The following is a 204,774-nucleotide window of genomic DNA, read 5'->3' as shown; positions in this document are numbered from 1 at the left end:
GCCTGGACTCTCCCCACTGAGCCACCTGGCCTCACGCAGTGAAAAAGAGTGGGTTCCCCATCCCTAGAGAGATGGCAGCTGAGGGCAAGTGGCTACTAGATGGGGTGTTGTAAGGGGTTCATATGCTGCCTGGGAGTGGACAAGATGAATCAGTGTCCTGCAGGTGCTTAGGGAAGGGAGGCGGGGGCAGGGGAGCTGCTCCAGTTTCACTGGTTTGTCCCAGAGGGGTCATGTGTAGAAGGCCTGGGTCTCAGGGGAGTTGGCACCTGTGAGAGGTGGAGCCACATGTGGGGCGTCCTTAAGTCACTGGGGGAAGTGGTCCTTGGGACTGAGGGACTAAGTGAGCTAACTTGTGGAACTCCGAGCTCCTGCAAGGGGGAGTTTTATAATAGCAAGCCGGACCTAGAACGGCTCTCCCGACTTGCAGGGTTGTGCTCCTCCCATGCTCACTTTGGAGGGTGATCTTATCAGGGTGCCTTCTTCCACCCGGATGCCTCCTCACCAGAGCTCAAGTCAGTGGGAGTCTCCCATCTTTGAGCTTCCAAAACTAAGAGCTGAATGAACTGCTTTTCTTTATAAAGCTCACCTGCCTCAAGTATTTTATTATGGCAACAACAACAGACAGAATAATATGGAGCCCCTCAAAAAGCTTGAAGAAGCTGGATATGATGGCGCCCACCTGTGACCCCTCCCAGAATTGGGCACCTAGAGGCAGAAGGATCATAATCCCTGGCTACACTGCAATGTCTGTCTCAAAATGAAGAACAGGAGAGTAGAGGAAGAGAGAGAGAGAAAGTGAATAAAAACAAAGAGGGTTTGTGCCTTGAGACTGTGGGGTCAGCAAAGACCAAGGAAACAATCTCCAAGGCCCCCTTCACTTCACACACAGGCCACAAGTTCGAGGATCCCTAGAACACTCTCACTTCAGCTGGTTACTAATCGGAGGTCTCTGGGACCAGACCCCTCCCCCTGCCAGGCTTCATAATTCACTGGGAAGCACCACAGAGAAAGCTATTGCATGCAACTTGCACTCAGAACTGAAGAAACAGGTGAGAACCAGGTGAGGGGTCCGAAGCCTGGGGTGGAATATGGGAGGCTGGAGTGGGACCAAGGGTCTTGGTCACACCTTGAGGCACTCGCCTCTGGTGCTGATCACCGTCAACACTTGTGCCACACTCCCACGGGTGTGGGGGCCACTTCCAGCCTGCTGAATTTGGGGCACTGTGGTGTTTGTTATGAGAGGCGTCCTCTGTATATTGTGAGTTTCAGTTCCAGCAGGACGATCGTGTTTTCTGTCTAGATAGCAAGGAGTCACGTAAGCAAAGTCAAGGATGGGCAGAGCTATGCTGAGCAGTGTAGCTGAGCTTCTGACTTAATGAAGAAAGTGCTGATACAGCTCATAATCTTGTTTTTATTTCTATTTACAAGCAGAGAGAGGGTGGGAAGGAAGGGGAGGGGGAGAATATAGGAGTGCCAGGATCTCTTGCCATGCAAGGGAACTCCAGATGCACGCGCCACTTTGTGCATCTGTCTTTATGTAGGTACTGGGCAATGGAACCCAGGCCCGTAAGCTTTGCGAGCAAGCATGCACCATTCATGCTGTGCCATCTCCTCAGTCCTGGCTCATTATTTTGAAGGCTGTAAGTCTAAATCAAGAATCCTTTGGTGAGAGTCTTGGGTGGCTACTGAAGAGATCCCACAATGAGACAGGAAGCCAGAGGGATTCAGAGTTAGGCTTGCTCTTTTATTATCAACTAAGAGTTAACTGGGATCTCAGAGGGATTATACTAATACTCCAAAGGCAACGCCTTCAATGTCCTTGTTACTTCCCCACGAGCTGCCACCTCTTCAAGGTTCCATCACCTCCATTCTGCCACTGAGGACTGAACCTTGGGGACACATTCAAATCCCTGCCACAGCCGCCAAGCACACTGTCCCCATCATAGCTTCCATTTGAGAGGATGCTTTCATTCCTCTTTTCTGGTCAGCAGCTCTATGCCTGACTTTTGATCCCTCTGATAAGAATGGAGATAATAATAATAATAAACTGGGTGTGGTGGTGCACACCTTTAATTCCAGCACTCGGGAGGCAGAGGTAGGAGGATTGCTATGAGGTCAGCCTGAGACTACACAGTGAATTCCAGGTCAGCCTGACCCAGAGGGAGACCCTACCTTGAAAAACAAAAAGGCTCCTGGTGGAATGGCACATTCCGGTAATCCCAGAACTTGGAAGTTAGGGGAAGGAAGGTCAGGAGCTCAAGGTCATTCTTGGCTAAATAATAAGTCTGAGGCCAGCTTGGACTATGTGAGACCTGTTTCAAAAACATAAAAATAATCAGAAGCGGGTATGGCTTGCAGACTTGTAACCCCAGTGCTCAGGAGCCCAAGGCAGGATAACTTGTAGTGTATAGAAAGACTGTGTCTCAAGAAGATCAAAATAGGGCTGGAGAGATGGCTTAGTGGTTAAGGTGCTTGCCTGGTAAGCCTACAGACCCAAATTTGGTCCCTCAGTACCCACCTAAGCCAGATGCACAAGGTGGTTATATGTCTGGATTTCAGTTGCAGTGGCTAGAGGTCCTGGCGTGCCCATTCTCTCTCTCTCAAATAAATAGTATGCATGTATGTATATATATATATATATATATACATATATATTCATACATACTCTCTCTATATATTGTTTTTTCGAGGTAGGGTCTCATTCTGGTCTAGGCTGATCTGAAATTAACTATGTAGTCTCAGGGTGGCCTCGAACTCATTGCGATCCTCCTACCTCTGCCTCCCGAGTTCTGGGATTAAAGGCGTGAGCCACCATGCCTGGCTTAAATAAAATATTTGAAAACATCAAAATGAATAACTAAGTGGGCATAATAATAACGGTAACCAGTAACACTGATGATCGTGGCAGCTGAGGTCAACTGCTTATCACATTCCAGACACCTCTAATTATAGACAAGGATTGTTCCAGTAAGTTCTTACAACTGTGATAGCTTACCTGCAGATAGCATTGTACGTATCCCAGATTCATGAGTAGAGGACATTTGCAATGTGAGAAAGCAATATGAATGTTTAAACATGCAAAGGAATATTATATTAGTTTGAGGACAGTTTACATATGTGATAGATTATTTTTAATTATGAATGGAAATGATAATCATTGATCACTGCTGCCTAGGGAGGAGAAGACAGGGACCTGGGCTAGAGAGAGACACAGAGGGGGTGCCAGTGGGAACGGTGTGTGTATTAAGCTGATTTATGTTGGACTGAGTTGACTGGAGCAATATAGTTATAGTCTTTCCTGCACTAATCGTTTGCCCACATTATTTTGGAGAAAACATAGAATTTTCATTGCCTATAACATGTGAAAATATACATGTTGGCTCAGTGATTCAAAGTGCTTGTTGCATAAACCTGGTGACTAGCATTGAGACCCCTGGAACCCATGTAAAGCCGGGATCCCAGTGCGTCTACGGCAATAACAGGCGAGTCGAGTTGGGAGAATCCCGAAGCTGGCGGTGGAAGGCATGGCCCCGCAGCCTCAGGGTGCTCTCTGACTTCCACACACTCCCGGTGACGCCGAGATCCTCCCCCCTCCTCTAACACAAACACAAAGATCTAAAATATAAACTGTCCTAAAATCTGGTGCTTTTTGAGCACCGACATGATGTCACTGTTGGAAAATTCTACACTGTGAGACTTTCATGTATAAAACTAGTAAGAATATTGCAGACCTCGAGGCCGTGTGTATAAAGTGTCTAGGAAACAGGAGCAAATTTTTGTATTTGTTTAGTGGACTTGAACCTCATTCTTATCTCTCTCTCTCTCTCTCTCTCTCTCTCTCTCTCTATATATATATATATATATATATGTATGTATATGGAGTGATCCTCCTACCTCTGCCTCCCGAGTGCTGGGATTAAAGGCGTGTGCCACCATGCCTGGCTTTCTTCATCTTTTTTTTTAAAATTTATTTTTATTGACAACTTCCATGATTATAAACAATATCCCATAAAATGGCCTGGATATCCATCCCTTCTTCTTATAACGCCACAAATGTCACCATGGGGTCCCACTAACCATCTCAGCCAACCCTGGTTACATCCCAAAGGCCCCTCCTCCAAGCCCATTAACATGCGCATTTAGGAACTAAAATTTCCAACACAGGCATTTTTTGGAGGACACATTCAAACTGTAGTGCCACCAAACACATGCAAAAATCATTAAAATGCGACTTGCTTTTAGTTGGTATGTACAAGACACATACAAAACACAGTGAAGTTTCCTCTAGACTCAAAGAGCTCAATCTTATGCCCACGGCATGAGTGAACATTTAGCAGCTGGCAGCGGTCTCGGAACTGGCGTCCCTGTTGCTGTGACAGTAGTGCCTGTTGCCCCGGTGGCTCTGGGGAAGTAAGAGGGACTGACGCGGGACACGGTCTCGCAGGGGTGCTGGGGCCTTGGGGAGGGGCAGGACGAGGAACTCGGGTGCGGCTGCGTGGTCGCCAGCAGCCGAGCAGCCATGCACCGGGGAGGGGCCTGCCCCTCGGAGCGTCCTGCGTGAGCCAGGTGTGGCTCTTGGCGGTGGAGGCGGAGAACCTCCCGCGCTCTACCCCCGGCCTGGGTCATCATGGCGATGGTGGCCAGTGCCAGCAGGAGCAGGAGAGCTGGCACAACTGTGTTTCCAGCACTGAGGAGTCTGAGGCGGGAGGACTGGAAATGTAAAGCCAGCCGAGGCTAAGTATCAAGTGCAAGTTCAGCCAGGCTTAAAGGTGGTGGTGGTGAATGTAGTTCAGTGGTAGAGCTCTTGCCTAGCATGCAAGCTCTGGGTTCCATCCCCATCAACACACACACACACACACACACACACACACACACACACACACACACACACACACACACACAGAGGGAGGGAGAGAGACGAGAAAAAAATCAAAGGGGGCCTGGAGAGATGGCTTAGCAGTGAAGGCACATACCTGCAAAGCCTAAGGACCCTGGTTTTTAATTCTCCAGGTCCCACGTTAGCCAGATGCACAAGGGGGTGCATGCGCCTGGAGTTCATTTGCAATGGCTGGAGGCCCTGGCGCGCCCATTCTCTCTCTCTCCCTCCCTCTCTCTGTCTCTAATTAATAAATAAAAGTAAAATCTTTAAAAAAAAAAAAAAAACCCCAGAGGGGCTGAGGAGATAGCTCTGTGGTTAAAGGCACTTGCTTACAAAGCCTAAGGACCCAGGTTTGATTTCCCAGCGCCCATATAAGGCCAGATGCTGGCCTTAAATTTACTCTGTAGCCCAGGCTGGTTTTGAACTCCTAGATCACAGGCCATGACAGAATTAGCCAATGTCAGAATGTTGTTATGCAGTTTGACTAGCCCAGACAGTCCTTAGGGGCTGCTGGAAAAAGGCAGGTGTACTGGGTGCTGGAGGTCCTGGCCAGAGCTGAGGGAGGGAGGAAAGGAAGGGAGGGGACCATGACTTTGGCACTGGATGTCAACAGCAGTACGCCACTTGCTGACAACAATTTGGTAAATCAAACTGTTCCTCACCATAGCAATAAAAACACCACTAGTCTCATAAAAAATGATGATCGATTCTATGCAACTACAGGAAGCAATCAAAAAATGAGGCTGATAAGAGTCAAGTACAAAAGAGAGTATGTGAGTCATTTGTATAAAATTATAGGACAGGGATAGCCTAGGCTGGCCTTACATCATCACTCTGTGGTGATGAAAGTCAGAATGGTGGTCACGGCGTGGAGTCTGGGAGGGAATGGGGTTATTAGTGGAGTACCTGGGACCCTTCATTGTGATGGCAAGGCTCTGTGTGGGTCTGGGCAGTGGCCATAGAGGAGCAGATGTGAAACACATCAATTGAAAACCAAGAAAGTGGCTGGAGAGATGGCTCAGCGGCTAAGGCATTTGCCTGTAAAGCCTAAGGACCCGAGTTCTGTTCCCCAGTATCCATGTAAAGCCAGATGTACAGTGGCACATGCATCTAGAGTTCGTTTGCATTGGCTGGAGTCCCTGGTGTACCTATTCTCTCTATCTCTGCTTGAGAAAAAAAAATAATTTTTTTTTAAATAAGTGGGCTGGAGAGATGACTTAGTGGTTAAACTGCTTGCCTGTGAAGCCTAACGGTTTGGGGTTTGATTCCCCAGTTCCCACAAAAGCCAGATGCACAAGGTGGCACATGCATCTGGAGTCCGTTTGCAGTGGCTAGAGGCCCTGGTGCCCATTCTCTATCTACTTCTTTCTCAAATAAATAAACAAAAATATCTACTTTAAAAAAAAAAAAGGACTGGAGAGATGATTTAGCAGTTAAGGCGCTTGCCTGTGAGGCCTAAGGACCCATGTTCTACTCTCCAGATCCCACCTAAGCCAGACGCACGAAGGTGAGGCAAGTGTGCAAGGCCGCACATGCCCGGTAGGTGGCGAAAGAGTCTGGAGTTCTATTGCAGTGGCCGAGGCCCTGGCGGCCAGCTCACTATGTGTCTCAAAATTAAAAATAAATAAATAAATAAACAAAACCAAGCAAGAAAAAAAAAAAAAGCCTGTCCTTTGAATCAGCGTCCCTTGTGTAAGGGACGAACAGGAAACGAGGCCCATCTGAAGCCCCTTCCCCTAGGCTAGCCTGGCTGCACGCACTGCCCAGACTGCGTGCCCGTATGCAGACAGCAGTAAGCTGCCCTGAGGTCACTGGAGCAGGGTCAGAACTGGGGGTGGGGTTGGGGCGCAGGATGAGGCTCTTCCAAGCTGTGACGCGGCTGGGGCTACCAGCAAAGATGTGGGCAGGCAAGGGTTCCCCTAAACTGCTCTGCCATGCCAGGGGAGTCTGAGAATCTTGACCCCCTTGCCATATTGCTCACAGACACTGCATCCTTCTTGCCTTGTGCAACCTGAACCCTTGTGTGCGCACCCGCGTCTTCTACGTTTGAATTTAACAAGCGTCCGGGACAAACTGCCTCCCACTTCTCCCCTGGAGTGGGAGCTGGGTGGTGGCCGGGACGTCCCTGGCTCACATCCACAACACCCAGAGTCACAGGTGACGCCCAGCATTTGGCTCAGGTTACAGCTTCTGACCCCACCTGGGGGCTCGCTCCCTAAGGCGCAGTCGTGGGATCAGATGCCCAGGTCTCAGGAGAATGAGGGTTCTGCAAGTCCCAAGCCAAGCGAAGGAAGGAAATGCGGAAGTGATGGATGGTCCTCGGTGGTCCCCACTGAGCCCCCTCAGTGTCCATGTGCTACTGTGACCTTTCCCCCTAGAGGATGGCGTCCTGTGGCTTCTTTAGCCCAGTAGTTCTCAAACCTGGAGGATTTTGCACTCTAAGGAATAATGCACAATCTCTGGGGACTTTTTTTTTGTTTGTTTGTCATCTCTTGGGGGTGCTACTGACATCTGGTGGGTCCAAGCCAGAGATTCTGCTAAACATCTTAAAACGTGCCTCACTGCCAACTCGCCTACTGACTGACGTCAAATACAGAATTAGCCCCTCCAAGGTCAAGACTGCCTGCTGGAGTTGCCGGTCCTGGCCCGGAGAGTGCGGTGGGTGTCATGGTGTCCATTCTGGGCTTGGCCTCCGAGATGATTGGCAGCTTCTGTTTGGTCCCTGGAGCCCAGTCACCACATACGTATCAGCTTTTAGGGTCATCATAACAAGTGGCCACAGAATGGACGATTTAAAAAGACGGTAATGTGTTCTTTCAGCCCTGAAAGTTAGGAGTCGAAAATTCAGTGTCCGTCGCTGGAGCTCAGAGGGTGACTCTGTCCCAGGACTCTCCCTGGCTTCGGAGCCCCATTGTCAGAAGTCGGCGGCATTCTTTGGCTTGAATTACCATAACCCCATCATGGCCTCACATGGCCTCCCTCTCTGTGCATCATCTACTGCAAGTCACTGGATTTAAGGCCACCTTATGTCCCCTGTGACCCCATCTCAGCCGGTTATGTCTGCAGAGAACCCTTTTCAATAAGGTCGCACCTGAGGAGGTGGACGTGAATTTTGTGAGGACACAATTCAACCCCACTCTTCCATGAAAGAAGTCCAGTAACTCAGGACAACTGCATTGTAAGGAAATCCAGCCAGCTTCATGAACAGGCCACGTGGATGGAAACAGAGAGCTGCCCTGTCAACGCCCAGAATCCATCCCTGTAGAGCCCTAGATCTGTGGGAGGAGCCATCTTGGATGTGCCAGCTCTGGCTGTCCTAGAGGCCATGCCCACTATGTGTAGCGGGGGGATCGGCCAGTCCACTGCAGCATCATGAGCTGAAATGAATGACTTGGTGTGTGCACGTTTATGTGTGTGTGCGTGCGTGCGTGCGTGTGTATATGCATGAGCATGCACGAGAGAGCACTTTCTGGTGGAGGCTGGGGGACAACTTCAGGTATAATTTTTCACTGACATTCACCTTTTTATTTTTATTTATTTATTTATTTGCAGAGAGAGAGAAAAGAGGCAGACAGGGAGAATGGGCACGCCAGGGCCTCTAGCCACTGCATTCCACATGCATTTGCCTCTTGTGCATCTGGCTTAGGTGGGTCCTGAGGAATCAAACCTGGGTCCTTTGGCTTTGCAGGCAAATGCCTTAACTGATAAGCCATCTCTCCAGCCCTTTATTTTTATTTTTTGGTAGGTCACTTATTGGCCTGGAGCTCCCCAAGTCTGCAAGACTGACTGGCCAGTGATCCCTAGGGATCTGTCTGTCTTTGCACCCCCAGCACTGGGGTTACAAGAGTGTGATACCATGCCCAGCTGTTTTTCTCTTTTACAAAGGTTCTGGGAATCACACTTGGGTTCTCATGCTTACTGACTGAGCTATTCTCCCAGTCATGAGTGACTTTTAAACCATAAGTCAGGTTGGAGAGATTGCTCTGTGGTTACACAACTTGCTTGCAAAACCTAATGACCCAGGTTCGATTCCCCAGTACCCATGTAAGCCAGATGCACAAAGTGGTGCGTGCATCTGGAGTTAGTTTGCAGTGTCTAGATAGAGGCCCTAGCATGCCCATACCTCCTCTCTCTCCCTCTCTGTATCTCTCTGCTTGCAAACAAATACATAAAAATATAAAAATATTAAGAAAAATAAAACCATAAGTCGGGGGGAGGAGGCTTAATGTTTCAACCATAGACAACTGTCAGGCCAGGGCTATGACCAGTATTGTCCGCATCTGGCAGGCTGGCTAATTTCCTCTCTCAGGCCTGTAGCTCACCCTTGGGCTTTCCAGCCCCCTCACCTGAACCCAGTATTCCAGCTGGGCCTGGATAGGACCCACCTTTCCCTCTCCTACTTTTTGTAACCCCCCGAGTGCCCCCAGCTCATGTTTTCTCCATATGTTCTTTTCTCTGCTGAGCATTTTCCTTAGAGAGGCACTAAGCCAAAGCTCTAGGGACCAAGGGATCTCTGAGACACAAGGTCCTTGGAAATGCTAGCCAGGTACTAAAGCGCAAAGGAGCAGGTCCTGTGACAAGATCCCACAACTCCCGCTCGGAGCGCTGGCAGCAGTGGAACTAAGTTCACCAGGGCAGGAAGTAATGTCATCAGAGTCCCGGGCCAGAGTCCCAACCAATCAGGTCTAGCCACTTACCCAAAAGCCAAATGGAAAGGTTACGGTGAGAAAATAGGAAAGGAATTTTAATTATTTAATCAGGACAATAATACCAGGAAGACAGAGGACCAGCATCCTTCACCCTGGCTTTGGAGATATTGCCACGAGGTCCCAGATTATAAACAGAAGGAACAGAGGAGGAGGGTGAGGAGATGCACACATACTCACGTAGTTCTTGGCAAGCTGTGGGCATTATGATCATTGTCTCAGGATAGCCAGATGGGTCCGGAGGGGTCTTGTCTACATAAGAAAACCATGGCTGGGCTGGAGAGGTGGCTTAGTAGGAAAAGAGCTTGTCTGTGAAGCCTAAGGACCCATGTTTGATTCCCCAGTACTCATGTAAACTGGATGCACAAGGTGCTGAATGTGGCTGGAATTTGTTTGCAGTGGCTGGAGGCCCTGGAGTGCCCATTCTCTGTCTATGTGCTTGTGTCTCTCTTTCGCTGTCTCAAATAAATACATAAATAAACATTTAAAAAAGAAAACCATTGCTGTCTAGTGGGTAGAGTCCACCCTTGTCACAAGATGTTTACCCATAAGACCTGTTGTTCCCAGAGTCCAAGGGGACCACAGCAGGGAATGACTCAGAGCAGAGGAGACAGATACAAATGGAGGCAGAGACGCCGAGGTTTTATCCTGCATTTAGTTACCCATCAGGCATTTGCAGGCCCCAGTGAAGAATCAGTCCATTGCGCCAGAGTGGCCTTGAAGTCCCTGTGCCCTACGGGCAGTTTTATAAAAGCTGGAGGGGAAGCGAGGGTTGGTTGACCTTGAACCCACACTGGCTGTAGATAAAGGAGGGGGAGAGGCAGACAGGGAGAGCTTGGAGGGCTGTTGGCCACAGGAGAGCTGTCACCTCTGCATTGGTGGGTTCAGCCGTCAAGGGTACAAGCAGCCAGAGCTTCACCTGCGAGGACTTTATTTTATTTTAATTTTTATTTTTTTAAATTATGTATTTATTTATTTATTTATTTGGGAGTGACAGACACAGAGAGAAAGACAGGTAGAGGGAGAGAGAGAGGATGGGCACACCAGGGCTTCCAGCCTCTGCAAACGAACTCCAGACGCATGCGCCCCCTTGTGCATCTGGCTAACGTGGGACCTGGGAAACCGAGCCTCGAACGGGGGTCCTTAGGCTTCACAGGCAAGCGCTTAACCGCTAAGCCATCTCTCCAGCCCTGCGAGGACTTTAAATCAAGGTTTCAGTAGAGGTATCAGGGAATGGGAGGGAACAGCCTTTCTGTTGGTGTCTCCTGCAGCTGTTAGCAACCTTCCCTTCCCTCTCCCCGCCTGCCCTCCAGCCCTCACAAGGACGTTTAGGCAATCTAAGGGTTTCCCTGCATCAGGGGCTGAGGTGGCTGGGGGTCTGGAGGCCTGCAGGAGGCACTGAGCAGCAGGCTGACCCCCCGAGTCCATCGCATGGGCCCCTTCCCACACTCTATCCTCTGCTCCTGGCCAGCACCGGCCTGGCTTCTGAAACCCGGCCACTAGTCATGTGGTCTTTGGAAAGGAGGTCAGCTAGCAGCTCATTCTGGCTTATGAGATGAGCAGTTAAAAATCAGTTGTCCAGATTGTACGCCCACCCGGGAAGACACTTTGGCAGTTTTTCCTGCGGCTAACCATATAGCTACCCTATGATCCAGTATTTTCACTCCCACATATTTACCCAAAATAAATGAAAACATATGTCCAAGAAGACGTGTACAAGAATGTTCACAGCAGCTCTAGGCAACCCTGCCAAAAACAAGAATCACACATGACTGTCAACAGAGGAGCGAAAAGCAAACTGCTCTGGCCCTCACTACGGGATGCGCTCAGGGAACAGCTAGGAGCAAAACTGAGAACACAGGCAAATTTCAAAAAGCCACGGTATAAGTGAGAAAGCAGACACCTGAATAGCATGGGACAGTGCTCCTATCGGTGTGAAAGTCTCCAAAACACAAGACCAGGCTAGAGTGACAGGAAATCAGCACAGAGCTTGCTGGGGGGTGGGGGTAGGTAGTAGGGGATTGGCTGGGAAGGGGGTGTGAGTTTCTGTAGTGGTGGGAATCTTTTGAATCTTGACTGTGGTGGTGAACCACACAGTCGTCACTGCTCATTGATCTGCACCACTAAAATATGAGCGTGTTAGAGTACGTCATTTAGACCCTAATTAAAAAAAAACTTAAAAGCCTATATATTTTTTTAAATTATTTATTTATTTATTTATTTGAGAGCGACAGACACAGAGAGAAAGACAGATAGAGGGAGAGAGAGAGAATGGGCGTGCCAGGGCCTCCAGCCTCTGCAAACGAACTCCAGACGCGTGCGCCCCCTTGTGCATCTGGCTAACGTGGGACCTGGGGAACCGAGCCTTGAACCGGGGTCCTTAGGCTTCACAGGCAAGCGCTTAACCGCTAAGCCATCTCTCCAGCCCAAAAGCCTATATTTTAAAAAAAATTATTTACAAGGAGAGAGAGAGAGAATGGGCACCCAGGGCCTTAAACCACTGCAAATGAATTCCCGATGCAAACACCACTGTGCATCTGGCTTTACATGGGTGCTGGTGAATTGAGCCCAGGTCGTTAGGCTTCGCAGGCAGGTGCCTTAGCTGATAAGTCATATATATCTCCAGCACAAAAGCCTATTTTTGTTTTTTTTTTTCCCAGGTAGGGTCTCACTCTAGCCCCAGCTGACCTGGAATTCACTATGTCGTCTCAGGCTGGCCTCGAAGTCACAGTGATCCTCCTACCTCTGCCTCCTGAGTGCTGGGATTAAAGGCGTGCGCCACCACTCCTGGCTTTCAAATTTTTATTTTGATTTAGGGTTGTTCTTTTTTTAGCTGGGTGGGTGTGGTGGCATGTATATATATATCAACAAGTGAGCGTCCACATACATGTGTCGCCGGCTCACAAGAAAAAAGGATGTTGGCAGCAGGTGGCAGGGAGGTCAGGGTGCCCTGAGCCTGTGTTGGTGCTGGGGCTCAGGTGGTACTACAGTGTCTCATTAGATGGTCACAGTCTGTTGCAGTCAGGTCTGCATTGCTGGTAGAAATCACCCAACCAAGAGCAGCTTGTGGGAAAAACGAGGTTTATTTTGGCTTACAGGCTTGAGGGGGAAGCTCCACGATGGCAGGGGAAAACGATGGCATGAGCAGAGGGTAGACATCACCCCCTGGCCAACATAAGGTGGACAATAGCAACAGGAGAGTGTGCCAAACACTGGCATGGGGACACTGGCTGTAACACCCATAAGCCCACCCCCAACAATACACTGCCTCTAGGAAGCGTTAATTTCCAACTGCCATCAGCTGGGGAACCTAGCGTCCAGAACAGCTAAGTTTACGGGGACACCTGCCTCAAACCACCCCACAGTCATTCCATTGGGCCATCATTGTTGGAAGAGGACTTCACTGTGGAGGCTAAGCATGGAGGGGAGTGAACTGTTGCTTGCTAATATCAGAACTGGATTCAAACTCAGTGTTTGACCCTGAAGCTCATCTGGGTTACTCATCTTTCTATTAGGGTGCATTCTTAACTCTGACCACCAGGGTGTGCAACAGCTCCACACACTGAGCATACGTTTGGTCCAAACACACAACACGTATGCACGTGCACCTGACATAAACACACACACACATGCACACACACACTTCACTATTATTACTTTCGGGTTTGGCATAATAATAATAATAATAATAATAATAATAATAATAATAATAGCTACTGTTATTTTTTAATAGAGGGAGAGAGAGAATGGGCACACCAGGACCTCCAGCCACTGCAAAGGAACTCCAGACGTGTGCGTCCCTGTTCCCTTGTGCAGCTGGCTAACGTGGGTCCTGGGGAATCGAACTCGGATCCTTTGGCTTTGCAGGCAAACGCCTAAACCACAAAGCCATCCCTGCAGTCCTACTGTTATTTTTAATTCCACGTGATGTGCCTGGCCCTGTACTAAACGCTTTGCTTGCTTTATTTCACACGCTTCTCATAACAGTGCAGGGATCTGAGGCAGGACTATGTCATGTTGATAAGTTTTACAAACCAGGTCTGTTTGTCTGTGTTTAAAACCCACCCTTGGCCATGTCCTCAGAGGAGATCACAGAGGGAATGCACGTGACAAGCAAGCTGGGTGTTTGGTTTGCTGGTGGCTGGCAGGTGTTTCAAAGCCCACCGAATGTCAGTGTCTTTTTGGCAGGGCAGTGCTGCCACTTGGCCACACTCCCGAGGCCCTCTTGTATGGTATCTTCCTTCCTTCCTGTTACCTGCCTGATCCGGACACGCTTTGCTTGGCACTACGTTTGTGCTTGTATTTATTGACTCGATTTATAGTGGAGACATTTTGTGGACTGGAGTCAAAAGAAGCAGGGGGGAAATGAACAAGAGGAGGCTTGGGAGGTAAGTAAGAGTGGAGATGATGCACGGTGTGGCTCAACATCATATTAGAGGTGTGGGGACATGGCCCTCTCCTGCGCTGTCCACATTTGACGCATTAGGAAATGTCACTTCTCATTCCTTGGACCTGGGGAGATGCATGGATTCTCTGGGAACAATGGTGAGCTGGAAGTGGGACATAGGACGTTCTGCGTCACAACCTCCTCTCAGGAGAGGGACTGTGCGACTTATACCCTCACACGCAGCCCATCCTGACCTCTGACTGCTTCCTTTTGTCTGGCCCATGGACACTGGCTGGACTCACCCACATCATGGCATTTCTTTTTCCTCTTTTTTTGGAGGGGGGTGGATTTTGAGGTAGGGTCTCACTCCAGGCCAGGTTGAATTCAGTATGTGGTTCCAGGGTGGCCTCAAACTCACAGTGGTGATCCTCCTACCTCTGCCTCCTGAGTACTGGGATCAAAGGTGTGCGCCACCATGCCTGGCTTTCAAAAAAATATTTCTATTTATTTATTTGTAAGCGAGAAAGAGAAGAGACACACAGAGAGACAATGGGCACACCACAGCTGTCGCTGCAAAAGAACTCCAGATGCATATGCCACTGTGGGCATTGGGGAATCAAAACCCATGTTGTTAGGCTTTGCAGGCAAACGCCTTAACTGCTAAGCCATCTCTCCACCTCCATCGTGACATTTCTAATCATTGTTCAGCCTCACACTGTTATGGACTGAGCCACGTTTCCTCAAATACACATGCTGGCCTTGGAGCCCAAGGCCTGTGACTATGTTAGCACTTAGAGATGGGGCTCTGAAGAGGTGGCTAAGTTAAAATGAGGTCATCTGGGTGGCTCTGGATCCAGCCTGCTTAGATTCCTCATGAGGAAATTTGAAAATACAGAGAGATGCTGAGGGCAGGGGCTCCACAGATGGCTCACCATGTAAGGAAGCCATCAGAAGGAGGCAGAGTAGAAAAACAGGCAAAATTAATAAGTCATGGGAAGGGAAAAGATCTCCTTACTCTGGAGTGTAGTTGAAACCTCTGGCCAGCTGCTGCTCTTAACAACATGTTCTGCTGAAGTTTGCTACACAGAGACAATTCTAACCACAATTCTAAACCTAATCCCACTACCCCCAACCACAACCCCTAACCCAATAGTAACCCTAACCCTACACAAACACCAAACAGAACTCTAACCTTAACCTCAATTTTAGCCATAAAATGTAGCCCTAACACAACTACAACTCTAAACTATCTTTAAACAAGTCCATCTGCAAATCCAATACCCAACATAATCCAAACACTAGCCCTAACACTAACACTAAGCACACTCCTATCTCTAACCTTAACCCTAATCCTAAACGCAAACCCAACTCTAAACTTAACACTAACTACAACCCCAACAGCAATAGAAATCTAACCCTAACCATATCTCTAGCCTAAGTCCTACACCAAGGCTAAACAAAATTTCCACACCATGCCCAACTCCAAAACGAACCCTGACACTAAACCTAAGCCCAACCCCAATCCAGACTCTAAAACTAATCCCCAAACCAACCCATCCCCAACCTTATCTCTAATTTCAACGCTACAACTAACCCTAACCTCAAGCCAAAACCCGAACACTAACCAACTTTAAATCTATTCCCAATTCAAACCCTAAAACTCTAATGCTAACCTTAAACTAAAACCCAGCCCTAACCCTGATACAAACCCTCATCCTAACTCTAACACAAACTCTAACTGTAACCCTAACCTTCAGCCCATGCCTAACCTTACCCATAACCCTAACACAAACCATAATCCTAAACTAAATCCCAACCCCGACTAATCTAATCTCAATCCTACTCTGACACAAATTTTAACCTTAACCCAAAACATAACTGCAAACTCTAATACCAATGCCAACTATAATCCTCACCACAACCCCAGCTCCAACCAACTGTGATCCTAAACCCAACCCCAATCATCACACACAACACCCATCCTAACCCTAACCCCACTCCAACCTCACTAACCCTAACCAGAACCCCAACCCTATCCCCCAACCCAACTACAACACTCATTCTAACCCTAATACTTAACCCCAACCCTAACATGACACTCAATAGATACACTAACTCTAACTCCAACCTTACCCCCACATCTACCCATAACCCTAACCTAAACCTCACCCAATCCTAATTTTAACCCCAGTCCCAACTCAACCCTAACCCTAACCTTATGCTTAACCCTAACCCCACTCATAACCGTCTCCAATCCTAATCTCCGATGTGGACACAGCTCAGAATCCCTCCTTCAGGAAGCACTAGAGATCCCTCTGCTGGACTAGGTGCCAGTCTTCTGTATTCTCCTGGGTCCTCTTTAGGCACCAATCACAGTATTTCTATGTTGTGAGCATATAAAATTATAACTTTATAATTAATTAAATCAATATCTTTAAAAACTGCTTGAGGCAGAATCAGTGTCCTGTTAGATCTGAAGTACTAGGGGTCCCTGCAGGGCCTGGTAGCCAGAGGTGGCATTACCTTCACATTCTTGCTGAATGTACATTCTGAGCACTGAACTCTGAAAATTCCTTGGGAGGCCCATTGGTATAGGCTGCCCACACTCTAATGTTGACATTTGCCTCGATCCATCCATCTGGAAGGAAGGAGTCATGCTGCATCGTGTCTGGACCAGCTGTACCTTTTGCGGAAGAACAGTGTGGTCTGGGCCCAGCTGTGTCTCCTAGGGACTACAGGGGAAGTGGGGATGGAGGGGCTCTGAACAGGAGCTTGGCCCTGTTAAGGGAGGGAAGGTTCTGAAGGCAAAGGAGACTGGCTGCCTAGAGCCATTCAAAGTCTTCCCAGTGTCGGAATACCGTTTTCAAGTCCAGGTCATAGCCTGGCCCTGGAGGATGGAGGATGCTACAGCTTTGGGAGTCTCTGCCCCAAGCCATAGTGACGGGATGTGGAGCAGGCGGGTTATGGAGCACAGAGATGTGAGGGTCCACAGGTTGTGGCTGTCATTACTGCAGGATGAAGGAGCCTGCAGCAGACTTCCTCCCAGGGTGGAGATGGTCAGTGGGTAAGGCTTGGATGGTGTTACTGGCTGAAAGCTGTGTATCAGCAGACAGGATGTGGTGGATGGAATGTAAAAATGCCACTCCACCCCTGCCCATAGCCTCAGGTGTTGGTGATTAAAGCTTCCTACTTAGCCTGATACTGAAAACGTAAAACAGGGGCAGTTATGAGCCCTAGGGGTGTAACATCTGCTGCTGTCTGGCTAAATGTATATACTATGCTTATCAAACTGCCCAGTAAGCACTTCTCTTAATGTTCATACCCTTATATTAATGCTACTCTCACTTTTGGTAGAGAATTTTCTCTTTTCAGATGGCAGTGACCTTGGGATGACTCAGAAGGTATCATGGTGCTGGAGAGAAGTGACTGCAGTGCTCAGTACTGCAATATCTCTATCATACCTTCTAAGGCTCAGGGTCTATTGCGGAAGAGGTGGCGGAAAGAATGTAAGAGCCAAAGGAAGGGCAGGACTCCTTACAACGTGCTCCCTCCAGACACAAAATGGCATGGATATCTATAGTTCCTGACACTACCTACACAAGACCATCATCATAGGAGGAAAAGATGATGACATCAAGATTAAAAGAGAGACTGATTGAGAAGGGGAGGGGATATGATGGAGAGTGGAGTTTCAAAGGGGAAAGTGGGGAGGGGAGGGAGGGTATTACCATGGGGCATTTTTTATAATCATGGAAGTTGTTAATAAAAATTTGGGGGATAAAAAGCTTCCTACTTAGTCGCTAGTGGAGCCTTTGTGTTCAGAGCTAGCTCAGCTCAGCCTTGCTGCTCCCGCCCTGCTGCCGATGTGTGAAGATGTGAGCCAGTCGCCTGCTCTACCATGCTTTCTCCATCATGGTGGCTTCCCTTTGAAAGCATAAGCTGAAATAAATCCTTTCCTCCCATATGGTGCTTCTGAGTGGGTGTGTTGTTCCAGTGATGAAAAGGTAAAAAAAACTGCTGTCTAGGACCACGGGCGTGAACATCAAGGATGCGTCTCCACTGTGCCCGTGAGCGCAGCTGGCCTCCTCGATCTGTTTCTGACTCCAGGCGAGGATGACGGTTCCTGCAGCGGGCTGAGTGGGCGCTCTCGGCGGGGAGGAGGTGTCAGCGCACAGGTCGGGAGCTAAGCGAGGAGGACATCATCGCCAAAGCCCTGCTCCTGGATGGCCTCAGGGAGGAGCTTCTCTGTTGTGGAGTCAGTAGCTGTGGGCACTTCTGGGTGGGTGGGCACAGCCTTCTAGCCAGAAACACTGTGGGGCAAGAGTGACAGCGGGGGCTGGAGAGATGGCTTAGCGGTTAAGCGCTTGCCTGTGAAGCCTAAGGACCCTGGTTCGAGGCTCGGTTCCCCAGGTCCCACGTTAGCCAGATGCGCAAGGGGGTGCACGCGTCTGGAGTTCGTTTGCAGAGGCTGGAAGCCCTGGCGCGCCCAATCTCTCTCTCTCTCCCTCTATCTGTCTTTCTCTCTGTGTCTGTCACTCTCAAATAAATAAATAAATAATTAAAAAAAAAAAAAAGAGTGACAGCGGGAGGAAGCAGCTCACGCTCCCGGTCTGGGGAGGGATCTGGGGTCACCAACGGACAGCTGAGGGGACATCAATAGCGCTCACTATATTTGGTGCTGTGGACCGCACATTTGTGACCCTCCCCCAGATTTATATGTTGAAATCATTGCCCCCAAAGTCATGGAAGACATTTAGATCTGAGGGCGGAGCCCTCGTTGTTGGGATTCATGTGCTAACAATACCCTGCACAGCTTGCTTGGCTCTCGGCCATGTGAAGACGCAACAGGAAGGTGACATCCATGACTTCCCATCTCATCAGACTTCCCAGCCTCCAGAGCTGTGAGCAAAAAGATGTTTGTTTGCCATGAGCCTACCCAAGCCAATGCTTTCTTGTTGCGGTCCAAATGGTAGAAGGTGGTTGGCCTCCACTCTGTGGCTGTTAAAACAGTCTCTTCTAGGGGCTAGAGAGATGGCTTAGTAGTTAAGGCATTTGCCTGCAAAGCCAAAGGACTTAGGTTCAATTCCCTAGGACCCACGTAAGTCAGATGCATGAAGTGGCACATGTGTCTGGAGTTCATCTGCAGCAGGTAAAGGCCTTGACATGCTCATTCTCTCTCTCTCTCTTTCTATATATATATATGTATATAAAATATGTATATAAAAAATATATATATGTATATAAAATCACCATCTTCATGAAAAATCTGTGGCCTGTCCTGTTACTGTCTCACCACACACACACACATATATTCTCTCTATATATTTTCACACACACACACACATATATATTTATATACACACACACTACACATATATATCCTCCTTCACTTTCTCTTAAATAAGTAAAAATAAAAAGTCTCTTCTACTTTCCACTGACCCACTGGCTCTGTGGCCATTCTCTGGGGCCACAGGCCACCCTTACATGACAGTGAACACCCCAAGCAGCCAAGGGGCCCCAGCCTCTGTATGTGAATGCTGCAGATGAGCTTGAGGGCCTGGCAGAGCAATGTGAGGGGTTGGCTGAGTCGGGTTTGAGGAATGGAGCGGCCGCTGGCGCTGTTAGCTATTTGAATGGACCCTAAGAAACTGTTCTCTCCCTCGTGTAAGCGAGAGCCAAATATGAAACCGTCAAAGCCATCACGGTGGTGCTGCCGAGCTCCACACAGGAAAGGAAATGGTACCCACATGAAATATGAATGCTCCACACAGCTGTGCCGCTCTCGAGTGTCAGCATGGTGGCTTTGTTTGGGGTTTTCTTTACTCTTTCCAAAGCAGATTACAAAATGTCCTCCAGAGAGAGGACGGCTCCCAGAGAGCCTGTGGCCACTCCCGGGGCTCACCCTGGGAAGAACGCTGCTGCTGGGGAGATGAGAGGCCCTGAGTGGACATGGATGTGGGACTCCTATGTCTAGGTCACTGCCTGACCACCTGTCCCCGCCTCAAAGAGCTGACATGCAGTGTGAAAGCACGGCCTCCCGAGGCCCCCTTGCCAGGAGAGTGCTGTGCTTTTTCTTCCTTCCTTTCTTTCCTTCTTTCTTTCTTTCTTTTTTTTTTTTAACCCAGAGAGAGAGAGAATTAGCATGCCAGGGCCCCAGTCACTGTCATCAAACTCCAGACATGTACACCCGCTTGTGCACGTGTGACTCTGTGCGTCGGATATGGAGAGTTGAACCTGGGTCCTTAGGCTTTGCAGGCAAGTGCCTTAACCACTAAGCCATCTCTTCAGCCCTGCTTTTTTTTTTTTTTTTTTTCCTAGGTAGGATCTCGCTCTGGCTCAGGCTGAACTGGAATTCACTATGTAGTCTCAGGGTGGCCTCGAACTTACAGCGATCCTCCTACCTCTGCTTCCTGAGTGCTGGGATTAAAGGCGTGTGCCACCACCATGCCTGGGTTCCAGCCCTGCTTTTTTGAGACAGGTAAAGCAGTTACATAATGGTCACTTCTGTCAAATGTTGCCACCTAACGTCTATTGAAAAGCCTGCTTTAGAAGCCCCTGGTCTAGGCTGCTCCCTATGGGAGGTCTGAAGAAGCTTCCTGTCCCTGGGCTCGGGATGTTCATCTCTCCAGACTGGGTGTGCCCTTCTGTGAGGGGAAGTTTGAGACAGTGTTCCTCAGACAGTGTTCCTCATTGTCACTTGATGGGTGCTCCCAGGTGGTGGCACTCTATACATGTAACCCTGTCCTCCATCATTTCTTCTTCTTCATCATCATCATCATCACTATCTTCATGAGAACTCTGTGGTCTCTCCTAATTAATGTCTTCCCTCACCATGATGTTAGCTTTCACACTCACTGTGTGTTAGCTCTATTCTGCCCTCTCTCCCTAAGTGCGATATGCTGGGAATGGAACCCTGGCTCTCACTGAAGATGCCAGGCAAGCTCTCTGCCATTGAGCAGCATTCCCAACCCCATACTCAAGCCTTATAAAAACAATTGATTGTGCCTATTAAAATGGGTTAGAGCCTTGCTTCCACTTGGCTGCCAGAGCTTCCTGCTGCCTTCCAGTGTGGACTGAAGACCTGCATGGATCAAAACCCAGCGGCTCCTCAGGAAGCCTCCAGGCCTTCAGTGCCGGATCAGGACTTCTGAGGCATCTGACCATGTGGACTGAGCAGCTACCAGGTTCCTTGACTCTCTGGCTTGCAACTACTATTGGACTACCTTAAGCTAATCCAATAAATTCCTTTTTTAATAGGAAAAAAATAAATAAAATGGGTTGGAGCGATGGATTAGTGGTTAAGGTGCTTCCCTGTGCAGTCTAAGGACCCAGGATCTATTCCACAGTTCCCATGTAAGCTACCTGCAGAAGGTGGCCCATGTGTCTAGAGTTCGTTTGCAGTGGCTAGAGGCCCTGGTGTGTCCATTCTCTCTATCTGCCCCCTCTCAAATAAATAAAATGTTTTAAAAACCAGTGTTTCCCAGAACATGCTACACTTGGGGTACTCTTTCAGACTAGGGAGTTTATTGACACTTTTCAGTGTCTGAAGGGGCAAGTCCCACCAGAAAGGCCTGATACTGAATGCACCAACGCATAGATAGTACTCTGGTCAGTGGCAGGCAGAACTCTGGCTCAAGTCTGTACCCATAAGGGGCTCCAACCTGGCAAACCTACCACCCGACGCCGCTTCAGGAGGTCAGGTCTGGCTTACGTGTTGACCCAATCTTGCATCCCTGGAATGAAATGAACTTCGTCATGGTGTGTGTGTTCTTGAATTCAGTTTGCAAGAGTTTTATGGAGAGCCAGGCTTGAATCCCAGCCCTTGGGAGACAGAGGTGGGAGGATAGCAGTGAATGAATTCAAGGCCAGCCTGGGCCTACAGAGCGAGCTCCAGGTCTGCCTGGGCTCGAGTGAGACTCTGCCTTGAGAAGAAAAAGAGCTTTACGGGGGAATTTTGTCATGCGTGTCTTATCAGCTCTGGTCTGTAGCTTTTCTTTGTTGGGTTCTCATCTGGCTTTGGTATCAGGGTAATCATATCTGGCTTACAAAGTGCAGGAAGACACAAACGTGCTTGCCACTTTTCAGACGTTTTATTATAAAGAGGTCTCAGAGAAGTACTTGGGCACCACGACAGACATCGCAAGGGCCAGGAAACAGCTGGGGACAACGTCAAAACCAAAACCCAAACCCCAACCACACACACGTTAGGATAAACTGCAACTTTGTTTCTCCATAAACAGATGACAAAAATCATCACTGGCAATTTTAAATAGGTGGGCATATTGTTTTTGTTTTTTCTTTAAAGGAAAGAACAATGTCTCTGAGTGTGTCTACAAATTCTCCCGTTCTCTCTTGTGTGTAGACGAAGAATCGGTTTGACAGCTGTTTGTGTGCAAGTCTCTCTTAAGATAAAACTTTAAAAAAAAAATGTGCTAAGGAAGGGTCATATAAAATGCTTTTTACCTTAAAGGAAATTACTTCCCTCCCCGCCCCCCTGACACAAAATAATCTTACATATATCTCCAGCACAGTTCTAAAACAGTGAACTACTTACACAGAACCCACAGTCTGTGGGTTTCAGCCTCTTTTTGTGTGCCAATGGAAAACTGTATTTGCACATCTGTGGCTAACCAGCCCCTGGCCCTGCATCTGGTGGGGAGGGTGTCTGTAGGTAAGTGACCCTGCCAGGAGCAGTCCAGTGAGCCTGGACTGGGGCCAGATGTCCAGAAGTAGGAGACTTGTGCAGGGTGAGGAGGAGCAGGACCCACAGCTACCCCGTAGCAAGCAGGTCAGTGAGCGGAAGGTTCCTGCAGGTTCTTTGGGCTGGCGGCGGCGGGTGGCGAACTGCCTCTGCAGGGTCTGGTGGGAAGTCGAGGAGGAGACTCAGCCCTGGGGACACTGGTTGCGTCACTGCTCTTGCTGGCTGGTCACCCTGCCCGCTGCCATGGCCTCTCTCCTGTAGTCAGCCCTTCAGGCTCTGAGCAGTGCCTTCCAGCGAGCCTCAGGGAGGGAGGGGAGGCGGGATTAGGTGAGGTAGAGCGATTTATCCCTGGGGAGCAGGCTGTAGGAAAGAGCAGTGGCTGTCAACCGCTGGGAGCCCACCCCAGCACCCTAGGGGCCTGTATCTCTCCTTCACCCTGATCAGCTGCCCTTCTGAGGTTGGAGGTGGCACGGACTCATCCACCAAGCCAAACCAGCCATTTCCCCCTGGCATCCTTGCAAAGCTCACGTGGACACTGCCTTTGTTCCTATGTCTGTCCATTTGCTTAGTGTGTGTGTGTGTGTGTGTGTGTGTGTGTGTTTAATGTCCTTGTGGTGGCCAGAACAGAACATTGACTGTCCTGCTCCATTACATTTCCACAGGTTCTTATTTGAGCCATCCCGTACTGATACTGAAGCTTGCTGGTTTTCACAAGCCCTGGTGAGTCCCTGGTCTCTGCTCTCCTTTGTGGGACTGGGGCTACAAGGGATCTGGAGATTCAAACTCAGGCAGTTTCAGGGCCATTCATGCTTGCAGAAGTACATTTAACTGCTGAACCATCTCTCCAGCCCCCGTGTCTGATTTTCTTTCTTCCTTTGTCTGATTTTTTCCCTTCCTTCCTTTCTTTCTTTTTAGTGTTTATCTTTTTAATTTTTATTTATTTGACAGAGAGAAGGAGAGATAGAATGGGCATGCTAGGGCCTCCAGCCACTGCAAACGACTCCAGACGCATGTGCCACCCTGTGCATCTGGCTTACATGGGTCCTGGGGAGTCAAATCAGGGTCCTTTGGCTTTGCAAGCCAATGCCTTAACCGCTAAGCCATCTCTCCAGTTCACTTCTTTCTCTTTCTTTCTTTCTTTCTTCCTTCCTTCCTTCCTTCCTTCCTTCCTTCCTTCCTTCCTTCCTTCCTTCCTTCCTTTCTTTTTTTGAGATAGGGTCTCACTCTAGCTCAGGCTAACCAGCAATTCACTATGTAGTCTCAGGGTGACCTTGAACTCACAGGGATGCTCCCAAGTGCTGAGATTAAAGGCGTGTACCACCATGCCCAGCTCTTTTTTTTTTTTTTTAATCACAACATTTTCATTTGTGTACTTCAAACAGAATTACAGGAAAGCAGTTGCCTTTCTGTCTTTAGAATAGGACACCAGGCTAGTCAGGCATGGTAGTCTGTGCCTGTAATCCCAGCACTTGGCAGGCTGAGGTGGAAGGATCACCTATTTGAGGCCAGTCTGGGTTATACAGCAAGACCCTATTTTATTTATTTTGAATTGCTGAGCCATCTGTCCAGCCCAAGACCCTGTTTACAAAACAAAACAAAACAAAACAAAACAAAACAAAACAAAACAAAACAAAACACTAACAAAAAGCCTAGAAGAAACCATATCTGGGGTCTGACATCCCTCCACACTGGGAGTGGAGGGACAGTCTCATGAAGCCTGACCTCCATCATGTCCACGAAAAAGCTGTCCCTCCTTGACGACTGACTCGGGAAGGGAAAATGTAGGATGAGAAACGGACGGATGAGAGGGTCTGTGCCCACTTGGGCATGGAGAAAGGACTCACATTCCACACGATTCTATATGTCTACATAGACTTTCTCCAGGGAGATGAGAAAAGGGGGGCTACTAGAGTGGGGTTCATGCAGTGCCTGGGAGACAGCAGACTGGCTGGGCAGAGTGAGGAGTCTCTGCTAGAAGACCCAAGGTCAGGGCGGAAGGGGTGGGGTGACCACCGCCATCCACCAAAGACTAATTTAGCTCCGCTCTCCACACTGTGAGTGGCTTCCCGGTCAGCTGCTCTCACCACTGTCCCCTGGTAGGGCAGCAGTTCATTCTTGCTGCGTAGGTGGGCACCTGGGGAGTAGGCAAAGGCACTACACTTCCTTGTCTGCCAGCTGAGATCCAGGCTGACCGCCTTGGAGTCCATGTGCCTGGGGTCCTTTCTAGAGGAGCGACAGCTCGCAGGGGTGGACCAGGGACGGTGAGGCATGTGACTTGGGATCTGAGCGGCAGGAGGCTGCTTGGTCTCTGAGGTGTGTGACCCTGGAGCTGACAGCCAGCCCGTTTCCTCGGGTATTTCTCCCAGGGACCCTCCTCCTGCACACCCTGTGGTCTGCCTCACCACGGCTGCTGGATGGGAACCACCTTGCCTAATAAGGCTGCTTCAAGATGGCCCACAGCTAATGGCCCGGGCACAACACGCCTCCTGTTATCGAGTTCACATGGGATCCTCGGTGGCGCTATGCGCGCTCCAGCACCCGTGGGCCAGCCGAGGCGACATCCCTGTCTTGCTCTGTTTCCCTCCCTCACTTCTGCAAGCTCCGCCTCACACGTCACTGAAAGTAGCCCAGGCCCTGTTGCCTCACTCTTTCTGGACACCAGGCTCTAAGTAGACCCTATCTGTGAATGGTGCAGGGAACCTTCGTGGGAGGGAAAAAAAAAAAAAATGGGATGGGAGAAAAGGCGTGAGTCAAGGCCAGCATCAGTTTTTTTCCAAATGGCCTAGTCATCGGTCAGCTGAGTCACTGGGGCCTTGCTTTGCTCTGTGCTCTCCCCTGTACGCTAAGCATCCACAGGTCCTGCTGGCAGTGAATACCCCATATTCTCCCGGGTGCCCCCTTTACCCCTGGCCACCTCTGTGCCATGCCCCTGAGTAAGCGAGGCCACGATGGAAGACACTGGGGACTGACCTGCAGGGGCCAAGGCCGCGCTCCCCACCAGGGTGACTCCCGTCCCAGTCCCCACTGCTCGAAGGGTTGGGTGGGCCAGGTGAACGGGCGCTGGAGCCACTGGGGAACTCCGAGATGTGCGGGAAGTCCTACGGAGCAGAAGGAGGAAGCGATGAGCAGGCGAAGGAAGGAAAGAAGGAAGGAAGGGAGGAAGGGAGGGAGGGAGGGAGGGAGGGAGGGAGGGAGGGAGGGAGGGAGGGAGGGAGGGAGGAAGGGGGCCTGTCTCGGGCAGCCAGGGTGGCATGGTGTTCTGGTCTATGAAGATGCCCATGCTTGCGAGATACTTCCTCAGGCCACACATGGAAAGTCCACTCTCCACTCAGCCTTGTCTTCTTTTTTGTTTTCCCCAGTGGAGAATCTTTAGGAACATTTAATCTGAGCCGAGTGTAACTTAGTGGCACCATACTTCCAGCATGACAGAGAAAAAGGAGGGAAAACAAAAAAAAAAAAAAAAAAAGGAAAATTCAATCTTGCCTTAGCTGAACTAAGGGGTGATTTTGCTTTCAAGGTCTTTCCTTTCTGGGCCTCAGTTTCCCAATCTGTAAAAAGGAGTTTGGGGGTTGCATGGGTGCCTTGGAACAGTCTGTGGAACAATAGGTAGGGAGCAGGTCTCCAAGGTTTTGGAGACAGCCAGTGGCTAGGGGTGACCTGGCAAAAGCCAGTGGCCTCAGGACCTGGGGAAGCTGAGCAGCCAGGCTGAGAGAAAGAGGTCCTGGAACACGTGTCCCCATCAGCAACTGCCTTCTAAGTCAGGTGTTCTAGATCCGTGTCAGAGATGTGGAAGCTGAGGCTCAGAGAGCCACGGCTGGTGGCTTGTGAAGGGCAGAGCCACTGTGGGCCAGCTTACCTGTGGCCCTGGAGGCGAAGGGCTCATGGCCAGCTGCACCTGGAGTGCCATGGGAGCGGGCAGAACAGGAGGCTGGGGGGCTGGGGACATGCTGAGTGGGGGGCTGAGGAGGGCACCCTGGGCGTGGGGAGGCAGTGGCAGCTGCTGGTGCAGCGGGGGGCTGAGTGGGAAAGGGGACGGCGGCGGGGACGCGCTGAGGCCCGGCAGCAGCGCTTTGGAGCCCAGCGTCCGGGCGAGGCCGGCGGGCGAGGCTCCGCTGCGGAAGGCCTGCAGGTCCGAGGGCGTCAGGAAGGAGGCCAGGCCAGGCATGGCGTACACGGGCTGCTTGGGAGGCAGCATTTTGGCTGGCGGGTTCACCTGAGGGCTCTTGGCATCACCTTGTTCCGGGGGACTCTGGGAGGAGATGAGAAACCAGTTACTTCGGAGACATGAGGCCAGGCAGTGTCCACTAACCAGCTCTACCTTGCAGGAGCCTTGGCTTTGACCAGCCACTCAACCCTGCCTTATTCCTACCCGGAGCTCCTCTCCCTGGCGGCAAGGCCATGCTTATGCCCCTCCCCAGCCTCTCACCCGTGTGTGCAGTTCCCTCTCTACCATCAGCAACCCTTTGCTGGGCCCTTTATGACTCAACCCAGGTGTCACCTGATCTGTGACAGCCTCCAGGTCAATACCTTGCCTCGTCTGGGGCCACACAGTCAGTCACATATTGCTTCTGGTGTGGGCAGAGAGGCAGAGGGCATGGCCAGGAGTTAAGACTGGGATGGAGTTTAGGACAGCCGCTCAAGTGGACAATTCCAGGCAATCTGATGAGCCCACTGGATCTGGCTGGAAAGATCCAATGGAACAAGGTACTCAGAAAGTCCGCTAATGGGCCTGGCGCACTGGAGGGTCTACGCGGAAGTGACCTACAGGCGAAGCCCTTCTTCCTTAGGCTGGTTGGTGCCGGCTATTCCGGTGGGCCCAGCTCTTGCTCCATCCCCCAAGCGGTCCATTTTCATCAGGGTGTTACCTTGGAGACGAGGCTAGCTCTGTAGGCCGCCAAGGCTTTCAGGTACTCCTTTTTTGCCGCTTCGGTCTTCCTCTTATAGGCCTGAAAGATCCGAGACATGGGCAACTCTGGGGAAAATGCCACAGAGGAGTCACAGTGCCGAGGCTGGGGTGAAAAGGCAGGGCCGTGCGTGGATGAGGCTGACGGGGTGGGAAGATGGGACAGTCGCCCAGTGGCCCCCTCCTCTTCTGAGAGCACCCCGAGGGAAATGTGGAGACCGGGGTACCTCCCGGTTCCTCGGCCATGTTGCTAGGTACTTGTGATGGTTAAGCTCGGCTGTCAACTTGGTTGGATCTAGAATCACCCAGGAGACGAATCTCTTGGCATGTTGGTGAGGGAGTTTCTGGAGCGGGTGAATGGATGTGGGCCTACCTATCCTAACCGAGGCCCCGTTCCCTGGGCTGGGCTCCCAGACTGGATGAGAAGGAGACAGTGAGCTGAATCCCAACACTCATCCCTATCTACTTCCCGACGATGTGTGCCGTGTGAAGCTGCCTCACGTTTCTGCTGCCACGACTGATGAACTGCACCCTCACTTCAGCTCTTCCCTTAAGTTCCTTCTTCTCAGGTCATAGCAATGAGAAAGTAGCTACTCCAGGGCTTAACTTTTCTGGGCCTCCAAGTCACATCACCACAACTGACAACTCAATGTCAACCCCTCTGGAATCCTCCACTTCTGAACAGTGTTGAGTTCTTTTCTTTTTTCCAAAAATTTTAATTGTATTTATTTGTTATTTATTTATTCATCTGAGATAGAGGGACAGAGGGAGAGAGAATGGGCATACCAGGGCCTCTGGCCACTGCAAACAAACTCCAGATGCATGTGCCACGATGTGCATCTGGCTAATGTGGGACCTGGAGAATTGAACCTGGGTCCTTAGGCTTTGCAGGTAAGCACCTTAACCACTAAGCCATCTCTCCAGCCCTGGTTTTTTATTTTATTTATCTCTTGTTTATTTGAGAGAGAGGGGGAAGAAGAGAGAAAGAGAGAGGAAAAAGCAGATGTAGGAAGAGAATAGGCAAGCCAGAGCCTCCAGCCACTGCAAACGAACTCCAGACACATGCACCACCTTGCGCATCTGGCTTATGTGGTTACTGGAGAATCAAACCTAGGTTCTTAGGCTTTACAGACAAGCACTTTAATCACTAAGCCATCTCTCTAGTCTGACTCATATTGTTCAACAGTGTTGAGTTTTAGTTGTATGTGTGTGTGTGTGTGTGTGTGTGTGTGTGTGTGTATGTATGTGTCTGTCTGTCTGTCTGTCTATCTATCTATCTGTCTGTCTGTCTATCTATCTATCTATCTATCTATCTATTTTTTTTTTTCTGAGATAGGGTCTCACTCTAGCTCAGGTTGACCTGGAATTCCCTATGTAGTTTCAGGGTGGCCTCAAACTCATGGCGACCCTCCTACCTTTGCCTCCCGGGTGCTGGGATTAAAGGCGTGTGCCACCATGCCCGGCCATATATTAATTTTTATTTATTTATTTGAGAGAGAGAAAGAGATAGAGAAATAGGCAGGGAGGGAGGAAGGTAGAGAGAGAGAAAGAGAGAGAGAGAGAAAGAGAGAGAGAGAGAGAGAGGGAGGGAGGGAGGGAGAAAGAATGAGCATCCAGCCATTGCAAATGAACTCCAGATGCATGAACCCCCTTGTGCATCTGGCTTACATGAGTCCTGGGGAATCGAACCTGGGTTCTTTGGCTTTGCAGGCAAGCACCTTAACCACTAAGCCATCTCTCCAGCCCACAAATAAAGTTTGTTAAGGTGATCTTAGAGAATGAATGCAAGCTAGTAGCCTTATAGTGAACAGGGAAACTTAAGTAGTTTTTAAAGAAAGTCTACTCTGCTTGTCTTTATTTAGTCATTACTGGTCAGGGTCTGCCAGCGCAGCGTAGGCTGTCTTGAGCTCTCTCTGTAGCGCAGGCTAGTCTCACACCTGAGAGACTCCTGCATCTCTCTCCTGAGTGCTGGAATCACAGGTGTGCACCACGATGCCTGGCTGTCCCTGCCATTAGTTAACATCTTTCTTCAGCAGTACTAGTTACTGTGACTGGGAAAAGAAAAACATTTAGGACCACAAGGACTATAAGGTAAAAATTTAGAGGCATTGGAACCAAGAAGAACATCTTGTCCCCATCCTCACTGTTCATAACATAAATATAAATATGCACATAATTACATGTTCATAATGATACAGATATTTTATATATATATATATATATATATATATTTCCCACTGTGGGCAACAGAGAAACACATACACACACACTTTCTCTCGCTCTCTCTGTCTCTCACTGTTATTAACCTGAACATCCAGGAACTGACTGATCAGATATTACTACCCAGCACAACTAGATGGGTAAATTCTTAACTTTTTGATATATCCCAGATAATAATACACTAGAAAAGTGGGGGGGGGGGGAGATGCCATTTACAGTGCATTAAGTCAATCACAAAATCAAACTTTGGAGGAAAATATACATGGGCTAGAATTTTAGATGTAAAAAAATTACTAGACAGGTCAACAAGAATGAGTTCTGAAAACTCAGAAGTAAGAGCACTTGTCTAGCAGGGTCAAGGCCTTGGGTTCAATTCCCAGGATCAAAACTAGGCCCAGTGTAGAAGGTCAGGTTCCCAGTGACCTTGGCTTGCCCCTGGGCTGTGCTGGGTGGGGGTGGGGATTCAGCCTCCCTGGAAGGAGCCTCTGGGAACAGAGCTCAGGATCACTAATCCCTGTGCCCGGAGGGACAGCATGCTTCTGCTGAACTTCACTGAAGGGAAGGAGGCCTTCTTCAGAGGGAGAGTGCATGCAAACAAAATAACAAGGAAACGACGAAGGCCCAAATTGCAGAAGCTGGCGGCCCCCTGCCAGCCCACCCCTCGCCTGCCTCCCTGGCTACCGCCTCCTACAGCAACAGACGGGCACCAGCAGCTTCCAGGGCCTGCAGTGTTGTCTCGCACCGACAGCATGAGTTTGACCTGCCTCACAGTGAGACCTGGACCATCGGAGGATTAACCCGAAGTGGCTCTCAATCAATGACCATCAATGACCGAGGAGCCTAGAATACAGCCAACACCCTTGCAGCTCGAATGAGATAACAGAGGTGGGGGTGGTCCTCAAGCTCCCATTGCCCTTAGGGAGACCTCTCTGATGGGCCCTTCCCGGCCTGTCTTTCCTGTCTCATCTCCACACTGTCCTCTAGCAGATCCCGGGACTTCCCAGATAAACTGTCTCCACTAGACAGTTCTGCAAATGCCCAACATTGTGGAGCAGAAGAAAGGACTCACTTCTGCTAGATCCATGATCTCTCTCTCTCTCTCTCTGGCCTCAGCCTGATGACCATTCTCTGTCTCCCGTCTGGAAAGCAGCATCTCTACTCCCCAGAGTGTGAGCCAGAATCCTGACAGTGAGTCTCCACCATTCATTCTGCGTCCCCATCTCCCCGGTCACCAGTCCCAAGCTCCTGTCATCTCCTACTTGGCACGTCCACTCTACCTGCCTAGAAGGCCAGCCTGATGGGCCCCTCCTGGCCCCCCCAGCTCCGTGGCCACCGTGTGAGTCCTCCTTGCCTCCATTTGGCAGCTCTGGACTCCTTCTAGACCCGTGCACTTGTCAATCCTTTCCTTTCTGGCCTTAGCCAGCATGGCACCTCCATCCCCGAATGCGTCCTTCCCCATGAAGCTCTCCCTCCGGTCTCAGCTGGGGACCTGACCGCCACCCCAGAGTTGTCTGTTCCACTTCTCTTTATAGTATTTTATTTATTACTTATGAGAGAGAGAGAGAGAGAGAGAGAGAGAGAGAATGGGCATCGCAGGGCCTGTAGCCACTGCAAACGAACTCCAGATTCATGTGCTACCATGTGTGTCTGGCTTACGTGGGACCTGGGGAATCGTACCTGGGTCCTTTGGCTTCACAGGCAAGTGCCTTAAATGCTGAGCCAACGCCCTAGTCCTGTTCCCCTTCTTTTTACTGTCATGTACTAAGTATCCTTCCAGCCTGTGGCAGGACCCCCCACTGTGATTTTCTACTACTTGTCTACTTTTTCTTCTTTTCTTTCCTTCTGGTTTTTTTTTTTTTTTTTTTTTTTGAGGTAGAATCTCATTCTTCTAGCCCAGGCTGACCTGGAATTCACTATGGAGTCTCAGGGTGGCCTCGAACTCACGGTGATCCTCCTGCCTCTTCCTCCCAAGTGCTGGGATCAAAGGCGTGCGCCACCACGCCCGACTTGCTTGTCTCCTTCTGAGGTGACTGTCCCATGATCCCCCCCAGTTCTCCAGTGCTGAGCAAGTCCTGACACCAGCCTCACAATGGTGACCCTGAGCAAGTCACTTAGCCTGGCATCTCCCTCTATCAAAACAGGCTAGCAGTGGATCGTGGCTCCATTGGGTGCTATCAGCATGCAGCAAGGAGGTAATGGAGGGGGGACCCTCACATTGGTGCTCAGCCTAGACACACTCCGAGACTGGGAGCCGGGAGAGAGGGCAAGTGAGGCGCAGTCAGCTTAGGGGTCAGCCTGAGCTACAAAGCGGGTTAACCGTGTTTGCAACTGCATGAATGCTTCTCTTCCCTCGTCCCCCAAGGGCCTTCGGTAATGGGGGTGAGGGTGGGGGGTCTGGGGGGACAGGGGTCATGTGGCTTGTGAGACAGGAAGCTCAGACTAGGAGGGACAAGATGGAAATGGTTATCAACCGCTTAGGGACAAAGAAACAGAGCTCCAGGGTGGTTGAGTTGCTAGTAAACAGTGTGGGGAAATGGGCAGGAATGGAAGGACCCAGCTTCCCAGTTTACAGATAGGCAAAGAGAGCAGGAAACCTCCCTGTAGAAAGCTCTGTTCCCAGAGGATGGGTCTGGCATCACAGCCTGGGCTCCAGGGTCCAAAGTCAGAAGGGGATCAAGGCTCACCTGCTTCTGTTCCTCTCCCAGGCTGTCCCACATGGAGGCCACGATTTTGGACACGTCCCCGAAGGTGGCGCTGGGGTTCTGCCCCTTGATGGCAGCCTGGGTGTCTCTGAAGAACAGCGCATAGGCGGACACCGGCTTCTGGGGCTCATTGGGGTCCTTCTTCTTTTTCTTCTTTGGGTTCTTGGCCTTTTTTCCTGGGTCTGCAGAAGGTCTCTTCTCTCCTGAGATCTGCCATGGTGAGAAGAGTCAAAAGCCCCCAGAGATGCAGGTGGTCCCAGCCAAAGGTGGTTCCAGACAGCCTTGGGCCAGGCTGAGCTTTCCTTAGCAGCCCACCTCGGGCCTGTCCAGCCCTGAGCTCTCCCAGGCAGAGACGGGGCGGCCCCACCTGGGGCTCCTGTGCAGGCAGCTTGGCCTGCACTGCCACGGCAACCATGCATTTGGTGGCAAAGCAATGGACAGACATACACACGGATACAGACAGAAAGGCACAGACAGAAACACAGATATGTACACACACATAAATACAAAGACACATGCACACACAGATACAGAGACTGATAGACACACAGACAGAAGGACATTAAAGGGAAAATAATACACAGCTGTACACAGAGGCAGATCTCATAGGAAGAACGATCTGGAGGCACACACGCATGTGTGGACACCTGGGTAGTAGCCTCAGGTGAAGGTTTAACTCCTTAACCAGAACCAACAGTACTGGAGAGTTGGTTCGGAGGATCTGGAGTCCTTAGAGACTGCTGGTCATGAGCACTAAACTGTACAAGAGGCTAGCCTGTGCCCTGAGAAGCCATAAAACCAGCACTTCGGGACTTTAACCTTTGCTATTGGACAAAAATAATTTATCTTTCCCCTTCCTTTCCCTTCTCTTCCTCCCTCCCTTCTCTTTCTTGTTTTATTTTATTTATTTTTTAAGTTTTAAAAAATTTTTTTTCCCCTTATTTAATTTTTTGAGGTAGGGTTTCACTCTAGTCTAGGTTGACCTGGAATTCACTATGGAGTCTCAGGGTGGCCTCGAACTCATGGCGATCCTCCTACCTCTGCCTCCTGAGTGCTGGGATTAAAGATGTGCACCACCGCACCCAGCCCTTCTCTCTTTCTCTCCAATCTCTCTCCCTCCTTCCCTTCCTCCCTTCCTTCCTTCCTCCCTCCCTCCCTCCCTTCCTTCCTTTCTTCTTTTGAGACCAGAGCTCATACATTCCTTGCTGGCCTCAAGCTCTGTAGTCAAGGATGACCTTGAACTTATCCTTTTCCTCCACCTCCCAGAAGCTCATTACAGGTGTGCATCACCACACCTAGTCTAAGTGTGTTGGGGATCAAAGCCAGGGCTTTATGCATGCTAGGCAAGCACTCTACCAAATTACATCCCAGCCCATCACTTTGCAGTGCTATCACTTTAAAATGTAAACGCAAATATTTTTCTTTTGTTTTTCTATCACTTTTTTTTTTCCAAGTTAGTGCCTAACTGCAAAGCTGTAAAGTCCTCTAATCAACAGTAAATAATGAGTTAAAACAAAGAGCCTGGGGAGACAGCTCATCAACTAAAGGTGCTTACTTACAAAGTGTAATGGTCCAGGTACGAATGCCTGGGATCCACATAAAGCCAGATGCACAAGGTGGTGCATGCATCTGGAGTTCCTTTGCAGAGGCTGGAGACCCTGGAGCACTGATTCTCACTCTCTCTCTCTCATAAATAAATAAATAAATAAATAAATAAATAACTAGATAGATAAAATATTTATGTATACAAACAGCAAACAAAGGTCTAAAGCCAGGCATGGTGGTTCACCTACATAACCCAACACTTAGGAAGCTGAGACCGGAAGACTGAGAGACTCAGAATTCAAGGTCAGTCTAAGGTACCAGAGAGATTCTGTCTCAAAAAATGAAAAAAAAATCTGGGGCTGGAGAGATGGCTTAGTGGTTAAGACACTTGCCTGCAAAGCCAAGGGACAGAGGTTCAGTTCCTCACTACCCACATAAAGTCAGATGCACAAGGTGGCGCATGTGCCTGGAGTTCATCTGCAGTGGCTGGAGGCCCTGGCATGCCCATTCTCTCCCTACCTGCCCCTCCCTCTCTTTCTCTTTCTTTCTCTCTCTCAAAGAAAAACAAATAAAGTATTTTTTAAAATGAGAAATACAAAACAAAAGCACAGAGGTCCATTTGCCTAGAGAGCAGTCATCTCAAGGGTGCCTTTAGATCCCCGCCGGGGCTGTCAAATGGCAAGGCACAGTTGATGGGCCTGACTCCAGGTTATGGATACGTTTTGCTCAACTCTGTCACCTCATGTGATCATAAACAGTCCACACCTGGTACCCCTGGTGACAAAAGGTTAGTCTCCTTCGCCTCACACAGCCTGTCCTCTGTGATGTCGGGAAGGGGTGACATGTGGCTGTCATCAAGTCAGGTCCCACCCAGACACACCCAATGCCACTGTGGTGGTTTGATTCAAGGGTCCCCCATAAACTCAGGTGTTCTAAATGCTAGGTTACTAGCTGATGGAGATTTGGAAATCAATGCCTCCTGGAGGCAGTGTATTGTTGGGGACAGGCTTATGGGCATTATAGCCAGTGTCCCCTTGCCAGTGTTTGGCACACTCCTCTGTTGTCCACCTGATGTTGGCGAGGGGCCGTGATGTCCACCATCTGCTCATGCCATCGTTTTCCCTGCCATCATGGAGCTTCCCCCTCGAGCCTGTAAGCCCAAATAAAACTTTTTTCCTCCAAGCTGCTCTTGGCCAGGTGATTTCTGCCAGCAATGTGGACCTGACTGCAATAGCCACCACACTCTACACACGTGACTCAGGGTTTCTAGGATGTGGAGGGAATTACCATGCTCCCTAGAGACTTCAGTAGGTCTCTGTTGGAAGCCTCAGGTCACATGGGCACTGGGGACTTCAGTCCCTGTTGTGCGGTCTGTGGCTCAGTGAGCCAAGAGCAAGAAGGTGCAGGTGGCATAACAAACTGATAAGGAGGTCCCCAGCCCGCAGACAAGACTCAGGTCTCCAAGTGCAAGGGACAGGGAGCCAGGCGGGGCAACACCAACTCTGTCCCTGAGTCTCTGTCCTGTCAGCCCATGGTGAGGCCTGAAGACGGGTCTCTCAATCAATGAGAGCTAACAGACATGGTGCTGATGTCATGTGATCACTCCAAACCTCAGTTTCTTTATCTTCCAAATGGAGATAACGTATACTCCTGCTGTGTAGGGCTGCTGGGGGATTGTGAGGATGAGCAGTGGTGATATCCTTAGAACAGCGACAGGCCCACGGTGTTTTAGAACCAGTTTTTTTTTTTTTTTTTCTTGAGAGAGGGTCACACATAGCCCAGGCTGGCCTCAAAGTCTCCCAGTAGTCGAGGATGGCCTTAAACTCCTGATCCTCTTGCCTCTACCTCCTGAGTGCTCAGATTACAGACTTACACCACCCTGCTAAGCTTTATGTGGGGGGGTGGAGCTGGGGTGGAATTCAGGGTTTCAGGCACTCTACCAAGTGAGCTACAGCCCCCAGTCCCTAGAAGTGTTTGTTAAATAAAAAACAGAAACCAACCCTGAGGCTGGGGACATAGCTCTGTGGCACAGTGTACGTCAAACACGTGTAAGGCCTTGGGTTCAAATCCTAGTACTGAATGTTGGGAAGGAAGGGAAGAAGTAACACAAGGAGGTATGGAGGGAGGGAAGGAGAGAGGGGGAGAGGGAAAGGAAAGGACAGGAATGGAGGGGAGGTGAGAAGGGGAGGAAGGGAAGAAAGGAAGGAGAAGAGGGAGAGGAAGGGTGGAAGCAAGCCCATCCTTAGATATAGATGGGGTTACCCTAGATGGACCTGGCTGAAGGGACACACAGCCTTCAGGCAGGAGGTCTGGGCCTCCCACAAGGCACACTGTGGCTGGGTCCCAGTCCTCTTCTGGGCTGTCACATGCACAGAGGACAGGGTCTCCAGCAGATTCTGCAGCGGTAGCCTGACCTCTCAGGGCCCTCTGACCACTGTTCACCCACTGACTCTTGGCTTCCAGCAGAGGGCATAGTGGCTCTTCTAGACTTTTTTCCAGAGGGCTATGATGTCCCTGAGCCCGCACTGCCCTCCCTCTCTCCACTCAGGAGGCCACCTTGGAGGGACGCCTCTCCACCTTACGCACCTTGGAATGTCCTTCCGACTCCTCCTCCTGTGTGGAGCTCGAGGGGGAGGGCGTGGCTGACTTGCTCCCTGGGGGCGACGGGGAGCTGTGGACGATGCCGCTCCTGAGGCCCATCTGGGAGATGAGTTGGGACTGACTGAGCGCACTCATGTGGCTGGCCAGCATCGCTGGGCGGCCGAGCAGGGGCCCCGGCCGGCCGGAGTCATAGGCAGCGACCTCTGAGTGGACCATCTCCTGGATCTGCGAGAGGACAGGGCGCTTGTGTCAGAAAGCTGTGCCTCGCCGCACCTGCACGGTGCCAGCGTCGCGGGGCTCAGAGCAGCTCAGAGCCCCGATGCCGGTGGTGCCGAAGTGGAAAGTGACCAACAGGTGAATCTCAAGGTGGAGTCCCATTCTGCCTCTACCTCCACACGATTCACATACTGCTCCTTGGCAGTTCCTCGTTCTGTTGGCATCCTCCCCCCCCCCCCCCGGGCAGATGGTTAGCATCTCACCCCTTACCAGAATCAGCCTGGCTGTGGGTGGACCATCTTAGGACACTGGGCTTCCCTCCTGAACCCAGCTCTGCCTTGATTCACTATGTCGTATAGCAGCAGAGCACTTTTAAAAATATTTTTATTGAGCTGGACGTGGTGGCACACGCCTTTAATCCCAGCACTCGGGAGGCAGAGGTAGGAGGATCGCCTTGAGTTTGAGGCCACCCTGAGACTCCATAGTGAATTCCAGGTCAGCCTGGGCTAGAGTGAGACCCTACTCCGAAAACAAAACAAAACAAAACAAAACAAAACAAAACAAAACAAAACAAAAAATATATATATTGAGCCGGACGTGGTGGCACACACCTTTAATTCCAGCACTCGGGAGGCAGAGGTAGGAGGATCGCCTTGAGTTTGAGGCCACCTGAGACTCCATAGTGAATTCCAGGTCAGCCTGAGCTACCTTGAAAATCCAAATATATATATATATATATATTGAGCTGGACATGGTGGCACATGACTTTAATCCCAGCACTTGGGAGGCAGAGGTAGGAGGATCATCATCAAGGCTACCCTAAGACTACATAGTGAATTCCATGTCAGCCTGGGCTAGAATGAGACCCTACCTCGAAAACAAACAATATATACATATATATATATATACAGAGAGAGAGAGAGAACTTCAATATAGGAGCATATTGCAAATTGGCCATCTTCCCATCAGGTTATGTTTTTATGGCCCCTCTCCCTCTCCCCATTCTACTGAAGCCTCCCCTGTGGGGTTATCAGTATTCACTGTGGGGTCCTGAATACACCAGTCAGTGTGTGTGTGTGTGTGTGTGTGTGTGCAAAGCACACTGTCCCACCTGTGGCTCTTACATTCTTTCAGTCCCCTCTTCTGCCATATTGAATCATGACTCTGGCCCTTACTACCTGGGTGATTTTGGCCAAGTTATTTATTTGACCTTTCTCTACCTCAGTGTCTTTGCCTTGAAACTGGATGTAATCAAACCTATCTTTTAAGGTTGTTAAATATCAAATGCAACCAACATGAAGCAGGCCCTATATCGTACAAGTGTTTGTTAAATGCATTGGCTAAATAAATCTCTTGATAACGTTTATCACCTTTCTTCTTATAGGTCAGAAATTTCTTATTAACTCTATTCCCCCATGTATTTCTAAACAGTCATTTCTAAAGAAGCTGCTGCTGATTCCATATGAGCATTTGTCACACCAAACACATAGTCAAAATACTGTGTACTCTTGACCCAAACACACACGCGCCCATGCATGCGCACGCATACACTCACACGACTTAGTGAGGTTTACAGACTTGGATATTATTTTATTTCCTCCGAATTATTTACCCTATCTGATTTATGATGTTAAATATCTACATTCCTCTCACTTTTTCCGTACTAGAAGATAAGCCTTCAATTTTCTGCAGTCTCTTTGTGAACATGGAGCTACGGTTTTCACGAGCGCCGGTGACTCTCTGGACCCTGCTCCCTACAGGACTGGGGTTAAGGTGTGCTTGGTCACACCCGGTTGTTGTCGTGGGTCCTGGGGCATCGAACGTGAAGGTCTCGGGCCCTCCCAGGCTCCGGTACTTGCAGCAAGCCCTGCTACCCGCTGAGCCATCTCCCCAGCCCAGGGAGCAGCGATTTTACTAGACAAGGACATCTGAAGATACTCTCAGTTCTCACAGCTGGGGGTGCTCTATGCATTTAAGTAGGCACTAGCCAAGAACACTGCTACACACTCTGCAACGCACAGGACGGCTGCCCCCCCCCCCGCCCCCCCAGACAAACACTTCTGGGTCAGGAGTAGCGAGGCTGAAGGCGCTGAAAAGTTTTGCCCTCAGAGAATCTCAGCTGCATCATGAAGACACCGCACAGGTGAAGATTTGATTTCCTTCACTCTAAAGTTATTTGAAAGAGTCTTATCTATCTATTTATTTATTTATTTTTGGTTTTTCGAGGTAGGGTCTCACTCTAGCCCAGGCTGACCTGGAATTCACTATGGAGTCTCAGGCTGGCCTCGAACTCACAGCGATCCACCTATCTCTGCCTCTCCAGTGCTGGGATTCAAGGCGTGTGCCACCATGCCTGGCTCTATTTATTTATTGGATATTGTGGTCAGGGAACATGGCTCCCAGGATTTTGTCTGTTTGGAATATGCCAAGGCTTCCACTGTGCCTTTGATAGGATTTGTTTTGTTCTGTAAAACATTTGTGTACATCTAAAATAATGTGGGCTGGGGTTGTGGCTCTGGGGTAGAGCACTTGCCAAGCACGACCAAGGGCCTTGGTTTGATTCCCAGCACCGTGGGCAGAAAAGTAACTGCAACCATGTTTACCCTGTCACATTAAAACTATCTCCCTAGATGTCTCCTCAGCATACTGTTTTGACTACTTTGGCTGTGAAACCTTGAGAAAGCAAATCTCAAGCCTGTCATCACTGCTGACGTGAAGCTGTTTGGCCCTTGACTGTCCCTGAGTGCAGTATCTTCATGATTGTCTCCCCCCTCTAAAAAAACACGTTTGCCTCCACTAATGCCTCTGTCTTAGGTCCTGTTTTGTCTGCTCTTGTTGTAACTGCTGCTGTTTTATTTTTGTCCTGCCCTATTTTAAGTATACATCTTGTGAATGGCATATAGGCAGCATAGAGGGAACTGTTGAGTTTTAACCTAATTCTCAATATGTTGTCACATATAATGATTCTGTTAGTCATACAGAGATTTGAACAATAGACTTGAAGCGATCCTTTATGAAAGGGTAAGAGGTTTTAAGATTTATACTTCAAGCATCCCTGTCTCTATTTATTTATTTATTTATTTATTTGAGAGAGAGAAAGGAAAAAGCAGATAGAGAGGAAGAGAGAATGGGTACACCTGGGCCTCTAGCCACTGCAAACGAACTCCAGATGATGTGCCCCCTTATGCATCTGGCTTACATGGGTCCTGGGGAATCTAACCGAGGCCCTTAAGCTTCACAAGCAAATGCCTTTAACCACTAAGCCATTTCCCCAGCCTCCCTGTCCCTCTTTTTATTCCAATACTCTTCCTTGAACCCTTTTTGCTGTTGGTGGTGGTGGTTAGGGTCTATCTGTGCCGTGCCAGCCATGAACTTTCCATCCTATCACCTTAGCCTCTCGAGTGCTGGAATTACAGGTTTGCACTACCATACCTGGCACTTTCCAAAAGGTTAACAAAAGAAACTGACACGATTTCCCTAAGAGGACATTGGCTGTGGGGTTCTGTGACAGGACTGCTTTTATTTATTGATTTATTTGCAAGCAGAGAAAGAGAGAGAGAGAGAGAGAGAGAGAGAGAGAGAGAGAGAGAGAGATAGAAGAGAGAGAATGGGTACACCAGGCCCTCTGGCCTTTGCAAACAAAATCCAGATGCATGGATGCATGTGCCACTTTGTGCATCTGGATCTACATGGGTACTGGGGAGTTGAGCCCAGGTTGCTAGGCCTTGCAGGCAAGCACCTTAAGTGCTGAACCAGCTCTCCAGTCCCAGGACTTGCTTTGTTTCTTTCTTCCCATCTGTCTGCTCCAGTCACATGTCCATGAGTCTGTGATCTATTGCCAGCAATTGCTAAGGGTGTATTTCTGAGGTTTTGCAAATCTACTTCGTGTGACATGGTCTCAGGGCCATTCTCGTTGGTACTGTCCTGGTCATTAGTGAGGTTAGAAATCTTTCATAAGTCAACTGGGCCACTACGTATCTGACTCTGCTGATGCTGGGAGTGTAAACTGGCAGAGTTCAGTACTTAGTAAACGAGGCTGGGGATGTAGGTCTGTTGGTGGAGTGCTTGCCTAGAATGCATGAGTCCCTGGGCTCAAGCCCCAGCACGGAATAAACCAGGCATGGTGGGATATGCTTGCAATTCCAGCGCTCAGAAGTGAAGGCAAGATCAGATGTTCAAGGGCCATTCTTGGCTCTTATATAGTAAGTTTGAGGCTGGCCTGGGCTACAAATAAAACAAATAAAAACCAACATGTCACAAGCAAGGTCCCAATACCCAGCATATCACAGATGCACACGTCCTGTAACCTAACAATTCTGCTCCCAGATATGGTCTATGAAGAACTTCCCCACAGGTACAAGAAGACATAAATATTGTAAGGCACACTGTGAAAGACTCTGTGATGGGCAGTGCATGGGGAGACACTGTTTTGTGGACCTCCGGGGTTAGCTGAGTCTATCAGAATGTCACCTTTGTCTCTGACTTGGCTGTTTCACAATTTTCCAAGCTATGGCAAAAACACTGGAACTGATTTTTTATCATTTTAAATTATATTATAATCTGGGCATGATGATTCATGCCTTTTAAAAAATATTTATTTATTTATTTATTTATTTATTTATTTATTTATTTATTTGAGTGAGAGAAAAAGAGTGAGATGGGGTGGGGGGAGAGAGGGAGAATAAATGGGCACACCAGGGCCTCCAGCCACTGCAAACGAACTTCAGACACATGTGCCACCCTATGTGCCTGGCTTACATGGTTACTGGGGAATTGAACCTGGGTCCTTTGGCTTTGCAGGCAAGTACCTTAGCCACTAAGCCATCTCTCCAGCCCATCTCACACCTTTAATCCCAGCACTCAGGAGGATGAGCTAGGACGATCACTATGAGTCTGAAGCCAACCTGGGTTACACAGTGAGTTCCAGGTCAGCCTGTGCTAGAGTGGGAGTCTACCTCTGTGTGCAAAAAAAAAAAAAAAAAAAAAAGTGCAAAAACGTTATAGTAAAATACACACAACACAAACTTTTCCATTGTGGTTATTCAATGTCACTAAATACGTTCACACTTGTCCAATGTGGTGGTTTGAATATATGGCCTCATAGACTCACCTTTTTTTTTTTTTTGAGATTGAGCTCCCAATTTAAGTCCCCAGCACTGTGCAGGAGGGTGTGGTGTGTCACCAGATGTGAATCATGAGTCCGGCCCTGGTGTGTGCTCAGAGCGGCTTGAGCCCTGGCTGTTTGCAGTTGCTGTTGTTGGCAGCAGTTTCCCTCTGCTGAGGATGCTGGGGTGAATGACCCATGCCTTCCACCACTGAGGGTGTGCCCCTGGATTCTATAAGCCTGAAACAACCCCTTTCCTCCTAGAAGCAGATTCTGGTGGGGTGCTCGTCCAGTGATGCAAAGGTAGCTACAGCGCCCGACATCACCACTGTCCCTCTACAGGATTATTTCCGTCTCCACGTTAAATAATAACTTCCCATTCCTCCCTTGCCCCTGGAAACCATTATTCTATTCATGCTATTCCCTCTCTGTCTCTCTCTGTGTGTAAGTGGATAGAGGTCAGAGGACAGCCGCGGATGTCAGTCCTTGCCTTCCATCTTGTTTAAGGCAGGGTCTCTTGTGCTGGGATCATAGATACCCACTATAGCATCAGGTTTTTTAAAAAAAATTTTGTTTATATTTATTTATTTGAGAGCAACAGACACAGAGAAAAAGAAGCAGATATATATATAGAGAGAGTGAGAATGGGTGTACCAGGGCCTCCAGCCACTGCAAACGAACTCCAGACACGTGTGCCCCCTTGTGCATCTGGCTAACATGGGTCCTGGGGAATCAAGCCTCGAACCAGGGTCCTTAGGCTTCACAGGCAAGCGCTTAACCACTAAGCCATCTCTCCAGCCCAGGTGTGTTTTGTTTTCACATGGGCTCTGGCAAATCAAAGCTCTGGTATTGACGCTTGTACACCAAGTGCTGTATCCACTGAGCAATTTCCTCCTCCTGTAATCTGCTTTCTATCTCTATGACTCTGAATATTCCATGTGCCTCTTATCAGTGGATTCACATCACAGCCTTTTCTGTTACCTAGATTATTTCATTTCACACAATGACCTCAAGATTCATACATGTTGTAGCATGAGTTAGAATTTCTTTCCCTTTTTGAGGCCAAACAATATTCCACATCATGACTGTACCACATTTTACATATCCATTTATCTGCTAATGGGCCTTTGAAAGGCACTGAAAACCCAAATCATCAGGTGGAATGCAAATGATCTTGTCCATAAAAATGCAAATAAACTTCCTCTGGTCGAGGCATAATCGTCCTCACTCTAAAGAGAAGATGATTCCGGGCGTCACATTCTATCACTCTATAGACATTAACCAATTTTGCATTTATTAGCAAGCTTATTTCAATATTACTGATTGCTTAATCTTTAGATTCTCTTTTGAACTAACTATAATATCTTATTTGCTTTCTCATTAATAATGGCTTCAGTAAAATTTTGCTATGTTCTCACCCAATATTTGTATGAGAGTCATGGCGTTACTTTTTTGAAAATTATACATTACAGCGAAGATGAATCAAGACCAGTAATGAATACAAAGACCTTCAGAAGGACACATACATTCCAATACCTTGTTATGCATGTTAAAATGTGCGTGACAGTAGTGGGCGCAAATGTTTTCAGAAGGACCCATACGTTCTAATACCTTGATATACATGTTGCACTATGTCGCATTACTACAGAGCGTTTAAGGATATAGAAAATGTAGTGAAAGCATAAAACATCTATAACAGAACCAAGGGTCTTTCCTTCTAAGAAGGAGAGAGCTGGAAAGGGAGCGCAGCCTATAGCTACAATATTTCTCCTGTCAAAAGAAGGACCAGGGCTGGAGAGATGGCTTAGCGGTTAAGCGCTTGCCTGTGAAGCCTAAGGACCCCGGCTCGAGGCTCGGTTCCCCAGGTCCCACGTTTGCCAGATGCACAAGGGGGCGCACGCGTCTGGAGTTCGTTTGCAGAGGCTGGAAGCCCTGGGGTGCCCATTCTCTCTCTCCCCCTCTATCTGTCTTTCTCTCTGTGTCTGTCACTCTCAAATAAACAAATAAAAAATTTAAAAAAATAGCTTTAAAAAAATTAAAAAAAAATAGAAGGACCAGAGACCAGGGAGACACCGCTCAGTGCATAAGGTGCTTGCCGAGTAAGAAGGAGGCTCTGAGTTTGTATCCCCATTACCCACATAAAAGTGGGGCATGGCATACATGGAGAGATGGAGGCAGGAGGACCCCCTGGGGCTTGTTGGCTAGCCTAGCAGAATTGGGAAGCTCCGGGTTCAGTGTGCGTGACGCCATGTCAACAGAAAAGTGCAGGTGCAGAGTGGCTGAGGAAGACACTTGATGTTGACCTCTGGCCTCTGCCTGTGTATGTTCATATGTGTACACACACAGATACACACACACACACACACACACACACACACACACACACACACGAGAGAGAGAGCAGATTCAATGCCGAAAAAAAAGGAGTAATCACATAGGCATGTCCAAGTGGAGGGTAGAACTCAAGTGTGGTAGGCTCTGGGAAGTCAGTGACGGGCGAAATGACAGGCAGCGCCTGAGTTACCTGACCACATCACAGATCACGAAGTAGCTCTTGCCAGGGCAAGACCGATGCCCTAATCTCCAGACTTACTCTAGACCCTATGTTCGGCTCCCTAACTGGCATCCTCTCTTGGATGCTCAACCAGCATAGCAGAGTGAACATATTGAAAAGGGAGAGTTTAATTCTTTTCAAATCCTTAACCTCTCCCCCCGCCCACCCCTGCCACCTCGCTCCATTCTACAAAACAGCAGACCGTACCATCGTTCCTCTGGTTGCCCAAACTGCAGCCATGGGCACCAGACTTTATCTCCTGCTTTCTCATATAGCCCTGTCCCGGCCATGGCCACATCCCACACTATTGTCCCCTCCTGCAGTCTAAATCCTAAGTCTCTCCCATCCCTTCTAAAGTGTGCAAACCAGGAGGCACTACTCCAAGCCCTGAAAATGCTCATCTGCTTCCTGATATTAGGAGGCCCCAGATGATCTATAATCTGATAATAATAATGGCTTTCAACTCACCATTTCTGAGATAAAAATTGCCCGATGATCGATGCACATGGGAACAATGCTGTTAATAATTTTGCTGTTACTTCATTGGTTCCTTTGAGTGGAACCCTTTCTAATTTCCCCAGATAAGTGACATTTTCTGTCATGATTTATTTCTTTCAGTCAAACCTTGCAGTAAACACATACTGCATAGTGAAGGTCTGGTGTGTTGTAATTTTGAACTTAGAGTTTGGGAGAGAAGCTTAAGCCAATTGTCTTCACTTGTCTGGTTATCAACAGTGTTACTAAGTACTCTGGCTAGAGTGTGACAAAATATTTGGAGAGAGAGAAAGAAAAGAGATCGGGCATTCCTGGGCCTCTAGCCACTGCAAACAAACGCCAGATGCACGTGCCACTTTTTGCATCTGACTTTACGTGGATACTGGAATCAAGCCTGGATCCTTGGGCTTTTCAGGTAAGTGACTCAACTGATGAGCTATCTCTCCAGTCCCCTCACTGGATTTTTTAAACCCAAGTGTCACTTATTATATCTAAAGTAGTCTCACCTGATTCTGAATTCTCTACTTTTTAAAAAGGATTTATTTGTGCGTGTGCGTGTGTGGTTGAAAATTAACACCTATCTGGCTTTACACAGGTATGTGAGAAATTGAACCAGGGCCTGCAGGCTTTTCAAGCAAGAGCCTGTAATCACTGAGCCATGTTCATAGTCCCTAAACTTTCCTATTGCAGGGAAACACTCTGTGAGGGAAGTTTGTTAGAGTGATGATGCCCCATTGTTTGGAGCAGGATCCTCACAAGGCACTCACTTTAGATTTGGGCAGTTACCGAGTGACTTTTCTTCCCATTCCAAATTCCTCCTCTCCGGCCAAAGCCAATACTTGATGGAGCTCCTGAATGCAATGAAAGCCCAACCAGCAAGCCCGCATGTCATCTGGGGAGGGTGTGCAGTTGGCCAAGGAGAAGCCTCACTGCAGCCGAGGCTACACGTGTTTTCTTCACAAGCTCTTGGTAGACCTTTTAGGGTCTTCGTGTTGCCGTGGGCCAGTACTAAGTTCTGGGGATGAGAGAATCCTTCCTCCACTGACCCTCAGGGTCTCACTGTCACAAGGGGTGACAGACTCTTCATCAAGATGACATATGATTAGCTGTTAGCAGACAAAAGCTAGTGAGACATAAACCCAGCCACCAGGTGGCCCTGACTTTCCAAGGCATTTCACAAACTTTGTCCTCATCTGCCTAAAGTGTAAAAGATGTCCCTAATGACCCTAACTGGAGAGCCTGCTATGTGAGGATGTCTGCCGGGGGAGGGAGGTATTGAAGATGACAGACCTGATCTTCTGTCCCATCTTGCTGTCCCTAATCGCTCATTTGCTTGGAATGTTAGTGGCTGTCAGTGGCCAAATGGGAACTGCTCATAGTCCCTGAGCGATGACACCCCACGAACTTTCACACCCTCCCTGTGGCAGACCTCACCGTGGCTGGACCACTGCCAAGGGACAGAGGCCAGCACCTTGCTCTGAAGGGCTCCCAAGTTCCCTGTGCAATCAGGCTACTGCGAGACTCCAGCTCAGGCCACCTCCATGCATAGACCTTCAGCCACGAAGCTCCTTCTCCAAGGACACCCGTCAATGACCAGCCTTCACAGCCTTCCCCCCTTGGGCTCTGCTCCTGGAAGCCTCATCTGAGATACCCTTGGCCTCAACACCCTGAGCTCCAGGGGCCCTGGCAGTGCCCTCAGCTGGAAAAGCACAGGAGGATATGGACAATCCTTGGCTTCCTCTCCTCTCTGTGGGGAAGTTCTAAGTTGGACCTCAGAGGGTCCCAGCAGGTTTTCTTTCCTACTGCTCAGTGATAACAGCCCACTAGCCCACGTCTACTGGCCATTTCCTTCCCTTCTCTCCCCTCCCCTTCCCTTCTTCCCTCCCTCCCTCTTCTTTCTTCCTTCCTTTCTTTTTGAGACAGTCTCACTCCTTAACACAGGCTATCATCACACTCACTGCAATCCTCCTGCCTCAACCTCCTGAATACTGGAGTCATAGACATGAGCCATCATACCCAGCTCCAAACTTGCTTTAAAGGGTTCCCAAAGGAAGGCAGCAGACCCATCGAGCCCCAGGATGGCTTCCTTGAATCCAAGAGACATGCTGACCACCAGAGTGACCCTTCTGGGATACAAAATGTCTCTGCCAGGTGTGGTGCTACATGCCTGGAGTCCCAGAGCTCAGGAGTCTGAGGCAGGAGATCACAAGTTCAAGGCTGGCCTGAGCCTGGAAGGAGACCCTATCTCAACACCAACAAGAAGTCTCCTGGCTTAGGAACTTCAGCACTCCCCAGGCCTGCTTGGCCATGGTCTTATAAAATGTCCCATGCAGGATCTCTGTGATGATCCCTTTCCAGAGCTTCCTGTGACACTTGGGCTTTTTGCCAAGACAGGGGCTTTCCCCTGTCATCAGTCTCCCTGAAAAGTTATCCCCATAGGAAACCCCCCCCTCATTCTCATGCTTCCTCTTAATGCCCACTGCTGCCCCTCTCCCGAGCCTTCCCCGGGGACCTCAGCACCTGATCCTCGCGAAGACACCTGCCTCCCACAGCAAGCAAAGGCCTGGCAGGCAGCTGGTACTCAGGAGCTATCTGGAAACAAAGTGGCCCCCTGCTTCCTGCATGGAAACATATGGCCATGGCCAGAAGCCACATCTGCAGGTTCTCTAGGAAGGCCCGAGCAGAGTAGCTGGGAAGGAGGTGGCAGCCTTGTGAACATAATTAAGCTTAATAGATTCTCAGAGCTGCGGAATGCGAGGCGCTTTTCACACGTGCACCGGCTGAAGTCTCTGGAGAGCAGTGGGTGCCGAATGGGGGCAGCGTGTGGGGACACGGTGAGAAATCACACCAGCCTCCTTCCCTTCTGCCAACCCCCAAAACTGACACCCTGTGCTGCTTCCTCGGGGGTGGAGGGGACTGAGGTAGCTTTAAATAGACTCAAGCTCTGCCTGGGACATTGGCACGTTTTTTTTTGGGGGGGGTAAAAGAGTGGGTCCTTTGCTTTATGCCATCATGTAAGCCCGTGCCAACGCTTCAGAGTTCAAAGGCTCCTGAACTCTGGGCATCATCAGACTCAAGGGGGGCAGTTAGAAGCTACTGCCAGCATCTCATACTCCCTCAACGGTCTCGGGGCAGTCTTCAGCAAAGACCCCAGCATCCATGTCCATAGAGTGAAGGTGACCATAATTACTTAGCCACGTTCAATGTTATATTTTAGCGAACACTCACCACGTACAGGCTCCATCACATATGTGAGGGCACATGTGCCGGGAAAGTGCATAGAACCCTGTGCCGGGGGCCCCGGGAATATTTCTGATGGAAACACGTTGGGCCTTTCTGCTTACGATACAGACACTGAAACCGGCGGCTCAAACCACGGTCTCAGGATCCTAACGCTAGGAAGAAGGAAAGCCAGAATTCTGGGATCCCGTGCTCACACTGAGCCCAACGGTTCTGATGGTCCACGGGGTGACAATGAGCCTGCCCTTGGGAGCAGGGAGTTGTGAGGGCCAAATGAGAAGGTGACATTCTACAGAGCCAGGTACACGTGGATATCCAATACAGAAGTTTCGGCCTTCCTCCCCCAAGAGCCTGCTCAAGATGTGAGCTTGAACTGTGTCACCAGGCCAAAGGAAAGGCTCTGGAATCGGAAGGGAGTGGGACACTGTGATAGTTAAGGTGTTGTCAACTTGATCTGTTTAGTAATCCACAGGCTGCTTCTACGAAGGATCAACTAGAGGAGGAGGTCTTTCTCCCAGGGTGAGCCCTTCTCCCAGAGTGGGCGGCCCCGCTCAGATGGGGACTTGATATAAGGAAGCTCTGGGTAGAAGAGTTCCCTTTTTTCCTTCCTTCCTTCCACTTGGCTGCCGGAGCTGCTCCCTACCTTCTAGCGTGGATTGAAGACCAGTACGGACTAAAGACCAACATCAACTGAAGACCCACGTGGATCGAAACCCAGTGGCTCCTCAGGAAGCCTCGAGGCTTTCCGGCACCATCTGCAGTGCCGGGTCGGGACTGCTGAGGCATCCGGCCACGTGGACTGAGCAGCTACCAGGTTCGGTGATTCTCGGGCCTGCAACTGCTATTGGACTACTGTAAGCTAAGCCAATAAATTCCCTTTTTAAAATAATTCATTCTAGTCATTCTGTTCCTCTAGAGAACCCTGACTAATACAGACACCACGTGGGGTGGGGGAGGTGCCTTCCTTGATGACATAAATAACAGCCGAGGCTGCCTGGCCCAGGGCTGGTGCTACACAAATATTTGTCATTATGTGTTCCATCGGGAGCTGGCAAGCTACCATATAGGGTCGGGTATTAAATATTTTAGGCTTCAAGGGCCAGATGGTGTCTGTTTTAACTACCCAACTCATCTGCCGTAGCAGGAAAGCAGCTACAGGCGACATGCAAGTGAGTGGCTGGGGCAGTGTGCCAATAGAGCTTAATTCACAAAAAGAGCTGGAGGGGCCTTTAGCCCAGGGCCATATACTGCCAACCCCTGAATTAGTTGAATGTTGATGATAAAAATAACAGTAGAAGCATTGCTTAGCCTTCACTTGACGGTCACCACTTGCTAGACACTAGCCTACTGACCACGCTGAACTCTCATCCGGGTATGGGAGGAGAGTCTGTTCACTTGCACTTCACAGAAGGGCTCAGCGCAGGCACGGGATGAAAGGTTGCCAGGGTGTGGGCTGCAGTCTCTCTCTTAAATGACATCACAGTGACCCCTGTAGAGAATGCTGTGGCAGGCCACCTGAGGCCACTGCAAGAACTATTCCCTTGACAAGTCCACCACCCCCTCTGCCAGCCAAACCCTCTTTGGGCGAATCACTGGTCACATTCTCATAGGACTTGGGATGTTGACATCTTGGGGTATTTTCAGGCTGTGGGAAGTCACAGCTAACGCTTGCCCACACCACCTATCCCAGCTGCGTTCTGCTCTCTGCAGCATCTCCAGGCTTTCAGAACCAAATATTTGAAAATTATCCCCTTTTAGGACCAAAAAACAAAAAAAAATCCAGCACAAAAAGAAAGCCAATAGAAAGCTTTCCCTAGTGCCTGGCCCTCTCCAGCAAGCCTCGTTGGTAAATATTTCTAATAAACTTTCATGCTTGGCGGGAGATCCTTTGCACGCTGACAAATTCCTCCTGAAATTTAGATGTCTTGTTCAGAGTAATAAGCTATAACGCACAGGTGCCCAGCTGCTATTGTAAAATCAGCAAGCGTTTAATTGAAACAAACGACTATAATAATAGTACATTATCCCTGCAGGCCAAGCGCCATCACAGTTTTAATTATTGAGTTAAGAGTCTCACTAATTTATCCTTTAAAGCAATAGCCCCTTCCTGGTTAGACTGATCATCCTGTTAGGAATATGAAGACCCAGCAGGGAGGACATGAATGGAGAACAATTTGTCCCCTTCAGGCCTGGTTTTGTCTTTGAAGAAAGGTTTGCAAACAGGCAGCTCAGCTGAGCTGTGACTAAGCCCCACTGGGGATGGGAGGTTGCTGTTCGGGTTTGGGATGGGGGTCTGGTCTCACGTTTCCTCTGCGCGCCCGGGATACAAGCTGCTTTCATTTCCTCTGCTCCGAGCTGGCTCCCTACGTGACTGCAAGCCAAAGTTCTTACGGTGAACGGGCCTCCATCACAACCTGGCATCCTGACAGGACCCCCCGCAGCCTCTCTGGAATCCTCCTGCTGCCCTCTGCCCTGGCACAGGCACACTCAGCCCCCTGCTACTCCCTGAGTATCTAAATGGACTCTTGCCTCAGAATCCTCAGCCTGGGTGCATTTCTGCCCACTGGGGACCTCTGGCAACACGTGGAGATCGTTTCTGATTGCTGTGACTGCACACACTGCTAACCATCCTACAGTGACAGGAAGACCCTAGAATATAGAACGGTTCACCTCCAGCGTCAGTCATGCTGGGTCCAGAAAGCCCTGATAATGAGTTAGCCTCTGTGTTTTCTCCACTGGGTGGGGTCAGGGGCAAGCTCACCCTGCGCCCTCCCTCACTCTCACCTTCCCAGGAGGCCTTCCCTGATCCTGCTACCTAGTGGGCCAACCTGATGTGATGCTTAATTTTCCTTGTCAGCTTGACAGGGTTTAGAATTGCCCAGGAGACACACCTCTGGGCCGGACTGTGAGGGAGTTTGCAGAGAGGTTGTGCCAAGGAGGGAAGACCCTCCTTGACCTGGGGCAGCACGGTCACTTGGGCAGAGGCCCTGGGCTGAACAGAACAGGAGGAGCTGAGCATCCACCTCCCTCTGCATCCTGACTGCAGACACTGCCGCAGGTTCCTGTTGCCAGCTGTGACAGCTGAGCTCAAGACAGAGGTTCCAGGTGTGGTCTTCAGGTGGAGCCAGGCTAATTATATGGTGCTTGGGAGAGAAGACTGAGCAGTAATATACAGCCAAAAGATAGAGACTCAGGAAGGATGGAGAAAAGCGAGAGAAGAAGAGAGAGAGAGAGAGAGAGAGAGAGACCAAGGAGTCCCAAGAAGGGATGGCCAGAGCCATGGAGGACACCAGCAGTGTGTCACACAGAGGAACAGAGGAGGGAGAGAGTTTCTGGAGGAAGGATCTGGCCAGCCAAATACAGTCAAAGCAAAGCATGATACAAAATAGCATGTGCGGAGCCTAGTGTGGTGGTGCACACCTTTAATCACAGCACTGGGGAGGCTGAGGTAAGAGCCATGAGTTCATGGCCAGCCTGGGCTACAGAGTGAGTTCCAGGTTAGCCTGGGCAAGAGTGACACCCTGCTTCAACAAACAAACAAACCCATCCATACGTGTGGTAGATTTGGCAAAGTGGAGGCCACCCGTGTCTCCTTCCAGAGCGGCTTCCTAGGACCAGGGAGGCTGAGGGAGATGAATGGGAGGAGGAAGGGCACAACCTCAGCCAGTGAGGATCAATGGCTCCACAAGGGGCCACTGGCAGTTGTTAAAGGCCAATTGGCTTTCCATTTAGATGTTAACAGAAAAGGCAAGCGAGGTCACACCAGGGCCACACCCCTCAGGAACCTTAACTGCAGAACCGATAAACCTTAGCATGGGCTGCGCTTGCATCGCTGGTCTCGGACGGCCCTTCTGCCCTTTCTGAGACAGATGAGCAACAGCGCCCCATTCAGACAGATGAGTGGGGTCCACTGTTCTTGAGCAGCCCAGGCAGAGCGGGGCCGGGATCTGAACTTTTCTCATTCCCGAAGGTAAGGAGGCCAGCATCTTCTCACTTGTAGCTGCAGTGTCCTCAAGGGTCCAGATCTTGTCATTGCTCTGTAGGGAGGCAACAGTTACCTGTCCTGCCTTTATTAATGGTTGTGACTTTTGTTTCCATCTTTAAAGGGAATTGCTGGCCATAGCATTGCGCTCTCTCTCTCTCTCTCTCTCTCTCTCTCTCTCTCTCTCTCTCTCTGTGTGTGTGTGTGTGTGCGCGCGTGCGCGTGCGCGTGTGCGTGTGTGTGTGTGTGGTGGGGATGGGGTGAGCAGGGCATACTGGCACCACAGGGATGGGGGCTCTGTGGCTCTGTGAGGGCCGTGACAGGCATGAAGATGGAGGAGTCAAGAGGGAGATTACCAGGAGATGAGAATTCTGTCCTTTGGCCTTGGGAAACCAGGGGGGTTGTGTGAGTTGAGCATGACCCAGGGGACTCCTGTGTTTCAAGTAAAGGGTACTAAGGTAGAATCAGGAGATCCCAGGGGCAGACTCACCCACGGACAGGAGGAAATGGAACCAGTTGCCCGTGGTCACAGGTGATGTGAGGGCTGGTGATAATCAAAGATGACCTGCCCAAGCTGTGAGGTCCTCCACATTTCTGAACTTGACTTTCAGTTTCTATTTGGAAGGGCACTTGATGCCCCTGCCCTCAGCCTTGAGGACGGAAGGACTGGGGCTTCTGGAAGGATGACTGGCATATATGGCAGGGAGCCTTTTCCCCATCGGAGCAATGGGTGCGTCTTTCTTCTTTATCCTGTCGGCCAGTCTCTCCCACCGGAATGTGAGGTCTGTGAGCCACAGGAGGCCACTTGCTTTGTCCACTGCTCAGGGTGTGGGACAGTGCCCGGACCACAGAGGTAGAAGCTGGAAAGCGAGTGAACGAGAGCCCAGGAGAATTCTGATGCAGCAAAGCGGAGAAACTCCGCAGGACTCTTGCAGATCTTGCAGCAGTGCAAGCCAGATCAGCTCTTCGAGAATGCATTCCCCATTGGACGGAGCCTCTTCTCACAACCAGCAACCACCCCCTGCAATCTTCATTTCCAGCCTGGCTCTCCCTGGACCACTTCTGGAGGGTCTGTTAGCCCCCATCTCAGCACTTCCTGTGAGGACTGGCAGTTCTGGCGAGACCTAGGACTCAGTTTACCTCTGTAACTCCTCACTTTTCAGGGCTCCATGCAAATGTTCCTGTCTCCAGGAGGCCCTCCTGGGCTCTGCCACCCAAATCAGGGCCCGGGGGATCCCTCTTACATGCCCTGTCTCACTTCCCAGGGAAATTGTGACAACTGTCATCATACACCCCCCCCCTTTTTTTCCAAGGTAGGGTCTTACTCTAGCCCAGGCTGACCTGGAATTCACTATATAGTCTCAGGGTGGCCTCGAACTCACCGTGATCCTCCTACCTCTGCCTCCCTAGTGCTGGGATTAAAGGCATGGCCACTATGCCCGGCTCTCATACACCCTTTTGAGTGTCTACGTATGTACTCTGCCATGACAGGGTGGTGGCTGCTTTACTCTGGGTCATTGACCTGGCACCTAACTCGGGCATACGGCAAGCACTTAGGAAAGGCAGAGAGGGAGCTGGGAGCTCTGGGCCTCAAAGTTGCTGTCCCCCCCATTCCTTAAGCAGGGCCTGGCTTGAAGGGACATCACAGCCAAGTCCCACCATGTGCTTTCTGGCCTCTAACCTTCTACTCCTGGGCAGTTTGGAAGTCTCCCCAAGAGGCCCCTCATTTATCCTCACATCCTTCCCAGGGATGGGCAGTGACGTAGAAAGGGTGGGTGGCCTTCCTCTGTAACCCCTTCTCATCCTGCTTCCCACTGACAGCCCCAAGTGAACATTCTTGACTCCTTACCTCTGCCTGTTCTCTCCCTTCTGCCAGAGTCCTCCTTCCTCAGGCCCCAGGCCACTGGCTCCAGTCAGCCAGCTCCTGGGTGTCCCTTGACTAGAAACTCTGTGTCCTCAACTAAGGGACAGAGGTGGAACCAGATGTGTACTCAAGAGGGTCTCACTGACTGCCCAAGGGATGAGGAGCAGAAGAGCCCGGTTTAACGGTGGCTGTACCAGCAGAACTCTGGCAGCGATGTCAGCTGGCACCGGGATGGGCTGTGGAGCAGGGAAGAAGTTGGGAGGCAGATTTGCAGAGCCCGGTGGCAGGCTCGGGTGAGCTCTGCCCAGCTCAGTGATCCCTGGCAGGTGGTGGGAACCCCCACATGAGACAGAAACAGAAGGAAAGGCCAGGGTGATCCCTCCCCTCCGCCTTCACGCTCAACATCCTACATTCAAATTAGCACGTGTGCTAATTAAAACCATCTTTCCAAAGAATTTATTACAGGGTATTTTGAGCTAATTATAAATTCTCTGTAGCTGATCCCGAGCAGTTTGCTAATGCAGTGTTGAAATCTCTTTGGCCACCCTCGTTTAAATTATTCGGTGGGCCCTGCAACAGTTGTGAACTGTAATTTAAACAGTCAGCTCATGAATATTCAATTAACACAACACACACTGGCGTGTTTTACTGCCTTGCCGTTCAATATTTTGCATCCTCGCCCATGTTTATGTGCTTTTATGAACTCTCGAGGAAAGAGGGAGCGCGCTGCCGCCTCGTTACGCTGAGGGCGAAGAACGGGGAGGGGAGGAGGCGGGCTGAGCTCCCAAAGTCCCTCCTCAGGGGAGCTGTGGGTGGCCTAGGGCTGGGCGGGGTGATCTAACCCCATGAAAGATGGAGGGAGGCCCAGAGAGGTTAAGTATGATTTGGAGGTCACACGATGGATCCAAGGCACAGGCAGGTCTTGACATTCTGGGGGAAGTTTCTCCTGCCTAATTGGACACAAACTAATTGACGAAGAAGGGACCCCAGGGGGGAACTGGGACAACGTCCAGAAGGTAGAGGAAGCCGGGCATCCCCTGCTGGCAGCCTTCCTGGACGGTGGCCACACGTTGCAGGTTACAAGGTGCCCTGTAAGGACCTATCTGCTCATAGGCTGGCGGGCTCCACTCTTCAAGTTCCGAGTCCCCATGCCTCGTCAGTCACATGCCCTCTCCCGCCACGTGCTTTCAGACCTCCTAACCCCCAATCCCTGAGCAGCCTGAAAGTCTCCCCAAGTGGCCCCTCGTCTATCTTCGCATCCTCCCCAGGGCCAGGCAGGTTACTGAGTACCACCATGATGAAGCCCGGGGCCTGCGAAGCTAGCTCTGGGAAGGAGCTGGGCTCAGGCTGCGGGACCTGCTAGCCCACCATGCTCTCTCTTCTCATTGCACCCGTCCGCCCCTCCGCCGGAGACAGATGCTCCCTCTTGGGGTCAGGTGGGGCCCCCTCTTTCCTCTTAGGATCCAGAAATATGGAAATATGGCCAGAGATGACATTTTGTCTTCTTTTAAAACATGTATGTTACATACATTATCTATATTATGTATATTGTGTGTGAGTGTTTGTGTAGGCATGTTTGAATGTGTGTGGGCCCACCTGTGTGTGTGTCTGTGGAGGCCAGAAGTCAACAATGGTTATCTTCCTCAATTGCTCTCCAGCTTATGTTTTGAGATAGGGTCTCTCACTGAAGGTGAGACTAGGTTCTGCTAGACTCCCTAACCAGGGAGCCCTTGGGATTCCCTGGCTTCCAGCACTGGAATTATAGGAGTATGCCATTGCCCAGCTTTTTTTTTTTTCCTACTCTAACCCAGACTGGCCTGGAATTCACTATGTAGGCTCAGGGTGGTCTGGAAGTCTCGGCGACCCTCCTACCTGTGCCTCCTGAGTGCTGACATCACACGTGTGTGCCACCGTGCCCAGCTCTGCCCAGGTTTTATGTGTGCATTGGGGATCTGAACTCAGGTCCTCATGCTTGTGGGGCAAGCACTTTACTGACTCCCCAGACCCCAAGGAACATTTTAAATCATCAGATCAATTAAAAACAATTTTCATCTGCAAAATACAGTGGTGACATGGTTGGAAAATCTGACCAGCTGACGCCATTAACTGGACGTAACTGATGTATCCACTTAATACCATGTGGAGGGAGTGGAGCGGGAACAGTGGTCAAAACGGTCTGGTGGGGGCCGGGGAGATGGCTTAGCGGTTAAGCGCTTGCCTGTGAAGCCTAAGGACTCCAGTTTGAGGCTCGACTCCCCAGGACCCACGTTAGCCAGATGCACAAGGAGGCGCACGTGTCTGGAGTTCGTTTGCAGTGGCTGGAGGCCCTGGCGCTCCCATTCTCTCTCTCTCTGCCTCTTTCTCTCTGTCACTCTCAAATAAATATAAAAATTTTTAGAAAAGGTCTGGTGGGAATATATCCCCTAGGCTTACGCTTACTGCATGGCTCTGAGCCTCAGTCACTTCCCTCATACAATGCGGTGTGATGGTTTGAGTCAGATGTGCTATGAACGTCCGTGTTCTGCATGCTTCATCTCTAGCTGGTGGCAGTTTGGGAGGCAAAGCCTCGCTGTATGAGGTGTGTCACTGGAGACTATTAGCCTCCGGTTTGCTCAGATCACTCTCTTTTTTTTTTTAAATTATTTATTTATTTATTTGAGAGCGACAGACACAGAGAGAAAGACAGGTAGAGGGAGAGAGAGAGAATGGGCGCGTCAGGGCTTCCAGCCTCTGCAAATGAACTCCAGACGCGTGCGCCCCCTTGTGCATCTGTCTAACGTGGGACCTGGGGAACCGAGCCTCGAACCGGGGTCCTTAGGCTTCACAGGCAAGTGCTTAACCGCTAAGCCATCTCTCCAGCCCCAGATCACTCTCTTAACTGCCATCTGCCACCTGCTGTCACAAGAAATCATGTCCAGCCTCTGCCAACACTCTGCTGTCCCCTGGCACCACGAAGCCTCCCCTTGAGGCTGTACACCAAAATGAACCCTTTCTTTCCGTCAGCTACTTCTGGTCAGGTAAAAGACCAGAGATGCCCGTCCCTCCACCCCTACCACCCGGCTGGGGCCCAAAGTGTCAGCACCACGGAGGTAACTGTAGCCTGTGACGGTCATAAGGCCTGGCTCAGAGGACCACGTGAGAATCAACACTTAAGGAAGCAGCGCACACAGTGTTTGGCAAATGATAAGCAAGTCGTGGTTATGCTTTTCAGCTTTTGTGGCCATCCTCACCAGTCCTTCTCATCTACTTACCCGCCGAGGTGCTCCGAAATGCACTGACCTTCTGACCCCACGATCCACTTAGATTTACTACAAATGGCTACTGAGCACCCCTCCTGGACCAGACAGTGATGCAGGTGCTGGATATAGTAATGAACAAGGTAGACCTGCTTCCTGCTCTCGGGGACTCACCTTCCCGGGGAGACAGAGGCCGCCACAAGAGCCACCTGGAAGTGTGTCGTGTATTAGATCACAGTAAAAGCCCTGGAGGAAGATGAGGCAGGGAAGATGAGTGGGAAGTGCTGGATGAGGGTGGGAGGTAGTTTTAGAAAAAGGAGGTAAGAGGGCTGGAGATAGATGGCTTAGTGGTTAAGGTGCATGCCTGCAAAGCCTAAGGACCCAGGTTCGCTTCTCCAGGTCCCACGTAAGCCAGATGCATATGGTGGGGCATGCGTCTGGAGTTTGTTTGCAGTGGCTAGAGACCCTGGTGTGCACGCGCTCTCCCTCTCTCCCTCCCCCCCCCTCTGTCTCTAATAAATAAATAAAAAAGAAAAAGGTGGTAAGGAAAGGCCTTGTGAAGAAGTGACATCTGAGTGACAACTGAAAGAAGGGTAAGAATGTGTTATGGAATTAAGTATGAGAAGCAAAGCTCTCCAGGCAGAGGACACTTAAGTGCAACGGGTCTGAGGTCAGCCATGCTTAGTGCAGGGAGGAGGCCCGGGGCTGAGGTCGTGTAAGCTGTGGGCAAGTAAGGGGTAGGGCTGAGGGCAGACCCTGCAAGGTCTTGAGGATGCGATGGGGATGGGGGAAACCTGAAGCCACTGGGAAGGTTCTGAGCCAGGGCTTCACTGAGAATACCCTCACCGTGACAAAGAAGGTCAAGAAGGACTCCAAGTGTGTGACCTGGGCAGCTGAGAGAAAGGGGCTGCCATGTCCAGACACAGCTGCATTCCAGAGCTCCCTATGGGTCAGGCTGAGGCTCGACTCCAGATGAATGGGGCTTCTCCTACCCAAACACCCCGCTCCTGAGAACCCCCCGCCAGCCTCAAAAGCACATCTTCACATCTCCTAAGAGACCTGCCACAGATAGATTATAACAGAGAAAAAGCAGAAGTAGACCAAATAGCTGTCAATAGAGGTCAAGTTTATGAGGAAACATCCAACAATGGAATTCTAGGAAGACATTCAAAAGTAGCTGTGGGGGGGGACTGTGGGGGGAGCACTGGAGAGATGGCTTAGCGGTTAAGGTGCTTGCCTGCAAAGCCTAAGGACCCAGGTTCACCTTATCAGAACCCACATAAACCAGATGCACAAGGTGACCCACATGTCTGGAGTTTTGTTTACAGTGGCTAGAGGCCCTGGCACACCCATTCTCTCTTTCTAATAAGCCAACAAATAAACAAATATAAAAAAGTAAAAGTAGCTGGGCTTGGTGGCTTACAGCTTTTTTTTTTTGAGGCAAGCTCAACAAATTGGCATTTTTTTAATGAGAGCAAGAAAGAGTAAGACAGAGAGAGAGAGAGAGAGAGAAAGAATTGGCACGCTAGAGCCTCCAGCCACTGTAATCCAACTCCCGACAAGTGTGCCACCTTGTGCACTTGCCTCACCTTTGTGCGTCTGGCTTATGTGGAATCTGGTGAGTCGAACATGGGTCCTTAGGCTTTGCAAGCAAGGACCTTAACCGCTAAGCCATCTCTCCAGCCCAGTGGCTCACATCTTTAATCTCAGCACCCAGGAGGTTGAGGTAGGAGGACTGCCATGAGTTTAAGGCCAGACTGGGCTACAGAGATGAGACTCTGCTCTAAAAAAATAAAAAAGAAAGAAAGAAAGAACGAAAGAAAAGAACAACAAACCACTACCAACAAAAGAGCGAAGCGTGATTTGTCATCATAGAACATGAAAACATATCATTATGCTGTGGCTGTGCTAGAGAAAATCGACAGGCCACAGCACAGCTGTGAAAGAACAGACTAGAAAGTAACGGAATTGGTACCTTTATGTGTCTGATGCAAGAAGACATGACTGAAGAGATATTTAGTGACTGGATAGGTTGACATGGTTATTTGTGGATGGTGGCCTGGTTTTAATGAATTTTACTTCTTTGAATTTGCTTATGTTTATTTTTTTTAACATATGCCATTTTAATAAAACCCACAAAGCTATGTTTTGGGAGGAAAGAAGAAAAAGATGCAAGAACACTTCATTTTCGAATTTATAGGCTACAGCGAAAGCCCTACTCAGAAAATATATGTACTTCCATAAACTTTATTATTAAACAATAAACGTAAATGAACAGAAGAACATAAGAGCTGAAAATGAAAAATTTAAACAGCTACAGAAAGAGAATGGGGTTAATAAACATAAAAAGGGGGAAATGAATAAATTAACAGAGGGGAAAGTAATAGAATTGAAACATAACTCCAATGGTTAACTCTCTGAATCAAACAAATCAAATGGATACAAGTAGATAAAGCAATGATGTGGCAGATCTCATGGAGACAGGAACGTGGAAACAGAAACCACAAACATGCAACTTTAGGAACAAGGATGGGGGCCAGCTCCAGGTACAAAAGCTTAAAATTATGAGATAACCACCTACAATCAAGACTACTGAAGATCTCTGTGTAATAAGCTATTCATTTTATGAAGATGGTATAACTTTCTGACAGAAGTATGAGAAAACTTATTTATAAGCAGGAAGCCGGGCTGGGGAGACGGCCCAGTGGGTATGAGCACTTGCTGGAAGTATGAGGACCCAAGTTCAAGCCCCAGCATCCACATATAAAGCTGGGCATGCTTGTACATGCCTGTCCTGCCCCTGACATCCACACAGGTGTGTGCGGTGTGCACACTTCTGCATAAACATGTGCATGCACCACACACCACAAACACACTTAAAATCCTAAAAGAAAGCTATATATTTGTTTTACTATAAAATGCAAAAGTAAAATCCTAAGTTAAATTCAGCCCCCTGTTAAAAAGCACACATAAGCTTGTATGTAAGCATGTGCACACATGTTCATATGCACACATGCTCTTGCTGAGTAGAGCATGTTAATATTGGGAGTCTACTACCAAGTTCATGGCCTCAGCCTACCAAGGAACCCCTGCCTGAGCATCTGAAGGCACAGGGAGTAACGAGTGGGTGAATCACCACAAAAACATGAGAAAGCTGAAACATTAAAACTTTTAAAAAGCCAGGTGTGGTGGCGCACACCTTTAATCCCAGCACTCGGGAGGCAGAGGTAGATGGATCGCCATGAGTTCGAGGTCACCCTGAGACTACATAGTGAATTCCAGGTCAGCCTTGACTAGAGCGAGACCCTACCCCAAAATTTTTTTTTAAAAAAGCTTTAAAAAATATTTTAAAGAAAATCAATTTCCTGCCACATGTGAATCACATTGTCCTCAAACCAGAGAAAACAAAAGACACTTCTTTTTTTAAATTATTTTTATTTATTTATTTGAGAGTGACAGACAGAGAGAGAAGAGGGAGATAGAGAGAATGGGCATGCCAGGGCCTCCAGCCACTGCAAACGAACTCCAGACACGTGCGCCCCCTTTGTGCATCTGGCTAACGTGGGTCCTGGGGAATAGAGCCTCGAACTGGGGTCCTTAGGCCTCACAGGCAAGTGCTTAACCGCTAAGCCATCTCTCCAGCCCGACACTTCTTTTTGTTGTTGTTGTTGTTTTGTTATTTTTTGACACTTTTTTATTGACATCTTCTATACTTACAGACAATAAACCATGATAATTCCCTCAAAGGCACTTACTTCTGACACCGCTGTTATTAAGGGAAAAATTTAACCCAATGCCATGAAACAAAAAGAGGTGAGGCTTCAACCTTTGGAACAAATATGTTCTCTGTAGATGTGACAGCATGTCTAGAACCTTCCAAACTTCAAGTTCTAGGGAGCTAGACATTCTAGGAAGCTAGAGACCACCAGATAAAAATTAATGTAATGCAGACCACATGAGGATTCAAACACCTGCTACCTCGGGAAGTTTTTAGGGGTACAGAAAAAGTTAAAGACAGATGTCTATATCTTGCTTTCCCTACCACGAGAATTTCCCCTTGACAGGCATTAGAAAATAGGAGTCAGAAAATGGAATGGAAAAGTTCTCATTCGTCACAGAAATGTAAACACGTAAAACTGTGCAGATTGAAATTTATAGGAAATATGGCTGAGAAGATGGCTCAGAGATTAAAGGTACTTGTTTTTACACAGCCCGCCAGCCCGGGGTTCAATTCCCAAGCCACCCAGCTAAGAGGGACACAAATTGCAGCCCAAAGGTCTGGTGTTCATTTGTAGCAGCAATAGACCCTGGCATACCGCCCCCATGCAAAGAAGTAAGTAATTTTAAAAAGTAATCTACAGTAAGTATGTTGTACTCACTCATATGTGTACATACATTCAGGTGCATAGATACACATATGTGAAAAGTGTGGGAAGGACATTAAAGAAAAAGTCGAATGCTAGATCAGAGAAAATTGGTCTGTTTATTGCCCTCCCTTCCCCTCTGGTGCCAGACCTGCACTGTGTTCAATATTTCCACCACCTCCCTCTTCTCTTTCTGCCCCCTCAACAGATAGACCCTCTTATGTGCCTGATGCCACTCATCCTTGCTTCTTGGGCGAGTTGAGCTAGCACAACCAGAATCCCTTTGGGGGAGAAAAAAACTGTATTTGTTTGGTAAAACTACACTGATGATCTGCTTGGTATCAGCATCGTGGGGGATTGGGGGCATCTCAAGGATGCTTGAGCCCAACCCAAGGGTCCTTAAAACCAACTTCCAAGGTCGGTGGGCCTGTTAATGGAGAGGTCTCTGCTCTGTGGACAGAAAGAAAAGTATGGATCCTAGCTCTATGGAGAGGCCAAGGCTGTGGGTTGCCATGGGCAGCAGCTCCAAAAGGAACCTGACATGGACATGCCAATGATAGCAGCAAGAGATTGTCACAGCAGGGCCAGGCATGGTGATACACACCTGTTCACACCAGCACTCAGGAGGCAGGCATGGTGATACACACCTGTTCACACCAGCACTCAGGAGGCAGGGGTAAGAGAATTTCCCCAAATTCAAGGCCAGCCTGGTCTGCACAGTCAGCTCCAAGCCAACCTGGGATAGATAGTGAAATCCTGTCACAAAAAGTCAAAGGGGTCAGGCATGGTGGTGTACGCCTTTAATCTCAGCACTTGGGAGGCTGACATAGGAGGACTGCTGTGAGTTCGAGTCCACCCTGAGACCACATAGTGAATTCCAGGTCAGCTTGGACTAGAGTGAGACCCTTGAAAACAACAAAGCAAAACAAAAAAGTCAAAGGGGCTGGAAAGCACAGGAATGAATGTCTGTGCTTATTTAGGCAAGAAAGAAGCCCACCCTTGGGGGTGGGGGAGTAACCCTACAACTTTGTTAAGCAATACCTGGACAGGTGACTTCTTGGAGGAACCAGAAGAGATAGAGAGCTATCCATGGGGGCTGGCGGTGGAGAGAGGCAGGGGTGGGGGGAGACAGAATAATAGCATTTCTTTTTTTTTTTTTTTTTTTTTTTGGTTTTTTGAAGTAGGGTCTCACTCTAGCCCAGGCTGACCTGGAATTCTCTCTGTTTTCTCAGGGTGGCCTTGAACTCATGGCAATCCTTCTATCTCTGTCTCCTGAGTGCTGGGATTAAAGGCATGTGCCACCACGCCTGGCCAGAATAATAGCATTTCTATGGCTCCTGTGGGACATACTTCAGCATCACAGCATCTAATTCTCAAATCAAGCCCGCCCGTACCATGATTGTGAACATGACCATTTTACACAATGAAGCTCAGGGGTGGGCCACTTGCCCAACAGGGTGTAGCCGGAGGAACTTGAGTTGAAATTCAGGTCTCTCCATGTCTATAGCCAGTGGTATATGAATCCCCTCTCAACAAGGTGGCAGGCTCTCTCTCAACAGGGCAGGGGACATGGTGATGCACGGAGGGTGTCAAGGTCACTGAGCTGCTGCAGAGGCCAGGCCCGCTCTCAGAGGACGGTTCTGTGTCTAGCGTCATCAGCTGCTCAGAGTTCACTTGTCCCGAAGGCACCTGCTGAGCGGCTGGGCTTCCCCATGAACTGGGGCCAAGTGAGCCAGTTCTTCCTGTGTCTGGGAACCTTTTAGCAGGATATGACAGGGAGACCAGGCTTGGGCGTACTGTGACTGAGGTTGTCCTAGAAGGAGCATGATTAATCTGGAGTTAGTCTGCTTCTGAGTGAGAACACAGGAGTAGGAAAGTCTCAAGTTCACGGTCAGGTGAGAGGAAGGCAGAGGTGAGAGGGGGTGCTTGTGTGCACGGGCACGGGGGGTCTGAGATTCTCAAGGGCAAGCAGGAGACTTTTAGGATGGGGTAGCAGCTATGTGGCCACAGGTTTTCTGCTGGGAACCCCCACGATGTACTGGATTTACCTGTGGCGGGCATTCTGCACCTATCACAAATGTGACAGAACCCTCCAGGTAAACAAATACAAGCAGGAGTTCCGTAGGTCCTGAGACTGGGGACTCAACCTGGGTCGGTGTGGCCCAGCTACTTAGCAGGTTTCCGTAGACCCCAGGGGAGCTGGTTCAGCAGACCTTTGGGTCCGGTTGTCATCTGTACCGCACTAGGAGGGCGAAGAGCCCACAAATGCACATTTCTAAGCAGGATCCCTGGTCATACTGTGTGTGTGTGGGGGGGGGGGACATTTCCTTGCCCCGAGGACCACTTTAGCAATCCTGCACAGTTGTCCATGCTCCTGGAGCCCCGCCCAGATTCACTGTTCCCTGGACCTGCCCTCACCCAGACCCACATGAGCTCACCCCCTCTCAATCTGTGACTAGTGTCACACCTCCTGTGGGGGTGCGGATGGCGGCAATGGTGGTGGTCTAATTCACGCTCCAGAGATCCCTGTGGGACCAGGCAGGCACCCGGTAACCCCGAACTGGATACCATGTGAACACCTTAAAACTCCATGAGGATACTGGCACGGGGAAGTTCGCAGTGTGGCTGAGATCACATGAGTACTTACACATCTTCTGTTTTTAACATGTTTTTAAATTTTTTTTTTTTTTAGGTAGGGTCTCACTCTAGCCCAGGCTGACCTGGAATTCACTATGGAGTCTCAGGGTGGCCTCGAACTCATGGCGATCCTCCTACCTCTGCCTCCCAAGTACTGGGATTAAAGGCGTGCGCCACCACGCCTGGCTCTGTTTTTAAATTTTATTTGTTTATTTACATTTGTGTGTGTGTGCATGCGTGTGCGTGCATGTGCCTGCGCATAGATCTCTTGGTGCTGCAAATGAATGTCCTAGGATGGCAGGCTTTGCAAGCAAGAGCTTTTAACCACTGAGCCATCTCCTCAGCCCCCGATCCAGAGCCCTCCTCTCTCCTAGCCCCCTGCGCTCTCCTGGCCCATGTCTCTACTCCACAGTTCCCGGGGAAGGGGTGACATCCTCTCACCAGGTCCACTCAGGAAAAGCTCTAGAGTCACTTTGCCAAGTTTCTCCACAACGCCCTGAAGCCATGAGGGCTTCGCCCATTCAGCATATGATTGGTTGGGAGGAAAGTGACTTGCCTTCCACCATCCCCCAGCTCCCCGACTCCCGGCCTTGACATCAGCTTCTGGCTTAGAAGAACTAAGAAAGCCTCCTGAGGGAAGGATTCCTTGGGGATGAGGGGGGTCTGGCATCCTTCCACTGCACAGCCCCCTCCAGTGCAGAAGCGACAGGCTCTCGTTGGTCATCAGAACATCCCTCCTCTTTTCCTGGCTGCCAGGGTGCAGAGAAAGCGCTCCCAGGGCCAGAGGTATGACCCCTCCTCCTGCCTGGGTCAGCTGTGAGTGTCAGCCACTCTCATAGAGTGGAGAGGCAGGGGCAAGAATTTCACCCTGAGTTCCAGGCCTGGATTGAGGGATAGTGTAGAGAGCATAAAACACTTGGCGCCATGGGCATGAAGTTTCTATCGCGCACCTATCACTTCCAGGTTGTCTGTCTCTGAAGCTTTCTGCCAGAGTCTCAGGCTCACGTATAAAAAACGGGGATCATTGTCTTTCCTTCCGATGCGGATGCAAGGGTTACATATGTGCGGGGAACTGCACTGTTACAGACAGAGTAGGTGACGGGGCCACCATCTGGCTTACTTTGCAGCCGTGATATAGGCATCACTCTACAGTTTGGAAGGTGTGCACACATTTTATTAGTCTGTTCATTCATTCACTCACTCTACAAACCCTCTGCAGATACCTGCTGCACCCCATCCCCACCACTAAAGCTACGTAGGCAATCAGGAACATTCATTAGCACACCGGGTTCTCAATGTCACCCTCTGGAGTTTGCAAGCCCAGCTCCATCTTTTTTGTTTTGTTTTTGTTTTCTGGGACAAGGACTCATGGAGCCAAGGCTGGTCTTGAAGTCAGGGTACTTCTCCTTCCACTCTACACGCCCCCCAAAGTGCTGGGGTTACAGGTCCAGCCTCATCTGCCCATCTCACTTGATAACTTGGATGGAGAGAGAGAGAGAGAGCGAGGGAGGGAGACTTGCCTACCAGGCAGAACGAGAACTGCAGTGCTCTGGGCTCCCAGTGAAGTCCACGGCTAGGACCTGGGCTGCCGCCACCACAGCTGGGGTCACAGTCCTCCCCGCCGGTGTGCGCGAACCTCCAACGGGAAGACGCTCCTGGAAACATCTCCCACGGCGCAGCGCGCTCACTCCAGGAGCTCTACCATTTAGGTGAGTTCCGTTTGTCTGGCTGTCTTTTATAAAGATTCTGCCGAGTTCTAAACGGACAAGACCACAGCTGAGAGAAAGAGTGCACCAAGCGGACTTTTTATTACCAAGCCGGAGCAGGGGGAAAACGACTCCTATAAATCTCCGATTTTATGTGCTCCTGACATTCCGTGGAGCCGGTGATGGCTTCTCAGCTATGCCGACGGTACATTAAAAGCTCATTTTCCCAAACATGGCAGTGAATATGCACTCGGAGCGAAGAGCCATTATGCGGAGTAATCCCGAAGCTAACAGCTGACGGGCGGGCGGCGCGGCTGCAATTCGCCCGGAATTCTCCCAGCTCACTGCCGAGCTTGGCATCGTGCCTGGAAGGGCTGTTAAACACCTGGCCCCTGCCCACCCTGAGGGTCAGAGGTCACGTCTCCCATTAGCAGCCTGGCAGGGGGTGGAGAGGCCAGTTCCAGAGGGCGGCTAAGTGGCCATAAAACACCCGTCAACTGTTTTCTGAATGCTGGCGGGAGTGGGGGGGGGGGTGGGGGGGGTGGAGATTGGGTCTGAACAGGAAGGTGGCAGCAGGGTTAAACTTCCTCCTCACTGGCTTTTGCCACTGTCCTCCGATCTGCAAGGCTCAGCCTCCAAGGACACCACCTCCAGGAAGACCTCTGACGCGGTGTGCCTCTGAGCCCCACGGGACTTCTGTTCCAAGCTCTGAGGACCTTACACTCCCACGAATGGCATGATTCAGAGCTGCACATTCAAAGTGAGACTTTCTCCTGGCTCACCCACTTTACTCCTTCCTGCACCTACTCTCACTGGGAGGCTGTATAGAGCCCAGGGTGAGGAGTCAGTCTGCCTGGGTTCAAATTGTCCTTATATATTTTATAAATGGTTTATTTACTTACATAGGAGAGAGAGGGGGGGGGAGAAAGAATAGGCATACCAGGGTCTGTGGCCACTGCAAATGAAGCCCAGACACACGTGCTACCTTGTGCATCTGGCCTGATGTGGGTACTAGGGAATGGAGCCTGGGTCCTTAGGCTTCACAGGCAAGCCTCTTAACTGCTAAGCCATCTCTCCAGCCCCTGTTGTTATTATTATTATTATTATTATTTTACAGTTACAGGGATAGAACCCAGGGCCTCACACATGCTAGGCAAGTGCTCCATCACTGAGCTGTATGCCCAGCTCACTGGATTCAAATCTTCACACCACATTTTGTTCATTGTACATTTATCACTCATCTCTCTGTGCCTCTCTCTTTGTCATCTGCAAAACGGAAGCAACGCTAGTACTTCCTCCCCGAGTCGGTGATTAAAGGAGATATTTACAAAGGCCTTGAGTCCCGGGGGCCAGGTACACTAGCAGACTATAGTTGCAGAAATCCACCACTTCCTAACACTGGGGGGGAGGAGAGTGTAGGGGAGGAACCTGGGCTTACTAGCCAGCCTTTCTAGTCTACTTGGCAAGCTCCAGGAAAGCCAATGAGAGGCTGTCTTAAAAAAAAAAAAAGTGGGACTGGAGAGATGGCTTAGCGGTTAAGCGCTTGCCTGTGAAGCCTAAGGACCCCGGTTTGAGGCTCGGTTCCCCAGGACCCACGTTAGCCAGATGCACAAGGGGGTGCATGCATCTGGAATTCATCTGCAGTGGCTGGAAGCCCTGACGCGCCCATTCTCTCTCTCTCCTTCTTTCTCTGTCTGTCGCTCTCAAGGGGATCCAGGGCGTCAAACAATGTGCATCACCAAAGCCAATGCATGTCACTTTGTGTGTGTGAGCAATTTCCAGGGCTCTGACAATGGTGGCTCTGCTCTTCTGAACACTTCCTACACTAGTTAGTGTCCCCACGTGGCTCTTGCCTGGCAGGGTTAAGAGCCTGGACCAAGGGCCCAACTGATATCAGGGATGTTGCTCCTGCCCCACCCCAAGGCTGTGAATACCTCCGGGCATCTTGGCATCTTCTGTGGTCTGGACACCCCTCTGCAGCAATGGACAACCGCTCTGTCCATAGTCTACAGGATGCTGAGAGCACACTGGGCTTAGAAGCCTAAGCCCAAGTTCTAGTTCTGCTTTTAGTCCAGCTGGGTGACCTTAGATGATTAATTCTCTTCTGTTCACTCAGTACTAACCAGATAGCCGTGTCCGAGAATGTGCAAAACACAGGCTCAGTGCGGAATGTCTCACGCTGGCAGTACAGACGAGCCCGGAGCAGCCTGCTCCACCCCTCCCACGAATTTAACTCCTCCTGCCTCTGTGTAAAGGTCTGGCACATTTGATCCGTTGTCTATAAGTTGGTGTTGGTTTTGATCTTTAAAACCACTGCATCAAAATATTATTGATCACGATTTGGGAGTCTTTGGACATTCTCTTCAATTGTGTGGTTGGGACAATTGCCTTTTCCATAGTCTCAGTCCAGAGGGTCCTGCGCATCTCAGAGAGATGACGGCGTCTGCAAGGGCCCTAACACAGGAATAGAAGCCCGCCACAAAGACCACAGGGGGATGTCTCCCAAGCAGAGGGAAAAACATGCAGCGGGCCCCTGCCAGGGGCAAATTTGTCCCCAAAATGACATTTGGCAATGTCTAGAGACTTTTATTTTTTTCTTTTTGATGAGGGGAAAGCAACCCAGAGGCCAGGAGGGAAGTAGAGCTCCAGGTTCCTGCCAGCTGTCTGGAATGTGCAGGACAGCCCTCCACGATGGAGAAGCGGCCCCTGTCCTGCCCAACATGCCAATGGGCTGAAACTGAGAAGTCACACGCTCAAGAACACAGGTATGTGTGTGTGTGTGTGGGGGGGGGAAGCATGGCACACACTGACCTCTTAGTTTTTTTTCTTTTTTTCTTTTTTGTTTTTGAGGTAGGGTCTCACTCTAGCTCAGGCTGACCTGGAATTCACTATGGAGTCTCAGGGTGGCCTCAAACTCACAGTGATCCTCCTACCTCTGCCTCCTGAGTGCTGGGATTAAAGGTGTGCGCCACAACACCCGGCTCTCTTAACCTTTTTAAAATATATATATTTTATTTATATATAGAAAACATAATAAGAGAGAATGAGAGAGACTGTGTGTGTGTGTGAGAGAGAGAGAGAGAGAGAGAGAGGGAAAGAGAAAGAGAGAGAGAATGGGAACACTGCAAACAACATCCAGATGCATGTGCCACTTTGTGGGTACAGGGGAGTCAAACGTTGGCCATCAGGCTTTGCAAGCAAGTACCTTTAACTGCTGAGCCCTCAGCCTTTTTCTTAGTGCATATTTGTGTGTACGAGTGCACATGTGTGTGCAGGTGTGAATGTATACATGTCCATGGGGGACAGAGAACAACTTCAACTGTCATTCCTCAGGAACACTATCCACTTGTTAAAAATTTTTTTTGGTTTATTTTTATTTATTTATTTGAGAGTGACAGAGAGAGAAAGAGGAAGAAAGAGAGAGAGAGAGAGAATGGGTGCGTCAGGGCCTCCAGCCACTGCAAACGAACTCCAGATGCGTGCACCCCCTTGTGCATCTGGCTAACATGGGTCCTGGGGAATCGAGCCTCGAACCAGGGTCCTTAGGCTTCACAGGCAAGTGCTTAACCACTAAACCATCTCTCCAGCCCCACTTTTTTTTTTTTTTTTAAGACAGCCTGTCATTGGCTCTCCTGGAGCTTGCCAAGTAGACTAGAAAGGCTGGCTAGTAAGCCCAGGTTCCTCCCCTACACTCTCCTCCTCCCCAGCATCGGGATTACAAGCATATGACACCACACCCAGATTCCTTTAACACAGGTCTGGGGCTTGAGCCCAGGTCCTGATGCTTGCAAGAACTGAGCTATCTCCCCACCCCCCTCTTAGACTTTCTAAGCTTCCCTTTCTACCATTGACACACGGGGACATCTATCTCAGCAGGCTGTTGAGAAGAGGCAGCGACACAAGGCTGTATACAGCAGGTGCTCAACCAATGTCTACATCCCATCCCTGCCTTCTTGGAACACACCACAAACTTTTGAGCAAGTAGTTTTCAACAGACAGTGTCCCCACGGTTCCACAGCGAACTCCGAAACAGCAAAAACATGTTTTGTTTCCTACTGACCTTCCTCCCAGGGAAAAATTCATGAATCTTATCTCTCAACAAATGTGATCCTATGCATGGAGAACCGGTCTGTGTGCTGTGCTGGCTTATCACTGGCCTGAGTTCTAAAAGGGAGTGAATTTTTATGACTAAGTTGTAAACCTTTGCAGAAATCATTTTTAAACTAAAAAAAAAAAAAAGCCCCACAAAACACACTGACAGATTCTTAACTACTCTAGCTGCTAAATTAAGCATGAGGGATGGGGTGGTGCAGAGTGTGAGAGAATACAAACATCCCCTGAAAGAGTTAGCGGAGGTAAAATAATGTTCATTAAAAATAGAAAACAAACACACACACACACTCACACACACACACACATCTTTTGTGTTCAACTTCACACTCGTACATCATAATGTTCCAGTAAAAGGCCATTTCCCCTGAGATAATAAAAGAATTGAATTTTTCCTTATCGGTCATCTATTTTTCTAGCCCAAGCTATTACTCCCGCTCTGGGGTTGCTAGGCAACAAGAAATATTAATAGCAGCTTTTATTAGCTTAGCTTTTGCAGCGGAGAACCAGAATGAGAAAATGGGAAACATAAATGTGTTACATAAATCTTTCAACCTTTCAGAGCTGGTGTTAGTCTCTGTTTTCATAATGATTTATTGAAGTGATGGTTCATTTATGAGCAAAAGGAGTGCAGGATAAGAAAACGGAGCAGTCCCCTGAAGGAGTGTTTGAAAATAAATAATTATAGCACGGGAGCAAAAGCTGTTTAAAGCCATTTTTTCCTGAGTTTTATAAAATGCAAAAAGACATATTTCTTTTGCTTTCTACCTCTGGAAAACAGGGAGAGGGAGTTTCATCTGGACTCTGATGTTTACTAAGAAACCACCTTGCCTTGAGGTACCCCATTTCGGACCCTCCAAGGCTCACTTTGGAAATCAGTTCCCCCTACACTCCCACCCCACAGGGAAATGAGATGAAAACATGGCTCCTACTTTGACAGATCATTCCCCTGGTCACAGAGCTAAGAAGTGTTGTGTCTTGGGCCCCTGCTTTTTGGGCAAGAAGTAAAACTGTCATTTTGCTATGGTTTTAAGTGCCAAGCCCCACATGATATCATAATATAATGAAAGCGCTTGTCCCAGCCAGCCGCTGGTTGGTCTCACTCCATCTCTTGCCACCCAGGCCTCTAACATGCTTTCCCAGAGCCCACTGCCTCTGAACCACCCGGTCGCCACTCCAGCAAAGCCCATTCCAAGCAAACCAGGCTGAACAAACTCAGAGACGAGGGTGGATCTACTCAAACTGGTCCCTGAATGGAGTGAATTAACAAACACAGTAGCTACACAAACTGAAGTCCACTCAGCTCTGGCCAAACACAGGCTCTCTAGGTTCCTACAGAAGAAGAAACTGAGACTTAGGGAGTGTGAACCCCTCATTGTGAGTGGTGGGGATGGGGTTAACAAGTGGGGGGGACTGGGTTCTAAACTAGGTCAAACCTGAGCACAGAGCTCATGCTTGTGGTGACTGGAAGGTAGTAAAAGTCAAGAAAACATGATCACGGTAGGTTACAGACCTGGCCACAGTCCAGCCTCCTTGATCCCCTCTTGCAAGGTGAGTTTGCCACTTCTTCCTCCAGAAGGCACAGTCTGTTTCTTTCTCCCCTTGGCACTGGGTTGGCCACGTGACTGGCTCTTGTCAAAGGGACAGCAGCACATGTGAGCTTTGAGAAGTGTTTGCATGCCAGGGATCATCGTTTCTCGAGACCCCTGGGAATCCTGCAACCTTACTGTGTGAACAGGCCCAGCCACCAGGTGATGAGAAACCCAGGACTCAGTCAACCCTACCGGTCTCAGCTGACATGGGGCAAGTACTGAGATGTGTGATCATCCTAGATTGTGGGGACTTCAGCAAGTTGTAAGCTCCCATCAGAAACCACCAGAGCCAGTCCAGATCCAAAGAACTACCTTGCTGACTAACACAATCATGAGAAATCATAAGAATGCATAGTTTGCTTTATTTTTTTGTTTTTGTTTTTTCCAAGGTAGGGTCTCGCTCTAGCTCAGGCTGACCTGGAATTCACTATGTAGTCTCAGAGTGGCCTCAAACTCACGGTGATCCTCCTACCTCTGCCTCCCGAGTGCTGGGATTAAAGGTGCGCGCCACCATACTCAGCCATAGTTTTAAGCTACTAGGCATCGGGGAAGTTTGTTATACAACAAAATCTTACTGATACATGCATATACCCATGATCATGCAAGCAACCTCAACGTAACTCACTGGGTTAAAAAAAAGGCAACAAATAGGATGAGGAAGAAGGGTGTCAATGGAAAGAGGAACAGGATAAAAGAGAGCAATGGGGGGAGAATATGATCAAAATACATTACATACGTGAATGAAATATCAAAAGTGGGGGGGGGGATAAAAAGCAAAACCAATACAAGCATTTTAAAAAAATGAAAACATTTGGAGGCTCAGGAGATGGCCCAGTGGGTAGCGACCTCGTTGCACAGGTAGGAGGATCTGAGTTCAGATCCCCACAGCCCATGTAACGTCTAGGCCTGGTGGCTTAGCAGATAGTTGACCAAGCTGCATGGCAAAAGTCCAGGGTCAGCGAGAGACTCAGAATAAGTAGAGGGCAATTGAGGAGGACACCCAATATGGACCTCTTACCTACACACGCACACGTGCATGTGCACCCTCACACACATGTACGCCCACATGCATGTGAACATGCACACACACCACACCTACACATACACAACAGAACAGTTCTGGGTTAAGAAGAATAAATATACCTGATAGGCTCATGTCTCAGAAGTCCAATGGACCAAAAGTTTTGGGGACCAAAAAGTCTCAACTGGAAGGAATATCTGGGGTCTCAACTCGTGGGTATCAAACAGGGATAAGAGGGGCTGGAGAGATGGCTTAGCAGTGGAGCGCTTGCCTGTGAAGCCTAAGGACCCTGATTCAAGGCTCGATTCCCCAGGACCCACGTTAGCCAGATGCACAAGGGGGCGCATGCGTCTGGAGTTCGTTTGCAGTGCAAGCCCTGGCGCACCCACTCTCCTCTCTCTCTCTCTCTCTCTGCCCCTTTCTCTCTCTGTCCCTCTCAAATAAATAAATAAAAATAAACAAAAAATTAAAAAAACAGGAGTAAGAGGAGCCTGGTGGAAGTAGACAGAGGAGGGATGACTGGAAGGGAACAACCTTGAGTGGGAAGGGCAGGGGCGGGGGCGGGATGTGTTAAGTTCTCCTAAGGGAAGTGCTGCAGGCTCTCTCTCAGGGACCATCTGTAAAGCAAGCTGGTAAAGCAGCAACTGAAGTTTGATCCCAGCTTCTAAAAGCTATTCCAGGATACTAGCCTGCCAAGGCCCTTCACTTGGAATTGGGGTCCTTGAGGATATACCCCTGCTCCTGGGTATCCTGGGAGCAGATTCAGTTCTGGCAAGATACTTCGGGGCAGGGGCCTAGAACACAAAGAACCCCAAACCCAGCACCAGGGGCTTTGCTGTGAGTTTAGGATAAGATCTGAGCCAGCTGACATGTGAGGTGGTGACAGTGAGAAGTCTTTCGACCACCAATCTATACATTCGTCTAGTATGGCAAAACTGGTAAAGCAGTTATGCCCAGTGATACCATTTCACCAGAGCTGGGAATCCCACTGCCATTTCACTGATAGAAAAACTGAGGCTGAAGGAGAAGTGACTTGTCTAAGGTCCCAGAAAAATCCATCAAGAGTCAATGCTGGGGGCTAGAGAGATGGCTCAGCAGTTAAGGCACTTGCCTGAAAAACCTAACAACCTGGGTTTGATTGCCCAGTACCCACGTAAAGCCAGATGCACAAAGTGGTGCACGCATCTGGAATTTGTCTGCAATGGCTAGAGGCCCTGGTGCACCCATTGCCCCCACCCTCCATCTCCTTGCAAGTAAATAAATAAATAAATATATTTTTTCAGGCAAGCCCAACAGACTAGCCTTTTTTTTATGCAAGAGAGTGAGAGCAAGAGATGACAGATAGATAGATAGATAGATAGATAGATAGATAGATAGATAGATGATAGATAGATAGATAGATAGATAGGGCAAGAGATAGAGAATTGGCATGCTAGGGCTTCCAGCCACTGTAATCAGACTCCAGATGCATGTACTACCTGTGTGCATGTACGACCTTGTGTACTGGCATCACCTTGTGTGCCTGGTTTACATGGGACCTGGAGAGTCGAACATGAGTCCTTGGGCTTCACAGGCAAGTGCCTTAACTGCTAAGCTATCTCTCCAGCTCAGATAAAAGTATTTTTTTTAAAGACTCAAAGCTGGGAGAAGAATGTTTGGAATGACTTCTGAGTCTCATCTCTTTGCTAAGTGAAGTCTGAGATGGAGCCACACAGCTCCAGTGACCCAAGCAAGGACTCAGCTAGGAAAGCCAGAAATGACAATCACCAGACTCCACAGGGAATGCAGGAGCCTGGCCAGGATTCACTTTCCCTGGGGCCTAGCCTCCACCTGCTCAAGGTACCCTGCCATTTCCCAGGCTCCCCAAAGGTGAGGTTGCCCTTAACTGAGAACATCAAGCTCTTCCTCTTCCTCAGACACTCCCTTCCCTGGGCACAGGGGCACCCCTGAGCTCCAATGTTTCCCAAGGACGCCTCCAAACTAAATGATTTCAGACTCTGCAGAAGCTGCTTAATACATTCCACTCTTCGAGTTTCTCTGAGTAGTTTAGAAACTGATTTATACATACAATATCTCTCTCAAAATGAGACAATCAACACAGGATAAAATTATTGAGTTATGAAAATAGGGGTCAGATGGAGGCGCAGCGCTTTAAATTAAAGTGGCAAAATATATCTTTCATCCTAAATTGACTCTTTTTTGTCTTGGAAATGAATGTTTAATCAGTTAAGACGCCGAAGTCGAGGGAGAAGCCTTGAGCATATTTAATTTTGTGAGAGCGATCTGATTCCCACACTGTACATGATTCCTGCTGGCAGCCATCACGAGAGGAACTGACTCCACTCGTTAGGAACTAGGTGGGGAACCGGAAGGGATCGGTGGCCTCTGGGGGCAGAGCCATGAGGGCTTTGGCATTGATGAGATGGCTGTGAAGGACCGTGGTCTCGCTCACCTCTGCAAGGACAGCATCACTGGGACATCCTGGTCTCTGTGTGGACAACTTCCGAGATGTCTGGCTTCTGGCCATCCTCCGTGGTCCTTGCAACCTGGCTGTGCCATCACGTGCTTGGCGGAACCAGGAGGTGGCTGGAGGGACTCAACTGGGTCCTGGTTATTCCTGCTTAAGATCTAGATGGCACTTTCACTCAAAAGCCAGTACAGCGCTTGCCTGGTGCCCAGCCATCTCTCTCCACATGAGGGATACATGGTTTCTCGAGTGTTACCTGCTGCCCCTGAGCCCTAGCTGAGCCCTCCAGCAATGCTTGCAGAGCTCTGGCCAGTACCTCTCTGGCAGCAGCTACCTTCTTGTTGCTGGGACAAAATGCCTGCAGGAAAGGTTTTATTTCTGCTTACAGCTTCAAGGGGAAGTTCCGTCATGGTGGGGAAAACAGCGTGGGAAGAAATAGCCGGGGTGAGCTGGTCAGTGACCACCCAGTAGGGCTGGACTCATAAGCCTCAAGGTCCACCCGCAGTGACACGCCTCCTCCAGCAAGGCTCAAGTGGGAGGCTAATCACGTAAGTCAGTGGGGGACAGTTTATGTTAAAACCGCCACAACCAGTGCTCCCATTGTACGGAGGAGGCCGCCAAGACGTGGCTAGACTTGTCATCTTTGGACTCAGTTCAAAAATGAATTATTGAAGATTTGCATACATGTACATAATGTATTTTCATCATAATTGCTTCCCATTACTTATTTTGTCCCTCTTCCCTTAAGCCCCTTCCACTGAATCCCTTCTTCTTTCTAACTAGTTTCCCTTCTACTTTCTTTTTTCTTTTCCTTCTTTCTTCTTTTTATTTTTATTTTATTTATTTATTTTTTGTGGTCTTTGGTTTCTTGAGGTAGGATCTCACTCTAGTCCAGGCTGACCTAGAATTCACTATGTAGTCTCAGGGTGGCCTTGAAATCACAGTGATCTTCCTACCTCTGCCTCTCAAGTGCTGAGACTAAATGTGTGCGCCACCACGCCCGAATTCTTCCTCGTCCCTCCCCTCCAACCAAGGCAGGCAGCTCTACCCCAGGCTGAGTTGAAATTCACTATGTAGTCTCAGGCTGGCTTCAAACTCACAGGGGTCCCACCACCTCTGCCTTCCAGGTGCTGGGATTAAAGCCACGCACTACCACACCTGGCTCAATGCCCGTTTTCTTTTGCCTATCTCCATCATCCACAGCAGCACACTGATGCATCCAATATTGTGCAGACCTTGTGTAGGTAATGACAGTTGCTGTGAGGTCAAGAATGTCACAGCCAGTTAGAGAGACGGTTTCCCACATCACTCCTCCCCATCCTCTGGCTCTGACATTCTTTCTGCTCCCTCTTCTGCAGTGTTCACCAAGCCTTGGAGGGCATGACAGAGAGATCTGGTTTAGTGCTGGGCACTAAACAATCACTTATCTTCAGCATTTTGACGAGTTCTGATGGATTGAGTAGAAATGTTGTAGTCTTTTCTATTATATTCCTTCCCCACAAAGGCCAATGCCAACAACCAGGGAAGCAGTCCGTCCCCTCCACCCGAGTCACGCATTTCTTCAGGGCACACACAGCCTCATGTGCCTGACTAGGGAATTCTCTACATTAACAGAAGCAGGCTGTGGTCATCAGCTTGGGTCAATCTAACATAGTCCCTGACCCAGGCTGCTTGTGAGTGAACAGAGGTTTAGTTTGCCTCGCTTTTCTGGAGGTTCAAACCCAAGATCAAGTGGCCTCAGGGTGGTGGGCCTCTGTTCAGGGTGGCTCATCAGGACAGAAAGGTGAGGGTGAGAGCCCACCTACATAAAACTGAAGAGAGAAGAACCAGGATCCCACAATCCCTTTGGAGACCTAAAGACCTCCCCCTGAGCTCCACCTCTTAAAAGTCCATGGTGCATACCACCACCACTACTCTGGAGTCTGAGCCTTTGCATGTGGGCTTTTGGGGACACTACCCATATGCACATCATAGCACAGGCCTTTGCTTTCTCTCCACACTACCCAGAGCTCCTCAAGGTGCCTTAATCTGGAGCAATGCCTGGTGCCTGGTACGTGCTCAACACACGCTGTTCATAGCTGAAGTTCACCATGGTGGGTAGGAAGATGCTCCTCCCATGAACACTGTCGCACCCTAATCCTCACAACCTATAATGTGACCAAAGCAAAGGATCACAATGTGAGGAGATTATTCTAGAGCCCTAAATGACATCACAAGTGTCCTTACAAGAGGGAGGGAGAGAGGAGCTACCACTGACAGAATCGAAGCCAGAGATCAGAGAGTGACACGGCCACAGAAGGCCAGTGGCTCCCAGGCGCCAGAAGAGACAAGCACAGACTCCCCTAGAGCTTCCAGAGCAAGCATGACCCCCTGACTGCAGCCCAGGGTAGTGCTTGATTCTGGATTTTCAGAGCTGTGAGTGAATACACTTCTGCTGCTTGAAGCCACCAGTTTGTGGTCATCTGTTAGAGAAGCCACAGGAAACTTACATACTCACCAGCACCTTCCCCTGCTCCTCATCCCAGCCTCCACCCTCTCCTGCATTATTACTGCCTTGGATTTCAGGGTGCATGATAACCCACCAGGTGTTAACACAATCCCAGCATCACCCACACAGCAGCCGCCCACACACCCACAGACACAGACCCTGCAGCTCCCACGAATTTAACAGCTCTGTCATCAAGGGATCCATGTCTCCTCACCAGTTAATCCCCAAGGCAAATTATTGTTCCCACCTGGTTTTCCCAGTTGGTGGGGGCCTCTGCTCTGGGAAACAACATTTGGCTTAACTTTCATTAAATAAGGAGGGGATGTAAAATACAGTGAACCTTCGCAAAGCCAGACTGCTGGAGAGTTAAGGCTGTCTGCATTTAAGAAGCATCCTAGACTCGGGCTAGTTGTAGAGAAATCTGGAAAGCAGTGATCTGCTCCCGGAGGAGGAGCAAGGTGGGGGGTCACCTGTGATCAACAGATAATGGGCTTTGTAATGATCAGAGCTGCTGTCACCAGGTGCCCTTGGTAAAGGAGACTACAGGGAACATGCTGCCATTTGGTTCCATCTGGAATTCATCTCTGTGACCAGTGATGGCAATAACAAACATTTCCTGAGTATTTGCTTTGCCAGACGTTTGCTAAGACTTTACATATGTTATCTCCAATACGCCGCGGCCAGCTTGCGAGAGGGCGCTGTTAAGATTCCATGAGGAGGGAACTGAGTCCTCAGAGGCGGAGCCTCACACACCAAAGCCCGCATTCCAACCACTACTCTGCACTGTCTCCACTGACTACCACCAGGCCAGGCCAGTGACCTGATTGTGTGGCCACAACCTTCCTCATCCTTGGACAATGGCACTCATAGCTCATGGCCAAGATGGCCCCCTGCCTTGTGTTTTGGGATTCCCCCCCCCCCACCAGCAGGGACGTCTGAAATGGTGAGGGGTTTCCTAAGAATTGAATTGGGCCAGGTGGGGCGTGAACTTGGCATGTGAATTGCTTAGAAGCAGCAGCCAGGTAGGCACCTGCATTACTGATAGGTCAAGAAGGTAAAAAGAAAAAGATTCATGGAGAAGACTGCCCCCATTTCCACTGAGCTAGCTGTCTGTCTGTCTATCTATCTATTATCTACCTATCTTCTGTCTGTCTACAGTCTATGTATCTATCATCAGTCTTTGTATGTAGCCCAAACTGGCTTCAAATTGACGATCTTCCTGCCTGTATCCCCAGAATGCTGGGGTTACAGCCATGTGCCACCGCACCCGGCTACGCTTAGCTCACACTCAGAGCTAAACACTAGAACACGTGAGTCTAACACTGGCTTCCTCTTTCCTTCCCTTCACTCCTTTTATATCTCATATATAATTGGCTTCCAAAAATATAGAGTATACCAGCATTTTCAGGCAAGGAAATTTTCTGGTAATAAAAGCAGCAGCAGCAATGAAGGGGTAAATACAGTTAAGATCATTATTAAAAGGCAAGTGTAGCAGGCATGCTCGAAGGTCCCAGGCACCTGCGAGCATCAAGCCACCCAGTTGTGGCTTCTAAAACCAGCCACAACTCTGATGGGAAAGACAAACGAGCTGCCCTTCCTCCTGCCTCAGGAGTACTTGGGATCCAAGTAGACGTGATAAGGGACTGCTCTGTCCAGGACACAGTGGTCCGCTCAGCAGCACTCAACAGCAGTCCTCCCGGGAAGACCGAAACAGCCACCTGCCAGGGACCTCGAGGACTGAGTTGGCCACCATCAGTAATGAAGGCTGCTGGTGGAGATGGAGATTCTTCAGACACACCTGAAGTCCTGGACCAAATCAGGCCTGGAATCCTTGCCAAATCTTGCACAGTTTAGCCTTTGTATTTGCTTAAGTTAGTGTCACTTTAAAGAAATGTATGTGTGTGGCGGCACACGCCTTTAATCCCAGCACTGGGAAGACAGAAGTAGGAGGATCGCCATGAGTTCAAGGCCACCCTGAGACTACATAGTGAATTCCAGGTCAGCCTGGGCTACAGTGAGACCCTACCTTGGAAATAAAAGAAATGCATGTAAGAGAGTCTTGATATATGATACATATACTTTAAGGAGCCTATTACTGATTTTCTGTAGGTCTTGATGGTCCAAATTAGTCATTCATGCAAAGAGGCATGATGCTCTTGGCCTGGGATTCAGAAGATTCAGTATCCTGATGATCTAGGCTTTGTTGAGCTCTTTTTCCTCCTCTGTCCCTCCCCCATTTGAGGTCCTCACTCTCCAGCCCCATGAAAAGAAGGGGTCACATGCTATTCCCTAGCATGCTGAACCCAAGGGATCACCGTCCCCTTGCCTCCTCCTTTTGCACATGATATCCCCCAGCCTGGAAGATCCTCCTCTGCTTCTCTCTGCCTGTCAAACTCCTACCTAAGGCAAGGCGTGGTGATACACGCCTTTAATCCCAGAAGCCAGCACTCTTGGGAGGCAGAGGTAGCGGGGGATCACTATGAGTTTGAGGCCAGGCTAAGATTATATGGTGAATTCCAGGTCAGCCTGGGCTAGAGCAAGACCCTACCTCAAAAAAAAAAAAAAAAAAAAAAAAAAACTGAACCCTCCCCTCCCCACCAAAAAAAAAAAACCAAAAAACCAAAAAACAAAAAACAAAACCTCCTACCTAGCCCATGAACTTTAATTTGGTAACCACCCTCTTGCCTGGCCACTTAGGCAAAAGATACAGTTTTTAAAAGATATGATTGTTATTTGGATGAAATGCCTCCAATGGGCAAATAGATAGATAGAGGCAGAAAGTAATCAGGAGTGGCTGGGTGTGGGTGGTATACACCTGTATTCCCAGCCCTTAGGGGGCCAAGCAGGGAGAACTACCAGACGTTTGAGACCAGTATGGTCTACATAGTGAGTTCCAGGCTAGGCTGGACCAAGAGTGAGGCTTTGTCTCAAAACAACAACAATAACGTACTCAGTGTTTATCCAGGGCTGGGGACTGTGCCTGATGAGGTGGGAGTGATGCCTAGAGGTACAGTTTACTTCTGGAGGGCAATCAATCAATTGTACAAACGTTTACCTGACTCCACAGACATATGCACAACTACCCAATTATAAGACATTGGAATTAAATCTCAACAAAGCTGTCAAGAACAAAATTGAGTTCATAGAACACTATTAACAACTAATAGAAATCAATCCCAAGATATTATGAACAGAGCCCAGAAACAAGGGTTTCCCTGTGTGCCACCCCGCCTCTATCCTGCAGACCGCTTCCCAGTCAGCCAGCGGAACTCGGACCCCATGTGGGTCTCTATGACCGGCCCCGCCACCTGCTCTGCTCAGGCCCCGCCGGGGCCATTCAGGACACAGAGACTTACCGTGGGCAGCTGGCCCGACAGCAGGTGACTGTCCTGCGCCAACATGTTGGATACCATGATGGCTGGAAGGTCCATGGCCTGGTAAGAGTAGGCAGGGAGCAGACCGTTGGGTGCCAGGCCGTGGCACAGCGAGTGGTAGCTGGCTTCGTGGTCCCCCAGGTGCAGGAGGGACGGCTCGGGGAGGTTGGGAGGTGTTATTGGGGGGATCTCATAGTCTTCATTGTTCTCGCTCTGGCTGTTATAGGTCTGAAACATGAAAAGGGTAGGGTGTTGGGGGTCGGTGACTGAAAACCACAGAACATATTCAACACTTCCAATGACAGCAACAATGACAACCCCTTGACAAGAAAAGAGATGACTCCGATGCAAAGAAGGCAGCCTAGGTGGTCCCTTGACTCAGCCAGGCTCCTTGTTCCATCCCTGAGGCTCTGCAGACAAAAAACAAAACAAAACAAAAAAAAAACAAAACAAAACTTGACCTCCTGGAGAGCAGGCAGCCAGGATGCCTGGCACCTGTTCCCCCACCAGATCCAGCTCACTGCGCCCCCTGGGATCCATCTTTTCCCAGCCACCCACTTTACAGAGGGGCCTTGGTCCAAGGAGAATGGACTACCTACGGTGAGCAGAAGAGCTGGGGATGAGCTGCCCATAGTCTTTCTGGGGTGTGTGTGTTTGGGGGGAAACTTTTCTCTGTAAGGGTTCCCAGCAGTAAGTTCAAACAGAACCTCTCTTGGGCTTTCCCACCTTGGTAAATGATAGAAACATGCCCACAGAACCAGAGGCTAGCAATCAGCAGCCCTACCTTCCTTCCAGGCCTTTGGGTTCTTTCTGCTTTACTGAGTTAACCAGAGACAACCCCCACCACCACCACCAGCTGCTGGTCCAGCAATGCTGGGTAGGTGCAGTGAGGGGTGACGTTGGCCTTTGACTCTGTGGAGACATCTCGGCATTTTACTGTAGATCATGGATCATGATGAGCTTGTGCTCGGTGCCTTGGGTTTGTACCACAGGCTCTCCCAGTACTCTTCAGCTGGTGGAGGGGACTCCTCATTTGTCAAGGGGAGTGGGCGTTTAAAAAATTGTTCATTGGTTATTTAACTAAATACTTATTCATGTGTGTGTGCACGCGAGGGGGAGAGAGAGAACAAGAGCTCTCCAAGGCCTCTTTCCACTGCAAACCAACTCCAGATGCATGCACCACTTTGGGCATTTGGCTTTACATGGCTGCTAGGGAACCAAACTCAGGCCTGCAGGCTTTAAAGGAAAGCACCTTTAACCACTGAGCAATCTCCCCAGCTCTGTGCATGGATTTTTAATTTTACCTCCACTGAATTCTTTTTCCTTGCGTCTGCTAAAAGGCTCAAAGGACCCTTCCCACTTCCATCTAGTTCATACAGTAACAAACTGCTTTTCTCTTCTTTTGAGACAGGGTCACACTGTAGCCCAGGCTGGCTTCGAACTCTCAGTAATCCCCTTGTCTCAGATACCTGAGTTGGGACCACAGGCGGGTACCGACATGCCTAGCGGAATTCTGGCTTTTCTCATGTTCATGTAACCTCAGGGGTGGGGAGATAGCTCAATCAGAAAATCCCTCGCTGAACAAGGACCTGGTCTAGCTTACCTAGCAAGCTCTGGATGAATGTGCGACTCGTCTCATAAAAGGTGATCAACATTCCCGAGGAGAGGGTCAACACATAAGGTTGTCCTCTGGGCTCCACGAGCATGAGTGTGCATACGCATACACACACACACACACACACCCTGCATTCCTGGAACAAACCCTACTTAGTCATTTTATGTCGTGTTGGACTTTGTTTAGCCATGTTTAAGTTTTTGCTTTTTTGCATCAGGCTCACATGTGAGATTAGCTTCCATCTTCCTGTTTCTTCTTACTGCTGGTGTCCGGGTTTTGGTATCAGCCTTCCTTTCCTATACTCTGGAAGAGATTAAACCCAGCAGAAGAGAGATGGATGCGTTGGAAGGTGGCTCTAAATAAATGGGCGTTTAAAAATCCGTGGTGCAGCAGAGGGGGACGAAGGCAGCGCACACGAGAGAGAGATCGTAGTCATGAAGGCCGAGTGAGACCTGCCACGGGCGTCTGCTCCACTCACTTTCTGCACGCAGGGAGATGAGGGGGAGGACAGGACAGAGGAAGACTGGCTGGGAGGATTTCGGAAGTGATGAAAGACAGAGGTACTGGCGCATGTGAGAGTGAACCTCAGCGACCTGACAAGCATGAGCAGAGAGGGAGGCGACCTAAGCCACCGTAGCAGACAAGAGGGTGCGTCTTGAGACTGGGGGTGTGGCTCAGTGGCACAGCACTTGCCTAGTATTGTGTGGGGTCCTGGGGTCTATGCCTAAAAGGAAGGAAGGAAGGAAGGCGGAGGAAGGACATCCTTTTAACATTTCGTATTGTTCTGTAAACCCAGCACGAGTGTTAAGTGGCCAGTCTAATCGCTGAAGTCTGGCATGGTGCCTGCTTCTCACTGACTGTTTGCTGGGTGAAGGCCTGAGCGTGGGGGTGGCTGGCTTTGGGGGTGGCTGACTTTGAGGGTGGCTGACTTTGGGTACAGCTATGATAGAGCAGGGAGCATATGGAACCTACATTTCTGCTTGCTATCCGGGCCTTTCTCCTCCGGCACCATGTGTGAACCCCACAGTTTCCCAGGGGAGAGCCCCGGACTGCCCTCTGTGGCCACAGAACCTGGCTGCGAGGAAGCCAGGAGTTGGCCACAGGTGCGCCCTGCCCTCCTTGGACTTCCGGGCCCCTCTGGCTCCCTGGCGCCCTCTGTAGGGCTGTCGTGGGATCAGCTCACAGATGAAAAACTGGTTATGTGGAAAGAGGGGGCCGCGCCCATCCTCTTACTTCCTTCCATCTTTCTCCAGTTTCTCAGGCTGTCCTGAGCCCTTCTTCATCCCGACTTCAACCAGTCACGTTCCAGAGCTCCACGTGCCACTTCTCCCTCCATCTCAACACTCACTCAGCATGCACACGGGAGACGCGAGGGTACCTTCCCCTCCCCTGCACCTATCTCCTCTGACTGCCTTCGATGGTACCACCGCCATCCAGGCCATGCAACCCCCAACCTGAGACCACCTTCAGTCACCTCTTTCTCCAGTGATACTCCCCCAAAATATCTTTCAAATCTGCCCACCTCTCTTTAACCCCACTACCACAGTCTCAGCCCAGGTCGCTACCATCTCCCACCTGAACAATGATGACAGCCTCCTCCTCGTCCCCTATGGCCCTCTCTTGTCACTGTATGCCCTCTGTGAGGCCAGAGCCATCTCTCAAAAGGACTGTCCACTGTGTTACCTTCACATAAAATGCTCTGCTGGCTCCCATTGCCTTAATTAATCATTATTAACATTCCCAGTTGGTATACAAAATAATGGGATTCATTATGATATTTTAAATATTTTTTTGTATTCATTTATTTATTTTCAAGCAGAGAGATGAGAGAGAGAGAAAGATGAGAGAGAAAGAGAAAGAAAGAGAGAAAAAATAGGTTTGCCAGGGCCTCTAGCCACTGCAAACAAACTCCAACTCTAGATGCATGTACCACCTTATGCATTTGGTTTATGTAGACACTGGGGAATTGAACCCAGGTCATTAGGCATTGCAGGCAAGCACCTTAACTGCTGAGACATCTCTCTAGCCCCCATTATGACATTTTAATACATATTTTTAACCATATCAACCTTTTTATTACATTTTTTCACACTGATATGCATTTTCCCCTTTTAATAAATCTCCTTTGACATACTGTTCCAACAAATAAAGAAGGTTTTTGGTGATTTCTAATGTCTACATTCAGAGTCATAAAAGACTCTTCACATTCATACCTATGTGGACAGCCTTAATATGTTTTTTAAAATATTCTATTTATTTATTTGAGAGAGAAAATGCTAGAGAGAGAAAGAGAGGGCATGCTAGGGCCTCTAGCCACTGCAAAAGAACTCCAGATGGATGCACCACCACGTGCATTTGGCTCATGTGAGTACTGGGGAATTGAACCTGAGTCCTTAAGCCTCGCAGACAAGCATCTTAACTGCTAAGCCATCTCTCCAGCCAACATATATTTATTATACTCTGCTGGACCCCTTCCCACCACAGTCCTCCTTCTCTAGTTCTGTACCATATATATATATCCATGTATATTTGAATGTAGATTTCAAGTATGAGAAAAAAAACGTATTTGTCGATTTAAGTCTGGCTTATTTTGTTTCACGCAATCATCTCCAGTTCCATCCATTTTCTTCACAGCTGAATTAAACCACGTTCTACATGTGTAGCATGTTTCCTTTGTCCATTCCTCCACTGAGGGACAGGATGCCCAGGCTGCCTCTACATCTCGGCCATTGTGAATCGTGCTGCAATGAACTTGGATGTGCGGGTATTTCTACGGCATGCTGACTCACATTTCTTTGGAGTCCCACTGCCTTTTGGATCAAACCCTAGCCTTAAATATAGCCTTAAAAGTCTTCAAGTGGCCTGGCATCGCCTCTCCAGCCAGTGACTGTGCCCACCTCCAGCTGTCACATTCCCAGTGATAAGACACTTGTCTTATCACTTCTCATCCCTTACCAACTGGTGGGTTTAAACGTCTTCCCTCCTATTTGAGACATCAGACTCCACTGTGCACCCCAAGATTGCCTAGCATTTCTCCTTGGAAATGATCACTGACTGTGTACTTAATGGTATACTAGTTTCCCAGGATTTGATGTGACTTCTGTCAGACCCTGACAGCAAGCAAGGGCACAGAGAATGCGCTTAAGGCCGATTCAGCAAGCAGAAGCCGAGACCGAGGGTACCTGCTGTAGACACACGTCCACCTCGGGCTTCAGGGTGGTTCTGTTTACTCTGACCCTGTTACACAGGAGGTATAGTGGTTAAGCTGGATGGCATGAGTTTGAATACCCACTCTGCCACTTACCATCTCTCTACAGCTTTGCGTGGACCATGAACCCTCTCTATGCCTCAGCTTCCTTGTCTGTGCAAAGGACAGTGTGCATCCACAGCGTGTTGCATTATCAGTGGAGGGTGTGGGAAAGTTGCAGGGCTGTAATGGCGCTTTGTCAACCCTCTCAGTGTTGGTTCTTTTGAAAAAAATTTTTGAGGCAAAGCCAACAGACTGGCCTTTTTTTATGCAAATGAGAGAGGGGGGATTTTTATGGGCACTCCATGGCCACCTACTGCTACAGATGAATTCCAGATGCATGTGCCACTTTATGCATAAAACCCAGGCCATCAGGCTTTGCAAACAAGCACCGTTAGCCACCGAGCCATCTCTCCAGTGCTTGGTGTTGGTTCTTATTGACATCCTTGTTTTCCTTGTGGGAGTTCCACAGACATGAAAGGACTTCATCAGAACACAAAATGACTGCATCAGGAGAGCTCACTGGCTTAGCGTCCTCACTCACTTGTGAATGTCACATGCCACTGCGGGGCGGTGTCTGTCTTTAGCCTTATCACAGAGGTGGGCCACCAGCCAAGCACCCTTAAGTGGATAAGCCGCAGGTTTCACAGTGCCCTGGAATGCAGAGTCCCCTGCCAGCCTTCCTGTTGAGAGTCACCTCCTCCAAGATGCCTTCCCAACCCTCCTGTCAATCCTCCAGGAGACTCCCCTGCATGGCACTTCTGCAAGTCACCCCACAGCATTCACTACCTCCCTACAATTCTGTGTGGCTCTTTCTCTACCTTCTGCTCATGTTTCCCCCTCTCCAGCCCCAGGCTCCACGAGGGCAAAGGTCAATTCTGTCTAGTCCCCAGAACAATGGCTGACGCTTAGCAAGAGCCCAGTTACAGTGCAATCAGTGAGCTCTTGAGATGGAACCACCTGAGGCTTTAGGTTCACACCTCCTCCGGGTACGTTAATCCTTCCAAGGACACTATTGTCCTTGTGCTGCCTGTGGCTCACGTTTGTGAAGTTCCTCCTCCCTGCCTATTTATTACCTGCCATCTAGAACAGGTGCTGGCCCATGGCAGGTGACCAGCGAACGTCGAATGATGTTCTTTTCAGTCAAAACCCAAAACCTCACGACATTGGAACAGGCCCAGTTGGCCAGAAGCCTTTTGAAAAAAAAAAATAAGCATATGTTGTATCAAAATATTGAAATAACACAATTATGACAATTCATCTAAAGAAGCAATTAGCACACTTACAAATAAGCAAGCACGATCAAGCATGCCTGTTCGGAGCGCAGATCTGCACCACCTGCGCGTAAGCCAATCTACCTTGCTGCCTGCCGAACACTTAGGGGGTGCCGGCTGCTGAGTCCCTACTGTGTGGCAGCCCAGGCGCATGGCATTCCATCCACACCCTCCATTGACGTGTATCCCCTCTGCAAAGGCATTCCTACCGTCTCCACTTCACAGCTGAGGCAAATGGAGCTCAGAGAGTAGAGTTTGTCACATAGCTCCGAGCCAGGACTTGTGAGTATGGACTCCGTCACCCTCTCCCATACGAGGTCACACACTTCGTGCAGATTCTCATTTCAGACGGCCCCTAAGCAAGAGATTCATCACGCAGTGTGCCTTCTTTGCTTCCACCACTGGGGGTGGGTCTCAAAAATGCAGACAGAGGTGCCAAGGTGCTGGCGATCTGGGACAGGCCTTACAGGCAAACTCCTTAATGGCTGAGCCATCTCTCTAGCCCCTGGATAAAGATTCTTAACACAGAAGAGATGTGGAACTGGAAGATTGAGGTTGACCACAAATGAAGACCACAGATTTCATCTGGAACATGTGTCTTCCCCAATGGAAGAGGTTATAGAGATCTATTTATTATTTATACTGTAAGGAAAAGATAAGCTTAAATATGTTTGCATTGGGGCTGGAGAGATGGCTTTGCAGTTTGCCGGCAAAGTTGAAGGATCCTGGTTCAATTCTCCAGGACCCATGTAAGCCAGATGCACAAGGGGGCACATGCATCTGGAGTTTGTTTATAGTGGCTGGAGGCCCTGCTGTGCCCATTCTCTCTCTCTCTCTCTCTCTACCTCTTTCTCTCTCTCAAATAAATGAATAAATTTTTTTTTAAAAAAACATATTAAAGTGTCATATAACATTCAGGGGCAACTGGTACATGCATAGCATGGTACAATGCCACCTCTATCCAGTTCCTAAATATTTTCATCATCTCATCAGAAAACTCCATACCTATTAGGTATTTTTCTCCCTATTCCCCTGGGCCTCAATCTTTGGTACCTACCCATCTTTACCTTGATGTTGTGAATTTATCTATTCTGAATATTTTCAGGTAAGTGGAATCAGATAATATGGGATCTTTTGAGTCTGGCTTTTTTCACTAAGAAGAGTGTTTTTGAAGTTCACCTATATCTGACTTAGTATAAAATGGACACAATGTTCTTGTTGTAGCATTGGTAGGTATAGTGATAAGCATAGCTGCCTTCCAGAATATATCATTGCATGTACATGCTATAATTTGCTTATTCACCTACTGATGGACAAAATTAAATGTATACTGATGCTATTTCCATCTCTAGCTATTGTATAGGGCTGCCAGGATTATGTGTTTATCTACTTATTTGAGTTCCTACTTTTAGAGGCTTTTGGTATATACCTAGGAGTGGAATTGCTAGATCACATACTAAGTCCATGGTGGATGTTTTGAGAAGTATTGTGCTGTCTTCTGAGGTGCCTGCACATTTAACAACCCCACTAGCAGCACAAGAGACCTCCCATTTTCTCGTAGTCATGGCCAAGACTTGTTTCAGGATTTTCATGGCAGACATCCTGGTGGGTGTGAAGTAGTGTCTTCTCGTAGTTTTTGATCTGCATTTTCCTAAAGATTAACAATGTTGGAGTTCTTTTCCAGTATTTCTTGGCCATTTTTATGTCTTCTTTGGGGCAATGCCTATTCAAACCCTTTGCTTATGTTTCAGATTGGGTTGTCTGTCTTTATCATCCCACTGAGGAGCTTTTTATATACTTCTAAGTACTAGGGTCCCTTCTGACACATGACTTACAAATATTTTCTCCTGTTATCCCTTTCTTTTTAAAACATATTTTAATTTTATTTGTTTATTTGAAAGAGATACAGAGACAGAGAGAGAGAAAGGCAGATAGAGACAGAGAGAATGGGTGTGCCAGGGTCTTTAGCCATTGCAAATGAACTCCATGCACCACCTTGTACATCTGGCTTTATGGGGTACTGGGGAACAGAACCTGGATCCCTTGGCTTTGCAGGTAAGTGCCTTAACCATTAAGCCAACTCTCCAGCCCTCCTGTTATCCCTTTCTTAACAATGTTCTTTAAACACAAATATGTTTTCTTTTGTTGTTGTGTTGTTTTTGTGTGGATTTTTTTTGTTTGTTTTTTCGAGGTACGGTTTCACTGTAGCTCAGGCTGACCTGGAATTCACTATGTACTCTCAGGGTGGCCTCGAACTCATGGCGATCCTCCTACCTTTGCCTCCCGAGTGCTGGGATTAAAGGCATGGGCACGCTCGGCTTCTTTTGATGATGTCAAACTTCTCCCTCTTTTTCTCCCTCCCTCTCCCCCACCTCAGTTGTCCATGGCTTTGATGCCATATACAAGAATCCACTGTCAAATCCAAGGCAATGGAAAGTTTTCTTCTGAGGATGTTATGGTCTTGGCCGTGACCCATTCTGAATGAACTTGTGCACGCACGTAGCACGAGACAGAGTCCAGCTCCACCACTTTGCACGTGGCTTTTCACTTGTCCTAACATCATCGGGTGCGAAGAACACGCATTCTCTATGACTGGTTTTGACACTCCTGCCAAACATTAGCTGGCTGTGGCTGTGTTATTCCTAGACTCAATTCAGTTCCACTGGTGTGCATGTCCTTATGCTAATATCACATCATTTGCGCTTGTAGAAATTAGGAAATGTGGGACCTGAGCAGATAGCTCAGCAGTTAAAGGCACTTGCTTACAAAGCCTGATGGCCTGGGTTCCATTCCCAGGACCCATGTAAAGCCAGATGCACAAAGTGTTGCATAGGTCTGAAGTTCATTTGCAGCAGCAGGAGACCCTGGCATTTCCATTCTTTCTCTCTCCCTCTCTCCTCCCCGACCCCACAACTTGTTCAAATCAAATGTTAAAACAAAAGTTTCCCGGTTATATGCTAACGGGCACAGCCCCCTGGCATCCTACCTTTTTGCTAACGCCCTGTGGTGTGGGTACAGCTCTGCAGAAGGGCTGTAACGCAGTTCATTGTTACCCAGTTCTGTTTCCGAGACAAGGAAAATGCTATCTTTACCCAAACCCCATTCACTGGATCAGGGATCCCAGCCCTAAAACTTCCAACCATGCATGCAGGGATTTTATGAATTCTGCAGGGAATGAAATGCAATTTTTCCAGGCTTGTCTGTGCCCATAATGACCGAGTCAAATTAATCATCTTGGATAATACCCTGGCGTCACCCGTCCCAGAGATGTTTAATAGAATCTTTCTGACTCATGTCTCTCAGCACATCAGCTACGGAGTGTTGCAGTACTTCTGAGAATCGGCACAATTATGCCTAGTTGGCCTGCCACTTCCTGAGCTAAAAATGCTTCTGAAAGAAAAAAAAAAAATACGAGCCTATGCCATACATTAACCAAATGGGAACAAAAGAAGTTGTATTGTTAAAATTAAATATGGATTCTGGCGGAAGGGCATAAAACCTTTTTTTAAAAAAAAATTACTTATTTGCAAAGAGGAGAGAGAGGAGGAGAAATGTGGCATGGGGGGGTGGAGGTGAGGGTGGGGATGTGCCAGGACCTCTTGCCACTGCAAATGAACTCCAGTTGCATGCACCACTTTGTACATCTGGCTTTATATGGGTACTGGGGAACTGAATCCTGGCCCAGCAGGTTTGCAAGCGAGAACCTTTAACTGCTGAGCCATCTCCTCAGCCAGCCTAAAATCTTTTCAGACTTTTCTTTACAGGCAGAATCTCAGAGCTGGGCAGGGCAAATCCAGCTAGAGGAATATGCCCAACACCCTCCCTGGTGGTCCAACACACCATGTGTCACCGTGACTTCATGGCTGTTCCTGACTCTGACATGCTTGAATCAGAGGACTCAGCGCCATCCTAGGGGGTCAATGACAGGCAGTCACGTCAGACAGCAGCTCTGCTTACTAACACCGTATCCAGGACACCTGTGTGCGCTCACCCAGGAAGTTAATTGTCAGACTCAAAGGTTCAGGTAGCTTCCTGGGTGATTCCACTTGGGAGAAGGGAAGGTTCTGGAAAGATGGAGGGCTGGTGGGTGTGGTACTGGCTTTCCTTGTTCTTTAGGAAGAAATAGACCCGGAAGAACTCAAATGGCAAGTCTGGGGGTAACGTGGAGGCCCCGGCATTAGAATGAGGCGAGGCAGATGCAACCTGGCAGCTGCTGTTCTACAGAGGATGACACTCACTATCATGGTAAGTGGCAGAGTTGCCTTGTTAATGTGTGAGTGAGTGAGTGAGTGTGTGTGAGTTGTTTTGAGACAAGTTTTCATGTAGCCTATGTTGGACTTGAGCTCTCTATCAGAAAAAGACCTTGAACTTCTGAACTTCCTGCTTCCACCTTCCCAGTGCTGGGACTGCAAGTAGGTACGACCTACCCAGTTTCTAAAAAAAATAAAAAATGATTAATTTAATTTATTTATTTGAGAGTGACAGAGAAAGAGAGAGACAGAGAAAATGGGCACACTAGGGCTTCCAGCCACTGCAAACGAACTCCAGATGCGTGTGCCACTTTGTGCATCTGGCTTACGTGGGTTCTGGGGAATTGAGCCTTGAACTGGGGTCCTTAGGCTTCACAGACAAGCGCTTAACCACTAAGCCATTGCTCCAGTCACATACCCAGTTTTTATACAGCACTGGAGCTCAAACCCAGGGCTTCATGCATGCTAGTCAGGAACCCTATCATCTGAATTCCGTTCCCAGCCCCCCATTTGTTTGAATAGCATTTTTCATAACCACCTGCCTCTTTGACATTTTCCTATTGGCATCTTGGAGGAAGGTTCATCAAACATTTGTCTGCAAAAGGTGCAATGATGAACATTTGCCACAGTACTCAACTTGGCCACACAGCATGAAAGCAGCCATAGATGACACTGAAACTCATGAGCATGGCTGTGTCCCAGTAAAACGTTTGTGACAGACGGAGGATCAGATGTGTCCCACAGGTTAGGGTTGGTTGACTTGTGTTCCTGAGTTACAAGTTCCAATCCTGTTCCCACCAAGCCTGCTTCTCCCTCACCATTCCTCTACCTGATACATCAAGCCAGAGTCCTGGGAGTGAAGTTCAACCTCTCCCTCTCCTCCCGCCTCACCTCCAATCAGCTACGAAGCCCAGGCTGCCCTCCCAGTCAGGGTATCCAGAATCTACCCACTATGACCCATTGGCAGCGTGACCACCCTGGGTCAGATGGCTATGACCTCATCTCCCCAGTGGAGCTGCAATCACTCCCTAGATGGTCTCCCTCCTTCAACCTTTTCTCCTTCTAGCCCATTCTCTCCCTACCAGCCCAGGCAGTCATTGTACGTACAGATCTGAACGTGGTGTTTCTATCCGGTGACATCCTGTTTACATGTAAGATTCAGGGCAAGTTCCTCTGTGAAGTCTGCAAGAACGCATGTGATCTGGCCACGCCGCCCTCCAACCTCACTTCCTATGGCACCCTTTCCCCTCCATGGACCAGCCTCAGTGGTGTCTGACACACGGGCATCTTCTCTTCCCATGACCGTGTGCAAGAAACACGGCTGTGAGGCCCGGTCCCTGTCATCTTGCCGATCACAGCTCCAGAGTCAATTTCTATAGGGGTTTTCCTGGACCACCAGAAGTTGTGACTCTTCCCTTTCTCATAACACCCCACTTCTTTTTTCTTGACACTTACTTTCATACTCTGCAATTTCTTTTTGCTTGCATTATTACTGAAGGCTCTAGGAGGCCTGAGACTATGTCTGTCTGTTCCATGCTGTGAGAAATCAGGGTGCAGAGCAGAGCCCAACACACGGGAGAAACCCAGGACATTGGTTGAGTATACAGTAAGCCAAGCATCAAGACTGCCTGACTCCATACCTCTCTTCCCCTCACCCTTGCCTTCCATAACAACCACGTAGTGTTTCCTTTCATTAGCACGAGTTTGGCCATCAGCAAGAGAGACTTAAGACACCCATCCCCTCTAGCCTGCCCATTTATTGTGTACTGTGCCAGGAACTGCACCTGAACCAACTGACTAGTGACAAGAACAGTCTGAAGAAATAGCTTGTTCTTTCTTTTCCTCCTTCTCTCCCCCCTTCCTTCCCTTCCTCTCTTTCTTCCTTTTCCCCTTCCCTCCCTCCTCCCCTCTTCCCCTCCCTCACCTTCTTTCCTTCCCTCCTTCCTTCCCCATTCCCTCCCTCCTTCCCTCTCTTCCTCCCTCCCTCCCTCCCTCCCTCCCTCCCTCCCTCCTTCTTTCCTTCCTTCCTTCCTTCCTTACTTCCTTCCTTTCTCCCTCCCTCCCTCCCTCCCTCCCTCCCTCCCTCCCTCCCTCCCTCCCTCCCTCCCTCCCTTCCCTTTCCTTCCCTCCCCTTCCCTTCCCTTTCCTTTCCTTCCTCCCTCCTGGACTTGGGTCTGGTGACAGACCAACAGACCATCAAAGATATCACCTGCAGGCATTCTGCCCCTTGCTCACTGTACCCACAGATGAGGGCTCCCTCCTTGTCCACACTGCCCGGCTTCTCATTGTCCTCCTGCTTGGATTGCCATCTTTGGGCCACTGTAAGGACCCTGTTGTTTTAGCAAGAACCCCCCCCGACCTTTGATACCTAACCAAGTACTTCTCAGTAGATTTCCAACCACCGACTTCCTCGCTCTGCCCACTAGCAGCAATTCCAGCAGCCCTCGTTGTACTGGATGGAGTTCAGCATTTCTCCCCTACCGAAATGGTCTTGAATAAAGTCTTTCCTGTCTAAGTTCTGTCTGGAGTTGATTTTTCTTAGATGCCTGATTACTGGTTCTCCCAGTTCCTGCAAGGTGTTAAGGGGCTTTCTGACTCAGGGCCTTTGCAGATCCTGTTCCACTGCCGGATTGTTGGGCTTATGCATGGCTTTTCCAGAAACTTCACACTTGCCAGTCTCCACTGGAGAAGAGCCCTGAGAACCAAACTGAGCAGGACCCTGACACCCCTGCTGCCCACCCCTTACATCCCCCCAGCCTAGTACTGCTTGATTAGTTCCTATCACAACTGGAGTGTGCGCATGTGCGTGTGTAGCCAGAGGTCAACCCCAGAGCCTCGTGTATATTAGGCAAGCACTCTACCACTGAGCCACATGCCTAGCCTTGGAATTATCTGTGGGCCTGTATCTCCAGTGCTTGTCTTCTCTACTAGATAGGAAGATAAAATTTCTAGAGCTCCAAGATATAATCAAGTAATTGATACAGAGACGAGACATGCAAAATACTGTGTGATTGAATGTTTTAGTTTATACACTTAGCCAATTCCTGGGTGGGAGACATTTAGCTTGTTTCCTGTCACGTTGCAAAACACTGGACAAATACCTTTATCCTTACACATAGCACAAGGGTCCCCCCCCCACACCCTTGATTTACGCCTATAGGTGGAAATGCCAGGTAACTAAATATCACCAAGTTTCAAATTTTTCACTCAAGTGAGAAAAGAATATCTTGCATGCATTTTCATTTCTTGTTAATGAAGTTGCACTTTTCTGTTTTGGTGTGTATGGTATGCACATGCACATGCATGTTCTGATCTGTGTGGGTATGTGTGTGCAGGTGCACATGGACATGTGTGACACATGCATGTGGAGGCCATGGTACCTCAGGAATTATCCTCAGGAATTCCATTTGCCTCTTTTTTTAAATTTTTAAATATTTTTGTTTATTTTTATTTATTGAAGAGCAACAGACAGAGAGAGAAAGAGGGAGAGAGAGAGAGAGAGAGAGAGAGAGAATGGGTGCACCAGGGCCTCCAGCTGCTGCAAACGAACTCCAGATGCGTGAACCCTTGTGCATCTGGCTAACGTGGGTCCTGGGGAACCAAGCCTCGAACCGGGGTCCTTAGGCTTCACAGGCAAGCGCTTAACCACTAAGCCGTCTCTCCAGCCCCATTCACCTCTTTTTTGAGACAGACACTTTCACTGGCTTGGAGCTCAGCTCACCAATTAGGCACTTCTCCAGTGCTGGGATGACAGGTGTGTGCCACCATGCCCGGCATTTAGTAGAGGCTCTGGGGATCGAACTCAGAACCACATGCTCACACTTTACTGGCCGAGCCATTTTCCCATCCCTCTTTTGTCATAGTTTTACAGAAAATCCATGTTTTGTGTGCTGAAATTGTCTTTACAGATCCCATTGTTCTTTTGTTTTATTCTTTCATCTTTGCTCTGTTTGTTGTATGATATAAATATTTCCAATTTGTCATTTGAATTTATTTATATTTTGTGCCATACTAAGGTCTTCCACTTAATAAAACTGAATGCATTAATATACAATTTCTGACTGTGGTGTTATGCTTATGGTTTCCACATGCTAGTGTTGCTAAGACATCTAATTGGAGCTTTTTCCAGACATGGGATTTGAACTCAGGAAGATATAAGGGCCACAATCCTTCCCTATACTGCACTATGTCCCTATGGTGACCTGAAAATGGGATTTCTTAGGATCATAAAGTTTCCTTTTATATCATATGCTGCTCAGTAGCTTCCCAGCTGCCCACATGTCGCAGCCAGGGGCCTTACAAAGTAGGAGTGCCCGGTGGCTGGCTCATACACAACTCATGAGCCACATGTGGCCAGTCTCGTCCTCCCCAAAACTTCCCATCTCTCCCTCTCTCTCCCCCTCCTTCCCTTCCTCCCTCCCTCCACCCCTCCCTCTGTCCTCCCTCCTTTTCAGGCACAGTGACATCACAGGGCTGTTGCACTGACTGTTCCCTGTGAAATCCTCTTTTTCCAGATTTTACCCCTTCACCCCTTCAATTCTTGTTCAAATGCCACCTTATCAGCAGGAACCCCCCCCAATGACCCTGGCACCCCTGCAGGCACCCTTGTACCTGCTCTGTCATTTTCCCCAAAGAAGTATTACTGCCTAACACGCAGTACACTGACTTTTAAAAGTAAGTGTTACCAGTCCCTGTCTCTAGAATGTCAGTTCCACCATCCTACCCCAGTGTCTTACACTCGTTAAGTCCCGAATTAGACAGCTGCTGAATGAAAGAATGCAAGATTGACTGAGGGCAGCATGATTGATGGCTTAGCTCAGGGTGCATCTCATCGCCCTGAACACAGTAGGTGCTTTATCAGCATGCGCTCGATCGGAGGATCCCGACGGTGTGCCCCAGTGCTGGGCCGAGTTCTGCGCTCCCTTCCCTACGAGCTCTGTGAAGTCAGCAACGCTCCAAAGCTGCCTTTCTCTGACAGCAGCTGCTCAGCACCCACAAAGTCTAGCTTGGGCCCCGGGAGAATCTCTTGCCCCTGGGCCTCCTTGTGGAAATCACTCCCCCGTGCCTGAAAGGCTGCTGTGTGGCCTTGGCTAACTCACTGCCCCTTTCCCAGCCTCTGTGATTGTGGTGGCTTGAATATAAACTGTCCCCCATAGCCTCCTGTATGGGTTGTGATTCAGCCTCCTACTTAATCCCCAGCCGGTAAAGCCTTGTTGGAGGAGGTGTGTCACTGGGGGTTGGGCCTTGGGGTGTTATAACTCGGTTCTGCTTGCTGTACTTAGCTCACTCTCTCTACTTCCTTCATGCTGCTGTGAAGATGTGACACCTAACTGTCTGCCCCTGTCCTTCTTTCCCACCATGATGAAACTTCCCTGTAAACTGTAAGCAGAGATAAACCCTGTCCTTCCACAAACCGCTTCTGGCAGGTATTTTGTCCCAGCAATGAAAAGGTAAGTACCATAGTGATTTAAAAAGGGGAGGGGTTGGAGAGATGGCTTAGTGGTTAAGGCGCTTGCCTGCAAAGCCTAGGTACCCAGGTTCAATTCTCCAGGTCCCACATAAGGTGCACAAGGTGGCGCATGCATCTGGAGCTTGTTTGTAGTGGCTAGAGGCCCTGGTGTGCCTGGTCTCTCTCTGTCCCTCTCCCCCTCCTCTCTCTTTCTCAAAAAATTTTTTTTTTAATTTTAAGAGAGTTGAATTAAATTTCTTTTCAGATTTATTTATTTATTTGAGAGAGGAGAGAGAAAAATGGGCATGCCAGGGCCTCTAGCCATTGAAAATGAACTCCAGATGCATGTGCCCCCTTGGGCATCTGACTTATATGGGTTCTGGGGAATTGAACTTGGGTCCTTAGCTTTGCAGACAAGAGCCTTAACCAGTGAGCCATCTCTCTAGCCTAAGACTTCTCTTTCTTTCTTTCCTTCTTTCTTTCTTTCTTTCTTTCTTTCTTTCTTTCTTTCTTTCTTTCTTTCTTTCTCCTCTCTCTCTCTCTCTCTCTCTCTCTCTCTCTCTCTCTCTCTTTCTTTCTTTCTTTTTGGTTTTTCGAGGTAGGGTTTCACTCTAGTCCAGGCTGACCTGGAATTCATTATGTAATCTCAGGGTGGCCTTGAACTCACAGCAATCTTCCTACTTCTGCTTCCCGAGTGCTGGGATTAAAGGCGTGCACCACCACGCCCGGTGCTGAGATTTCTTTTAATGCATGCGTGTGTGGAGGCATGTGTGGGTGCATGCATAGGCATGCATGCCAGAGGTGTCATTCCTCAGGAATGTTAGCCACCTTTTTTGAGACCTGTACATCACCAGTTAGGCTAGAAAGGATGGCCAGTGAGCCCCAAGGATCCTCTTGTCTCTGACTCCTCAGCACTGGGAATACAGGCATATGCCCAACATTTTCTCATGGGGGGCTGGGGATCACACTTGGGTCCTCATGTTTGCAAGGCACACGTGTTACCCACTGAGCCCTCTCCACAGCCCCAGGCCAAGGACTTTTTAAAAATCAGATTTTGTTCCTGCTCGTACCCCTGGTTTGCAGGTATGCAGGCAAACGACGCAGAGCTGCTCTTAAAAGCATCTTTAAATTGATGAGTAGGCTTCTCGTTTTTTCCGTGCTAAAATAGGAAAAATTATGCCTATTTGCAGCTTTCTTTTCTCTTTTCTATTCCTACCTTTTGAAAACCACAGAAGTAGCATCATCCAAAAATGTGCCAAGCCAGCTGTCTGTGGACAAAGGCACTGGGGTTATCAGAGGATGGCCCTTGAGAACACTCTGAGAATGGCAAGGCAGGGTAGTCCCCCATTCCAGGCTGTTCCAGGGACATAGCCTGCTCAGACCTAACTAAGAATGGCTGCCTGGCTGGAGAGATGGCTTAGCAGTTAAAGCACTTGCTGTGAAGCCAAAGGACTCAGGTTCAATCCCCCAGTACTCATGTAAGCCAGATGCACAAGGTGGTGCATGCGTCTGGAGTTCGTTTGCCCTGGCTAGAGGCCCTGATGTGCCCATTCTCTCTCTAGCTATCCATCTATCTAAAGGAGTAGCTGCCTTCAGAGGAGGGTCCTATCACTGGCCTGGAATCCAGGCCTCCTGGATCAGACCATGCAACCTTGCTCACACCAGCCACAAGGAACCAACCATGGCGCCTGATGCTGCACAGCCCTGTATGCGCTGGCCCCTCTGTTCAAGCCACTGTCCCCTTAGGTGATGCTTGGTCACTGATAGAACCTTCATGACACCCTCTTGCTTGCCAGGTGGTGGCACCAAGGACTGTACCCAGCACACTAGGTTTGCTCTGAGAAGGATGGAATAAAGCCTTCTCCTCCTGCAGTCTGGATCCCCAGCTCCTGTTAATATTGTCCAAACCTCCCATTTGGGGGGATGTGGCTCAGAGCTTCTCCACTCCCCTAAGGTTTCTTGAGTCCCCACCCTGAGCTGGGCTCATGCTGGGACTGGAGAGACTCAGCCTTCAAGCTGACCCACCCTGCTTTTCTGTGGCTTTCTTCAAAATATAAGAGCGGCAAGCACTTCTGTGGCACTCACCATGGCTGGGAGTCCCTCTTCTACTCTGATTTCATACATGCACGCGTCAGCCCATGAGGTGGGTTCTAGCACCCAATCCACTTCATAGGGAATCAAAGAGATCCTAAGATGTGAAAGTTGCCCAACGTCACGCATTTGAGCTGCTCGCTTCTGATTCTGTATGGGTTCTGAGGATCCAAGCTCCAATGTTCAGGCTTATTCAGCAAATGCTTTAAACTACTGAGCTGTCTCCCCAGCCCCTGCTGTTTTACTTGGAGGAAGAGTCTCACTCAGTGGCCCAGGCTGGCCTTGAACTTGTTCTCAGACTGACCATGCAGTCTTGTCTCTTTAGCCATAGAGGAAGGACCCTGGCTTCCTTGTGTGCAGGGCTGTATATCACACTGTCTCTCATTGTAGGCAGCAACCTCTCTCCCGTCCTGATGGCTTCTCAGGCTGGGTGTGTTCCCGTGCCCATGTTCAACCAGCCTAGATGCCCCTGAGCACAGGCTGCCTACCTGCATAACGCTCTGGGCAGGTGGTGCACCTTACACAGCGCATCTGAGACCACACCATGCACGCGAGTCAACTCGGGCCCTGCTGCCACGCCTAAGTCTGTGACTTGGGAGGTGGGTAGGACAGGACACTCCATGGTGACAGGCTCCAGGGGAAGTTGCTGGTCCACAGTCACACTGAGCAGCAAGGCCCTGGTGATCAACAGCATGGGTTTTGCCATATGCACTTCACAGTTCAAAGTCCAGCTCGGTCACATCCTAGCGGGGAGCCCTTGACCTTGGAGAGGGAGATGACCTATGCAGGGTCACATAATAGACTACAATTCCTTAGAGGCACACATACAACGCTTGCTCTGAACTCCTCCTGTGTGCAAAGTCTGAACATGTCTCGGGTGCAGGGGGTGCATCCGTGTAGGTACCCACACATGTAAGTGGGCATGCTTACAGATGTGTGAGAACCCCCTGCTTGTGAGCATGTCTGTGTTGGCGTGTGTGCCAGTGGGTTTGTGACAGCTGCACAGACACACACCACTCACTCACTCGTGACATCTTCACTCAGTTCTTTCTATAGACCATGGCCCAGGAAACCCACAGGAAAGGGTAAAGGCAGCAGTCATTGAACAAACGGAAAGAAACACGTCACCGCGTGAGTGAACTTTGCTCACAATGACCAACGACCATGTGCAATTATCATTCCTGTTTCACTCAGGGAACCGAGGCACTGAGAAGCCAAGTCGCCTGTCCAGCCACACAGCAAGGCTCAGCATGTGGAGAGGTGTGTGTAAGCGAGTCCACCTACACAAGCACAGTGAGCTCACGGGCTTAGAATAGTGCACGAATATGGCTTGTGTATAAGTGTGTGCACACATATGCCTGGAAAATCCATGGAAATCTTCAAAGGGTCCATTAACCAGATCTGCCAGCAGTACGGCATAGTGTTACACCCCCTCCAACATGCGTGCACACACACTTTTCAATGTCTCGTTCCAACATTTCCTAAACACTGTCAGGGAGATGGAAGGGCAGGTCACAGCCCGCAGAGCTTAGCAGACACGGGGAAGCTCACGTCACCTGCTTCTCTGAGGCCAGCCAATGCCAGGATAATTTCACAGTTCACAGCCCATCATGAGGCTTCCCTTCCCTTTCAGGAAGGTAAACTGTCAGGGGGGGGGGGGGTTCAAGGCTCAGCATCTACCCACGCCTGCAGTGTGAGCACACTGATACAACTGACCAAGCCTGGCCCTCCCCTTCCCATTCACAGCCTGGCTTCACCCACAGAGACCCCCAAGCGGGAGGCAAGGTGGGAGACTCAGGAGATGGAAACGGGAGCAGATTTGATAGGCGGTTTATCTTCAGAACATCTCTTCCTACAGCGCAAGATAAAGATCTTGGTACACACCATGGTGGTGGTGGTAGTGAAATGTGTGCCGTGAAAGAGAACTATCCCGAAGCATTTATTTCCAATCCAACACAGAGTCATACCTTGTGTTTGCCATCAACGTGTACCTTCTTCTCCCCCAGATGGTCACAGCGGCAAAGGAGAACTCACTTTGGAATCAGATGGCAGGATGGCGGTGGCATGTGACCACCCTTCTGTGGACATGCCATGTGAGCACACGAAACCTATCCCTCCACCAGATTCTCTGAATACTAGCAGAGGAATACATGATTTGGTGCTGAAGACCAAACTAGGAGGAAAAGACGATGGGCTGGGGTGATGGCTCAGTCGGGAAAGGCACTTGCTCTGAGAGCCAGGCGGCCGAATTTAGGATCTCTAGCACCCGTGTAAAGCTAGACACAAAGTGCTGCATGCATCTGTAAACCCCATGCGACTGTGGCAATGAGAGGTGGAGCCAGCAAAATCCTGAAGCTGGCCGGGCAAAGCAGTAAGAGAGATCCTGCCTCAAACAACGTGGAAGGTGAGGACTGACCTCAAGGTTGTCCCCCACCCTCTATGTACCCACTGTGGCATACCCACATTCACATCACATGCATGCATGCACACACACACACACACACACACACGATGTTCTTCATATGAAAAGAGACCCCTATATAACTACAATGCCTCAATCATATGTTTGCTTTTTACTAAAAGAGAAGACCAATGGCAAAGGACAACAGATCTTCAAAATACAGCTCAAGACATTCTTAAAAACATTTTTAATCTTTACTTTGGAGAGAGAATTGGCACACCAGGGCCTCAGCCATTGAAATTAAACTCCAGATGCTTCGCCACCTAGTGGACGTGTGCAACCTTGCGCTTTCCTCACCTTTGTGCATCTGGCTAATGTGGGATCTGGAAAGTCAAACATGGATCCTTAGGCTTCGCAGGCAAGCACCTTAACCGCTAAGCCATCTCTCCAGCCAAGACACTTTTGCAAACGTATTTTTATAACCAGCTCACGGGAAGAAAGAGCACCTTCTAGCATTCCTTCAATGACCTTTTGTCACTGTGTCCCCAACCTACCATCAGTTTTGCCTGTTCATGTGCTTTGTGTCAGTGACATCATTCAGAAAGGTCTCTTGTTTGATCAACTTTTTTTTTTTTGCTCACACTTGTGAGCTTTACCCATGTGGTCACAATCACTCATGGTCACAGCTGCATGGAATCTCCCTGGGCAAGACTACTTATTTATTTAACCTGGACTGTATAAAAAGGAGATTGTTGCCAGGAGGCAGAGGTAGGAGGATCGCTGTGAGTTCGAGACCACCCTGAGACTATAGAGTGAATTCCAGGTCAGCCTGGGCTAGAGTGAGACCCTACCTTAAAAAAAAAAAAATCCAAAATAGAAAGGAGATTGTTGGCTGCATAGCGGTATTTATCCCTGCTGACGTGACACCAGTTTCCTGCTCCTGCCACGTTTTCCCTGCCATGATGAGTTCTACCCTGTGGAACTGGAAGCTGAAATCAGCCTTCCCCTTCCCCAAGCTGGTTGGGTCTTTCTGTCCTAGTATGGAGAGATGACGAATACAGACATTTAAGAGGAGGAGCTCACCTCGTTCTGCAAAGCAAAACTTTCTCACAGCTCTCCTGCTTCTCCCACTCCAGGGCTCTGGACAACTTCACTCTTCTCACTTGGACGCCACCTCCTCACTAAGTCACCAGGCTGGCCTTCAGCTTGTGATCCTCTTGCCTCAGCCTCCCAAAGTAACCGACATTACAGCTCTGTGGCTTTATGCTTTTCTGAAAAGTGTTGCTGTGAACATTCTTGGGCATGTATTTTGCTGAGCATATGAAGGCATGTTATAGAGTTGAATCCCTGATCACAGAGATACACATGAAGTTTTTTATATTCGCCTTTTTGGGGTGGTTGTGCCAATTTACCCAGCAATGTCTGAGGGATGTGGGTCCTCCAGATCTCTGTCAACCTGGTATTTTCTATCTTCTCTCCCATTTCTCCTTGAGGGGTAGTATTTCAGAAACATTTTTAAAATTTACTTATTTAAGAGAGAGAGAGAGAAACAGATAGAGTGAGAAAATGAGGGCCTCCAACCACTGCAAACAAACTCCAGATGCATGTGCCACCTTGTGCATCTGGCTTTACATGGGTCCTGGGGAATCAAACTCTGGTCCTTAGGCTTTGCAGGCAAGTGCTTTAACCACGGAGTCATTTCTCCAGTCTGTATTTCATAAACTTCAAAATGCTTTTCACCCTTTCTCTGCTATATTATATTGCTATCTCCAACAAGTATCCATGAAGTCCAGCAGCCAAAATAAAACAATTACTCAATGCTTATACGGCGCATAGCTATAACCACTAACCACAGCCTATGCGCCCTGGGTGGAGGGCTGACAGCCCGAAGTGACACGGAACTGTGTCTCAAAGCCCTTGGGCAGCTACAGGACCTTTGCTCTACATTTTCTTCTGGGACTTTCAAGAGGCAGAGCCCACCCAAGGAGAGAAAGCCTGCCTCACAGTTCTCCTGCCTCTCCCAGTCTAGAGGCTGGTACTCACACGAGCACCCTCATCCCTCCCAGCTTGGGCCAACTTCCTCTCTAGAACCTGTACCTCGGCTCCCTGGTCCTGCAAGCTGCCCATCTCACACCGAGCTAGACACGCCCAGGTGTTTGTAGAGCACAGATTATGCCCATTGGTGAACAGATACATCCGCTGAAGCCCAAGGAATTAGCCTGGTCTGAGGGTCTCTGGGCTGGGCGTCTGAGTGCCTGAAGCGTGCGCCTCACCCCTCACTCAGTCTGCCCCCGTCCTAGCAAACACATGCACAGGAATGCAGTGAGCACTCTCCTCGCTCCTCTGCTATCTAGCTTCTCTTCTCCAGACTGCAAAATCTGACCACGTAGCTTTATTATGCTCCTCCTATCACCAGGACAGGCGAGTTAGTTCCCTCACATCCACTGCTGGGTGCTTTAGTTATCCTACAAGGTACGTATGAACGCTCCCATTTCACAGACATGGAAAGTGAGGCAGAGCAAGGCAGCTTTGGGAGCTCATGGAACGGACTACCTGGAACCTGCTGGGCTCCACCTTCCCTGAGGAGCGTAGGGGAAGGAGATGCCAGGCCCGGCAGGGGCACCACTTCATTCCCGGGCCTTTTCTTCCTACTGGAGCCTTGGGCTTGGAGCATGTGAGGTGGAGCAATGCTCCTGAGCTGTGTGTCACGGGCCTGGACAGTCAGAGGGCAGAGGCTGCTGGGTGGGGAGGGGCCGCCCATCTCCAACAGGCTAGACTCTGCAAGGAGTCATCTTTTACCAGTTTCATGATGTATGGGGACCTTGCTCAGCACAATCTGAAAGCAAGACAGTTTCACTAGTGTCTTTTTTTTTTTTTTTTTAACTTCAACTCTTACCATAAAGTGATTTTCACTGGAGAAGAGAGCTGACTGGCTTCCCCTTTGCTCGTTTTTCTAACGCCACACCTGAGTCCCGAGCCCACCACATCCTGGACAGATGTGACCTCAGTTTTTCCATCTGTAACATCAGAACCATAATAGCACCCCATGCTAGCTGCCATTTCCCGTGCACTAAAGGCTGGAATAAGCTCTTTGGGTACAAAGGCATTTATTTACCTCACTCTGCGTCACTTTGAGGGAATTCTAAAGAGGAAATTGAGTCTTTTAGAAGATAGTTGACTTGTCCAAACTCCCACCGCCATGAAGCGTCTAGACTAGCAAGTCTATGCTCTTGTGGCATTGCCTGATCAGCCCACCCAACGGACAACCCTTCCTTACTGCCGCCCCACTTGCCTGCAAACTCGCTTGGAGCCATTGGTCTCACCTCCAGGCCTCTCCCTCATTAGTGCCACTCTGCCAGGGAGGGCTTTCCTGGCACTCTGGGGTCATAGACGGAACACTGTTCCTCCTATGCATTCTGGCAAGTAAGTGGGGGAAGAGGCCAATCCCCAGGCTATCAGAGATAACCTAGAAGGATGCTCATAGATGCCCGTTAGTACCCATTCACAAAAGCTGGAGCCCTGAGAGGGCAAATGACCAATCCAAGGGCACACAGTGTGAGAAAGTCTGCAGAGGGACCAGACCCAGGCTCCTGCCCTTCCAGAATCTACGAGCCCAACATTGCTGAGTGGTTCCCACATATGTCTGCATTTCTTCTTGATCATAGGATAAGGTTACTCACAGTGAGGAAATCAGGGATTCACTGACCCTTCCCAGCAAAAAGCCAGACCCTGCAAGAGAGATGGGGCAAGATGGACGGAAAAGGGGGTGGGGCGCTCTTTTTTTTTTAATGAAAACCCTTGAACTTGCATTTCCAACCCACTGCCGGCCCCTCCCCCACGCCGTACACTTCCCGCACCATCCTCATTGTTTCGATCACGTTTAGAAAGAGTGAATGTTTCCTGGGATTCAATTTCTCTCATAATAGTTGGAAGGAAATAAAACTATATGCTGTAAACATTGCCTGCATTGTATGAGGAATACCTTTATTATGGGAAAGCCATAATAAATAGACCAAAGTCCTACCTCACGCTCACAGCCCCCCTCACCCCCCAGCCCCAACCTTTCTACATACCTTCACATATTTAAACATCTCACAGGCAGGAATCCAGAGCTTTAAAATAAATGTATTTTTAGCCACTGAAATGTAAAATTAAGAATGACAAGAGATGTAAGTACTGACTCCCTCTCAGCAGTTTTCTGTCAATGAAACGGACAGACTCATGCATTTTGCTCTGAGCATGTGTCTCAGAAGGACGGGGACCATCACTTCTGCGTGGCATCCACACTCCATAGGAGCAGGGTGGGGTCCCCCCCCCCTTGTATCTCATTCCCCAGCTGTGAAACGATATTATGCTTCATCAGATCTGAACAAAATCTATGGTCTTGAAGCAGTTTCCTTTTAGGCCCCTCATATTTATTCAGAATTCGTGAATCATGTTCCGATAACGCGGCTGTAATTATTTTTAAAGTGCAATGTTTGTGGCTTTAATAGGAAATGTTCGCGAAAAGCCTTTTCTCTTTGATTGTTTGTAATCTTTGCAGTAATCGCTGCGGTTGCCTGCTCTGCACCGCAGCAGGCGGAACACAATTTCATTTTAATACGAATCGCGAGCTCTTCACCCCAGTTTTAATTAAGGCAATAAAAGCCATGTCATCTTTGCCCTTTACAGTGTACGCAGACTCTGAGGCCAGGGTGACTAAGCGTAGAACTACAGATTTCAACCAGGGCAGGAGGGTCTCTTTCCTTCCACATCATTTATTGGGGAACGGTTGGTTTTCAAGCAGCCTCAACTACCTCCAGCAGAGCTGCCTATGTGACAAAGGCTGTGTCCAGAGAAAAGAAGGCGTCAGGCTTCTGTGCCCGGGTCCAAGGAAATGCTCAGCAAATTTTAATTACCATAAATATTAGCACTTCTGGCTGGATAAACTTGCTAATCTTTCCTGGCAAGTGAAGCACAGGAAAGGGAGGCGCTGGGAAGTGAAGCATCAGGACTGTTCATTTTGCAGTGTGAAGACACTGCTCTTTTTTTTTTTTTTTTTTTTGGAGGTAGGGTCTCACTCTAGGCCAGGCCTGGAATTCACTATGGAGTCTCAGGGTGGCCTCGAACTCACAGCAATCCTCCTACCTCTGCCTCCGGAGTGCTGGGATTAAAGGCGGGTGCCACCATGCCTGGAGAGACACTGATCTTTATGCCCATGTTCTCTTGGAGCACCCAGGTGCTGTCCAGGAAGGAGCCAGGGTGGGCAGTGGTACTGAGCGCTGCTAAGGCTCCATTGATGCTTGCACCCAGCCACACTGGTGGAGCTCACTTTGCTTCAGAGTCCAGAGGGCTTCCTTATAAGCACCTTAAGGATAAGACCTCCCCTTACCCCACTACTTTCACACTTCCCCACCCTACTGAGCCACCTGTCCCTTACAAACAGCTCCTGGCCACTCATTCTTGCTCTAGGAGAAACGAAGTCCCATTGCCCAGCTTTGTCTGAGGACGTGCCCTCTGCTCTCCTGACAACCTCCTCCCTCTCCACGGCCCCATGCAGACTTCTATCCCTCATCCCTATAAATTTCCAGCCTTGCAGGCAGCCGGCCCTCCTGCTGCCTCCCATGCTCCCAGCCTTCAGCTCCAGGCTCAGGCCTCCCATCTACCCCAGCTCAGCCTGCTTCCACGTCCCACAGCGCAGCTCCAGGGAGCCTCTCCCACTGCTCAGCGGCAGCCCACTCCCCAGGCACACACAGGCGCCTTCCTTCCTCCCACTGGTCACTGGACCTAGGGCTTCGTGCATGCTAGACAAATCCTCTAGCGCCAACCTATATCCCCAGCCTCCTTGTACTTTTTACTTGGATACAAATATCTATGGGATATACTTCCAAAAGGGGAGTTGTTGGATTAAATATTCACATATTTATAATTTCAGTAAGATGTTGGCAATCTGCCTCTTTCAGGATGACAGCAGTCAATTCGCTATTGTGTAAAATGTACTTTCCCATAAGAGCTCTGGCAAGATGTGTTATTAAGCCTTGGGATGTTTGTCAATCATACAGATTTTAAAAAAGAGTAGTTCTCTTTTTTTCTCTCTCTTTTTAAAAACTCTCTCTCTCTCTTCTGAACTATTCAGTATCTGTTCTGATTCAATCGTATTTCCTTTTCTGGGAGTTGACGGTTCAAGTCTCCTTTTCTTTTTCTTTACTGAGGTTTTGAATTGACTTCTAGAAAGTTGTTAAAACTTCAGATCTTGGGGCTGGAAATATGGCACTGTGGCTAAGGTACCTGCTGGCAAAGCCCAAGGACCCAGGTTCAATCCTCTAGTGCCCACATAAAACCAGATACACAAGGTGACACAGGTGCCTGGAGTTCACTTGCAGTGGCTAGAGGCCACGGTGTGCCCATTCTCTCTCTCACACACACACATAAATAAAAAAATATTCTTTTAACTTGCAGATCTTGGGCTGGAGAGATGTCTCAGTGGTTAAGGCACTTACCTACAAAGTCTAACAAACTGGGTTCAATTACCCAGTTCCCACATAAAGCCAGATACACAGTGGCATATGCATCTGGAGTTCATTTACAATAGCTGGAGACCCTGACATGCCCATACTCTTCTCTATATCTCTCTCTGCTTGCAAATAGAAAATATTTTTAAAACTTCAGATTTCATCATATCATCTGTCAATACATTTATTCCAGACTCTCTCTCTCACACACATCACATCATCCATCTCAATGTATTTGTCCTTGCCATTCTCCCTCTCTCTCTCTCTCTCTCTAACTCTCTCTCTCTCTCTCTCCCCCTCCCTTCCTCCCTCTCAATAACTCTCAGGAAACAATTCCAAGGGCTTTTTCAGAAGTCATATTTAGAGCTGTGAGCGGAGCATGAAGGTGTCATGAGGCTCTGACATTCGCAGTGCTCTGGAAGGGACAGGCATGTGTTAAGGAAGAACAGCTAGGGGACTCCCATAGAGGAAATGGTGTTTATATTAACACAGAAATAACTAGAGACTCCTGTTGTGTGGCCAAAACAATAAAACAATGGCACTAGGTCACAGCTAGTTTTTTCTAAGCATGGGTGCTTTGCATACACTCTTAGTAGAGCCTGAGATGAGGGGACCCAGTGCAGGAAGAAGAGAGAAGCAGGGGGCCAGAACAGGGAAGGACAAGGGTCTAGTGGGGTGCCACTTCGACTGGAGCTCTATGGGGGTGTTACAGAGCTGGTCACCCTTTGAAAAAAATGAGGTTGCCTTTAAGACCACTCTCCATCCTCCTCCAAGTTCACAGCTCCTGTTTGGCAAAGGCCACTTTTCCAGAGACATCAGCAGTCGACACACAGCAGCTGGATGTGGGGGCCCAGGACTGTCAAAGAGAGTCTGTCGCAGCACCAACAGAGCCCACAGGGCACCCACTTACTTCTCCCAGCATCCCAGGAGGCAGGTGTCACTGCCCTTGTTCAACAGGAAGCTGACATCGCTTGCATAAGGACCTCTGGTCCATACTGGAGCATAGAGGAGCTGACCCTTAAGTCCGGGTTTGTGGAAGTGTGAGCTCAATTCTTTCCTTCCCACCTCTTCCTTCTTTCTGAGTCACGTGACTGGGGAAAGCCAATCCCAGCAGCTCCTGACAGGGTCGGCTCTGAGCAGGAAGAGAGCTGGTCTCTACCAGGCTCCCCATCTCTCTAAGCTGCTGCAGGGGCTACAGCCTGCCTGAGAACAGGGGTCTCATTCTCAGGCCGCTCTGGCAAGTCTAGTACCAAAGAAACAAAAGGTCCAAGGGGTGGGGGTAATAATTTATGAAAAGTAATGCAGCTATGCCGAAATGTTGTGGAGGCAAAAATAATGCAATACAGCATTCACTAATAAAAGCAACTTCAAGAAGCCCATAAGAATGGCTTGAAGATGGTTATAAAAAAAAGTCACAGTAGGGCTGGGGAGATGGCTCAGCGGTTAAGGTGCTTGCCTGTGAAGCCTAAGGACCCAGGTTCAATTCCCCAAAACCCACATAAGCCAGATGCACAAGGAGGTTCCTGCGTCTGGAGTTCGTTTGCAGTGGCTAGAGGACCTGGCATGCCATTCTCTCTCTCCCTTCTTCTCTCTCTCTATTACTCAAAAAAATAAATAAAAATATTTCTGAAAGTCATAGTTGGCTAATACATTCCCATAGGAGACTACATCAAGGCTGTGTACTTTCTTTTCTTTTTATCACTGGAGTGTGTGTGTGTGTGTATGCATGTTCATATGTGTGTGTCCATATGCATGTATGTGGGTGCATATGCACATGTGTGTGGGGAGGCCAGAGGTTGACACTGTGGGGGGTAGAGTTAGGGTGACTGGACCCCTGATAGTAAAAAAAGAAAAAGAAAAAAAGAGGCAGGAAAGTTTGTACTTGCTGGAAATCAAAGATGATCTGAATTTTTCTCTCTTGCCTAGTTCCCTAGACCTGTTTTTCCACAAACAACCCAGATCCTTCCTGGGAGGAAGGTCTTTCATAGGAGTTAAACATTATGGTTGGTCAAGTTCAGCCCCCAGAACTTGGTGCCAGGGCTAGCCTCTTCCTGAGGCAGCTCCCAGCCCTGACCAACCAGCTGGCCTTCTGCAGAGTTCATCTGAGCCAGAAGACAGCCCACCACCATAAGGTTAGAAATACATCTGCAAGGGGAGGGCAGGCTCTTTGACCACTTGGGAACTTCCTGAGTTCAAGGACTTTCCTGGACCCCCTAACACCCTGGTACAATTGGGCGTCCCTTTCAGTTGCTCTCCACCTTAGTTTTTTGCGTCAGAATCTCTAGAGATCACTGATTCGAGCACATACTAGCCAGTACGCTGTAAGGATCCACCTGTCTCCTCCTCCCCAAGGCTGGGATGACAGGCACATGCCACTCCATGCCTAGCATTTCCTGTGGGTAATGTGGATCCAAATTCAGGTCCTTGTACTTGTGCAAGAAGCACAGCACCCATGCACGAGCCGTCTCCCCAGGTCTGGGTTCTAAGTAGAGAAGACGGAGTTTCAGGAGCAGAGTTTGCAGCTGTGCGAAACAGCTGAACTTCCACAACTTCATAAAACCTGGCATCCTGGTAGCCAGTGCTTGCCAGAAATGGCTTCCCACTCCTGCCCAGAGTCTTGCACATCATAAGGTGTCTAATACACATTTGCTGGATGGGTGAACCTGGTATTTAAATGTACTTAGAAGATACATTTATAAAATATATTCTGTGACATTTAAAGTGTTTCGACTTGGAAGCCTCTGTTGGCTACGAGACCTTCACTTGACCATGTTCACGTCAGCCCCCATGGTGGATAAGGCAGCATCCCATGAGAACAGGGTCTGGTGTGTGTTCACCAGACACTCCGGGAAAATCTTATTCTAGGCAGTTGTGGTGGTCTGAATAGATGGCCCCCAATATATTCAGTTCTTTATTGTTTGTAGTTTGCATCTGCTGGCTACCTGGCTGGAGGCAATGTCACTGGGTGATCTTAAGGTGTGGTGGTGGGTTTCAGATTTCAATCTAAAGATATGCAAAGTGTGCCTAGCTGGAGTTCCTGAAGTGTGTTGTGTGGCTTGCTTCTCTCTCTTTCTGCTTGGTCCTGTGAAGGCAGGCCAGCTTCTTCTGCCATTTATGGAACTAACCCCTGGATCTGTAAGCTTCAATAAATCCCTTCCTCCATAACTGTGCCTGGTCTGAAAGTTCATCTCAGTGAACCTGAAGCTGTCTGCTACAACAGTTAAGTAACAGCAGTGGGGGACAGCCAGGGCCTGCAATCTTGATCTCCATTCTTATAGCCTGGCACATATCACAGTCCACATGAAGGCGGGTTTGCAGTGACAACGTAGCACTCACACAGGGACAGGCCAGAGAGGGGCACGGCGTGACAGCCAAGGTCGGGGAGGGGAACATTGGCAGGGCATTCTAGGGGCCACACCTTATCCATTTATAGCCCCAAGAGATCTATCACAGAGTAAGGTACATTAATGACTACAAATTAATAGACTTTGGTTTTCCTCCCACTAGCAATTATAGGCCCAGGGGCGGATGGGGCCGGCCAACATGGAGTGACCACGCAGAGTGTGGAGGGCGCGCGCAGGTCCAGCCTCACCTTCTAGCTCCTCAATGTTCTCTGCACTCATGTCTCCTGGGCCCCACCCAGAGCCCTGAGCTGGTACCACCCTGTTTGCTCTACCGCCTTTGGGTGCCATCTTCTGTGCTTTACAGCCTGTGGCAAGAATGTTGCCGGTTGAGAGAAATGTTAACTTTCTATTCTGGGAAGTTCAGACTCCAGCTGGCATCCCTGACCCCGAGACCTTCACCAGAGATCTTGGCCTTGATCACCCGAGAGGACCTTGAGGGAAGGCTCTTCCCTCTCTGCCATCTCCCCAGGGGCCTTAGGCAACCTATTCCACTAGAGTGACGGAAGTTGCGCACCTATGCGTGAGCCTGCACTCACGCCAGACGGCACCCTAGGTGTTGTGCCAAAGGTGGATGGCGGCAGGGACCAGGGGACACTGTGACTCGTTGCTGCGGCAACTTGCCCAGCGCACAGGGAACGCCGGCAACGCACTTGGAGGGTCAGGCTCTCAGTGGCACTCGTTTCAAGCCAACAGCAGCCAGGGAGTTAACAGACAGAGGCACGACGGTCCTCCTTTGACTGCCTTCTTTAAGGACTCAAACGGAATTCCTGAACATTTCAGAGAGCTGACAGGGAGTGAGCCGTACCCCCCCCCCCGCCAACTCTGGAGTCCTCCTACCTCCACCCCAGAAGCAGCTCAGCTCCAGCCAACCCAACGTTCAGACATTTGCTAAAGGAGGGAGAGGCACCCACCTGGCTGGTTGACAGGAGCTCTGGGTTTCCGTCACTCATCCCCACGTAGGCACTATCACCATCAAACTAGAACAGAGAGAGAGACAGTGCTGATTATTTAAAAAAAAAAAAATTTTTTTTTTGGAGAGGGGGTGTACCAGGAGAAGCAGCAGCTCGAGGAGGTCAAGGGACTGTAGGATCCGCAGAAACAAACACTGGAGCCCAGGATGGCTGAGGCCCCATCTCTGCAGGGCCTCTTCAGGGGGGAAAGGAGCGACCCCTGCCCTGTGAATCTCTGGCCCAGGTGAGTGCCGTGCATTACACGCAGACTGAGGACAGGAACGCTTCCCCCTGCAGACCTCATCCACAGATGCTGAGTGTTGCTTGGTCGGCGCTGAACCTCCTGTTCCTGCGGAGCACCTTTCTTGGCCAAAGTGACCAGGGAATTCAACTAGATCTAGACTCCCATGTACCAGGGAGAGGCCGGCAAGATCTCAAGGACCTTGGAGTAACGACAGCCTGCTCCAGAGATGCTTCTCATGTCTTATCATCATCTTAAGTGATTTTTACCCTTTCCCCGTCCCATTCTAGCCCCTGAGGCCACTCATGGCCACAGGTAAGAACACTATGATAGAAATCACATGGAGGAGGTGTTCGAGAAGCTGCCACCCCTTTTAGGAAGAAGTTCCCAAAATAGGGAGTGAGGACAGGGAGAGAAATGCGGGCCCTGGGGCCAGAAGCTCTCTCTTCACCCTGATTCTAAGCTAGTGTCCCAACTTCTGAGGTTCTGTAGCTGTCAAGTGGGGGTAGGCTAGGACTTCCCACTTCATAGGACATGGCAATCTAGGTCACCATGGGCTTCACTCAATTCCACATAGATAGTTCCCTTGCCTTGAGGCCGATGTCTCTGACAAGGTTCCCCACAAGCAGAGCCTGAGACAAGGATTCAAATGCTTGTGCTTTTGAAGGAGCGATTTTTAGGACCAGCCTGTGCACATTGGGGGGGAAGGGGGCAGCAGGAAAGACACTGGCTGGAGCTAAGCAAGGAAGTGGTCTCGACTGGACACTCCCTTCGGAGCATGAACTGCAATGCACTTAGTCCCAGCATGAAGCAAGGGGCGGCCTTCTGCAGTCCACATAAACCAACCACTGGTGTGGGCCACCCTTGGGGGACACAGAAAGCACAACCTTCTAAGCAAGGTGGTCCCTATGGAGGCAGGGACAATTTTCCAGAGGGCTTACCTGCTCAGGAGCTATTTGTAGCCAGTACTCACAGCAGGTGGACAATGGGCCACTCTGGTTTTTTTTTTTTTAAATATTGTTTTTAAATTATTTTACTTATTTGAGAGAGAGAGCGAGAGAGAATGAATGGGCATGCCAGGGCCTTCAGATACTGCAAACAAACCTCGGACACATATGCCACCTTGTGCATCTGGTTTAGGTGGCTCGTGGGGAATTGAACCTAGGTCTCTTGGCTTTGCAGGCAAGCACCTTAGCCGCTAAGCCAACTCTCCATCCCAGGGCCGCTCTGTTTTAATGGAACAATTTATGAAGAGGTATTCATAGGGTCAAAAGGACAGAAGGGAGCAGAGTGAGTCTCCATCGCATCTGGCCTGCCAGGCGTCTGCCGCCCCTACCCAATCCTTGGGTCCTATCCAAGACAGTCTGCATACATGTCCCACATCCATGGGTGACACAAACCAACACACGCCTAGTACCAGCACAAGGGTGCACCTGTCAGATGGTGCGTGGCTGGCACGTAATCCCTGCAGCAGCCCACACAGGAAAGACGGGGTGCTAGACGTAGACACGCACCACTGCGCACCCATAACTGTCTACAGGCGCTCACGCAGACGCAGCTCGGGCAGCCACGTCCACAGAACGACCTTCTGAGGCACTGAAACCCCGCGCGCGTCTCACAGTTTACCAGGCCCTTGGCCCAGAAGGGTTTTGCCCACTACTCAACCTTCTGCTCGCTTTCGAAAGCAAAGAAGAAATCGAGGGCAGGCAACAGCCTACGAATTGCCTTGAAACGTCAGAACTTCTTCTTACCCCTGCCTGGAATAGATTAATTTTCCCCATTTCATATTCTAATTATAATTCCTTCTCCCATTGCCATCTTCAGTCCTCATTACAGCTGGAAGATTGTTCTGCAGAAGCCAGGCCTTCATCTTCTCTTCCCAGGAGTTTTGTCATGGAAATGAGTTTTGGAATCTGAAAGAACCCACTTTTTTTTTTTTTTTTCAAATATCGAATGTGTAGGGATAACCCTTTCATGTCAGCCACAAGGGACAGGCTCACAGAGGCTTCTAAAGGGTCTGTCTCTTCCCACACTGTGTGGTCTCCACAGGGATGGGGGCTCCTAGGACTCTCTTCCAACAGTCACCCCTATCTATGCACATCATGTTCCAGCCCAAATGATTTTTTTTTATCTTAAAGGAAACCTGGCAAATAAGCAGCCAAAGTGAAAAAATGAAGAACCCCAATCTGAGAGAAGAGAGTCCAGCTCCATGGGTCCCACCTTGGGCAAGTTCTTCAGCTGCTATAAGGCTCAGTTTCCTTATTCTTCTTACCCACAAAGTCAGATTTAAGAGAGATGCGAATTGTCTATGGGACGGACACATGTGATAAGTGGGTGGGTGATGGGACAGAGAAAATAAAGGCTATGTGGATGGATGCACGGACCAATAAAATGATGGGTGAATGAATGATGGGAAGATGGCTGGATAGATGGATGGTATATATCTGAACTTTGCAGCAGAAACATAATGTGCGTCATAAACACGAGCCACGTAAGTAATTTATATTTCCTAGTAGCTACAGTTTAACAAGTAAACAAATAAAATTTATTTTAATGTTATATTCTGTTAATTATTATATTATATATTATAATATATTAATTATATTCTATCAATATTCTCTTCTAATACATATTGATAATATAACTTAAACATATGATCAACATAAACCTATTAGAACTATTGAGATAGTCCATTCATGGGGTGAAAAAAATGAATAGATGCCTGAATGCATGGTGGGTGGGTGAGCAGATGTGGAGTTAGAATGCATGGATTGGATGTTTGGGTCCAGAGGGAAGCATGGATGAACCAGTGGATGAGACAGGTTGGCTGACTGTGAAGAGACAAGTGTACGGGAGGATGATTGGAATGGTGGGTGGAGACAGACAAATGGACAGGGGCATGTCTGGGATATGTGGAAAGTGCCCGGGAGGGCATGGATGGATTTGATGGGCGATTGAATAAGTAGGTGTGATTTTACTTCTCCCTCTATTCATACTTCTCTCAGACATGGCCCATGGCATTTCAGAGTTACCACATGTCACTGACTCTCAAATACTCATCTTTAACCAAATGATCTCAAATTCCAGTTTCTCCCTGGCCATCCCGCCCCCCCCCCCCACTTGGCCCATGAGCAGTCCCACCTCAACGCAGCCAGCACAGAGTTCACGGGGGCGGACGGGCTTGTCTCCAGCACGTCCTTGTCGTAACTGCTCTCACGCAGTCCCACTTCATCCCAGGGTGGACTCTGGACTCTCTCCTACCTACACCAACCTCCCCGACCTGGTCACCTGCAAAAGCTCTCTGCTCAGTTCAACTGCTCTGGCATCTGGCATTGTGGGGTGGTCACTTTACTCCTCAGACTTAACCCTGCTTGACTTCCACATCTGCTCGCCAGATCACAGTATCCTTGAGAGCCTTGCTTTACCAATTCACATTCTTGGCTCCAATCTGAAAGCCTCCATTTATCTAGGATCCACTTTGGGTTTAATTTACTCCCACACAGTATAGCCGAGAAGATTTCTAACTCTGAGCACTGTTTCCTCTGGGTACTAGTTAGGTGACCGTGGACTTTATTTCTCTTTGCCTCCGTCTCCTTACCTACAAAATAATATCTATCATTCTTCTCTCATGACATTCTTTTTTTTTTTTTTTTTTTTTGGTTTTTCGAAGTAGGGTCTCATTCTAGCCCAGGCTGACCTGAAATTCACTTTGTAGACTCAGGCTGGCCTCAAACTCATGGTGATCCTCCTACCTCGGCCTCCCAAGTGCTGGAATTAAAGGTGTGAGCCACCACGTCTGGATCTCATGACATTCTTTTCTTTTAAATTTTTTTGTTCATTTTTATTTATTTATTTGAGAGTGATAGAGAGAGAAAGAGGCAGATAGAGATAGATAGAGAGAGAGAGAGAGAATGGGCACGCCAGGGCCTCCAGCCACTGCAAACAAAATCTAGACATGTGCGCCCCTTATGCATCTGGCTAACGTGGGACCTGGAGAATCAAGCCTCGAACCGGGGTCCTTAGGCTTCACAGGCAAGCGCTTAACCGCTAAGCCATCTCTCCAGCCCTCATGACATTCTTGATATCGGTTATCAGACATCCAATGGGAGTTAATATCTGTAATATAATATTTGATGTTAATGGTCTCTCTAACATGTGCTTAATAAATATTAATGAATATTAATCAACAATAATATAATAACAAATATTAATAGTGTTATTATTGGCTATGATGGTTAATTGCAATTGTCAATTTGACAGGATTTAGAATCACTATGGAAAGAAATCTCTGGGTATATCCTGGAGGGATTTTCTAGAGTACATGAACTGAGGTGGGAAGAGCCAACCTGCCTGTGGGCAGTGCCATTCCAAGACTGGGGTCCTGAACTACTTAAAATGGACAGAGCTGTCAGAGCAGAGGTCCACGCGCCACTTCCCAACTGTGGACACAAGGAGGTCAGCTGCTTCATGCTCCTGCCTCCATGCCTTCCCTGCGGTGATGGGCTGTGACCTTGATGGACTATGACCTTGAACTGTAAGTGGAAATAAGCCCTTCTTCCCCTAAGTTGCTTTGGTCAAGTGGTCACAGCCATGAGAGGAAATAACTAATACCTATGTTAACTCGCAGGCCCTTACAAGCAGAGGACTTTGCCTCCTGCATCACTGAAAAACCAAGGCACTCGGCTGAGCCCCTCAACTCTCTCAGCCTTCCTAGGTTATTTAAATCTCACCACCCTAGCTTTTTGTCTTTTAGTCTGGAAAGGCAGGTGTTTTTTAATTTTATTTTTCTCTCTAGTTCAAAGTCAGCCCCTTCTCCTTGACCCTGTCCTCCCACAACTCGGTCCACCACCCCATTCTTAGTCCCAGGTCTGGGAACTGATTAAAATGTCTGAAGCCAAGTGAACCCAGAAAGGGCTTTGTGGTATTAGGTACCAATACTGCACCGCTACTGTGTGCCACAGGACAGACCCCCAAACACCAGGGGCTGGCAAACATTTTGTCCCTGTTTCCCTTGTGAGCCCACAAATGTGAATAAATAACAGAGAGTAGAATGAAGGGGTTCAGAGGGGTGACAGCCATTTGTCGAACAATACCTGTGACTGCTTGCTGTGTGTGGACATGCCCTAGATATCAACCAGGCCGTAACAACGGGGACAGAAACCTTCCTTTAAGAAGCACCCTCTCACCCCAGTCCTCCAGAGAGATGACAGCCCGTCAGATCCCTGTCTTTTCCCCAGATCTGTAAAGGACACCAGACATGCTGCTCATTTGGCTTAGCCTCAAGCCACATGAATGACCACAGACTGGTTCAAAGCCCATCATGACAAACCGGGGATCAGGCAGCCTGTGCAAGTCAAGGGGTCACCAATAGTGCTACTCCAGCAGCCACATGGCCACAGCTTGGGACACCCAGCCAGTCCCCAATCCTTCCACCTCTGAATATCTTATCTCAAGACTCCACACTTCCCTAAGCCATGCAAAGACCAGCCCTGGCTTGATTTTAAAAATATATATATATATATTTATGGAAGGAAGGAGGGAGGGATGGAGGGAGGCGGGTGGGCACGCCAGGGCCTGTTGCCCATTGCACATGAACTTCAGATGTAAATGTCACTTTGTGTGTCTGGCTTTATTTACGTAGGACCTAGAGACTTGAACCAAGTCTAGTAGGCTTTGCAAGCAAGCACCTTTAATGGCTGAGCCATTCCCCCAGCCCCTGGCATGATTTGTTAGCTCCACACTGGACAGCAGAGAATGCAGCTTGTTTCAAACACCAAATGATGGTCTCTTCTTCGACGCTCATGATGAGGGCCAGGCCTGGATGAGCACAGGGCAAGAGAAGCAAGGAGAAGGGCTTTGCAAGAGAAACATCCTGAAAAGAGTGACTTGGGGGCTCCGTGATGTAGGGTACATGGGAGATGGCAAGGCACAGGGCAGGAGCAAGTCATCCAGGCTGCTGTGGCATGGCCCAGTGGGAGCCTTCTATGTGCCAGCCCCTGGCCTGGAACTGTGGCTGGGCATCTCAATGGAACTCCCTGGGAATTGAAAGACTGACCAACCTCCTGCAGAGACGAACACTGTGAGGGTCAGGGAAGTTGAGGTCTTGCTCAAAGCCAGGCAGCCGTGCTGAACTTGACCTTGACCCCTTGACCAAATCAGCAACTGTACAGGAACTGCTGGTACTTCTCCCCTCTGCAGAGAGCTGCGGGTCAGAGATGAGGATGTGCAGCCCTCAGCCCTCAGCCCTGCCACGCAGGACACCAAGAGATGCCCTTCACCGAGATCTAAAGGAGGAGTTTTCAAAGCCAGGCACAGCTCCTGGGGGCCCACACGGGGCAGGGTGAGGACACGCATTCTGCACACATGAAGCTCAGCTCCGAGGACAGAGACATCAACGTGGACCGCTGTGACCTAGGTCCTGCCAAGAGGATGGCTTCACGGGGAAGTCTCAGGAGACACACATGTGGATGGGCGTGCGGGGCAGGGGTCCAGGGCAGATGGAGGAAGGACGGAAATTGGCCTGGCCAAGGAACCCTCAGGCTCACATGAACCCAAGCCCATATGTCCAACTGCAGACCCATCACCATGCAGAGAACCACACTGGCACCATGGGTACTACAGACACGGGTGTGGGTGCCTCAGTGCTGGGGTTCAAATCCTAGGCTAACTGCTTTCGCCACATGGGATGCTTACTTTTAATTCGGTTACTGTGTCTCATTTTCCTAATTGGAAAAATGAGCTTGCCTGTCATTAGTTTTAAATAAAGCTTAGCGAGTGCTTAGAGCATCATCCAGAGAAAGCTCTTGATCATATGAGCTAGCTCTTATTTTACAGGGTTTTTTTTTTTTTCTTTCTTTTTGAGGCAAGCCCAATAGACTGGCTTTTTTTTATGAGAGAGTGAGTGAGAGAGAGGGAGAATTGGCAATGCCAGGGCCTACAGCCACTGCAACCGAATCTAGACGCATGTGCCACCTTGTGTGTGTGTGACCTCGCGTGCCTGTGTTACCTTGTGCGTCTGGCTTACGTGGTACCTGGAGAGTCGAACATGGTCCTTCAGCTTCACAGACAAGCACCTTAACTGCTAAGCCACATCTCCGGCCCTTGTTTACCTTACAACAACGTTGTTTTATCCTTACAACAACATGGTCAAATTCTGGAGAGAGAGACATCTCCCATCAATCTCTGAGGCTTAAGAGCCCTGAACTCTGCTTACTATATCTTGAGATTTATAAGGTAAAGTCTGTAAGAAAGTCCAGCTAGGGTTGATTTTCCCCCACGATGACGACTTTTTAAAAATATTTTAAATTTTATATATTTATTTACTTATTTATTTGAGAGAGAGAGAGAGAATGGGCCTCCAGTCACTGCAAACAAACTCCAGATGCATGGCTGCCTTGTGCATCTGGCTTTTCGTGAGTACTGAGAAAGTGAACCTGGGTCCTTAGGGTTTGCAGGCAAGTACCTTAACTGCTAAGCCATCTCTCCAGTATGTTGGTGACGTTTTGTGCTTGATTTTTGAGACACCAATGATCAGTTCCCCTCTGGTGGTGGTGGTCTCCTGAGGGGTGTTCCTGCTTCCCCAGAGATGTGAGCTGTTGCAGGAAGCCTCATCCCCACTGCTCACGGAGCTTGTTGACACTTGTTGTCTATAAAAATCATCAAGGGGCTGGAGAGATTGCTTAAGTACCCAGGTTCAACTCCCCAGAACCCGTGTAAGCCAGATGCACACACAGTAGCACATGCATCTAGAGTTTGTTTGCAATGGCTAGAGGCCTTGGCATGCCCATTCTCTCTCTCTCTCTCTCTCTCTTTTACTCTTTCTCTCTCATAAATAAATAAACAATTTTTAAAAAATTCATCAAGAAGTCGTATAAAAATAGCCCTGGCCACCACAGCCACACCATGAATGAGTGTGACCATGTGCCTGGTTCCTCTGAAAGGCAGATTGTCCCCACTTCACAGAGGGGAACACAGAGCTGGCACTAGAAGTGCCCCTTCAAGCCTTGTCTGTCCAGAAGGGTGACCACCAGCCACGGGTAGTGACTGAGCTGGAAACATGGCGTGTTTACACTGAAGCACGTCTGAGTGTAAAATATACACTGGATCTCAAAGATGTAGGGCGAGGACAACAAGAATGTCAACAACTTCATCAATGTTGTCACACTGATGACCTCTGCAAATGACCTGGTAGCTACACTGGGTGAACTAATTTCACCTGTGTCTTTTTTCTTCCTATGAATGTGGCTACGACGGAATTTAAAACCATATGGGTGATTTGCATTATATTTGATCTGATCTTTGCTTTTCCAGTGTTCAGATCTAAGGCAGAGCTCTACCACTGAGCTGCACCCCATCCCACTTGAGTTCGGTTTTTATCGGATCGTGCCGATCTCGATGCTGGCCCGGCCACTGTCGGCTCCAGACCTAGAATTCTGGATGTGGAAGAGACATTGACTACAGCCAAGTCCAATTACCACCCCCCCCCGCCACCCCCCCCCCCCCGAGGCCCACACAGAGAGGGAGAGTGACTTGTCTAAAGCCAGGAGTCTGGCAAAGAGGAACTCCTTCATTCAGTAAATGCTACCCAGAGTGCCAGGGAGCAGCAGGGAGCAAAACAGAGGGCTACATGGCAGCTCTGGGCTCTGCCTCGTCACCAGCTTATAGGATGATGGTGGGTACACCTGGGGATCTTTTATGGCCAAGTAACCCTGGGGCCAAAGCAGCAGAAGTGAGCCGGGGCCCCCTCACCTCCCTCAGCTGGCTCAGTCACAGAACTTGCAGCCTCAAGGTGGGTACTCCAGATCCAACCCAGAGTAGATGGGCCTCCAATGCCACTCATGGGTCCTTCGGCAGCATCTAAGCCATCTGCAGCTGCTCACAGCGCCCCCGGGTAACACGGCCCAGTGGGCACAGCGTGGTGGCCTGGTACTGCCACTGGTAACTCACCTATCAAGAGCGCAGCACCACAGATTTATGGCAAAAATTATCCTTTCTCTCAGCTCCACTTAAAGCCATTTGGAGCTTGCTCCCATCCCCGATTATAAATCTAATTGCACATTCCAAACAGACAAGCGCTCATTAAGCTTTAATTATGCACATGTTGTTTTCAACAAACATTTTCATTTGGCCGCTGTGAGGGGAAATGGTGCCAAGGGGGCTGCAGGCTCGGCTCTGGCTGGAAGGGCCTGCGGCTGGGAGGCGGGTCAGGGTGTAGTCACATGAGGTTGTCCAAGGGGCAGGGCTACAGATCCATCTGATTGAGTTCACGGCTTGGTGGCCTTCTAGCTGGCTTCTTGACTTGTGTGTGCGCAACTGGTCCCACCTGCATCTGCAGCGTCCTCCTGGTCCAGTCTAAGCTGATGCCAGTGGGCCTCTGGGGCTGGGGCTGGGGAGGAGGGAAGACAAGGGACCCACAGTCTACTCCCACTCACCCCCACACTGCAGCTGGCACCTTGCTCCCCAGCACCACCTTCCCTGCCCTCCAGACTCCTTCGTGGTTCTGCTCAAGCTAGTTTCTGACAAGTCCTGTCCCCCCACTGAGGAAGAATACAAATCTTTGTTGTTTCTGGGGTTTGTTTTGTTTTGTTTTGTTTTTGAGATAAGTTTTGCTATATAGCCTGGCTGGCCTAGTACTTGCTATGGAGTTCAAGGCTGGCCTTGAAGTCATGTCAGTCCTTCTGCCTCAGCCTCCTAATTGCGGGGACTACAGATGTGTGCCACAGGGCCTTGGCAGGAGTCCAGATTGTTGGCAATCGCACTCAAAGCACTTGACAATCTGCCCTGCCAGCCTGGCCATCCAGCCTCGCCTCTCTCTGCACACACGTACCCCTTTCTGCCCTTCTAAGAGAGCTCGGGCTCCACGTGTGCACCCGGCTCTCCCATACACCCAGGGCAGCTTTTCCACGACCATGTGCTTCTCTTTATCTCCCACGTAGCGAGTGCCTATTCGCCTCCCATGCTGCCTCCTCTAGGAAGCCATGCTTGTAGGCCAGCCCAGGCTATACTGGCTGCCTCCCTATACAGACACTACTAGACCCAAAGGCCATGGGCTGGAGAGATGGCTTAGCGGTTAAGTGCTTGTCTGTGAAGCCTAAGGACCCCGGTTCGAGGCTCGGTTCCCCAGGTCCCACGTTAGCCAGATGCACAAGGGGGCGCACGCGTCTGGAGTTCGTTTGCAGTGGCTGGAAGCCCTGGCGTGCCCATTCTCTCTCTCTCTCTCTCTCTCTCTCTCTCTCTCTCTCTCTCTCTCTTTCTCTCTCAGTCTCTCTCTCCTTCTCCTCTCTGTCACTCTCAAATAAATAAATTTAAAAAACAAAAACAAAAAAACAAAACAAAAAAAAGGCCTTGTCAGGTGTTACTCCAACAATCAGCTGGATCATTGCATCCAGATGTGTCACACGGCCACAGGCTCATGGTGTGGCTGCAAACAAAGCCTTGCTTGGCCTCAGTTTCCTTATTAGCACCTAGAGAAAATGAAGGGTGGGCTTGCTGGGCCTCTTGGTGGGTCCCTCAGTTTTCAACTTTGTCCAGGAACCACAATTCCCTCTTCCCCACCTGAAGAGGGGGAGGACCCATCTTTCTGGAGCTAACAGGAATCACCAAGGCGGGCTGAGGGTGTTCCAAGCGACACACATCACCAGAGATTGGGAAACACTCTGACATGGACCCCGAGGCCGTTCCTCCAAGAGGTTCTAGAAATAGAAGCAAGTAAGATAACTAGGGCTTTTAAAATGGAAATCAGAATTCACCTGCTTCCCAAGGCCATAAACAGGGAGGACTGAGGACTGTGAGGTGCCAGCAACTGGCAGAGTGAGCGTCTCAGTCCCGAGGACCTCGGTGGCGTGTGGACGCGTCCATTCTAGCTATGATCGACCGTAACTACGGTGGGGCGAGGTAACGCAGCTCACCCAGCACCGCACAGCTGCGAAGTGGCACAGCTAAGATTCAAACGCACAAAGCCCAGCCCCGAGCCCGCGCCCCAGGGACCAGGCTCAGTCACGCCCGCGCCCCCGGCCCGGTTCCTCCGCAGGCAGAGGAGAGCTGTCCACCTCCCTGAAGGCCTGCTGCGGTAAGCAGTCTACGGCCCCGGGCTGCCCGCCGCTGCCAGTGTTTGTGCCTGACAGTGATGTATCTTCCCTGCGGTTGGGAACAAGTCCCCAAACCGATTCTTGCCAAAGACAATTAACTAAACGCCACTTGAGCGTGCCTGGGTGGAACGCTGTGGCATGGGTGCGGGGCGGGGGAGACAGAAAGTTGACTGAGGCAACGAGCCACAGATGATTTGGAAGATAATTCTGCCCCAAACTACAGAACAAGCCTTCAATCATGCCGCAAAGGGCTGGTATTGTTGGAAGGGAAATATGTCAACGACAGTGGTGGATTGTGTGGTGGTTTAAAAAAAAAGAAAGAAAGAAAAGGGGGGGTGGGGAATCTTTTGAAACTGTAATTTGACCCAGAAAGGTTTTTCTAGGTCACCTGAGCCTGGTAACTTCTGTATGTAACCCCAAACCCAAACACAAAGTGCCACTCACTTCCTTCTTGTTAGTACCAGGTCACAGAGGGAAGGGGCCTCGTCAGCTCTGTGTGTTTGCTATCTATAAGCATCGTGTTAAAATCCGCCTCTGTGCCGAGAATGGACAGCGTGCTGGCCCCAGCCCTGGGAGTGTGCAGATCTGGGTTCCAGTCCACACTGGGCGCTTGGCTGCTGGCTGGCCATGGATAAGAAGCTGGCCTCTGTCGTTCTCAGATTCCCTCCCCCCCCCCCATAAAGTAGGAACAGAAGCCAGGCGAGGTGGCATACACATGCAATCGCATCGCTCAGGAGGCTGAGGCAGGAGGATCCTAAGTTCAAGGCCAGCCAGGGTTACACAGAGCAAATCCTGTCACAAACAAAGCAACAAAAATGAAAAAATGAGGATGGGGCTGGCAGGGTTGCTCAGGCTGCCTGGCAGTGTGTGGTACCCAGCTATAGAAGCTGGTTCCCTCCTTTCACCCAGGCACCTTCCCGGGCTCTGCTCTTGACCAGAGAACCTTATGTCTCAGATCTCAGCTCTCTCCTAGAACCCAGGAAGGTTGGGGTGGTGGGGAGACGCTCTGTGCTAATAGACCTTTTCTCCCTCAGAAAAGAAGAGCAAACTGCCCTCTAGGGCACAAAATATACCCATGAGTTATTCTAATTTTTTTTTTCCCACTTGAACCATAACAGCTTAAGGCAAAATCACAAGGTGTTGAGTCTGGTCACGCTTCATATTTCTCTGTATTTCACTGGAAGAACTGAGCCCAGGGCTAGTAGATGGACCACAGTCACTGTTAGCAACATATCAGGAGTCACAACGGTCTCACTGTTGGGTCTCCTGAGCCTGTGTCTTCTAGACAAGCCAGATTTAGCCTGGCTATTATCAAAGTCCACAGGCTTTTCTCAATCTATGACCTGAGTACCTCTGTTGTCCCCAGCCACGTGTCAGGCTCTAAGGGGGTGGGGGGAACATCTGGAACACAGAACAGATCCCCAGTAAAGTTCATGGTGTATAGGACATGAAGACAGTCAGGGGAAGGACAAGTCCCTGTAGTGGGAACAGGCCACATGAGCACAGGTGATACCCACTTGTCAGGTAGCGAGATCAAGGTGAGGCAAGGCCAGGCTTCTGAGGGATTACAATGCCGCTGTGGTGTTGAGGGAGAAAGACTGCGTCCATGTCACGCAGGTGGGTTCCAGTGTAAAACACAGAAACGACACACACCAAAGAGGCAAAGGTGAGTGTTCCAGCAATATTCAAATAATCATGGCAAGGGGGCCTGTACTGACAAGAGGGTACGATATGCCACAAAGCATCTGTTAAAGCAGTGCACTGGTGACAGAACATGAGAACTTTCGATCAAGAAAACCAAAGAGAACAAGTATGGAGCGCAGAAACAGTGTATACTTACGAAGGCATCTGCCCTGTGCCAGGCGCCACTGGACAAGCTTTGATACAGGCCATTTTACTAAGCCCCTGAGATGCCTGGGGGGACAGACAGTAACGTCACGTTCTACAGAGGAGAAAACAAGCTCGATTTCATCAACAGGCTCAGGGGTGACCCAGCCAGACAGAGGCAAAGCCAGAATCATTGTGACTGTACCCCAAATCAGGCTCATGACAGCTACTCTATTCTCTCTTTACTTTTGGAAACAAAGGGACAAAGGCCATTGATTTAATAAAGTGAATGAAGACAACAGGGTTTTCCTATTCAGCAACCTCGAACTAGCCTCGGCAAGTCACCTACCCCAAGCATTCCAGAAGGGTTGAAGAGTTAAGCGTACAAAATTATGTGACAGAAACGATCAGAACCTAGGGGGCAGAACGTTTACCTGATCCGTAGAGGCAGGGGGAACTTCAGCAGCCCTTGAGGAGAGATTGACAGACCCAAATATATGTGCATTAATATCTTCTGTGGGAGGAAACGTAATAAAACTAAAATGAAAAGGACATCAGACTAAGAAAATATCAGCACCAACTCCGAGACAGTTAATATATGCCATGAAGAAACAGCTCCATCAAATTCAACAGATAGCAAGATGCCGAGAGACAAAAAGACATGATTCAAATGGAAAAGTCACACGAGAGGCAATATTCCAAGAAACAAATGTATGGAAGAAATGCACACTTGATTCAGTGGCAAGCAGAGAGATGCACATGACAGAAACCTGCAATTGTATAACTAGAACATTTTGCATCACCGTGGACAGAGAAAATAGCTTTTAGTTTACTGGCAAGCAGTATAGCAGCCACCAGTGACAGAGAATCATCCAGAAGCAGGGGAGACAAGGATCCAAGGCCCCTGCCTGCATCTGAGGTGTCACCCCCTCACCTGACTGCTCACTGTTCTCCATGAAACCCCATCGTACTGATAGAAGCCATATGCTCTAAGTGCCAAGGATGGTACCCTATGGGGTATAGAATGGTCTTTTTCCTAAAGCTTGGGGGCTAGTGACATGACAGAAGCATGCATCAGAATTTGGGTGAAGGGCATACTGGGGTCTAGACAGGGGCCATGCCAAAATTCTGCACAGAGGACTTTTGGCTCTAACAGAGTAAGTGAGAGAGGAGAAGGCAAGAGATGGCCCAAGAATCTCTAGGCCTGGAAGCCAGAAAGAAAGGACCACTTGCTGAGGGGAACAAGGTTGATTCCAGTGGGGAATGGGCTGGAGAGGGGAATCCAGGGCTTGCCTAGGCAGCCTGGCAGAAGTGGTTGGGCAGCATGGTGGAGGGACCAGGAGACTGGATCTAAACCCACTTTGGGCAGAAAACAAACATTAGATAAAGCACTAATAAGTAAAACAGTATGGCACTGACTCCAAAAAAGAGAAAGAAAGAGAGAGAAAGAGAATGAGAGAGAGAGAGAGAGAGAGAGAGAGAGAGAGAGATGGTGAGGGTAGGAAGCAACTGGAGCCAGAATGAAACCACCACAGCCCCAGTAATTTGCAAACTCGAGCCCTGAGAGGCTCAGAGATGAATGAACATCATCAAGGGCAAAGACCCACCAAGGAGTCAGAGAGGGTCGGTGACTCACGTTGGCGGCAAACCCTGATTTCCTTTCCTCGGTCACACACTTCCTTCTGATTTCTTTTTATGATGATTCATAAGGAAAAAAAAAAGATTCCTCTTTTAAATTCATAACATAAATGTTTAAGTGCCTGGGCTCTGCCCCCGTCACCCCCGCCCCAGGCGTCTGTCCTGAGCTAGCAGAACTCAACTGAACCCCAGGAGACAGACAGAGACGATGCAGAGAAAACACGAGATTTCAGGCCTCACCGGGGCTCAGCGGGCCGCGTGGGCCCTCCCACCGCTAAGAGGGACTTCATTAGCAGCTCACGGGTCCTCAGCGCCCCAGCCAGAGCCCATACCGGTTCAGACTACAGAATTTTAGTTTGGATTTCAGAAAAGCAATGAAGCTCAGGCAACACCCGCGATCACGAGCATTCATAGCTCTGCAGCAGAAGGATGGATGAACAGACCCCGGAGTGGGTTAGGATTGCACTGCAGCGCATAGCAGTCCGGTCATGTTTGGGGGCCACACGAGCTGGCAGTATATTTACAAAAGTTTCTGGTTGCATAGCTTTCTGTATTTCAGATAAGGGAGTTCTGAACTGAATTAAGTATCATCACATGCAGAGGGTGCCGCCAGAGTTAGCTGGCTTCTGCTGTAGGTCTCAGAGAACCCAGCCATCCGCAGAGACCCAGACCTCTGTGCCCTCCATGCCTGTGATCCATCCTTAATTTTTTGATTTTTTTTGTTTGTTTTTTAAAATTATTTTATTTATTTATTTAATTGCAAGGAGAGAGCGAGAGATACCGAGACAGAGAAAGAGAATGGGCACATCAGGGCCTCCAGCCACTGCAAACGAACTCCAGATGCATGTGTGCCACTTTGTGCATCTGGCTTTGTGTGGGGAATCAAGTAGGCTTTGCAAGCAAGTGCCTTTAACCACTGAGTCGTCTCTCTAGCCCCTTCATTCCTTGGAGAATGCCCACTTTTTACCCATTCCCGTCCTGGAGCTGGAGAATACCAAGGTTCCAGGCAGGCATGGTTCCCAACCCCTCAGGGCTCAGAGTCCATAGAGAAGGCAGGTCTCCAGCAAGAAAACACAGTCGTGATCCATGCTGTGGAGCAGAGAGGAGAGAGTGAAACACTTGCCTAAAACAACCTAACAAAGGGGTTCGATTCCCCACCGCCCACATAAGCCAGATGCACAAGGTGGTGCACGTGTCTGGAGTTCGTTTGCAGCAGTTGGAGACCCTGGTACACCATTTCTTGCCCCTCCTCTCTCTCTCTCTCCCCCTCCTCTCTCAAATAAATAAATAAAAATAAAAAGTTTAGCAAGCTGAGTATGGTGGCACATGCCTTTAATCCCAGCACTTGGGAGGCAGAGGTAGGAGGATCGCTGTGAGTTCGAGGCCACCCTGAGACTACATAGTGAATTCCAGGTCAGCCTGGGCTAGAGGGATGTCCTACCTCAAAAAAAAAAAGTCTCTCCAGAGATGGCACTTAAACTGTTGTGTGTGGAGGTTGGGGGAGGAGTCACTGACGAACAGGAGGGAGTCAGGGCAGGACCTTGTTAGGCCCATAGAAGAGGCAGCAGCTGCAATGTTCCCGAGGTCCACAAGTAGAAAGCTCCCTGTGGGAAGGAATGATGAGGTTGGAGTTTGGTGAGCAGAGGGATGGGGGAAGAAGGATGGAAGGGCCATATAGTGACAACTATATCTCATCCCAGTGGGATGCACTGTGGGGGATGGGGCTCTGCAGGGGAAGGGTTTGTTCCGGTTTATGCTTTAAAAGATGAGTCAGGGTATGGAGAGAGGGCTCACCCCTTCAGGCCCTTACCTGCAAAGCCTAATGACTTGGGCTCGATTCCCCGGGACCCATGTAAAGCCAGCTGAATAAAGTGGCACATGCATCTGTAGTTCATTTGCAGTGGCTGGTGGCCCTGGTGCGACCATTCTCTTATCACTTCTCTCTCTCCTTGCAAATAACTAAATACATTTTTTTAAAAAGATGATTCACTCATTTGGAGAGGAGACTCCCCAAGATTCCATTCTGAGTCTCCACTTTCTCTACTATAAGATGGGCTCATGAGACACTGCATGAAAAGCAAGGCCAAGGGCTATCTATCTGGCACAGAGTGGATTGTCAGGAAGGCGGGAGAACGAAGGCGGGGATTTCCTACCTAATCATAAGCTGAGAGAGCCCAGGGATGAGACCTGCAGAAGCCCCTCCCCTGCTCACAACCCTTCAGAGGCACCCAGTGGCCCCTATTTCTCCAGTCCACCCCTCGCCCTCTCCTCTGAGCCTCTGCTGTCCTGTCCACTGGATGATGCCAGGCACTTTGGCCAGAGGAGCTGTCAATCTCCCCTTCTCCCAGAGGAGAACATGCACCAGAGGGTAGCTTTATCCAGAGCCATGAGAGCCCCAGCTCTCATATGAGCTGTTGGAGAGTTGTGCATGTGTGTGTGTGTGTGTGTGTGTGTGTGTGTGTGCGCGCGCGCGCGCGCGCACATGGGAGACAGGAGCATGGTGGGACTGGGTATGGGAGTGCCCTGACTGTGCCCGAATGTGACAGCGAGTGCAAAGGGCACCGTAAGCACAAAAGCATCCCCTCCCCCATTCTGTCTGGGCAGACAGAAACTTCATTGCCTTGGGTTTCAAAGCACTTCTGATTTAAGGAGGTGCCAGCTTCCCACGGCTATGGACAAATGCCGCAAACTTGGAGACTTAAAACCACACAAATCGCCTGGAGACAGGGCTCAAGGGTAGAGTGCTTGCCGAGCCTGTGCGAGGCCCTGGGTTGGATCCCCAGTACCATCAAAACAACCACCCACAAATTATTCAATTATTCTCCCAGTTCCAGAGGCCAGAAAATCCAAAATCCATCTCACAGGGCTGAGGATGAAACGGCAGGGCTGGGGACTCCAGAGGAAGATGTGCTGTGTGCTTCCTGAGCTTCTGCTGGCCGCACGTGTCCCTTGGCTTGTGGCCCTTTGCAACTTCAAAGCACACCAGTTCAGTCTGCTCTCCTCAGCCCTCTGTAAGTGCTCTGTGATGGCTCCCGGCCGTCCAAGTCACCAAGGGCAACCACCCCTCCCCATCCTGCAATCCACACCATCTCATCTGTAAAGCCCCCTTTGCCACCCAAGATGACAGTCACACAAGTTTCAGATCAGGGCATAGAATCATTTAGGGGAACCATTCAGCCAACCACAAGTGAGTTCTAGAGAGCTGTGGATTAGCTATGCCTCAGTTCCCCTGGAGACATCCCAGAAGGATGTACTCACATGGCAGACTTTAGCCAGGGTCTCCCTCTCCTCTTCTCCCTGGCATTGGCACGGGGACCCTGGCTCTGGGCTCCTTTTGCGATGGGGATAATTTTGACCAGTAGGCTATTAGCAGAAACACATGGTCTCTTCTGAGAAGAGCTCAGAAAAGCAAAACTACCACCTTCAGGCTGGCTCGGTAGGACTTCAGATAGAGAAGATGTGACCAGCCTTTAGCCCAAGTGACTCGAAAACAGAACCCAAGCCCTACTTCTCTGCTGACTGCCACAGAACATCTGGAAAGCACAAAAGAAACCACTCTAGTGTTAATCCGTCCAAGTATGGGCGACGTTTATTACTGAAGCATAACCCAGCCTGACCTGACTACTATACCCAATGAGCAGGCTTCACAAAGAGCCACTTGCTAACCACTGATTACAAGCCAGGCACTTGACAGAGCTGGTATGGAATCCTAAACATCACTCAAGCAAGGTCACTACAATCTGTTCCATTGTACAGGTGTAGAAACTGAAACGGAGAGGTAGAGGTGATCGCTGCACAGCAAGGAAGTGAAAAGTAGCATTCAAACCCAAGCGAGTGTGACTCCAAAGCCAAACTCATGTGCCAGGCAAGGTGGCACACATGTGTAATTATAGAACGTAGGAGGCTGAGGCAAGAGGATGGAGAGTTTGAGCACAGCCAGAAAGAGCCTGTCTCAAAACCAAAGTCAAATTTGGGGCTGAGGAGATGGCTCAGTAGTTATAGTCACAAATTACTTGCATAGCCTGCCAACCTGGGTACAATTCCACGGCACCCACATAAAGCCAGATGCACAAAGTGAAGCAAGTATCAGGCATTCATTTCTTTTATATAGAGGTAAGAGAACCAGGTGTGTACACACACACACACACACACACACACACACAAACACACACACGAAAATGACAAAATGAAGCCCATTACTTTGCATATTAACCTATAAAACTAATTTTTATTTATCTGAGAGACACAGAGAGAGAAAGTAAGGAAGGAAGGAAGGAAGGAAGGAAGGAAGGAAGGAAGGAAAGGAAGGGAGGAAGAAGGAAGGAAGGAAGGAAGGAAGGAAGGAAGGAAGGAAGGAAGGAAGAGGTGGGTGAAAGAGGACGGGTGTGGTGCCAGGGCCTCTAGCCCCTGGAAATGAATTCCAGATGTATGCACCACCTTGTGCATCTGGCTTACATGGGTACTGGGGAATCAAACCTGGATCCTTAGACTTCTCAGGCAAGTGCCTTAACCACTAAGCCATCTCTCCAGTGCAAAACTAATTTTTAAAACTTTTCCCAATAACAATGTGAATCTGTCCCTTGGTTCTCCAGCCCCCAAAGATACCCCAACCCCATTTTTCAATTCTACAGATTCTCCTTCATGCCCATGTGTCCCCATGACACACTGGAAGGTGGTGACTGGGCACCTTCTGCGCGCTGGGCCTGTCCTGGACACCTGTCTGCAAGCTCCCTGTGTTGTCCTGGAGAAAAGGGGCAACAGTCAGTAGGCAAGGATGCCACACGCCCAAGGGCTGTAAATGCTATGGGGAGAGAACAGTGACCAGGCAAGGGGCACTGGGAGCGTCGGTATAAAATCTAAACAGGTCAAGCTGGGGCTGGAGGAAGAAGTCACAGGCAAGCGAACAGTGGGAGAAGGGGGAGGAGGGAGCCAAGTAGGCATCATGGGGCATCAACAGCCAGCGTCAAGGCCCTCACGTGGGAATGTGTTCCGGTGTCACTCTGAGCAAGGGCACGGCGAGGAGGGTAAAGCAGGCTAGGGGGAGGGGAGGAGAGGCTGGGGGAAAAGGGGGCGGCAATGGGGTCCAACACACCCACAGATGGCACTGTGATTAGCCTCCCCAGAGAGGAAGCCAGCGCTTTTTCCACAGTCTTATCTGATGCTGTGGTCGGAGACGCGGTGAGGGCAGGCGTGAGGGCTGCTTTGCCAGCACTTCTGAAGAACCTCAGCGGGGCCTCCAGGCAGCTGACATCCATCCTCAGGGCCTGGGGCCTCTCCCGTGGCTTCCGCATCGCAGGGTGCCCCAGGGGTGCTATTTTCGTTCCCATTTGGGGGGTCCTGTGGCATGTTTGTCTACTCAGGGCACTGAGGGCCTATGTGCCTACAGCCCCTCTTGGTGTTTTCTCTGAGCAAATTAGAGGTGTCATTTAAATGTTCCAAAGTGTCCTGGAGGCACACTGAGTGTCCAGCAACTGGAAGAAACGTATGATAAGTGTCATCTGGTTAATTTTTATGCCCCTGGAAGCTCAGCGAGGTTAGGTGGCAAGTCCAAAGTCACACAGCCAAATCAAGCCATAGACTGAGGGTCCTAATTCAGTCTGTCTAGGCCTAAGGAGCCTGGGGGTCCTAATGCAGTCTGTCTAGGCCTAAGGAGCCCTGGAATCTGCAGGGAGTTCATTACACTTCCTACCTACACGAGTGTTTCCCAAGCAGACACTCTTCCGTGGCTTGCCAGCACTGTGAGAATGGAGAGGCATTACTAGGCCTGGGAGCTGGCTCGTGGGTAAAGTGCTTGCTACACAAACATGAAGACCTGAGTTCAGTCCCCAGCACCCACGCAAAATGCATGCGCCTTTAATCCAGCACCGAGGACAGAGAGACGGGAGGCTCTCTCAGGATTTCAGTGAGCTCCAGGTCCAACAAGAGACCTTGTCTCAAAGAGTAAGGTGGACAGTGACTGAAGAAAACACCTGATGTCAATCTCTAGCCTCCAAATACATAGGCACACACATGCTATGCACCTCCCCTAAACGTGCTCACACTCATGTACACCACACGCACACATGCAAATAATAACAAAGGTGCATGAACCATGGATGAGGCCCTCCAGAGTGTCACAGAGTGACTGCAGAGGACCAAGGTTCCAGCAGAGGAGGCTCCTGCAAAGCCTGGATGTCCCAGTCAAGCCTGTAAAGATGAGCAGGAGTTGGAGGGGGAAAGGAAACCCACTGGGGATGAAGGGGTCTGAGAGGGAAAGAAGCAAGGGGAGGACTGTTTGGCCAGGGGGAGGGGCTTCAGGGACGAGTCACACATGATTTTGAAGTGGGATGAGCCCAGGTAGACACTCAGGACTTTGGAGAAGACTGTGTGGTGAGGAGGGACAGCCAACAAGAGCTGCTAAGAGGTCTAGGAGAGAGATACACACACCAGGCCATTCAGAGACTCCATGGGTGGCTAGAAGAACGTACTCTAATGGAGAGCAGAGGCAGGAGGCTCCTGAAGTCACAGGGGAGAGGTGATTATATGCTGAGGGGACAAGCAGGTGGGTTAGTTACAGAGGAAGCAAGCGGAGAGAGCCCATAGTGACTCCAGATCTGTGGCTTAAGCCATGGGGACAGCCATAGATCAATGGCACAATGGGGAGGGGGAGATGGGATGTGGTATGAATGATGAACAGGCCACTCCGAGTCTGTCTCCTCTACGATGAGCCAGGGGGAACAGACGCTCGCACCCTCCATTCACCGGAGAAGTCTCCCAGCTAGAAATCCACAGCGATAGCTCCATGCCTCTGGCTCTGGTTCCAGAGCTCCCCAGACACCCTCTAGCAGAAAGCCCAGTACCCTGTTTCCCCCCCTCCCACACACACACAGACACTGGAAAATGGCTCCACGCCCAGGAAGAGCAGGAATTCACCCAGTCTGTGGCTTTTCAGACCTTTTCAGTCCCAGTGGGGCCCTCCTGCCTCCTGGGATGGCACTGAGCCTGGTTGGTTCATGTAGAAGTCAGCAGAGGGCATTGTTGGGGAACAAGCCAGTGTCAAATAGGAAGCTGACCTCCAGCATGAGACCCAGCCTGGCCCCTCATGTCCCTAACTGCGAACACAGGAGGACAGGGGGAACTGTGCGACTTAAATAAATTTCGTCTCTGAGCAGCTCCCGCAGCGATGACACAATAGTTGAAGAACCTTGTAACCAGGGTTACCACTCCCAGGACCTTCTTCCCATAAACCTTTAGTGGGCGCCTGCTGCATGCCAACCTGTGCACAGCAGATGCCTGAGTGGTGGGTTCAAAGCTCCTTGGCGTCTCTTCTCGGGAAGGGACAGTGTTTTTATTTGCTGAGCCCAGCGCTGCTTTAACATATCTTGTCCATGTCCTCCTCTTAACAACCCGCCATTCTGTAGGCTCAGAGAGGTAAAGTGACTTGCCTGAGGTCACACAGCAAGCAGGGAACAGAGACATGGATCACAGCCAGGGGTTAAAGCCTGAGTTCGGAGACGAGTGAACGGCAATTCCCCATCTGCAGTCTCCCTTCCCTCCTGGACCTTCCTTGTACCTAGCCAGGCTCCCTGCGCACAGGTGGTAAATATCAGCAGCTGGTGAACTGGGCGCTCTCCCAAGACCCCACTAACACAAGACTGCCTACCAATTTTCAGGACATCATACAGAAAGAGTTCAACTAAAGGTCAGTTCTATTTCCAGATGGTCAGTAAGTCTCGTGGCATGCTCTGCTCCCCCATCAGGAGCCCATGGGAGCGATCAGAGATGCAGAGAAATTATCATCAATGAGGCACCATCACATCCATCAGAATTCTTCACACACAATCCTCAACGCAGCACCTCTCACTCTCAGCAAAAGGGATGGCTCCCTAGCACCCTCCCCACACACACTTGCACCCAAACATACCCCCCACGAATCCCAGGCCCCTCTTCAGCTAAGCCACATTCTGGGTCATTCACTCACTCCACATGGATGGAGGAACTTCCATAGACTAGGCTTCATGTGAAAAGTGTGTGCCTGCACACATAGGTACATACTCATATGCACATATCATCATAGCACAGAGGAATTAGTGACAGTGCCCATTTTGCGGGTGAGAAAACAGAGGCCTGGAAGGCTCAGGGAGTCTGCCTTATGTCCAGACTGTACTTTAGGCATAGCTGTGATGTGAAAGTAGTCCTTAGCCCAAGCCCTGGTACCTGGCAGACACTGATAGCAATTTCTGTCCTGGCCAGTTGGCTCTGAGGTCTTCCCTGGAGAACCCCAGGCCTCCTGCCTCATTTACTTTCTGACCCCAAGGGGAGTGGGAAAGGGACCCCAAATGTTTTAAGAACAGGGACACACGTTTGAGCAGGAGATTCTAGCTGGGATGCCCAAAGCCAAGACCTCCAACAGTGGCTGAAATAAATCAGAGCGCCAGAAGAGAGGTCAGGCCTCCTGGTCTCCGGGGGATAGCACTGTCAGTAGCAATGAGTCCCTCCCCGCAACTCAGCCAGCCCCGAGCACAGACTGTCCTCTCGGGGACAGCTGGGCAGGCTCTCTTCCACCTGTTAGGTTGCGTGTTTGTCCTTCCTCTGTGACTGCATCCTCTCTCACTTGTTGCCAGCCTCTCTTCTGCAAAAAGGATGGCGTGTGGGGATCCCCGCTGGTCATTCTCCATATCCTTATGTGACAAAGGGGAAGCCAGCCTTCACAAAATTGGGGGAGGAATTTTGACGGATTCCCCCATCTCCGAATTTGAGTGGAAGAGGCATCAGTTCCAGGGACATATTCCTACTTGCATCTCACCCCGGATACCTTCCAAAGAGACCCTGGCCACTCCCCAGCCCCAGTGTCTTCTGGGCTGCTACATGTCCCTGTCACTGTCTCTGTCATTGTTTCTGTTCTGGGTCAGCTGGACCCCACCACCACCACACCTGACCAGGTCCACTGCAGGATGGGCAGAATGAATGGATGGATGGATGGGTGGGTGGATAGACGGACAGATGCTTCCTGAGCACCCTGGGCACCGAGACCAGTGATCGACCTGCTCTTCAGAGCCCATTCCAGCCACCTCCAGAATCTCTTTGCAGAAAGGAGCTGTTAAAGGCAGGCAGGCCCAGGACCCCTCAAAGCATCTTCAATGCAGAACCTAACAGGCACTGGTCCAGGTCCCTGCCTGGCCCCGCCCAGCACTGCCTGTCTTTGGCCCGCTCGCTCGGGAGACAGCGGGCACCACGGCTTACCTTCTGCGGAGACGCACCTGCAATGCACCAGCGTCTTGCTAGTAGAAGGAGCCCGAGTCTCATTCCATAGAAACCCAGGCAGGGAGAGAACGCACCCGCGACAGCCCCTGCGCTATGCTGCTGCATAATCAGCAAAGAAAGAGAAAAAATGCCAGAAATAGCAAGCTTTATAAGCCCTCCTGACAACTCTTGGTCCTCTATTGGCTGGAGGCCCAGCACCCCCCCCCCCCCGCCCTCTATCCCATTCCGACAAGGTGAAATGGAAAAACCTGTTATTTAACCTCTTTTATCAAAATCCATCTCCTATCCCAATTTGAGTCCGTGTGTTTGGAGCACCTGGCCGTGGTCTCCACACCACCGGGTCTCGGGGAGCCAAAGGGGAGGCAGCGTCTGTACAGAGCCCAGCTCTGCGTCACGCATGGCTTCAGTCCCCCTCCACCCCCCCCCCCACTGCACTGTGAAGGCCTTCCGAAGGCAATTTGGCAGCGCCTGTCAACGTGCAGAACTTCAGACCTTCCACTCAGCAATTAGACTCCCGAGCATCCATGTTACAGAGATACCTGTGCCCCCGCCACACACACACACACGCACACGCACACAGAGGGATGCCCAAAGGATGCCACTGTCACACTGAGAATTAGAAACAAGCCGAATATCTACAGCCACTGTCTGGCTAAAGATGCCCGGGCACAAACATGCTCAAGGATAGGATGGGTGAGGGAGGTAGGCAGATGGTTGGGAAAGTCAAGGACATGGTTTCATTTTGATAAAAATATGATGTGTGTGTGTGTGTGTGTGTGTGTGTGTGTGTGTGTGTGTCTATGTGTGTGTTTAAGTTTGCATTGTAAAAAAAAAAAATACCAGGCTATTAACCATGTCACCCCTGGGAGCAGGATGGGTATTTTCAAATGCCACTTCATTCTTCTTTCATCTCCCCCCATTTTGAACAAGCACGTACCATGTATGTAATTTCAATGAAAAACACAGAGCTTGGAAGACAGTTCATCAGGTAAGAGTTCTTACCATGCAAGCAGGAGGGCCTGAGGGAGCCGCAGTTAGATCCCCAGCACCCACCGAAAAAGCTGGGCATGGCAAGGCACCTCGGTACCCCCAGTCCTGCGGGGGACAGAGATAGGACAATCACCTGGGTGTGTGGTCACCAGTGTGACCAAAGCAGACGAGCAGCTCTGAGTCCAGTGAGAGACCGCCTCCAGGAAACAGAGAGCAATGGGGGAGGACACCCAGCACCCTACTCCGGCCTCTGCAAGCAAGCACATGGCACATACAGCACCACAACACCCACTAACCCTACACCCGTGCGTGTATGCACACACACACACACACACACACACACACACACACACACGAATGTCTCTGAGTGTCTTTGCTTTTTAAAAATATTTTATTTGGGGCTGGAGAGATGGCTTAGCAGTTAAGGCGTTTGCCTGCAAAGCCAAAGGATCCCGGTTCGATTCTCCAGGACTCACATAAGCCAGATGCACAAGGGGGTGCATGTATCTGGAGTTCGTTTGCAGTGGCTGGAGGCCCTGGCGTGCCCATTCTCTCTCTCTGTCTCTCTCTCAAATAAATAAATAAATTAAATATTTTAAAATATTTTATTTTACTTATTTGAGGGAAAGACGCAGACAAAGAAAGAGAGAAGAAAGAGAGAGAATGGGCATGTCAGGGCCTCCAGCCACTAAAAACTATGTACCACCTTGTACATCTAGCTTGCATGAGTACTGGGGAATTGAACCTGGGTCCTTTGGTTTTGCTGGCAAGTGCCTTCCTTAACTGCTAAGCCATTTCTCCAGCCCTCGTTGGGTTTCTTACTCCTTCTTTGAAGCCAGCAGCCCAAGGGCTAAGGTCATCCAGTAGAAGGCTAAATGGAGCTTAGGACAGCTCTGTTCCCAAACTCTGTGGACTTTGTAGCAGTCCCATCAGATTTCACATAAAACAGCTATACTAGGGTTCCTGGAAGAGTATGGCTCTGCAAGAACAGAATTGGGGGATTGGAAAGATGGCTTAGCGGGTAAGGTGTTTGCTTGCAAAGCCAAAGGACCCAGGTTCAATTCCCAGGACGCATGTTAGTCAGATGTACAAGGGAGTGCATGTGTCTGGAGTTCATTTGTAGTGGCTGAAAGCCCTGGCATGCCCATTCTCTTTCTTTCTCCCCCTTTCTCTGTCAAATAAATAAATAAATAAAAATAAAGATGAGAACTGCGTCCAAATCTTACTTCCTTTTTTAAAAAAATCTTTTTATTTCTTTGCAATGAGAGAGAGAGGGAAAAGTGGACTCATCAGGGCCTCTTACCACTGCAAATGAACTCCAGACACATGTGCCACTTTGTGTATCTGGCTTTATGTGGGCACTTGGGAACTGAACATCTCTTCAGTCCCCAAATCCTAGTTATGCCTGTTGGACAGCTGATTTCCTTGGGCCTCAGTTTCTCCATCCATAGAATGGGTCAGAGCAGTATTTATTAATGTCATGCATGCACTGTGCTGGAGGCTGTTAACCAACTGTTCATTTTAGACATATCAGAAGCCACAGGAGCTGGGACAACATCAGCACTAAGGGTACATCCAGGGTGAGCCAGGAGAGCTCAGGAGAATCATCCCATTCATTAACACTGGCTCAACTAAGTGAGGCAAGGGCCAGGGCCCAGCAAAGGCCATGTGGTAAAGGGGCCTGCTGTCCAGCCTGAGCAGGTAGGAGCTCAAGTAGTGAAAAGGACTGAGTTGAACTGCTGTGTCTCTGGGCCTTTCTCCTACTGCTCCCTCTGCCTGTCGGGCTCTTCCCACGACCACCGCCTTCCCATCCTTCCTGCTCCGCGCCAGCCTCATCCTCTTCCCCGCAGAGGCGTGGCTGATCCCTTCAGCACGTGTGTCCTCCACGGCTGCTGGCGAAGCTCTGTTCCCGCATGTGCTGTTTACCCGCACACAAGGCTCTGAGATCACTGACGCTCGGAACCATCTGTCTTGTTCCTCGTTCAAGGCCTCATACGCAGTAGGGACTCAAACACAGAGCGTACACTCAGCCACAGATCCAAGGCCCAATCCAGGCACGTGGAGCTCATCTGAGAAGTGTGAGTTTTGTACTGTCACAGAAGAATGGCTGAAAGTTTCAGACACATTAATACGTTTTATATCTTCTAAAAAAAATTTATTCATGTGTGTGCGCGCACACACCAAGGTCTATTACCACTACAAACTGAGTGCCAGATTCTTCTGTTGCTTTTACTTAGTCGCTTGAGAGAGAGAAAGTGAAAGAGGCAGAGAGAGAGAGAGAATGGACACGCCAGGGTCTCTAGCCACTGCAAACAAGCTACAGACACACGCGCCACCATGTGCAGATATCTGACTTATGTGAGTCCAGGGAAATTGCACCTGGGTCCTTAGACTTCACAGGCAAGTGCCTTAACAGCTAAGTCATTTATCCAGCCCCTGTGTCACTTTTTGTGTCTGGCTTTATGTGGGTGCTGGGAACTGAATGTAGGCCGGTGCATTTTACAAGCAAACAACTTTAATTGCTGGGCCATCTCCTTTTTTTTTTTTTTGGCATGTATGTGCATGCGTGCATGTGTGTGTGTATGCACATTCACATGTGCATGGGCATACACGTATGTAACAGGTGCCCATACACACGTGCGTACATGTATGGAGGCCAGAGGTTGTCATCGCTGTCACTTAATTCACTGAGACAAGGTCTCTCACCTGAGCCCAGAGCTCATTGATTCAATTGGTCTAGCTAGTCAGTTGCCCTGGGGGGGGGGGCGGTCCCATGTCTCTAACTCCTAAGCAGTAGGCTTAGCAGACTGTCACACCCACCCAGCATGTATGTGGATGCTTGGAGCCACCTCTTCAGCCCCACGTTGAAAATATTAACAGCACACAAAGGTGTAAACGTACCACAAGGAATCGTCCATGAATATTTATACAAGCGTAGGATGGCAAAGAATGTCCCAGGCTAAAGTTCATGGGGACATTGATACAGAGCAAGTTAAAAAAAAAAAAAAATAAATAAATAAAAAAAAGAGGCTTAGCTTGCCATACAGTGGAAAGCTATGCAGCCAGGGAGAAGGAGTCATTGGTGAATGTGGAAAGATGTCCACATTCCTTGTTAAATATTAAACTTGCTCATCTGAACCAGAGACTCTGCTAAACTCAATGTGTAACCGTCACAGAAAAGCACAAAGGTAAAAATCTTCCCATTATTACTTATTCGTGTCATCTACCAACAAGCACAGTTGGCCTCTGTGACCCCTGCTCTGTGGGGAATCAGGGCTCCAGAGGCTAAAGCAAGGGATGAACAGGACACAGCCCCCTCCCCGCACCCTCAAAAGCGTGTCCCCACTCACACACGCAGACGAGAAGTTCTGGCACAAGGGAGACAGCCGCTCGCCGCTAAGGCCCTCGGGATGGTCACGGGGGTCAAAGGGCTTCTTGGAAAAGTTGTCATTCAAGATGGGATTCGAGCAAGGGGCAGAGATGGGGTGTACAGACACCTTCTGAGTTAGGATGGGGTTGTATCTTGGTAAATTGAAAAATATCCTACATAAAACACCAAATACAGACCACCACAGCTTAGCCCAGACCGCTCGGAACACGCTTGGAACTCTTTGGTAGTTACAGGTGGACGAGTGCATCCAGAACAAAGCCTACCTAACACTGCAGAGGTTCGACTCCCGGGCAACTGACTAAAGACAGTCCTGAAAGGGAAGGTCAGCACGGCCATGCAGCCTCTCCGAATACAGTTTCCACTCTCGCACCACCTTGCTTTGGCTCGGTGGTTTGTTTGTTTTTGTGTGTGTGTGTGTGTGAGACAGTCTTATTCTGTAGCTCAGAAGGCCCCAGATCTTCCTACGTCTTCAGGTCTCCAGCAAGGACAGAAGTCTCTGGACAAGGTTCTGTCACCTGTGCTGGGAGGCGGATGCTGGGGACGGAACCACACAGGTGACAAAGAGCTCCTTAACTCTGACCTTGACTGGCCGCAAACAGAGACAGGCTGGGCTGCTGCATGTTGGCTACCGAGGTTCAGTCAACCAAATCCTCTGCTGGGGGAGTCCATTCCGCACCCAGCATTCTTCAGGTGACACAGAACTCTGCAAGCCGAGGCTGGTTGAAGGTGCAGGGAAGGGGAAAGGGGGTGTCTACCACTCTGCTGGGCTGTTTCTGGGGTAGAGCCTGGGAGAGGCCCTGCACCTGTGGGGACCACAGCATTTTTATTTTTTATTTTTTTTTTTGTTTAAATTTTCAGATTGTGAGGCAGTCAGATAGTTACAGTTCAAAACAAAGAGAGATGACTCAGCTTCCTGGGTGGAGCTGCAGCCTGCCGGAGAGATGCTTCCGTTCTTAAACTTCTCTCAAGAACCCCAGGACAGCTCACACAGGCTGCCCCGGAGTTTGGTATTTAACTGCTCGCAGTGTGAAGGGCAGGGACATTGACCAGGCTCTGGGTCCAGTCCACCTGTGTTCAAAATCCTGGCCCTGTCTTGTCTGGTCCAGACATCTCTCCAAGCCTCTGGTCACTAATCTAAAGGTGGCAGGGAATGCTAGACCCTTCCCAGAGTTACACTGTTTGGCACCTGTGGGTCTGGGGCCTGCTACCAGGCTGGTGGAGATCACTGCTAAGAACAGCCTCAGGGCTGGGGAGATGGCACAGTGGTTAAGGGCATTTGCTTGCAAAGCCCACATGCTGAGGTTCAGTTCCCCGGCACCCATGTAAAGCAAGAACAGGGCCCTAAGTGGAGCCCAGGGCACCTATGACAAGGGGAGGTGGAGCCAGGAGAATCGGAAGCTTGTCCAGCAGCTAGACAACTGTTGGCAGCAGCAAGAGACCCTGCCCCAAAGAAAGCGGAGGTTTCAGCTGACCTCTACATGCACAGCCATGCCAAAACCAAACAAATAAAAAAAAAAAAGTAGGAGGCTGGAGAGATGGCTTAGCAGTTAAGGTGCTTGGCTGCGAAGCCTAAGGACCCAGGTTTTGTTCCCCAGTATCCACGTGAGCCAGATGCACAAGGTGTGCCCATTCTCTCTCTCTCTCTCTCAAATAAACAAATACATGAACAGCCACCCTACCAGGTTCTACCTCACACCTGCACAAGCCTCTGTCTTACAGATGAGGAAACTGAGGCACAAAGCAATGAGCTGACTTGTGTGTGTGTCTTCCCATCACACACCCCAGGCCAAACTCCAAAACCTCCCTCTCTCCGACTGCCGTGTGCCAGCGGCTAAGCTCACACCAGGCCTTTGCTGTGATCATCTGCACCTGGGGGACCTGTACGCTGAGGCTTTGGGACGACAACCCAGCAAAGACTTCAGGACAGCAGTTCCATGAAGCATCGAGGAGCCTGCAGCTCCAACCCACTGCTCTTCCTTCCAGGCAGGGATCCACAGAGTGGGGTCTTCCCTGGCTCACATCCCAAAGCGCCCCTCAGGATAGCTCCTGAAAGGTCTAGGGAAAATAACCCACCGACGCTGAGGAAGTCCGGGGAGAGGGAGCTCACTGGAGAAACAGAACCCGCACTTGACGATGACCCTGAGGCCACATGGCCATGGCATCAACACTGGAACTGAGAGAGAGAACCCCAGCACAGGTGAGCCCACGGCAAACCCACGGCTGCCCAAGCCCATTCCTGCCCCCTTCCCTTGCCTCACAAAGCATCCACTGACAGAGCAGCCTTAATAGTAACTGACTAATTTTAAACCCTGTGATTACCAGGGTTGATTTCTACGGAACCTTCCTTTCACGGCACCGAGATTGCCAAGTTCAATTTTAGCTCTGTCGTGCCCAACCGTCGGTGCTAACTAAGGCGGCTGCTCTGTCGCCAGGTAAGCGGATAATGAAGTCAGCTTCAGCACTTAATTTCACAATATTGTGATGTCCCCGTCAGCACCTGTAAGCGCTGAGAAGCTGCGAGCTCCCATTAAACAGCTTGCTTCCAGGGAGAGTTACTGAGCCATTTTGCACTTTGCACAGGCCCAGACCGGAGCCCCACGCCTGCAGGGATGTCGTGGCCGCTGAACCCCACGAGCTTCTTCCCACAAAGTCCCTGCCACCAACTGCGCCACACACCAGAGATAGCCTCGTCCTCTGCGATGGCACCTCTGCCACCCTGCAAACTAGCCAGGCCCTTCTGGTGGCTGGTGTGTGACCCTATATGCCCCATTCCAAAGCCTCTCTCCATTTTCCAGGCAATCAGTTCTCCTGCAAAAGAAAAACAAAAGGGCCTCTGCCTACTGTTCCCATTGCAAAGCATGATGAGACTGGTTGTCCTCAAGGTGAAAGCCCCACACCGAACTTCCTCTGGAGGAAGGACACCTCAGCACCAGCGCTGGCCGAATCTTAGCATCAAATCATGGCGCAGACCCCACACGACACACCCTCCGGGCACGAGGTAAGCACCTGCTTCTGCATCTCTCCTGTCCCCTTAAGCCCACGCATGGCCTTCAGAGACAAGACCTGCTGCTTCTTTTACCACGCGTGTGCCAACAGGCCCAGAGAGGCTAAGTAAGCTCCAGAAACCGCACAGCAGCTCATCACAGGATCAGGATCCAAATTTCAACCCAGCCAGACACAGACTCCGTATATCTCATGGGACAGGCAGCCTCACTCAACAAGCCCTCTCAGAGCCTGGGGGCACATACCTTTAATCCCAGCACTCAGGAAGCTGAGGTAGGCAGATTGCTGTGAGCCTGAGGCCAGCCTGGGACTAGAGAGTGTGTTTCAGGTCAGCCTGGGTCACAATGAGACCCCACCTCGGTGGGGGCGGGGGGCTTTTATCCTCCAGTCCTGCTACCTGAGGTCCTAATGGAATGCACTGGGCTACCTCCCAGCCTCGTTCCATGCAAATGCTCCATTGGCCTTGGCATCTGTCCTGTTGTTAACCTACACACATGTGCCAGCCCCTAGTCAGGATCCAGCAGCAGAATTGTACTGAGAGCCCTGCTGGGTATGGTTAGGCCAACTTGATGTCAACTTCATTCTTGCCCAGAAATTGACAGGAGCTAAACACGAATTCCATCCTTTCTCTCGCCCAACTTCACTCGTCCCGATGTGACGAAATTCCTGTGCGACTATTAGGCAGGTACAATCACTATGGCTTATTTTTACCCCAGGAGGAAACGGAGGCACTGAGAGGTCTAGCAATACTAGAGATGCGCAGCAAACAGCCATCATAGACGGGGTTGGAAGTAAGACCCTGAGTGAGTGTTCACTGACACTGGGCTACGTGGCCAACTCAGTTGATGACTCTCTCGTTTGTCAGAGGAGGACACTGAGGTTTCAGAGCTGAGGGGTCTGCCCAAGCCAGGGCTTCCAGGGTCAGTGTGCATGAGCGCAGACGCACGGAGAGCAGCCCGCGCCCGCCTCTGCGCCTGCCAGGGGTGCACAAGGAAGCCACGAGGCAGAATCACGGGGCTGGAGAACCTCCAGGTCTTTGAGGTCACCTGCGCTATCTACCCCGCTCCCATTGGACCTTTGATATTGCCTATGGCTTCCCAGGCCAGTCACCTTGCCCAGGAGACTAAAAAAATGCTTTCTTCCCCATCCGGTGGAAGCTAACTGCAGCTATAGTAGAGAAGAGGTACATTCTGGTATCTGCAGCCACGGGTTCAAATCCTGCTCAGTCACTTTCTGGCTGTAAAACTGGGGCAGGAACTTAGCGCTTTGTCAAGCTACCCCTGTTGGTTTCCTGAAGCCCAAGAGGGCCCAAGGCCTTCGTCCTAAAGTAGACTCGCCTCACTTCAGGCCTCCCCCAGCAGTAATGTTTGAGGTAGGAAGGAGGTGAGTCCCAACTTATCTCATTTAAAGCATGCTGTCTGAGACAAATATAAAAGGTAAAATAAAATTATAAAACTCAAAGTTGAATAGAAACTCAGGAATGATTTTTTTTTCAGAACTTAGTCTGGTTTCAGACAGGAAGGGAAGGCCCAGGGTGTGCCCAGGAGTCACTTCTCAGCCAGTAGAGTCACAGAGGGGCCTCTGTCTGTGTGTGGCAATCTCCGAGCCATCCTTCAGACAGGTTTGGCTCACGTGATACATCTGACTTGCTGTGGGTCTGTTGATTCTGGGACAGATGGCTTCCCTGCCACCTGGGAGGAGTGTTTGCTCCACTCTCTGAAGTCACTGGCATCCCCCAGAGTCATTCAGTCGGGCCTCAGGCTCCTCCTCACCTGACCCAAGGAAACCCGGAGCCAAGCCACACTTCCAGATGTGAAATCCCAAGGCTCCAGCCGAGTGGCAGCTTGCCCGCATTTCCATGGTGACATCTGCCAGAGGCAGAGATTCCCATTCGGGTGCCCAGTTCCGGTTCCCAGGAACCCTGGGCCTTTGCCAAAGCCACAGCCCCTGATACACTCTGAAACCTCTTTGAAGGATCGGCAAGCACCAATGACGGCTCATGGGAGCTCAGAGGCGGGCTCCCCAGGGGACTCGATGCTTGGGTGCCCCTCACAGCCTGACACAAAGATAGGGCCTGGCTCAGGTCTAGGGGTCTGGGGTAGGCTGTCACTCTGGGTGCCTTCCCCGGAGCCCATCATTCTCCCTAGTTCAGAGACCACCAGTCAGCAGAATCAACCCAAGCGGCCAGTGCAATCCAGACCCAGCCCTAGCACCTGACCCCATCGCTGTCCCCTGACCCTTGCCCAACTGGCCCCTGTGCCAGTGACATCTCTCTAGTAGCGCCAGAGCACTTACAGAATGCGCTCAGGGACAAAGACCACGATCCTGTGGCCCGTCCAGCATCGGGCCGAAATGGACAAGAGCCTCCGTGGCGCTGGGAAATCGGCTGGGCACGGAGAGGCGGGGCCTTGGATTTGAGCCTTCTGCTCTGGCTTGAGCTTGGACGAAGTGGGTCACCCTGTGCCTCTGAAGCTGGGGGACAGTACGAGCAGTACTAGGCTTATGCCCAGCCTGTGATGGATGCTACATAAAAGTGCTTGTGAGGCTAGAGTGATGGCTTAGTGGTTAGGGTGCTTGCCTGCAAAGGGGAAGGACCAGCGTTCAACTCCTCAGATCCCCTGTAAGCCAGACAAGCAAGGTGGCACATGCACAAGGTAACACACCTGTCTGGAGTTCGACTGCAGTGGCTGGAGGCCCCGGGGCTCCAATTCTCTCTCATCAAAAATGTGTGTGTGTGTGTGTGTGTGTGTGTGTGTGTGTGTGTGTGTATTCCCATGGGACTGGGGAGGTGATTCAGTGGTTAAAGGTGCTTGCTTGCCCAAGTTCAATTTCCTAGCAGCCACATAAAGCCAGATGCAAAGTGGCACACCTGTAAGGTCGAGCCTGGAGAACCTGGAAGTTCATGGGCCAGCTAACACGGCATACACCCACCATCACCAGCACCAGCAGCAGCAGCAGCAAAACAAGAGAGATCTTATTTCAAAAACTAGAAGGTGGAAGAAGACGTATACCCCAAACGGGTCCCCCACACGTGTGTTGTGGTGTGTATGCCCATGCACATCTCCCTCACACACATACATAAAAAGTGCTTGCCCCTCCCCCTCCACCACAGGTCCTGTTTGTCCCTTCATGGACCCCCTGTCAGGAAGCCCTCCCCCCCAAACATTGTAGGTTGCAGGAATGACCTATTTGTTCCCTCCTTGTCCCTTCTCCCCCTCAGGCTCTGAAACAGAACTTCACAGATCCCTAACCCTTGGACTCCAAGACAGCCTAAAGACAAGGATCAAGGACCCCAAAACCTTGGAGGCTGCAGCACTAGCAGTGCCCAGAGAGGAGATGTTTCCCAGAGGCCACACAGCAGAGCCCACGTAAGAGTGCAAGAGCCCGGCCCTCCCGTCTACAGTCTGTCCATCCTTCCAGGCCGTTCTCAGGCGAAACTGGCAGGCTGAGAATGGGTGCCGACAGGGCTCTCCCACCTCAGCTGCGGATCCATTCCCCGGGGGCTACAATGCTGATGTTCCCAGCTACGTCTCTGAGAACCGCCACCACTGACAGAAAAAGACACGGGGTAGGAGGAGGAGGGCCAGGGCATTACCCATGCCCACCTGCCAGGAGCCTATGGCAATGACTGACCACAATGGGGGCATAAAAAGCCCCCACCCCAGCCTCACATGGGGCCCACTCTGGCATCCCAGTCATGCTCCAAGTCCCCATGGGATCAGGCTAAGTCGGGCGTCAGCTGAGGTCACATCTCTGTCCCCAAACCCCTTCTTCTGAGAGTTCTCCGCACCAGGGCCATCTCTCTACCATCCTTGCCTCGGCTCTGCTTCTAGGCACCACAGCCTACACAGACACCTTGATGCTCTGCGCCTGGTCCTTTGGCCAGCATCTTCTAGACCTTGCTAGAGAGCTGCATCCTCGGAGCTGCAGAAATGGCTCATCAGTTAAAGGCACTTGCTTGAAAAGCCTGCCACAGACCAGGCCAGGGTTCAATTCCCCAGTACCCGTGTAAAAGTCAAGTGCACAAAATGGTGCATGCATCTGGAGTTCATTTACCATGGCAAGAAGCCCTGGTATGCCCAATCTCTCTCTCTCTCTCTCCCCATCCCTCCCACCCTCACTGCTTGCAAATAAGCAAATGAAAATATCTCACAAAAATAAAATTCACACCTTTTCCAGACCTATTGGGTCAGAGTCTGTCTTTTAACACAACCCCCGTGGGATTGCCACAGCTGTTACCAGCCCACTGTGGGATATATACACCAACATGAGTGTTAACTGGGCCTGATGTACTTGGTCACTTTTGCCCTAGGTGGGCATGGATTCCATCACCCAGCTGAAAATCCCATATCCCTTGGTTGGAGGTCTGCGCACACATCTTCTGCCCTGCTTCTTCTTGTCCTCGAGGAAACTAGCCCCACGCTTGTCTTCAGTGAACACCTCTGCTCACAGGGACGCAGTCCACAGACACTTGGCTTCAAAGGACAAGGTTCCCAGCCTGGCCTGAGTCAGACATAGAGGAGAGGCAGTGATGCCTCTTTGGAGACCCTGATCCAGCCCATGGTGGGGTGGGTGGGGGGGGGGGTTGACCAAGTTGTGATAACACAATGGCAAACGTAACTATTTTCACTGAAATCTGCATAGATATACATATGATTCCACATTACAAAGACCACATGGTCCACACAATGAGACCCTAAATGAAGACAAGACTAGAAGAGACACATGTGCAATTGACGGTTTGCCAGGAGCTAATGAGCCCTGTGGGGAGAGTACAATAAAATAGGTATCTTCTCATGCTGCAGGTGAGTGTGGCGGACCCTTCTAGAAATGACACGCCAACATGTATCAGGAGCTGTAAGTGTGCCCTCTCCTTCTGACCTGGCCAACAATCTTGTCAGATCCCTGGCATCCTCTCTGGGCCACACCCTCCAGCCCACAGCCGAATCTTGTGATTCTCTATCTCCTGACATCTCCCACACTCTTCCACTTCTCCTGCACCACAGTCCCTGCATAGCAGGTCAGCAGAGCTTTCTAGAATGATGCAAATGTCCTTTCTGCCCCGCCCAATCCAGCCTACCCACATGTGGCTACAGAACATTAGGAATGGGGCGAAATATGTCCAAAGAACAACCTCTTCTATGTCCTCCTCTACCACAGCTGCCAAGATTCTACTACAGTGCAACACGTCCCTCCACCACCTCCATGGCTCCCGAGGCAGAGTCACAGCTGCCTCCATCTCCTGGGGACACTGAGTAGCTCAGCTCTCGGGGAGCCCACACAGTGTTGCACAGTCCAGATGGGACACAGAGGAGGGGAGCAGGCATGGCCCTCAGCAGAAGCCTAGGGAAGTATGCAAAAGTTGGCTGGTGTATAAAAATTGCCCCTTCCAGAGCACAGGTATCATGATGACACCACCCACCAGCAAGCCACAGAGTTCCCAGTGAAGTTGACATCCCAGAGGGGGTGGAGGGCCGGGAGGAAGGGACATGACCCATGTGCACTTCCTAGGAAGAAGAAAGTGAATGAGGCAGCTCTAGTGAGCTAGAACTCTTAAGAGCATTGAAAGGGAAAGAGTCAGGCTGGAGGGATGCCTTAATGGTTGGGGTGCTTGCCTGCAAAGTCAAAGGACCCAGGTTCAATACCCTAGGACCCACCTAAGCCAGATGCACAAGGTGGCGCATGGTTCTGGAGTTCCTTTGCAGCAGCTGAAGGCCCTGGCACACGCGTTATCTCCCCCCACCCACCCTCAAGTAAATAAAACAAATAAATAAAAATTTTTTTTAAGAAAAATGAAAGAGACCACATAAGCTGGTGTTCTTGACTCTTGGGTGGGCTAGAAGCAAGTCACTGCTCTCCATTTCCTATGCTTTGGGGTAGGAAGCATTGTGTTCTCAGTCTAGTTTAATAGAGAAAGGGGCCAGCCATCCTTTCAGCACAGAGGTCACCCACCCGTTCCACCCACTCAGCAGAAACATTCTCACGCTGGACAGATATTCACTTATCTCTGAAGGCCAGGCAGACTGTGACTCAGGTACCCCAGCCCAAGCAACTGGGAGTGACATGCCCCTTCCAACACAAAGCCAAGGTCACCAGCAGCAGGGAGATGGGGCTGTGTCTTTTAGCCTTTGCACCACAGGGTCATGTGCCCATTCAAAGTCAGAAGTGGAGGGTTTCCACCTTTAATCTTGACGAGCAGAGCATGCCAACTTTCCTCCCTGGCTCATCCAGAGACACGTCTGGCAGGATGCATTTATCAACACTTGCAAGTCTCAGACAATGCAGCTCTCACATGTGTCTTTACGCCTCCTGGAAGCAATGTATAAACAAGATAAGTAAGACCCAGAGAAGACAGTATCTGGGCTTGAGACATTAAAGTGCTTGCTCTGCAAGCAAGAGGACCTGAGTTCAATCCTCAGGAACCCATGTCTAAGGGGGAAAACAAAAAGCCAGACAATGGACAAACATGCTTGTAATCCCAATACTGGGGAGGCAGAGACAGATGGATCCCAATGGCCATCCAGTGTAGATTAATTGACAAGTGCCAGGCCAGTGAGAGACTCCCCCCAAAATATGAATGATGCCTAATGAACTTTTTGAAAACACAGCCTGGATACATTAGAGATGCACATCTTTGAAAAAATATTTGTTACTCTCTCCCTTTCCTCTATTCTCTTTTTCTCTCCTCTCCTACCTTATCTCCCTTCCCTTTCCTTTCTTTCAACAGCTTTTTATTGAGCGCTTACTACACAGCCAGCACCATGCTGGGGACCCACCCAGGGGGTGAAGAAAACAAACACAATTCCGTTGGCTTTTAAAGTTCAGTTTCCAGAAACGGGAGCAATCACGGAATTCCACAGATCTACTATGCTGGGAACACACTAGACGGCAGGACAGAGACTGTGGAGGGTAGCCACGCCTTAGGAACCAGGGTGTGAGAAAGTGAAGCCAGAGCTGAGACCCGAAGGAGGAGCCTGAGCCAGCCACCTGAAGACGTAAGCAAGAACATTCCCGATAGAACAGCATGCAGTGCAGGGATGGAGGAGAAGCTAGACAGCCTGAGGGGCTATGGTGGAGGCATTGACGGGGAGATGACTGTTGGCCAGGAGTTTCCATCACGGGACTAGGCATCGGGCAGTGGCTCAGGAGTGAGGCTGGAAATGTAAGCAGTAATTACACAGCATGAGGACCAATAGGCTAAAAGAGAGGTGTTCTGTCAACTATCTACCAAGGGACTCCCAGAAAGGTTTTTATTATTATTTATTTACTTATTTATTTGAGAGCGACAGACAGACAGAGAGAGAGAAGGTAGATAGAGAAAGAAAGAGAGAATGGGCATGCCAGGGCCTCCAGCCACTGCAAATGAACTCTAGACGCATGTGTCACCTTGTGCATCTGGCTTACATGGGTCCTGGGGAATCGAGCTTCAAACCGAGGTCCTTAGGCTTCACAGGCAAGCGCTTAACTGCCAAGCCAGCTCTCCAGCCCCCAGGGAAGGTTTTAAATGGGGACCTAAGACATAGCTTGGGTCTGTGTGGTGCACAGCCATAGCTCAGTTCAACACAGAGATTAGATAGGATCCAATCTTAATCCAGCTGGCCGGTGACATTCAGTCACTGGACAGTAAATGTCTCTAAACTCCATTGGAAGCTAAGGTTTACTAGCTGGCAATTCGGGAGGCAGCCACCTTTCAGAAAAAAAAAATAAAATAAAATAAAATAAAGGCAGACAGCGACAGCAACAGGCTGTGTGGGCAGAGCGCCAGACACAGCACGCCTGTGGGCAGATGGAAAAGTGTCCCAGAGACACCTCAACAGGGTCGTGGCTTATTGTAAATGTCGAGGCATTAAGAAAACACAATTACGCAGTTCCCTGATACTGCACGATGCCACCCTAGGCGGTCAGCCTTATCCCTCCCACTGAAAGAGCAGAGCCACCCCCAGAGGCACAGGGGAGGATTCGTCCATACGGAGCGGGTGGGTAACTGAGCCCTCTTGGTATTTTCCGGTTCTTGTCTCATTTAAAAAATCAAAGTCTGGCACTTGGCATCTGTAGCTAGATTTGGAAAGGGAACTCAGGCTACCTCTGCCAGGTGCCCACTCGTACATGATCACCTCATTTAATTTCGTAACCATACATTGCTGCTTCTATTTCAAAGATGAGAAAACTGAGGCCCAGAGATAAATAGCTTTCCAAAGGCTCTTTCTTCATCTTCAGGATCTTGTCTTGACACGCCCCCCCACACCGCCCCACTTGTGTCTATATGGAAAAAAAAAAAACCTTTAAGAAATTTATTTGCAAGCAGAGAGAGATAGACAGACAGAGATAATGGGTATATCAGGGCCTCTAGGGCCTCTAGCTGCTGCAAATGAACTCCGACATACGTGCCACTTTGTAAATCTGGCTTTATGTGGAAATTGGGGAATTGAATCCCAGGCGTTAGGTTTTGCAGGCATGCATCTTAACCCACTGAGCCATCTCTCCAGCACATCGCTGCCTTCCTTACTCATGCAGGTCCTACTTGCCTTCAGTGGAGGCAAATGTGCCCTCTCTCTGAAAAGTACTCTCTGTCTATCCCCAGCCTGGCCTGGTGGCCCCACAGTGGCCGGTGTGATGGTGTGATAGTACCTAATTCTTCCTCCTCGCATTTGAAATGGTCATGTCTCTTGTAAGACAGCAGCTCCCGCAGGGCAAAGACCATGTGTGACTCACCTGTCTGCTGCCTGGCCCTACCACAAAACCTTGCTCATGGTGGGTAGGGAATGGTCTTTGGATGCATGGATGGATGAGTGCGTGAGAAGTGCAGAAGTGAATTGACTCAAGAAGTGGCAAAGGGGCTGGAGAGATGATTTAGCAGTTAAGCGCTTGCCTGTGAAGCCTAAGGACCCTGGTTCGAGGCTCAATTCTCCAGGACCCACGTTAGCCAGATGCACAAGGGGGCATACATGTCTGGAGTTCTTTGCAGTGGCTGGAGGCCCTGGTGCACCCATTCTCTCTCTCTCTCTGCCTCTTTCTCTGTCTGTTGCTCTCAAATAAATAAATAAATAAATAAATAAATAAATAAATAAATAAAAAAGAAGTGGCAAAGCCAAGATTTGACCCCAGGCCAAAATGGCAAAAAAACAAAACAACAACAAAAAAAAAAAACCGTCTTAGCCAGTGTAAACCTGCAAGCTTTCTCTTGTGTGTATGTCTCACACAAACCGATCAAAAAGTGCAAGTGAGGACTGTTTATGACAAAATATCCTGAGGGCTTCATTCACTTCACTAAAAAGAGATTCCAACTCACCACCCCTGGGGAAACAGGACCGTGAGTGTGGCACAGGGCCAGCCACGCACACCGGCTCCTGCCGCAAGAGAATGCCGCCTCTGTGGGCAGTCTGGCGTAGCTCGCCTGCAAACCTGCTGTGAACATGACACTCTGCCTCTGCCAACTCAGTGTGCGGTTTAAAAAAAAAAAAACTCACCCTGACTGCTGCTACGCTGGACAGGGAGGAACTGTCCATAGATCCTGAATATCTGATAAAGACGCCAGACTTTAAGTTTTCCTGAGCGCAGTGACATTTGCAACTATGATGTCCCTAGTGGGGGGACCCTTACAGCCCAGCCTGTGGAATAGTCAGGAGACATGGCAGCTGTGGAGAAACAGGCTTGGAGGACATGGTGGCTGCCAGACTACTTCCTATGACACGCTCCTACCGCCTGGACTGAAATACAGAGGGAAGAAGAGCCACCAGTTCTGTCCCCTCGCCCCTGCCAGGACCACGGCAGGGACAGTTGCAAGAACGCCTCCTGCACAGAGGACATGTTCGTGGGCCTCTCGGGCTAGCTTCCGTTCCCACTCCCAATCCTCCCAGGACACTGGTACCAAGTGCCACCTGTGTGAGTCTTGTGAGTCCGAATGTGTAACTGGCCCCAACAGGCTCCCTATGGGAGCTTCAGTGAAAAGCAGGCGCCCCATGCTGTCTATTAAACACATAAAATAGCCGGGCATGGAGGCACATGCCTTTAATCCCAGCCCTCGGGAGGCAGAGGTAGGAGGACTGCCGTGAGTTTGAGGGCACCCTGAGATGACATATGAATTCCAGGTCAGCCTGGGCTGAAAAACCAAAAAAATAAAAATAAAAAAATAAAATAAAGACATAAAATGAAAGACTTTCTCTGAGGGCCTGGACGACCTGGGCAGCACTTGACAGAAGGACGAAGAAAAGGACAACTAATTGAATCAACTGGGGACATCACCATCAAGGCGAGACGTGCGGTGTGACCGTGTGAGGAAAGTGGGATGCAGAGAGGCGAAGTCACAGGTCCAAAGTCACCCAGAGAATGAGCCCACACACTTCCGCCAGACTCACGGACACACATGAGTCCACTGCCTGGCTTCCCATTATAAACTAACTTACGTGGGACTACAAAGAGGGCTCACTGGGTAAAAGCACTTACCAAACAAGTGTGAAGACTGCAGTTCGGATCCCCAGAACTCACGTTAAGCTGGACATGGTAGCATGAGTGTCTGGAATCCCAGCGTGCTCACTGCAAGATGGGAGGCAGAGACAGGAACACCTCCAGACACTCGAGGGCCAGCTAGCCTGCTGAACACGGCTGCTAACAAGAAAGCCTAAGCCTAACAACCTGGGTTCGATTCCCCAGTACCCACGTAAAGCCAGATGCACAAAGTGGTGCATGTGTCTAGAGTTTGTTTACAGTGGCTGGAGGCTCTAGTGTGCCCATTCTCTCTCTGTCTGTCTTTTGTCTCTCTCTCTCTCTCTCTCTCTCTCTCTGTTCCTCTCTGTGCTTGAAAAGAAAGGAAGGAAGGAAGGTAGGAGGGAGGGAGGGAGGGAGGGAGGGAGGAAGAAAATCAAGAACCCCTTCTTCAAATAAGAGGGACGTTCCCAACATCTGAGGCTGTCCCTAATCACCCCGCACACACGCGCTCCAGCATGTGCGCTCACACACACAAGTTAGTGTCCATCTCATGGGGATGTGAAGAACTGAAGAAGTGTGGGGGACCAGCGAAGACAGGAGGCTCCTGAAGTAATATATAAAAGTCCCGCTGAGTCGTCAGCAAATATTTGCAGAATAAAAGGGGCAACACTAAGACCCAGGGTCCGCCTTCCACACCAGAAAGCTCAGTCCGAATCAAAACACAGCACAGTACAACAATAAAATTTATGCATGAGATTGACCCCAGCGTATGCTACAGATCAGATTCATTGCCAACAAGTTCCTGAACTGTTCCCACAAACGAGGCCCAACTTTTGAGATCAGCGCACATTAATTAGATGTAGTGTGAAGGCAGGCACCGTAGCGCAAACGAGGCCTGAAGCTGGGGACCCCGGGCCCCAGAAGAGAAGACGCTTCAACAGCGAAAGCAAGGGGTAAGCGATGTCCCAACCTTGTACCCCTGTCCCCAGCATGAGAGGGAGTTCTGTGTGCATGTCACAGAGAGAAACAAGGACAAAATGCCAGCTCCTCTGCCACCTGCTATACCCTACTTCAGCATGGAGGCTTGTGTGCCTAGCAGAGTTCTCCAGTAGAGTTAACTAGACAATAGGTGGAATGAGCCTGAGACATGGTAATTAGTAAATAATTTGTGCTTATTTTTATCCTATCCCCACCCCCACACACAAAAAAGGAAAATCAGGGCTGGAGAGATGGCTTAGTGGTTAAGCGCTTGCCTGTGAAGCCTAAGAACCCCAGTTTGAGGTTCCATTCCCCAGGACCCACATTAGCCAGATGCACAAGGGGGCGTACGCATCTGGAATTCGTTTTCGGTGGCTGGAGGCCCTGGCACACCCATTTTTTTCTCTCTCTCTCTCTGCCTTTTTCTCTGTGTCTGTTGCTCTCAAATAAATAAATAATGAACAAAAAAATTTTTTAAATAAGGAAAATCAGTTCAAGATGGATGATAAAACACCCACTTTAAAAAAAACAAAAACCTTTTTCAAAAAATATACTTATTTGCAAGGAGAGAGAGAGAGAGAATGGGTGCGCCAGGGCCTCCAGCCATGGCAAATGAATGCCAGACACACGTGCCACCTTGTGCATCTGGTTTACATGGGACCTGGGGAATAGAATCCAGGTCATTAGGTTTTACAGGCAAGTGCCTTAACTGCTGAGCCATCTCTCCAGCCCTATAACACCCATTTTTACCCTCTCCACTCATTTATAAACCCCACTGGAAAGACAAAACTAAAATGATCCTGGGCTAAAGTAACAGACATGGTCTTGAACACTCATTTCCCAATCTCAGCAAAGTGCACTCTGGACCCAATCATGCTTCGTGATGGAGGCTTTCCTTGCATGGCAGGATACTTAGCATCCCTGCTAGGTGCCAGATGCCCTCAGAGTGGTCATTAATGGAGGATCCTTGGCCTGCAATGTTGGCGGGATAAACCCAAACATGATTTTAGAGGGAGCGGCAGGACTGTGAGGCTGGGCTTTCTGTCCATTGTCTCCGTCCTTGTCCCTCTCTGTCAGTAAATTCTGTCTCCTTATGTTTGACAGTCATCTTATGCACATAGTTCCAAACCCACATGGTAATTTCCTTCTCCAGCATAGCTTGGGAGAAACAATAAAACCATATGATCGGTAATTATTAACTCAATGAGTCATGATAAATTGTAATTTTATATCTTAGTGAAAAAAAATTGTATCACTCAGGATGATAAATTTTGATCAATTACCCTGGATCCTTAAAACTTGCTACTACTGTGCAACTGGGATTTCTGGCGCCTGCTAGAAATGAGCAAGAAGACTGTGATTTTGCAGCACTTCCTGTGGGGTTTCTGAGTTGTGCAACAGAATTACTAGAGCGCCTACTATGGGCTCGGTGCTCCAGACTCAGTCCTACGCCGAAGACTCAGCCACTCAGCAGGGAAGTTGTATTTGCCAGATGAAACACACTGTGTGGAGCTGTGATTTACTGGCTCAGAACACAGAGCAAGAACTAAACATAAAATTGTCTTGGGCAAGGATGTGGAGATGGCTCAGCGGGTAAAAGCACTTGCTAAATAAACATGAGGGTCTGAGAGAGCCCAAGTGCAATTTCCTAGCACCCATGGTTTTAAAAAAGAAAAAGAAAAAGCTGGGCATGGTTACAAACATCTGTCATGGCAGTCCTGAGAGAGGCAGAGACCGGAGAATTGCTGGGGCTCACTGGTCAGCCAGTCTGACAGAAAAAATAAAAATCAAAAAACCAAAAAGCAGCAGCTCTGGGTTCAGTGAGAGACTCCATCTTAGGGAGGGGGGGAGCCAGAAGAGCTACCAAGAAGGACACCTGACACCGTGCACACAACGCATGCGCATCTGCATACACACACACACACACACACACACACACACGTGTACTCGCCACACGAGCCGAAAATAGACTGCCTGGCCTGTGAGAACTGACGCTGCTGGGTATTAAAGGGATGGTGAGCTACATGATGAGGGGGGGTGTATTCAGGGGTGAAGGGTGTTCCAGGCAAGGGGGAACAGGCCCTGTAGAGGGGAGGCCTACCTGCAACTGAAACAGAGACATCTGTGTGCTGCAACGCAGCCTGCTGGAGTTTGAGTCGTAAAGTGCCTGGGGACCAGAGGGTGGGTGCAGCTGGAGAGAAGAACTCACGTTGTCAGATGCAGAGTCGTCTCCAAGACAGTCTCTTGTACTTCGGGCGATGGGAGAGTCTAATGGCTTGTGTTTGGCCTCCCCTGGGTGCCAGGGACACTCTGCTTCTCAAACGCTGGCCCAATAGAATCACTCAGAAGGCAGCTGAGACACAGACTGTCGGGCCCTATCCCTTGGCGAGGGGGGGGGGGGGGAGAACCCAAAGCCTAAACTGCTGACAAGAGAGTGCTGCTGATCTTGATCTTGGTGGTTTCAGAATTGCCCTGAGCCAGGAGTGGTGGTTCACACCTTTAATCCCAGCATTTGGGAGGCAGAGGTAGGAGGATCACCATGAGTTCCACGCCAGCCTAAGACTACTGAGTGAATTCCAGGCCAGCTTGGGCTACGGTGAGACCCTACCTCAGAAAACCAAAAGAAAAAACAAAAAAAGAATTGCCCTGATGAAACCACGTAGACATAGCCCAGGACTTGGGGGAATTTTCCCACCTTGAACAACTGGGATGTCCTGTTGGCCTGAGCTTGGAGACAAGTCAGGTGGCCTTCCCCACCACCCTCACAGGACCTGGGGAGAGTTGCCTTCGCGATGATTTCCCTGCAAACGCACTGTGAAATGGAGAGTTGCCCGTGGTAGATGTTTAGAAGGGAAGACTGGGGGACACAGGAGGCAACCGGGAGGAGAGGAAAGCATGCTTGCGCAGAGGAAGATGTCAGTCTGAAATGTGGTCCAGATCTGGAGCTGGGGTGCTCTTCAGTGGTGGCCCAGACAAGCAGGCACTGCCATACGTTGGCCCTGCCCACCATGCTCTGCAGTTGTTCTGGGTGAAGTTCTTAGAGAGCAGCTCTGGTGGGGCATATATGGCCCCAGCACCCTGCACTTCAGCAGTCAGGAGGCAGGTGGGGGGAGGGGAGCATCCCAGCAGCTGTTTCCAGGAGCACATCTGGGAAGAAACGTTTCCTAGCCCGCATGCACCTGAGAAAACCGAGGCCCTGACAGGCTCAGTGGTTAGCCCGACATCACTAGCCCAAGCCAGTGAGCGGCATAGCTGCCACGGAACGCAGTTTTCTCTGCCTCCACAACTCACTTTCTCTCCTAAAGGGAAGCAGGAGAGGCTTTGGTTAGAGAACCTTCTCTTTTCAGATGACTCTGACCAGTGGGGTGACTCAAAACTCACCAAAGTGCTGGGTCACAGTGGAGTGATCCGCACTAAGTGAGACATCTCTATCAGGAGCTCCAAGGCTCAGGGACCATTGCTGAAGAGGTGGTGGAAAGAATGTAAGAGCCAAAGGAAGGGGAGAAGTGCTTACAATACTGTCTTCCAGACACAAAGTGGACTAGATATTTATGACCTCAAAGTCTCTGATGCTACCTACACAAGATGTGCATAATAGGAGGGAAAGTGATGGCAACGAAACAGAAGAGAGACTAGTTGGAAAGAAGAAGAGATTCAGTGAAGAGGGATTCAGAAGGAAAACGGAGGTTGATGGGAGGGAATTATGACCTTGGTATATTATCTATAAGTATGGGAGTTGTCCAGTAGACACTATAAGCCTTATATTTGGCCAATCAGACAAAATGAACCGATGGGCGTAACAATGGCATGTCTGTTATGGGGGAAACCAACCACCCTCTAATGGGACTGGAGGCCTGCTCCATGGGAGGGAATACATCCCTAATACTGAAAACCTACAAAAGGGTTAGTCATGAGCCCTAGGAGTGTAATGTCTGCTGCTGTGTGGCTAAATGTAGATACTGTGCTCACCAAACTGCTCAGTAAGCACTTCTCTTAATGTTCACACCCATATATTAATGCTACTCTCACTTTTGGTTAGAGAAGCTCCTGTTTTCAGATGGCAGTGACCTTGGGATGACTCAGAGGGCACCATGGTGCTGAGAAGAAGTGACAGAGGAATGCTCAGCACTGAAATATCTCTATCACACCTTCCAAGGCTCAGGGTCCACTGTGGAAGAGGTGGCGGAAAGAATTTAAGAGCCAAAGGACACAGGGTAGGACTCTTTACAACATGCTCCTCCAGATGCAAAATGGCCTGGACATCCATAAACTCACAGTGCCTGACACTACCTACACAAGACCATCATAATCAGAGGAAAAAATCATGACATCAAAATAAAAGAGACACTGATTGAGAGGGGGGAAGGGATATAATGGAGAGTGGAGTGTCAAAGGAGAAAGCGGGGTGGGGGGGGAGGGAGGGCATTACCATGGGAGATTGTTTACAATCAGGGAAGTTGTCAATTAAAAAAATAAATAAAAGTATGGGAGTTGTCAAAAGCTTTTGAAAATAGAAATTCCGGGCCAGAGAACTGGCTCAGTGGTTAAGGTACTTGCCTGAAAAGCCTAATGACCCAGCTTCTATTCCCCAGGACCCATGCAAAGCCAGATGCACAACGTGGCACATGCATCTGGAGTTTGAAGCAGCTGAAGATCCTGGTGTGTCCCCATTCTCATTCATTCACTTTTTTCCTCTCTCCCTCGCTCTCTCCTTGTAAGTAAATAAACATATTTAAAAATTAAAGCAAGAGAGATCCAGGCCCTGCCCTTTTCAGGGCTAGGCAGGGCAGCAGTGTGGTGGCTCCACCTCAGCAGGTGTAGGGACTGTTTTAGCATTTTTACATGTGTGCATGCATGTGTGTGTGCATGCGTGTGTTCATGTGTAAGTGTGTAAGACAATCTCAGTTGGCATTCCTCAGAAATGCCGTCCATTTATTTTTTGAGACATGATCTCTCATTGGCCCGGAGCTCACCAATTAGGTGTGACTGGCTGGCCAATGGGCCCCACAGATCTGCCTATCTCTGTCATCCCCGCACTGATGTATGCCACCATGACTGGCTTTCTTGTTAATGAGTTCTTGGGATCTACCCCAGCTCCCCATGCTTGATAGGCAAGCATTTTACCAACTGAGCCATCTCCCCATCCTTGCTTTAGCATTTTTTTTTTAACTCTTGGTGTGCTATTCTTTGTGAAGGAAAAACATTTCTTGCTGCACTGTGCTCTGTGATCTTCAGCCTTCCAGGCAGCTCGGGGGTGGGGGAGGGGAGAGGGAGGGGAGCAGTGCTGATGTGTCATTTGGCAGATGAGATCACTGGACCATGGAAAAGCCCACCTGTATGGATGGGGAAAGGCAGCGCATAAACCCAGCTCTGCTGAGTTCCAGAACCAACCTATACTGTCCCCAGTCCAGCTCTACGAAACTGGGGAAGCCAAAAATATTACCCAAAGGAATTGCATGGGAATTGCAGGCAGCCACGTGTGCACAAAGCTTTCCACAGACCGTGTGCATGGATCATGTATACAGACCGCGTGTACAAAGCTCTCCACAGACCATGTACACAGATCCTGTGCACAAACCCAAGTGCCTCAGTCACTGCTGGCTGCTCTCTCAGCCATGCTCCACCCTCTGGCTCTGCTCAGGGGAGCTGATGGGGGAAAGCGCAGGCACCCAAAAGACCTGTGGCCCCTTGTCCTACCCTGGACTGCATGTTTTCACTCTTCAGCGTCTAGGATCCAAGCAGTGGCTGAGTTCCTCAAGCACAGGGGACGCCTGGCCAACCCCAAATTCATTCATTCATTCACTCATTCATTGAGCAAATAGCTCATTGAGCACCTATCTGCCAGGTCCACTCTGGGAATACAACAGACCCTCCCTTTACCCCAGGGGACTGCATCTCAAGAAGCCCAAAGGATGCAGGCAAACCCTACACATGCTGTTTTTTTTTTTCTTTACATATCTGTGAGAAAGTATAATTTATACATTTAACACAATAAATTAAGACTCTTGAATAATAATAACAATATAGAACAATTACCAAATATACTGCAATAAAAGTTTATTCCTAGAATTTTCTTTTTTAATATTTAATTATTTATTTGCAAGCAGTGTGAGACAGAGAGGAGAGAGAGAGAAAGAATGGGCACACCAGGGCCTCCTGCCCCTGCAAACAAACTCCAGATTCATGCACCACTTTGTGCATCTGGCTTTAAGTGGGTGCTGGGGCATCGAACTCAGGTCATGAGGCTTTGTAGGCAAGCGCCTTGACCACTGAGCCATCTCTCCAGCTCTGGTTCTAGAATTTTCTATTTAATTCTTTCAGCCCAGGTAAGTGAAATCAGACAGTGAAGTCTCAGGTATGGTAGGGAACACCATACGGAAGTAAAGCCAGAGGCGGTGGCTCCTGACCTCTCAGGTTTCTGCAGAGCTCCTTGCCATTGCTTGGGTATGGCTTCACTCTGACCTGCCCACAGAGTCCACAGGGCTGCAGTGGAGACTTGGCAATGTTAGGAGGTGGTGGAGCCTTTAAGATATTGGATCTAAGGGAAGGTAGGGAAGACCCTAGGTTGCTGAAGGCTTGAGATTGTTCTTGGGATGCTCAGAGGTTCTCAGGAGAGGGCAAGTATGAAAACAGCAAGCCAGACCCCTCCTAACCTTCTGCTCTTCGTTTGAGAAGCAGTCACTTGCTCTCCCACATCTGCTCCTGTCATTGCTGTTCAAGCCATGAGGTGATGCAACCAAGAAGCAGTGCTCGCTAGGCCTATTCTGTATCCTTTAACCTTTCAGCCTCGAAACTATACGCTAAATCCACCTTTCTTACACAGTCAGCCTGTCTCGGTTATTTTGTTACAGTAATGAAGAGCTGACTCATACACTCCTCAGAAGGCATCCTCCTGATGGAAGACCCTTCCATGTGTCACAGTTATAAAGGACATCCCAGCCTCCCAGTCTTTTTTTTTTTTTTTTTCATTATATCCACACCACACTGTCCTATGATGCAGATGGTCACCAGTTTGCTTCCTCTTTGCCCTCAAGAGAACAGAAACACAGATAACATGCTTAAAGTCACCCAGCAGACTGTGGTGAGCAGTGGCCAGCCTAGGCTGTGGCTCCTGATATGCAAAAGTGTAATTGTAGGAGGACCCTTCAGGACAGGTAGAGATGAGAAGTAGAGAAGAGCTTTCTATTAGACACCCAGGCCTTCTTCCAGAGCACCCTAAGTCCAGCCATCCCAGCTCACAAGCCACCTGATCCAAGGTTCCTTCCATAAAACCCATCACAGTTACCTTTTCCCTGCAGAAGGAAGCTGTGAATGTCTTGTCCCCAGAGAGACCATGAAGTCCTTGGGCACCTGAATTCCAGGCTAGGCAGTAACCATAACCCTCACTTCGTGGAGTTTTGCTAAAAAGAGACTCCAGTCACTCACTAACCAAGCTTTTCTAAAGTTCGCCATTTTTACACAATACTGTGCCCAGAGGGGTGTTGGATAGAAAGTGAAATCATTCACCCACCAGCACAATTTTTCTGAGCTGTGATGAGCAGGCACTGTGCCAGGTGCTGGGCAGGGTTCCCGTCTGCCAGGAGCCCACACAAAACTGACACAAACAGCCATGCTACCACTATACAGAGTGTGGCCCTTGGATCAGCCATAGTTTTGCCTGGTGGTGCTCATTAGGAATGCAAGTCCTCAGGGCTTCACACCAGACCAAATGAACTGAAACCTCTGGGAGTGTGGCCCATCTATTTTTAAAGGCTTATCAAGTGGTTATTAGTAGATACATAATTTTACACACATACACACACACACACACACACACACACACACACACACACACACAAAATACTTGGTCAGATCAGAAAGGCCTTCCTCCACTTCCCCATTTAAAATGACAAATCAAGGGCTGGAGAGATGGCTTAGCAGTTAAGCACTTGCCTGTGAAGCCTCAGGACCCCAGTTAAAGGCTCCATTCCCCAGGACCCACGTTAGCCAGATGCACAAGGGGGCGCACTTGTCTGGAGTTCATTTGCAGTGGCTGGAGGCCCTAGCATGCCCATTTTCTCCCCCCCCCCCGCCTCTTTCTCTCTGTCTGTCACTCTCAAATAAATAACTAAATAAATATAAACAAAAGAAAATTTAAATTACAAATCAACCCCAGACTTTGGCTCCCCTTAACTCTCTTCTCTACTTTGCATCCAAAATCCTAGTACCCTCAGTCACATATATATAAGCTTTGAAGTTAGTTGGACTGTTCACTACCATAGCATTGGTTGCCTAGCAAATACCCAGCACAAACCGTGGTCAATAAATATTTGTTGGTGACATGTCAGAATCCACACTGTATGAGTTCTTGGTAAAACTGCAGCAAGGGCTGGAGAGATGGCTTAGTGGTTAAGGCCCTTGCCTGCAAAGCTAAAGAACCTCAGTTCAATTTCCCAGGACCCACATAAGCCAGATGCACAAGGTGGTGCATGCATCTGGAGTTCATCTGCAGTGGCTGAAGGCCCTGGCATGCCCATTCTCTCTCTCTCTCCCCTGTATCTTTCTCTCTGTGTGTCAAATAAATAAATTAAAAATAAAATATTTTCTTTTAAAAAAAACCTGCAGTTAAAAAAAAACAACTTGCCAACTACAGAGTGCTCAGAGTGTACCAAGTTGGTCTTGAAGGATATTTCAACCAGGGATGATGGATACTCAGAACAGAGTCTCAGCCTCTTACTGAAACAGGTACCGGGTGGCTCCTGCCACCATCATAAAATTAGTCATATAATTGGTAGCTAGTCTGTGCCAAGAACTATCCTAGCCTACACCTTCACTTCCCTCTACCTTCCTGAACCTCTGAGGGAGGTGATGTCCTCAAGGAGGTACCAAGGCTCAGTGATATTAAATAGTTTGTCCTACCTACCTACAAAGACTGGTATGTAACATTTGCATCGTGTTGTATGAATCCACATCTCAGCAAACAAAGCAGGAGCTACAAATCATTTCCTCTGTGTCACAAAGCCACAAATGACAGTGTGAACCCAGGCTCCCCCATCTGGTCACCAGTCTGCCAAAGTTGGGTGGGAAGCCTCCCCAAACCTGGTGAAGTGCCTTTCAGAATCTGAGAGAAAGGAATTTATAGTCACCTCAGGAGAGAAGCCACAGGGCCCTCACCTCCTAAACCCCATCCTGCTCCCAAATCAGGATAGACTCTCGGGGCAAGAACAGAGAAATTTGGCTTCAGGCCTCAGCTGTGTTTTTCGCTTGCTGCATGACCCATGAGCACACTGCTCTATGACTCAGTTTCCCCTTCTATGAGGCAAAGAAGAAGGAGGGATCAATGGTTCCCATCATGGGATCCCAAATCCTCAGGGTCAGAGGGTTAGAAGCCCCTGTGTCCAGCAGGTACCTATTATGTACATGTATTTACATTATTTTGTATGTATGTAAATGTACGTATTATTTATTTATATTAGTTAAAAACCACACTGCCTCATATCTGGTGAGTGATTTTTCTAACCCGCGCTAACATTGTGATGGACACAATACGCAAGTCTGCCAATGCTAAAACAGAACCACCGCAGCTTTGTCGGTGTGTGTGTTTTCTCCACAAAAGACACCAAATAAACAGCCATGGCTCATGACTGCATGTAAGGAGGCTGGCTGGGAATCTGTGTAGAGGATTGCTAAGGGGACAGTCGCCAAGGGGATGGTCGCCAAGGGGACGGTCGCCAAGGGCCCTTCCAGGTCAACTGTCCCATGGTTGTCTGACACGGTTTGGGCAAATGCTTGCAAGACAAGCCTCTTGTTTTGGCTCCAGGAATAGAGTTTCCAATGGACTGTGTCCTGGCTCTGTCGTCCCGTGTGGTCACTACTGAACCTCAGGTCTCAGTTTATCCCCCCCCCCCCCCAGCTCTGAAGGTGACCAGCTCTAAGGGTGGAGACATTTTCTTCACTAACTCCTCGCCATCAGCTTCTGGTGTCAGAAAAGGGGATTTTTTTTTTTTTTTTTAAAAACCATAGCAGTGCTCATACCACAACCACCAACACTGAAAGAAAGCCACAGCCCACTTGGGATCTGCCACCAATGGGACTCTGGCCCCAAGCTGAGGCAGGTGCCCACTCCCCCCCACCCCACCCTCCACCACACACCTAGCCTAAAGGACTGAGTTGCAGCAGGTCTCACGTCCAAGCAGATACCCAGAGACTTTCCTCTCAAGCATCCTTCTGGGCTGGCTGGTTTCCATACCCTGAACACATCCCCACGTGTGAGGGGGCAAGGGTCCTAGGTCACAGAGAAACTCTAATCAGCAGTTTCTTACATCATCCCTTCTGGGCTCTCCCCACCAGTTTTGATCACTGTGGTTCTGATGCTGAGTCGGGTTTCCAAGCTACGGAATAAAGCTGGGGCATCTGTAGAGTCCTGCCTCCCAAAGCTCCCCCCACACACAGGTTCACAGAAACACCACCCCAAAGAGAGCTCTCCAGGCTAAGCAGCTCACCTACCTACCAAACCAGATTTTAAGTCACAAGTCCCTAATCCCACCCATGACACCAAACCAAAGGCTGAAACCTTTCGGTATTTTATTTTATTTGTTTTTCACTCTAGCTCAGGCTGACCTGGAATTCACCATGTAGTCTCAGGGTAGCCTCGAACTCACCGTGATCCTTCTACCTCTGTCTCCCCAGTGCTGGGATTAAAGGCATGCGCCACCACGCCCAGCTCCTTTCGGTATTTTAAAAACAAACATAACAAAACCAAGGAGGGGAGATGGCCAGTTACCCCTATAGTCAAGCTCTGCTCCCCATACACCACACTTGCTGCTTATAACCTATTTTCCCTGCGTCAGACTGGAATCCGCCTTCCCTCAAAGGTTCCAACCCCCTCTTGGCTTCTAACTTTGCACAGGTCAGCGCACAAAAGATAATCACCTCTACTCTCCTAGAGATGCGTGCAGTCCACCTCAGCCCCAGGACGTCCCCTCTCCCCCCCCCCCCCACCTCAACCCGACCCGGGCAGCCCAGACCACCGCCGCCCCACCCTATCACCTCACCCCGGGCGAACTGCTCTGGGCTCTGCTAGGAACCTCTCGCCTAAGACCTGAGGACGCACTTAGCCAGGCCCAGCCCCAGAGGCCCGGCGGTCGGCGCGGGACGACCCCTTCCCCCTTCCTTCCTTAGCATCCCCACCACCAGGAGCTGGAAGAAAAATCCGTGGGGAAGGGACTAACACCCCCCGTCCCCCCAGAAGGTCGGCAGATCTGGCCATCCGACTCGCACTCACCGCGCAGCGCCACGGAGCCCGCGCGTCTGCGCCAGGGCCGCGCGGGGAAAGTCACCCGCGCTGTTCAATCCGGGCTCCGAGTGACGAAAAGCCGCGCTCGGCTCCTATCGGAGCCCCGGACCGACTCACAGACCCGCGGGGCGCACGGACCATCTGGCTTTCTAAGTTTCAAAGTTCACTTCCCAGCGAGGGAAGAGGACCGGGGAGGGGAGGGGAGGATGGACAGAGCAGCGTCCCTGCTGCGCTCCGTGGAGAGCCCAGGTCCCACGCCGAGCGTCACGGCATCGTGGCGCGCGAGCCTCCAGTTCCTGGACGCACCCGGACGCAGCGGCGCCGAGGGGACTTGGCTGGGGTGTGGGGACTGCGATCTTGGGGGGGGGGGATAAGGGCAAGTGGGGTCCCTAGCTGCAGCCTCAATTTGGAGGGACGCCCAATCCCCGATTCCGAGAGGGGACCGGCCTTGACTGGCAGTGGCCAACACGGGAATCCGAGGCACACCCCCGCCCCCCGCCCCGGGCAGTGATGGCCAATTAGTAAATGGCCCAATTAGTACGCAGGGCCAAGAAATTAAAACCCCGACGCGCGCGCGAGGAGTGAGGACGACCCAGGGATGATGGGGATGGAATGGGGAGCGGAGGGCGGTGCGGAGCCCGTGGCTGTCCCCGAGTGTGACCGCAGGTGACTGGGTGGCCCATCAGGACGATGTGCATCTGAGGTTCTAAGGTTCCTCGTCCAGAGGGGCGGCCGTGTGTGTGTGTGTGTGTGTGTGTGTGTGTGTGTGTGTGTGTGTCTGGCAATGTGTGTGCACTTGTGGGCTATTGTGAGTGTGTGCTTGTGACTGTTCGAGACTTCTTTGTGTGGCTGTTCCCAGTTGTCACTGGGTGTGACAGCGGATAGGGCCATGTAACGGGTGCCAAGCAGGGTCGTGTGTGTGGATGGGTGACTTGTACGTGGCGGTGTGGCTGTGTGCGTGGGCAAAGAGGCTGCGTGTCGCGTCTCAACGCCTATCGGGGTGGCTTGCGTGGGACGGCGCCGACTGTGAGCGGGTTGCGCGCCTGTCTGTGCGGTGGTGTTAGTGGTGGGTCACTGGGCGTCAGCTTGTGAATGAGTGCGAGGCGTGGGTGCGTGTGTTACGGTGTCGTCGTGCGGGTGGCTGTCTGGGATGGGGAGGGTGACTTCTGCCTGGGATCCGGAACAACTCAGGGTGTGCGTGTGGGGGTGGGTGGACGGGGGTGGGTGACCTCGAGGGGAGCGATGCGAGCCACACGTGCCCGTCGGTGGGGTTGACAAGTGCATGTTCACCCCCCCCACACACACACCCATACCATGTGCGCCCCCGAGTGCCAGCCTGGGCAGTCGCCGCCGGGTGACTCTGTGCGCCCCGGATTCCAGCCCGGGACCTTGGAGCCCGAGGCCTGGGTCGCTTGCACCCCCCGGTTCTCCCCTCACCCTCTCGTCACCCCAGCCTACCTTGCTGCAGTGGTAGTAGTCCAAGTGCGCCAGGCCGGCCGGCTCGGGCCCGGGCCGCGCGCCCACCGCGGGCGCCGAGGGGTACAGGCGGACGTCCATGGCGGGCGGGCGGGCGCGGCGGCGGCGGCGGCTCCCGCGGGCAGTGCCTGGGCGGGCGGCGGTGGGAGCCCAGTGCGAGCGTGGGGGGCGGGGCTTCGGTCTCGGGTCCCGCCCCCGGCCCCGCCCTCCCCGCCCGCGCGCGCTATTGTTCCTGCCTCGGGCGCCGCGGGCGGGGGCGAAGGGGACTTGGGTCCCCCTGGGCGCCCGGGGTCTCCGGTCCCGGGTCCTGTCTCCGCGCGGTCTCCGCTCAGCCTTCCTCCCTATGTGAGTTCCGCGCCTGTCGAGGTGGATCTTTCCTGTCCCGCCTTCCCGGACGCCACCCTTCTTGCAGAAATGGGACAGCTCACGGGCCCGAATTCTCGGGGCGACGTCAGATCCCACTAGCTGGGGCGGGAAGGGGAGAAGAAGGAAGGTGATGACCCGAGCACTTGCGAAGATGGGTACTTCCTTACCTGGGGCACTGACTGGGCCCAGCGACTGATGCTGGTCTTAGGATAGCTCCTCTCCCTCCACCTGTCCAGCTGAGTTACCCCTCCAGGACGACCCCCAGGGGGATCCGAGAGCAGAAACTCATTTTATACATAGGGAACCCCTGGCAACGACCGGCAGTATCAGCAACCGAGAGGACCCAGAATTGAAAGCGCTCGGACAAGTGAGAAAGGACCCCACTCTCTAATGACAGAGACTGAGACGTGAGCGAGGGGTGAAGCAGGGTCCTTCTCCCTAACTCTTCGGAGAGTTCCTGGCTGTTGGACTGCTGTTTCCTTCGCCCCTTTTCATGCAGCGTTTACAGGAGCAGTCTGGGCTCCCTCATCTCCCACTCAAAGCTCCGCCTACTGCTTTTCTTCCTGGGTGGCCCTGGAGTAGCCTGGACGCTTGCCTGGGAAGGGGACAGAAGTCAGAAAGGGGTTCTTGCGAGGCACTGGGGACACGTTATGTCGTTTTGGAGAAATGGCTTGAGCTCCCAGCTGCCCCTAGGGCTTTGCTAGTCCGAGTTTAGAGCTAGGATCACTCTTTGTAACCTTTAAAATCCAGGAACGCGCTCTAGGGGTGGGAAACAGTCTTTCAGTGAAGGTTTGAAAACAACAGAGGGAAATTACAACTCGAAAAGGAAAGAACTTCTAAGTCTCAGTAGTTATTGTTTCTAGAAATAGAGAGTCCCACTTTATCAAAAGAAATTTCCCACTGGCCCCTTCTCCCATCCGGATGACCCCACTAGCCCAGCAATGCTCATTGCAAAAACAAAAAAAGGAGAAATCTCTCTCTTTCTCTGTCTGTCTCTGTCTCTCTGTCTCTCTCTCTCTCTCTCTCTCACACACACAGAGAGACTTCAGTGCTTTGGTATATAAATCAAGTTGTTCTCTGCACAAGGGGCTGTTTCTGAGTTCTCTCATTTTGTTCTATTAGGCTGCTTTCTTCATTGTGCCATTATCTTTATCATAAATCCTCATATCCCATAGGATAAGTCCACCCACTTTGTTCTTCAAGACTGCCTTGATCTCTGCACTTGGATAGCAATCTTAAAATCAACTTGTTTGCTTACACACACAGAGAGAGACGCCTGGGATTTTCATTGTGATTACATTACATCTTTAGAGCAGTTTGATTAAAGTTGATATTTCCATGTGAATTATTTTTATCCATGAACATGGTATGTCCACTTATGTAAGATTTCTTTAATAATTCTCTCAGCACTGTTTTATAGTTTTGCACATAAATATCTGTCACATCTTTTGTGACATTTACACCCGGGTGTTTTATGGTGTTGATGCTATTATACATGATTTGTCTCCCATGTATTGCTAGTGGTTTTACAGCTCCACAAATCCTAGGAACCTCCTCCCAAGAAGTGGCGTCTGATCACCTCCCCTTAACAAAGGTTGATTTTGGTGAGTAGAGTTAAATAACTAGGGTGGCAGGAGTGACGCTGAATGACTCGTGAGGCAAGGTCACAAAAGCTGATGCAGCCTCTGCCTGGCTTCGTCTCCAGAACCTTCTTTGGAGTTCTAAGCTACCGTGGAAGAAATCTTGGGCTCCCACGCTAACCCACTCAGAGAAACCCCATGTGCACACCCTAAAACTAAGTGAAGAGGGGTTGGTGCTTAGCTGGTCCTCAGCTGAGCCAAACCCTACTGCTCCAATCTTCCCATTGCTTGACCTACAACCACATGAAAACCCTGAAAAGTACACAGCTGAGCCCCCTGAGAATGCAAAATGCACAGCAACTGTGACAGATTAAAAAGTGCTTATTTTTATTTTTGTTTTTTTTTTTTGTTTGTTTTCGAGGTAGGGCCTCACTCTAGCTCAGGCTGACCTGGAACTCACTCGATAGCCCCAGGATGGCCTCAAACTCACAGTGATCCTCCTACTTCAACCTCCCCAGAGTTGAGATTAAAGGTGAGAGTGTCACCATGCCCGGCTTATTGTTATTTTAAATTGTGAAATTTTGAGATTGTTTCTCAACAATACAGACCTGGGATATATTAGAAATAAAGTCTTATATAATGTCTTTATACCCAGCAACACTACGATACTCACTTATTAATTCTAATCATTTGTAGATTATTTTCTTTAAAAATTCATTTTCTGGCCTGGAGAGATGGCTTAGGGGTTAAACACTTGCCTATGAAGCCTAAGGACCCTGGTTCAAGGCTCGATTCCCCAGGACCCACATAAGCCAGATGCACAAGGTGGTGCAGGCATTTGGAGTTCCTTTGCAATAGCTGAAGGCCCTGGTGCACCCATTCTCCCCGCCCCTCTGTCTCTGTCTCTCTCTCTCTCATATAAATAAATAAAATCTTTTAAAAAATTAGTTTTCTGTCTCATCTGTGAAAAGGTTCCCCCTCCTGCTGTTTTTTTGGTTTTCCAAAGTAGCGTCTGGCTCTAGCCCAGGCTGATCTGGAATTCACTATGTTGTCTCAGGTTGTCCCCAAACTCACAGTGATTTAAGCCTCCTACCTCTGCATCCCTTTGAGTGCTGGGATAAAGCCATGCACCAACCATACCCAGCTTTGTTTTCCCTTTTCTAAAAAATGGTTTTGGGCTGGAGAGATGGCTTAGCGGTTAAGCGCTTGCCTGTGAAGCCTAAGGACCCCGGTTCGAGTCTCAGTTCCCCAGGTCCCACGTTAGCCAGATGCACAAGGGGGCGCACGCATCTGGAGTTCGTTTGCAGAGGCTGGAAGCCCTGGTGCACCCATTCTCTCTCTCTCCCTCTATCTGTCTTTCTCTCTGTGTCTGTCGCTCTCAAATAAATAAAAAAAAATTTAAAAAATGGTTTTATTTATTATTTATGTAGTTGAGTGGGAGTGGAGAATGGGCAGGCCAGGGCCTCCAGCCACTGCAAATGAATTCCAGCTGCATGTTCCCCCTTGTGTATCTAGCTTATGTGGGTCCTGGGGAATCAAACCTGGGTCTTTAGGCTTCCCAGGCAAACGTCTTAACTGCTAAGCCATTTCCCCAGCCCTGTTTTCCCTTTTTAACCCTCATATGTTTTGTTTCTTTTTCTTACCTTGTTTCACTGGCCAGTATCACTAACACAACCTTGGAAAGAAGAAATAATAGCAGACGTCTTTATTTCTTTCCTGACTACATGAGGAATATTGGTATCTTACCACTCATTTATCTCATGTTGTTCTATTATGTATGATGTAAACACCTCTGTTGTAGGTGTAGGGGAGTTCAGGAAATAAAAGTGCTATGCTCATTTACAGATAGGAAAAATTAGGAGCATGAGGAATGCTTAACACCCCAGAGCTAATAGCAGGTCTGAAGTAGACCCAAGCTTGGAAGCTCTCACCCGCAGCCCTCCCCACTCCCACATTCCCACTAGTCTTGGCCTCACTAACTCTGGCCAAAGCTGTAAAACAATGTTTAGAGTTTAGAGGCCCATGTGCGCTCAGCTGTCACTCACTGGCTTTCCTGGACTCAGCCAGCAACAGCAATCATCAATCTTGCCAGTCCCCTATGTCCACCCAACCCCTCACCTGATAAAAGAATTGTCACCAATAAGGCAGGTGCAAAGTCTGATGTAAAATCTACTAGGGAAGTCATGCAGGTCCTAAAGCTTGGTTTTTGCCCTGTCATGTTGCCAGTTGATCTGTGTGAACTTGTTGGGAGTGGGTGTTTACTGTCTGAGGAATTTCTGGGGCCCTTTACCTGAGCCAATAGCACGCCAACCTGTCCATTATTTCTGACAAGTGGCCGTTCATAATATCTGCTGCTGCACAAAAGGTGAAATGGCCCAATGCATGTGGCAGAGACTCTGGGACGAGGCGATTTGTCCAGGCCCCCACACAGGACAGGAACCCAAGATGAGATCTCAGTGCTCTGCATTCCAATCCTGAGCTCTGCTCCACCAAGTCACTGTACCTCTTTGAGCCTCAGCTTCCATTTCTGAAAAACCATGTGTAATGCTGCATGGTACTATGTGCTGGTCACAGAGGGAGAGAAATCAAAAAGTCTACATGTGAATGAGCCACAGTCAGAAAAGGAATCAGGGGCTGGAGGGATGGTTTAGCGGTTAAGGCATTTGCCTGCAAAGCCAAAGGACCCAGGTTTGATTCCCCAGGACCATGTTAGCCAGATGCACAAGGGGGCACATGTGCCTGAAGTTCGTTTGTAGCGGCTGGAGGCCCTGGTGTGCTCATTTTCTCTCTCTCTCTCTCTCTCTCTCTCTCTCTGCCCCCTCCCTCTTTCTCTGTCAATAAATAAATAAAAATAAAAATAGTTTAAAAAGAAAAGGAATCGGGGCTGGAGGGATGGCTTAGCAGTTAAGACATTTGCCTGCAAAGCCAAAGGACCCAGGTTTGATTCTCCAGGACCCACATAAGCCAGATGCACAAGAGGGCACATGTGTCTGGAGTTCGTTTGCAGTGGCTGGAGGCCCTGGTGCACCCATTTATTCTCTCTCTCTCTCTTCCTCTTTGTCAAATAAATAAATAAAAATAAAATATTTTTTTAAAGAAAAGGAATCAGAAATGACTTCATGTTGCTAGCTAGGGGGAAATGGAACGAAGCTTTAGTATCAGCCACGTGTTACTGACTGCCAGGCACGTGTTGGCACACTGAGCAGCCCTGACGATTTACTTCCTCTGTGGATCTTGACAGTGAAGGAGAAGCTACTTTTATCTCTGCTTCAAACGTGGAGATGAAGCCCAGAACCACCAAGCCACTTCTCAGTGCCTGTCATAGCAGGATGTGCAACTAACTTGTTCACTACACCTCATTGTGTGTCTGTGATCTTTCTGATCATAGATGATTTCAAGTTAAGATAGAAGGAAAACCCTGTTAATGTTTTATTGGAATTATACTCAATTATAAAATTAACTTAGGGAGGAGAGAAATGTTCAGTATATAAAAAGTAGTTTAACTTTTACAACTCTATTAATATATAAGAATATTATTAAAGTAAGTATTGTTTATCTTGCATCCAGAAAACTTACCACTGAAAAGTATTTATTCTATTTTTCCTACGAATTCTCTCTTAGTTATTGTATGATCATGTGATCTCCAGAAAGTTTGATTCTGCTATTTATTTGTTTGTTTGTTTGTTTGTTTACAAGCAGAGTAAGACAGAGAGAGGGGAGGCAGACAGAGACAAAGACAGAGAGAATGGGCATGCCAGAGCTTCCAAGCCCCTACAAATGAACTCCAGATGCATGTGCCACTTTGTGCATCTGGCTTTACATGGGTACTGGGGAATTGAACCCTGGTCATTAGGCTTTGTAGGAAAGCGCTTTAACTACTAAGCCATGTCTCCAGCCTGATTCTGTGCTTCTTTTCTAATCATTTTATCACTTGAACTTTCCACTTACCGCTTGCTCAGAATGTGTGTGTGTGTGTGTGTGTGTGTATGTATGTGTATGGTATAATATGATGTTTTGATACATGTATACATTTCCCAATGATTACATCAAACGAAACTAAGTAATCTTTATCTTTTCTTCTTTCATTGTCCAACACCTCTAGAATCAGTGGTAATTAGAACTGGTGACAGTTATTCTTGTCTGTTTATCTAACGAATAGACTTCTTAGACTTCATGTTGTTATTAAGGTAGCTGCTAATTTGAAGTTTTTCAGTAATTATCAATTGATAAAGTTTCTTTTCAGTCCAGTCTACTAAGACATTTATTCTAGTGTGATCCAGATATAGTTTAAAACCTTTTTTGGAACTTCTACTAAAATAATCATCTGAGTTTTATCTTTTAATATTATGTAGTACATTAATAGATAATATTGAACCTGTTCAGCCTGTTGAATTACTGAGATAACTTTGGAAACCTCTATATGATCATGGCTTATTTTTTAATATGCTGCTAATTTCAACTTGCATCTATGTCAATAATTGAAATTGATCTATAACTCCTTTGTGCCAATTTTGCCAAACTACTGGTTTTGCTTACTGAGGTAGAGAAGAATTTTGACAACAGATTTCACTTCTTAAACTTTAATTGAATCATTATATTTTTATGTTATTCAGTAAATTTTGATAAGTTATGTTTATCTAGAAAGTTTTAAATTTTCCTTATTTCAAATGTTCTTTGAATTTCAAATAGATCATTGTAAAATGTTTTATAGTTTTAGAGACTCTATTATGTCTGCTTTTTCCTTATTTTCTTAATGAAGTATACTCAAAGCTTGTCAATATAATTATGGCATATTTTATGCTACATGTGTATTTTCTTTTTTAAAAAATATTTTATTTATTTACTTGAAGCAGAGAGAGATAGAGCAGAGACCCAAAGCCTCCAACTGCTGCAATCAGGCTCCAGGTGCATGTACCTTGTGCTTCTGGCTTTACGTGGGTAAGGCTCTTCAGGCAAGAACCTTAACCACTGAGCAATCTCTCCAGTCCTGCATGTGTATTTTCTATAGTAAAATTCTTTCCAATTTTTTTTAAAAGTATTTGAGAGAGTGAGTAAGAAAGAAAGGGGCAGAGAGAGAGAGAGAATGGGTTCACCAGAGCCTCTAGCCACTGCAAACAAACTCCAGCCACATGCGCCACCTTGTGCATCTGGCTTCCAAATTTTTATAGCAAGTGGGTAAAATACAAATATTTTATTTCTGTGAATGTGTGTGTGTGTGTGTGTGTGTGTGTGTGTGTGTGTGTAAAGGCATGTACATGCTGCAGTACACAAGTCAAGGTTATAAGACAACCTTGGGGTGTTGGTTCTCTCTTTCCACCTTATATGAGATAAGGTCTCTTTTTTTTATTCTCTTGTTTGTCAGTCTGTTTGTTTTATCTCATCTTGTTTTGATGCAGGGAAGGCCAGTCATTCTGTCTCCTACTGCTGTAGGCATGTTGGGATTACAGACATGGGCCACTTTGTCTCCAGCTTCATGTGGGTGCTGGGTTTTTTAAAACTTGAGTGAGCGATTCCACAGAACACTGTCCTTTAACTGCTAAGCCATCTCTCTAGCCCCCAAATACAAATATTTTCTTTAAAGTATTTTATTTATTTATTAGTAGAGAGAGAGAAAGAGTAAGAGAGAGAATGGGCATACAGAGCCTCATGCATCTGCAGATGAACTCCAGAGGTATACGCCACTTTGTATGTCTGGCTTTACATGAGTACTAGGAAATCAAATCCAGGTCAGTAGGCTTTGCAAGCAAGCATCTTTAACTGCTGAGCCATTTCTCCAGTCCAAAACAAAAATAAAATAGTATAGTGCCTGAACTTGGAAATTTGTGGAACAAATATCAGCTAAACCCATAGATGAAATTATTCTTGAGCACCTGCTAAGAAGAAGAAATTAAATTATGACTAAACATAATCTATATTCACAAGTGGATAGTGGAGACAGACAGGTATATTTCCAATTTAATACAGGTGGAGAAACAGAATAAAGCTGAGTACAAGCCAGGCATGGTGGTGCATGCCTTTAACACCAGCCCTCGGGAGGCAGAGGTAGGAGGATCACCGTGAGTTCAAGGCCACCCTGACAGTACATAGTGAATTCCAGGTCAGCTTGGTCTAGAGTGAGACCCTACCTTGAAAAAAAAAGCTGAGTACAAAATGAAACCAAAGGAAAGAGAAGGTCTTCCTGAGGGACGTGATGCTTAGCTGAGTACGGTAGGATGTGTAGGTGTTAGGCCCTAAAACTGAGCTTCAGGTGGCTCAGCTCTCAGTAGGGTTGGGCTGCCTGGAATCAGAAATTTGTGATATTAAGGCTCCCTTATTTATCACAAAAGGATGTCTGCTGATGCCCCCACTTCTAAAGGTAATGACACGCCACTTTCCAGACACTCTTCTATTTCCAAATTTTCTGTCTCCTTCAGTGACTTCAGTGATTCAAGGCTTGGGGAAAGGAGAATAAAGACGGAGCTCCTGCAACATCTCACCTTGAAGAAGACACTTGCCAAGACCACGTGTGGTGATGACTGTTCCCACCTGTTAGTGACTTTGCGAACAGGTGCACCTCAGGGGGACCATCGTGACAAGAACACAAAAGCGAATGATGTACAACTCTCCAGTTATGTCCTTCTAAGTGACCTCTGCATCTTGGGAAATCATTCTACAGAAGCCTAAATTTCCTGTCCCAAAGTCATTCATTAAACACAACTGTTAAGTGGATAATATTGTACAAATAGAAGCTTAGTCACCAGTCATGAGAAATTTTTTTTAAAAAAAAGGGGCGCTGGGCGTGGTGGCACACGCCTTTAATCCCAGCACTTGGGAGGCAGAGGTAGGAGGATCGCCATGAGTTCGAGGCCACCCTGAGACTACAGAGTTAATTCCAGGTCAGCCTGGACCAGAGTGAGACCCTACCTCAAAAAACCAAAAAAATAAAAATTAAAAAAAAGTTAAAAAGGGGGGATTCAGGACTGGAGAGATGGCTCGATGGTTAAGGTGCTTGCCTGTGAAGCCTAAAGACCCGGTACCCACATAAGCCAGATGTACAAAGTGACACCTGCGTCTGGAGTTGGTTTGCTGTGGCTAAAGGCCTCTGGCATGCTTATTCTCTTTCTATCTACTTCTACCTTTCTTCCTCTCTCTCTCTCTCTCTTAAATAAATAAATAAAATAATAAAGAGGCTTCAAAGTCCTGATGGCTGCTGGTCAGCTTGTTGCCTCCCTTGAGACAAATACGTATATTGAGTGGTTACTGGGTACTAAGTGTTTGGCAGGCATTGTCTTGTGGAATCCACCTACTAAACCTGTGGGATTGGTGCTAATGTTACCATCCACATAGTACAAGTCAGGGAAGAGAAGCTCAGAGAACCTAAGTGAGCTTCTGAAGAAAACACCATTATCTGAGATTCAAACCTGGCCACTTGATCCCACAGTACCTACAGACTGTCTCATACGGGACCACACTCCCAGTGTCTGAGACAGAGAAGGCCCTGAATGACTAAAGAAAACATAGAGTGTGTGAACGGAGAATGGCCACCCAGGAGAACTCGAGAGCAGCCTAGGAAGAGAATTTTGTTAACATAGTAAGTAAAGGCTGGAGAAATGGATCCATGTTCCCTGCTCAAGCCCGAATACTTGAGTTCCAGCCTCCTCAGAGCCCATGTGCAAAGCCAGAAGCCACAGCCAGCTACTGTAATCCCAGCATGCTGAAGACAAGATGGGAGGCAGAAACAGGAGAACTTTCCAGAAGCTCACAGTGAGTGATGCAAAGAACACCAACAGCTGAAACCCTGCCTCACATGAAGGAAAAGGCAGACTGACCTGAACATCGTCCTCTGACTTCCACACACATGCTGTGGCATGTGCTCACCCACAGTCTCACATGTATGTGAAAAACACACACATGTTTTAAACTATACAAATAAAATAGAGAGCTGGAGAGATTGCTCAGTGGTTAAGGCACTTTCCTGCAAAGTCTAATGACGGGAGTTCGATTCCCCAGTACCCATACAAAGCCAGATGCACAAGGTGGCTCATGCATCTGGAGTTCGTTTGCAGTGGCTAGAGGCCCTGGTGCACCTGTTGGTGCCCTCGCTCTCTCTCACTTTCTCTCTGTCACTTTCTCTCTCTCTCTCTCTCTCTCTCTCGGTTTGCAAATAAATAAGTAAATAAAATAGTTTTGCCGGGCATGGTGGCACACGTCTTTAATCCCAGTACTCCGAAAGAAGAGGTATTAGGATTGCCAAGAGTTCAAGGCCACCCTGAAACTACATAGTGAATTCCAGGTCAGCCTGAGCTAGCATGAGACCCTACCTCAGAAAACAAAAACAAACAATTTTTTTTTAAATAGTAAGTGAAAAGTAAATGATAATATGGTGTGTGTTTTAGGGGGTACAGTTGCTTGAGAAGAAGCATGAGGGAACTTTCTGGGTGATCTCAGTGACTCATCTTCATAAAGGTTTGGGTGACACAGGCAGAGGCATTTGTCAAAACTCAGCAGATTTAAGCTGAAGATTTGTACGTTTTGTTGTGTGTAAATTTCAGATGGAAAGAAAAGTTGAAACAAATATTGGACTCTAGCTGCGGTATGTTTTCTGATCCCTCTCGGGGGAGGGTGGCGAAAGGATGTCTGCAATTTGAAACATGCCCTCCAATAATACAGCTTCACGGCTGGCTAGAGATAAGCACATGCTGGAGCCGGGAGAGGAAAACGCTGATGGCTGGCATCCAGGTGCCGGCAGACAGGTGTTCGCTGCACCAGTCAGTCGTCCAACGCTGTCTATTAAACTGTCATAATAAGGCGTTGAGGAAAAATATCTCGTGTTGATGGCGGCAGTTGTGTAAATGCATCTGAGCCTGTATCCTAGCATTTACATTGCTCTCCCCTTGAACACAATGCAGAGATGGGCTTCCTCCCACCCTCCTTTCCTTCTTCTCCCATTTCACCCAGCCGGCAGCAGCAAAGCCCCCAGGTGCCCTCTCCCCCTCCTCCATCAGGCCCTGCTCACCTGCCTTCCTCCGCAGCATCCCTGTACAACTGCCTAGCCTGCCATTGAAGCTTCAGAGAGACGATGGAGATGCTCACACAAGAGACGCCCCCCACCCCCGCTACACCAAGCGCTGTGGGCAGCCAGAACTTGCCATCTTTACATGCCCCACCCTAGCGTGCGCTGTAGACCACCCTGTAATCAGAGACAAGGAGAAGGCCTACTGTGTCCAGAGGCTGGAAACCCGGACTGTTTCTCTTTTCAAGTCTCTTTAAAAAGTGTCCATTTCCCTTTTAGAAAAGAAAGCCCACAGCTCACCATGGCCCCCCAACAATGCCCAAAATAAAGCTTTTGCCCAACTTTCTTGTCCAGAGAGGAGGGCTCAGCAAGCTGAAATTCCATGCTCTTATTTGTTGGCTTGGGCTGCGTATTGATGGCGTTGTTCCGTTCCCCTTTGTTTGCTATGTAATTTCTTTAGAACACTCCAAGAAGGAAACCCACTCCACACAAGGAAATCTGAATTTTTGAATGCCCGCTTCCCATCTGAAATGTCACTTACACATTAAGTCTGTGTCCCTGAGTTGCTGTGGCAACCTCAGCAGCACTCTTTGCCCAGGGTGACAAAGGGGCCCTTTGTTAGCTGAGAGGCCAGGTCTGGGTGCAGGGACACCCTATTCATCCCATCCTAACAAAGGCGCACACGTCCCCCTGTCTGAGCAGGCCTGCCACGGCCCGATGGTGCCCGTGTTGTGGACAGTGTTCCATGGGGGAAAATGGGGAAAGAAATCCCTTGACTGGCCTCTTTGAACACAAGTTTTATTATTCTTATTAATTATTATTATTATTATTATTATTATCATTATTATTATTAGTTCTTTCTCTCTGTGTGTGCTATTTGCTGTACCAAAAAAAAAAAAAAAACAACCTGCAAAGGGCCTCACTCATATTCCTGCAAGAAAAAAAATGCCCATTGTGAGGCCTCCCTGGAAGAGAGATGAAGCGCCAGATCTTAATTGGATCTCCCCTAGTTGGTTATTAAACAGGGGCAGCTCTACCAGCAGTGAGGGAGCAGATGGGTTCTGTAATTGTAGCAAGCCACCTAGCCCTGTCCTGATCCACGGCTGTTCCTGGCTCTGCAGTGGCCTCTGTACCCAAGGGCAAGGGCACTGGGCTAAAGGCAGGTTTCTCAGGGACCCCCTTCCATTCAGCCCCATGTCTCAGCCCTGCCAGAGTCGAAGCACAGGGCCTCGAGTGTCTCGTTCCGAGCTCTGGAAGCTGCTCCCACGGCAAAGAGAGAAGCTCCTTGACCTCTGGGTCTGCGTTCTTCAAGATCACAGGTCGGTGGGAACAACCTCTGGTTGTCCTACGGCCTCCTCTCAGCCTCCACAGTCATGGGCTTCCACCCCTACCTGGCAGGTGGAACTCTTGGGATTTTCTTCTACCACTCAGTGCCCAACCTGTTTACCGTGCCCAAGGGTCAGCCCAGACCCTGGTGGCCCGGGGGGTTCTCAAAATGTACTTGTTAACTCCGTGCATCATGAACGAGTGTCTGGAAACGAAGTCAGCGCTTCATCCTGTCAAGCACTGGAGACTAAAATCGTCTCCCTGTTTCATTTCATTTTCTTCCAAGGGGAATTCAAGATGAGAACCCAAGTCCTTTGTTTCCTAGTTGCAAGTTGGCTCCTTTGAGTCCTCTAAATCTCTATTGATTCTTACAGAATGCACTGAGATTTCTGTCCAGCATGGCATACCACAGTTTTGTCCCCAAACCCAGAGAGAGTGGCATGTGGGCAGCAGGCTGGGTCATTTGATTTCTTTTAATGACATCTTGGTAGAGGGACCTTTCCACTCCTGGAGTGAGGCTTGACTAGACTGGCCCTGTTTCAAGAGTTCCTCCATGTGCTAAGCTAGTCTGTGACAAAGCCTGAGTCTATTAACATGGGTTTTAAGGGTTTTTTTTTTTTTTTGCATTTTTTTATTAGTTTTCTATTCAGCAAATACAGGCAGTTTGGTACCATTTTTAGGCTCATCCGTGACCTACCCCCCTCCCCATTCGCCCCTCCTTGTTGAGGCATATGGGTCATGCATTGTGGAGTTAGCCCACAGTTATTGGTACGATAAATGTCTCTGCATATCTTGACCCAACATGTGGCTCTGACATTCTTTCCGCCCCCTCTTCCGCAAAATTTCCCTGAGAAATGTTGGGTTCATTTTTGGTCTGCTTCAGTGATGAGGTGTTGGGGGCCTCTGAGGTTTTTAAGTTTTTATCTCCCTCTCTCTCTCTCTCTCTCTCTCTCTCTCTCTCTCTCTCTCTCTCCCTCTGTGTGTGTGTGTGTGTGTGCGTGCGTGTGTGTGTTTGGGTACACCAGGGCCTCTAGCTGCTGTAAACAAATTCCAGATGCATGCACCACTTTGTGCGTCTGGCGTTATGTGGGTACTGGGGAATTGAACCCCAGGCCATTAGGCTTTGCGAACAAGCATCTTTAACCTCTCAGTCATCTCTCCAGCCCCAGTATACTTTTAAACAGCATCAGTTTTGCTCTCTGTAACATTTCCCTTTGTTCTGAAGCTGGGTCCTGGCCAAAAAAAAAAAGCGGGGAAGGGAGGCTGGAGAGATGGCTTAGTGGTTAAGGTGCTTGCTTGCAAAGCCAAAGGACCCAGGTTCAATTGCCCAGTACCTAGCCAGATGCACAGGGTAGTACATACACCTGAAGTTTGTTTGAAGTGGCTAGAGGCCCTGGTGTGCCCATTCTTCTATCTATCTATCTATCTATCTATCTATCTATCTATCTATCTATCTATATCTGCCTCTTTCTTCCTCTCCCCCTTTTTCTCAAATAGATTTAAACAAAGAATCATTTTCTCCCAAAAGAAAAATTCAATGGAATTCTTTAAAAAAAAAAAGTGGCAGTGTATTAAATAGCTACAATTATGATAAAAAGAAACTCCTGGCCTTTTTAAAAAATCATTATTATTTGGCTACATACCAAAAATAAAAGGCCAAGAAGGCAAGAGATTTCAGCAGCTTTGAAATGGACTAGGCTGACCCAAAGGCAGTTTTATTTTGGACACTAAGTGACCCCATATTTAGGTGTTATGTTAAATTAACAAAGGCACAGCTGTGGTCAACCCCACATCCACAATGCCTGGCTTAGTGCCTGGCCCATAGCGGGTTCAGTAAACCCAAGAAACCCACACCTTGGTTTTCTGTGACCTCCCTGAAAAGCAGTGGATCAGACTTGGCAGGAAACCCTGATATTTGTGGCTTTCCATTCTAAGGCCATGTCTTCTCTCAGTGCTGTAAAGCTCGTGAGAACGTGCCTGTGGACAGGATTCCTGATGCCCAGCATGGTGTGGCGCAGGAGAAAACCAACAAGTCACCTCTAATTGAAGCAGGTAAGTAATTGATGTCTCAAGGTGAGCTTTCACTCATCACATTACTTCCTGAAAATAAGTAAAGAGAATTCTGGACAGTAGGGATCGGGGGGGGGGGGGTTATTAACCCTCCCAATCAGTATTCCACCTGGGCTTCCCCACCACACACACACCCTCCAACCGAACTCCCCATGGCTCCCACCCCATTCCCCTCATTCGTCACCCCCTCCCGTTCTGCTGCTGCTCTGAGCCTTCATGTCTCCCCCAGGCCCTTGGCTGGGCTTCCTACCTCCCCACTGCCCTCCAGTCTTGTCCCTTCCTTCCAGCACAGAAGCCCAGAATGGCTGAAGGGGAGGGCTGTCACATAGCTCCTCCTGGCTGGCATCCCCTGCCTATGCCCAGGAGGGGCCCTTTGTACCAGGATGAGCCATCTGCGTGGAGTAGTGAGGGGTTCAGTTCCTGGTACCCAGAGGCAAGGCTGATCTAGTGGGGGCTGGGGAAGGGGCAGATACCTGCAGGAAGGCTGGGGTGGGGGGACAGAATCTAAGGCCCTCTTGTCCCCACTGAACTATTTGCTCAGCCCTCAACTTTATTCCTACCTCCAAATCCAATAGTAATATCAATGTCAGTGCTACTAACCCCGCCTTTCTTTGAGCCAGGCCCAACAGAGTGGCTTTTTTTGTGTGTGAGAGAGAATTGGCACCCCAGGCCCTCTAACCACTGTAATCAAACTCCAGACACATGTGCCACCTTGTGCACATACGTGACCTTGTGCATGCATTACCTTGTGTATCTGGCTTATGTGGGATCTGAGGAGTCAAACATGGTTCGCAGGCAAGCACCTGAACCACTAAACCATCTCTCCAGCCCTAAATTTAATTTTTTTTCTTCCACGGTAATATTCGTTTTTTTAACTTTGTGGTTTCTTAAATTTTCCCTTTTTACGCAATTAAATCTGTCAGTCTTCTGTCTTTCTTTTTTTAGTTAAATTTATTCATTTATTTTTAATTTTTTGAGAGAGAGAGAATGGGTACACCAGGGCCTTTCAGCCACTGTGAATGAACTCCAGACATGTGTGCCCCTTTTGTGCCTGTGGGTCTGGCTATGTGGGACCTGGAGATTTGAACATGCATTCTTAGGCTTCACAGGCAAACGCCTTGACCACTAAGCCATCTCTCCAGCCCTATTTATTTATTTTATTTGACACAAACACACACACACAGAGAGAGAGAGAGAGAGAGAGAGAGAATGGGCACACCAGGGCCTTCAGCTGCTGTAAACAAACTCCAGCGGCATGCGCCACTCTGTGCATCTGGTTTACGTGGGTCCTAGGGAATCAAACCTGGGTCCTTTGGCTTTGCAGGCAAACACCTTAACCACTAAGCTGTCTCTCCAGCCCAGTCTCTTTTCTTTCTGAAGATTACTAGGATGTTCTCTCATTTTCTTCTATACTGCATGGGTTGCTTCTTTTTTATTTTCATCCTTGATCTATTTGAAGTCTATTTGGAAGAAGACAGAGGGCATTTTCTCACTTAATTTTTATCTAACTAGCTAGCCAGTTTGATTACAAATTAATGAACAATTTATCACTTTCTCCCCAAAAGTGAGGGCCAACTTCACAATTGCTGAATAAGCACAGGCTGGGGCAGTTCACACTTTCATTTTCACCCCTCTCCTCCCTCAGCTTGCGTCTCTAGCCTATAGCTCCTAATTTGGTAAGTGGGAGGGGTGAGTACCCCTGCCCACTCCTTTTCAGACAGTTCTAGTGTGTTCCTTCATGCCCATCCTTTCATAGCCACACAAAGTCGCTTTGCTAAGCTCCATTGACTCATGTGAGGTGCTTTTATTGGGGGCTGTGATGTGACTTAGTCGGGGGAGTGTTTACCTATCAAGTACAAGATCCTGAGCTCCCCCTCAGCATGAAGGGCTTTGAACTCTAGGCTAAGAGGATTGGCCATATTATCTACACTAACTCTATCCCTCCAAGATACATCTGCATTTCGTTAAGTTGTATCTTAATGCTCTCAGGGGAGTTTCCTTGTTTCTGCATATAGATCCGTCCCTGATCTTATTTCTAGAATGTTCTTTGAAGAACAATGTCTGACCCAGGACACCACATTGTTCTGGTTTCCTCCAACCTCACAGGTCACTACTTCCCCACAGAGTTCCCTCATTCCTTCCACACCTCTTCCCATCAAACCCTAGGCCCTTGTCTTGCACTTTCCGCAATGCAAATAACAAACACCTCCCACAATGGGTTTTCCCACTGGGACTGCTCACAGTGGAAAGGAATGCTTAGCCACAAAGCTGGGGAGCCTTTAACCTCTTACCATGCCAGTGCTGGCTGATGTGCCTCAAATTCCTGTGGGGTGACTATGTCATGCCCCAAAGAGCTTTGGAGACTGGGATAGGAAGACCTCTGACTTCAGGATTGAAGTCAGACATGATATCACATGTTTGAAGTCCCAGTTACTTAGCAGACTGAGGCAGGCGGATCACTTGAGCCCAGGAGTATGAAGCCAGTTTGGATAGCAGCAGACCCTGTCTTAAGAAAGGTAAATAGGCCTGGTGTGGTGGCATATACCTTTAAATCCCAGCACTTGGGAGGCATAGGTAGGAGGATCGCCATGAGTTTAAGACCACCCTGATATTACATAGTGAATTCCAGGTCACCTGGGCTAAAGCAAGACCCTACCTTGAAAAAAAGCAGAAAGAAAAATAGGGCTGGAGAGATTGCTCAGTGTCGCGACCACCTCGACCAGCAAGAATGACGCAACCCGAGAGCTCTTCTTTAAGCAGTTTATTCAGGAACCTTGAACTATCTTCTGACCCCGGGGAGAGCCGACCCACAAGCTAAGTAGTCCTGCGCTAGCCAACCCTAGTGAGCCACGTGGCCCATGCAGATAGGTCCACGATTAAGGAAGCAGAATTAGTTAAGCAGCCTCAGCCAAATAGGACTTGTTTATCCCAGAGAGCGCTCGCTATCGGGCTAGCGGAAGGCGGAAGCCGATGCCATCTTTAGGGCGCGGCACATCGCAGCTCTCCACAGTTAAGGCCTAAGGACCCAGGTTTGATTTTCCAGTACCCATGAAAAGCCAGATGCACAGTGTGGCACATGTTTGTAGTGGCTAGAAGCCCTGGGATGCCCATTCTCTCTCTCTGTCTCTCTCTCTCTCTCTCTGTCTCTCTCTCCCTCCCTCTCTTCCTCCCTCTTTCTCTCTCTCCCAGATATATAAATTAAAATATTTTTTAAAAATGGAGGCAATCCAAAGCACAGATATGCAAAGCAAAATTACAATAAACATATTGAACAATCTTAATAAGGGCATAAACAAGGGACTGGACTAACCTGAAGAAAGAGTAAAAAAAAAAAAAAGAAAAAGAAAAAGAAAGAAAGAAGGAAGGAAGGAAAAGGAAGGAAGGAAGGAAAACAGAGCGGAGCATGCATGTTGGTCTGTGGCAACATCAGTCTTGATTTCAAGCACATGGGCAGTAGCCACATGTAGCAGGAAACTGTGGCAGGCTATAAAAAGTGGTCCCTCCTCCCCTTAGGAAAATGCTTTCTGTTGCAGTTCACTCCTTGGGTCAGCAATCACCTGTGCTCTGTTCTTGCCTCTTAGAGGAAGTATCTTCTGAGCCTCCTTCCATGTTTATAAAGTGGAGAAAATAATACCTCGATGTGTGAGGATTCCTTCATTCATCAACAAACCTGTGTGTGTTTTATATATACACATGGAGGGAACGGAGAGCATGGTACTGTTTTAAACACTGAGAACTTAGCACTGATAAAACAGAGAAAAACCATGCCTTACCTGAACTTGTATCCTAGTAGAAGACAACTAACAACAAAATGAACACAATTATAAGTATAGTAAAGTGCTAAAAGAGTGGCTGGGAAAATGGCTCAGCAGTTAATGGCACTTGCTTGCAAAAGCCTGTGGCCTGGGTTCAATTCCCCAATACCCACATAAAACCAGCACAAAGTGGTGCATGAATATGGAATTCATTTACATCCACAAGAGGCCCTGGCATGCCTACGCACACACTCACTCACTCTCTACTAAATATAATATTTAAAATTATTGTTGCTTTTAGAGAGTTTGTTTGCATTGGCTGGGGGTCCTGGCATACCCATTCTCTCTCTCTCTCTCTCTCTCTCTCTCTCTCTCTCTGCTGATTTATCTCTCTCTCAAATAAACAAATAAATAAAAATAAAACATATTTTTAGAAGAAAGCAGAGAAGAGGAAGAGGTTGAGCAGACTGGGCCAAGATCCAAGATGGAGAATACAGGGGAGGGATCTTTTTAAGGTGACATTTGGCCAATGGCAAAGGTGGGGGTCTTCACTTAGATGCTATGACAAGAAGTCAAGAGAGATATCACAGTGGCTGAGGAGAGAGTGGTAGACGTGACTACGGTAATAAAGTGTTAATTCTGGCTATTTGGCAAAGGTTACACCAATGTCACTTGCTTGTGCATAGGATGTAGGGCATGAGAGAAGGGAAGAGCTAAAGATACCTTCAAAATGTCCTGCAAACATTAAGAATTGAGTCATGGACTACTTACACAAGATCATCATAATAGGAGGAAAAGATCATGACATCAGAATAAAAGAGAAACTGATTGAGATGGGGAGGGGATATGATGGAGAGTGGAGTTTCAAAGGGGAAAGTGGGGGAAGGGAGGTTATTACCATGGAATGTGTTTTGTAATCATGGAAGTTGTTAATAGAAAAAGATGTTTTCTATAAAGTGTGTAGTGTATGACCACTCTCATATGCCCAGTTAAAATCTATGTGTTTTATAAAAGTAAAATAATAAAAGTAAAATAAAATAAAAAGAATTGAGTCATGGGATAGAGAGATGGCTCAGCCATTAAAGAGCTTGCCTGCAAAGCCTAACAACCCAAGTTCGATTCTCCAGTACCCACATAAAGCCAGATGCAGAAAGTGGCACATACATCTGGGGCTCATTTGCAGCAGCTGAAGGCCCTGGCATGTTCATTCTTTCTGTCCATCTCTCTTCCTTTTAGCTCTGTCTGTTTGCAAATAAATAATATGTATTTAAAAAAATAATTGAGTCACTATTACGTAACTTGCCATTAAGCTTTAGAATAAGACTCTCTCAATTTAAAAAAAAAAAGACTTCGAATAGAACAGGCTTAGGGAGAGGTCAAGCGTTCAGGCTGGAGAGATAGCTCAGTTGCAAAGTGCTGGAACTGAGTCCCGCCCCCCAAACCCATACAAATAAAGACTATGCATGGCTGGGCTAGAGAGATGGCTTAGTGGTTAAGGTACTTGCTTGCAAAGCCAAAGGACCCCAGTTCAATTCCCCAGGACCCATATAAACCAGATGCACAAGGGGGCACATGCGTCTGGAGTTTGTTTGCAGTGGCTGGAGGCCCTGGTGCACCCACTCTCTCTCTCTTCCTCTCTCTGCCTCTTTCTCTTTCTCACTCTCTCAAATAAATAAATATTTTTTTTTTGAAAAAAAGGACTGTGCATGGTGGCACACACTTGCCCAGTTCTGGGGAGGTAGAGACAGAAGGATCACAGGTAGGGTTACCAGCCAGCCAGACTGGCATAATTGGTGAGCTCCAGATGACTGACACTGTCTCCAAAATTTGGAAGGCACGCATGCACGCACGCACACACACACACACACACACACACACACACCTGCAGAGTCTTCAGTTAGGACAAGATAACCTGGAACTGTCTGCTCTCATCCAAGCAAAAAGGTTTCATCAAGCAGAGGATTAACACATCAGGAGGTCAGCCGATTGGGCCAGACCAGCAATAGAAATAAAATGTAAGTGAAGTGGTTAGCCTTCGGAAATCTAGAAAGGAGATAGACAGACCGAGTACATGTCTGGGCACACTCCCTGCAAGCTAACGTGCTCCAGTTTATCAATGTACCCATTTTAAATTGTTGCTGGGGCTGGAGAAATGGCTCAGCTGTTAAGGCGCTTGCTTGCTTGTAAAACCTAGCAGCCTGGGTTCAATTCCCCAGGGCCCACATAAAGCCAGATGCACAAAGTGGCACATGCATCTGGAGCTCCTTTTCAGTGGCTGGCCTGCCCATTCTCTCTCTTTCTCTCTCTCTGCCTCCCTCTCTCTCTTCTTGCAAATAAATAAATGTATTTTTTTTAATCACACAGGTTTTTGTTTATTTTTGTTTTTTTGAGGTAGGGGTCACGCTCTAGCCCAGGCTGACCTGGAATTCATTATGTAGTCTCAGGGTGGCATCAAACTCATGTCAGTCCACATACCTCTGCCTATTGAGTACTGGGATTAAAAGCATGCGCCACCACACCCGAGTAAAAATCACCACATGGGTTTTAAACATGTCAGAATCTCCCATACCTGTCACAGACAACTTTGAACCAGGAGCGTCCATTAGAAAGACGTGAAGAACTTTCTCCAGACACCCCATCCCTGAGCTATGCACTCGTGGGTCCTAACTTCATGGGTGCAGGTCTTTAGTTTGTAAAAGCTCCCTACATGTCATCCATGAGTCAAGACCTTGGATTCTAAACCCAATGCCGAGAATATCGTCAAAGAAAAATAACAATTTGAATGTCAAATAATAGGGGAAAACATTCTGTTTTCTTTCTTTTTATTTATTTATTTATTACTTATTTATTAGAGACAGAAAGAGGGAGAGAGGGAGAGAGTGAAAATGGGCATGCCAGGGCCTCTAGCCACTGCAAACAAACACCAGATACATGTGCCACGATGTACATCTGGCTTACATGGGAACTGGAGAATCGAACCTGGGTCCTTAGGCTTCTCAGGCATGCGCCTTAACCGCTAAGCTATCTCTCCAGCCCTCTGTTTTCTTTCTTTCCTTCATTTGTTCTTTCTTTTGCTTATGTGGGGGGAGGGTCACATGTGTGTGTGTGTGATGCACTGAGTGCAGGATATGCACGTGTATATCCCCTTGTAGCACCCCACGCATTCACCTGTGGTGGGGTGTGCTCACCTGTGGTGGCCAGAGCAGAAAATCAGGTGTCCTCCTCCTTCATTCTCCTACCTGTTCTTTTCTGAGCCAGAGTCTCTTACTAATTCTGAACTTACCATCTTTTTTTTTTTTTTTTCCTCGAGCTCCAGGGATTCCCAGGTCTCTGCTTCCCCGTGCAACAGGGGAGTCAAGCACATATGGCCATATCTAGCTGTTTACTGTGGGTTCTGAGAATTTGAACTAGAATGGTCTTCAGGCCCTTGTGCCTGCGCAGGAAACACATTCAACCACTGAGCCATCTCTCAAGTCCCAGGAGGAGCATTTTAATCCTCGTGCTGTGGATGAGGAATCTAAAGATAAAATAGCTTTCTCAAATCACATTCGTTGTCACTGACAGCCAGGATCTGACACACGTTTTATAGCTCATTGTGCCATGATGCCTCCTGGAGCTGGCTCACTCGTAATTCCACAGTGGAGGCTGTTGTGACATGCTCAGTGACCGACATGTCCAGATGGAGTCCCCTGACCTTTTAGTCAACTCTTTGATCAAAAAGAAATAAGGGTTGATTAGCCCCTGTGATCCTAGTACAGCCGGAATGCCCAAAGGGATGGCCCTGCCTCAGCTCCACAAGTTAATGCTCCAAGAGGGACAGCCTTTCGTGAAACGTGCACCTAGTCTCACCTAGTGTCTTGCCTGTGGATGAAACCCTCAGCTTGTGAGCCGCCTGCCCCCAACCTCACTGCTGGTCCTGGAGGTTCTGGCAGGAGAGGGTTAAAGCTCTGAGAACGGGACCTGGGGACTCTTCTCTCATGAGAATGGAATGTGGAGGGGCCTAGCGAGGCAGGGTGCTGGGAGTCCAGTGCTCAGCACAACCATTGTTGCAGTACAAGTGACCCCCAGGAACAGAGCAAGCATGCAAATTATGAAAATCTTGTGTTGTCTGTAATTATGAGCCCTTGGTGAATATTTGCATAAGAAGTTTAAGCTTTGGCTTGGTTTTGGTTCTAACTTCCCTCCAAGCCCTTATGCTGAGGGGTCTAAAGAAGAAAAAAATAAAAATGATTAAGTCAGAGCATCATAAAAGACAGCCCAGAAAAATCTTGCTTTGTTTACTGTGGAATTATCCAGATGTTTGAAAAAGCATTGTCTCAGGCGCCCCTTTCAGAAACTCGGATTAATTGTGTGTGAAGGGAAACAAAACTGTTTTAGCTGTCGAGATTCATAGAATCCTTTGGAAATGAGTGGAAGCCCTGGTTTCTACATTGTGGGTGGTTTGAGTTAGATGTCTCCCATCAACTCATGTGTTTTGAATGCTTGGTTCTCCATAATTTGGGGAGGGGAGCCTTGCTGAAGGAGGTGTGTGCTGCTGGGGCGGCCTTAGGAGTCTTAATGCCAGGTCCCCCTTGCTAGAGTTGGCTCGCTTGCCTGTCTGCTGCTGTTTTCCACCTGCTGAAGCAGAGGTGACGTCCAGCCTCTGCTCTGTCGTCTTTCTCCCCTGCCATCATAGAGCTTCCCCTCAAGACTGTAAGCCAAAATAAATAGCTTTCCTCCCATCAGCTGCTTTTCAGCTCAGCACTTGTCTCAGTAAATGTGAAGGCGATTGCAACACACACGGACATTTCCTTAATCCCGACTCCCTGAGCAAGGCTCTAATACCCTGCTAGTACTGCCTGAGGCTTGCAGACTAATCCGCGCATCCTCCAACCTTGGTTGGACCCGGAGCCAGCTTGCCCTGCCCACACAGTGCCTCAGATCCAGGGGGGAAGGCAGGAGTCATGCAGAGAGACATCAATAACAGAGGTCTGGAGGGATTAGGGCTCTGAGGAGAGGAGAGAATGAAGAAGAAGCATGATTTTATCTGAGGGTCCCTCAGCTTCTGACCCCTGGGTTAACCAGGAGACTTCATACAAGGATCCCACACCTATGTCAATCCAGCTCAAACCAGAAGTGTGACTGAGGGCTGGCCTTGCTTAATGTGGAAAGGGCTGCTGCTGGCTAAAGATAACCAGACCTCACAGCTAAACCCTCAAGGTTTTCTGGGCCCATAAGCACCACCAATTCTGCTCTACCGTACCCCCCCCACCCGAAGATGGCTACCCTTCTTCTTCGGATCCAAATTAAAGCTTCCAAAAAGTTCCATGTGCCCCGTCCCGACACACACACCTGTATGTCTAAGAAAGTAAACTCTAATAATCCTGTTGAGCCAAAGGGTTGGCAGTAGGAGGGTAAGCCCCTTACCCATGGACGGAAGTGTGGATGCACATGCCCTGCCCATAAACCTCATGACCACCGAGCAAGATGAGTGGGCGCAGTCTCCATTTATACATGCAGGAAGCCCGAGGATCGGGAGGTCAGGGTAACTTTCCCATATTCTCTTCCTCACCAGGTCTCCCTGCATCCCAAGAGCATGATCTCAGCCATATCGTGCTGAGTGGATCCTCGGGGGATGCCGTGAGAAGTGTAGAGGTTCACTGGAGTGTCTGGGCAAGCGTCCTGGAGCAGAACAGGAACAACTGGAGAAATCGTGCCAGACATGTAGGTTGAGATTATTCCAGAGACGTGTAAATGTTAGGCTACCTGGGGTCACCGTCTAGAAAGACACAAATGTTAGACTGTAATGTAGGTTCTCATTTGGGATACAATGGGGACTGGGTGAAGGTTTTTGAGTAGATGTATTACTGAATTTTAAACTTGGTTTCTAGAGATCAAGCTTGGGGTGGTCCAGGCAGGGTAGGGTAAGTGTCTCATGTTCTCTACCTGGGCTGGCTGCTGGCTGCCCTCCCCAGGACATCTTCAGTCCCTGGACTGGCCAGGCTCTAGGCTCAATATCTTTGTGCAGATTTCCTCTCTACCTCTACAACCAGGATATACAGGGCTGATCACGCTGGTTCGGGGCACGCAACCAACAATAGGGAGGGAAAAGTCTAGCTCCCAGAGAACATGAATAGGTCAGGTGGAGTCAAAGGCTGATCTTGCTCTATATCTGTATGTTTCTACTCCTCTGTATTTCTATAGTAATATGACAATCCATGTCAATATCAATGTCAGTATCCTTTTGGTTCTGTGTGTCTGGGGAGCCCTAATACACACGCTAAGAGGGGTCGAGCACTGCTGTCCTTTAGCCTGAGGCCAAAGCAACAAGTCCGCTTCAGGCTGATGCAAGGATCCCTTCCCTTGCCTTGTTGGGGACTTCCAGCCCCAGCTACCTCTCTGGGGACCGGGACCTTATGAGGGAGATAAGAGCTTTTCCAGGGGCTCTGGCCTGGGATGCTGGTACCTTCACTGTCCACAGGCTATGCTGCCGGTCTGTTCTTTGACCTGTTAATTTCCTAGCAATGTCTCAATGGTTTTGGTCACGAGCCTCTTCCTGTTGCCCTATAGGCTCTAATGGAGTGATTTTATTCTCACATATATGTTTACGCTTCTGAATGATGAATTGTATGCATTATGAAAGTATACATGTAGATATTTATCTCAATTTACCGAGTTACGACAGAATAGATAGGTGTGTGACTAAAGAGGGAAGCCTCGTGCTTTAGAGTTCTAGTTATGCCACTGTCCTGTTTTTATAAAACCTTTATTTATTTGCAAGCAGAGAGCAAGAGAGATAGAAGAGAGACAGACAGAGAGAGAATGAGCACAGCAGGGCCTGTAGCCACCGCAAACGAACTCCAGACGCATATGCCTCCTGTGCATCTGGCTTACATGGGTCCTGGGGAATCGAACCTGGGTCCTTCAGCTTCATGAGCAAATACCTTAACCTCTATGTCATCTCTCCAGCCTTATTTTTAAAATTGAGCTATAAGTCACGTGCCATGATATTCACCCTTTAAAATTGTTCCCTTCCATGGTTTGTAATGTACCCACAAAGTACACCACTGCTCAGTTCCAGAGCATCTTCAGCACTCTAAAATAAAAACCCTGTAACCATGAGCAACCACTCTGAATCTCATCCCTCCCCATGACCCTGACGACTGTGCTATCTGTGGCTATCAATATGTCTCCTCGATACATCTCATGTAAATGGAATCATGTCTCATGTGACCTTTTCCTGGTTTCATTCAACACGCTTACAAGGATCATCTGTGCTATAATATCCTTCAGTAGTTCATTCTGTTTTAAGGCTGAATTAATACTTTATTGTATGGACATACCACACAATGTGTAAGCCCATTAATCAGTCAATGGCCATTTGAGTTTTTTTTTTTTTTTTTTAACTTTTTGGCTACCATAAAAAAAAGACGTTGTGGGCTGGAGAGATGGCTTAGCGGCTAAGCACTTGCCTGTGAAGCCTAAGGACCCCGGTTCGAGGCTCGGTTCCCCAGGTCCCACGTTAGCCAGATGCACAAGGGGGCGCACGCGTCTGGAGTTCGTTTGCAGAGGCTGGAAGCCCTGGCGCGCCCATTCTCTCTCTCTCCCTCTATCTGTCTTTCTCTCTGGGTCTCTCGCTCTCAAATAAATAAATGAAAAAAAAATTTAAAAAAAGACGTTGTGAAAATTCATTTACAAATTTTTCTACAGACATAGGGTTCAGTTTGGAGAGAGAAGGGATAGAGCTAGAAGTGGGCCTGCCAGGTCATCTGTCCTCTGGTTGAACCTTAAGAGAAGACTAGTTTTTCAAAGCAGCTGCCCCACATTACATTCCTGTCAGCACGGGGTGACTGTCACCGTCTCTCCACATCCCCACTGATCCTTACAATCATGCACAGTATTACGATAGCCACCTTAGTGGTTTTGTTTTGCGTTTTCGTAATAGCTAATACTGTTGAGTAACTTTTGAGGTTCTTATTGCTTTCTGCATATTTTCTTTGAAGAGAAGTCTACTCTGATCTTTTGCATGCATTTAGATTGGGTAATTTGCGTTTTCATTGTTGAAATGGGGGACTTGGTTATATGCTCTAGATACAAGTTCCTTATGTGTTATATGGTTTGTGAATTTTTCTCCCACTCTGTGCATTGCCTTTCACTTTATTTGAAAGTTTTTATTTGTGTATTTATTTATTTGGTCTCTGTGTGTGTGCTACGTTTGTCACATGGCTGTGTCTTTATACATTGTATGACCATCAGCATAGATCTACAGTTGTTTTTGCATCATGAAGTTGTCTTTAAAACAAATAAAAGGGATGGGGTGATGGCTCAGCAGCTTAACGTGCTTGCTTCCAAAGCCTACCAGCCTGGGTTCCCACATAAAGCCAGATACACAAAGCCCATGCTTCTAGAGTTTGGTTACAGTAGCAAGAGGCCCTGGAGCGCCCATATTCTCTCCTGTCTGTCTGTCTCTCTCAAGTAAATATATATATGGTTTTTTTGAGGTAGGGTCTCAGTCTAGCTCAGGCTGACCTGGAATTTACTATGTAGTCTCAGGGTAGCCTCAAACTCATGGCGATCCTCCTCCTCTGCCTCCTGAGTGCTGGGACTAAAGGCGTGCACCACCACGACTGGCTTGAAAATATATTTTAAAAAAGAAAAGAAAAAAGAGTTACATTACATATCCTTTGTATTTACCTAGTTGTCTTTGTTAATACTCTGCTTTTCCTTACCTCATGGCAGCCGATTCCAAAGAAGAGAAGTGATGAGAAAGGAGGCAGACAATGGAGAGCCAAACATAGACCAAAGAAAACTCTGTCCAGTCACTCATTTCACAACTTGTCATGACCCCCAGCTCAGTGCTAGGCACCGACAAGCTATACGAGCAAAACAGTTTCTGCCTTAGTGACGCCCGGCACATTCTGGTGGGAATTCAGACACGCGAGCAAGAGCAATGAGAATAATAAGAACCCACATTACAAATCTGCTGTCGTGCAATGGTGTGTTCTAAGAAGTGAAAGAACAGGAAGGGGAGCATTACAGAGTGACGGATGTGTATGGGCGGGGGAGCTGAAAACACAATGTCATCGAAAAGTAAACGAGATGATGGAGTCAGTCCTAATGGAGAGTGCCGTAGAATGGAAAACGCTTTAAGAAGAGAATGAGGCTGGTGTGTTTTTGAGGAAAGAGAAGCGTGCCAAAATGAGTGGCATAAGTTGAGGAGGAGGGACGGGGCACAAGGCAGGGGCCGGATTGTGACTGGGTCTGAAGGCTGCTGCTGTTGAAAGTACAACCTGAGGGCCAGCAGCATGGGTGTCACCGGGTCCCATTCCACACGTGTGTGTTCACAGATGCATCTTGGGGACTGGAATGCCCTTTAAAGACTGAGTGACACTGCTGTAGACCACATAAGGGCTTCAGACCTCATTCTGTGGGAGAAGAAAATTCACCAGAAAGTTTTAAAAGGATCTCCATGCATTCTGTTGTGGAGAATTGACTGTAAGGGGGTAAAAGTGAATGTAAGGAGATGAGAGAGGTGGGAGGGATTAGTAAATTGGACCAGAGTGAGAGTGATAAAGGAAATTAGAACCGATTGAGTTAGTGATGAATTTGAAAGAGATGGCTAACAATGTGGGGTGAAGTGAGGAGGGGACTCTTTTGATGGAAAGAGAATCATCAGAATTCTTATGTGTTTGAATCTGACCAACAAGGTTCCAGTAATTGAGGCAGGAAAGGATGAAGGAGGGACAGATTCTAGGGACAGGAAAATGCCAGTCAACACTCCCACACTCTGCATTAAGCGTGTTAAGTTTGAGGCACACACTGGACATCACAGATGATTAGTGACCAGATGAATATATAAACTGATGATCAAAGGGGATGCTGGGACTAGAGGCAGACATCTGTGTAAGTGATGTGTTTAAAGCCTCGGCACTGATTGGCTGTTGAGTCTCGGCATTAAAGGAGACTCAGGGAGCAAGGCAGAAGAGGAAGTGGAAAGAATATAAGAGCCAGAGGATGGAAAGATGTGCTTTTAAGCTCTGTCTTCTAGATAGGAAGTGGCCATTGCATTTATAACCTTCCAGTAGCTGTCATTAACTACACAAGACCTTCACAATATTGAACCCATCAGCATGTTGACATGAAGGAGAGCACCAAAACATATCAACACAGAAAAGGGACAAATGGGAAGGAGTTCAGTGGAGGGAGGATGGAGATGGGAGAAAAAGAAAGTAATGGGATTCTGATCAAAATGCTGGGCATGGTGGCACACACCTTTAATCCCAGCACTCAGGAGGCAGACATAGGGGGATGGCCATGAGTTCTAGGCCACCCTGAGACTATATAGTGAATTCCAGATCAGCCTGGGCTAGAGTGAGATCCTGCCTTGAAAAAAGAATACAATATATATATATATATATATATATATATATATATATATATACATATATATATATATATATATATATAATAAAATTGTCAAAAACAAAAAAACCCTCAGCCGGGCATGGTGGTACACGCCTTTAATCCCAGAACTCGGGAGGCAGAGGTAGGAGGATTGCCCTGAGTTTGAGGCCACCCTGAAACTACATAGTGAATTCCAGGTCAGCCTGGGCTACAGCGAGACCCTACATTGAAAAAAAAAAAAAAAAAAAAACAGCAACCGTCAACACTGAGCACTCCCTCGCTGACAAATCTAAGTGTCATACCCAGAAAGAAGAAGACCAAGATTAAAAAGGGACCATTAAGGGCTGGAGAGATGGCTTAGCGGTTAAGCGCTTGCCTGTGAAGCCTAAGGACCCCGGTTCGAGGCTCGGTTCCCCAGGTCCCACGTTAGCCAGATGCACAAGGGGGCGCACGCATCTGGAGTTCGTTTGCAGAGGCTGGAAGCCCTGGCGCGCCCATTCTCTCTCTCTCTCCCTCTATCTGTCTTTCTCTCTGTGTCTGTCGCTCTCAAATAAATAAATAAATAATTTTAAAATTTTTTTTTAAAAAAAGGGACCATTAGGGCTGGAGAGATGGCTCAGTGGTTAAACACTTGCCTGTGAAGCCTAAGGACCCCGGTTCAAGGCTTGATTCCCCAGGACCCACGTAAGCCGGATGCACAAGGGGGCGCACGTGTCTGGAGTTCATTTGCAGTGGCTGGAGGCCCTGGCGCGCCCATTCTCTCTCTCACTCTCTGCCTCTTTCTCTCTCTGTGTCACTCTCAAATAAACAAATAAAAATAATAAACAAAAAAATTTAAAAGGGAGGAGGGTACTTAATAGGTTGATATTGTATATATGTAAGTACAATGATTGAGATGGGGAGGTAATAAATTTCAAAGGGGAAAGTGTCAGGGGGCAGGGAGGGAATTACCATGGGATATTTTTTATAATCGTGGAAAATGTTAATAAAAATTTTAAAATTTTTTTAAAAATTTAAAAAGGGACATGTTAATGTGTGATAAAAGCAATCTATTTGTGCTCTGACCACTTGGGTTCTTCCAGCTGTGGGTGAGTTTCTCCCTTAGCTGGGCCTGAGCTGAACCCAGCTGGGCGAGGTCCCTAGCCCTTACTCTCCACATGGGCTCCCTTCCCCCCTCCAGCTCCCCAAATGGCAGGAGCTCATTGAACTTTCTTTCCTCTCTCTTCTTTCCATGGTTTCCCCAGGCCTTCCACATGGGATCTCTTGCTATGTGGGTGCCTTTCGTTGGCTCTGTACTTCACTAAACAAATATAATAATTCAATAATTTTTTTAAAAAAGCAATCTATTTGTGGTGGTTTGAATCAGATGTCCCCTACAAACTCATGTACTCATGTGCTTTCAATGCTTGGTCCTCAGGCTGGTGGCAATTTGAGAGGTGGAGCCTACCTGGAGGAGGTGTGTGGTTGGGGGCAGGCCCAGGGAGTGTTATAGCCAGCTCCGCCTTGCCAGAGATCGAGCTCGCTCTCCTGCTGCCCTTTCCCACCTGCTGTGCAGAGATCACGCCCAGTCCGTGCTCATGCCATGCTTTCCCCTGCCTCATGAAGTTTCCCCTCGAAACTGTCAGCCAAAATAAACCCTTTCTTCCATCAGCTTCCTGTGATCAAGCATCCTGTCCCAGAAACAGCAAGGTAACTGCAACTCCATCTTAATTCCAAATATCATTATCATGTATTTCTGAAATCCTCAGGAAAGAATTGCCCCAAATTTGAGTTTGTACCAAAAAAAAAAAAACTCTCATACTATGGAAATGCACTCTTAGTTTCTTTATTTTGATCAAAACTCTTCTTGGGAAAAAAAAAAATCAGCCTGGAATGACCTCAATCAGTGGTGGTTTGTGGTGATTAGAGGTGTCACCTGACAGGTCCAGTAAATAAGGAAGGCAAAGAAATTTGACACAGATTTAGTAATTATTGCTGAAGGTATCGCCTCCCGATTGTAAAATGTCAGATGTCTTTGTAAACAAGCCTTTTAAAGCTCACTTTAAAATCAATACAGGAAATGGTTGTCTGTGGAAACCAAGCACATTTGCCACCAGGACAAATTAAACAACCAAAAACATGGCCTGACATAATGGGTTATTGGGGCTTGAGATGAAAATGTCTGTGAGAACAGAAATATAGATTCAAACACAACTGTATCGCAAACATCCTGAGAGGAAATGGAGATGCCTGCCACACAAAACTGTGTTGAGCGGTTCACAAAATGACTGCCCACGACAAACCCACCAGTGCCCAAACATCCGTGAAGAATGTGAATAAAATTACTTGTTAAACGTGAGTGTAAACAGCAGTCATAGGACTGGAGAGATGGCTTAGCGGTTAAGCACTGCCCTTGAAGCCAAAGTACCCTGGTTCGAGGCTCGGTTCCCCAGGTCCCACGTTAGCCAGATGCACAAGGGGGCGCATGCGTCTGGAGTTCGTTTGCAGAGGCTGGAAGCCCTGGCGCGCCCATTCTCTCTCTCTCTCCCTCTATCTGTCTTTCTCTGTGTGTCTGTCGCTCTCAAATAAATAAATAAAAATTTTTTAAAAAAAGCAGTCATAGGGCTGGAGAGATGGCTTAGTGGTTAAGCGCTTGCTTGTGAAGCCTAAGGACCCTGGTTTGAGGCTCAATTCCCCAGGACCCACGTTAGCCAGATGCACAAGGGGGCGCATGCGTCTGGAGTTTGTTTGCAGTGGCTGGAGGCCCTGGTGCACCCATTCTGTCTCTCTCTCTCTCTCTCTCTCTCTCTGCCTTTTTCTATCTCTGTATGTCGCTCTCAAATAAATAAATAAAACAAAAAAATATTTTTTGGAAAAAGCAGTCATAAATTACTTCATAATGCCATCTAAAATGGTATGCATAAGAAATCTATGATGCCCTTGTGAGCTAACATCTGTTTGAATGATGCCTTCAAGTTTCTTTTCGCATTTTAGTTGGCCAGAATTTGGGTATTTTCGACTGGAGAATGGATGGAGTAGAGTTGCTTTATGTTCGGGGTTGCCTGTATGTAATCGCATGTTCAATGCAAAGTTGTGGGGTAATCTCCAATTAGGGGAAACACATGGACCAGCCACGAAAGGCCAGGCGTCAACTTCTCCACACAGGCAGGATTCTGAGCCGAGGCAATAGGAAGAGAAGACCAACCCGCCCCCACCTCCTCTCTGTTCGGGACCCCTCCCAGCACCAGGGTCACACCAACCACTGAGCCCAGGCTGCGTGCACGGGTGTCCACGAGCGCAGATCGGCAGCGTGAAGCCCGGGGCCGAACCAGGGATTCTGGGACATGTCGTCATTATGGGACTATTTTCACAGCTACAAGACAACCTCATCCACAAAGGTTGAAGTGGGATAGAGTGGCCTCCCACACAGGCGGTGTTTGTGATCATTTCCCTCAGCTTGGAGTCTCTTTGATATGGCTCCCTACCCTTCCACCACCACCCCCCCACAAAAAAGGAGGGAGTTGTGAATCAGAAGGGACACTCACTTTCTCAACTTAAGGTTGCATCATAAGCAACCTTAGAAAAAGGTGCCCAGTTCCAGTTTAAAGTGACAGCTTGAACCCCAGCTTTGAGCTCTGTCTGCTGCAGAAATCCCACTAGAGCAAGGGCAGGGATAACAACAAAGGAAGTGTCTGCGAACAAAGGCCCCTGGAGAAAGAGCAGCATCCACTGTGGAGCTGGAAGGCAGGCGCGAGCTTATCTGAGAGCTGAGAACACTGAGTTCTGACTCAGCACCCAAATCCAAGAGCTGGCCAGCGTGTGTTATGCCGAAGACATCCCACCACAGGTGCCACCCGCTGCTACCCAGTGTCTCTGGAAATTGTGCTGAAGACTTGACTAAATATTCAAGGAGTGCCTGAAAGTCTGTTTCAGAAACAGTTGGACAGAGCCTGGCAATCACACCTGGTCAAGATATGCAAAAGAGGTGGAAAGAACAGTTCCCCTTGATGAGATAATGTCCTGTACCCCAGCAGTTCCTCCCTCCACGTTGTTACTTGCAGATCCTTACTGCTGAGCCTGCCTGCTTTTCCGAGTTCTAATTCCAAAGGCATTTCTCCTTTTCCATTTCTCCTTTCCCTCTCCTAGTTAAACGTCACCTGGAGGGCTGGAGAGATGGCTTAGCAGTTAAAGCATTTGCCTGCAAAGCCAAAGGACCCAGGTTCAACTCCCCAGGACCCACATAAAGCCAGATGCACAAGGGGGTGCATGCATCTGGAGTTCGTTTGCAGTAGCTTCAGAGGCCCTAATGTGCCCATTCTCTATCTACCTATTTCTCCGTCCTTCTCTCTCTCAAATAAATAAATGGGGAAAAAAAATTTAAATGTCAGCTGGAAACCTGAACATGCTTGCCCTGACATTAAGGTTTTTTGAAACTTTTCTCAATAAATCTTTGCTTACACACAATTGGAAGGTTAAGGAAATGTCTTAGTCAGTAAAGTGCTTGCCACACAACCACAAGGACCTGAATTTGTATCCCCATCACCCACATAAAAGCTGTGATCCCAGTGCTGGGGAGACAGGAGAATCCCTGTGGCTGACTAGTATATACCTGCACATGCACCTACACATGTGAGCCCCCAAACATGCATACACACACACACACATGAAAGAGAAGGGGGCTGGAGGGATTGCTTAGCAGTTAAGGCACTTGCGTGCAAAGCCAAAGAACGCAAGTTCAATTCCTCAGGACCCACATAAGCCAGACGCACAAGGTAGGGCATGCTTCTGGAGTTCATTTGCAGTGGCAGAAGGCCCTGGCACACTCATTCTCTCTCTTTCCATGTGCCTCTCTCTCACAAATAAATAAAATAAATACATAAAAATGAAAAAAGAAAGAGAGGTGAAGGGAGGAAAGGAGGAAGGGAGAGAGAAAGACAAAAGGAAGGAAGGAATAAAAGAAAGGAAGGAAGGAAGACTAGAGAGAGTTGAACATCTCTGTCTCCTCCCCTACATCCCAAATCTCCATGCTGGGGAGAAGATGGAGTGTTGGCTCTCTGTACAGAACTGGCAAAGGGAAGGAAAGATAATCTCCTTAGAAATCCAAGAAAAAAAAAATGTCCTTCCAACATTGTGATTTCAGCTCAGTGAGGCCCATTCTGATGTCTAATGAACAGAACTGAAGGGTGATACATGCCTGTTGCATTAGCAGCAATTAGGACCAACTCAGGCGTTTTTAGAGACAGATGTGATTTGGGGAGAACAAATCTCTTTTTAAAAAGTATTTGTTTCCTCAGAGGAATGAAGTATTGCAAATATGAAATAGGAACGGGAGTCTATTTTAAGAAAAGCAATATTCCGAGACCCCCAAAAAAGTGCTCTGAAAGTTAAAAATATGATAGGAATTTTTAAAAGCCAGCAGCAGGCTTGGAAAATACAGATGAGGAACTCTTCTCCCAGAAAGTAGATTAAAAGACAAAGATCTAGAATACAGGCGATAACTAGAAAAACCATCCAGAAGAAGCCCTCAGAATAAATGGGGTTCCAGAGAGAACCAAGATGCATAGCGGTGTTTGCCACCAATGAGACCATGCTGAGGCTTCCCTCGAAAGAGCAGCGAATGTCACAAGGAAAGGCCACAGTCAGTACCCAGTAAGAGGGACAAACACAGGCCGTGCTAGAGCACAAAATCTCAGAATTCTGGGAAGAGATTTTTTTTTTTTTCTGGGTATTTTTAGACTACCTAATCTATCTGCTTAGAAGGAATGTGATAAAGTTATAACTAAAAATAGTGAATGATTAACCTCCTTCTGTACTTCTATTGTTTCTTAATATATTTGAGGGTGTGATTTTCGGTGCACATATGTTTGTGTTGGTTATAGTTTCTTGGTATAGTGTTCCTTTTATTATTGTACAACCACTTGATGTGTTTATTTGTACATTAAATGTTGTTTTTGTTGTAGGTTGAAATTACCAGCCTAGATCTTTTGGTACTTTCATGGAATCCAGTCTCTGATTTTTTTACAATGTTCTTTGCCTTTTTGTGTGTGTGTGATTTCTTATTTTCAAACCCAGCAGGCTGAAGTAGGAGAAGCATGAATCTGAGACTAGCCTTAGCGTGAGTCAGAAGCCAGTGAGAGCTATATAGTGAGACTCTATCTCAAAACCAAAACCCAAGAAAACAAAAAAAAATTTAATCTGAGGCATCGGTTTCTTTTAATTGGCTTTTAAAATTTATTTGTGTTTATTGCAATTAATGGTATATTAGAACATATCCCATAATATACTTATAGAGATGTCTTTTTTTTTTTCTCTTCTACTCTCTTTTGGACTTCTACTTGAAAACTTACATATTCTGATCTCGTTTTTGTTGCCATGAACATAAGATCATACTCAAGTATATTTTCCTTAGGTCTTTGAACTTGAAAATATTCATCTCTATCTAGTCCCCCTTGTTTTCTGTGTTACTTGCCATGCCCTCCTGATATTGATGTGATATTGATGTTTGCAATAGGCTTCAATCTCTAAAACCATTCAGAATTTCTCTTTGATTTTTTTTTTTTTTTTTTGTATCTGATGTTTCATAAGCCTTTCCTGTCTTCAATTTTAAAATGCTGGATCTTTTTTTTTTTTTAAAGTAGGATCCATTTCACTACACTTGCCTCAAACTCACTATGTAGTTGAGGATTGCTTTGAACTTCTGATCCTGTCACCATCTCCTGAGTGTTAGGATTACAGGCATGCTCCTCATGCACACTTACCATGTACACACATGCACCATGACACCTGGTTTGTGTGGCGCTGCAGCATAAACCCAGGGTCTCACGCATGGTAGGCAAGCATTCAACAATGGAATCACATCCCCAGCCCACAAGTTGAATCTTCACTGTTTCCATAAATATCTCATCTGGAGCCTTTGTTTTATCTTATTGTGATTTTGAAACATTCTTATGTGTGGCCCAAGCTGACTTTGAATTTATAGCCCTCTGGTCTTAGTCTCCTGAGTGTTGGGATTATGGGCATGCACCCCTATATCTAGCTTGTTCTTATTTTGTGAATATTGACATTTCTCTCCTCAATGTTTCAAAGCATCTAAAAATATATTGTAAACTGGGCATGGTGGCGCACGCCTTTAATCCCAGCACTCGGGAGGCAGAGGTAGGAGGATCACCGTAAGTTTGAGGCCACCCTGAGACACCATAGTGAATTCCAGGTCAGCCTGGGCTAAAGTGAAACCCTACCTTGAAAAACATATATATATGCTGTATCTCTCTATATCATTTCCTATTGCCTCTTGGGAGAATTCCTTCACCTGATCTTCCAACTCATAAATTTCTTCTTCAGCTCTTTTCATCCTGCTAGAAATCTATGTCTTGAACTCTTTACCTAACTATTATGTCTTTGAATGTCTAATATTTTAACTTGGTTCTTTTCAGCAACTTTCCACTTTCTCTACATAGGTTTCCAATTGTTCCTATTTTGTTGATTATTTTTTATGTTTATCTCAAATTCTAGTTCCTCAATAATTCTGCTTCAGGCAGGATGTAGTCTGTTTATTGCCTTTCTTTGTAAGTGAGGTATTTTTCAACTGTCCAGGTTTTTCAGCCTGTGGGTTCATGTTCTCATAGTGGCAACAGCTGCTCTGCTTGGTGATGTTTGCATGTGTGAAGCTCCAAGGGCCAGGCTCTGACTGCTTCTTTTCAGATGAATGCCAGTTAAGAAGAGGAGCTGACAAGCCACACAGCAAGCCACTCCCTTTCCCCGCTATTGCAACTTCCAAGTCTAGCAGTTGGGATTTCATTTGGCAACAATTCCTCCCTCAGCCAAGGACTCAGCCGGCCTCTGTGCACCTTACTGATAATGGAGATGTGGGCTGCTGTTTTCAGTGTCTGTGCTGAAGGGGCAGTCAGAGACCATACCAAGGTATTTATAAAGGAATGGCATGAGCAGAACTGTGCAAACACTTCCCACCAACCTCAATAGGCTTTCATCTTGCCTTCTGCAATAGAATCACAGGCAAAATGTTGGCAGTACTTGTAAAATGCCCGTCACTGACCAATAAGATCAGAATATGCTGCGTAGGCCTGGAGGTGGGTATTTGTTTGCCAAACATTATATTTTGTAAAATGGAAGGAAAGATAAAGAAATGAACTATGAAAGAGTTGGAAAAAAATGGTATAATGAACATCACTGAGAAATGTCCCCCATAGACCCATGTATTTGAACATGTGGTCCCCAATTGGTGGCACTGGCAGGGAAGGTTTGGAACCTTTAATAGGTGGAGCCTGGGGATGGAAAGATGGCTTAGCGATGAAGGTGCTTGCCTGAGAAAACTAAGGACAAAGGTTCAACTCCCCAGAACCCACATAAGGTGCACATGGTGGCACATGTGTCTGGAGTTCATTTGCAGTGGCTGAAGCCCCTGGTATGCCCATTCTCTCTGTAAATAAATAAATAAAATTTAAATAAAGAGGTAGAGCCTTGCT

At 48.9% G+C, this 204,774-nt stretch overlaps 1 protein-coding gene across 6 annotated transcripts; it reads right to left on the bottom strand.

Annotated features, from left to right (window-relative positions):
* Positions 1-22,047: 22,047 nt before the first annotated feature.
* Positions 22,048-167,921, bottom strand: Tox2 (TOX high mobility group box family member 2). Of its 6 annotated transcripts, XM_045156897.1 has the most exons (10): positions 136,563-136,579; positions 136,299-136,401; positions 112,228-112,293; positions 81,077-81,322; positions 36,630-36,869; positions 32,481-32,708; positions 27,539-27,619; positions 26,530-26,922; positions 25,644-25,771; positions 22,048-23,033 (listed from the first exon to the last, which is right to left on the bottom strand). In XM_045156897.1, exons 3-10 carry the CDS (start codon positions 112,264-112,266, stop codon positions 22,997-22,999), a joined length of 1,392 nt encoding a protein of 463 aa, XP_045012832.1. In that variant the 5' UTR covers positions 112,267-112,293; positions 136,299-136,401; positions 136,563-136,579; the 3' UTR covers positions 22,048-22,996. The 6 variants fall into 6 exon arrangements, with proteins under 6 accessions (XP_045012832.1, XP_004669351.2, XP_045012834.1 ...); XM_004669294.2 differs by lacking the exons at positions 136,299-136,401; positions 136,563-136,579 and adding an exon at positions 167,823-167,921; XM_045156899.1 differs by lacking the exons at positions 136,299-136,401; positions 136,563-136,579 and adding an exon at positions 167,823-167,921 and having other exon boundaries at positions 22,048-22,831.
* Positions 167,922-204,774: the final 36,853 nt, after the last annotated feature.

Source organism: Jaculus jaculus, chromosome 8 (assembly GCF_020740685.1).
Source record: "Jaculus jaculus isolate mJacJac1 chromosome 8, mJacJac1.mat.Y.cur, whole genome shotgun sequence".
In the NCBI taxonomy this organism is placed as follows: Eukaryota; Metazoa; Chordata; class Mammalia; order Rodentia; family Dipodidae; genus Jaculus; species Jaculus jaculus.
The sequence above is the reverse complement of the archived record's forward strand: the minus strand, read 5'-3'. Positions and strand labels throughout refer to the sequence as shown.

Coding starts and splice junctions, on each gene's coding strand:
- Tox2 (XM_004669292.2), bottom strand. CDS start 136,407: ATGCAGCAGCATAGCGCAGGGGCTGTCGCGGGTGCGTTCTCTCCCTGC. Junction 36,870..81,076: donor TGTCGGGCCAGCTGCCCACG/GTAAGTCTCTGT, acceptor GTCCTCTCGCAG/ATCCAGGAGATGGTCCACTC. Junction 26,923..27,538: donor GAGCTAGCCTCGTCTCCAAG/GTAACACCCTGA, acceptor ATCTCCTCCCAG/AGTCCCCCGGAACAAGGTGA.